Source organism: Solanum lycopersicum, chromosome 1, assembly GCF_036512215.1.
Source record: "Solanum lycopersicum chromosome 1, SLM_r2.1".
Classification (NCBI taxonomy): domain Eukaryota; kingdom Viridiplantae; phylum Streptophyta; class Magnoliopsida; order Solanales; family Solanaceae; genus Solanum; species Solanum lycopersicum.
In genome coordinates this window covers 87,729,651-87,991,058 of record NC_090800.1, presented here as the reverse complement: position 1 = coordinate 87,991,058, position 261,408 = coordinate 87,729,651, and the positions used below count along the sequence as shown (strand labels likewise).

At 32.7% G+C, this 261,408-nt stretch overlaps 23 protein-coding genes across 86 annotated transcripts; 6 read left to right on the top strand and 17 right to left on the bottom strand.

Annotated features, from left to right (window-relative positions):
* Window positions 1–2,225: 2,225 nt before the first annotated feature.
* On the bottom strand, window positions 2,226–3,620 carry LOC101263550 (glucuronoxylan 4-O-methyltransferase 1). Its single transcript, XM_004230390.5, has one exon. The coding sequence runs from the start codon at window positions 3,250–3,252 to the stop codon at window positions 2,425–2,427; it is 828 nt and encodes a 275-aa protein (XP_004230438.1). The 5' UTR covers window positions 3,253–3,620; the 3' UTR covers window positions 2,226–2,424.
* A 130-nt stretch (window positions 3,621–3,750) lies between these two features.
* Window positions 3,751–11,274, bottom strand: LOC101263252 (probable serine/threonine-protein kinase At1g09600). Its single transcript, XM_010316140.4, has 8 exons — window positions 9,918–11,274; window positions 9,428–9,712; window positions 7,579–7,896; window positions 6,535–6,762; window positions 6,078–6,178; window positions 5,191–5,314; window positions 4,608–5,078; window positions 3,751–4,366 (listed from the first exon to the last, which is right to left on the bottom strand). The coding sequence occupies exons 1-8, from the start codon at window positions 10,380–10,382 to the stop codon at window positions 4,160–4,162; spliced, it is 2,199 nt and encodes a 732-aa protein (XP_010314442.1). The 5' UTR covers window positions 10,383–11,274; the 3' UTR covers window positions 3,751–4,159.
* Window positions 11,275–16,439: 5,165 nt separating this feature from the next.
* Window positions 16,440–40,775, bottom strand: LOC112942266 (uncharacterized protein At5g08430-like). 16 transcript variants are annotated; one of them, XR_011211765.1, is made up of 15 exons: window positions 40,363–40,775; window positions 36,899–37,047; window positions 31,357–31,436; window positions 27,444–27,631; window positions 25,931–26,447; window positions 24,514–24,635; window positions 24,302–24,361; window positions 22,612–22,662; window positions 22,280–22,350; window positions 21,089–21,990; window positions 19,879–19,988; window positions 18,733–18,792; window positions 17,336–17,386; window positions 16,745–17,070; window positions 16,440–16,654 (listed from the first exon to the last, which is right to left on the bottom strand). XR_011211765.1 is itself a non-coding variant. In XM_069289191.1 (14 exons), the coding sequence occupies exons 5-14, from the start codon at window positions 26,202–26,204 to the stop codon at window positions 16,927–16,929; spliced, it is 1,857 nt and encodes a 618-aa protein (XP_069145292.1). In that variant the 5' UTR covers window positions 26,205–26,447; window positions 27,444–27,631; window positions 31,357–31,436; window positions 36,899–37,047; window positions 40,363–40,775; the 3' UTR covers window positions 16,646–16,926. The 16 variants fall into 16 exon arrangements, 14 of the variants coding, with proteins under 14 accessions (XP_069145292.1, XP_069145297.1, XP_069145305.1 ...); XR_011211769.1 differs by having other exon boundaries at window positions 16,646–17,070; window positions 19,879–19,996; XM_069289191.1 differs by having other exon boundaries at window positions 16,646–17,070; window positions 19,879–20,000.
* A 6,544-nt stretch (window positions 40,776–47,319) lies between these two features.
* Window positions 47,320–80,225, bottom strand: LOC101262962 (zinc finger CCCH domain-containing protein 19-like). Of its 17 annotated transcripts, XM_069289151.1 has the most exons (23): window positions 80,007–80,225; window positions 79,041–79,253; window positions 78,809–78,948; window positions 76,955–78,539; window positions 75,618–76,678; window positions 74,873–75,524; window positions 73,776–73,885; window positions 73,179–73,393; window positions 72,618–73,057; window positions 71,889–71,948; window positions 67,329–67,477; window positions 62,030–62,109; window positions 58,126–58,313; window positions 56,613–57,129; window positions 55,195–55,316; window positions 54,983–55,042; window positions 53,289–53,339; window positions 52,956–53,026; window positions 51,765–52,666; window positions 50,555–50,676; window positions 49,430–49,489; window positions 48,029–48,079; window positions 47,402–47,772 (listed from the first exon to the last, which is right to left on the bottom strand). In XM_069289151.1, exons 11-23 carry the CDS (start codon window positions 67,430–67,432, stop codon window positions 47,629–47,631), a joined length of 2,472 nt encoding a protein of 823 aa, XP_069145252.1. In that variant the 5' UTR covers window positions 67,433–67,477; window positions 71,889–71,948; window positions 72,618–73,057; window positions 73,179–73,393; window positions 73,776–73,885; window positions 74,873–75,524; window positions 75,618–76,678; window positions 76,955–78,539; window positions 78,809–78,948; window positions 79,041–79,253; window positions 80,007–80,225; the 3' UTR covers window positions 47,402–47,628. The 17 variants fall into 17 exon arrangements, with proteins under 17 accessions (XP_069145282.1, XP_069145287.1, XP_069145290.1 ...); XM_069289146.1 differs by lacking the exons at window positions 72,618–73,057; window positions 73,179–73,393 and having other exon boundaries at window positions 76,955–77,173; window positions 78,452–78,539; XM_069289181.1 differs by lacking the exons at window positions 72,618–73,057; window positions 73,179–73,393 and having other exon boundaries at window positions 47,320–47,772; window positions 50,555–50,664.
* A 3,292-nt stretch (window positions 80,226–83,517) lies between these two features.
* Window positions 83,518–93,142, bottom strand: LOC101262358 (uncharacterized protein At5g08430). 20 transcript variants are annotated; one of them, XM_069289109.1, is made up of 11 exons: window positions 93,095–93,136; window positions 92,237–92,361; window positions 91,032–91,111; window positions 89,967–90,154; window positions 89,593–89,670; window positions 88,403–89,294; window positions 87,292–87,413; window positions 85,993–86,052; window positions 84,669–84,719; window positions 84,383–84,453; window positions 83,518–84,131 (listed from the first exon to the last, which is right to left on the bottom strand). In XM_069289109.1, exons 2-11 carry the CDS (start codon window positions 92,338–92,340, stop codon window positions 83,939–83,941), a joined length of 1,839 nt encoding a protein of 612 aa, XP_069145210.1. In that variant the 5' UTR covers window positions 92,341–92,361; window positions 93,095–93,136; the 3' UTR covers window positions 83,518–83,938. The 20 variants fall into 20 exon arrangements, with proteins under 20 accessions (XP_069145210.1, XP_069145198.1, XP_069145215.1 ...); XM_069289097.1 differs by having other exon boundaries at window positions 92,981–93,115; XM_069289114.1 differs by having other exon boundaries at window positions 87,292–87,401; window positions 92,981–93,115.
* Window positions 93,143–97,016: 3,874 nt separating this feature from the next.
* LOC101261859 (mitogen-activated protein kinase kinase kinase 18-like) lies at window positions 97,017–98,564 on the bottom strand. The gene has a single exon (XM_004230384.5). It carries the CDS (start codon window positions 98,262–98,264, stop codon window positions 97,185–97,187), a length of 1,080 nt encoding a protein of 359 aa, XP_004230432.1. The 5' UTR covers window positions 98,265–98,564; the 3' UTR covers window positions 97,017–97,184.
* A 496-nt stretch (window positions 98,565–99,060) lies between these two features.
* On the bottom strand, window positions 99,061–113,133 carry LOC101261555 (uncharacterized). 2 transcript variants are annotated; one of them, XM_019211788.3, is made up of 21 exons: window positions 112,934–113,072; window positions 112,307–112,365; window positions 112,143–112,176; window positions 110,973–111,083; window positions 110,445–110,501; window positions 110,288–110,361; window positions 109,826–109,925; window positions 108,335–108,396; window positions 107,974–108,074; window positions 107,789–107,892; window positions 107,637–107,690; window positions 107,419–107,474; window positions 106,711–106,749; window positions 106,417–106,561; window positions 104,259–104,440; window positions 104,102–104,169; window positions 103,864–103,936; window positions 102,295–102,356; window positions 101,298–102,222; window positions 100,510–100,800; window positions 99,061–99,538 (listed from the first exon to the last, which is right to left on the bottom strand). In XM_019211788.3, the coding sequence occupies exons 2-21, from the start codon at window positions 112,348–112,350 to the stop codon at window positions 99,262–99,264; spliced, it is 2,859 nt and encodes a 952-aa protein (XP_019067333.1). In that variant the 5' UTR covers window positions 112,351–112,365; window positions 112,934–113,072; the 3' UTR covers window positions 99,061–99,261. The 2 variants fall into 2 exon arrangements, with proteins under 2 accessions (XP_019067333.1, XP_004230431.1); XM_004230383.5 differs by lacking the exon at window positions 112,143–112,176 and having other exon boundaries at window positions 112,934–113,133.
* An 8,468-nt stretch (window positions 113,134–121,601) lies between these two features.
* LOC101261271 (cytochrome c) lies at window positions 121,602–126,273 on the bottom strand. The gene is made up of 3 exons (XM_004230382.5): window positions 125,785–126,273; window positions 124,459–124,592; window positions 121,602–121,927 (listed from the first exon to the last, which is right to left on the bottom strand). Exons 1-3 carry the CDS (start codon window positions 125,894–125,896, stop codon window positions 121,835–121,837), a joined length of 339 nt encoding a protein of 112 aa, XP_004230430.1. The 5' UTR covers window positions 125,897–126,273; the 3' UTR covers window positions 121,602–121,834.
* Window positions 126,274–128,685: 2,412 nt separating this feature from the next.
* Window positions 128,686–130,606, bottom strand: LOC101260972 (uncharacterized). The gene is made up of 2 exons (XM_019211787.3): window positions 130,366–130,606; window positions 128,686–130,227 (listed from the first exon to the last, which is right to left on the bottom strand). The coding sequence occupies exon 2, from the start codon at window positions 129,964–129,966 to the stop codon at window positions 128,770–128,772; it is 1,197 nt and encodes a 398-aa protein (XP_019067332.2). The 5' UTR covers window positions 129,967–130,227; window positions 130,366–130,606; the 3' UTR covers window positions 128,686–128,769.
* Window positions 130,607–133,637: 3,031 nt separating this feature from the next.
* LOC101260275 (COX assembly mitochondrial protein 1) lies at window positions 133,638–137,000 on the bottom strand. 5 transcript variants are annotated; one of them, XM_019211786.3, is made up of 5 exons: window positions 136,764–137,000; window positions 136,037–136,086; window positions 134,632–134,699; window positions 134,195–134,299; window positions 133,638–134,091 (listed from the first exon to the last, which is right to left on the bottom strand). In XM_019211786.3, the coding sequence occupies exons 3-5, from the start codon at window positions 134,674–134,676 to the stop codon at window positions 133,996–133,998; spliced, it is 246 nt and encodes an 81-aa protein (XP_019067331.1). In that variant the 5' UTR covers window positions 134,677–134,699; window positions 136,037–136,086; window positions 136,764–137,000; the 3' UTR covers window positions 133,638–133,995. The 5 variants fall into 5 exon arrangements, with proteins under 5 accessions (XP_019067331.1, XP_025888918.1, XP_010314363.2 ...); XM_026033133.2 differs by lacking the exon at window positions 136,037–136,086 and adding an exon at window positions 135,640–135,898; XM_010316061.4 differs by lacking the exon at window positions 136,764–137,000 and adding an exon at window positions 135,640–135,898 and having other exon boundaries at window positions 136,037–136,174.
* Window positions 134,796–135,636, bottom strand: LOC101256230 (uncharacterized). The gene has a single exon (XM_004231274.5). It carries the CDS (start codon window positions 135,634–135,636, stop codon window positions 134,866–134,868), a length of 771 nt encoding a protein of 256 aa, XP_004231322.2. The 3' UTR covers window positions 134,796–134,865.
* A 324-nt stretch (window positions 137,001–137,324) lies between the features above and the next one.
* Window positions 137,325–143,001, bottom strand: LOC101259983 (protein FAR1-RELATED SEQUENCE 11). Of its 3 annotated transcripts, none has more exons than XM_004230378.5 (4): window positions 142,782–143,001; window positions 140,603–141,613; window positions 138,664–139,107; window positions 137,325–138,131 (listed from the first exon to the last, which is right to left on the bottom strand). In XM_004230378.5, exons 1-4 carry the CDS (start codon window positions 142,809–142,811, stop codon window positions 137,514–137,516), a joined length of 2,103 nt encoding a protein of 700 aa, XP_004230426.1. In that variant the 5' UTR covers window positions 142,812–143,001; the 3' UTR covers window positions 137,325–137,513. The 3 variants fall into 3 exon arrangements, with proteins under 3 accessions (XP_004230426.1, XP_010314359.1, XP_010314356.1); XM_010316057.4 differs by having other exon boundaries at window positions 140,603–141,570; XM_010316054.4 differs by having other exon boundaries at window positions 140,603–141,625; window positions 142,782–142,938.
* A 10,580-nt stretch (window positions 143,002–153,581) lies between these two features.
* On the top strand, window positions 153,582–161,461 carry LOC101259678 (uncharacterized). Of its 6 annotated transcripts, none has more exons than XM_069289068.1 (16): window positions 153,582–154,087; window positions 155,624–155,737; window positions 156,302–156,361; window positions 157,676–157,741; window positions 157,819–157,914; window positions 158,512–158,592; window positions 158,687–158,805; window positions 158,885–158,986; window positions 159,262–159,378; window positions 159,731–159,799; window positions 159,967–160,033; window positions 160,394–160,447; window positions 160,522–160,614; window positions 160,728–160,790; window positions 160,879–160,914; window positions 161,018–161,461. In XM_069289068.1, the coding sequence occupies exons 1-16, from the start codon at window positions 154,070–154,072 to the stop codon at window positions 161,144–161,146; spliced, it is 1,284 nt and encodes a 427-aa protein (XP_069145169.1). In that variant the 5' UTR covers window positions 153,582–154,069; the 3' UTR covers window positions 161,147–161,461. The 6 variants fall into 6 exon arrangements, with proteins under 6 accessions (XP_069145169.1, XP_004230425.1, XP_025888904.1 ...); XM_004230377.4 differs by having other exon boundaries at window positions 158,509–158,592; XM_026033119.2 differs by lacking the exon at window positions 153,582–154,087 and adding an exon at window positions 154,364–154,503 and having other exon boundaries at window positions 158,509–158,592.
* Window positions 161,462–162,419: 958 nt separating this feature from the next.
* LOC101259376 (pentatricopeptide repeat-containing protein At1g10270) lies at window positions 162,420–167,504 on the top strand. Its single transcript, XM_004230376.5, has 2 exons — window positions 162,420–165,370; window positions 166,046–167,504. The coding sequence occupies exons 1-2, from the start codon at window positions 163,600–163,602 to the stop codon at window positions 167,197–167,199; spliced, it is 2,925 nt and encodes a 974-aa protein (XP_004230424.1). The 5' UTR covers window positions 162,420–163,599; the 3' UTR covers window positions 167,200–167,504.
* Window positions 167,505–168,899: 1,395 nt separating this feature from the next.
* LOC101259085 (glycosyltransferase BC10) lies at window positions 168,900–173,805 on the bottom strand. The gene is made up of 2 exons (XM_004230375.5): window positions 172,572–173,805; window positions 168,900–169,806 (listed from the first exon to the last, which is right to left on the bottom strand). The coding sequence occupies exons 1-2, from the start codon at window positions 173,148–173,150 to the stop codon at window positions 169,165–169,167; spliced, it is 1,221 nt and encodes a 406-aa protein (XP_004230423.1). The 5' UTR covers window positions 173,151–173,805; the 3' UTR covers window positions 168,900–169,164.
* Window positions 173,806–187,608: 13,803 nt separating this feature from the next.
* Window positions 187,609–194,697, top strand: LOC101258791 (chloride channel protein CLC-c). Its single transcript, XM_004230374.5, has 7 exons — window positions 187,609–188,216; window positions 189,153–189,353; window positions 190,017–190,194; window positions 191,018–191,280; window positions 192,073–192,342; window positions 193,083–194,211; window positions 194,433–194,697. The coding sequence occupies exons 1-7, from the start codon at window positions 188,017–188,019 to the stop codon at window positions 194,520–194,522; spliced, it is 2,331 nt and encodes a 776-aa protein (XP_004230422.1). The 5' UTR covers window positions 187,609–188,016; the 3' UTR covers window positions 194,523–194,697.
* A 1,152-nt stretch (window positions 194,698–195,849) lies between these two features.
* On the top strand, window positions 195,850–208,958 carry LOC101258496 (dynamin-2A). Its single transcript, XM_004230373.5, has 22 exons — window positions 195,850–196,294; window positions 196,738–196,788; window positions 196,901–197,021; window positions 197,155–197,244; window positions 197,580–197,641; window positions 197,727–197,841; window positions 197,978–198,320; window positions 198,614–198,761; window positions 199,301–199,402; window positions 199,502–199,621; window positions 200,526–200,609; window positions 200,690–200,817; window positions 201,513–201,597; window positions 202,156–202,288; window positions 204,207–204,283; window positions 205,086–205,142; window positions 206,157–206,301; window positions 206,388–206,545; window positions 206,873–206,986; window positions 207,063–207,130; window positions 207,407–207,579; window positions 208,425–208,958. The coding sequence occupies exons 1-22, from the start codon at window positions 196,151–196,153 to the stop codon at window positions 208,583–208,585; spliced, it is 2,679 nt and encodes an 892-aa protein (XP_004230421.1). The 5' UTR covers window positions 195,850–196,150; the 3' UTR covers window positions 208,586–208,958.
* Window positions 208,959–209,228: 270 nt separating this feature from the next.
* LOC101258197 (uncharacterized) lies at window positions 209,229–216,622 on the bottom strand. The gene is made up of 12 exons (XM_004230372.5): window positions 216,288–216,622; window positions 215,625–215,771; window positions 215,259–215,432; window positions 214,768–214,850; window positions 214,462–214,660; window positions 213,405–213,526; window positions 212,127–212,193; window positions 211,255–211,305; window positions 210,652–210,704; window positions 210,355–210,565; window positions 210,083–210,253; window positions 209,229–209,644 (listed from the first exon to the last, which is right to left on the bottom strand). Exons 1-12 carry the CDS (start codon window positions 216,345–216,347, stop codon window positions 209,582–209,584), a joined length of 1,401 nt encoding a protein of 466 aa, XP_004230420.1. The 5' UTR covers window positions 216,348–216,622; the 3' UTR covers window positions 209,229–209,581.
* Window positions 216,623–216,926: 304 nt separating this feature from the next.
* Window positions 216,927–222,842, bottom strand: LOC101257901 (NADPH-dependent pterin aldehyde reductase). Of its 2 annotated transcripts, none has more exons than XM_004230371.5 (7): window positions 222,688–222,842; window positions 222,443–222,593; window positions 221,400–221,623; window positions 220,007–220,076; window positions 218,212–218,405; window positions 217,556–217,728; window positions 216,927–217,341 (listed from the first exon to the last, which is right to left on the bottom strand). In XM_004230371.5, the coding sequence occupies exons 1-7, from the start codon at window positions 222,745–222,747 to the stop codon at window positions 217,272–217,274; spliced, it is 942 nt and encodes a 313-aa protein (XP_004230419.1). In that variant the 5' UTR covers window positions 222,748–222,842; the 3' UTR covers window positions 216,927–217,271. The 2 variants fall into 2 exon arrangements, with proteins under 2 accessions (XP_004230419.1, XP_010314315.1); XM_010316013.3 differs by having other exon boundaries at window positions 222,682–222,794.
* A 3,238-nt stretch (window positions 222,843–226,080) lies between these two features.
* LOC101257606 (zinc finger CCCH domain-containing protein 5) lies at window positions 226,081–234,475 on the top strand. The gene is made up of 9 exons (XM_010316008.4): window positions 226,081–226,700; window positions 227,798–227,950; window positions 228,076–228,213; window positions 228,388–228,546; window positions 230,146–230,238; window positions 230,888–231,004; window positions 231,325–231,399; window positions 231,584–231,807; window positions 233,228–234,475. The coding sequence occupies exons 1-9, from the start codon at window positions 226,302–226,304 to the stop codon at window positions 234,225–234,227; spliced, it is 2,358 nt and encodes a 785-aa protein (XP_010314310.1). The 5' UTR covers window positions 226,081–226,301; the 3' UTR covers window positions 234,228–234,475.
* Window positions 234,476–235,965: 1,490 nt separating this feature from the next.
* Window positions 235,966–244,174, top strand: LOC101257307 (DExH-box ATP-dependent RNA helicase DExH9). Its single transcript, XM_004230369.5, has 15 exons — window positions 235,966–236,233; window positions 236,369–236,658; window positions 236,895–237,095; window positions 237,184–237,402; window positions 238,182–238,520; window positions 238,863–238,967; window positions 239,195–239,305; window positions 240,145–240,395; window positions 240,795–240,918; window positions 241,007–241,286; window positions 241,365–241,519; window positions 242,124–242,273; window positions 242,374–242,606; window positions 243,199–243,460; window positions 243,749–244,174. The coding sequence occupies exons 2-15, from the start codon at window positions 236,392–236,394 to the stop codon at window positions 244,025–244,027; spliced, it is 2,976 nt and encodes a 991-aa protein (XP_004230417.1). The 5' UTR covers window positions 235,966–236,233; window positions 236,369–236,391; the 3' UTR covers window positions 244,028–244,174.
* Window positions 244,175–244,460: 286 nt separating this feature from the next.
* LOC104645466 (uncharacterized) lies at window positions 244,461–244,946 on the bottom strand. Its single transcript, XM_010317175.4, has one exon. The coding sequence runs from the start codon at window positions 244,944–244,946 to the stop codon at window positions 244,461–244,463; it is 486 nt and encodes a 161-aa protein (XP_010315477.3).
* Window positions 244,947–250,316: 5,370 nt separating this feature from the next.
* Window positions 250,317–256,284, bottom strand: ARF1 (auxin response factor 1). Its single transcript, NM_001247942.2, has 15 exons — window positions 256,021–256,284; window positions 255,297–255,441; window positions 254,702–254,820; window positions 254,432–254,527; window positions 254,281–254,337; window positions 254,021–254,173; window positions 253,832–253,916; window positions 253,654–253,744; window positions 253,390–253,554; window positions 252,820–252,939; window positions 252,616–252,691; window positions 252,017–252,182; window positions 251,480–251,937; window positions 251,159–251,349; window positions 250,317–250,938 (listed from the first exon to the last, which is right to left on the bottom strand). The coding sequence occupies exons 2-15, from the start codon at window positions 255,340–255,342 to the stop codon at window positions 250,797–250,799; spliced, it is 1,965 nt and encodes a 654-aa protein (NP_001234871.2). The 5' UTR covers window positions 255,343–255,441; window positions 256,021–256,284; the 3' UTR covers window positions 250,317–250,796.
* Between the last annotated feature and the right edge of the window lie 5,124 nt (window positions 256,285–261,408).

Genomic DNA, 261,408 nt, shown 5'->3' with positions numbered 1-261,408 from the left:
TGCTTTTATAGTTGGATATGTATTGAAAAATAATCTTAATAGGGATAGGTTAAGGATAAAATTCATCTTTATCGGTCTTTTCAAAGTCTTTTAAAATAGCTTAGTCGACTTTGTATTTGCAGGTCGCTTTTGATAAATTCATTTTATTTTAAAACACGTTGAATATCAAAATATTAGCCATCAAGAGAGGGAATTTTTTTTTTTGATTTAACTTAGGTCAGTCTCATTATTCACATAATTCTTTCGACTATTGATTGATCGTGCGAGTATGCATCCAACACATTATGAATGAAAAAAGTGTTTATCCTGGATTCTCTTTCTCAAAGAAAAAATCTTCCTCGTTTTTTATACAAACAAGATCCGATCAAATGATGTCTACAGATTGATAATGAGAGGATTCTTAGGATTTGCTTGCTCGAAAGAAGGTGCCGATTAAAAAAATAATTATTTTATTTTCTTTTTTGCTTTCCCCTAGCCGCTGCAGGAAAGGAGTCATCTATCTGCCTAACTTTGTTAGATTTCTCCCAATGTATTCATAAAAGTTTCACGAGTGCATTGGTGGGTAAGTTTGACAACTCATCAAAGTGTGGAACCGAGTTTCTTATTTGGTCAATTTGATCTAAAAGTTATCGGACAACAATTTTGCTTGGTGGTACCCCTCTTAATGATTGTTGACTCCATATAAATTTTTTGTCGGAAGACTCTCCCTCCATTTATTAAGTCAAGTAAATATGGTGAACTATTTTCTAACTAAATTATAGATTCACAAATAAAATAATTTTAATAAATAATAACTATTACGCATGTTTGATGTAAAAATTTTCTGATGCTATTTCAATACGAAATTACCATAATTTTATAAAAATATATTATGGATATTAATCAAACTTAAAAGGAAATAACTGACAATGAAAATTAAGTTGAAAAGTTATTGAAAATTATGATAACAAATGGGTTTCAAGAAAAATTAAAATAAAATACTTTTCGAAAAAATACAAATAATTCTTTAGAAGAACTAGCACGAATATTCTATACAATATCCTAAACATTTACTTAAAGTTTTTCCAAATTTAAATTTTTCTAAACAAAAAAGAAGAAAAAAAACAAATCCTAAACAACATATCTTTGTTTTGTCTTCCATGTGATAAGAAAATATTTTTTTACTCAATTGGCAATGGATAGGTTGGCCATGACTACTACACGTCCAATTTGTTGCACCAATTTAATTAATTAATTTGCAAAAATGATTTGATAGGTTAACTATATGTTATTTTAATATGGTATTTTGTCAACATTATGTAAGTTATTGAAGTAGTCACTTGAAAGGGAAATTTGTCTTGTACTCTAAGCCTCATTAGGGAAAAATCATTCCTTGCCCAAACTCTGTCCAACAATGAATATTCTTCCTCCAATCATTTAGAATGATCAAATTCTATCCCTTTCCTAATTCACAACTACTTGTTTTATACAAAAAAAAATATATAACAATATATCTATCATGTGAGTAACATTTTGATGTAGAGAATAATATGTACAGACAGGAGATAATAAATATCTTATAAAATTAATTGAGATGCATACAGACTAATCTGATTATAATTGTTATCTAAAATAAAAATTTAATAAATCGTATATATGCTCTTATTAATAAACCAAAGTTTCATAGGGCAATTTTTGCATGGATTTAAATGTACGGAGTTTTAAAAAAATGTTTTAACACATATTTTTAAAAAATTAAGTCTTTCTTCTTCCTTTACACTATTTCAATCCAAACAAAATTTCCCTAGTTTTAGAAAACAGAGAAAAGTCATCATGCATGACTGAGCATAAAGAGAAAATCTCGTAAATGATAAAAATAATTAAATACGTTTTATATAATAAAAAATTATTTTTTAGATAATACTATAAATGGTAAATATTTTTTATTTGTTATATATTTATGTAAGTTTTGGAAAGGAAATTATTTTCTGTTGGATGGTTACCCATTCAAAAAGGAGAAATAACTTCTTTATATCATGGATTGGATGTCATTTTTTCTTATAATTATATTAGAGAAATTATTAACTTTGAATGTAATATCAATTGGTTCAATCGTGAGACATTAATTACTATCAACGACGGCTACATTATAGTTAATTACTACTACTACTATTATTATTAATTTATTATTTTAATTTCTACTATTATAGTTCTTTTAAAGAATCTTTTAACAAACCAAACATAGATTAAACATTCTTTAAAAATAATATTTTTCATTAGAAAATAACTTTTATGGTACCAAACATATTACATGAAAAAAGTAGTCTCAACTTAAATGAATAAACTAAAAAAGAAAAAACTATGTCACTCGGGCTCACACTGTCTTGACATGCACCCAGTGACATTTTTCAAGAGCCTGAGTAACATAGACCGACAAGAAAAAAATTAGGGGCAAAATGGCATATTCAAGTTGCTCTTATGACTAGGAATTGTAAAATGCCTTAACCTTCCAACTTGTTTCTTCATATATCCCTCACACAAAAACTCCCTAGAAAACTTGTCCTCAACATCCCTATTCACATCATGAACAAACACATGTGTCTCTCCATCTTCTCTGTTCCTTGCCATCATTCCTGCTGTATAAATTGCTGTCATTCTTCCTGGTGCATCCTCATAGTACCCTGTTGGTGCATCCACCATAATTAAATCCCATTTAATATCATAAATTTCACTAGGTAGACCCTTTAAGGCAAGTTGACACATTGAATATCTAGGATCAGCTATAGTTGTACACTCTGTTCCTTTCCCTGCTTCTATTAAAACATTTGCTTGATTCACTTTACTGTCATATGTAACATGGTAGGACTCCAACATGGGAAATCTCTTCTTGATTTGTTGTATCCATGCCTCGTCTTCTTCGAGGAAGATGGTTCGTCCTCCATAGTTTAGTGTGTGCCACATTAGGCTATCATGTCCAAGACCAAATACAAGGAAGTTGCTAGGTGATTTCTTGTCTAGAATCTTGGATGTTACTAATATCTCTTTCTGTGTTTGTTGTGGTGTGATAGCTGAGGTTGCGTAGTGAATGAGTGATTTCGCTACTGATGATGGAATTTTATTGCATTTTGGTGATGAACAAGTACTTTTTGATGATGATGTACTTACACTGGATAATGTTAATGTTGATCTCAACACAAAGAGAAGTAAGAAAGCTATGAAAACACATATGAGAAGAAGCTTTAGGCTAACTGAACCATGTGTTTTTGGCCTCATACTTGACTTGGGAGTTGTTACAAGTTTTGTTTAAAACTGGGAGGCAAAGAGATATATATATTGAAGATTTTTGATGTAAGATAAGAAAATTCTGGATGAAGCAATGTAGTTGCTGGTAGATATGAAGAGGTTTGGTAGAGAGTGATCTACTTGATAGTGATGGAGTTTGTTGATATTAAGAAGAATGTCAATTTGTTATGGGGCAAGAAAGAAGCACAAAGAGCTTTATGGAATCCTTTCACCAACAAATAATTCAAGTGAATTTCATTTAGTGTAGCTTCAATATATGATTTTTGTATTTGAATGAAATGAACTCGAATAGAGTGGGTAGATTCATATAATCGATCCCTACTAGTTTGGCGTTGAAGGTTCATTGATTGTAAGTGTTACACTTCAAAATGAAAAAAACAAAAAAAGAAGTAAAAGTTTCATAGACATGGTGACTACCATCAACATTATGTCCATCCATGATGAAAAAAGAATATATAAACTAGAGAATTTGATACTAAATGTTAGATCCTACCATCATATTGATGTATCTGTGTAATATTCAAAATTCCTACAAATTTGAAAGAAAAAAAAATGCTTATCCTTTACATTAACTGTACAATAATACTTCCCAACACATACACCACCAAAAGAATTGCTCTCTTCTCATTCCAAGGGCCATTACAAGAGGAGGGTGGGATATGATTCTGGAACTGTATACTGTGCATTCTGCTAAGTACTACTTTAAGTAAAGGCAAAAAAAAAAGACTCGAGAGTTCCATGTGAGTAAAGCTTTTCTCTTGCTGCTGCGATTTTCGTAGATTAGGATTTATCGTTGCTTCCTTGATCCATGAAACTCTACCATTGACTAGAGTTCTGTAATACATCAAAAGGTTGCATCTTCTTGCTCCTCTACAAGTCACCGACCATTGGTTGTATAGTGTAAGAGAGATTCTGTTTGCCCATTGTCAGTGTGTTCCTTTCTTATCTTGTTTCTGTCAATACGAGCTTTACGGACAGCCTGCTGAATTTGTTTCTCATGCTCTTTCAGCATTTCGTCAATGTTTCCACCAGGTGGCATCAAAGGTCCAGAGTAGTGGATTCGATTCTTCTTTGGAATATAACCCTACAGCAAAGAAAAAATAAATTTATTAGGCACTCTACTGGATAGTACTCAGAGATATGCCTCTCTCTGCTTTTGCCAGCCAAAGCGGAAAATGGAAGATCCTTTCTGTGAGTAAATTTCTCTTTCATTGTGTTCTTTTCTTCATTTTTATTTTTTGGTGTGGTGTAGGATTTCAACCATAATATACTACTAAAAGTGGGCCAAAATAGCCAAGACGTAAAGCAAATTGGAAGTTCCTTACCACCGCAGACTCCTTTCCTGTTGAATGTTTGTCCTTCTTATTGGAAGAGTCTTTCCCCAAAAGAGAGTAGGATGAGTCAGAATCATTAAGCTGATTATATGTCCCAGTCGTGTGCTCTTCAGGCCACTGTGAGTGGGTACTGACCTCCCTGCTCATATCATATCTTGAACTACCATGAGCTGCAACTGAATTGGAGAACCTGGACAAATGAGCTGCTGCACCGTGAGGTCTGAAGGAATTTTGAGCACTTAATTCTCCAAATATTGAAGAATCAAATGCCCGTTGAGAACTCATAAGAGGGCCAAGTCCATTGGTATTTGTGTCTATGGAATTTCCAGAATCACTGACTTGTGATAAATGACCATTATATAAAGATCTTCTGCTGGGATCAAAAGGGAAAACAAGGCCGCCATCTTCTTCATGATTGTACTTCTCACTAACGCTTGTGGGATTTAACTGCTGTTTCCTCTTCTGCATGCCATAGAATTCCAGATTATATGCAAATCTTACGAGGCAGCTTAAAGGTGAACATAGTGTAGATAAAGAAAAACTAAAATATGTTATTGGTGTCTAAGGAAAAAACCTGTATGGATGCTGGTAACTCAGCATTAGCGTCAGGTGCTGGTACTGCTTTTGACTGTTTTGCAGCCTTCCTACAAGATTCAATGCCAGATCCTTTTGTACCTTCACGGGCTTCACCTCTTTGCCTAGAAACAGAATATTGCTCAATAAAGTGAAAATGAAAGCGAAGAATCTCTAGTTCAATGAGAACAAAAGAAGGTCTTCAGTTCAAGAGAATTTCTTGAACTGAGATTATTTGACATGTCAGAACACAGTATTGGTTAACAACCCGTTAAAAGCTGTTGAGTCAACTGAACAATATAAGGCTCTTTGGTTTGGTTACTGAGGTCGAAAACTAGGCTGGAATGATAAACACCTGCAGGACCATGACTGCAAAATGCAAGCTGGATGCCTTTGCTTGGGCGAAGAAAAAGTTATCAGACCTTTTCTCATACTCCCTCCATCCCATTTTATGTGGCACCATTTGACTTGGCATGGTGTTTAAGAAAAAAAAGAAGACTTTTGAAACTTGTGGTCTAAATTTGTGTAGTTGAAAAATATTTAAATGATATTTTAAGTTAAATTGCTCCTAATTATAGTAAGGTGACATTCTTTTTGGGACGGACTAAAAAGGAAAGGGTGCCACATAAAATGGGACGGGAGGAGTAATATCTAAGAGATGCCAAATCCTCAATATACTAAATATGCAACAAGACAACCTACTTTTTCTCTAGATGAAGTAATTATCTTTATTGATTAATGGGAAATATTCCAGCATACTAGATTTAAATAAATGGTAGAGAAGAATCAACAAAAATGTGGCAGAACATCCTCAAGGACAAGATCAGATAAATAAAGCACAAGTAATTAATAGAAATTGACAAAAGAAGAGAAATCAGAAATGAATACCTTCTTGCTTCCTCATCTCTCATCTTAGCATCAAATTCCTTGCTTGGAGGGTATTTAGGTAAAGATGATGGATCACAAGGAAGAGGCTTTGTTGTGAAGAACTGGAGCAGAGAACCCAAACATTAAAATATATAAACAGTATAAAGAAATAAAGAGGGTGAAATACCATAAGCAGCAAATCAAACCACCAACCACTAGAAACTTCTTCACTGTGCTTAATTTTCAGATATCTATAACCACATGATTCGTATCCAGAACTGCATCTTACAACATTTTACTAGCATATGCATAGAAGTGATCCAAATAGAATAAAGACAAGATCTTGAGTTCCCAGAAAGGGAAAAGATTGATTATATGGAAAAAGACGTCTGAATAAATTGACTTCCTGATTTGAGGAACTAAAAAGCTCTCTGAGAAGATAAAACAAGCTATTCACAATCTATAAACTAAGTTTTACCTCATTTTGAAGTGCCAAAGTAGCAGAACCCCGATACTCAGGTTCAAAAGCCAGGAGAGAATCCAAAAGTACTAAAGCTGATGGAGGGAAGTCCTTGAATATGCTGGCAAGGCAGCGCTTATATGGCTGTTGAGGTTTAAAGATCGTCGCATGTGGCAATTTTGATTTCTTCCAGTATTCTTCGGATGGTGAACCACAAAGTTTAAAGATCTTATGTAGCTGTTCCACCTGCATAACAGCTTATCCAATGAGTCATTATTGAATGGTCATTTCCTGACCGACAAGGGGTGCTGGTCAGGAAACCTGACCAATTTCAAGCCCACCCAAACCCCTTTTCTGGAACACATTTGTAAATGCACATCAGATATATGTTCAATGATAATACATGCACCAAGAGAAAGATAAGCTATAATAGAGAGAAATGCACATTTTGTTTGGTTAAATGTGTAATGGTGTACAACAGAGTTGGCAGAATGCAGAAGTGACTAATGCATTTCTTTCTTTGATAGAATTTGACTAGTGTATTTTGTATGAGTACCTTGCAAGCATAATATCAGTCATACTGTTTTGAAAGGAAAGGACTAGGGAGAGTACCCTAAGTTCCCAAGGTGCTCAAAGGTGAAAATAACATTCATCTAAAAGAAGTTGATGCTGGACTAACAATTGTATGATTCACTAAAGTGGCTGGAACTAAAGAGCAAAAGTTAAAGAAAATTCTTTATTATTTATCAATGATATGGTAACATGTGGCAACCTTTCAACCCATATTTACCACTAGATTATGCAACATTGCAGACCACTTTAGCTTCTTGAGAAACTTTAACAACCAAGGACACACATGGAAAACATATTCCCGATGTAGGTAGAATATTCTAGGTTGATGTTCTTCAAATGTATCACTTTAACAAAGAGATGTGGTAGATTGAAGGTTCAGTATGAACTTTCCTCGTCCTAAAATGTGCATAGATTAGCAAGGGAAGATGTATCAGTCTATTCTTATCTATAACCAAATATACAAAACAAAAACAGTGACTTCAAACATACCTCAGTTCTTCCTGGCATTATAGGTTTTCCTGCAAACAATTCAGCTACAATGCAACCAGAACTCCATAAATCTACAGCCACTCCATAGTCTGTAGCACCAAGCAAAAGCTCGGGAGGACGATACCACAAAGTAACTACACGACTTGTTAGAGGCTGCTTTTGATTGGTTTGATAAAGAGTTGCCAGCCCAAAATCGCCAATCTTGAGGTTTCCATTATTGTCGATCAGAAGATTTGAACCCTTGATGTCACGGTGAAGGACACCGCGACTATGGCAGTACTCAAGTCCACGAAGAAGCTGTTGAATGTAACATTTAATCTGCAAGATCACACATATTTTTTAGAATTGCAACTACCACACATAACAATAAAAATATCAACAAGAAAGATCAGACAAACTATGACAATTTTGATGAGCAACGTGCTCTTCTCCAAGATTCTTCTTCCCAGCGCTTTTCCCATTTATTCCTCATATGAAGAAAGAGGAAGGAGCAACGTTAGGCCACTTCTCTCAGGCCTTTCTGCCTTCAGTCTAAAGACCAAAATTATAGCCATCTAAAATTGCCTCCACTGGAAGTAGCCTGCCTTCTCTTGGCTGGTGGATAATGAAGCAGTATTGACACAGGAAAAGTTGAAAAGCAAGGAATTTCACTTATGTTCTAGATGTTATTTGTGTGGGGAACAGGCAGAGACAACCAACCATCTCTTTTTACACTGCAAACCTGAGAGAACTAAGGTGGGTGATGCCAGAAAACACTAAGGGTTTCTTGACGGTTGGCGAGCGAAGGGTATTTGTCCAATCAGAAGGAGAGATGGACGATTGTCCCAGCATGTAATTGGTGGACTATATGGAAGAAATTAGAGGTGCTTTGAGGGCAAGTAGTACAGCATTCAGAAGCTGAAGATGAATTGCTTAGGTTTTTATTATTTTTGGTGTACACAGGAATGTAGTACAAACAGAAGGTATTTTTGATGTTTAGACAACATGTAAGAAGAGTCATATGATGACAAGCTTCTATTTTGTAACTGTCTAACTCCCAAACTTATACAGTTTGGTATAGTATACCAGTTAATATACAGAATGTTACCATTATCAAAAAGAAAAATTGCCCTCCTAATACCAAGATTCACCATTTTACACAACTTGAATAGCTTCTCACCTGTGCTTAAAGGATGGAATCTTTATATAAGGGCTTAAAATATAAATCAGCACATATCCACCTACTTGAATCATACACATTTTCAACTTTAGAAGAAAGATGTGCTTCCCCTTTTTCTTCCATAAATATATCTCTTCTGAAACATTTTAAGGTCTGTACACACCAACCTCCCAAGACCCCACTTGTGGGATTACACTGGGAATATATTGTTGTTGTAGACATGGAAAAATGAAAAAGTGACAAGAAAGGAAGTGAAGATTTTTCATCACTCCATCGGGTCTTAACTTAGCATCTTTAGAACCAGGATGAATGGCGTGCATAATTGTTTCTTTGAGTATTCTGAAGCAAATATCTAGCTGTCTCTCACCAAATTTAAAGCATTGGTTGATTGATCATTACAACACACTCAACAGAAAGCTCAACCATACTCCCTTGAACAAAAACAGACAATGGAGTTGGAGACGGTTTTAACTGAGGTAGAACTCTTGCACAAAAGATTATTTTGCAATTTGCACTAGTGAGATCAGGTCTAACATCCTTAAGTTGGCACGTCTCTATTTCATTCCATTGTTGAAATTTCAAGTAATTATATCTTATTGCAAGTAATGTTTATTACATATATAAACATCAACCACTGTCTCCTTTTGATAAGAAATCTAAGTGACACAGACTGCAAACAGAAGAACACACCTGAGATTCAGTAAATTTGACGGCTGGTGATGCTGCAAGACCTGTAAGGTCATGTTCCATGTATTCAAAGACAAGAAACAGACTGCCTGAGACACGAGAGGTCACAAGACCTTCAAGCTTCATAACATTTGGATGATCTAGTCTGCGAAGTATTATAATTTCCCTAGCCATAAAACGAACACTCTCTGGATCCATGTTGATAAATCGTACTTGCTTCATTGCAACAATCTTTCCAGTTTCCAGGTCTTTGGCTCGGAATACACAGCTGTATGTACCTTGGCCAATCTGTATTGTTTATAAATAACCATCAATTGGAATGGGAAAAAATTGCAGGCAAGAAAAGCAGATGCATTAATGAGTATCACTAATTCTTATTCGGAAGCAGAATGAAACTGCTCTTACATGGAAACTGCAATTGTGTAAGAAAATTGCAATTCATTAACTTTATACTACAATGTAGCAACAAGTGCACATAGTAGCTCAGATTCACCTGATCCAACTTCTCAAATGAATCTACCTTCCGAGGAACCCAGCCTTTGATAGCTTCACCTGCCACGTTTGTCAGCCATGATGGCCATCCAGCAACAACTTGTGCACCATCAACTCCATTCCGAACACTGAATATTCTATTTATCTGAGGTTGTTCTCCAATCTCGGTGGCATTTGTTGCTGCCAAACTTTGCACCTTTGGCACTTCAGGTTTCTCAAAAACTATAGGATTCTTCTCTCCCTCATCCCAAGCAGGTGGGGTGGAACCTGCACTTTTATCAATTGTCTCTGTTGATATAAGCCTCGTAGTCGCATCATTGCCGCAATTATCAACATCCACCAAAACATCATCCTCCTTGTCAGATGCAATAAGTCTTTTGGATGAAGATTTATTTTTTTCTTTCTCCTTATTTCGTTTCCTGCCACTCTTTTTAACAGAAACCCCCTTTGAGCAAACACATCCCATGATATCCAAATTCAAAGCTCCCTCTTTCTAAATAAGAATCAACGCACTCCCCACAAGATCCTAGTCTTGACACAAAATTCAATCCATTTTCACTTAGTATCTCCGGCATTTAGCTGAATCCTAACCAGCATTTCTCACAAATCACCAGAGACTCCAAAAATTAACCCCCAACCTCAAACCCCAATCAAGACAACAATATATTCTACAAGCTTCTTGATTAAATAAAAATGGATTGTTACCTCCAAAGAAAGACTAGTAATCTTTAGGATCCAAATGGGGTCAGGAAAATTCGCACAAACAACCTAAAACAAGAATCCCAACAACCCCAGATCCCAGAATATATGGACCTTCACCTAACACCAACCCACATTGTAAGAAAATCAATAATGTAAGTGAAATTAATGTACAAAAAATGAATCTTGACCCAAGAAACTCCAATTCCAGGATTGCTTTCCCGAACTTCCTGCAGTTATTTTCTTGCTAAAAAAAACAAATGATTTCAATTCAAATCACACAGTAAATAACTAAATACAACAAAAAAAACAAAACAGAAACAAAGAAAAAAATCAAAATGGGTTAGTCCAAACCTACAAATCGAGTGATTTTCGGATCTGAGAGATTGTGAATTACCATGAAAAGTAATTAAATTTCAGATATATTTTTTTAAAAAAAAAATTAATCTTGGAATATACCTAATTCTTTTTCTCAAACCTTCAAGAAAATTCAACAATAAAAGTTTTGAAATTTAGATTCTTTTTTTAATTTGGGAAATTCAAAATTGAGATATTTAATACAAAAAATAATAAAAATTAGGAGAATTTGTTGAGAGAGATGGAGGAAGAAAGGACATAAACGTCTCGTGAGGAAGAAGGAAAGTATAGAGAAAATTTTGCAGGAATTTACTGTGGGGCCCACTACTGTAACATACTGACACGTGGCTGAAACATTAGGAATACATTCATGTTAAGTGGGACCTACTTAAATATCGTCCTCCTCTAGTATGGGACGTTAAGGTGCTGCCAAACAAAATTTTAGAGAACTATATTTACTTTGAATCGTGTAAATATATTATCGCGTCAAAAAAAGTGGTACAGTGAATAAATTATTCCTCCTTAATTAAAAGTCTTAAATCAAATTTTAATATGGATAGTAAATATTTTCTCCATTTTTATTTACTTGTTAAATATTTTTTAATTTGATTTCTTTTTACTATATTCTCAATTAGTATGTTTATCCGCGCTTCGCGCGGGAATTTATATCACAAAATTTATAAAATAATAATTTCAATCTATCAATCATCAAAACTAAAATATTATATTATCTTATATACAATATTAAGCGATAATAAACATTAATAATGTAAAGGAAGGAAATGAAACTTATTACATCTTAATTTTTTCTTTTTTGAGATAAGGGTAACTTATCTTATCATTAATCCTTAATATTAAAAGTATAAATTAATGACTTTAAAAATACATATCAAGATCTGTAATATAAGCAATAGTGTCAGTGATTCACTCAACATGAACCAAGTACATAAATATTTAGTTGATAAAGGTAACTTATCTTATCATTTATCCTTAATGAAACAAGTAGAAATTAATGACCGTAAAAATACATACCAAGATCTGTAACATAAGGAATGATGTCAGTAACCCACTCAACAGGAATTAAGTACACAAATATTTAGTTGTGAAGAACAAGAAAGGGTTAGAATTTTCGTTATTTTAAAATGAGAGGAGATCCCTCTATTTATAAACAACAAAGGGTAGCCCACACAAATGTTTATTGTGTCTTATCGAAAAAGTTTCAACTATTTGAAAAAGTTGCAACCCTTCGTAAAGGTTACAACCTTTTAAAAAGTCACAATTTTTCATAAGTTGCAACTCTTCAGTAAAGTCAAACTTTTCACGAAAGTCGCAATTCTTCATTAAAGTCGCAACTCTTTATAAAAATCACAACTTTACGTAAAAGTCACAACTTTACATAAAAGTCACAATTCTTCATAAAAGTCACAATTCTTCATGAAAGGAGAAGGCTAGTTTTGAAAATAAATAAATTTAAAAAGAAATTCTTATTTGTGGGAGCGTCAAGTAAGCGGATCTAATATTTCTTTTATATATATATATATATATATATATGATTTATTAAAATTGAACTAATATATTGAATACTGAGTGGGAAAAAACATGAGTAACTAATTTTAAAAGATAGTTAAGTACTCCCTTCGTTTTTTTTTTGTTCTTGACACTATTTGACTTGACACATATTTAAAAAATAATTATCGATATAAATATTTTATCACATTATTTATATTGATCGATGTTTTAATATTATGTTTTGAAAAATGATTTTTAAATATCAAACATAGAACATGAATATATATATATTATTATTATTATTATTATTATTGATATATTAAAAATGATAAATAAAACTAAAAATCTATTTTAAAAATAAATTATAAAAATGAACTGATAGATACTTGTTGACTACCTGATAACCATATACTCCAGTAATATGCTTTTGCAGGCTAAAGTACACTTAAAGATAATAATATATAACTTAAAATCTAATCTACTTTGTTAAGCAATAGTAACATTGATTAATGAGGATAAAGTTTGGTGTCCCTACGGGGTGTATATTAATTTACATTAAATTTAAAGTGATATATTGTAAATGATAACAAAAACAATAATAAATTAATAATAATAATAATAACATATTTAATATAATTTTATGAATATAGAGAGTGTATGTTCACTAGTTGATTTCGATTAATTATTGATCAAAATTAAAGTCAAACTAATTGATTAAATTTTAAATTATTGAAACCGAATCAAATATAATTTATATTTATTGATTTAATTTAACAATCATAATTCAGTTATCTATCATTAATTGAAATAAATTAAAGATAGAGTGAGAAAATAGAAAAATAAATGAGTTCGAAAAGTGATAAATATTGTCCATCCCTAAATTATACCTTTTTTTTCATGTTGAGTACACTGAAGTAGAAAGCATAAAATCAAAATTGAAAGAGTCAATAACTGAATTATGCCCAGGTTGATTTCATTATCCCCCAAAATTATAAATATTACAACAATCCAAACAAAAATAAAACTAAAATTAATATATTTAAGTGATTTGGTTCAATTTTGATATGGATCAAATTTTATTTAAGCCGTAAGTATTTATAGTAAAGAGTGTACGTACACCTAAGCGTTACCTCGTAAAGACAGAACTACTGACTCAAAAAAATTCTCGACTCAAGTAAATAATGCATAACAAAATAGTTTGAAAAGAAAAGTATATAACTAAATTAAGGCATATCGAAGGAAAACATTATTGTGTGGATTATTTATTTATTTTAATTTAAAAAAGGAACGGTTATAGTAGTTAGAAAATGTAATAATTAAAACACTGAAAATAATATATGGTAATAAAAATGGAGGGACAAAAATTATTAAAATAATATTAATGCTATTGATATGAAAAGAAAAATATATACCATATACAAGTATTATGTTGTAAATTGTGGTGAGAATATATTTTTAGTACATAATATAACGAAACTATAATTTGATAAACTCTTTGGGAAAAGAATCAAAGATAATGGTGTGAACGTGTATCTTATAGAGATGGCAAAATATTTTTTGAAATGGGAACTAGTAAGTCATAAGTACAATTTTTTATAAATGAAAATAACAAAACAAAATAGAAAAGATAGCACGATAAAACACTTCAAAAAAAGAAAAATAACATCGATAACAAAATAATATCAAGAACTTTCAAATTTTCAATCCTTTACGAAATTATCTCAAATTTCGACCACATTATTAGTCTTTTTTTTAAGAATAATCAAAATTCTAAAATTATTTGTAGAGTACAAAAAATTCACTTGTATTAAAAAAATGGAAATCGGTCCCAAATTTTAAGAAATTTGCTTTGATTTGTGTTTTGGTAGGGGTGTGTTTGGTATGAAGGAAAATGTTTTTTGAAAAATAAGTAGATATTTGACTTATTTTCTCATGTTTGGTTGGTGAGTAGAAAATAATTTAGTGTTTGATTTTTAAATGAAAAATATTTTTGAGAAATATCTTTTATTTTTTGATAGAGTAGAAAATAATTTCTGAAGTTGAATTTTTTTAATAAAAAAACAAACTTAATTTTTTTTCGTGGTGGGGTGGGGATTCGAAGGTCGGGGTGAAAAAAATTTAAATTTGAAATTAAATTTTTTTAAAAACAATCTTATTATTTTTCTTGGAAGCGCGTGGGTGGGTGGGTGGGTGTTGTAGTGGGCTAGTGGGGTGGGGGTGAGGGATCGAGGGTAGGGGTGAAAAGAATAAAAATTTGAAGTTTAAAATATTTTTTAAAAGAAAACTTAATTTTTTTGGGGGGCTTGGGGGAGGTTCGAGAGTAGGGGTAAAAAAAATTAACATTTGAATTGAATTTTTTTCTTTAAAAACAATATCATTTTTTTTGGAAGGCGTGGGGTGGGGGGTTTGAGGGTAGGAGTGAAAAAATTAAAATTTGAAGTTCAATTTCTTTAAAAACAGTATCAATTTTTTTGGGGGTTGGGGTTGAAAAATTCTGAAGTTTAAATATTTTTTAACAACAATCTTATTTTTTTTGGGGGGGGGGGGCTGATAAGGGTGGGTGGGGTGAAGGATAGAGGTGAAAAAAATGAAATTTTAAAATTGAAAATATTTTTTTAAAAATAAATTTAAATTTTTTTTCAGGGGTAGGAGGGGTTGGTAGGGGGTGGTGTTGGGGCTGGTAGGGTGGGGGCCTGGTAGGGGTCGGTGAGGGGCTGATAATGGGGTGGGTTGGGGGCTAATAGGGTGGGGTGGGTAAGGGGGGAGGTTGGAAGAGAATTTTGGAAAATGTTTTTCTGAAATTTTAAAGGGAATTCATTTTTCCTTAATTTTGAGGAAAACGAGTTGATTTGAAAAATATTTTTCAAAATATTTGATCTAACCAAACATGAGAAAAATAAAATAAAAAATTGGAAAATATTTTTCTTCCTACCAAACACACCCTAGATCTTTGTTCCCTAGTAGTTTTTGAGTCTATGTTCAAATTTCAAATGATTTGAAATTATGGAGAAAATCCTACTATTAGAGAATATTGAAATTCTGTAACTTTGAAAAAATTTCATACGTTTAACAATAATGACATTCATGAATCAAACTTTTAACGAATGCTATAAATAAGTCTAATTTGAAAATTTAATTACATATTTAATTTTTTTTTCTTTTAATAAATGCTATTCCTATGGAAACTTTAGTACCTCATACAGTTAGGTGTTTGAACATTTTTATTTAATAAATGCTATTGTTAGCCTATGGAAACGATTTAATGGAGTAGGTTGAGGATTTATAAAATTTTAGATTTGACAAATAAAAATACTAAGGCAGTTTTAGATTACTTAAACGAACTACACATATACGTTTACCTAAAATATAATTTTTTAATATAAAAAGTAAGATAAATTCAATTAGATTTACCATTTTTTTTTCATATTGGTTGAAAACATGTATTGAAGTTGCTTGATGGAGTCATTTTTGCTTGCCTGTGGAATTCTTTTGCAGAGATGAAGTTCATTAATCACCGTTATTGGACTTCTAGAAAGTTCGAAACTCCCTTCTGGAAAAGGTTCAGTAGATCTACCAGGTTACCGGAAATGACCAAAGAACAAAAAAACGGCTAACCGAGAGTCCTTGCCCGACTAAAAGAAAGGGTTTGCTGGTAGAATGGGGGTAGACAGTGATTCGGGCGGTTGGTGGCCCCTTCGAGAGTTGCGGGTCCTTGCCGCCTCCTATCGCTAAAAAGCGAGGTTTTCACCAGCATTTGAGCTAGTAGCCACTTTCTTAGATAGGGCTTTCGGCTAGTTTGTGGCCTTGTAAATTAGCTAACAACTATTTAATTTTGTACAATCAAGAAAGAACATTTTCTTGCTAAGTCTCTCAGAAAAGAATGAATCACAATTGTTTGATAAATATACTAAAAATAGATGTCTAAGATTATCTGTCAATTTAAATAATCAAGAAACAATTTGCCCTTAATGTATGCTTCAATTGAAAAGTTATGTAGACTTTTGATATTCTTGGTATAGTAGAAATTACACTTTGTATTAAATTATTTTTCCTTGAAGGGTGTATATAATTCTACCATGACAAACAATTGTGGACGGAGGGAGTATACCCCTTGATCCTTCTCATGAATCATGATGTAGAGCAAGAGCAAATGCAACATCAAAATGAGTAAACCTGGTTTTTTTCATAACATTAACTGGCTGTAATATAAATAACAAAGCTAAAACTGAATAATCAATTAAATTCAAAATAGCAAGGTAGAACCTGCAACTGATAGAAGCATCTTCCCTCCGTCAAAGACGATCTGCTAAAGTTTTCCAGCAAAGGCTTAACAATAACAATTTAAACAAAGGAGAAGATAGGGAGTTGCACATAGCATCATTATAACCGCGCATTGGTGCATCTTACTACCATCCTTCTCATCTTTCATTATTTTTCTGATGGTATCACTCCAAGATTATTTTCTTTTGTAGGGTTGCCTCATCTGAGCATAGGTGCATCTGATTGTCATCCCCATCAAGAGATTCTACTTCCTCTGGAATCACTTTCGGAATATTCTGCAGCGCAAGTTCCAGCTCTCGAGCAATCCTCTGACATTAAAAGTCAAGGTGTCATCAGATATTTAAATGTTCCGCAAAAAATATTGGTTCAAGATAAAAATGAACAGGTCCCTAATGTTTTCATGTTACAGAAAAGGAAGCTGTAATCATTTTACAACATTTGATCCGTGTTGCATGATAATATTTTGTTTTCTCATATGCCAATGGAGTATAAACTCGTAGAGCTACAAACAATCCAGACTTAACAAGGAAGTTCCTAAGGAAATAAATTATCCAAATAAGATTGAAACCATACATGATTCGTGATGTCCTCATGAAGAATTTTAGCCCTTTGTTCAAGCTCCACCTGCAAATAGGAGAGTAAGTTTTATGGTAGTAAAGACATAATGAATCTATAACTGGGAAACTTGAGGAATTGAGCTTATATCCTTTCAGAAATGTACAAGACAAAAATAAAAGTATCAGCACTCTAATAGCTCAAACATTTAATAAACATTTTGTTGATTTGAGTCTCGCCACAACCCATTTACTGAAAACTCCCCATGACTCCGGGAATATATCCATGCCCATAAGTGAGGAGGATAAAAAACCAAATGCAAATTATATACCCTTTCAAGTAGCTCAAGATTATAAATGAAGTTGTACAAATTCAAAAGCACTTATTTGAGAAAAGGAAATTCAAAAGGTCTCTATGTATAGTAAAAGGGGAACTAGAAAAGCACTGTGTTAAGCTGGAGGCTTTCCTCATTATCTCCGCTAGGCATTAAGTGCACTTATCCACCCACTATTGAATCATGTTGTTTGGATGATCTGCGATAATGTTCTACAGAAACCTGTTCAATGTCCAGATATACTCTTATCTTGAAGCCTTCCCAAAAATGCAATTCTAAAGTTGTCTTAACCTTTGGAGAATAAGAATATTCATGTAACATGCAGATGACAAGAAAACAGTTCTTTTGAGCTGGCGCTGTTAGAGTTTGCTAAAAAGAAAAAAGACGATTGGTTTCAGTGAGTCACACTTCTTATTTGAAATGGAACACGATGATTAAGGCCAGCTAGCAGGCACTGTTATTTGGTGAAACCAAAACTGAGACATTATCAAATAAAGGAATGTTTAATGCTACTGGAGGACCTATTCGCATTACATTGACTCGTTTTTCCATCAACAACCTCCATGATAAGGGACCAGGATTAGAAGATGAAGATTGAGAATTCACTTGGCCGCTCCAGTATTCTTTCTCCCTTGATCAGAGTTTTTTTAAGAACTGGTTAAGAATTGGGTCCCACTAGCCCAGCCAAGATCTACCCAGGTTCTACTAGTCGCTTCCACCAGAAGGGTCACATGACAGGACATGAAGAATACATGAAAATGACCAAGTCACTCTTAGGGAAAGGATTATTCCTAGAACAAGGCAAGAGAGCATGTGGTAGGTTGCAAGCAGCATGTTGCCTGAAGAGCTGAGACTTGAGAAATACTTTATAACAAAAGAGAAACTGGGTTGTTCTAGAGGAAACCAGAACCTGCACTGAGCAGTCCCTACGGAGTGATCCCTTTTTGGGCAAGTCATTTATTTGGGAGTACTTTATACTGGAAACAATAGTTAATCATACTAAAATTTTCAGTCATATAATAACATCGAGACTATGTTTCAACGTAATAGTTATGTCAAAATACAAGCCAAAAAAACTTACAACTGTAAGCTTTTTAAAAATCCCATCTTTGACTTTCTTTCTGAACTCATCACATTCTTCCTGAAAAACAGAGAAAAATGTCAAAACACATTGAAATGAAGGGTTAACCAAGAAAGCTTTTTGGTAGAGTTTTTTCCATTGGGTAGTTCCGCACTGTTAAGATGTTTCTCAAGTATAAATGAATACATGTAACAGCTTCAAATCAACTAAGGGTAAGATGCTATGTTGTATTCTGAAGAAACATAAAACTAGCTTCCATTAGGATCTAGACTACTAGAAACGTTCAATCCTTTCATTTTTTATTAGTAATAACATTCAATCAGCTTTTTCCCTCAGTTCAACAAATACTCAAAGTGATAAGCCATTTCCATTAGTGTAAATGCACCAAGAGTAGCTCAAAAGACTGAACAAAAATAGGAGTGCTCCAATTACAATGGCAGTCCAGCAGCTCTAGAATGCTATCAAATATTTATCATCTAGGATATTTTAAATTACTTCCAAATTGATCAACATACAAAACTACCTCAGCTTTCACAAGGTTGAGAATATTGGTAACCCAATTGAAGCCACTCTTCAGTCACTGAATTTGTTTTTTTCCGTAACTAAAAACATAAAGGGGGTGATGTATGCATACTCTCTACCCTCCCCATACCCTAGATATGGGATTACACTGAGTATGTTGTTGTACAGTAACTGGAAAACATAAAAAGATTCCCATATTTGTGGTGTAAATTGCACCTACAAGAAGAGTTAAAAAGATGTTTTCTTCTGTTAGTACAAAAAAGAGGATAGCTAATCCACATGCTGCACCTCCTCTCATTGGCTGCAATCAGGATCTTTTCCAAGAGTGAAATCTATTATGACACCGCTAACACAAAAATCTGAAACAGCCAATGATAACAACTTCTCAAAACAAGAGAAAACCTTTGATCCTTTTTAAAAGATTAAAACAAATATAGCCTAGAAAAAAACCAACATCCAAAATTATCAACTCTTTTGCAGTCTGCTTTTAGCAGTATGGAATCTAACTCTAAGTTAGAAGAGTTACACGTGTTTGTACATGACAAGACTTGGATTGACAACATTTAATATCTTATGTAATGAACATATAGGTAGAATGATCATAAAAGGGTTGAAGTAGGTTACATTAGAAAATTCATCATCAGAAAGCGTGTTCAAGCAAACATTTTTTGCGATATTTGAAACTTGAATTGAACTCTTGCAACAGCAGTTATCGCTTGATACAGGCTGGATCCCTGAAAAACTTGCTTAAACAAGAAAGATGTCATTATGAAAGCAAAGTTGGTGCTCAACATAAAGTTTTTAATAGAAGAAAATATTCTATATTAAGACTTTGAAGATGAAAATAAGATTATGATCATTGCCTCACTCTCTCCATCCAATTTACTTGACCTGCTTGCTTATTTCTCTTCCAAATTTACTGAGCTTCTTTAAGAGCTCGATTTATCTTATTTCATCACGTATAATCTTTTCACCCATCTATTCCACTCTATTCACATATCAAATTTCTACTTCCAGATTTATCCAAATCCTGTTAAAGTTAATTATAGTGACCTATTTCTAATTTTCTTTCTCAACCTTTGAAGCTATTCAAACTAGGTTTTCTGCTCTTCTTCTTTGGGTTGGACCGTTGGACAATGTAACTTGTTTTACTTTAGCAGCGATCCGGAATCAACTCATCTGATCCTCTATGTAAATTCTGTATCGATGCTTTACTATTTTCAAAATAATATTTACATATTTGAAAACTGCATATTAATTACCACTAATAACAATTATTTTGGTAAACTCTTACCAAATTATTTAACACATTGTAGACAAAGAAGAAACACTTTGACTTACCAAATAGGAATAGCACCATAGAACATGAGCAGACAAAGTATAATAACTGGGAAAAGAAGGTTTTAATGTTCCAAACGAAATATAGAGGGTTTTAAGAATGAACTCTTCTCTCAATATTAACAAAACAACAATGGAAAACCTAAAGGAAATTCATAAGATGAAAAGATGAGTTTTGAGTTTCAACTTTTATTTCATGGGCTTGAACAGATTATAAACGCCATGATAACAACAAAAAGAGTAAACAAAGTTGGTTGAGGAAACATAAATCATTTATGTTAAAAAAACGGATGTTCTGAATGGAAGACATGAGCATACTGCAGCATTCAGACATATTCACAGCAGTCATATTTTGGATAATTTCAAGTATCAAAAATTTTTGTATGGAATACATGAGCATAATGCAGCATTGACACACAGTCACAGCAGTTCACTGAGGGATGTTAACAACTATTAAAAAAACAAATCAAAGAATAAAGTCATTTGTTAAAACAACCTGTAATTTGCACAAGCTGATGAGAGTTACGCAGCTCAAAATCACGTGAATCTAACTTGACCCGAACAAAACTTCCTATAATCTTGGTTTCAAACGACTCAGGCTTCTTGATCATCTCCAGAACCAAACTCCTCTTCAGGTAAACAAGTTTGATATTTTCAGGAATCAAGGCTGCAAATTGACTTTGTGCTGCAGTTGAATACCAAATTGAGGATCTTTTGTTTTGTTCAACCTTTTTCTCAGTTTTAGAAGCCACAAACATTTCTGTGTCATTGTCTTCAAGATCATGAGCAAGCTCATTCTTTTGTAATCGCTCCTCATTTTCAACAAAATGGCTTTTAAGGAGGCTAAGTATTATGTCTCTGTTTACCACTTTCCCCCCCAAAAGAGCTTCTAACTGAATATCACAAAGGATTTTTCTCTTTTCAATAGGATGGATAAGGTCATTTTCATTTGCATATTTAATTACCATCGATGTCACATCATATGGGGATAATTTTTCTCTGGTATCGTGACCTATAAACTGAAGAAAGTCAATTAGAGATTTTGATCCCCATCCAACAAATTCTTTTTTCTGTGAAGTGTCTCTTCTTTGCATCTTTGTTTTCTGCTGTGTATATGTTTTCTTTTCATCCCCTTTCTTCGGAGGTCCTTCACCACTGAAATCTCCATTGTCTGAAGAAAGCTTCCCATCATTATTTTCAGCCAGAGGTTCACTATCTATTTTCTCAGGAGTAACTCCAGTAATATTCTTCTTTATAGTGGTTACTATCTGATTGTCATTCCCATCAAGAGATACAGGCTCTATTTCCTCTGGAGTCACTCGAGGAATATTTTCCAGCACAGATGACAGGTATGAATCTTGCTGTAGGAGATATCTTCTATTCAGATGCTCGGTAAGTGTAAAAACCAAGTGATTAAGGAAATACTTTCCTTTCTTTGCAGAATGGACCAGGATGAAGAACATCGAGATAACAGTACACACAGACATAATTAGGAAATGAAGGATGAGATGATAAAGGAGGAACATAGAGGTTAGGATGAAATTGGTGATCATAGAAAGTAATGCTGGTGACCATACACAGAAGCTTACTACCAAACCTGTGCTAATTTTCCATCCTTGGGACTGGTTTGGCGTTCTGTCAAATACGATAAATTTGGTCACCCAAAAAAAGAAGGAAAAAAGGATATTCTTGTCTCCATCCTTTCTCATTTGCTTGATCAATTTTTCCTTGCAACACTTTCAGCTCTCGAGCAATCCTCTTGACATTAAAAGTGAAGGGGTCACCAGATATTAGATGTTTCGCAAATATATGGAATTAAGATAAAATAAAAGGTCCCTAATAACTCCATGATACTGAAATGGAAGCTGAAATCTTTTTAAAGCATTTAATCCATGTTGCACGATATAATGCCAATGGAGTATAAATTCATAGAGCTACAAGCTATCCAAATCAACAGGGAGTTCCTAAGAAAATAAATTATCCAACTTTAAAAGTAACTTGGAAAGACTGAAACCATACGTGCTTTGTGATGTCCTCGTGAAGGATTTTAGCCCTCTGTTGAAGCTCCACCTGCAAATAGGAGATTAAGTTTTATGGTAGTACTAAATGACATTGGAGTTCAACTGAATCTATAACTGGAAAACTTGAGGAACTGAGTTTGTATCTTTCAGAAATGTAGAAGGTTAAATTAGAAGTATCAACTTTCTAATAGATCAAACATTTAATAGAGATGACACACACAATTCTAAATGGTGTCAGAGCAAGAATTTTTTATTCGATATGGGTCTCCCCCATGGCTCAGGGAATATATCCATGCCAACAAGTGAGCATAATGATTAAACCAAATGCAAATTAAATAGAAGTATTCCCTTTCCAGTAGCTCATTATTTTAAATGAAGTGATACAAACTCAAAAGCAATTTTTTTTTAAAAAAAAGGAAATTCAAAAGGGAAGGCTATAACTTTGTCAAATGGAAAGATCTGATAGTGGAAGAAGATATGGGGGTCTGGGAATTAAAAACCTGAAAGAGTAAAAACCACAGTAAGGCTCTCAGAATGAAATGGCTGTGGAAGTATGTAATTAACAAGCAAATGCTGTGGGGGAAAGTCATCGATGCTAAGAATGAGGAGGAAGACAGGTGAATGACCAAGGAAGTAACTGCTTCATATGTTGTCGATCTATGGAGATCTGATCTCTATGGAGTGAACTCAAAATAGCACCAAGATCTGATCTCCTGGACTAGGCAAGAAGTGCACTGATCCACGTAATTCACTATTGAATCATGTTGTTTGGCTGATCTGCATTAGTGTTTTAGATGCACCTATTCAAAGTCCAGTTATATTCTATCTTGTGACCTTCCCAATAATGCAATTTATGTCTTATCCTCGTAAAGAAAAAGAATATTCATGTAACATGCAGATGATGGGAACAAACTTTTGTTGATGTGGTGCTGTAGAGTTTGCTTAAAAAGAAAGAAGAAAACGGGTTTCAGTAGGACATGCTTTTTTATTTGAAATGCAACATGATGATAAAGGCCAGCTAGCAGGCACTCTTACTTGGTGAAACCAAAACTGAGGACACTATAAGTTCACAGAATAATTAGTGCCAGAGACCGGGACTGGAGAACATATTCACATTACAGCCCTCATTTTTCCACCAACAATCTACAACGATAAGGGAAAAGGATTAGGAGGAGAAGAAGATTGAAAATTCACGTGATCACTCCAGTAGTTCTCTCTTGATCTGTGTCTTTTTTCAGAAATGGTTAAGAATTGGGTGCCACTATCCCAGCAAAGATCCACCCAGGCTCTACTAGTTCCTTCCCACCAGAGGGGTCACACCATAGAACATGAAGGATACAAGATTATAACAGTCGTATATTCATGTATGTAATCCGCAAGAGAGCATGTCGTATATTGCAAACAGCATGCCGCCTGAAGAGCTGAGACTGGAGAAACTAGTTCCCACTCAAAATCCATATTACAAGCTCTAACACTACATAACAAAGAGAAATTGGGTTTTCTAGAGGCAACCAGAACTTGTACCGAGCAGTGCCGACAGAGAGATCACTTTTTGCAGAAGTCATTTAATTGCGGGTATTTTATGCAGAAAACAACAGTTAATCATACAAAGCTTTCAGTCATATAATAATATCTAGACTATGTTTCAGCGTAATAGTTATTTCAAAATGCAATCCAAGAAAACTTACAATTGTAAGCTTCTTTTGAAGCCCAGCTTTCACATTTTTTCTGAGCACATCACAATGTTCCTGAAAAACACAGGAAAATGTCGAAATTCATTGAATTGAAGGGTTAACCACAAATCATGTCAAATTCTATATAGCTGATTAGCTGAAAAATCATGTCAAATTATAAGTAGAGTTTGCATAGACAGATGCCCTCAAAAGATGAAGTAGGTTACCTCTAAAATATCTTTATCTGAAAGCATGGTCAAGCTAACATCTGTTGCCACATTTGAAACTTGAATTGAACTCTCGCTGTTGCACGTATCACTTGATCCAAGCTTGGTCCCTGAGAACACTCCTTAAACAAGAACGATGTCAGTTTGAAAGCAAAATTGGTGGTCAAGATTAATATTTCAATGGAAGATAAATATTCTATATTAAGACTTGGAAGATAAGAATAATATTATGATCATGGCCTCAATATCTCCATCCAATTTTTCGACCTGCATTTCTTTTTCTCTTCAAAATTTACTGAGCTTCTTTAATTGATTGATTTACTTATTTCACCACGTCATATCTTTTCATCGAACTAATCCACTCTATTCACATATCAAATTTCCCTAAATACTACTCTCTGTGTCCCAATTTATGTGAATTTTTTTGTTTTTCGAGAGTCAAACAGTTTAAGTTTGACAGGAATTTACACATGGAATCATCAAATTAAATGAAATTTATATATTTGAAAAAAAACATAAAAAAGTACTTTAAGTCACAATAGTTGATAATTCAAAATGTTTAAAAGATTTATGAAAAAATTATGGTCAAACATAGCCTTATTTGAATCTCGAAATCCGAAAAGTGCCACATAAAAATGGGACGAGGGAGTATTAAGTTTAATAATAGTAATTTATTATAAATTTTCTCTCTCAACCTATGGTGCTAGTCAAACTAGGTCTTCTACTCTTTTTCTTTGGGTTGGAGAGAGTAACTTGTTTTAGCTTAGCAACGATCATCCTCCGTTCCGGAAAGAGTGGTATGATCCGGAATCCACTCATCTGATTCTCTACGCGTATTCTGACATCGATGTTTAACCATTTTAAAAATAATATTTACATATTTTTAAAATACATATTGCTAATTACTGCCAATCACAATTATTTGGTAAAATCGAACCAACGTATTTAAACATATCGTAGTCAAATAAAGAAACAATTAGACTCGCCAAATAATAATAGTATCATATGACATGGGCAAACAAAGTACAACAAATTGTAAAGAAAATCTATATGTTCCAAAACATAATATAGAGGGTGTAAAGCATGAACTCTTCTCTCAATATTAACAACACAATAATGACTAGCCCAAAGGAAATTATGAGAAGATGAGTTTCAAGATTCAACTTCAGCTTCATGTGCTTGAACAGATTATTAATGTCGTGATAACCACAAAAGTGTAAACAAAGTTGGTTGAGAAAACATAATCATTTGTTTTAGGAAAAAAAATAGGTGTTCTGGCTAGTTGATGCCTAATTATCTAAAAACTCAGGTATTGAAAACACGAGCATATGCAGCATCATATTCACAGTAGTCCACCGATGGATGCTAGCAACCATTTCAAGACAAATCAAAGAATGAAATCATTTGTTAAAACAACCTGTAATTTGCACAAGCTGATGAGAGTTACGCTGTGGATCTAACTTGACCAGAACAAAACTTCCTATAATCTTGGTTTTAATTGACTCAGGCTGCTTGATCAACTCCATTACCAAGCTCCGCCTCAGGTAAACGAGTTTGATATTTTCAGGAATCAAGGCTGCAAATTGACTTTTTGGTGCAGTTGAATACCAAATTGAGGATAATTTGTTTTGTTCAAGGCTGCCGATGACTTTGCTTTGCGTCTTTGTTTTCTGCTGTGTACATCTTTTCATTTTAAGCTTTTTCTTCTGAGGTTCTCCATCATTGAAATTTTCATTGCCTGAAGAAAACTGCTCATCCTCTTTCTCACAACGTTTATTTGAATAAGAACTATTTTGGCTTATCTTCTCCTTGTCTAGTTGAGCCTTACCAGCAAGAAGTTTATTTTTGTCAATTCCTTCTTTTTCCTTTACTAACTCGTAATACTCCCTGAAAAGGCACTCGTATGTTTCCCGATCTCTGAAGTCTGCAATTTACTGGAAAGTAACAGTCATTCATATGAAAAATGGAACATATTACTCATTAACTAGAGGAAAAATAAAGCAAATAGGAAAGGAGATATATCAAGCAATAAAAGAAAGACTAATCTAACTGAATATTGCCAATGCGATACTAGTGATAAAATGCAAGACGTAATCTCACATGCTCAAACAGAGGAAAGTAAGCTGTTAATAGAGTTTCTGACACAAGAAGATCATTGTGATAATATCCTCCCCACGTTTTACTAGAATAAACTCAATATTCAGACGCCTAGAGGTAGAATTAATTCAGGAAACAATAAAATGACGATAAAATCAATACCTATTGAATACAACTAAGATTTTCTTAGTTAAACCTGTGTGAAGCCACTTCCTGAGAGAAAGTTAACTTTTTGAACTTCTAAAATACAGTTCACCTTGAAAACTGAACAGGAAACTTAATCTTTTTTCATACATAATAATCATTCACTTTTTCTGATCACAAATGAATATAGTGTTTTAAAGAGAAACCAATAGCGCATCTCATACTTTCCTGTTGTCAAACTTGTCACCTCTCAATGCTCTTTATAGACTTGGCTTCATTTATCTCCGTCTATAACGTAATTGTATGTCAATGCTATAAAGTGTCATGCTGTAAAGTGGGTGTTTGGATTGACTTATTTTTAGTGACTTTTGGCTTTTTAAGTATTTTTTAGTTTTGAAAGTGTTTGGGTAACACAAAAAGTGCATAAAAGCTGAAAAAAGTACAAAAAGAAGCCAAAAGTCAAAAGTTGGGGGTTCCCAAACTGGTGACTTTTAACTTATAAGTCACTTAAAGAAGTCAGTCCAAACACCCCCTCACTTTCAAGCTGTTTTTCTGGGCTAGTTCAGTCAATATTTTTCCATGACAAGTTCTCTTTGGATTTATAGATAAACATTTCCAAAATGTAAACTAATTAATCAGTACTGAACCAAAAAAATACAGTTTTCGAGTAACATAATAATCATGCATACCCCATCAGAATCAATATTCCTGTCTTCTTCCAAAAGCAATGCGAGCTTTAGGCAATTATTACACAATCCATTCCTCCCTTTAAGATGGACAAAGTCAACCTCACCAATGCAGCTCCAGCATGAAGCTCTATCACAACAATAACACTGATAATATGATTTTCCTTTGCAAACTAAGCATGCATGTCGTCCTGGAACACGGTAAAACTGATGTTACATTTTGCACAACTATATTTATCTATATTTATTCTATGTAATGAAAAAGCAATACATGACCAGTTAAATTAACACGAGAATATATAAGTCAACAATATATAAGTACTCAAACTTAAAATGTTCGAATGAAATCCACGTTACAGTTCCTTGGGGTGTGGCCTTCCCTGGAGCCTGTGTGAACATAGGAAGCTTGATACACCAGGCTATCCATTTATCTAATGTCTTTGAGTGATAAATGCTTATCTATTTCAGCAACAGTTACCACAGACTTCTAATCTCTAACATTGTGGTTCATCGTTCCAAAAAGTGGTGTAGTAGCAATTTGGAGCCAACATAAGCAATAATATTTATTCTAATATTTTTTTGTAATTGAAAGGAAATTTTGTTCCTACATCAAACTCCAACACTAAAAAAATACATGATTACAGTAATCATTTCTCAGAATATAATTATTTTAAGCATTTTATATTCTCTTGGCTTATATGTATTATCATATTCTTATCAAGGTTTTTAAGCATGCACATGTATGATAAAGAAGTCTATCCGTAGAGAATTAAGGCTGAGGTTCAGTATGGAACTCAAACTTGTATCTACATATTAAGTTATATTTGTTAAGAGTAAGTCTATTATGAGCTTAACAATTTTCTTATCATAATTTATTTACACATGAGAATATCATCCTTCAAGTAGTTTAAATTTAAGGGAATTAAATAACCATTAATCATACTTGCTCATCATGAAATAGGGCTAGCCGCCAGGATCCAATAACACATACTTCTAATTTATTTTTATGCCTTTATATTTACCTTTTGCCTTGGGAAACAAATATTAATCTAAACTACACAAAGAAATAAAGAAAAATACTGGCTCTAGAAAAGAACAGTTATAATTCCTTGACCATAGAATTGCCTAAATATGGAGATATGTGAGACCCTCAGAAATTGCCTAGAAAATTACTCATTTCATTTGTGCCAAGACATTATATCTTGAGTTAGAATATGCAAATTATTTTACTGAGCTTCCATGCATGCATCCTTAAGTATACGCTCTAGAGGGGGGAGGGGGGGGGGGTCTGAAGTCTTTCTCGATCTTATTTTCCTCATCACTCAAAATGAACAAAAGCTTTTCATATGCCATCAGCACAACTAAATATATTCAAGTGCTTTGTGCAAACATTCTTCATAGAATGAAATAGATTCACAATCAATTCTGAAACAAACTTTCCCTCTTCCACATAGGATGTATTTTCGTAATTTGACTTTTGGCGTTGTAACTAAGAGAAGAATCTATAACATCAGTTGGTTAGTATTTGTTTTTGAGAATCTGGTCCCACAAAACATTTAATGCTGCATTAAAACATAATACTATCTGCTGAATGAAAATAAACTCCAGTTTAAGACTGAACAAAAATGGAAGCAAAACTTTCTTTTTTGGAACCTAAAATAGTATATACTAGAATTGAGCAATATGCAAAATCATTTAAAGGGCTATCATATATTCATAGTAAAATGTCCATTTTTCTTTTATCAAGTTTAAAGAAATATATTCATTTACAAAGGGAAAGGGCTCCCACATACAAGAAGTAGACAAAATAATAGAGATCCATAGTAAGATGTTCACTAAAGTTCTATTTCTCTCTCCCCCTCCCCCTCTCTCTCCTACTATGTACTGCATATCAATCGCCTAAAATTCTGACAACTATACTCCAAAGATTTTCTTCAAAATATTTTAATACTTAGTATTAGAAACCCTATACTCATTTGTGGGATTACACTGAGTTGTTAAATCCAGCTCCTAGCCGCTAGGCCATCTCTTTGGAGATTTGTTGGAGATCATTAACTAAAGCAATTGCGAAGTACTATATATACACACGCTCTCATTAGTCTTTTATCACGACGTAATAAGTGACATCTCAAACGAGGATGTAAAAGTTGGACTCTTCTTGAATAATACTTTCTAAATAGAGGAGATGTAGTAAACATGAGACAACATTTTCCCGTTCTCTGTAAGGAACATAGAACAGAAGGATTTACTTCTTTGGGAAGCTATCAACACAGGGTCCCACCAGCATACATACCAGGAACTGCTGCAGTTGAGATAAATCCAGTGGTTCATAAATTTAATGAAGAAAAAAAAGATGATTTATAATGAGTAACATTTTAAAATCAAACATTTTAGTATTGGCCAATCAAGAACTCACACGTCCAAAAGTTCAAAGTAGCGGAAATGAGGATGATGTAATGGATGTATGGGCATACTAGGAAAGATGGGATCTGAAACGAGGATATTCTGGACAAAGTGCAAGTGGTCCCTGTGGTGGACAAGATGACGGAGGCGAGGTTGATATAGTTTGAACATGTGAAGAGAACATGATCAGATGTCCTAGTGAGAAGGTGTGAGAGGTTGAACAAGTTGGTTCTAAGGAGAAGCCAAGATAGACCGAAGAAGTATTAGGGAGAGGTGATTAGATAGGACTGCACAACTACGGCTTACCGAGTACATGACCTTAGATAGGAGAATATGGAGGTTGAGGAATTAGGGTAGAAAGTAGTAGATTGTCGAGTTGTCTAGCTTTCCCTATCAGTATTATTGTTGTTACTCTCCTAACCATCTTATTCTTCGATTTTTTTACCTATTGTTTTATTCTCTTTTGCTTAGGTTATCATATTATTTGTTATTGTTATTGTTCTTTTCTCCATTATTTTCAACATGACTTCTTCACTACTATTTTTTTAAAAAAATTGGTAATGAACTTCTTCACTTCTATTTCCTTTTAATTTTCTTTTAATATGCATTACTTAGGCCTGGGTCCTTTAGAAACAACCTCTCTAACTTCACAAGGAAGTGGAAGGTTATGCACAGTTGTACACACTACCCTTTCTAAACTCCACCCACTTTTCTATACAGAGTATGTTGTTAATTTAGTGCATAACTGGCAAGTTGATTAAGATTTTAAATGTGACATCCAACCATCAAAAAAATTCATTGAGGCAAGATAGGAGTGTAAAATTAACTAATAACCCCAAAGCAGCTACAGTGACATGAAGGAGGACTTCGACCACTACTCGATGCCTTACCGTTATATTCTATGGGAGGAATCATTTGGCCTTATTGGAAGCTTATTTTTTAACGAGAAGTATATGAATGCAAAACAAAAATAAATTAAAAAATAAAAGCCTTCCAAGTTACTACTACTTTCCAAACACTCAAACCACTGGAAACCTTGTTTGTCAAAGTGGCGGTTTTCTAATTCCTTATATCTGACAAAGGATATCATGGAACTTCGACTAATGTATAGCTTAAAGTCCTCCCTTTAATAGTATCTTTTTATCAAAGAAAACTATTTTGATTCATCCAAGTAAAAGGGTAAGCAACACCTAGTACAGTGTATGCGACTGCAAGGTTATTAAGCAAATTATTTAAGAAGAGCAGTCCATATCCATGTTCATTCTAGTATACATGGAGAAATAGCAAATACAATTTTTTTGCAGTGAATTATTTTGAAAAATCTCAATATAACAGAAACTCAAAATTCAGTTGCCTTTTTCACTTAATATACACTAAGCTTTGTCACGCTTAACTTTGGTTAGTCAAAATCGATAAACTAGCAAAAGGAAAAGAACTCCCAGAAAAACCATAAGGACAAAGTAAATTTAGAAATATTAAATTTGCTTGAGGAAAGATGAATTAAGAGGCTTGCCACATATCCAAGGTTCATCACTTGTCAAAACTGAGTCCTCTACCCCCACACATTCAGGGTGATAAGCTTTCAAACATCCCCTGAAAAGTTGAAAATATATTGTTTAGTACAAATCCATGTAGAGAAAAAATCATTTAGTAAAAATAATTGGAACACCTAATGAATACCATTGCAGAGTACCTAGCCAAAAGAAAAAAAGCTAACCAAAACAAAGACTACCTAGCTAATTGCTAAGCCGTATACTGCTTTTATCACTAATTTTCAGAAGCTTTTAACAAAAATTCTAAACATAAGAGCGGTGCTCATCTCAAAAGATGAATGACCAGAAAGTAGAGCGTGAGGTTAAGAAAATATAGATTTTTTTGTGCTTCGTATAAGTCAAGTTGACATCAGAGGATCTACAACCTTTGTTCCTCCATAGAAGTAAAGTTGACAGTAGTGCGGATCTATAGACTTTGTGTTCCATAGAAGTAAAGTTGACACGTTCCTAATAAGGATATCCCAGCTGGAAACTGACCACTTTTTGTTATGATGACCGTGGTGTCTGGGCTAGTATTCTATCACATCAACTAGTTTCATAGGATACCTGTCACCTCCCACCAACAATAGATACCAGGTATCTCTATCCACCAAGGGTAGGACAAATGAAAAGAATCATACTGTTTTTTGTCTCCGCTGAAATTTGAACCTGATTTTCAACCACTTCATTGACCACTAGATCACATCCTTGGGTGCAACCTGTATCTATTTTCTTATATACATTATTAATTTTTTAAGATTGTGAGGAGCCATCAACCAATGTTTGCAAGCAAGCTTGCTTTTATCCAAGAATTTTCTGTGTTATTAAACAAGAAAATAACTTTTCCCCAAAAAGCTAACAGTAGTTATTACTCCTTCCTTTTTTTTTCTGTGTCCACCTTAAGAAATAATGATTGACATGATACCACAATATCCACATTAATGATATTCAGTCTTAGAGTTTGTGAAATGATTCAGAGGTAATTAATGTTAAGGGTAAAATTTGCACGGTCCTTAAGAAATAATGATTGACATTAATATTTTACCACAATACCAATATTAATTGATAATCTAGTCTTAGTCCTGGGAAATTATGGAGAATAAGCAATTGATGTTAAGAAAATATGAACGAAGTATGTTTTTCTCTTGATAGGCTAAAAGTAAAAAGTTAAACAGAAAATATTTTTACTATAACGCATAAGTAAAAGTGAATAGAGAGAGTACACAAGGGAAAAATTACGAGACAAGTAAAAGAGAATATTTTTACTATAACGCATAAGTTTTTTTTTAATAAACGAGAATTTTTGGAGAGTTGGCTAAAACCAGCATTTACAGATGACCAACCATTGGAGAAACACATTTGTGGTAGTTTTTGGGGGTAAAAATATTTATTGTATCCGTTGTTCACAACAAAGTAATGAATGGACAACATGTGTCCTTTTACACTATCATTTTTGACCGAGTTAAATTGCATATTGAATATGCCTGAACCATGGAAATATTCTAGAGCATATATGTAAATATAGTAGGTGGTTTGATTTACTCTTAGATTTACTCCTATCTAATTAGCTATTGATTTCCTCTTTTAAGGACATGTACACTCAGCTATTTAAACCCCAATAGCTTGTGGGAAATAACCAAGTTAAGTACTCTCTCATACTCTTGTTTTCTCACATGGTACCAACACTTTATTTAATTAGAAAGCAAAAATAAAATAGGAGTACAAAATTGCTAATCATCTTTCCAGCAAAACCTCCATTGTTCTGTTATTCTGAAACTATCCAGAGATAATGACTTTAGACCAATAAGTTTAGTGGCGGGAGTTCACAAGATAATTGCAAAACTTTTGGCTGAAAGACTAAAGAAGGTGATGCATAAACTTGTGAACAAGCAACAAATGCCTTTATCAAGAGCAGGCAGATTGTGGATGCAGTGTTGATAGCCAATGAATGTGTTGATTCCAGGAAAAAGGACAAACAACCCGGGATCCTATGCAAGCTGGATATCCTGAAGGCATATGATCACCTGAATTGGAACTTTTTGATGAAGATGATGCAGAGGATGGGTTTTGGTCAAAGATGGTTAAAGTGGATCAGACATCGCATAAGTTCAGTGGAATTCTCTATTCTGATCAACAGAAAACCATGTGGGTTTTTCCCATCAAACAGGGGTTTGAGACAAGGGGACCTCTATCTCCTTTTCTTTTTATCTTGGCTATGGAAGGGTTGAGCAACCTATTCCAAATTGCAAAAGCAAATGGTTGGATCAAAGGTTTCAAAGTGGGGGAGAATACGAGAAACAATCTAGAGATCACTCACCTATACCTATGAATTTCTAGGTATTAGTAACTCAAGGGTTTAATGCATGCTTTAACATAGTTAAAGATACAATTATCCCTAAAACTACTTCTACGTCTTTTCTACCATAATCATGAAGATATTTTTGTATATAAATATCTAGAAATAACGTATTTATAATTAATCTATAGATTAATTATTATTTTCTTAATCTATAGAAATAATATTTCTTATCCTACAATGTATAAGAAATAATATATGTATAATTAATGCAAACACAACACAATACAAGCATTACTAGTATACTCTATTTAGCACTATTATTATACGTTATACCAAACAACCCCTTACTCTCATTATTGATTACTCAAGGTGCACTTGTATGATCTTAAAGAAAGATCATTTTGAATTATTTTCCATTTTCGAACTTTTTGTGTTGAAATTAAAAAAAAAACAATTTAGCGTTTCTACTAGCACCTTTCGTAGTGATAATGCATGTATATGTTTATAATCTCAACTTAAAAAAATTCTTTCTTCCGATGGAGTTTTTCATAAAAACCTCATCCTTAGAGTACACAACAAAATTGGGCCACTGAGAGAGAAAATAGGGATATTGTTGAGAAAGCATGCATTCATCTCATTCAAGCAAATGTTCCATTGCGCTTTAGAGGAAATGTAGTGCTCCCCTTTGTTATCCAACCGTATGCCTTAGAATGATATTCAAAATCAGGTTCGACACTCTATTTTGTTTCCCCAATCAACCTTATTCTCTTTTCTACCACACATCTTTCGAAGCACATATTTTGTCCATATACTCGCTCCAAGAATAGACAAATTACCTCCCCTAGTCTTAAAAGTGTTTTTCCTGGTTATTCAAGGGTATTGAAAGGATATCGATGTTGCTCACCTGACCTCTAGCAATACCTTATGTCAGTTGATGTTTTTTGGAGGTCAACCTTACTTTACATCTTTTTTTGCTAACTAATTAGGCGTTTATGAGGTTATACTAGTTATATCTTTAAGGGATACCGCCACAGTATATCCTTCTATGTCATGATGTATAACTCCATCTTCCTCTGCAACACCTCACTACTATTGACCTATCATTATTGTTCGTGCACATATGATGCATGCCTTCCACCGGAATCCTTGCCTACTGAGGACTGGTCTACATAGAGTTCTTTTATTGTCATTCGTACAAATAATTGCTTTACTCATAACCTCACCCTATACTTGTTTGTGCTATCATCGTTTATCACTGGCCTATTCTGCCTTTGCAACATCACTATCAGTTGTGGCTACTCCTAAGACTATAGGAAAAACTTTTGGTTATTCATGTTGGTAATAAGCTAAGATTGAGATGTTTGCTTACACTCTAGTGGTACTTGGGAGCATGTACCTCCAGATGAATCAACAATTGGTTGTCATTGGGCATATACAGTGAAGGTTGGCCTTGATGGAAATATTGATCACCTAAAAGCACGACTAGTGGCCAACGGTTATACAAAGATTTTTGGTCATGACTATTGCGATACCATTTTTTCTATGGCCAAGATTGCTTTAGTCCATCTCTTTTTATCCATGGTGGTTGTGCATCATTGGTCTCTCTATCAGTTGGATATTAAAAATGGTTTTCTTCATGGAGATCTCAAAGATAAGGTATATATAGAGCAATCATTTAAATTTGTTACTCGGAGGAAGTCTAGTAACATGGTGTATAGACTACGACGAGCCCTTTATGTCTCGAACTGATCTCCTCAAGCATAGTTTAGGAGTTAGGCATAGTTATTGTCACGCTGCTCCAGGTTTGTGCATGATTGGTAGTGTATGTTGATGGCATAGTTATCACAGGTAATGATGAGGAAATTACTGAATTGAAACATCACACTTTCCAACATCTTCATAATAAGGATTTTGGTCGATCGAGGTACTTTTGGGGCATTGAGGTTGCTCAATCCAAATAAAAGTTGTCTATTCACAAAAAAAGTATGCACTTGATAATCTTGGAGAGAAAAGGATGACAGATTGCAGCACCTTTAATTTTCTAAGGGATTCAAACGTTAAGCTCCTACTAGGTTAGGGAAGCCTCTTAGCGATCCTAAAAGATATAGAACGCAAGTAGGAAAGTTGAATTATCTTAGTGACTCGACATATTACCTTTCATATTGATGTTGAAAGTCGGTTCTTAAATTCTCCTTGTGTAGTCGCTAGAATGCAATTATTCGCATCATTCGATGCATAAAATTTGGTCCATGGAAAGAATTACATTATGAATGCCAAGGATCCAAATCTGGATATTGTGTTCTAGTCGGGGAAAATTTGGTGTCTTGGAAAAGTTAGAAATATATGTGGTTGCTAGCTCTAGCCACTGTATAAGTGGAATATCACGCCATGATAGTGGCAACATCTGAACTCATATGAATCAAGCAACAACGGAAAGAGTTGACATTTGGAGATACAAATGGAAAGGAACTTGTGTGCGATTATGAAGCTACACTTCCCATTGCATCAAACACAGTGTTTTACAAGAGGAACAAACACATAGATATTGATTGTCATTTCTCGGTGAAAAGGTACTCTTAGGAGACATCGTAACAAGGTTCGTTCGGTCAAATAACCAGCTTGCGTACATATTCACTAAGTCCCTAGCTGGTCCCAAAACGAGTTATGCATTTAACAAGTTTGGTACATATAATTTATACGCACTAGCTTAAGAGAGCGTGATAGAATCCTAGGAATATTCTATATCATATATGTAAATATAGTAGGTGGCTTGATTTACTCCTATTTTAATTAGGTATTGATTTATATTGACTTCCTTTCCCTTATAGAACATGTAAACTTATTTCTTTAAACCCCACAGCTTGTGGGAATAATCAAGCTAAGTTCTCTCGCAAACTCTTGTTTTCTCACCATATGCAATGAGGTACTGTAATTATTTTATCCAACAACCTAGGGTTTTGAGAAAGATGTTGTTTCCATACAATTCGACCACCAAGAACAGGCGCAATTTTAAAGATGGAACATGTGTTCTTTTCAAGCCAAAAAAAAAACTTCCAAATAATGTCTACGTTTTCATCCAGAAAGCAAAGGCTGAAAAGAAAAAGAATTGTTCAAAATAAAATTGGTATTTTTAACCCAAGGACTTTCCCATAATCGAACAAGAAGAGTTGCTCGGATGGGAAGAGTACCTTCCACCTCCAAGTCAAAAAAAAAAGAAGACTTACCCATGATCACAAATCATGAGCTTTCCTCCATCCTTGCACAGAAAACACCAATCTTCTGCAACTTTTTCTTTTTTGAAAATCCTCCTGCCGCTGTTCTTCGCCATTTATAGTAGAAGGGTTTCTTGATAAATTACCAGATGCCTGCTTCACTGTAATCAAGAAAAGCACCTTATTCAGTTTACACCTTATTCAGTTTAGATAATTAAGCTAACTGCAATTCTTAAGGTATATCTTTTCCCCTTTAAAAAAAACAACAGAAAAATTATACCACTAACAGATCTAAAGCTTGATGAAGCCCAAAAAATGATAACCATGAGCAAAACATTCAAGAAAAGAAGGCTCACTTCCCATAAATCATAAAAAAAAACCCAAAAATCATAATTTTTTTTTGTAGATTTCAAACTCTTTGGCCCCCAACCCTAACATGCTTGAGAGTTAAATAACTATTAAATAGTGCAAATAAAGCTGTCAAAATGGTATGGCCCAACCCAACCCAACCCTAACAGGCTTGAGAGTTAAATGGGTTGTGACGGGCTGACCCTTTTAATTAAGAAAAAATTGTATATAATGACAAATTAACTAAATCAAATTAATTGTTATAATCACCCTTTGATTTAATTGTGTCCCGTAAAAAAATGTTAATCAGTCACCTCTCTCCCTCAAATCCTCTCTCGCTTGCCTCCTCTCACTTTTATACAAATACAAGTGTATAAAATTTGTTTCTATTTGTATAAAGTAGAGGAAATTGTATAAATATATATATTTTTGTTCCCTTCTCTCCCCTCTCCCAGATCTCGCTCACCAATCTCTCTAATCTCGCTCGTCACCCTCGCCTCTCTCGCTTATACAAACAGAAGCAAAATGTATAAATTATGTTCTGTTGATATAAAGCGAGAGAAAATTGTATATCACATACAAATACAAATATTTTCATCCTATACACTTATAATTATACAATAAAAATACTCCTCTGCCAGTTTCCGTTACCTTTCTCTCTTTCTCGTTTTATACAAATTCAAATTGTATATAATTTCTCTTTCTCGTTTTATACAATTAGATTCCATTATATATTCTCTACCCAAGTCTATTTTGTCTTTCTCTCTTTCTCATTTTATACAAATTCAAATTGCATATAATTGTCCATACACTTATAATTTTACAATTCGTTTTATTTACTTTATTTTTTTACAATTCTCTGCCAAGTCTCTTTCTCTTTCTCTTTTTATACAATTCGATTCAATTGTATATTTTTATAGCGAATTATACATTTATATGTTTGCTACGGAGTGCAATTATGCAAACTTTGCTATAGCATACAAATATGAATTTTATATTAGCTATATGTGAAAGTTGCCCTTTAATTAAGGGGTCTGTAAAATAGCAGCCCCACCCAGCCCTAAGCGGGCCATGGGTTGGGACGGGTTGACCTTCAATCAAAAAAAGAACAACATTTTCCTCTTGAAAGAATACGAACGTTGACGAATTACACAAAACAAATACATAGTAGCCAAGATATAACAAGTATAAGCTTCGTCCTAGCCAAAAAACATTACATGATCATTATTTTCATAAACAAGACAATAAAGGAGAAGTGAATAATTTGACATAAAAACAAAATTAAAAAGGTCAAAGATTTATAGTTAAAATGGAGTAATAAACCTGGGCTAATAAGAAAATTTAGTGGGCTAATGACCCTAAAATGTAAAATATATGTATAAAATATAGTCTTGACTTTGTATTGATAATTTTTAAATATTTATTCACAAAATCTTAATAAATAAAAAACTACTTAAAAGATATACAATAAATATTTTTATAATTCACAACCCGCGGGCTAGCCTTTGAGGCTTGCGGGTTAGACCTACGAGGCCAGAGGGCCAAATGAGGCTAGGCTAAAAAGCCTCGTTCCTAAATAGGCAAATAGACTGAGCCCAATCCCATTTTATTCAAGGGTTGGGTTCAGCGGGCCTAGCGAGTCAAGCCCATTTGACAACTCTAAATGCAAGGCTAATAAGTCTTGCCCAAAGTTTGGGATTGTTACAACAATTTCGGTTAAATTCGGATATATTTCAGACCTCTCCCAATATTTAAGCAAATATTTTAAGAAATTGATGGACTCTCAAAACTTCACATGTGCCACAGATATTACTTGAAAAGTACGTTAAAATATTAAAAAATAATTAACAAAAAAATAATTAAAAGCTTAGTTGCCTCTCCTAATTCTAGTCGTCACAAAGTAAAACAGATAAAGTAATATATATTGAGCTTGTGGTTAGTGTATATATGATGTCATTGAAGATACAAAGTTATTCGATCATCTGCTTTCTTAAACTTGATAGATGAGGTATTAGTAAATTCACTTATAGCCATCAAAGTTATTGGATTTAAACGATATTGGATTATCAGTGTGCCTCTTTTCAAGGGTGATCAATATAGTATATCAAAATACCTTATAACTAAAAGTTATTAAACTTAACTTGCACAGTAGATCGTAACATTGCTCATCTCTAAGTTGCGCGGACTCTTCACTTTCGATGCCGCACCCTTGTTGGATTCTCCAAAAATACACTACGTTTAGCGAATCCGACACGCACCCCTTGAAATTTTTGAAGAGTCCGAGCAACATAGGTCTCATCTCGAGTGACTTCCTTTTATTCACTATGTGCTGGTTGAGCAGTTTTATGCTCTCCTCAGTTGCTACACATATGCCTCACCGCTACTTGTCTGGATCCTCAGTTGCAACACTAGATTTTCATCTTTTTACCAACTCTTATTTTTTTAATATGAAAGAACTTTATACGGAGAATGCCGAGATCAGCTCAAGAATACTAGTATATATGATAATTCTGGCTGTCGTATGTATTTTTAAAAGGAATGCATATGATGATTTGAAGATAAATCGAGATGAATTGCATCCTTCCAAAGAGAAATTTTAGGTGTGTTTCCATAAACATTTGGTGATAGCTCAGATAGGAAATTTGCACAATTCAGATATGGAACTCGAAAAAACTGGATTACTTTGGGTATGTTTTTGACCCTTCACCCATAAGAATATTAGTTTAGATCATTACCTAGAAAAAAATTTATCCCGACTTAAAAAAGATTACCAAGGCATAGAGTAGCATAACTGTTTTAACTGCTGACAAATAGAAAACTGAATTACAAAGGGAGTAATTAGTGTTGGCAAATAACATCTCAAATCAATAACAGAGAGGGAAGATTAAGGTGAAAGATGCTACACCCTTAAACACAAGATTAAATAGCATGACAAGCAATTTTCCTGAGAAATTTAATAACCCCAAGGGCAATTCTTCAGATTTTACTACAGTGCCACTATGTAATAGCAATAAACAATTCATCTTTCATGATATCTAGCATATCATGATTTGATTTTACACTTATATGCTATATTTGGAGATCATATTGGTGCAAGGATTAAAAATAGATTATAAGATTGCACTTACTGGGTATCATCTCCTTCATATTTTCGCAAAAACTCACCACAAGACGAACACAACTAACTCTGTTTTCCAACATCCACCAAAATCTTTCTTCAAATTACCAAGCTCTTCACATAAAATTACAGTCCCAATATACATATTCGACATTGCCATCCCTCAAATCTTGGAGAACACACCATAAATTCGGAACCCAAAACCCTACTGACCATATTTTTCCTTGATCTCAAACACTGTATAATTCTTCTACTGTAAAAACAATACTTGCTGGGCAATTGTAATCGTCGGAGAAGATAGTATTCTATTAGATTTGGTTTATCTTATGATATCGATTTTAGAGAGCTAAGCAAACTAAATTCATTATTATTAATGTAGAAAAATAAATTTAAAATAACAATGTTAAAAAATATATGAGACATGATTTAAATAAACATGTGCTCGAATAACTTTATACATCATTAAATAAATTTTTCTAAGGTTTTGAATAATATTTACAATAATTAACTCGTATAGGAAAAAAAAGAGTAAATTTTAGTAAGTTTTTAAAACATTTGAACAGAAACTAAATAATTTGATGTCACCACATATCTCGAGAATTACAAGTATATTAATTAATGATTAAATATATCTTGATATCTGTTCATTTTATCCTTCACATAATTTATCATAATATATGTATCTGATTAGTTTATAGTTATAATTACTCGTTGTAATAAAATATAGGTGAATGTTTTCGATATTAATATTAGTTATAAATAAGTTAAGACAGTTAAAAAATATACAACACAACAATATAAATATTTTTTTTTAGAGACAATCTACTTGTTTGAGGTTAAACGCTCACCACTTTCATTATTGTTACTTTGTTACTCTAACAAAATTTATAGAAGGTGAAAATAAATTTGAAACAAAAGCAAAATAGTATTGTTGACCCTTAGAAATTCTTTCTTCATTAAACAACTGATCTAAAGGTAATTTTGAGATGCTTCCTCAATGTAATTTTATGTTTTAGTGAGAAATATGCATGTATAATTGTTACATTATAAAAGTACAAGTAGATTAAAAAGGGGAAAGGGGTCAAAAATACCCTTCAACTTTGATTTATTATTTAACTTTACCCTCATTGTTAAAATAAAGAAATTTACCTCTTCCGTTACTAATTTCACCATAATTAACCCTCATTTAACGAAATCCCCAAAATTGACCCCAATTATCTGAAGTTTTTCAAAAAAGTCCATATTTCCTATTTTTAACCCAATGCCCTAACCTTTTAGAGGATGACCCATTTCTCTTTTACCCATCCTCTCAAATTTTCATATAACACATTAACTTCTTCTCCATTGTTCTTTATTTCTTCTTCCTCTATCGTTCTTTATTTTTAAATGTATATTTAAAAGAACGATGAGATGCATTAATAAATGATGGGAGGTTGTAAGTAGAAAAATCAGTAGCTGTTTGAAAAAGAAAAAGGGATCGAAGACAGAGACAACAACATAGCTGAAAATGGGAGATTTTGGGTATTAGAGTTGATTAGTAGTTTTAGTTTTTGCCTCAAAGATCCAATCTTTGGTTCTTTACACTTTGTTCTTCTTTATTAATTTTTTCCTCAAAAGATTCAATCTTTGGTTTTTTACACTTGGTTCTTCTTTATTAATTTTTTCCTCAAGAATTCCTTAATGAGTTATTAAAAAATTCATTAGGTTCAGACAGGAGCATATAATAATATTATGATAATTGAATTTTGAACTGAAAAGTTTAAAGATTTGTTCTTTAATGAGTGGGAATAGGTAAATGAAAATGGGTATATGACATTTGGTTAATCGGGTTATTTCTTAAAGGGGTCGGGTTATCGGGTTAAATATAGGAAATAGTTTTTTTTTAAAAAAAAATTGGGTAATTGGGTCAATTTAGGTCAATTTTGGGGATTCCGTCAAATGAGGGGTAATTTTAACTTTATTTTAAGGAGAGGGTAAATTTAACTTTATTTTTAACGGCGATGATAAAGTTAAACAATAAACCAAAGTTGAAGGATATTTTGACCCTTTTCCCATTAAAAATGTTATATTTTAGACTCATGTTGAAAAATATTCTCGAACATTAAAAAATTAAAAGTGATTCTAATCTAGATAACTCAAACGCTTAAATATGACTTGGGATTGAAGGACAACAAATATATGTTAATAAACCTATTTTTTGTAGTTTAAGATTTTAGTTTTATTTAGAGTAGATTTTATTTCATATTCTTCAATAAAGCTTGCCGAAAATAGTCATAACTCACAACAAATATATTTAGAAGAGAATAATGAGCAGGAAAAAAGAAAAAACGTTAAAAGGACGAATATTTTTGTCTAAGTGAGATCATATACTTAGCAAACGAAAAATAATCAATATAATTTTAAGGTTTAGCAAAGCGAGGAAAAAATACATTAAAGGGAGTAAACTATGAGATATCAATGATGATAACAAATCATTCTAATCATAAAAGTTTCTATATTTTGAAATAACATACCTCAAAAATTTGAAAAATATGGGCATGCAAAGTAGAGGATATATTCTCTAAAAAATACAAAATCACATACTTGTATATGAAGAAATGACGTTATTGATGAATACATTAGAGATTTGTAAGTGCTGGTTTTTTATTGTACCTTCAATAATTTCAGTAGAGAAAACATGTTTAAAAACTCAATTAATGTTTTGAAACAAAATGGAAAAAGTCAAGCACATTGAATGCATAGAGTCCTTTTATAGAAATTATTCTGTTCTAGTTCCTGATGTTTAAAAAAATAGATTCTCTCAAGATATATATATATATATATATATATATATATATATATATATATAAACTATTCTATTTATCATTGTATTGATACAAAAACAATGATATCAGTGAGTCATTCAGCAGGAGCAAAATACACAAATATTTAGTTGTTCAGAAAAAAAAAGTAGTAGTTTAAAATTTTCATTGTTCATAATGAGAGGAATGTCTTTAATTTATAAACAACAAAAGGTAGTGCGAACAAATGATTATTGTGTCTTATCGAAACGATTACAACACATTCATGATGTAAATGAAAATTATAATATCTTATCATGTATCATTAATAATACAAGCATAAATTAATGACTGTAAAAATACATACTAGGATATGTAACATAAATAATGGTGTTAGTGAGCCACTCAACATGAGCAAAGTACACAAATATGTAAAAGTTGCAACTCTTCGTAAAAATTGCAATTTTTCATAAAAAGTCACAACTTTTTTTGTAAAAGTCGAAACTTTTCATGAAAAGGAAGACTAATTTTGAAAATTAATAAGTTAAAAGAGAATCTAGGTTTGTGGTGGCGCGGCACATAGGCGGTCCTAGGGATCTCATTTGTATAAATATTAGATATCATGTGTCCGCGCCAACGCAGACCCAACGTATGTTAGTTTTTTTCCTTCCAATTTATTCGACACAAATGAAATTTGAAAAGGTAAACTAAATTTTAATGTGTTTTCTAAATTTTTATGGAGTATCGTTTATGTTATTTTCGAATAATATATGTTATTCCATGTTTTATTTTATGTAATACAAGTGAGTTTCGGAAAGTAAATGAAATTTCTATTCTCACATTTTTTAGTTGTCATATTACTGTGGTTGATAATACATTTTTGTTCTTACGTTATTTTCAAACAATATATGCATTTTTATGTTTCGATAAAATAAGGGAGACAACCAAATTTCATTATGTTTTTTAACTATGTTTTTCTAAAAATATCTTAAATTGTTACATTGCATTTTTAAAGCTTCTTTTTATTTATGTAATTTTCAAATAAGTAACAAATTAGAAATTAAAACGAAGAATGAAAGTTTTCAAATCATTATATTTCTATATTAAAATGTTTAAAACTCCACATATATGCACAAATTAATAGAAGGAAGCCAAACGATTTTTTTTAAAAAAATAATATTATATGAAAGCTCATTTCAATAATAACACATATATATTTTATTTTTAATATATGACTCCCTCATTTTTGATTTATTTGAACTTATTTTTTTTATTTCATTTCAAAAAGAAAATAACTTCTGAATTTTAATTTTTTTATATAGCATGATCGCAAAATTAAAGTATTTCAATACACAAATTTAATATACATATAAATTTTAATTTTAATTTTGATTGATTTCACCTAATATTATACTTGATATATAATTATTAAGAGCTAAGCGTAATTATTATTTATTAACTTCTATACAATAAATAGATATCACAATAACTCATAAAAAAATAACAAAAATGAGGTAATACTGATAATAATATCTAAAAATGTTTCTAGAACTATTTAATTTTCTTGTTATCATTTTTGGTAGATTTTTGCTTGCATGAGTTACATTTTTAACTTTAATATAAAATTATTTATTCTTGATAGATTTTTGTTAGAATAAAATTACATTTTTATTCTTGGTCATCTTTAATACAAATATATCATCCTATTCATTTTTATTTGTAAAGTTACTTTTAACATTTTTTTCTTTAATTTTAATCTAATATATATTATTAATTTTATCACACTAATTTATTTTCAAGTATATTAATTAGAGCCAAAATAAAAAAGATTAAAATAATTAATTCATAATATTTTTATATAAAAAGTAAGCTTTTTAATAAGCATAATGAATAGAAAAAATATTAACAATTAAATTAACTTAATGGTAAAATAGAGTAGTAATGAAATAGATACCACAATAACCCACAAAAGAAATAAAAAGGAAATGAAGTAACAACAAAATAAGTTAATGGTAATAACAATAACTTTAGATGTTTTTATAACTATTTAATCTTTTTATTATCATTCTTGGAAGATTTTTGTTAGCGTGTTGCCATTGATAATTATTCACTTCATATATAGAAAGATAATTTTAGAATTATTTATTATCTTTCTTCATAAATTTTTATTAGCGTAAAATTATATTTTTGCCCTTGATCATCCTCCACTTCACTCTTCTATATAAAATAAAAATAAAAATATGATATTACAACTATCCAAACAAAATTAAAACAAAAATCAATATATTTAATTGATTTAGTTCAATTTTGATATGGATCAAATTTTATTCAAACCGTAAGTACCCACAGTAAAAAATGTTCGCATACCTAAGCTTTACTTTGTGAAGACAGAACTACCGACTCAAAAAGACCTTTAACTCAAGTACATAACGCATATCAAAATATTTTGAAAAGGAAAGTACATAAGTAAATAAGACATATCAACTAAGTATAGGGAAACATTATTGTGTGGATTATTATTTATTTTTAAAAAGGAATAATGATAATAGTAAAATTATGTAATAATCAAAACATCGAAAATAACATATAGAAATACAAATGAAAGGACAAAAATTATTAAAATAATATTAATGTTATTGATATGAAAAGGAAAATATATACGACATACAAGTATTATGTTGTAAATTGAGGTGAGAATATATTCTTATTCAGTAATTAGGATTTTTTTTAAAAAAAATAATTATTTGGTCCTCGAAAATATTGGAAAGTTTTAAAAATATGGTGTGAACGTGTATATTGTGGACATGGCAAAATATTTTTGGAAATGGGTACTAGCAAGTAATAAGTACTATTTTCTTTAATAAATGAAAATGAAATAAAATATAAAAGATAGCACGATAAAGCAGTTCGAAAAAAGAACAATCTCTACAACAAAATAACATTGTAACTGAAGTATAAAAAACCAATAAATTTTAGTAGAAATTAAAGAACAATAAACTACAATAATACTTCTACAAATTACTAACACGTAACGATAGGTGATAACACGTGACTATTTATACTAGCTCTTAATTTATGTCTTCCATAGTCTCCTATATAAGATTATATTATCGCTAAATTTAAATCGTGATATGTCTTGTCTAATCATTTCTCTCCAATATTTTCTCGACCTACATTTATAGTCAATCTATCACATCTCTACATTAGACATTCACTTAACTTTTATTCACATGTCCAACCATTTTAGACTCGCTTTCTACTTCTTATTTTCCATTGATTCTCATTTTTTAACTGCAATATTTTTATTTCTAATTTTATCCCTCCTAATATAAGACTACTTTTAAATAAATGCATTAAAGGAAAAAAAAGAACTTTTATAATATTTTCTAACTTATTTAGTTAGACTTTCAAATCTATTTAAGCTGAGAAATATTTTTATCAAAACAAAATTATATATATGTACTTCCGATAGTTGGCTGTTTGATTAATTTCATCTAATAAAGGAAAAATGTTTGAATATCTCTTCGAACTTTTAAAAAAGGCTCGTTTATGTCATATGTTAAAAATTTAGCTCTTTTATGATATATTCGTCAAAGAAAAGACATGCCATTTTTTAACTCTGATTTTGCAAAACCATTTTTACACCCCAAACAAAGTTCAACACTTTTCAATTGGAGTTTTTAAATTTCTGCTACTTCTTCCTTATGAATACCAAGAACACACAAAGTACTCTCAGTCCTTTACGAAATCATTTCAAATTTCGGCATCATTAATTTTTTTTTAAAGAAAAATCAAAATTCTAAAATCATTTGAAGACTTCAAAAGATTCACATGAATAAAAAAAATAATTCCAGAATAATGGATATCATTCCCACATTTTAAAAAATTTCTTTGATTCGTGTTTTTGTAGCTGTATTTGATATTAGATCTTTGTTTCCTAGTATATTTTGAGTCCATGCTCAAATTTTAAACGATTTGAAATTGTGGAAAAAAATCCTACCAATAAAGAATATTGAAATTTTGAAAAAATTTCAATCATTTGACAACAATGACATTAACTAAAAATGACAACAATGACACATATACGTTTACTTAAAAATATAATTTTTTAATATAAAAAGCAAGATAAATTCAATTAGATTTACCATGAATCATTATATAGAGCAAGAGCAAATGCAAGTTCAAAATGAGTAAACCTGGTTTTTTTCATAACTAAAGCTGTTCAGAAAAAGTTTTTACTGGCTGTAATATAAATAACAAAGCTAAAACTGAATAATCTTTGTCGCAACTAAATTCAAAATACCAATGTAAGACCTGCAACTGATAGAAGCATCATCCCTCCTTCAAATACGATCTACTAAAGTTTCCTAGCAAAGGCTTAACAATAACAATTTAAACAAAGGAGAAGATGGGGAGTTGCACATAGCATCATTACAACCGCACATTGATGCATCTTACTACCATCCTTCTCATCTTTCATTATTTTTCTGATGGTATCACTCCAAGATTATTTTCTTTTGTAGGGTTGCCTCATCTGAGCATAGGTGCATCTGATTGTCATCCCTATCAAGAGATTCTACTTCCTCTGGAATCACTTTAGGAATATTCTGCAGCGCAAGTTCCAGCTCTCGAGCAATCCTCTGACATTAAAAAGCCAAGATGTCATCAGATATTTAAATGTATATTGACTCAAGATAAAAATGAACAGGTCCCTAATGTTTTCATGTTACTGAAAAGGAAGCTGTAATCATTTTACAACATTTGGTCCGTGTTGCATGATAATATTTTGTTTTCTCATATGCCAATAGAGTATAAACTCGTAGAGCTACAAACAATCAAGACTTAACAAGGAAGTTCCTAAGGAAATAAATTATCCAAATAAAATTGAAACCATACATGATTCGTGATGTCCTCATGAAGAATTTTAGCCCTTTGTTCAAGCTCCACCTGCAAATAGGAGAGTAAGTTTTATGGTAGTAAAGACATAATGAATCTATAACTGTGAAACTTGAGGAATTGAGCTTATATCCTTTCAGAAATGTACAAGACAAAAATAAAAGTATCAGCACTCTAATAGCTCAAACATTTAATAAACATTTTGTTGATTTGAGTCTCGCCACAACCCATTTACTGAAAACTCCCCATGACTCCGGGAATATATCCATGCCCATAAGTGAGGAGGATAAAAAACCAAATGCAAATTATATACCCTTTCAAGTAGCTCAAGATTATCAATGAAGTTGTACAAATTCAAAAGCACTTATTTGAAAAAAGGAAATTCAAAAGGTCTTTATGTATAGTAAAAGGGGAACTAGAAAAGCACTGTGTTAAGCTGGAGGCTTTCCTCATTATCTTTGCTAGGCATTAAGTGCACTTATTCACGTTACCCACTATTGAATCATGTTGTTTGGATGATCTGCGATAATGTTCTACAGAAACCTGTTCAATGTCCAGATATACTCTATCTTGGGGCCTTCCCAAAAATGCAATTCTAAAGTTGTCTTAACCTTTGGAGAATAAGAATATTCATGTAACATGCAGATGACGAGAAAACAGTTCTTTTGAGCTGGCGCTGTAGAGTTTGCTAAAAAAGAAAAAAGACGATTGGTTTCAGTGAGTCACACTTCTTATTTGAAATGGAACACGATGATTAAGGCCAGCTAGCAGGCACTGTTATTTGGTGAAACCAAAACTGAGACATTATCAAATAAAGGAATGTTTAATGCTACTGGAGGACCTATTCGCATTACATTGACTCATTTTTCCATCAACAACCTTCATGATAAGGGACCAGGATTAGAAGATGAAGATTGAGAATTCACTTGGCCACTCCAGTATTCTTTCTCCCTTGATCAGAGTTTTTTCCGGAACTGGTTAAGAATTGGGTCCCACTAACCCAGCCAAGATCTACCCAGGTTCTACTAGTTGCTTCCACCAGAAGGGTCACATGACAGGACATGAAGAATACATGAAAATGACCAAGTCACTCTTAGGGAAAGGATGATTCCTAGAACAAGGCAAGAGAGCATGTGGTAGGTTGCAAGCAGCATGTTGCCTGAAGAGCTGAGACTTGAGAAATACTTTATAACAAAAGAGAAACTGGGTTGTTCTAGAGGCAACCAGAACCTGCACTGAGCAGTCCCTACGGAGTGATCCCTTTTTGGGCAAGTCATTTATTTGGGAGTACTTTATACTGGAAACAAAAGTTAATCATACTAAAATTTTCAGTCATATAATAACATCGAGACTATGTTTCAACGTAATAGTTATGTCAAAATACAAGCCAAAAAAACTTACCACTGTAAGCTTTTTAAAAATCCCATCTTTGACTTTCTTTCTGAACTCATCACATTCTTCCTGAAAAACAGAGAAAAATGTCAAAACACATTGAAATGAAGGGTTAACCAAGAAAGCTTTTTCCATTGGGTAGTTCCGCACTGTTAAGAAGTTTCTCAAGTATAAATGAATACATGTAACAGCTTCAAATCAACTAAGGGTAAGATGCTATGTTGTATTCTGAAGAAACATAAAACTAGCTTCCATTAGGATCTAGACTACTAGAAACGTTCAATCATTTCATTTTTTATTAGTAATAACATTCAATCAGCTTTTTCCCTCAGTTCAACAAATACTCAAAGTGATAAGCCATTTCCATTAGTGTAAATGCACCAAGAGTAGCTCAAAAGACTGAACAAAAATAGGAGTGCTCCAATTACAATGGCAGTCCAGCAGCTCTAGAATGCTATCAAATATTTTATCATCTAGGATATTTTAAATTACTTCCAATTTGATCATCATACAAAACTACCTCAGCTTTCACAAGGTTGAGAATATTGGTAACCCAAATGAAGCCACTCTTCAGTCACTGAATTTGTTTTTTTCCGTAACTAAAAACATAAAGGGGGTGATGTATGCATACTCTCTACCTTCCCCATACCCTAGAAATGGGATTACACTGAGTATGTTGTTGTGCAGTAACTGGAAAACATATAAAGTTCCCATATTTGTGGTGTAAATTGCACCTACAAGAAGAGTTAAAAGATGTTTTCTTCTGTTAGTACAAAAAAGAGGATAGCTAATCCACATGCTGCACCTCCTATCATTGGCTGCAATCAGGATCTTTTCCAAGAGTGAAATCTATTATGACACCGCTAACACAAAAATCTGAAACAGCCAATGATCACAACTTCTCAAAACAAGAGAAAACCTTTGATCCTTTTTAAAAGATTAAAACAAATATATCCTAGAAAATAACCAACATCCAAAATTATCAACTCTTTTGCAGTCTGCTTTTAGCAGTATGGAATCTAACTCTAAGTTAGAAGAGTTACACCTGTTTGTACATGACAAGACTTGGATTGACAATATCTTATGTAATGAACATATAGGTAGAATGATCATAAAAGGGTTGAAGTAGGTTACATTAGAAAATTCATCATCAGAAAGCGTGTTCAAGCAAACATTTTTTGCAATATTTGAAACTTGAATTGAACTCTTGCAACAGCAGTTATCGCTTGATACAGGCTGGATCCCTGAAACACTCGCTTAAACAAGAAAGATGTCAGTTTGAAAGCAAACTTGGTGCTCAACATAAAGTTTTTAATAGAAGAAAATATTCTATATTAAGACTTTGAAGATGAAAATAAGATTATGATCATTGCCTCACTCTCTCCATCCAATTTACTTGACCTGCTTGCTTATTTCTCTTCCAAATTTACTGAGCTTCTTTAAGAGCTCGATTTATCTTATTTCATCACGTATAATCTTTTCACCCATCTATTCCACTCTATTCACATATCAAATTTCTACTTCCAGATTTATCCAAATCCTGTTAAAGTTAATTATAGTGACCTATTTCTAATTTTCTTTCTCAACCTTTGAAGCTATTCAAACTAGGTTTTCTGCTCTTCTTCTTTGGGTTGGACCGTTGGACAATGTAACTTGTTTTACTTTAGCAGCGATCCGGAATCAACTCATCTGATCCTCTATGTAAATTCTGTATCGATGCTTTACTATTTTCAAAATAATATTTACATATTTGAAAACTGCATATTAATTACCACTAATAACAATTATTTTGGTAAACTCTTACCAAATTATTTAACACATTGTAGACAAAGAAGAAACACTTTGACTTACCAAATAGGAATAGCACCATAGAACATGAGCAGACAAAGTATAATAACTGGGAAAAGAAGGTTTTAATGTTCCAAACGAAATATAGAGGGTTTTAAGAATGAACTCTTCTCTCAATATTAACAAAACAACAATGGAAAACCTAAAGGAAATTCATAAGATGAAAAGATGAGTTTTGAGTTTCAACTTTTATTTCATGGGCTTGAACAGATTATAAACGCCATGATAACAACAAAAAGAGTAAACAAAGTTGGTTGAGGAAACATAAATCATTTATGTTAAAAAAACGGATGTTCTGAATGGAAGACATGAGCATACTGCAGCATTCAGACATATTCACAGCAGTCATATTTTGGATAATTTCAAGTATCCAAAATTTTTGTATGGAATACATGAGCATAATGCAGCATTGACACACAGTCACAGCAGTTCACTGAGGGATGTTAACAACTATTAAAAAAACAAATCAAAGAATAAAGTCATTTGTTAAAACAACCTGTAATTTGCACAAGCTGATGAGAGTTACGCAGCTCAAAATCACTTGAATCTAACTTGACCCGAACAAAACTTCCTATAATCTTGGTTTCAAACGACTCAGGCTTCTTGATCATCTCCAGAACCAAACTCCTCTTCAGGTAAACAAGTTTGATATTTTCAGGAATCAAGGCTGCAAATTGACTTTGTGCTGCAGTTGAATACCAAATTGAGGATCTTTTGTTTTGTTCAACCTTTTTCTCAGTCTTAGAAGCCACAAACATTTCTGTGTCATTGTCTTCAAGATCATGAGCAAGCTCATTCTTTTGTAATCGCTCCTCATTTTCAACAAAATGGCTTATAAGGAGGCTAAGTACTATGCCTTTGTTTACCACTTTCCTCCCCAAAAGAGCTTCTAACTGAATATCACAAAGGATTTTTCTCTTTTCAATAGGATGGATAAGGTCATTTTCATTTACATATTTAATTACCATCGATGTCACATCATATGGGGATAATTTTTCTCTGGTATCGTGACCTATAAACTGAAGAAAGTCAATTAGAGATTTTGATCCCCATCCAACAAATTCTTTTTTCTGTGAAGTGTCTCTTCTTTGCATCTTTGTTTTCTGCTGTGTATATGTTTTCTTTTCATCCCCTTTCTTCGGAGGTCCTTCACCACTGAAATCTCCATTGTCTGAAGAAAGCTTCCCATCATCATTTTCAGCCAGAGGTTCACTATCTATTTTCTCAGGAGTAACTCCAGTAATATTCTTCTTTATAGGGGTTACTATCTGATTGTCATTCCGATCAAGAGATACAGGCTCTATTTCCTCTGGAGTCACTCGAGGAATATTTTCCAGCACAGATGACAGGTATGAATCTTGCTGTAGGAGATATCTTCTATTCAGATGCTCGGTAAGCGTAAAAACCAAGTGATTAAGGAAATACTTTCCTTTCTTTGCAGAATGGACCAGGATGAAGAACATCGAGATAACAGTACACACAGACATAATTAGGAAATGAAGGATGAGATGATAAAGGAGGAACATAGAGGTTAGGATGAAATTGGTGATCATAGAAAGTAATGCTGGTGACCATACACAGAAGCTTACTACCAAATCTGTGCTAATTTTCCATCCTTGGGACTGGTTTGGCGTTCTGTCAAATACGATAAATTTAGTCACCCAAAAAAAGAAGGAAAAAAGGATATTCTTGTCTCCATCCTTTCTCATTTGCTCGATCAATTTTTCCTTGCAACACTTTCAGCTCTCGAGCAATCCTCTTGACATTAAAAGTGAAGGTGTCACCAGATATTAGATGTTACGCAAATATATGGAATCAAGATAAAATAAACAGGTCCCTAATAACTCCATGTTACTGAAATGGAAGCTGAAATCTTTTTAAAGCATTTAATCCATGTTGCACGATATCATGCCAATGGAGTATAAATTCGTAGAGCTACAAGCTATCCAAAACAACAAAGAGTTCCTAAGAAAATAAATTATCCAACTTTAAAAGTAACTTGGAAAGACTGAAACCATACGTGCTTTGTGATGTCCTCGTGAAGGATTTTAGCCCTCTGTTGAAGCTCCACCTGCAAATAGGAGATTAAGTTTTATGGTAGTACTAAATGAAATTGGAGTTCAACTGAATCTATAACTGGAAAACTTGAGGAACTGAGTTTGTATCTTTCAGAAATGTAGAAGGTTAAATTAGAAGTATCAACTTTCTAATAGATCAAACATTCAATAGAGATGACAAACACAATTCTAAATGGTGTCAGAGCAAGATTTTTTTATTCGATATGGGTCTCCCCCATGGCTCAGGGAATATATCCATGCCAACAAGTGAGCATAATGATTAAACCAAATGCAAATTAAATAGAAGTATTCCCTTTCCAGTAGCTCATTATTTTAAATGAAGTGATACAAACTCAAAAGCAATTTTTTTTTAAAAAAAAAGGAAATTCAAAAGGGAAGGCTATAACTTTGTCAAATGGAAAGATCTGATAGTGGAAGAAGATATGGGGGTCTGGGAATTAAAAACCTGAAAGAGTAAAAACCACAGTAAGGCTCTCAGAATGAAATGGCTGTGGAAGTATGTAATTAACAAGCAAATGCTGTGGGGGAAAGTCATAGATGCTAAGTATGAGGAGGAAGACAGGTGAATGACCAAGGAAGTAACTGCTTCATATGTTGTCGATCTATGGAGATCTGATCTCTATGGAGTGAACTCAAAATAGCACCAAGAACTGATCTACTGGACTAGGCAAGAAGTGCACTGATCCACGTAATCCACTATTGAATCATGTTGTTTGGCTGATCTGCATTAGTGTTTTAGATGCACCTATTCAATGTCCAGTTGTATTCTATCTTGTGACCTTCCCAATAATGCAATTTATGTCTTATCCTTTTAGAGAAAAAGAATATTCATGTAACATGCAGATGATGGGAACAAACTTTTGTTGATGTGGTGCTGTAGACTTTGCTTAAAAAGAAAGAAGAGAACGGGTTTCAGTAAGACATGCTTTTTTATTTGAAATGCAACATGATGACAAAGGACAGCTAGCAGGCACTCTTACTTGGTGAAACCAAAACTGAGGACACTATAAGTTCACAGAATGATTAGTGCCAGAGACCGGAACTGGAGAACATATTCACATTACAGCCATCATTTTTCCACCAACAATCTACATCGATAAGGGAAAAGGGTTAGGAGGAGAAGAAGAAGATTGAAAATTCACGTGATCACTCCAGTAGTTCTCTCTTGATCTGCGTCTTTTTTCAGAACTGGTTAAGAATTGGGTGCATCTATCCCAGCCAAGATCCACCCAGGCTCTACTAGTTCCTTCCCACCAGAGGGGTCACACCATAGAACATGAAGGATACAAGATTATAGCAGTCGTATATTCATGTATGTAATCCGCAAGAGAGCATGTAGTATATTGCAAACAGCATGCCGCCTGAAGAGCTGAGACTGGAGAAACTAGTTCCCACTCAAAATCCATATTACAAGCTCTAACACTACATAACAAAGAGAAATTGGGTTTTCTAGAGGCAACCAGAACTTGTACCGAGCAGTGCCGACAGAGAGATCACTTTTTGCAGAAGTCATTTAATTGCGGGTATTTTATGCAGAAAACAACAGTTAATCATACAAAGCTTTCAGTCATATAATAATATCTAGACTATGTTTCAGCGTAATAGTTATTTCAAAATGCAATCCAAGAAAACTTACAATTGTAAGCTTCTTTTGAAGCCCAGCTTTCACATTTTTTCTGAGCACATCACAATGTTCCTGAAAAACACAGGAAAATGTCGAAATTCATTGAATTGAAGGGTTAACCACAAATCATGTCAAATTCTATATAGCTGATTAGCTGAAAAATCATGTCAAATTATAAGTAGAGTTTGCATAGACAGATGCCCTCAAAAGATGAAGTAGGTTACCTCTAAAATATCTTTATCTGAAAGCATGGTCAAGCTAACATCTGTTGCCACATTTGAAACTTGAATTGAACTCTCGCTGTTGCACGTATCACTTGATCCAAGCTTGGTCCCTGAGAACACTCCTTAAACAAGAACGATGTCAGTTTGAAAGCAAAATTGGTGGTCAAGATTAATATTTCAATGGAAGATAAATATTCTATATTAAGACTTGGAAGATAAGAATAATATTATGATCATGGCCTCAATATCTCCATCCAATTTTTCGACCTGCATTTCTTTTTCCCTTCAAAATTTACTGAGCTTCTTTAATTGATTGATTTACTTATTTCACCACGTCATATCTTTTCATCGAACTAATCCACTCTATTCACATATCAAATTTCCCTAAATACTACTCTCTGTGTCCCAATTTATGTGAATTTTTTTGTTTTTCGAGAGTCAAACAGTTTAAGTTTGACAGGAATTTACACATGGAATCATCAAATTAAATGAAATTTATATATTTGAAAAAAAACATAAAAAAGTACTTTAAGTCACAATAGTTGATAATTCAAAATGTTTAAAAGATTTATGAAAAAATTATGGTCAAACATAGCCTTATTTGAATCTCGAAATCCGAAAAGTGCCACATAAAAATGGGACGAGGGAGTATTAAGTTTAATAATAGTAATTTATTATAAATTTTCTCTCTCAACCTATGGTGCTAGTCAAACTAGGTCTTCTACTCTTTTTCTTTGGGTTGGAGAGAGTAACTTGTTTTAGCTTAGCAACGATCATCCTCCGTTCCGGAAAGAGTGGTATGATCCGGAATCCACTCATCTGATTCTCTACGCATATTCTGACATCGATGTTTAACCATTTTAAAAATAATATTTACATATTTTTAAAATACATATTGCTAATTACTGCTAATCACAATTATTTGGTAAAATCGAACAAACGTATTTAAACATATCGTAGTCAAATAAAGAAACAATTAGACTCGCCAAATAATAATAGTATCATACGACATGGGCAAACAAAGTACAACAAATTGTAAAGAAGATCTATATGTTCCAAAACATAATATAGAGGGTGTAAAGCATGAACTCTTCTCTCAATATTAACAACACAATAATGACTAGCCCAAAGCAAATTATGAGAAGATGAGTTTCAAGATTCAACTTCAGCTTCATGTGCTTGAACAGATTATTAATGTCGTGATAACCACAAAAGTGTAAACAAAGTTGGTTGAGAAAACATAATCATTTGTTTTAGGAAAAAAAATAGGTGTTCTGGCTAGTTGATGTCCAATTATCTAAAAACTCAGGTATTGAAAACACGAGCATAATGCAGCATCATATTCACATTAGTCCACCGATAGATGCTAGCAACCATTTCAAGACAAATCAAAGAATAAAATCATTTGTTAAAACAACCTGTAATTTGCACAAGCTGATGAGAGTTACGCCGTGGATCTAACTTGACCAGAACAAAACTTCCTATAATCTTGGTTTTAATTGACTCAGGCTGCTTGATCAACTCCATTACCAAGCTCTGCCTCAGGTAAACGAGTTTGATATTTTCAGGAATCAAGGCTGCAAATTGACTTTTTGGTGCAGTTGAATACCAAATTGAGGATAATTTGTTTTGTTCAAGGCTGCCGATGACTTTGCTTTGCGTCTTTGTTTTCTGCTGTGTACATCTTTTCATTTTAAGCTTTTTCTTCTGAGGTTCTCCATCATTGAAATTTTCATTGCCTGAAGAAAACTGCTCATCCTCTTTCTCACAACGTTTATTTGAATAAGAACTATTTTGGCTTATCTTCTCCTTGTCTAGTTGAGCCTTACCAGCAAGAAGTTTATTTTTGTCAATTCCTTCTTTTTCCTTTACTAACTCGTAATACTCCCTGAAAAGGCACTCGTATGTTTCCCGATCTCTGAAGTCTGCAATTTCCTGGAAAGTAACAGTCATTCATATGAAAAATGGAACATATTACTCATTAACTAGAGGAAAAATAAAGCAAATAGGAAAGGAGATATATCAAGCAATAAAAGAAAGACTAATCTAACTGAATATTGCCAATGCGATACTAGTGATAAAATGCAAGACGTAATCTCACATGCTCAAACAGAGGAAAGTAAGCTGTTAATAGAGTTTCTGACACAAGAAGATCATTGTGATAATATCCTCCCCACGTTTTACTAGAATAAACTCAATATTCAGACGCCTAGAGGTAGAATTAATTCAGGAAACAATAAAATGACGATAAAATCAATACCTATTGAATACAACTAAGATTTTCTTAGTTAAACCTGTGTGAAGCCACTTCCTGAGAGAAAGTTAACTTTTTGAACTTCTAAAATACAGTTCACGTTGAAAACTGAACAGGAAACTTAATCTTTTTTCATACATAATAATCATTCACTTTTTCTGATCACAAATGAATATAGTGTTTTAAAGAGAAACCAATAGCGCATCTCATACTTTCCTGTTGTCAAACTTGTCACCTCTCAATGCTCTTTATAGACTTGGCTTCATTTATCTCCGTCTATAACGTAATTGTATGTCAATGCTATAAAGTGTCATGCTGTAAAGTGGGTGTTTGGATTGACTTATTTTTAGTGACTTTTGGCTTTTTAAGTATTTTTTAGTTTTGAAAGTGTTTGGGTAACACAAAAAGTGCATAAAAGCTGAAAAAAGTACAAAAAGAAGCCAAAAGTCAAAAGTTGGGGGTTCCCAAACTGGTGACTTTTAACTTATAAGTCACTTAAAGAAGTCAGTCCAAACACCCCCTCACTTTCAAGCTGTTTTTCTGGGCTAGTTCAGTCAATATTTTTCCATGACAAGTTCTCTTTGGATTTATAGATAAACATTTCCAAAATGTAAACTAATTAATCAGTACTGAACCAAAAAAATACAGTTTTCGAGTAACATAATAATCATGCATACCCCATCAGAATCAATATTCCTGTCTTCTTCCAAAAGCAATGCGAGCTTTAGGCAATTATTACACAATCCATTCCTCCCTTTAAGATGGACAAAGTCAACCTCACCAATGCAGCTCCAGCATGAAGCTCTATCACAACAATAACACTGATAATATGATTTTCCTTTGCAAACTAAGCATGCATGTCGTCCTGGAACACGGTAAAACTGATGTTACATTTTGCACAACTATATTTATCTATATTTATTCTATGTAATGAAAAAGCAATACATGACCAGTTAAATTAACACGAGAATATATAAGTCAACAATATATAAGTACTCAAACTTAAAATGTTCGAATGAAATCCACGTTACAGTTCCTTGGGGTGTGGCCTTCCCTGGAGCCTGTGTGAACATAGGAAGCTTGATACACCAGGCTATCCATTTATCTAATGTCTTTGAGTGATAAATGCTTATCTATTTCAGCAACAGTTACCACAGACTTCTAATCTCTAACATTGTGGTTCATCGTTCCAAAAAGTGGTGTAGTAGCAATTTGGAGCCAACATAAGCAATAATATTTATTCTAATATTTTTTTGTAATTGAAAGGAAATTTTGTTCCTACATCAAACTCCAACACTAAAAAAATACATGATTACAGTAATCATTTCTCAGAATATAATTATTTTAAGCATTTTATATTCTCTTGGCTTATATGTATTATCATATTCTTATCAAGGTTTTTAAGCATGCACATGTATGATAAAGAAGTCTATCCGTAGAGAATTAAGGCTGAGGTTCAGTATGGAACTCAAACTTGTATCTACATATTAAGTTATATTTGTTAAGAGTAAGTCTATTATGAGCTTAACAATTTTCTTATCATAATTTATTTACACATGAGAATATCATCCTTCAAGTAGTTTAAATTTAAGGGAATTAAATAACCATTAATCATACTTGCTCATCATGAAATAGGGCTAGCCGCCAGGATCCAATAACACATACTTCTAATTTATTTTTATGCCTTTATATTTACCTTTTGCCTTGGGAAACAAATATTAATCTAAACTACACAAAGAAATAAAGAAAAATACTGGCTCTAGAAAAGAACAGTTATAATTCCTTGACCATAGAATTGCCTAAATATGGAGATATGTGAGACCCTCAGAAATTGCCTAGAAAATTACTCATTTCATTTGTGCCAAGACATTATATCTTGAGTTAGAATATGCAAATTATTTTACTGAGCTTCCATGCATGCATCCTTAAGTATACGCTCTAGAGGGGGGAGGGGGGGGGGGTCTGAAGTCTTTCTCGATCTTATTTTCCTCATCACTCAAAATGAACAAAAGCTTTTCATATGCCATCAGCACAACTAAATATATTCAAGTGCTTTGTGCAAACATTCTTCATAGAATGAAATAGATTCACAATCAATTCTGAAACAAACTTTCCCTCTTCCACATAGGATGTATTTTCGTAATTTGACTTTTGGCGTTGTAACTAAGAGAAGAATCTATAACATCAGTTGGTTAGTATTTGTTTTTGAGAATCTGGTCCCACAAAACATTTAATGCTGCATTAAAACATAATACTATCTGCTGAATGAAAATAAACTCCAGTTTAAGACTGAACAAAAATGGAAGCAAAACTTTCTTTTTTGGAACCTAAAATAGTATATACTAGAATTGAGCAATATGCAAAATCATTTAAAGGGCTATCATATATTCATAGTAAAATGTCCATTTTTCTTTTATCAAGTTTAAAGAAATATATTCATTTACAAAGGGAAAGGGCTCCCACATACAAGAAGTAGACAAAATAATAGAGATCCATAGTAAGATGTTCACTAAAGTTCTATTTCTCTCTCCCCCTCCCCCTCTCTCTCCTACTATGTACTGCATATCAATCGCCTAAAATTCTGACAACTATACTCCAAAGATTTTCTTCAAAATATTTTAATACTTAGTATTAGAAACCCTATACTCATTTGTGGGATTACACTGAGTTGTTAAATCCAGCTCCTAGCCGCTAGGCCATCTCTTTGGAGATTTGTTGGAGATCATTAACTAAAGCAATTGCGAAGTACTATATATACACACGCTCTCATTAGTCTTTTATCACGACGTAATAAGTGACATCTCAAACGAGGATGTAAAAGTTGGACTCTTCTTGAATAATACTTTCTAAATAGAGGAGATGTAGTAAACATGAGACAACATTTTCCCGTTCTCTGTAAGGAACATAGAACAGAAGGATTTACTTCTTTGGGAAGCTATCAACACAGGGTCCCACCAGCATACATACCAGGAACTGCTGCAGTTGAGATAAATCCAGTGGTTCATAAATTTAATGAAGAAAAAAAAGATGATTTATAATGAGTAACATTTTAAAATCAAACATTTTAGTATTGGCCAATCAAGAACTCACACGTCCAAAAGTTCAAAGTAGCGGAAATGAGGATGATGTAATGGATGTATGGGCATACTAGGAAAGATGGGATCTGAAACGAGGATATTCTGGACAAAGTGCAAGTGGTCCCTGTGGTGGACAAGATGACGGAGGCGAGGTTGATATAGTTTGAACATGTGAAGAGAACATGATCAGATGTCCTAGTGAGAAGGTGTGAGAGGTTGAACAAGTTGGTTCTAAGGAGAAGCCAAGATAGACCGAAGAAGTATTAGGGAGAGGTGATTAGATAGGACTGCACAACTACGGCTTACCGAGGACATGACCTTAGATAGGAGAATATGGAGGTCGAGGAATTAGGGTAGAAAGTAGTAGATTGTCGAGTTGTCTAGCTTTCCCTATCAGTATTATTGTTGTTACTCTCCTAACCATCTTATTCTTCGATTTTTTTACCTATTGTTTTATTCTCTTTTGCTTAGGTTATCATATTATTTGTTATTGTTATTGTTCTTTTCTCCATTATTTTCAACATGACTTCTTCACTACTATTTTTTAAAAAAAATTGGTAATGAACTTCTTCACTTCTATTTCCTTTTAATATGCATTACTTAGGCCTGGGGTCCTTTAGAAACAACCTCTCTAACTTCACAAGGAAGTGGAAGGTTATGCATAGTTGTACACACTACCCTATCCAAACTCCACCCACTTTTCTATACAGAGTATGTTGTTAATTTAGTGCATAACTGGCAAGTTGATTAAGATTTTAAATGTGACATCCAACCATCAAAAAAATTCATTGAGGCAAGATAGGAGTGTAAAATTAACTAATAACCCCAAAGCAGCTACAGTGACATGAAGGAGGACTTCAACCACTACTCGATGCCTTACCGTTATATACTATGGGAGGAATCATTTGGCCTTATTGGAAGCTTATTTTTTAACGAGAAGTATATGAATGCAAAACAAAAATAAATTAAAAAATAAAAGCCTTCCAAGTTACTACTACTTTCCAAACACTCAAACCACTGGAAACCTTGTTTGTCAAAGTGGCGGTTTTCTAATTCCTTATATCTGACAGAGGATATCATGGAACTTCGACTAATGTATAGCTTAAAGTCCTCCCTTTAATAATATCTTTTTATCAAAGAAAACTATTTTGATTCATCCAAGTAAAAGGGTAAGCAACACCTAGTACAGTGTATGCGACTGCAAGGTTATTAAGCAAATTATTTAAGAAGAGCAGTCCATATCCATGTTCAGTCTAGTATACATGGAGAAATAGCAAATACAATTTTTTTTGCAGTGAATTATTTTGAAAAATCTCAATATAACAGAAACTCAAAATTCAGTTGCCTTTTTCACTTAATATACACTAAGCTTTGTCACGCTTAACTTTGGTTAGTCAAAATCGATAAACTAGCAAAAGGAAAAGAACTCCCAGAAAAAACATAAGGACAAAGTAAATTTAGAAATATTAAATTTGCTTGAGGAAAGATGAATTAAGAGGCTTGCCACATATCCAAGGTTCATCACTTGTCAAAACTGAGTCCTCTACCCCCACACATTCAGGGTGATAAGCTTTCAAACATCCCCTGCAAAGTTGAAAATATATTGTTTAGTACAAGTCCATGTAGAGAAAAAATCATTTAGTAAAAATAATTGGAACACCTAATGAATACCATTGCAGAGTACCTAGCCAAAAGAAAAAAAGCTAACCAAAACAAAGACTACCTAGCTAATTGCTAAGCCGTATGCTGCTTTTATCACTAATTTTCAGAAGCTTTTAACAAAAATTCTAAACATAAGAGCGGTGCTCATCTCAAAAGATGAATGACCAGAAAGTAGAGCGTGAGGTTTAGAAAATATAGATTTTTTTGTGCTTCATATAAGTCAAGTTGACATCAGAGGATCTACAACCTTTGTTCCTCCATAGAAGTAAAGTTGACAGTAGTGCGGATCTATAGACTTTGTGTTCCATAGAAGTAAAGTTGACACGTTCCTAATAAGGATATCCCAGCTGGAAACTGACCACTTTTTGTTATGATGACCGTGGTGTCTGGGCTAGTATTCTATCACATCAACTAGTTTCATAGGATACCTGCCACCTCCCACCAACAATAGATACCAGGTATCTCTATCCACCAAGGGTAGGACAAATGAAAAGAATCATACTGTTTTTTGTCTCCGCTGAAATTTGAACCTGATTTTCAACCACTTCATTGACCACTAGATCACATCCTTGGGTGCAACCTGTATCTATTTTCTTACATACATTATTAATTCTAGAGCATATATGTATATATAGTAGGTGGTTTGATTTACTCTTAGATTTACTCCTATCTAATTAGCTATTGATTTCCTCTTTTAAGGACATGTACACTCAGCTATTTAAACCTCAATAGCTTGTGGGAAATAACCAAGTTAAGTACTCTCTCATACTATTGTTTTCTCACATGGTACCAACACTTCATTTAATTAGAAAGCAAAAATAAAATAAGAGTACAAAATTGCTAATCATTTTTCCAGCAAAACCTCCATTGTTCTGTTATTCTGAAACTATCCAGAGATACTGTGCATACACTAGTACAGCAATTATAATCAGAATCCTCTTATCAGTAAGTCGTTTGGCTGAGGCATTAAATTCTACACATAATCAGAGAATTAGAAATAAAGAATCTTAATCATTCAATGTGCAGACCTACATACACGATCTTAAGATGTGCATTCAAATTCAGAAGTCTTAATCTTAATAAAAACAAATGAGGCTTCGGTCCTTGACTCTCTAGATTTAATTCACAGACGATTGGGACACCTTAGTTTATCCAAACATAAAAATACAAGTACCCAACTTGTCAAAGTTATCTCAAAACTTCTATATGGAAGGAGTGTTTAAGAAGAGTATAAATGCTACTTTTGTGGCTTTGATACCTAAGAAGTTAGGGGCAGAAGAACTTAATGACTTTAGACCAATAAGTTTAGTGGCGGGAGTTTACAAGATAATTGCAAAACTTTTGGCTGAAAGACTAAAGAAGGTGATGCATAAACTTGTGAACAAGCAACAAATGCCTTTATCAAGAGCAGGTAGATCGTGGATGCAGTGTTGATAGCCAATGAATGTGTTGATTCCAGGAAAAAGGACAAACAACCCGTGATCCTATGCAAGCTGGATATCCTGAAGGCATATGATCACCTGAATTGGAACTTTTTGATGAAGATGATGCAGAGGATGGGTTTTGGTCAAAGATGGTTAAAGTGGATCAGACATCGCATAAGTTCAGTGGAATTCTCTATTCTGATCAACAGAAAACCATGTGGGTTTTTCCCATCAAACATGGGTTTGAGACAAGGGGACCTCTATCTCCTTTTCTTTTTATCTTGGTTATGGAAGGGTTGAGCAACCTATTCCAAATTGCAAAAGCAAATGGTTGGATCAAAGGTTTCAAAGTGGGGGAGAATACGAGAAACAATCTAGAGATCACTCACCTATACCTATGAATTTCTAGGTATTAGTAACGCAAGGGATTAATGCATGCATTAACATAGCTAAAGATACAGTTATCCCTAAAACTACTTCTACGTCTTTTCTACCATAATTATGAAGATACTTTTGTATATAATATCTAGAAATAACGTATTTATAATTAATCTATAGATTAATTATTATTTTCTTAATCTATAGAAATAATATTTCTTATCCTAACAATGTATAAGAAATAATATATGTATAATTAATGCAAACACAACACAATACAAGCATTACTAGTATACTCTATTTAGCACTATTATTATACGTTATACCAAACAACCCCTTACTCTCATTATTGATTACTCAAGGTGCACTTGTATGATCTTAAAGAAAGATCATTTTGAATTATTTTCCATTTTCGAACTTTTTGTATTGAAATTTAAAAAAAAAACAATTTAGCGTTTCTACTAGCACCTTTCGTAGTGATAATGCATGTATATATTTATAATCTCAACTTAAAAAAATTCTTTCTTCCGATGGAGTTTTTCATAAAAAACCTCATCCTTAGAGTACACAACAAAATTGGGCCACAGAGAGAGAAAATAGGGAAATTGTTGAGAAAGCATGCATTCATCTCATTCAAGCAAATGCTCCATTGCGCTTTAGAGGAAATGTAGTGCTCCCCTTTGTTATCCAACCGTATGCCTTAGAATGATATTCAAAATCAGGTCGACACTCGATTTTGTTTCCCCAATCAACCTTATTCTCTTTTCTACCACACATCTTTCGAAGCACATATTTTGTCCATATACTCGCTCCAAGAATAGACAAATTAGCTCCCCTAGTCTTAAAAGTGTTTTTCCTGGTCATTCAAGGGTATTGAAAGGATATCGATGTTGCTCACCTGACCTCTAGCAATACCTTATGTCAGTTGATGTTTTTTGAAGGTCAACCCTACTTTACATCTTTTTTTGCTAACTAATTAGGCGTTTATGAGGTTATACTAGTTATATCTTTAAGAGATACCACCACAGTATATCCTTCTATGTCATGATGTATAACTCCATCTTCCTCTTGCACCTCTACTACTATTGACCTATCATTATTGTTCGTGCACATATGATGCATGCCTGCCACCGGAATCCTTGCCTACTGAGGACTGGTCTACATAGAGTTCTTTTATTGTCATTCGTACAAATAATTGCTCTACTCATAACCTCACCCTGTACTTGTTTGTGCTATCATCGTTTATCACTGGCCTATTCTGCCTTTGCAACATCACTATCAGTTGTGGCTACTCTAAGACTATAGGAAAAACTTTTTGTTATTGATGCTGGTAATAAGCTATGATTGAGAAGATGTTTGCTTACACTCTAGTGGTACTTGAAAACATGTACCTCCAGATGAATCAACAATTGGTTGTCATTTGGCATATACAGTGAAGGTTGGCCTTGATGGATAGATTGATCACCTCAAAGCACGACTCGGCCAACGGTTATACAAGGATTTTTGGTCACGACTGCGATACCTTTTTTTCTATGGCCAAGATTGCTTTAATCCATCTCTTTTTATCCATGGTGGTTGTGCATCATTGGTGTCTCTATCAGTTGGATATTAAAAATGATTTTCTTCATGGAGATCTCAAAGATGAGGTAAATATAGAGCAACTATTTAAATTTGTTACTCGGAGGAAGTCTAGTAACATGGTGTATAGACTACGACGAGCCCTTTATGTCTTGAACTAATCTTCTCAAGCATAGTTTAGAAGTTAAGCATAGTTGTTGGGAAGTTTGACATAGTACAAAGTGTAGTTGATCATTATGTGCTTTATTGTAACTTTGCTCCAGGTTTGTGCATGATTGGTAGTGTATGTTGATGGCATAGTTATCACAGGTAGTGATGAGGAAATTACTGAATTGAAACATCACCCTTTCCAACATCTTCATAATAAGGTTTTGGTCGATTGAGGTACTTTTGGGGCATTGAGGTTGCTCAATCCAAATCAAAAATTGTCTTTTCACAAAGGAAGTATGCACTTGATAATCTTGGAGAGAAAAGGATGACAGATTGCAGCACCTTTAATTTTCTAATGTATTCAAACGTTAAGCTCCTACTAGGTTAGGGAAGCCTCTTAGCGATCCTAAAAGATATAGAACGCAAGTAGGAAGGTTGAATTATCTTAGTGACTCGATATATTACCTTTCATGTTGATGTTGTAAGTCGGTTCTTAAATTCTCCTTGTGTAGTCGCTAGAATGCAATTATTGGCATCATTCGATACATAAAATTTGGTCCATGGAAAGAATTACATTATGAAGGCCGAGGATCCAAATCTGGATATTGTGTTCTAGTCGGGGAAAATTTCGTGTCTTGGAAAAGTAAGAAATATATGTGGTTGCTAGCTCTAGCCACTGTATAAGTGGAATATTGCGCCATGATAGTGGCAACATCTGAACTCATATGAATCAAGCAACTACGGAAAGAGTTGACATTAGGAGATACAAATGGAAAGGAACTTGTGTGCGATTATGAAGCTACACTTCCCATTGCATCAAACACAATGTTTTACAAGAGGACCAAACACATAAATATTGATTGTCATTTCTCGGTGAAAAGGTACTCTTAGGAGACATTGTAACAAGGTTCGTGCAGTCAAATAACCAACTTGCGTACATATTCACTAAGTCCCTAGCCGGTCCCAAAACGAGTTATGCATTTAACAAGTTTGGTACATATAATTTGTACGCACCAGCTTAAGAGAGCGTGATAGAATCCTAAAATAAAACAAAAGGGCGATATTTATATGATAATTTCTGCCCATCTAAATTACATAAGTAGAATATTCTATATCATATATGTAAATATAGTAGGTGGCTTGATTTACTCCTATTTTAATTAGGTATTGATTTATATTGATTTCCTTTCCCTTATAGAACATGTAAACTTAGTTCTTTAAACCCCACAGCTTGTGGGAACAATCAAGCTAAGTTCTCTCGCAAACTCTTGTTTTCTCACCATATGCAATGAGCAACTGCAATTATTTTAACCAACAACCTAGGGTTCTGAGAAAGATGATGTTTCCATACAATTCGACCACCAAGAAGAGGCGCAATTTTAAAGATGGAACATGTGTTCTTTTCAAGCCAAAAAAAAAAACTTCCAAATGATGTCTACGTTTTCATCCAGAAAGCAAAGCCCGAACAGAAAAAGAAAAACGTAGTTTTTAAATTGTTCAAAATAAAATTGGTATTTTAACCCAAGGACTTTCCCATTATCGAACAACAGGAGTTGCTCGGATGGGAAGAGTACCGTCCACCTCCAAGTCAGAAAAAAAAAAGAGACTTACCCATGATCACAAATCATGAGCTCTCCTCCATCCTTGCACTGAAAACACCAATCTTCTGCAACTTTTTCTTTTTTGAAAATCCTCCTGCCCCTGTTCTTCGCCATTTATAGCAGAAGGGTTTCTTGATAAATTACCAGATGCCTGCTTCACTGTAATCAAGAAAAACACCTTATTTAGTTTAGATAATTGAGACTAAACTGCAATTCTTAGGGTATATCTTTTCCCCTTTAAAAAAAATCAACAGAAAAATTATACCCACTAACAGATCCAAAGCTTGATGAAGCCGCAAAACATTCAAGAAAAGAAGGCTCACTTCCCATAAATCATAAAAAAAATCCCAAAAATCATAATTTTTTTTTTGTAGATTTCAAACTTTTGGCCCCCAACCCTAACATGCTTGAGAGTTAAATAACTATTAAATAGTGCAAATAAAGTTGTCAAAATAGTCTGGCCCAACCCAACCCAACCATAACAGGCTTGAGAGTTAAATGGGTTGTGACGGGCTGACCCTTTTAATTAAGAAAAAATTGTATATAATGACAAATTAATTGCTATAACCACCCTTTGATTTAATTGTGTCACGTAGAAAAATGTTAATCAGTCACCTCTCTCCCTCAAATCCTCTCTCGCTTGCTTCCTCTCACTTTTATACAAACACAAGTGTATAAAATCTGTTTCTATTTGTATAGCAGAGGAAATTGTATAAATATATATATTTTTGTTCCCTTCTCTCCCCTCTCCCAGATCTCGCTCGTCACCCTCGCCTCTCTCGCTTATACAAACAGAAGCAAAATGTATAAATTATGTTTCTGTTGAGATAAAGCGAGAGAAAATTGTATATACAGATACAAATACAAATATTTTCATCCTACACTTATAATTATACAATAAAAATACTCCCCTGCCCAGTTTCCGTTACCTTTCTCTCTTTCTCGTTTTATACAAATTTAAATTGTATATAATTTCTCTTTCTTGTTTTATACAATTAGATTCAATTATATATTCTCTACCCAAATCTCTTTGTCTTTCTCTTTCTCATTTTATACAAATTCAAATTGCATATAATTGTTTTATACACTTATAATTTTACAATTCGTTTTATACACTTCATTTTTTTACAATTCTCTGCCCAAGTCTCTTTCTCTTTCTCGTTTTATACACTTCGTTTTATACAATTTGATTCAATTGTATATTTTTATAGCGAATTATACATTTATATGTTTGCTACGGAGTGCAATTATGCAAATTTTGCTATAGCATACAAATATGAATTTTATATTTGCTATATGTGAAAGTTGCCCTTTAATTAAGGGGTCTGTAAAATAGCAGCCCCACCCAGCCCAAAGTGGGCCATGGGTAGGGACGGGTTGACCATCAACCAAAAAAAGAACAACATTTTCCTCTTGAAAGAATACGAACGTTGACGAATTACACAAAACAAATACATAGTAGCCAAGATATAACAATTATAAGCTTCGTCCTAGCAAAAAAAATTACATGATCATTATTTTCATAAACAAGACAATAAAGGAGAAGTGAATAATTTGACATAAAAACAAAATTAAAAAAGGTCAAATATTTATAATTATAATGGAGTAATAGACCTGGGCTAATAAGAAAATTTAGTGGGCTAATGACCCTAAAATGTAAAATATATGTATAAAATATAGTCTTGACTTTGTATTGATAATTTTAAAATATTTATTCACAAAATCTTAACAAATAAAAAACTACTTAAAAGATATATAATAAATATTTTTATAATTCACAACCCGTAGACTAGCCTTTGAGGATTGCGGGTTAGACCTACAAGGCCAGCGGGCCAAATGAGGCTAGGCTAAAAAGCCTCGTTCCTAAATAGGCAAATAGACTGAGCCCAATCCCATTTTATTCAAGGGTTGGGCTCGGCGGGCCTAGCGAGTCAAGCCCATTTGACAACTCTAAATGCAAGCGTAATAAGTCTCGCCCAAAGTTTGGGATTGTTACAACAATTTTGGTTAAATTCGGATATATTTCAGACCTCTCCCAATATTTAAAAAAATATTTTAAGAAATTGATGGACTCTCAAAACTTCACATGTGCCACAGATATTACTTGAAAAGTACGTTAAAATATTAAAAAAATAATTAACAAAAAAATAATAAAAAGCTTAGTTGCCTCTCCTAATTCTAGTCGTCACAAAGTAAAACAGATAAAGCAATATATATTGAGCTTGTGGTTAGTGTATATATGATGTCATTGAAGATACAAAGTTATTCGATCATCTGCTTTCTTAAACTTGATAGATGAGGTATTAGTAAATTCACTTATAGCCATCAATGTTATTGGATTTAAACGATATGGGAGTATCAATGTGCCTCTTTTCAAGGGTGATCAATATAGTATATCAAAATACCTTATAATTAAAAGTTATTAAACTTAACTTGCACAGCAAATCGTAACATTACTCATCTCTAAGTTGCGCAGACTCTTCACTTTCGATGCTGCACCCGTGTTGGATTCTCCAAAAATACACTACTTTTAGCGAATCCGACACGCACCCCTTGAAATTTTTGAAGAGTCCGAGCAACATAGGTCTCATATTGAGTGACTTCCTTTTATTCACTATGTGCTAGTTGAGCAGTATTATGCTCTCCTCAGTCGCTACACATATGCCTAACCGCTTTTGTCTGGATCCTCAGTTGCAACACTAGATTTTCATCTTTTTACCAACTCTTATTTTTTTAATATGAAAGAACTTTATACGGAGAATGCCGAGATCAGCTCAAGAATACTAGTATATATGATAATTCTGGCTATCTGATCAGAAAGAAAGATAGATGTAATTTGATCCTTGTATGTATTTTTAAAAGGAATGCATATGATGCTTTCAAGATAAATCGAGATGAATTGCATCCTTTCAAAGAGAAATTTTAGGTGTGTTTCTATAAACATTTGGTGATAGCTCAGATTGGAGATTTGCACACTTCAGATATGGAGCTCGAAAAAACTGGATTACTTTAGGTATGTTTTTGACCCTTCACCCATAAGAATATTAGTTTAGATCATTACCTAGAAAAAAATTTATCCCGACTTAAAAAAGATTACCAAGGGATAGAGTAGCATAACTGTTTTAACTGCTGACAAATAGAAAATTGAATTACAAAGGGAGTAATAAGTGTTGGCAAATAACATCTCAAATCAATAACAGAGAGGGAAGATTAAGGTGAAAGATGCTACACCCTTAAACACAAGATTAAATAGAATGACAAGCAATTTTCCTGAGAAATTTAATAACCCCAAGGGCAATACTTCAGATTTTACTACAGCGCCACTATGTAATAGCAATAAACAATTCATCTTTCATGATATCTAGCATATCATGATTTAATTTTACACTAATATGCTATTTTTGGAGATCATATTGGTGCAAGGATTAAAAATAGATTATAAGATTGCACTTACTGGGTATCATCTCCTTCATATTTTCGCAAAAACTCACCACAAGACGAACACAACTAACTCTGTTTTCGAACATCCACCAAAATCATTCTTCAAATTACCAAGCTCTTCACATAAAATTACAGTCCCAATATACATATTCAACATTGCCATCCCTCAAATCTTGAAGAACACACCATAAATTCGGAACCCAAAACCCTACTGACCATATTTTTCCTTGATCTCAAACACTGTATAATTCTTCTACAGTAAAAACAATACTTGCTGGGCAATTGTAATCGTCGGAGAAGATAGTAGTACTCTATTTGATTTGATTTATCTTATGATATCAATTTTAGAGAGCTAAGCAAACTAAATTCATTATTATTAATGTAGAAAAATAAATTTAAAATAACAATGTTAAAAAAATAAATGAGATCATGATTTAAATAAACATGTAATCGAATAACTTTATATATCATTAAATAAATTTTTCTAAGGTTTTGAACAATATTTACAATAATTGACTCGTATAAGGAAAAAAAAGAGTAAATTTTAGTAAGTTTTTAAGACATTTCAACAGAAACTTAATGATTTGATGTCACCACATATCTCGAGAATTGTAAGTATATTAATTAATGATTAAAAATGTCTTGATATCTAATCATTTTATCCTTCACATAATTTATCATAATATATGTATCTGATTATTTTATAGTTAGAATTACTCGTTGTAATAAAATTTAGGCGAATGTTTTCGATATTAATATTAATTATAAATAAGTTAAGACAGTTAAAAAATGTACAACACAACAACATAAATAAATTTTTTTAGAGACAATCTACTTGTTTGAGGTCAAACGCTCACCACTCTCGTAATTGTTACTTCGTTACTCTAACAAAATTTATAGAAGGTGAAAAATAAATTTGAAACCACAGCAAAATAATATTTTTGACCCTTAGAAATTCTTTCTTCATTAAACAGCTGATCTAAAGGTCATTCAAGATGCTTCATTTATTTGGGAGTACTTTATACTGGAAACAATAGTTAAATCATATTAAAATTTTCAGTCATATAATAACATCGAGACTATGTTTCAACGTAATAGTTATGTCAAAATGCAAGCCAAAATAACTTACTACTGTAAGCTTTTTAAAAATCCCATCTTTGACTTTCTTTCTGAACTCAGCACATTCTTCCTGAAAAACAGAGAAAAATGTCAACACACATTAAATTGAAGGGTTAACCAAGAAAGCTTTTTGGTAGAGTTTTTCCCATTGGGTAGTTCCGCACTGTTAAGATGTTTCTCAAGTATAAATGAATACATGTAACAGCTTCAAATCAACTTACGGTAAGATGCTATGTTGTATTCTGAAGAAACCTAAAACTAGCTTCCATTAGAATCTAGACTACTAGAAATGTTCAATCATTTCCTTTTTTTATTAGTAATAACATTCAATCAGCTTTTTCCCTCAGTTCAAGATATACTCAAAGTGATAATCAGTAAATGGAAATGGGAATAATCAATAGGTGCCTTTCTATCAGTGTTTTGGACAGCGAGAGGCGACAAAAGGCGACAAGGGCCTGCCTCGCCACGCGGCGAGGCGCTTGCCTTTTTGAATTAAGGCGCCAATTAATACCAAAGATTAAAAATATTTAATTGCATATATAAATATCCAAAATCTTAATAGTAATAACACATATTAGCAAATATTCAATTCAAAAACCAATAGTAGTAAAACTTTAAAGACCAAATAATTCAAAATACAATACTAAAACTTAAAATGTCTATTCTTCTTCAAAACTATCCGACTCTTGAAGAAAAGAACTGAAAAGATCAAAAGAAGAAGAAAAAAAAAGAGGTATACCTCAGGTCCTCAGTGCAGCAACAACTCGAAGATGATGGAGAACAAGAGAAGAGATGCGACCGGCAAATTTTGACAATAGAAGAGATCGCGAAGAGATTGCGAGGGGAAGAGGAGTAGGGCAGCAGCAAATTTTGAAAATAAACAAAAAAAACCCTAATTTTGATTAATATTGTTAATTCAAACCTTTTTAAAAAATTTAAATCAAAAAGGCGGCGCCATTTTTGTCGCCATTAGCTCGCCATACCTCGCCATGGGTCGCCTTTTTTGGGTCGCCTCGCCTCAGTGTGGAATGGCGAGAAGGGCTCGCCTCGCCTCGCCTCTCGCCTTTGGCGATGAGGCGCTCGCCATTCACAACACTGCTTTCTATTAGGTCCATAACCTTTTTTTTTTTGGATAAGCCATTTCCATTAGTGTAAATGCACCAAGAGTAGCTCAAAAGACTGAACAAAAACTGGAGTGCTTCAGTTACAGTGGCAGTCCAGCAGCTCTAGAATGCTATCAAATATTTATCATCTAGGATAATTTAAATTACTTCCAATTTGATGATCACACAAAACCTACCTCAGCTTTCACAAGGTTGAGAATATTGGTAACCCAAATGAAGCCACTCTTCAGTCACTGAATTTGTTTTTTTTCCGTAACTAAAAACATAAAGGGGGTGATGTATGCATACTCTCTACCCTCCCCATACCCTAGATATGGGATTACACTGAGTATGTTGTTGTACAGTAACTGGAAAACATATAAAGTTCCCATATTTGTGGTGTAAATTGCACCTACAAGAAGAGTTAAAAAGATGTTTTCTTCTGTTAGTACAAAAAAGAGGATAGCTAATCCACATGCTGCACCTCCTATCATTGGCTGCAATCAGGATCTTTTCCAAGAGTGAAATCTATTATGACACCGCTAACACAAAAATCAGAAACAGCCAATGATAACAACTTCTCAAAACAAGAGAAAACCTTTGATCCTTTTTAAAAGATTAAAACAAATATATCCTAGAAAATAACCAACATCCAAAATTATCAACTCTTTTGCAGTCTGCTTTTAGCAGTATTACACGTGTTTGTACATGACAAGACTTGGATTGACAACATTTAATATCTTATGTAATGAACATATAGGTAGAATGATCATAAAAGGGTTGAAGTAGGTTACATTAGAAAATTCATCATCAGAAAGCGTGTTCAAGCAAACATTTTTTGCGATATTTGAAACTTGAATTGAACTCTTGCAACAGCAGTTATCGCTTGATACAGGCTGGATCCCTGAAACAATCGCTTAAACAAGAAAGATGTCAGTTTGAAAGCAAACTCGGTGCTTAACATAAAGTTTTCAATAGAAGAAAATATTCTATATTAAGACTTCGAAGATGAAAATAAGATTATGATCATTGCCTCACTCTCTCCACCCAATTTACTTGACCTGCTTGCTTATTTCTCTTCCAAATTTACTGAGCTTCTTTAAGAGGTCGATTTATCTTATTTCATCGCGTATAATCTTTTCATCCATCTATTCCACTCTTTTCACATATCAAATTTCTACTTCGAGATTTATCAAAATCCTGTTAAAGTTTTATAGTGACCTATTTCTAATTTTCTTTCTCAACCTTTGAAGCTATTCAAACTAGGTTTTCTGCTATTCTTCTTTGGGTTGGACCGTTGGACAATATACTTGTTTTACTTTAGCAGCGATCCGGAATCAACTCATCTGATCCTCTATGTAAATTCTGAATCGATGCTTTACTATTTTCAAAATAATATTTACATATTTGAAAACTGCATATTAATTACCACTAATAACAATTATTTTGGTAAACTCTTACCAAATTATTTAACACATTGTAGTCAAAGAAGAAACACTTTGACTCACCAAATAGGAATAACACCATAGAACATGAGCAGACAAAGATTAATAATGTACACTAGATCATTGAGACTCGATAGTGCAAGCCTATTCCTCTTTTTGGAATGAATTTGTGCATAAGTTATTGATATTAACTTATCGATATTGATAATAATATAATATGGAAATTCGGATATAAGTTATTTACTTGCGTGTTCAAACACACTCCAATTTCGATCACAACCGGATGAGCTACAAGTTAGGCTTAATACTTTCATGGCAAACTTTTGCAAGTTTGGTGTTTCACTACCAAATAGTGGCCACTATTCAACTATAATAAAATAAATTTAAAGGTTAATGAATGTAAATAAGTCAAATAATATAAGTAAGATCTAAATCAACCCACTTACCCGGTGACCTTGTGTCTCTAGCTCTTTTAGCCGGACCACAATCAAATAGTCCATCCGCCATTTGTACCTAGGAAGATCAGCGACTAGTGAATCTTGTATTGTTGTATCATGGACCAACATCTCAACACATGCATAATACTCGGTCCACAGAGTCTTTAGTATAGTTCCCTCCTCTTGAGTTTTATAATATAATCATGGGTTCAAAACATGGCCCGCAGCATGCAAAGGCCAATGGAGTTGGTCTGATCACCTTGTATCAATAATTTTAAACACTTTCTCATATTCCTTATTAACTCCACGAAAACTCTGTGCAATAGCTTATTTGGCCCTATCCATTGCTTCATAAATATAACCTATTGGTGGGTTTTTTCCCCCATCCACCAACCGAAGCACTTTTGTCAAAGGGCCACAAATTGTAATTGCTCGAACAACATCATTCCAAAAGTGGACAGAAATAATAAGATTGGCAACTTCTTTCCCAAAAGTTTCATTTGCAAATTTACTACATCGGTCTCAAAGTTAAGAAGGCTGTTGCAAATCCTGTCTTGGTCGGTTTCACCAAATTTCTTTCCTTGGTGAATTTTCTCATCAAGTTTAACAACAATGGTCTTTTGACTAATGTAAGAATGGATTTTGATGACCTTCTTAAAAACTGTTACAGAAAGATTATATTATATTAATTAGTAGTTAATGAACTATTGACTATAAAGAAAGTTAGGATAGGTCGATATGAGAGTGATATTACCAAAAGCATATGGCTTAACCTTGAATATATCACCAAATATCAAGTTGATCAATGAGCGGCAAATGGAGTCCAATAAATGTGTGGAACGCACCCATCATCATTCTTCCCGCTTTAACATTCTCACTGGCATTATCGGTGACAATTTGTACAACATTTTCCAGTCCAATTCTTTTAATAGTGCTTTCAAATAACTTTTATATTTTGGTGGAATCGGTAGATTCATTGCTAGCATCAACAGAACCAAGAAATACACTACCAATTGGAGAATTCACCAAAATATTGATGATCATTTTACCATTTTGCATGGTTCATTTGTCCATCATAATGGAACATCCAAACTTTGTCCATTGCACTTTATGCTCATCAACTATTTTTTCTACTTTTTCGACCTCTTTTTTTAGGTGAGTTACTCTAACTTCATAAAATGTAGAAGGCTTCATTCCGGGGCCATGTTGTCCTACCGCCTCAATAAATTTATCGAATGATTTGTGATTGACACAATTAAAAGGGAGCCCGCATCATACATCCAAATTGCAAAAGCATTTACCGCACGCTCTCTTAGAATTTTCTTTGTTTCATCAATTCCTCCTCCTTTTTCAAAGCCTCCTTTTTGTGTTGATTTCTATGAAAAATAGAAATTCACAGGGCCTTTCGTCGCATTCCGTGCGGTGGATGATGCATCTCCACTAGAAGATATTTTTTGAGTTTTGGAGGGAGGCATCATTTCCGCATAATCATCTATTTCATCAAGATCATCAATATCAATATATTCTTCCGGTTACCTCACTTGAAATTTGGGATTATGAGCAATCTTATTTTGCATATAAGCCCTTACTTATTCTCTAATCTCCGACGGACAAGCGGTACATTGTTTAACATTCTTGAAACCACCCACTAAATATTGCTTGTGTTGAGTTATTCCACCATTAAAAGTACTCCCACAAAAGTTGCAATTAATTGAATTTTTCGTTGCTCCTTGAGTACCATAATTCCATTCAATATCCCTCTTTTTGCTAGCATCAACCATTGGTTAGTGAATTCAATCAATTCAATGTTTATGCCTTCACGGACAAATGAATAAATAATTAGGAAAGAATTTTAAAAGAAAATTGTAGGTAGTACGAAGTAGCAGTCTAGCAGACTAGCAGTAACCAGTAAGCACAAAGCAGTGAATACAAAAGAGAACCGAGGAAAAAAACAAAGCAGTCAGCAGTCATGACTGATGAAGGAAAAAAAAAACTACTCAAGAAGAACTGAAGAAGAAAACAAGAACCGAAAAGAAGAACTGAGAAAGAAGAACTGAAAAGATCAAAAGAACAAAAAAAAAAGAGGTATACCTCAGGTCCTCAGTGCAGCAGCAACTCGAAGATGATGGAGAACAAGAGAAGAACGCGACCGGCAAATTTTGGAAGAGGAGTCGGGGAGAAGAGATCGAAAGAGGCGGCGCCATTTTTGTCGCCATGGGTCGCCTTTTGTATGTCGCCTCGCCTCAGTGTGGAATGGCGAGAAGGCCTCGCTTCTCGCCTTTGGCGATGAGGCGCTCGCCATTCACAACACTGCTATTAACAAAACACAGCAGAAAAGCAAGTTCCAAGAATCATAAAAAATATTATGGATTTTCAAACACTTCTAGCACCCATTGACCTAAAAAACATGAATGTCATTTTGATCAATTGAAAGATATCATAAAAATCAAAACAAGGAAAAAAAATCAGCGCTATTGGTCCAACGTAGATGGAAATCACTACCTTTTTCAACAGAAAGCTGAAAAGTTTTGTTGAGCAATACCATTAACCATTGAAGAGACAATTGGAATAACAAAATATGAGAGAATTTGTGGTAACGAAAGAAGAGAGGATTGGGAGTAACAAAAAAGGAGTGATTTTTCTAATAAGGTTTTTTTGATAGAAGAATCCAATTCAACAAAGTTATAATTCTTTGGTTGGAGGAATCTTTTCTTGGATTTTAGCAATTAATAACTTATGAATTTTTGACACACACTCAACAAGTAGACAGAAGAATAGAAACATTTGTCAATTTGGAACCACGACAATCAAAATAATGTTTAATAGTAATTACTTGAGAAATTTTCTACATCAAAAAAGTTATGAATTGCTAATACACAGTCAACAACTAGATAGAAGATCGGAAACAGTTGTCAGCTTCGGACTACGACGATCGAAACAATTTAAGTAGCAATTGCTTAATAAATATTATACTTCAAGAAAGTCATACTACTTGGATAGGAGCAATCTACTCTTGTAGTACAACGCTGAATAACTCATGAATTGTTGATACGCAATTACCTATCAACAACTAGACTAAAGAATGGGAACATTTGTCCGTTGGAACTACAACGATCAAAACAATATTTAGTAGTAATTGCTTTAAAAATGTTTGAGTCACATTTTATCAATTTAATATTTAAATATTTGTTTACTTTTTTTGATTGGTTCAGGTGTTCCTACTTTGTAAAGTTGATGGAAATTTGTTTATGTAGCTAATACTTTATCTCTCCTTCTAGTTATTAAATAGGACCATAAATTTTAGTTCGTTCCCTTTCATCTATATATATATATATAGATATAGATATATGTATATATGCATACATATATATATATATGTATATATATATGTATATATGCATACATACATATATATATATATATATATGTATATATATATGTATATATGTACAGATTAATGCAACTTTCTGATGGAGCTTACAAGTTTTGTGTTCTTTCCGAGTTTATGCTCTCTTTTTTTGTCAAATAAAGTGATATTATCCCAAGAAATTAATTATAAAAAAAGAGAAAGAAAGAAAGAACCACAACTATAAGTAGAGGAGCCAAGTCAAACAACATAGAGGGATAAGTACAACGCAGCAACTGCAGCTCCAATGAATGGCTCCACCTAGCAAATCTATTGCATTTTCAAAACAGAGAAAAAGGGGAAATCTTTTAGCGTCTCATAAAAGTTAAAATAACAATGAAGAGATCAAGAAATAGCTCATAATCGATAACTACGCCTCAATCTCAAGCATGTAATCACTGGCTCTATGAATCCTTACTGTGCATGTCACTCCATTAAAACTCGTCTTAGTCATATAGTATAACTATATCTAAAAAGAAAAATTGTACTCCATTTGAATAATATAACTACATCCGCTGATGCATAGAAGTAGAACTTACATGGTCATCCATGCTTGTTTTCCGTTGTAGACAATGGCAGCACCTACACTTCTAGCAGGGTTAATGCCAGTGCCTTTAATAGGGATGCTGGCCAAATGAACCAAGAACACAGCAAATCCAATCGGGAGAGGAGCCAAAATCTACAGAACACAACAATGAGTTGGTATACAAATTTAATTAGCTCAACTATAAATCTAAAGCACAAAACGAGAAGTCAACTATAAGTACTCACAGGGAAATGGGAGTGTCTGGCATTTCTCTGGGCAACAGTAGCAGAGAAGACATTGCAGACAAGAATAGAAGTGCCAACAATCTCATCTCCCTTGGCATAATCATGTCTCACAACATTGGCACCTCGGCCCTTAATCTTAAAAAGATGGTTGGAACCCTTTGAGAACACCAACACCACAAATCATACCAAGGCATTGCATCACAATGTAGAAAACTGCCAAGAATTTTCTCAAGGTCAGAACACAAAGAATAAATTTAGAAGTACATAAGTTATATGCACTGGTAGTATAAACACTTCTTGCACTATTAGTGTAATTAAACCTATGTAAGCACACTATTTACCAATTTGACTAGGTTGCCATTTAATTTTTATCAAAGAAATTACTTGTGACTACCTTATAAGTAATCTGATCTTGTGATAGAACTTAAAACTCAATAAAAAACAATTCTCCATGATCTGGCCATCTTTGGCTAAGGTACTACTTAGAACTTAATCCAGCTCTATCAGAAGGAAATATCATTAGAATATCTAAAAAGATCATAAAAAGTAACAACATTGCATAAAAAAAAGAATCTTTTATCCTCCAAATGGTCCAAAAGGGAAGTGTTAATTGTGTTGTAATGCAAAACTCCAGAGGAAACTTTAGACAAAGAAACTCAAAAAAATCTGGTAAAGAATGCAACTTGATAGATTTTCCTTGTTCATTAATTAAAAAAACACATTAAAGTTCTTATCTTTGAAGTAAAATATCACTAATAAAGCTAAACACACAATCAATTTAGGAGAATACATAAACTATGGAGGTCTCTCATCTTTGAAGCAAAATATCACTAAAGAACATGATAAAAGAGACTATCAACTTTGAAAATAAACACACAACTTTAGACAAATACATAAACTATGGAGGTAAAAAGAGTCAGAAAAATTAGATGCCAACAGTGCAGTAAACAAGGGCAAAAATCATACCACCAAAACCCAAGCAATGCCTTGAACACCAACAATTAATTCTACATGAGCAATTAGCTCTTGGGTAACCCATAAATGCGTGTGAATTTATGAATATGTACTTGAGAAAAGCTATCTCAAGCGTCTTATTTGATTATCCTCTCTCTTTTTCCATATTGTATTCCCTTTTGCCTCTTCTCTTTCCCATTAAAAATGGTGTACTGGCACATTGGTTTATGCACTCATATTTTACCACTCTCTTCTTAATATATTATATTAATTACTTCCTCCTTTTTTTATATTACTTGATCATAGCATATTATTATGACATTTTATTTTTAGAAAACAAAAATATTTTTTTGCTAAATTAATCTTCATTCGATACTAATTTATTCATCTTTCTTTGTTCACTATATTATTTTATAATGTCTAATAATATTTATCCAGTCTAATAAGATCAATGAACACTTATTATTTTATGTCTATTTTACTCCTGCGATTAAATATTGTTCATTTTTCAATATTTAGAGAGAATGATTTATACTTAATAAGGGTGATTGGGAAAAGACATAAAGTCATCTCTAAAATTGTTCGGTATTTGCATAAAAACACTTTAACTTTGGATAATATATTTGTAAATTGGCCGTTTTGATCCATTTTCTCGCATGGGTTGTTATCACGCAAATGGGGCGCGTGACCTAATTTTTTTACTGTTATAACCACCTATAAAGTGTCAGGTGTCATTATATTTCTTTAATATTGATTATTTAATTAATTTACATCATCTTCCCCATTATCTTCTTCACCCAAATTCAAAATCCAATTACCTTTTCTTCATCTTCTTCAACTTAGAAGATCCATTTATTTCATCCATTATAATCACTTTTTTTCTTGTCTCTTGCTTTTCTTTGTTTCTTTTTCTTCTTTTATCTATTTTTTTTATAAAAAAAAAAAAGCAGTCCATTGATTAGAGAATACTATGAAACTCCATCTCTTTTTTTGTCTCATTACGTTGCTTTAGTAACTTGAGAGTTGAATTGATTTTATTTAGTTATGTTTTGATGACGAAAAAAGTGTTGTAACATGGAAGCATCATGGAGGTTACATTAAAGGTGACTATGGCTGCTACTTTTGGAGGATTTACAACAAGAATAAAAGATTTTGAGTAATGAAGATTTAAGAAAAAAGAGGGAAAAAATGAAAATAAAGTTAATAAAAATAGAAATGATAAAATGAAAATGAAAATGAAACTAAAAATTAAAAATTAAAAGTACTTAATACGTGTCAAACAATTATTGGTGCGTGATTGTACCTCTTTTCTTGCAATTGGGGTTGGGTAAGAAATGAGATATTTATAACACTCTTAAATTGTTCAATGGAAAAAATAGGACACCCACAAAGTGAAGGTGTCTTTTTGAAAAATTCGAGACAACTTCAGTGATAACTTTATGTTTTTTCTCAACAATTTACTAATTCTTAATATAGGGGTGTGCAAAAATTGAATCGATCAATTATAGTTAATTGATTTTAGTTTTTTCTTTTTTAGTCTTATTGGACTATTTGATTCTAATTTTACTTTGTAAATGTAGGTTGTAGCTTTTGCAACTTTGTAAAGGTTTGTAATTTGATCAACATAAGAAATTACATACTATGTTTTAGCGGTGACGTGTAAATTGTAATTATAACCTTCGTACTATATATTTTCTTATTGATGTGATTTCTCATTATCTTTCTTATTTCACTATATCAAAACATTTATAAAAGTGAGAAATCATATAATATTTTACAAATATCTTTTTTTTAATAAATCGAAAATTGAATCGATAACAATCTAAGACCGATAAACCGAAAATCGATAAAAAGTATCCTATTAATTTGTTATTAGGTTAGCATATTTAAAAATAAAAACCGAACCAATCGATACAAACCCCCACTCTACCACCGCCACCACCATCGCACACTTCTTAATTCATATGTCAAGTCAATAATAGATAACTATAGTTCGCCAAAGAGAGCACTAATAATTCAATACTAAGGATAGTATGAGAAAAAGTAATACTCCCTCTTTTCTATTTGATGTGATACATTTCGCATTTTAATATTTAAACAAATATATTTTTGCAATGAATTTTTCATAGATTTTTTTCAACATTTTGAATTATTGATTATTATAACTTAGAGGAGTACTTTTTACATAATTTACAAATATATAAATTCAGGAATCACTAGATGTATGACATATATAAACTTGTTTCACTTAAGCATATGATCAATTGACATATATTTTTGCTTTATCAAATTACTTAATCCGAGTAAATTGGTATAGTTTAATCCATGGTCAGTCTATTATATGATGTTATTGAGGGTACAAATTTAACTTAATGAACGAAGCAATAGTAAATTTAGCTATTACAATCAAAGCTGTTGGATTTCAATGATATTGAAGTATCAAGATGAATTGTAACTTTTCAAAGAGAACTTTTAGATGACGTAGATTTACATTTACTTTAGGCACTTCTTTTACAATTTTTTCAATGGAAGGTCTATTAAAATCGTCTCTCTATTTCTATGGTAGAAATAAGGTTTACATACACTTCAATGTCTTCAAACCTTACTTCATAGGATTACATGTGATTTGTGTATGTTGTTGTAGGGTCATCTTTAGATGAGTCCGAAGCTAAAAGGACAAAAAAAATTACCAAAAATCTCAAAAGGACATATCATATTTTTTTAAAATCGAAAGAGCAAAATCGCTTCTGCCAAAACAATTTCCCTCTGAAACATATGAAAGCCGTCTACTCCGTTAAAAATAAAAATCATTGCTCAGGAAGCAATTTTCTCTAAAAGGTTTTTCATTTTTTTCTTCACAGAGTTTTATTTATTTATTTTAAATCGATACCGTGGCAGCTTTTTACCTTTATTAAAAAAATAAAAAGGCAGCGTTTAACGCAAAAATATAAGAAATTTAGCGTTTACTTTTTTGAAAAAATATTCTCTGCCTTGATAGCGTTTTTTAAAAACTTTTTTTTCTTTTTCTTCAACTTTTCTTTGAGAATCGCTTTTTTATTAAAAAATACTTTAAAAAAAATAAATAGCGGATTAGGCAGCAAAATTCACCCATCCAAATAGAAAAATAAATTTCAGGCTGCGATTTTTTTTAAAAAGAACTAAGTACAGTGAATGCAAATAATGAAACAAAAAATAAAGTAAAATTTCAATGTTTTTTTATATAAAAAAGCTGCCAAAGCGATTTCCTTTTTTTAAAAAAATTCTATGAAATCGCTGTGCGATACTAGGGGGAAATAGAAAAAAAAAGAACTTGGGTTTACTAGGGGGAAATAGAAAAAAAAAGAACTTGGGTTTTAATATTAATAGAGTATACTGAGTTCATGTGTCGAAGGAAAATCAGTAGCAATTTTGCCCTTTTGATTTTAAAAAAAAAATATGATGTGCCCTTTTGAAAGTTTTAATAACTTTATTTTTGCTTCAAACTCATCTTTTAGATGCAACAGAATCCTCATAATACCTGCTCTGAGAGAAGTATACTACTCTTGACTGTAAATATTAGTTTGGATATTACATCCATGCAAAGTCCAGACGAGAAATTCTGGGATAAGCTGCATTAAGTTGAACAGAACACACCATATAACCCTTGATCCATTCTCATGAATCATGATATAGGGCAGGAGCAAAATGACTACACCTGGTTTTTCTTATAACTAGAGCGGTTCGAAAAAAAGAGTCTTTAACTGGTAAGACCTACCTGCAACTGATAGAAGCATTTGTCCTACTAAAGTTCCTCCAGGAAAGGCTTGACAATGCCAATTTGACCAAGGGAGTTGCAAAAAAGCTACATTACATATACTAACTACCTGAGCCAGGTGCTCCATCTTTCAATTCACATTTTGACAACTACAGTAGGAGTCGTCTCATCTGCTGCACATTGACGCCATCTAATTGCCATCCCTCTCATCTTTCTTGGCAGTCGCTCCAGGAATATTCTGTTTCACAGGGGTTGTCTCATCATTCCTATCAAGAGATTCAAGCTCTACTTCCTCTGGAATCACAGCAGGAATATTATGCAGCTTAAATGACAGGTATGAAGCATCCTGTAGGAGCTTTCTTTCCTGCAGATACTTGTAAAGTGTAAACACCAAGGGTTAAGGAAACACTTTCCTATGTTTGCAGAATGGACCGGGATGAAGAACAAAATTAGGGCATGAAGGATGAGATGATAAAAGAGGAACATAGGGGTGATCATAGAAAGTAATGCTGGTGACCAAACACAGAGGCTTAATGCCAAATCTGTGCTAAATTTTTCCATCCTTGGGACTGGTTTGGCGTTCTGACAAATACAATAAATTTAGCCACCCAGAAAATAAGGAAAAAAAGGATATTCATCTCTCCATCCTTTCTCATTTGCTCGATCAATTTTTTTTTGCAACACTTCCAGCTCTCGAGCAATCCCCTGGCATTAGAAGGGAAGGTGCATCAGATATTTAGATGTTTCACAAATATATTGATTCAACATAAAAAAGAAACAGGTCGCTAGTATTTTCAAGTTACCGAAACAGAAGCTGGACTATAAATTCATAGAGCTACAAATAATCCAAATCAACAAGGAGTTCCTAAGGAAATAAATTATCCAACTTTAAAAGTAACTTAGTAAGATTGAAACCATACATGCTTTGTGATGTCCTCATGAAGGATTTTAGCTTTCTGTTCAAGCTCCACCTGCAAATAGGAGTCAAAGTTAAGTACTAAACGGGGATTTGAAATTCAGCTGAATCTATAACTGAAAAACCTGAGGAATTGAACTAAAATCTTTTCAGAAATGCTCAAACATTTAATAGAGGTGACACACACAATTTAAAATGGTGTCAGAGCAAGATTTTCTTTTTTCGATTTGAGCCTTACCACAATCCATCACTGAAAAATCCTCCCGCGGTTCAGGGATATATCCATGCCCATAAGTGAGGAGAATGAAAAACCAAATGCAAATTAGATAAAGGTATCCCCTTTCTAGTAGCTTAAGATTTTAAATGAAGTGGTACAAGTCAAACAGACTCTCCATATAGTAAAATGAGAACTACAAAAGCACTGTGTCAGACTGGTAAGCTGGAAGATTCCCTCATTATCTCTCACACTAGGAAAGAAATGTACTGATCCACATAACCCACTATTGAATCATGTTGTTTGGTTGATCTGCAGTAGTGATTTAGATGAACCCATTCAATGTCCAGTTGTACTCGATCTTGTGACCTTCCCACTAATGCAATTCTAAAGTTGTCTTATCTTTTTGGAGAAAAAGAATGTTCATGTAACATGTAGATGATGAGAAAACACTTTTTTTTGAGGTGGTGATGTAGAGTTTGCTCAAAATGAAAGAAGACAATGGGTTTCAGTGATGCATGCTTTTCATTTAGAATAGAAAACTATCAAATGACAGAATAATTAGTGATAGAGACCAGGATGGGAGAAACTAAACCATCAACCTATTCGCATTACATCGACTCATTTTTTCATCAACAACCTAAAATGATAAGGGACAGGGATTATAAGAAGAAGAAGAAGAAGAATGAGAATTCACTGGGCCACTCCAGTAAGCTCCCTATATCTAAGTCTTTCTCAGAAATGGTTAAGAATTGGGTGCCACTAACCCAGCCAAGATCTACCAAGGTTCTAATAGTTCCTTCCCAACAGAGGGATATTTTAGATAGTCACTCTGAGGGAAACGAGCAAGTGGTATGTTGAAAGAAGCATTCTGCCTAAAGATCTGAGACTAAAGAAACTAGCTCCCACTCAATCCATAATGAAAAAGAAATTGGGTTGTTTTAGAGGCAACCAGAACTTGCACTGAGCAGTGTGGAAAGAGAGCACTTTTTGGACAAGTCATTTATATGCTGGAAACAATAGTTAAACAAATTAGAGCTCTCAAACACACAATAACATCTTGACTATGTTTCAACGTAATGGTAATGTGAAACTGCAAGCAAGAAAACTTTACAATTGTAAGCTTTTCAAGCAGACCCGCTTTCACCTTCTCCTGCAGATCATCACATTCTTCCTGAAAAACAGAGAAAAATGTCAAAAACATTGAATTGAAGGGTTAACCACAAAAGCTTCTTGGTAGAGCTTAGTCACTGGGTAGTTCCGCACAGTAAAGATGCTTCTCAAGTATAGAGGAATACATGTGACAGCTTCAAATCAACTAAGGGTGAGATGCTACATTGTATTCTGAAGAAACAAAATACTAGCTTCCATTAAGATATAAACTACTAGAAACTTTCATCATTTTTTTCCTCGGTAATACTCAAAATGATCCTCAGAATTCTCAACTGAAAAGTTAGTAGAAAAGGGAATAATTATAAGGTCTATTTTTTGCATATGCAATTCCCACTAATGTAAAGCCACCAACAGTTGCACAAAAGACTGTCCAATAATATGAGTACTACAATTACACGTGACAGTCCAGCAGCTCTAGAATGCTATCAAACATTTATCGCTTGTGATATTTGAAATTTTTTCCAATCTTATGATCACGCAGAACCTCAGCTTTCACAAAGTTGAGAACATTGGTAACCACATAAAGCCACTCTTCAGTCACTGAATTTGATATTTACCGTAACTAGAAAGCATGTAGGCGTCTGGGTACACTTTACCTTCCCTAAACCCCACATACGGATTGCACTGGGTTTGTGGACGTTGTAGTAACTTGTACAATAACTAAAAGACGTACGAAGTTACGATTTCTGTGATGCAGAATAAAACTTGAAGCTGGGCTAAAAAAACTATTTTCTTCCATTTGAAATAGAAAGGGACAACTAATCCACATACCAAACTTCCTAATCAGCGGCTGCAATAGGGATCTTTTCCAAGGGTGAAATCTATTATGACGCTACTAATACAAAATCTGAGACAGACAATAATAACAACTTCTAAAAACAATAGAAATCCTTTGATCTTTTAAAATCATCAAACAAATATGGCCTAGAAAATAACCAACATCCAAAAGTAACAACTTTTTTGCAGCCTGCTTTTAGCAGTTTGGAATCTAACACTAAATTAGAAGAGCGACACATTTGTACATGGCAAGACTCTGATCAAAAACATTTAATCTCTGTATAATGAATGTATTGGTAGAATGATCATACAAGTGTTGTGTATATCTGCCTCCTCAAAATGAGCAGTACAGTAGACTTCTGGGCAGGCATGCGAAATTATTCACATCTGCTTGCTATATAAATAGCTGACATTATAAGTAGCGATTTGATAGACAGATGCCTCAAAATGTGAAGTAGGTTACCTTACAAAACTCATCATCAGAAAGCATGGTCAAGCTAACATCTCTGGCCATATTTGAAACTTGAATTGAAGTCTCACTGTTGCATTTATCACTTGATCTGAGCTTGATTCCTGAAATACTCGCTTAAACAAGAAAGATGTCAGTTTTGAAAGCAAAATTGGTGCTCAAGATTAAAATTTCAATGGAAGATGAGAATAGGATTATGTTCACTGCCTCACTCTTTCCATCCCATATACTTGACTTGCCTGCTTCTTTCTCTTCCAAATTTGCTGAACTTCTTAAATAGATTGATTTATCTTATTTCATCACATCATATCAATTTTCTACTTCCCATTTATCAAAATCCTATTTGATTTATATTATAGCAACCTTTTTAGAATTCTCTCTCTCAACCTTTGGTGATAGTCAAACTAGGTCTTCAACTTTTCTTCTTTGGGCTAAGGAGAGTAAATTGTTTTTAGCAAAGAACATCATCCGTCACGAAAAGAGTACCATGATCTGGAACCAATCTGATTCTCTATGTGAATTCCAGCACTGTTGCTTTACAATTTTTAAAATATAATTACATATTTGAAGCTACATATTAGTTACTGCTAATCACAGTTACTTTGATAAAATCTAATCAACTTCTTTAACATATGGTAGTCAAAGAAAGAAACAATTTGACTACCCAGATAGTAATAATACCATACAACATGGGCAGACAAATTATAATAAATTGTAAAGGATGTTTATATACTCTAAAAAAATATAGAGGGTGTTAAGATTGAACTCTTCACTCAATATTAGCAACACAGCAATGACCAAAGGAAATTTCAGTTCATGGAAAGATGAAAAGAGTTCCGAGTTTCAACTTCTATTTCATGTGCTTGAACATACTATCAATGTCAAGTTATCAACAAAAAGTGTAGACGAAGATGATTGAGGAAACCATAAATCATTTATGTTAGAGAAAAAACAGGTGCTCTAGCTAATTAATGTCCAATCATCCAAAATCTCCGTATGGAAGACATTAGCATAATGCAGCATTCAGACATATTCACAGCAGTCCACCGAAGGATATTAGCAACTATAGACAAATCAAAGAAGGTAAGTCATTTGTTAAAACAACCTGCAATTTGCACAAGCTGATGAGAGTTACGCTGCTCATAATCACGTGGATCTAACTTGAGCCGAACAAAACTTCCTATAATCTTGGTTTCAACGGACTCAGGCTGCTTGATCATCTCCTGCACCAAGCTCCTCTTCAGGTAAACGAGTTTGATATTTTTAGGAATCAAGGCTGCAAATTGACTTTGTGCTGCACTTGAATACCAAATTGAGGACATCTTCTTTTGTTCAACCTTTTTCTCAGTTTTAGGAGCCACCAAAATTTCTGTGTCATCGACTTCGAGATCATGATCAAGCTCATCCTTTTGTAATTGCTCCTCATTTTCAAGAAAATGGCTTTCAAGGAGGCTAAATATTCTGTGTCTGTTTACCACTTTCTTCCCAAAAACAGCTTGTAACCGAGCATCACAAAGGATTCTTCTCTTTTTAACTGGATGGATTAGGTTATGTTCTTTTATATATTTGGTTACTATCGATGTCACATCATATTGGGATAATTTTTCTCTGGTATCTTGCCCAACAAACTGAAGAAAGTCAATTAGAGTTTTTGATCCCCATCCAACAAATACTTTTTTCTTTAGATTGACACTTCTTTGCATCTTTGTTTTATGCTGTATACATCTCTTCTTTTTAAGCCTTTTCTTCTGAGATTCTCTGTCACTGAAATCTTCATTGTCTGAAGAAATCTGATCATCCTCTTCTTCACTGTGTTCGTCCTCTTCTTCACTATGTTTATCTGAATCAGAGCTAATTTGGCTAATCTTCGCCTTGTTTAGTTTAGCCTTACCAGCAAGGAGACTATTCTTGTCAAATCCTTCTTTTTCTTTTACTATCTCGTAATACTCCTTGAAAAGGCCCTCGTATGTTTCCCGATCTCTGAGGTCTACGCTTTCCTGGAAAGCAACAATAATTCACAAGAGAGAATACATCACTCATCAACTAGAGGAAAAATAAAGCAAATAAGAGAGGAATATATATCAAGCAATAAAAGAAAGACTCCTCTAACTGAATATAGCCAATTAATAGTGATGAACACGTAAAATGTAATCTCACATGCTCATACAGAGTAACATAAGCTGTTAATCAAATTTGTGACATAACAAAGATCAATCGTGATAATATCCATCTCACATATTGCTAGATTACTGATCTTTGGCACTGGAAACTTATTTGGACGACCAAAATGCCTACCTGACCATCCGTTTTTGATGGATTGCTCTCCCAGGAAGCATGTTCAAGAAAAGTTAATCTCAAAAAAGAGGTTTTGATCTGGATAATAAATGATACATGAGTCAGAAAAGCACAAAAACAGTCAATACCTGCTCCTTCACTGCGCAGTGGCCAACAACCTATCACCTATGGATCATGCCACAAAATGTGAAAGAAGTCTAAGGCGTCATGCTATTAACATTCAAGCTGTTTGCCTGGGCTATTTCAGTAAATAGTTTCCATGACAAGTTCTCTTCGGGCGTGACAATAAACATTTCCAAAATAGTATAGTAACTAACTAGTTAATACTGAACCAAAAATTAAAGTTTCGGAGTAATCATAATAATCATGCATACCCCATCAGAATCAATACTTTTGTCTTCTTCCACAAGCAATGCGAGCTTTAGGCAGTTATTGCAGAATCCATGCTTCCCTTTAAGAAGGACAAAATTGATACGACCAATGCAGCGATAGCATACAGCTCTATCACAACAATAACACTGATAATTTGAACTTCTCTTGCAAACTAAGCATGTATGCCATCCTGGAACACGGTAAAACTGATATTACTTTTCGCACAACAATTTTTATTCTATTTATGAAAAGCAGCACATGACCAGCGAAACTAACAAGACAAAATAAGCCAACTCAAACTTCAAACATTTGAATGCAATCTACATTACAGCCCTTGGAGTTTGGCTTCCCTGGAGCCTGTGTGAACGCGGGAAGCTTCATGCACCAGACTACACTTTTAACCTAACATCTTTAAATGATAGCTGTAGGAATGTATTTTAGCAAAAGTTACCACTGATACGAATCCTCTAAACATTGTGGTTCGTCATTCCAAACAGTGGTGCAGTAATAACTTTGAGCCAAATTAAGCGATTAGATTTTTTCCAATATTGTTTTGTAATAGACAAACAAATTTTATTTTTCTAAATCAAACTCCAACAATCAAGAAAAATACAACTACAACAATTGCAGTTAAGTACTATTTAAGCCCTTTATATTCTCTTGGCTTATATGTATTAATTATATTCTTATCAAGCATACAACACACGTCCGCTAAAGGAACCTATCCCTGGAGAATTTAGGTTGCGGATAAGTGATGAAATTCAAACTTGTATCTACATATTAGGTTTCGAGCTTAACGATGTTCTTATGAAAATTTATTTATACATGTAGAAATAGCAAAGACAGTTTATTTTCCAGTGATTATTTCACAAATCTCAATACAACAGTAACTCAAAATTCCAATTGCCTTTTTCACTCGATATAAACTATGTTCTTTCATGCTCAACTTTGGCTAGTCAAAATCAATAAACTAGCAAAAGGAAAAAAACCACTCAGACAAAACAAAAGGAGAAAGATAAAATAGAAATATTAAATTTGCTTGAAGAAGGATGAATTAAGATGCTTGCCACATGTCCAATAGATATCACTTGTCAAGACTGAGTCATCTTTCCCCACACATACAGGGTGATAAGCTTTCAAACAGTCCCTGCAAAGTCAAAAATACATTATCAGTAGAAGTCCATGTAGAGAAAGAATCACCAAGTCACAGGATGACCATCAGCAGTACAGGTATTCAGTCACAGTCAACTACTTTCAATCCTTTGAATTTCAAAAACGAGATGAAAGGAAAGACACTGCAATCGTGACAGGAACGAATGAATCCCACCAAACTGAATTTCGCTTTGTAGTGAAGGTACTTACATTTGTTAAATTAGAGGACATTCAAATCATTACTTCATTAAAACACAGAAGTGCTTTAGTAGCATAAGTAGTGTGCCCGCGTTTATCGGAGATGCACAATTTATTTTGTCAGCACTTTCACTTTCTCAATTGCACATGACCTCAGTTGTTCATTAGATAGAGAGAGATTGGTTTCAATTTTTGTACCATATTAAACCAGAGACATTAACTGGAACGCGTAATGAATACCATTGCAGAGTACCAAGCCAGAAGAGAAAAGGCTAGCAAAAACAAAGACTACCTAGCTAATTTCTAGGCCATATACTGCTTATATCATTGATTTTCTGAAGCTTTAAACATGAAATTATATAAAAAGAAAAGCAGTGCTCATCTCAAAAGATGAATGACCAGCAAGTAGAGCACGAGTTTAAAGAATCACAAGCCACTCTAGCATCCAAGGAGTTATAGATTTTATTGTGCTTTATATAAGTCACAAGTAGAGCAGAAAACTGAAAGAACCAACTTGTTTATAACATGACATTATAAACATGCAAGCAAGCTTGACTTTATCCAAGAAATTTATTGGTTTATCAAACAAGAAAATATATTTATTTGTTTTGATTAATGGAGAAACACTGAAGAGTCAGCCATTGCACAATTTCAAAAAAAAAAAAAACAATACACTAACAAGTAACAGATGACCAAGAACCTAGGATTCCAAAAAAAAAGGGGCAATTTTAACTTTAAATTGGAAAATGCGTCCTTTTCAAGCCAGATAAATTAATAATTAAAGTTTCCAAACAAAATGTCCCACGTTTTCATCCAGAAAAATAAAAATATAATTTTTACATTCAAGACCAGCTTTAAGATAATTTCATTTGTTCCCAAAATAAAATTGATTTATTTTAATTATTTAGGAAGAATAATTTACCCATAATCACAAATCATAAGGTTTCCTCCGTCTTTGCATTCGAAACACCAATCTTCTGCAATTTCTGTTTTGTTCAAAATCGTCCTATGCCTCTTCTTTGCCATTTATACCAGACACCTATTTCACTGTAATCAAGAAAAAGCCCCTTGTTTAGTTCATACAAAAAAAAAAGGACCAACCATTCTTGGTGTAAAATTTTGCAGAAATAGTATATACATTGAAAGATAAAGAAAACCAAAACCAAGAACAACAATCCACTTAATTCTAAAGAAACCACAAGAACTCATAACAAAAAATTCTAAAAAAAAAACAAAAAAAAAACCATGAATCATAACAAAAAATCCAAAGAAACCCCAAGAATCATAACAATTTTTTCAAAAGAAATCCCAAGAACAATAACAAAAAAAAGATCTAAGGAAACCCCAAGAATCATGATAAAAACTTCTAAAAAATCCCAAGAAGTCCTAACAAAATTTACAGATTTTCAAGAATTCTGACACCCATTAACCTAAAACCTATTAATGTTGTTCTGATCAACTAAAAGATGTTCAAAATAATCATAAAGAAAAAAAAAACAGCTTTACATGGTACACCTTGTTCAACATAAAACTGAAAACTTTTACTCTGCTATAACAGAAACACAAAACTGAAAACTTTTACTCTGCTTTTAACATTAACTCATTGAAGAGAGAAATGGGGTAGAGAAAGTTTCGCTGAAGAGTCCAATTTTCAAGAAAGTTTTACTTATTGAAACTGAGAGCAATCTATTCTTGGATTTTACAGTAATGGCTGACACACTCTACAGAAGAATGAAAACATTTGTCAGTTCAAAAAGAGGACGATCAAAACAATGTTTACCACACTAATTGATTCTTTTTAATAAAATGTTTGAGTAAATATCGCAAACACCCTTTAAACTATTTATATTTTATCAATTTAATACTTTTTAAGAGTCCTTTAAAAGGAATAATTCATAGAATGTAGAGTCATTTTGTTTCGTAGAAATACTTAATTTTATCAATTTTATTTCGTAGGAATATATATACACACGCATTAAAATTTAATTTTTTTTGTTATTTAACTAAATTCATTGATTTTTTTCTCTACTTCATAGTTACAATATTGATTTTTTTTTAATTTTAAATCAAACTAAAATTTAACATTTTAAAGATGATCTAATTCGAAAATGGATCAATAATAATGGAAGGGGCAGTATCAATTTAGCGACTTGCCTAATTTAATTATAAATTAGGAGTATTCAATAATGTTAATTTTAATTTAAAAAATTAAATATTAAAACATATATAGACTGTAAAATTTAGTGGCATTGGAATCTGGTTCATCTTCTGTCGATTGACATAAATCCATCAAGCCGTCACTTGTAACAATTTTCAGTAAAAAAATAATCTCCTTTTTATTTAAAAAAAGAATTTTTTTCAGTTACATTTTATTTTTAACCTTTATAGATGACATATTTAAGGTTATAAATTTTAATTTAGGATTATAAGATTTTAAAAAAAAATTATTTATTTTAATTTTATGTCAAATCAAATTAGATCATTTTTTATAAAATGGAGGAAACATAAACTTTCAAAAATTATATTTAGCGGGACACTAATTTGACACAAATTGACAAGAGCAAATTAATTTTAAACAATTAAGTAAATTCATTTATTTCTTGTATCCAAAATATCTTTAAAAGTAAAATCACTTTGAATATATCAAAATTATTTTTCCTAAAAAGTGAAGTCACTTCTGAAAAGTCCAATAAATAATTATTTCTTTTCGGTTTACATTGTCCAAGAAATTAGAATCCCGCTCAAAAAAAAGTGTGTTAAAATTTTGGTTTCTTTCTCCTTTACCTTATATTACATATCTTCTTCTACTCCTTTTTTTTTTCTCTACGTTTCTTCATAATTTTTTTACTATTCTTAGTAAATATATTTATTCGTCAAACTAGAAAACTTCATATATTTAGTAGTGTTTTGTTCGTAATTTAGTTGATCATTTTTAAAATTAAACAAAAATAAATTTAATTAATTTGATTTTTCAAATGTTAAAATCAATTTAAATTAATTAAGTTGATTTTTCATCACTTTAAATTTTTTTTATTTTTCTTGCTATTTGATTTTTGTGGACTTCTCAAAAATATGTGATACTATAAATTTTGATAACGTCCATATATGAAATCGATCAAAAAATAAATTATTGCATTTTAAGAAATATGATAAATTATTTCCAACAATTTTGCTATTTTTTTACAATATTAAAGATGACGATATATTAAGATATATTGTTAATATTTTATTTAAATAAAAATAATTAATTAAATTACGAGTTATTTTCAACAAGAAAAAGTACTATCAACATTATCAAAATAAATATATAAATTAAACAAAAAAGTAAATGCAATAAAATTTGATAATCATAAAGAGAAACGCATGAATACTAAAAATGTCTAATCTTTTATCAACGAAGACACAAATTAATTTAGTCTCACAAACACTTCTTAAAATATATTAGTCATATAAAAATCATTTTTCAAATGAATTAGTCAAATACGATTATTTTTTAAAAAACACGTTAAAAACTATTTTAAAAAGATACTTATAAAAATATCAGTATTTAGTACGAATATCAAGTAAACTTTCGTATAGACGATTCGTAAATAGGAACGGAGGGAGTATCAAATATGATATTCCTTTTAATCCTATTTATATGCCATCATTGCTTAAATAGGTGATTCTTAATACTCCTTATATGTTCACTTTTACTTGTCGCTTATTCCTAAAATACATTTTTACGGATCACTTTTGAAATATCAAGAAAAAACAGTAATTCTTTTCATGTTTTGCCTTAGCATTAAATATTTTTTATATCATTTTTCATGACTTGCTACTAATTATTAGTTAGTAGGAATAAATACTTATATCAATAATTATTTTATAAACGGGTGTGTCAAGTCAAACAATGACAAGTAAAAATGAATGGCTAAATTATTGGTCGTTTCACAAAATCAATGCGTAAAATGACAATATTCTTCTTGTTTTATTCTTGAGTTACTCCTTCCTTCCAGTATTATTTGTCATGTTGCGTTTTTCGAAAGTCAATTTGATTAATTTTCAAAGTTAAATTATATTACATTAATTTAATATTTCAAACAAACAAAAAATAGATATTCTAAAACTATATGAAAAATACTATAGATTACAATTTTTTGCATATTAACATGATAAAAAAAATACATCTTAAAATGTTAGTCAAAATTTTTATAGTTTAACTTTAAAAATAAAAATCAAGATAAACAATACCGGACGAAGAAAGTATTAATTAGAAAAACTAAACGATTAATACATGTTCTTTGATTATTTAATTAATCAAATTAAACTAATTTACATTCATTTATTAAAAAAAAGTTACTAAATAATCATACATTAATAAAATCGCTTACTTTGTTAAGAAAAGTGAAATTTAAAATAACGACATATCATAATAACAGAGAGAGTATTTGTTACACTTAGCTTTCACATATCGTTGACGGATTACTTCTTTTGGGGGAACACGATTTCCTCCTAATTTCCACAAACTGCCATTTTTCATTGAGATACGTCAATTTTTACCACAGTAGTATTTTTATAAATTTAAACATTATTTAATTTTAAAAAATTATTTAAATAAATTGGTCAATTTGATGTTGAAAGGCAAAATGAGACAAATACTCTTTTCGTTTTATTTTACGTGATATTTTTAAAATTTTAAGATTCAAATAAAAAAAATTTAACCTTAAGTTATTCATCGATTTTTAAAGTATTTTCAAAAATTATCTATTATTGTGACTTATAATATTTTTTTACGTATATTACAAATATATAATTTCATTTAAAAAAATTAAAGATTTCATGTATAAATTTCTAATCACACTTAAATTATTTTACTCTGAAAAAATAAAAAATGTTATGTAAATTAGATATTTGACTCATATGTTCGTATATATCATGAATAACCAAATTAAATATTTGATGATATGATTTATGATTATTTTTTTATTATTTTAGCTTAAAATCAAATATTGATGAACATCTTTAAAAAAATAAATATTACTCAAATATTTTGAAAATATTTTAAAACTGTTTTGACTTTAAAACACTTAAAAATATCCAAACATACGCGTAAAATATGTCCTGTAATGATAGTTTGTGAAAGCAATTGGAAAATTGAAAATATCTGTCACAACTAAAGGGAAAACGAGGACGTAGAAGATATGTGTCAATACGATCATCAATTTAATATAAACATCAAATGTGATTGAATTTATTTCCAACATAAAATACATAAAAAATTCTTTGATGAAAAAATATTGATAGAAAACCTTAAAAATATGAATGAAAACAATAATATATATACACTGAGTGTGATTTTACAAGTGAAGTTTTGATAGATAGAGATATTATTTGAGATAAACCCTAGTTTAAGGAAAATCGCATTAAAGAAGCGATTAGACGAAAAGTGAAAAAATCATGTCAAAATACTAGAAAAAACATGACAAGAGATTTTTTTTTTAAAAAAAAGAACCGTTAGTAGATAGTAATAGAAATTAAAGGACAACAAGAAATATCATCACTACTAAGTAACACTCTACTATCTACTACAGTAATATTTTACCATAATATATACTTTTTTCCATATTTTTATTTTCGATTAATTAAAATTATGTCATATATTATCTGATCACCTCTGTTCGAAAATATGAATGAAAACAAAATAATGAATAGTCTAATACTCAGTATGCAAATCATTTACTCACTGATTTAAAACAAAAAGTAAAGTTATTCAACATAAAGTACAATAATTCACATCCCTAAGTAGCCTCCTTATATATTAAAGAGAGAAAATTCACCTAGTCTATTTACAACTTCCTCAAAAAAAAAACATGATTTTCTTGGAAATTTTACAAGTAATTCCTCACATTGATCCAACTTTCTGATAATTCCAAGTCCATTTCCCCTCCTCTTGTTGAGTTCCAAAACCCGCGATCGCGTAATGCATTTCCACTCGTATATTCATCTTCATCACTTGACGATAGATCATCTGAGAAATCCATCTCGGAGAAAATTCCACCGTCTAAAACACTAGCAGGTGTACTAGCAACTTTAAAATTGTTGTTTTTTACTGAAGTACCCTTTGAAACAAATGGATGATGAAGCAATTGTTCAACATTCCACCTCTTTTTACTATCCCTTTCCAAACATTTAGCCAAGAAATCCAAACCAACATCAGAAAAATTTGATGGAAATTGTGGCATTTCATTAGTACAAGCAATTTTCATCACTGCAGCCAGGGGATTTGTACATATATCACCTCCCCATGGTGTTTTCCCCGTCGCCATTTCGATGATTGTGCAACCTAATGACCATATATCAGCAGCAAAATCTAACTCTTCATTCCTCAGAATCTCTGGTGCCATCCATAAAGGTGTGCCACCAGTAGACTTTGATAGAGATTTTGTGTTACATTTTACCTCATGATAATAGTCTTTTATTCTTTTTGCACATCCCAAATCTGCTAACTTGATTTCTCCACTACTACCTAACAATATATTCTTACACTTGACATCACAATGCACTATTCCATTTTCATGAAGATATCTCAAACCTTTTAATATCCCTTTTGTGTATAAACAAATAACTTCTTCATCTAATGACCCACCAAATTTCTCTGCTACATCAGCTAAACTTCCTCCTGTCATAAATTCAAGAAAAAGACTCAACTTTCTCTTACCATTTGCTTCAAAAGACAAATCTTTACCTATGAATTTAACAATATGTGGTGAATCCAAATCCTCAAGAATTTCTATTTCATTCTCAAGACACTTAAATCCTGCCTCTGACTCTGTAGATTTCAACACGAAAAATCCTCCGGTCGCCTTGTCCATTGCCAAATGAACACTCCCAAATGATCCTGATCCAATCACTTTGCCTTTCAACCACTTAGTAGGCTTAAGGCATGAACATTTTGAATATTCAGCCATAGTGTACACACACTCAAAAGATCAAATGACACCAATCTTGATTTTTTTTAGTGTCAAAAACAAAAATCAACAATCTGGAGTAAAGATCACAACTTTTTCAAATTCTGAATAAATTTATCATAAAACGAAAGACGAGGAACTATCAAACAATTTACAAGAAATAAAAAGAATAGATTTCTTCATAGCAAACACAGAAATATTAACAGAATCCACAGAGAGAGTGAATATTGAAAGAGCGGTTTTCCATTTACCATAAGGTGGAAAACCGCTCTATTCAAAATAAGAATGAATTTTTTAAACTTTTTGCAGTGTTGATGAAACAAAAGAGAAAAGAGGAAGTATGAGTTTTGGATGAAAAATTCCAACTTATAAAGGGGTGTCTGGTGATCCAAGAATTTTGGAACTTATGTGTTCCTATTGGATGGGAAATTAACGGACAGTAACTGTCACATTAAATTAACCAAACTTCATGTTCTTTGAATTTTGTTTTGATTAATAAAGGGGAACTTTCTTTTGGGGGATGTTCCAATGTCACCTTAAACTTGATTAAATGTGTCTATACATATAGTAATAAATTACTATCACTTATGTATTTCACTATAACTAAATTTGTTTAAAAAATATTTGACGTTTTAGAAAAGCATATTATCTTTTTAGAAAAGGGAGATACATCTCTATAACTCCAACACAAATTTATGTTTAGAGTAGTTTTCGAGCAGTGTTAGTTTATTTTGTGTACGTATTTTAGAAATTACTCTCTACATTGATATAAATAATAAAACTGAGAAAAGTCAGATGTAAAAACATATGAATCATAATCTATGAACCCACAAATTGCCAACTCTTTTTCCACATGAATTCTGTCTTGTACAAACAGATACACATTTGTAACTTTGACTCTTCCCATCTCTTATTCAGTTAAATAACAATGAATGTATCCACAAGAAATATTTGTTCTGGCATATGAGAATGCAGGTTCTTTCCCAGAAAGCTTCTATTAGCCTGTTATTCTTTTACAGGTGTAATCGAAAAGGACCTGAAAAACACTTCTAGCATCTTTCTCTTTGGGCAGCTTTAGAAGACGAGCTACCGCTTGAAAACCAGCATGTTGCCTAGACAATGAATCTGCCTCCAGTTTTGGCTTCGCCTCTTGCTTGGGAATCTTAGGTGGGTTTAATGCCCACTGCATAGCCCAGATTGCCAAAGGACGCATGTAACCCAGAGCTCTGTATCGGCCTTCTGTGGTCCAACCTTCTGGGGTCTGAAAAGCATAGCTGCGGATGAGGAAGAACAGATTTAGCAAGCAAGGAATAGGGAAAAATCTCACAACCTACAAGAGTTGCCAAAAACTGATGTCAATGTTACTCCAAAAAGTACAATGATATAGTTGGAGTCTTCTTGAGTTGAAGGTCCGGTCCATCAGAGACAACCTCTCTACCTCACACAAGGTAGGGGGTAAGGTCTGTGTATACCCCACAAGTGGGATCAGAATAGGCTTGTTGTTGTAGAGTTGGAGCCCTCTAAGAAGAATTGCTACTGAACAAAAGCCACAATAGATCTATATAATCAATCAAAACCCTCAAGGCAATGGATGAAGTAGCTCAGGTATCTAAATCCCTTCAAAAATCCTTACACAACCAATGAGGGATAATTGTATTATCCAACACTCTCAGCACGTGTAACCTAATTATTTATAGAGTTGAAGAGATTTTTCTTCATTATATTGGAGAAGACTGGCGTAGGCTTAAAGTGAAGAGAGAGGGGGAGAGAGTAGGCTCAGTAGAATCGGGTTTGGAGATTTGAACACTTCGTTTTTTTTATTTTTCTTGGAGAGGTTTGAAGGGTAGACTCGAAGTAGAGAGAGAGAATGTTCAATAGGTTAAGGAGTTAGTCTGTAACAAAGTAAGTTTAAGTCGATAGGTTGATTTGAGAGAGACAGCTTAGCAAACAAAATGTAGAGAGAAAACAATAATGAAAGTGGGCTAACCAATTTTCACTCTGATACCATGTGAAAGAATCTGAACTCTAATCCAAAACCTTAAGGCAATGGGTGGAGTATCCCAGGAGATTAAAATCCCCTTTAGGGGCAATCGTATTATCTAACAGCCTCAAATAAACATGACAAGAAATACCCAGTACCACTAGCCAAGGTTTTTGCTTGAATTCTTGTAGTCCAATGAACAAAATCTTATAAAACATGAAGTTACCTCAAACAAATGAAGGAAAGAACAGGAACTTCACTTACCCAAAGCCATCTTCAGACCAAACAGTTTCATAGACTCCAGATGCAGTTTTAAATCCCGTATCCACCATGCCTTCAAGAATCATGGCTGCAGCTACAGCATATGTAACTCCAGACCATATCTCCCTTGACTGCAAACTAGACAAGTCAGGTTCTCCACTGGGCCGCATTCCATTCACTGCTCCACGCCTCCCATCCTTGACCTTCATGACATTGAAATTGAACACTGTCTCAAGTGCGGTTTTGGCTTTTTCTTCATCAACAATTGGTAGAAGACCACATGCTCGAGCATACCTACATATAAAGAAAATGGTGATCATGAAAGAAGAAGAGGCATCAATAACATAACCAACTGCATTACCTACATTCATATAAGCAGATGTTCAGTGTGAAATGCACATAGGAGGTTGCATAGGCATGCCCCGCAGATACGAGAAGAAGGGTGTAGAAGAATCATGATTTGAGAAATGCAACGACATAAAAACATACTTTAAAAGGCTCCAGCTATTTGGGTCAAGCAGGATAACGGATGTGATCTGACACACAAGGCTACATAGGCTTTGCCACCCAAGATACAGAAACTGAAACAAATTTACCTAGCCATTTTGCCATATACTCATAAATAGAAATATATCTTTGTCTTTGTGTCTGTATATTGTATAATTATAATTTTCAACCTAAGATAAAAGGACTGGAAGCTGCTATTAAGAAACTGAAGTAAAAGAAGGGTGATTCTATTTCCAATATTTATCCTTCGGTCTTGATATATATAAAAGCACTTCGATGCATACCATTGGCCAGCCAATTGATCAGCTTGAATAGATGAGCTTACGGCACTGCCACTATTATCATAGTTGAAGTAAGAACCGTTCCACAATTTTTGATAAACTTCCTTTGCCTTTTGAAACTTAAACCAAAAGTAGTCTTCAGAACCCTTATCACCTACTTCTCGAGCTAGGGCTGATGCAGCCTGCAAAGCTGCCACCCATAGGCCACCACAGTAAGCACTCACACCAGAGACAGACCATACATCATATGTCTGATCAGGAAATCCTTCATTTTCGATCATCCCATCCCCATCCTTATCAAATTGGTCCATGAAAGCTATTGCCATATACACAGACGGCCAAACAGCTTCGGCAAACTTTTTGTCACCTGTCGCAACAAAATCCCTGTAAACTTGAAGAACAAATTTTGGGTTCAAATCTTTCCACCTATCTGTGTTATACAGGCAATAGTAATTTACTTCAAACCATGGATCATCCATTCCAATATCATGAGGAAGAGCACCAAGAACATTCCTTGTCGCTGACATTCCATCATCCAAGAGTTTTCTCTTACTAGGATCATGCATCATCACAGCAGCTGCATAGTCTCGTTGTATGCTAAGTTCAACTTTTGGGAAGAGCATGGCCAAAGCAAACGATGCATAAAAATGAACATCATATGTATTACACATATGATATTCAATTCCTTCAAGGTAGAGGAACTGGCCAATATTTTCCTCTCCCTTCTGAAGAAGATTTGTTCCGACAGCAGCATTTACTGAGACAGGAGTATGAAGTTCCTCAAACACCGAACCCATCCTCTCAAGAATACTAACAGCAGTGCCATCTGAATGGGTTAAATGAGCATTTTTCTTAACATCCGAACTAGATCTTTCAATGGAAAATCTTTTCCCAATTGTTGATACACTTTGAACTGGTGGCAATCCATCTAAAAATAAATAAAATAAGAAGGATCATAAATCAAACACACTTAGCTTATTAAAGCACCCTTAAAGCATACCTGTCCAAATTGTCCCTCCTGCATTTAAATAATAGAGCTCATTGAAGAGTGTTACTGGGTACCTACAAAAATCCACAAAATAATTCTCAAATATGGTAATACATACATAGCAACATAGTTTAGGATTATGATGTAGAATCCTAAAAGTTAATATATTTACAATAAGTTAGTTTGATATAGTTTATGATTAGAATGTAAAATCCTAATACGTAGTACAATAGATACTCGTAGGGCTATATAAGAACCACCAATGTGCATGAGTTAACTGAAAAGATAAAACATAAAGAGTTGTTTTACACACAATATTGTTCTATAATATTCTTCATGGTATCAGAATTTTGATTCTAATCCAATTTATTCTGTATTCTGAACCCTGTTCCACGTTCTTTAACGGGCAATTATTCCTCCACTCTCTCCCTTCCACCAGGATCTCTTCATCATTTCATAATTATGTCCTATAAAATTGAAATTCTCAAATTGTCCTGTTTGGAGAACCCAGACAAGCTGATATATTGTGAATGAACCACCATCTAAGGTTGTGGTAAATAAAAAGACGATGTAAAAAACAAACCACCCTAAGTTTATAGAATGGGAAGAAAAGACATCTTCATGAGAAGTTGACTAACTGGAACTATGAATGAAGAGTCAATGTTTTTTATTACTGACTGCAGTTCGATCAAACAAATTCGTGAGAGTCTTGAGGATAATTACTTACAAGCTACAGGATAAGGAATTTCAATTGAAGCAACAAATTCAGCATATCGAGATGAGATTAAAATCTGTAGATAAATACATAAAAGAATTCAAAGGAATTTGTGATAGTCTCACCGCAACACGCAACCATTAGATGAGGATAGCAAGGTTATAAAATTTGCTAAGCGTCTAGGAAACAAATAGAAGACCTTGAGGATTGTTATGCTGGGCAAAGCTCCACATGCAACCTTCACTCAATATATTAATGCACTGAGAGGGATACGATATGAGATGAAAATAGCGAGAAGTATGTCGTGGCTTTTCAAGACCCATAAAACACAAGGTTCGATTGGTAGAGGTAGAGGCAACTCTTCCCATGGAAGAGGACACGCAAACCAATACCACATTTGTGGAAGAAACAACCACACTGCTATCTCTTGCTTTTAAAGGTGGGATTACTCCTACCAATCTCAACAGAAAATCCACAACAACCAATGAACCATCAGACAACAACCCTTACATGGACTCTGGAGCAAACTTAGAGTTCCATGATTACCAACCTCCAGCTTGAGGGGATGGTAGAAAGCAACATTGTTTAGGATTATGATGTAGAGTTCTAAAGTTAATATATTTAAAATAGATTAGTTTGATATAGTTTATAATTAGAATGTAGAATCCTAATACTAAAGTACAATAGATAGTCGTAGGGCTATACAAGAACCCCTTATGTGCATAAGAGAAAACATAAAGAGTTGTATTTTTACTCTCAATATTGTTCTATAATCTTTTTCATGGTGTACCCCACTGGTGGGACTTCACTGGCTATAATATATTGTTGTTGGTAATTATGGTGCACACAAGAAAATTAAAGCTCACCATTCGGGAAGCCTCTTGTCTTCAATAATAGGTTTTTGCCATTCTTCTATTTGTGACTCCCACTGAGTATGCTCTGAGTCCCATCAAGAAAATAAATATTTAAAATATGATTTTTGGATATGTACACTCTTGAGGATCTTAGGTAATTATACCAATAGAAGAAGACAAGGAAAAATAGTAAACGGAACCCCATATATCAGAAAGTCCATGTTCAAAATATTCGGAGCACAGGCTTTACCTTGGATAGCATCATGTGCAATTTCTGCAGCAGCATGACCCGTAGTACCATAGAACTTAGTGTAGCGCCTGTTCGTAGAGCAAAACTAATCAGCAAAAGCACAAGACACATCTATTTCATGTGTACAAATAAGGTCAAGAATGTTATAACTACTTGCCTCTGATAAGTTTTACCATCTCCAAAATTAATTTCAGGGCAGGCCCATGCCAATGAGAATGTTGCACTTCTTACATCATCTGCTGGAATAGTTAGTGAAGCTGCAACTGCCGCTCCAACAAGTGATCCCGGTTCAGAAGGCATTGACTTTTCCTCAGATTGAAGGTGGTCAAAGGATCCATGCTATCAGAGCAGAAACAGCCAAACAGGTCAAAGTCTGTCAAGAATGTTTTTTTTCCCTTTTGATAAGTTTTAATTTTATTAATGATATCTCATGTATACAATCAGTATACTGAAAGTCAGATAACCAACAAAACAGTCACACGTAAATAAAAACAAGGAAAATCAAATGAGAAACACTATTTTTTTAATAATATTTCAATATTGAATGGGTTTGAATCATGTATACTTTCCCTTCAAGGTGGACATAAGAAGTAATATAACCAGAAAAGATTCAAAATATTACCATGAGTCTATATTCTAAAAAATTCAAAATATTACCATGAAGAAATCATTGCTTGCTGAGTCTATATTCTATAAACTAATATTCTTATTTAGAACTGCTGATAGATGTTCTCAGGAATTCTTCAGAAGCCTTAGTAATTATGATGTGAAAAACTGCTTTAGGTGCACAGAGTAAGCAACTAGTCATCCAGCAAGCGGAAACTTCTAACACCAGAAGCAAGTTAAGTTACAGTTTGGCCATATTTCATTGTAAAAATTGAAAAAAGTAGTTTTTTCTTTTAAAATTGAAAAATGAAATTTGAAAATTGTGTTTGGCCATGAATACAAATTGGAGTTGTTTTTCAATTTTTGTGAGTAATATGGACTCATGGAGTGAAAATAGCTTTTTTGTGTTATTCAAATTTCTGAATTTCAAATAAAATTTGAATTACGGAATTTTATGACCAACGTATTTTCTGTAGTTCAACTCCCAAAAAAAAAAGTAAAACAAAAAAATCATGGCCAAATGCCACACAGAGACAGAGGTGAGTCCTCTATAACGTCTCAAATTACTTCAACAATGCAAATGTTCATTTATCGAAGTCACCGTTAATTCCAGGAAGATATCTTGATGGAGACAAAATATCAAAGAGCCACAGAGACAAGTATACAAAATTTCAAAGAGTGTGGTGCAGAGAATGGAACTGTAAGGTGCTGTTACAAGCACCAAGAATAAGTTTTAATCTGCAATTAAAATAGGGTTTGGACCTTCTGCACTAATTAGACACCTCCCTTCTTTCTATTTCTGGCACTGGCCTAGTAGCTGGATAAATTGAGATATGGAAATCAATGAAGACCTTTGGAGGTGTCAGGTGGATTGGCAACACAGGATTTCTTACCCTTTTTTCTAGCTTCTTTGCTAAGGGAGTAGAAAGTATGATTTTGAGGATTTGTCCTCTCACAATTACCAAGCCAACTTGCATCTCTCTCTCTCTTTATATATATATATATATATATATATATATATTGCGTGCTGCTCACTCTATCTGCCCCTCAAAGTATGAAGAAGATGGTTCAAGAAAATTCGGAAGAAAGAAGTATACCTTTAATTAAAAGTCAAATCAAAATCTTCTTTTAGGGAAATTCAGTAGTCAGAATTCTGAGATATCAACAACGTTACGACGTCATAAAAACTCAACAAGTTCTCACAACTTTAGGTTGGAAATCATGTTAAGACGTCATAAAAACTCAACAAGTTCTCACAACTTAAGGGTAGGAATTCAAGAGTCCCATCAAATGATCAAAAGATATTTCAAAGACACGTAGTGTATTAAATCACGAAAGACATTAGCTAACAATAGAAAATAAACATAAATGGTTAAAGACATACTCCCTCCGTTTTAGTTTGTTTGTCCTACTTTCCTTAAATTCAACTTTCCACATGACATATTTAAGACCACTAGATTAAATGACATTTTGGTACATTCTACGTATCTTTTTGATTTAAGACCACAAAATTCAAAAGTACTCTATACTTTCTTAAACTCTATGTCAAGTTAAAACATGACAATCAAATAGAAACGGAGGGAGTCGCTTATTTAGTGGGCAATGCATGTGTAATATGCTGGTAGAAAAGGTCCAGATCTGGCACCCCCGTAAAAACGAATTTGAAGATCATAAACAAAGTTAGTCCATTTTTAAGCATTTGCAAACACCTTTTTAACTTCATTCCACATGTCTTTTGCTGTAATACCCTGGGAGTCGCCAGATATCACAAAGAAAGGGCACTCAGAGACGTGAACTGCATCATTTTCCTCTGCTGCAATTGCAAAAGTTACAGAAGGGAGTTCTTTGGAAGTCCTGCATTCACAGAGTATTTTAATACAGATCTACAGCACTCCAGTTTATTGTTCAACTGTGAAAAAACTCGTAACCCAGTCTCTCATTTTCTTTTTCTTTTTCATTTTTTTTCCTTTCATTTTTTTCTTTAACAAGAGGATGAAACTTACATGTGGTGCAAGAGTACGCCTTGGACTCCATCATCCGTTCTAAAATCCATCATCAAAGAACAAGTTATTGTTATTGAAAACAAACAAAAGAAGATTTTCAGAGAAAAGGTTAAGCATTTCCTTTAGACTAACTACCAAGTAAAATATTCCCAAGAAAACAGACACTTTTCTGGTTCCTTCTATTCTTCTGCTACATAAATTTGAGCATGTTTCAAGAATAAAGCTTAAAGATGAAAGTGAAGTGTCTTTAGAGCTGGAACCCAGATTGATGAGTGAAGTGTGCCCTGCGTACGCTGTCCCATATCGTATTATCCTATAGGATTTGGGAGGATCTTTCAGAGCAGACTTCAGAATGTCTACCCTTTGTTTTAATAGGGAGCATGTCGGCACCACAAGCTACTTTTTGACTTTTCACAAACGAGAAAAGGATGAATCCATACCAAGAAATGAAACAGTAAGTCCATCTAACTATTTGAACATGAATTGTCAGGCAAAGGTTTCACTTTTAGGAGAGATCCTAGAAAAGAAACACATTTACTTTAGGTCATGGCAGAACTGACTAGCAATGTTACAAATTCATGAAGTAGCAAACAATGTAAAGTTTCAGCTTCACAAAAGCAGGCATATCTACTGGTGAACCAAAAACAGAAGTTCAATAAACTATTGGGACTTATGACCAAGTCATAACCTTGCTAAAAGTGATCTGACCTAAACTTGGAATTGAAATGATGGCTAGAAATTCCAGAATCTCCACCAGCAGAATTCTGTGAACACAAAAAAGAAAGAAGAAAACAAATGTTTTACTCACTATCTTCCCATTCTTAAGAACGAGTAAATAATACAAAATTCCGAAAGATGGATTAGCAGCATTCATAATCTGGATTCTGAAATACTGGAGTAAATCAAAGTCACATGAGAAAACTTACTGCCCAGGTGAAAAGCAAAGTGACATCTGCAGACGTATTTCCCAAGTTATGCAACTGAACAAAATCAAATTCAACCCGCAAAGTTAATGCTAAAAAATACATCTCCACCGGAAAAAAATGGAGGGCTAAAAAGAGATCTGAATATTCCCAACCGTGAATGTAAAGACTGATGTAGGTAAGCTGCTCTCTTTGTAGTTGTGGGGGATAAAAGGAGAGATCTGACGGCATACTATCCTGAGTGCTGGATCAGGTTCCCCTAGATAAAAATTGAAAATATAAGACAACCCCTAATGAAGCACATCAAACTAGTGAATATATTGGTCAAACATAAAATTACCATCGTATACAGTCCACGCTCTTGGATAGAGACCATGATATGTAGAATTTTGGCCACCCAAATTCCAGTCCCAAGATCCTATTCCAGAAGCTGAAGAATCACTGTTTACTCACAAAATATCAATGGCCTTACCACTGAATCACTTCCATAAATATATAATATTGTGAGCTATGTTACTCAGATTCTCAAAAAAATGATGCCGTACGCGTGTCGGAACCTCCAACATTGCACTAATCTCGGAGGATCCGATATGCACCCTTTGACATTTTTGAAGAGTCTGAGTAACACAGATTGTGAGAAGGCAAGACAACAGTGAGAAAATTAAAAACATTTACAACCAAAGAAAAGAATAGCTCCTTACTTTGGAGTTCTCGGGCATAACACAGTAGAATATTTTTCACCATTCGGCCGTGTTACAAATATCTGCAATAGTAATCCACACTCAAGTGAGGTCAAGCGCTGAAAAAATAACAGCAATTAAGGTTTTTCCTGCTTCTATCTTTGCTCGCCGTCTCTTCTCCAATGCTTCGTTAACATTGATCAGATTTAATCCTGCTATTCCTCTTTACTGCATATGCAGGCTCTTAATGACTGTCAAAATTCATACAGCACGCTGCAGATGCTTTTTAATTTTAAGAACTTTTAGAATCTTGATATGCTAAGTAAATAATGGTATATTCACGGATACAATCCTTTGAACAAACATAGACCACTCCCATGTGAGAGAAATTCATTTTTTTTCTCTTTCCATCAAAAAGTGGAGCTTGGAATTTCATATTTGCTAGACCTTATTTGTCATCCAGGGAACTGTACTCATGCATAGAACTGTTTAACTTGTTGGTAAACTAATTTTTTGCATGATTTTTCAAAGTTCACTTCTGCATGCATGTACATTAGATACTAGTAAGCAGACCAAGATAAAAGATATATATCCCGAGTATTTTTAGAAAGCAAAAGCACCAAAAAATGATAAGGTCAATGGGGCTTGAAGCGACAAGAAGCGAGGAATGCACTACTTTTATACGAGGCGTTCAACTTACAGGAAATTAAACATATCAAACATCTTTGAATTTGGTACAACAAAAAATCAATTGAATATAACTAATTTCAGCATCCAATGCTCTCTCGTGATCTTTTCTATAGCTAGAACTGTTTTGAACCATCTAAACCAATCTATCCCTCTCGACAAAATTAAATAATTTCTCAAGGAAAAGAGTCATGAACAGCAGAAGGTGCTAACCTTATGGTATTTTTCTTTGATTTAGAAAAGCCTTCTATAGGTAGCCAATGCATATACATTTGGTCCATTTAAGTATGCAAGCTTTTCTAAAAGCATGCTAGAGGAGTATTTCCTTTGGTGCATTATTCGAACGGATCTTGAATAATGGACAAGATTGTGGTGTCAGAAAGTAAGACTAGAACAACAGTGATAGTTTCACTGGGGGTATTTGGGGAGGAAGGGGAGAATGTCGAAGGAGTAGAGGAATGGGGGGTAATCTGAAATAACAAATAATTTTTTTGGACATGCGGCACCACTTGTTAGACGCACACCTATCTTACAGTGGTCTTTGCTATATGGCGGTCAACGATACACTTTTTACATTGATAAGGGGATAATAGGCCCCCCGCGAAGTTCAAATGTTTTTTTCTGGAGAAATCATTAAGTCCCAGTGGGAATGTAATTTATCCCAACAAGATCGCATAAATCAAAGATGAGTGTGAACTACTCATTTGAACTCCTTCGTCAAATCTTTTCTTGTTAAAAATTAGCTCATGAGTATTAAAGGAAAAGCACACACTTGTGAAATGCAAGGCCCTTGACAGTTATATAGTCATACTTCATAGAACTTACAGAAAATTGGTCTGCAAGAACTGGTTTATCTTCACATATCCTAGGAAATATTTGCCAGCGCAAAAATTCTCCTTTGAAACTTCTTCCTATGCTTCCTGCACTGAAAGTTCTTTCCTTTTATATAACAGATACCAAATAATTCAATTGAACTGGCTTCAATATATTAGGAATAGATCACATATCTTCTCAATCAAACAGTATGCAGACATGTAGGATAATTAACCCCTTCCTACGGTGCATAGAAAAATTAAAGCTGTGCTGATCCAGTGGGAATTCTAAAGATTCCCCGTGTATGATATGAATTCATTAACATCTTAATGAGAGCAAAATAAAGTGTATCGATAACATGAAATGTATTATAATTTGTATTATCATGCAAATATGACTAAAATGTTAATAACAGTAGGTGCATCAAATTTTTTCTTCTATTAAGCAAAAGATTCTGAATATCTAGTATCATACCCCATACCACCTAAAGGAACTCCTTGGCATGATGAGTAGACCCTTTTTATGAAAGGATTGATAAACAGAGCATCCTGCAAAACAAAAATATAGGTGAGAAGTGCATCTGATTATTAGAAAGATGATGATACTTAAACTTGAAACAAAAGGAAATCACCTTTCCTTTGGCTTTTTCTTCTTGTAGAAATTTCCATAGACGGAACCCTAATGGAGCCTACATGAAAAAAAAAGTACCACAAGATAACAAACAACGAGTTCAAGGTAGAAAGTGACAAGATTTTCACAGGTATCACAATACCAACTTAGACTCCAGGTGCATGCATTTTGATGTAGCAATTTTTTTATTTGACAACATGTCTAACTAGCTCTAAGTTAATGCATGATATTCAAGTACAATCCACGTCAAATACTTCTATAGACAGGTTTTTAATCACCCTCAGAGACATGAGTAGGATTGACTTAACAAATCTAGGATTAGAACAGCAAAACTCCCAAAAAGCTAAAGCGGCTATCAGTTGACTCCTAATTGATCTAACGGCTTGAAAACATGCTTTTTGACTGAATTCACAAAAGTATAGAGCTCCTGAAATTCTAAAGTATTTCTCAATATGTTCAACCACGATATCTGGTAAAACGAAGGTTTATACGATCAGTGAACCGTGAAAATCAGAGTTTATTCACATACCAGAGAAACCACTTCTTTCAGCTTAAGATCGAATTCTGAAAGGGAAATATCATCACAGTTTAACTTGCGCTGCCAAGTCAAAGATGGAAGTTTTGCTGGGTCAACCGTGACCTGGAAAAAAGGGGGGAAAGGACAACCTCATCAGCAGCAGCACTTTTTAGTTTCCATATTGGCGCTACATAGAAAACTGTAAAGATCCGAGTATCTGTGTTCTTTAAACTGCATGTAACTATCCTTTGTTTTTATTTTGAGATACACTGCACATAACTATGTAACCATATGGTTTAATTTGTGCGTACTCTACCCTCACCAGACCCCTTGTGTAGAACTACACTGGGTATGTTGTTGTTGTTGAATATTATTGCATACGTAGCTTCTCATAGGCAATGGAAATGCACTAGATAAGGGAGTCCTTTTCATGGGCCAAAGATTTTTTTATAAGCAAAATTAAAAGATAAATAACGGATAAAACCTTTGCATTTATCATATAAATCAAATACAATGTTACATTCTCAAAAAAAATAAAATCAAATAAGCAAGTCAGACAATTCAAAACCAAAAAGCTTAAAACCAGTGTGCAGATACAACTTCTTAAAGCGACTTGATCAACTATACTAAAACCACATTTAATCAGTTATTCAAAAACTCTATAGGCATAGGCATTTAAGGCATAATCTATATTAAGGCACCAAAGGGTATCACAAGCCTATGATCACCGTAGAGTCATCACACATAGCTGCCCGAAACCCCATAGACCTGAGTGACAAAAGTGAAAGATAATAAACACAAACTGAAATTTGTAATAAAATCGTTCACACCGGGTACATAACTTGTCAACTGTGATGCTCTAAATACATAAAACTGAAATTGACAGAGCTCATAAGTTTTTTTCTCTTCTAACCAAATCATACACAGCCATCACTTCACGTAATGTTCTCTTTTCATATAGTGTAAATCTTTCAAAGTAATTATCCAGTAATAACAGAAAGTACAAGCAAATTTGTTCAGAACTCAATTAAGGGCTTTGGCGCTACTACAGTGCTTCACTAACTCGAAGCGCCTCGCTAGGAGAATCTAGCTACGTAGATGCTTGCATGTATTTTGACCACTATCAGAAGTTAATAGACAACAACTCGTGGTTAATCATAAATACGAGCAAATATAAAAGACCTGATGTAGGTGCTGCAATTGTGCCTTGTTGCACCTTAGGCATATGTGGCTCATCAATTTTCTCATGCCATCACAATTAAATTGGAGAAAAGAGAAATAAGCAATAATAGACAAAGAAAAGCTCCTCACAGCACACACTATAGCAGGGAAAGCAAATGGTGTACCTCGCTATCCTTACAACATTCTCTTCCTCCTTTGTTAGATCCATTAATCAACATATCTCCTGTATTGAGCACAGAAATATGATGTCAGTATATTCTAATTTCTAAAGCATCCTAATTTTCTTTTCTTGAGTTCCATTACAGCAAAAAGCAGGGTTCAAATAATGCCACTGGTAGAAAAATACATAAATTTCCATTATCATCATTTCTCTATCTTGTCTGTCTTAAATCTAGGCTATATTGCCAAAGCTTTATGCACATCAGCTGTTTGAAAGTCTAACAAGTCCAAAATAGAATGAATTACGAACTATCAGCTGGTTGAAAAGTCTAACATGTCTCACACTTACACTCTGGCACTGGGTATGTTGCTGTACTCTAACAAAGAAAAATTAATAATTATACTATACATATACTCCATAATTTAGCATACAGAACACTTCCATTTTCGCTGATCAACAACAACAACAACTGTAGTTGCAAAGATTATCCGGCGAAGTGATCAATTCGATTTCAGATTTATAACATCAAATTTTACAAATTCAAAAGTCAAAATTAAAAGGAATGCTACAAAGATTGCTTCAAAATCAAAATGCAGATGAAGAGTAAATTGGATGAAGAAAGAACCCTAACCTGGAAAAGTAACTGAATCACTCATACTTCAGAATCCAACAAGCATGAAAATAGGCGTTATGTATCTTTTTATTTATCAAAGGGAGTGTGTTTGGGAGTGACTTTTTAAATTATTTTGTTTAATTTGTCCAAATTTTTTTTTCTAAAAAATAAAGAAAAATGTCTTTTTAAATTTTTTGTTTAATTAGGCTAATATTCTCAATTAAATTATTGTAGCTATTTTTCAATTTTATAAAAGGGAGTGTGTTTGGGAGTGACTTTTTAATTATTATTTTTTGTTTAATTTGTCCAAATTTTTTTCTAAAAAAACGACTTTTAAATTTTTTTGTTTAATTAGGCTAATATTCTTAATTAAATTATTGTAGTTATTTTTCAATTTTATAAAAAAAAAAAAGAAAAAAAAAGTTGATTGTAATTCTTTATTCCAATTTTTTTTTTCTAAAAATAAAGAAAAATGACTTTTAAATTTTTTTTGTTAAATTAGGCTAATATTCTCAATTAAATTATTGTAGTTATTTTTCAATTTTATTAAAAAAAAAGGTTGATTGTAATTCTTTATTCCAATTTTTTTTCTAAAAAAAATGACTTTTAAAATTTTTTGTTTAATTAGGCTAATATTCTCAATTAAATTATTGTATTATTTTTCAATTTTATAAAAAAAAAGGTTGATTATATTCTTTATTCCAATTTTTTTTTCTAAAAATAAAGAAAAATAACTTTTTAAATTTTTTGTTAAATTAGGCTAATATTCTCAATTAAATTAATGTAGTTATTTTTCAATTTTGTTAAAAAAAAAAAAGGTTGATTGTACTTCTTTATTCCAATTTTTTTTTCTAAAAAAAAATGACTTCTTAAATTTTTGTTAAATTAGGCTAATATTCTCAATTAAATTATTGTAGCTATTTTTCAATTATATAAAAAAAAAGGTTGATTGTAATTTTTTACTCCAATTTATGAATGATGAAACAAACTAGGTATGCTCAACTTATTCTGATTCCACTTTATTAAATATTCTCAAAATATTAAATAATATATAAAATGATATCCTCAAATTAAATATTTCTTCGTCAATTTTACTACCCATTGAAAATAATATCTTTCAATAATGTGGAATGGAAAGAGTATATTGTTAATACTCTATGTTTCACTTTACTTGAATTTTTTATTAAATTTTAACATACTAACAGTGAATTTTTATTTTTTATTTATTATTTATTACTATCATTATTAACTAATTACATAAACATTAGAAGTCAAATTTAGATTGTCAAAACATAATTAATAAGGTCAATTTAATAATCATTATTAACTAATTACATAAACATTAGAAGTCAAATTTAGATTGTCAAAACATAATTAATAAGGTCAATTTAATAAAACAAACTTCTAATAATACATTTTTAAGTAGAGCATCAAGTCAATATTCATTAAATGAAACAAAACAAATGAAATAAGAGGTAATTACTTGTATGGATTTTTTTTAAAAAAATAATTATTTATTTTAAATATATTTTTTAATTATTTATCATTTATAGCAATATATAATAATATTATATATTTGATTGAATTTCTCTTTCTCTCTCGCCTCTTTCTTCTTTTACTCTCTCGTTTTTTTAAATTTCTCACTCTGTATCATTCTTTCTACCTTTTTTTCGTTTTTCTTATTCTTTCTCCCTCTCGTACTGCTACTCTTTTTTCTTTTCTTAGTCTTTCTCTTTCAACTTTCTTTGATAAAATAGCTAATGATTCACTGAATAAAATTTGTCATAATAACTAATTAGACAAGAAATCTAATTCTAAAAAATAAAGTGACATAATGAACTGTAAAATGAATTAAGTTTGAATTTAAAATGTATTACACATACATTAAAGTTGAATTAGAAGAGAATTAGTCATGAATGCAAATGTAGCAAATGAAGGAGCTCTTTTGATCCGTAAATTGAATAAAACTTGTATCGATAATGAATAAAACAAGTAATTTAATCTTAACAAATCAACCAATAAATTACAAAATGAATTTAACTTATGTATAAAAGTGTATTATACAAATATTAAAGTTGAGCTAGAAGAGATAATTAAGAATGAATAAAAAACGTAACTAATGAAAGATCACACAATGATTTATAAAGTGAACTAAACATGTATCAATAATGAATTGAATAAGTATCCATACGAAAGAGTATTCAATGATTCGTAGATTGAATAAAACTTGTACCAATAATTAATTAGACGCAAGTAATCGAATAGTAACAAATAAAGATACATATTAAACAACCAAATAAATTAAACTTAAATTAAAAACATATTACACACATGTTAAAGTTGAATTAGAAGTGAATGAAACATGAATGCAAACTATAGCAAACGAAAGAGCATTATGTGATTTATAAAATAAGTAAAACTTGTATATATCAATAATAAATTAAACAAGTGATTTAATCATAACAAATCAAACCAATAAACTGCAAAATGAATTAACTTGTATTAAAAGTGCATTACACAAATATAAAAGTTGAATTAGAAAAGAGAATTAAGCATGAATAAAAAAATGTAACTAATGAAATACCAGACAATGATCTCTAGAGTGAATTAACCTTATGTCAATAATGAATTAAACAAGTAATCTAATAGTAACAAATAATAAACTACAACATGAATAAAAATTTGTGTCAAAAGTGTATTACATAACAATAAAGTTGAATTAGAAGAGAATATTAACACTAAATGAAAAAACGTAACTAACGAAAAACAAGACAATAATCTATAGATTGAATTAAACTAGTATTATTCATGAATAAAATATGTATTATATGTGTCTTGTAAATTATTTTGATTTGTATCTCAAAAACATGAGTGATGTTTGCAATATGTATTATGACGATCCTATAAATGTGTTATAAGAGTGTTACTTAAATTATTTTGGTTGATATCACCAAAAAAAGAGTGAAGCTTGTAATATGTATTATAAATTGTATTGTTCATGATTTTAATATAATTTTAATTGAACTATGAAACATATCTAATACAACTTTAGTAAAATTGTGATGTATTTTCATAAACTTCACATTTTTTGAATTTCAATCTAATATTTCTCTTAAAATCAATTATAAACTTAACCATATCCTCTTATTCAATTATCAGCAAAAACTAGGAATAACCTATCCAGAATAATCACAAATTCGTAAAATTCAAATAATGAATTCAAAATTTGAAGTTTTATAATAATCATCAATGGTGAACTCTTGCACCTGTAATTTAAAGATTTGATATTTTAGCTTAAAAATATGATTTTTGTAAAATTTTCTATTTTTTTGTTTCTCTTCTCATTGTGTTTTTTTTTTTAGAATAAAATACGGGCAAAAACTAATTTGAGGATACTTATTTAAATGAAAGTTTTTTTTAAAAAAAAAGAATTAGAAAGAAAAAAAAAAGAAGAGGAAGACAAAAATTTATAGAGAAAAAGAGACAAAGAAGCAGAAGAATAAAAAAACCGAAGGAAGAAGAGAAAAGAACAGACAAAAAAGTGAGCGATTGTATTAAAAAAATATTATATTTTATTATAAAATTTATATTAACATATATGATAAATATTTATTAATATAGCATATTTATATAATTTACCTATAAAATAATATCAAATATCAAAGTTTTGTATGTATATTTTTATTTTTATCTATCTTATTCGTTTAATGAATTTTTTGTTGACAAAAAATATTCATTTATTCAGACTTAATTCTCTTTACATAAAAATATACAAAATTTTAATCCTATTCCGCATAATTATATAGAAATTAAATTTTTTATAAGACACTAATATAAAAATATATAGTTATACCTCACATATAATTATTTGTTATTTAGAACCACCCATTATTAAAAAGCCACAAAGGCAAACACCGACAGTTATGCAAATAACCAAACAGTTCTTCTCTTTTCGTATCAATCCGTTTATTTTTTCACATATATTATTTCTTTTTATTTGTTATTATTCGATTTTGATATATTCATTAAAAAATTATTATTAATATAAATATTTTAAAGCATTATTTCTATTAATTATTATTAATAGTTAGTGTTGAATTTTAAAAAATAATACCAAAAAATGTATTTAATGATAAGGACAAAGTATAAAAATAAAAAATTATGTTTTCCAAAGGAAAAAATAAGATTTTATTTTAAAATAGGGAAAAGGGTCAAATATGCCCCTAAATATTTGAAAAGGTTTAAATATATCCTCTGTTTAAAATTTGGTTCACGGATGCCCTCGCGATTCAACTTTTGGTCCAAATATGCATTTATGGACGTTAGTTACTATGTTGGACATATCTAACTCATTTTTCATTTCCTTATGTGGTAAGACCAAAATAACATGACAATTCCATGTGATATTTAAAGAAATGAAAAATGAGTTGAATATGTCCAACATGGCAACTAACGCCCATAAGGATATATTTGAACTAAAAATTGGATAACGAAGTCATGAGTGAACCAAACTTTAAACGAAAGATATATTTAAATCTTTTCAAATAGTTTAAAAACATATTTGACCATTTTTCCGATAAAATAAGTAATAAATAAAAATAAATTTTCTTTTGGGAATAAAGATCCTTGTTTAGCTTTTTTAGGCAACCCTATTAAATATTTGTTGTTTCACGTGCCTAATGGTAGGCGAGTAGAAAAATAAGGACAGGTAAAGCTCTCGAGTGGGTCCACCTAATCTGGACTTTGCAATATCCATTTTAAAATAGGAAAATTGTATATAATAATAAATTAATAAATTAAATTAAATATTATAATCACGTTTTGATTTAATTATGTCCTATAGCGAACTGTTAGTCAGTCACCTCTCTTCCTCAAATTTTCGCTCGCCACTCTCCCTTTCTCGCTCTCTCTCACTTTTATACAAACACAAATATATAAATTGTGTTTGTATTTATATAAAGCGAAAAAGATTGTATATATACATATATTTTTGTCCCTCACCCATATCTCATTCGCCAGGATCGCCTCTGTCGCTTATACAAACATAAACGAAATGTATAAAATGCGTTTTTATTTGTATAAAGAAAGAGAAAATTGCATATACACCTGCAAATACATATTCTTCGTCCTATACACTTATAATTATTTAATACAAATACTCTTTGACCAGTTTTTTTCTCTTTCTCGTTTTATACGTACACAAATTATAACAATTGATTTGCATACAAGTGCTTTCTTTTGTAAATGTATAGCGAATTATAGCATTTCTTTCTTTTTGTATGTATAGCGAATTATACATAGTTATGTTTGCTATGGAGCGCAATTATACAAATTTTGCTATAGCATACAAATATGAATTTTGTGTTTGTTATATGTGAAAGTTATTCTTTTAGAATTTGATGGTTAGGTTGGGCCGACTCATTTTTTTGTGGGTCGGAAAATATTGGAGTTGAGGTTGGTAAAATGAGATCATATTTTGATTAGTGTAAATTACATAAAATTATAATTTATCCCTAATAAGTTTCTAATGATTAATTCCTTAAAAATTTGAAAAAATGAATACAATAATTAAAGTTCAGACACAATCAGAACTAGCTCGGACACATTAATGTGTAGTTTAGATACATGATATAAAGTATCTTTTAATTGATTTTTTCTCATGTTTATGAAGATTATATTTGTATCCATTTATATTTCCATCTATTTTTATGGGTTTAGGATCAAAGAATTATTTTGTTATCTCCATTTATAATGACTATAGTTATATAAAAAAAAAAGTAGTACATGATTACTACGAGCAAAAAGAGATTGAGATTTGTGTGATTGTAACATTTGTATAGAGTAAACTATACATAGATATTTAATTGTTATATTAACACAAGTTGAAATGGTGATTTGTGAATACAAGTATATATAAATACATAAGCAATCTATCCAATTTAAAAGATTGATTAGGCAATACAAGTATAGTTAAATACATTGATGGTTCAATATTATAAACAAATACATGAGTTAGCATCAAACCTCAAGTATTTCAGAAAAAACTTGACTAAAAAGAAATTGACGTTTGTTGAATTAATCCATTTTTTACACAACTAAATACATACACATTTTGATACCTAAACATTGTATTATTTCATTTTTCTTATATATAGGTTGTTGAATGTATTCATCTTTTGTTTAACAACCATGTATTTATATATATACACTACATTGTTGTATTCATTTTTTGTTTAACATTGATGTATTCATTTTTTGTTTTAAAAAAATGTATTCATTTTTTAAATCAATGTGTCCATATGCTAATTGTCATACTTTACCTTGTTTGATATAATAATACATTAAGATTTTATAAATACTTATATATATAATATATTAATATTTGAAGTTTTCTAAATAGGGATACCAATTTGAATTCAAATATATGTTATATGTACACAATTAATACGTTTTCTTATTTAGTCCATTTTAAAATTGTATTAATATATAAATAAAAAAAACATACAAAAAAGATATAGCCAAAAAAAAATATAAATTGTATTCATTTTTTTAAATAACATATTTATAACTATTGTACTTTAATAACCCAATAAATATAGTTATTTTTGTAAGATACTCTAACTAAATTAAAGGGAAAAGACATAAAAAAAATCCCCCTGAATTTGGTCCGAAAACTCACTTTAGCACTTAAACAATATGGACGTTTAAAACCCCCCTTAACATCTTTGAAATGAATTAAAAATCACACTGAAATTATTATCCCACTCTCACTTGCCACATCATAGCCATGTAAGTGACACAACAACGCCATATCAGATCCACATCATTAATTATTTTCACCATTTTTCTTTAACACTTCTTAAAATTAATTTACATTAATTAATTAATTCAAAGTTCATTTTCTAAAATTAAAATTAGAAGTGTTGACCCATTTTTATTTTACCCCATACCCAGCCCCCACCCAACCCCTTACTTCTTTTTTCTTCCTTCTTGTTCACCATTTCTAACTCTTCAATGTTCATTTTTAACCTCTCCATATTTTCCAACTATGTCCACCATCCAAACTCCTTTCATCACAACTCTCAAATCACCGCCAAAGCTCCATTATTAGATTCTCCAAAACACCAACAAACAACCGAATTACCACTTCACCATCACTTTTTTCCTTAAAACACCATTAATAGTGAGCTTCGGAACTCTTAAATAGAGAAACAAAACAACAATAATCAGCCCGTTTCTCTTCCTTTCGCGTCTTATTTGGTAAATCTCCAATACCACAGAGATAAAGAATTTACCATCACTGCCTTCATCTTTGAAAAAAATCAAAAATAAAAAAAAATCACTAACTCTACCTCCGCAAAGTCCTATAAACTTGCAAGTTTTTTCACTTCAATGAAAATCGATAAAATTTATATGTACAAAGTTGACGTCAATAATAAGATGATGGTGTTGAATTTTGTGGATTACTAAAGAGATTATGAAATTGAAGTAACTAATAAAGTTAAAGGTGAAAATGAAGGGAAAAATGAATGCTTCAATGGGGAAGACAATAAAATAAAGAGGATAAAAGTTAAAAATTTTATGGACCAATAAAATTATTCATATATTTTAATATAAGTTAATATATTAAGAAAATAATATTCAAAAATATTTATTATATATTGACCAATAAAAATATGGCATTTGTATAATTTTATAATTTTTTTTTTTAACTTCACACGCTATTAGGAGAGGGAACTCTCTTTGCCATGTCATCCTCTAGGGTGATTTTTAATTCATTTCAAAGATTTTAACGAGAGTATTTATATGCCCATGTAGTTTAAGTGCTAAAGTGAATTTTCGAATCAAATTCAAGAAGGTTTTTATGTATTTTCCCTAAATTAAATTATAACTTAATAAAATATTAACATACACATCGATAAGATATCATCATTTCATTCACAATTTATATGCAATATTAATTAGTTAAAAAATTTATAAAGTACATATAATATTAGATGTTCAAAAAGAAAACATAATCAAATTGAGAAAGAAGCAACAGAGTAGCAGCAAATGTTCGGATGTCTACTTTAAAACTTGGTCATTGATGAATGATAATTCTTAAGAATAACTCTTATGATGCAACTAAATAAATCACATTTGATAATTCTAAATTTTAATAATTAAAACTTCAAATGAACTTCGAGTTCTCAACTATTATAATTCTTTAACCATGAACAGCCCTACTATATTGCTTTAAGTCCGACTCCAGGGACGAGTAATAGTGTATCTAGTTTCTACCATGCTACTTATACAACTTAAAATCCCTGTTTGAGAATAAACAATACAGCGGTTTCACGACCTTCAACTTAATCTTCAACAAAATAACATTCATATTCAAAAACTTAAATCTTCAACAAAAAAACTTCGAAATGATTTTAAGTAACTCAAAGTGCTTCTTTAACTTTGAGTTCAATCAAATATAGTGCATATAGTATTAGAGACTGAAAGACGCCAGCAGACTTTTTCACTTGCATTCTAAATAACAGCAAGTAGACACAGATATTCAGACAGATGCTTCAAATTTAAGCTATTTGAAAGTCAATTGGGAGGTGTTGTTAGACAAAGGCACGTATTGAACCAACAGAAGTCATGAAACGCTACCAATACCTATAAATTAGCATTTGGTGACAGAGACGCCAAAAAATAGAAATAAATAAATCAGCATATACTTAGTACGTCAAGATTTTATGTGAACAATAAATGATAAAACCTCTTGGACAAAATTCCTTCAAGACTGGCTTAGTTCAACCAGAAGAATGGCATGACACTGTATGTGGTTTTTATTTAAAACGGGCAAAATATGCCTTCCAAATATAAAATGAGAAATGGACGACTCCTGACCACTAGCAAAAGTATTTTAATATTCCAAAGAAATCTTCACGCAGTTGCTTCCTTGAGATAAGCAATGAGATCCGCCCGCTCCTGTGGCTTCTTCAACCCAGGGAAAACCATTTTTGTCCCAGGAATATACTGTACACAAAATGTCTCTGAGTCAGCAATGAAGCATCATAATTCATAGTGAATATAAAGAAATAGTACTTCTATCAATATGGTTCTAGGCACATCCAACCGTGGCTCATGCGGTACCACAACCAGAGGCGAATTTAGGATTTGAAGGCTTCGGGGTATTAAACATAGCTCAAATATAAGGTCTAAGCTAAACTTAAAATAAATATATAGGATCCGAACCCTGGTTTAGAGGTTGTTAATTCTAGCTTCTACCAATTGCACTAGGACACTTCTATGCTTTTTATGGGTACACTGTTACCTACATCTCAATTTCTATCAGTTTTTCAATATATATATATAAACATATATATAAACACACACACATACAAACATATGATTTTTTCGAAAGTTACCGGGACCCCCACCGTACGGTATGGTCCGCATCTGATCACAACGGAAGTCGAGGAATAACAAATTGTATGGCTGGTGTACACCACGAAAGCACAACAAGTGCGCAAATCAACATATATGGTTAAATCTAAAAAAGATGCTACACACTTCACTGCAGCAGTTGATTTAACCAATTGTTATTCTTTTGAACCCGCAGAAACAAAAACCAAGATTTATTTGGGGGAGAAGTACTCCATGTTTGTAGGTGTCATTCATGCATGCTTTGAACACACATGCATCTTTTTCCACAATTATGTTCATTTCTAAAAAATATAGGAAAATAGCATAATCCCAGTCAACTCCACTAAATGGATACAAGACATCATGGCAAAAAGACATTACTAGACTCCATTCCAACTATCTCCTCTTCTAAATTTTCCTTGGTGCACATTTTCACAAAACCTAACCACACACATCAGTGTACACTTGGCTATGTGAACACCAAAGTTAAAGAGACCTGGAGTAAAAAAGCTAACAGTCCTCTACTATTGGATTATTAAACCCCAGCTTCTCATGGCCAAATCCTACCTTGAGATTTTTCAAACCGAGCACACTATTGAAGACACAAGTAAATAAAGCCCTCCTCCCCTAACCACTCGTCCTTTTAGATTAGAAGATTACACACTTCAACACAATACCAAGACAAGTTTTAGATTCAAGTACTGCCACCCATGATCAAAATAATGGATACATGCTTGGTCCATGAAAAATATCAGAAGCCCACTTCTTTATCTTTTGTCTGTGTGGGGGTTGTGCATGTGTGCGTGTGGTGTGTGCTGTGTGCGTAGGTGCTCCACACTTCCACAAATACCTATAATGCCTTGAGACACTAAAGCAACCCAGTTGTTACAGATTAATGCATCTTCAATCTCACTTAAGTTAATAGTTAGATATTGCTATCTCAATGCAAAAAGCAATATCAATCTAAGCAGAGCAGTACTTACAAATTGCTGCCCAACTTATCTAATACTAGTCTGGAGGTGCAAAGATCTCATCAAAGACTTGCATCTTTTACTGATTTAGTCATTTTCTGGACCCAGGAGTTATTTCGTAGATAACATACACAGACAAAGCCTTGAATCAATCATTTTTCTAAGAGGAGAAAGCATCCATATATTTGTTCATCACAATCAATCCAGGAGGTTGTTTTCACAGATCTCTTATCATAGCTTCGTTTCAGGAGGAACCAAATCAAAAATCCTCTCTACCATAAATTGTTGCTATCTCCACACCCCTGTCTAGTAGTAGAGTTCCTCCAATTGCTCTAATGCCACTTTCTCAACATCAACTTGCGACTGAGAGAACACATACAGTGCTGCCATGCTCTATCTATCTACCCATCCAATTATTTTCAGGAATCTCAGCAGTACATTGATATACATCCACATCCTTCACTCAAGTGTGTAAGGGGACATCAAAATACCTGAGATCGTGACTTCTTAAAAAAAATGAGTCACAAGGACAACTAGTCATTATGATCTTTCTCGTCTGAAGGGCGGATATCCAAGTTCCATATTAAAGACACAAGAACTTACCGCTATCCAAGTCCCACAATTAACAGAAGACTTACATGAACTAACAGTTGTCCAAGTTCCTCAAGAAGATATGTCCATAAACCCCAAAGATCAATGAAAAACACAGAGGCTTGCTTTGCCAGCTGAAGCCCTATTTTAAGTAGGCTATGGATTTTGCAAGCATAATCTACATTTAAATAGCTAGCACCTCACTCCACAAAAGAGCCTAATTTTTATATATATTTTTGCAGTGCTAGCACCAAACTATAGAAAAGCTTTCAGGAGATCCAGGAAAAGGAAAAGAAAATCAAAGAGGGTCATTCTTTTAAGCAAAACAACAATGTTACGGAAGGCACACTCGAGCCCTGAAGCAAGTCTCAAGACGTGTTGAGCACTTTGCCTCGCTTAATGTGAGGTTCAATTTAGTCAAACTGGAACTGTGGAACATATAGACAGCTGAAATCCGACAAACTAAAATAATTGTCAAGGAGACCTCATATGCAAGCAGAGAACACATACAAATGAAGCACTAAGACCACTCTTCACAACACAAAATCAAAGGCATACACACGCATATATGAATCTTACCTTCTTCGGGTTGAGCAAGTAGTCATATAATGTGTTCTCTCCCCAGTTCACAGCCATATTTTTGTTTGCATTGGAGTACGAGTAACCTGCAGTTGTACCAGATTGTCTTCCAAAGAGCCCATTCAAGTTGGGTCCTGGATTTGGAATAAAATTGGATGTGTAAGAAAATTTTGAATGTGCACAAAGCAGACATAGTTCCTGTCTCTTTTGCAATAATACATACAGAGAGAGGAAGGCCATAAAGTAAATTGCATGCTCAAGTATCAGCCATAAGAGAATACAGCAAGAAAGAAAGAGGGCAATGACAGGCAGAGATACAAATGATGAAGACTCAAAATCTTTAGAAAAAGCTCAAAAGGATCCAACATTTTACAGTAATTAGAATGTTAACGCCTCTCGAACTACTCAAAACTATCATCGAACCACAACCCGAGCACTTTTAGTTAATTCAACAATTCATGCACATATGAGATTAATCGAACATCTGGCTAGCACAGCTCAAGTAAGTTCGCAGCAGTTTCCTATTCATGACCACCTTAAATTCATTCTACAAATATAATGCACTCACAATTCTATCAGAAAATCTTGAGACTTACAAGGGATAAAAGGGGAGAAATTCTAGAAGCATAAACAATAAAAAATGTCAAGCTAATCAACATACTCAAATAAACTCCATTGAGGAACTCATCGAAGGAAACTAATGGACCATGAATATTCACCAGTTACACCCTCCATTGTAAAAACAAAAAAAAAAAGTTGTTTAAGCCGTATCCCATATGACCTACTCTGCTGGATTAAACTCCAGGAGAGAATCTCTTCCTCTTCCTCCTACTCCCAGTACCTAAACTAATTTAATCCATTGTCTATAGGTCAGCCCTCAATAACACCACAGCTTCAACAGTCCTCATAAAACCATTTAAAACTAAGATAAACACAAGAACTAGTTAGATCGAAGGCATCCAGAAATCAGTTCAGACATATGGATAACGAATCAACTATCAAAAGCTCAGATCCATGCTATGGATCAGAAGCTGATAATAAAAAAAAGAGAAGAAAAAAACGCTTAGAAAATCAGGTTACAAAAAATTCAACAAAACCAAAACACTATGATCCTATAATCAAACAGATCTATAGCAACCAAAATTACTCATATATGTGAAAGGCAACCATAAACCGCGCCACAAATCCACCTGACAGGTAAATCTAATACACATAGAACAGAGATCTATAATAAACAATAAGCTATGAATAAACACTCATAACAAAAACCACCATAGAAACTCAGAAAACATAATTTAGCGTATAGAAACAGAACAAAATATCGACCTTGTTTGTGACCAGCTCCTTTATCGACGGTGTGACATTGAGCACACTTTGTCTTGAAGATCTTTTCTCCGGCTTTAGGGTTACCTGGTGGTGCTTCCGCGAAAGATGCCATTTCTGCGGCTTTCTACACACACAGATGAGAGAGAGAGGGGTTTGGCGGTGAGAAATAAAAATAGGGAAATTCTTGGGTTCGATATTAGGGTTCTATAAATAGTCTTATAGGTTTTCGGGTTAGTGAAAATGAAAAGTGGAACGTGTCTTGAGGGCCGCGACACGCGTAGACTATTTTAAAATGACAAAAACGCCCCTAGCTTCTTTTTATTGACTTCCTTGAATTGTCAACGAAGTTTTTAACTGTAAGGGCACGTTTGGACAACTTTTATTTTTGCTTTTCTTCAAAGGATTTTTTTTCCTTCTTCGTTTCAAGTTAAAATAATTGAATCTAGGTTAATAAAAATTTTAAAATAGTATATAAATTTTTATTTTAACTAAAATAGTAAAATTGTTGAAATAGCAGCGATATAGTTCGCCTGAAAAAGTAAAATCACTGTTATAGCAGCGATTTGCAAAATTTGATTTTTTTAAAAAAAAGCGATTTTCAAAATAATATTTTAAAATATTTTTTTAATAAAATGCTGTCTAGACAACGTTTTACCTTAAATTTTTTTTTATATTATTTATTTGAATTTTTTTAAAAAAAATTAAAAGCAAATCGCTGTAATCAAAAAGTTGAAGCGTCAAGTTGATACAACATTAAAAAAGTAAATAATTAAAAAAAAATTAAAGGTAAAACGCTGCCTAGGCAGCATTTTATTAAAAAAATAAAAAAAATTATTTTGAAAATCACTACCTCTTAGCAGCGATTTCTTTTTTAAAAATCAAACTTTTTGCAAATCTTTTCGGCAAATTAAATCGTTGCCATTTCAGTAATTTTGTGGTTTTGATTAAAATAAAAATTCATGTATTATTTATTAACATTTTAGACTTTTTAAACTCCAAACTCTAAAATAATTGTCTTTTTCCAAATATAATAAATACTCCACAGTTTTTTCGTAAAATATATGTCCAAAAAAGGGACAAACACTTGCAAAAAAACAAGCTTCTCTTCTTCTTACTTCACATATGTTTTTTAATAAATAGTTTAGAGGTATTTTATGTGATAGAATTACATATTGTTATGCCAATGAATAAGACTGAATGAATTTAAAATCATATAAATAACAAAGAGCGAGAGAATATGATAATCAAGATTAAGATTGTTTTAAATATTCATTTTCTTTTAAAATTGATTGTTAGAATATGGTGACGACTTAGGTAATATTACACTCTAAATGTATAAAAATCATCAATCTCATCATTTTAAAGTTCTTTTCTTGTTACGTTTATTGAAATATTTTATTAACTTAAAAATAAATTTGATAAAAATTCAATTCGACTTCTTCTACTACTATTACTATTACAAAAATCTGGTTTAAAATTGATATATAAAAAAATTCCATGAATATCAATATATATATAAATAACATTTTGAATGACTCAGACTCTGTTAAGCAAAATTCTAAATATTATATAATTCAACTTGTTCAATGAATAATACTCTTCTAGTACATGCTTATGCTTATGTATCATCAAAAGAATAGTACATAATAAGGTTTATGGTCAGAATTATTTTATTAAAATAAATATAATGGATCTACAATTGTTAAGTTATATATGTCGGCTAGCCAGCCATATTACTTCACAACTTGTTAATATATTTAATTCTTTTGAGTTGTCATATTATTTTTAAAGAAAAAAATTGTTTTAACTATCTGCAAGAGATAGATATGGTCAGCAGTTTACATTAGTTTCTTAATTACTCATTATGGTGGAACTAATGTCACACTCAAATTTTAAAAAAGGAGATAACGAATGATAAAAGCTACAAAAAGTAGTACAAGTAGTTAAAAAGAAAATATTAAATACAGAGGACTTTATGAAAACAATGTTAGAACTCTTTGCAAAATATTGTAAAAAAATAGATTTTATTTTTATATTCGTACATTAATATTCTAGTATTTGGTTTTCCTTTTTATTAAAACTTATAATTATTTACGTATACACTTAACAGTGTGCTACATGCCATGCATGTTGATTACAAATTAACTTTCTTTATAAAACATCTGCTGTAGAACAGGAAATGTTTCTTTCAAAAAGTTTTACATTTAATATTTTCAATTATCCAACTGGAGCTTTTGAAATCGGAGTTCACACACTAAGGCCCGTTTGGACTTAATTATTTTTGACCAGTATTAAACACAGATCCAAAATAACTTTAACTTCCAAGGAGTACTATTTTTCAATCCCCTTTTCTGGGTTAAATATCACATTATTTATGTTCAGACTCAGATTTAAAATGCTCTTTTAACAAATTAACTGTCTACCTTAGCTTTTTTTTTTCTTCAAAAACACCAGAAGTACCATATGAAAACACTCTTCTCCTTGCACTATTCTTTTCTTAACAATTTCTTCTCAAATAATACTACCAAACACTTCATCTGAAAAAAATAACTTAGAATCAAGTAAATATGTGGGAATTTAGCATAGATCACAACATCGATTTATCGAGTAATCAGTTGATCAGGAAAACTTGATAACAAACTGGAACAATCTACCAACCCAGTTTTACTAGTTAGAACCTTGGGGGGGAAATTCTGGTTCATATAATAGCCATTTTCCATAGGTGTATGTATATGCAAGCTAAAAACTACAGTAACTAGGAAGAACACACAAAAGAAAGAACACTTTATACAAGCACCATTTAGTTAGATTTCACCTCTCAAATCTTGTTTGCAAGTCCTAGTTATTTTATCAAAAATGTACCAAACATCAGAATCACTCAGATATAATGAACACAAACAATTTAAAACACAAAAAAGTGACCTTTCAGTTATCCACCACCGTAAAAGTAATAGGAGAATACAAGAAAGATACAGCTCAAGAAAACTATAAGGGACCTTGAGCTTGTGATGGTGGAGGAAGCATAGGCCAGCCAAGAAGTTGAGGTGAGCCAGGAGGTGTTGAGTGCTGACTAGGAGAGAATACACTTAGTTCCACAAAAGCCACCCCTGAGGTAGTATCCTTGTCCGTTGTTCGAAAGGAGATGGATCCTCTCTTTGTTGAGGCACCTGAATTTCTCCCAGGACTGCTCACCATACTTCCTCCGAGGGTGCTTTGGTTAGCAATTAGAGAAACCATATCATTTTGTTCATCACTTAACCTTCTCCTAGACTCTATATCCCTCTCTGAGCTCTTCTTCAGTGCTAAACAATCCCGCATGGGCATGACAATGAGCATGAACATGCCCATCCCAATACAAAAAAAGAAGGAAACAAAACCCACAAATGCAAGAGCTTGAAAAGGTAAATGTTCTGGCAGTGTTCTAACAGTTAAACCAAGCAATAGAACCCTTATAGGAAAGAAAGCTGAAACTGACAACACTAGCATGTATACTCTCTTCTGCAGACTCCTATTGATAACGAAATGCAGGATTCTTCCACCAAGCCAGAACAAATATGAAGTTAGCATGATGGCAAAAAGACCATGGCAGAAAGTACTCAACAAAGGGTAAGTGCACAGGGCAACATCATCTTCAGATTGTTTGACTGGACTAGTGAAATACTCTGGCAAGTGTTTCAAGCTATTCTTCTCAAGTTGTGGTCCAGCCAAAATAAGCACGAGCTGTAGAGCAAAAACTGGGAGGCAAAAAAGAAGTATGTATCCGACTGTTTTGCCATTCCATTTCTGGCTTAAAGTTCCTGACTTTTGTAAGGATGCCCGAAGGAGAAACACAACGGTTAGATACAGGCAAGGTTCTGCAAAACCTAAGCTCGAAACAATATAACACTTGCAAACAGTTTCCTGCCATCTGAAACCAAAAGCACTCAACAATCTTCCTTCCCCTCTAATCAAGTTAAGCCGAACAACCTCTCCAAATCCCCACCAAATTGCAAACAATATAAATACAATCCGGATAATCCAAGGACCATGAAAATAGCCAAGCTGATTGTAACCTTGCCCACGAATCTTCGTATGAAAGTATATCAAATACAATATACAAAACAACCCAGCAAGTACCAAAATCGAAACAAGTATAATAGTAATTACACCTAGTGCATCAACAGCAAATCTCGAATAGGGCATTACCCAAACCACAAATTGCACGCATGCTCTCTGACAGCATGGAGACCTGAAACCCCTCAACCACCTAAAACCCTCCCTCCTCCCTCCTCCTCGAAAATCACAGATTTAACTCCTCTCAATCTCTCCACCTCAAAACTACCATATATCAACAGTCTCGAGATCTAATCACCAACCACCCCGCACACCAAAAAACACCAATTCCACCCTCCTTTTTACAAACTTCTTCAACAATGAACTCTATCTATGTTCAACGTGATTCCCCTAAAAACAAAACCGTACACAAAATGATCACAATCTAGACATGTATAAAGTAGAAACAGTGCATTTATCTCTAAACAAACGCTAAAGCAAAAAACAGTACAGATATACATGCAAAAATTAGATCAAACGAAAGCTTACCAAACGGAGAATCTTGATCTGAGAAACACAAATCCTGAATCTTCTTGTATCCAGTGAGAATCGGAAGAAGAAGAAGAAAAAAACCTAAGCACAGAAGAAGAAGAGAGAGAGAGAGAGGATTGATGGAAGAGAAGAGTGAGGGAAAATGGGGGGGAGAAGATAGAGGGGGTGGGGTGGGGGTGGTAAGGGGGAGCTTTGTTGGAAACAGGCTGTCGCCAGCGAATAAACCAAACCCAGAAATGGAAATTATAATTGAGATTTATAATGTTTAAATGTGAAATATTTACACAAAAATATAATTAAAATTATATATAAAAAAATAACAGGCTGTATACAGCTGGATGTTCCGAACCTATAGCTTTTGGAATACTTCCTAGTCTAGTTGGCCAAACCTGACCCTGGCGGCGTTTACGGTGAATGTTCTCTCTTCTTTTTTTTCTGGTTAAAAATAATAATAGAATAATCAAATAGTTTGTTTGACCGTTAATTTTATTTAAATATTTGCTTAATTATAAAATTTAATTTGTTCGTAATAGATAAATATTTTTTTAAAAACGGTGTTGGTTATAATTTTTAGAATAGATAAAAAAAAAATTAAGATGGTTTTGGGCTTATTTTTTTATTTTTTAAATAAAATTTAAATTTAAACTTTGAAAAAATATTTGACAATAGATTAAAAATAAAACAATAAAAAAGTCAAAATTTGAAGAATATCAAAAAGTTATTTACTCTAAAAGATTCAAAAACTATTTCGATTTATATTTATGGTCAAACACAGCTTTAAATTTTAAAAATTATTAATTTTAAAAATAAAAATTATTTTTTTCTAATATTTCCTAAATTCAACTTCAAAAACCTACGAGGATGAAATGTATTTGTACGAATGTTTTTGGTTGTAGAGTTTGAAAAATATTTACTATAAAACAAGTCTACTCATAAAATAGTTTAAAGTATTTATTTATTTTTAATGTTAATGTATAACATGAAAAAAAATGACTTAATTAAATTGTAGTGGTGATGTAAAGTGTAAACAATAGTTGCACACGAGTTAATCTCATACACTTGTAGCAAAAGGATTTATTTTATTTTATTTTTTGTTCAATTTGAGTAGTAAAAACGACATTAATTAATGTGTTGATTAAACATTAAAAAAAATGATAGAATTAGTTGAGATACTTTAATATTGTAGATTGCGAATATTTCCCTTGATTTGAAAGTATGCTCCAATAGTGGCCAATCATTGACATTTTATTTTATATATTTTTTTAATATTTGATAAAATTTTAGAAGTTAATCGTGCGCATATTATGATTCAAATTTTGATATGCAATGTATTCATCCTTAATTCTTTTACTTGAATAACAAGCTATCAGTTTATTTTCTAATCGAATAAGAGTTCTCTTGTTACAATGATGCACAAATCATGTCGTGTGTCCTATCAATTGAAAAACGTTTTTTTCTATTATAACGGACATAAATCATGACGTGCGTTCAACTTGCATGTAACACGTGATCAAATCATAAACGAAATATGTTACTTTCTCACTTAGAAAGAACAAGTGATAATTGGAGATTAGTAATTTTTCTACGACAATTGTATCGTATCAAACACATGTTAGGAAAGCAAATATATTGAAATTGATATAATATTTTTTTTAGAAAACAACTTATTAATCAAAATAAATTCTTAAACTATGCTCTATTTTGTAAACACGTAATTCCCCAAGTAACTTTAAATTTGTTTCAATTGTTTCAAAGGAAAACAATAGGGAAAAATAGAAAATATTGTAAAATACAATAAGAATATTTTTTTGGAATAATTATGAGTCTTCCAAACACTACAAAAGGAGTGACGCTATTTGACTTTATTTGGAGATTTTTAGATTGAAAAATAAATCAATGGTCTACTTATATGAACTTAGATTAAAAAAAAATTATGAGCTAATTTTTGAAATTTAGTAAGTCTAGATGTCGCATTTTCATATGGTATCAGAACCAACTCCATTCTTATTGAGCTCTTAGTTCACACTACAGTTGAACGGCTTGAGCATGAAGGGAGTATTAAAGTGAATAAAAATCTCACATTGATTGAAGATCTACTTATATAAACTTGACAATCCTCTCCTCATGATTTAACTTTTACAGTTGAGTTAGATCCACGTATGATAAAGTATAATTCTTTCTTTTTATGCAACAATATTTGGCAAAAAAAAAAAACATATCTGCTAATCCAATTTAGATTAATTTCTGATTCTTTTAATTTTCCTTTGACACTATCAACAAAGATAATCTAGCTTATGAAGGGAACAAAGATTTGGTTAGATAGAAACCAAAGACAGAATAAATCCAATATTAAAATTTGGTGAGTTAAAATTATTTACCTTCCAAGACTAAATTCATTGCATTCTTGATATTATATATGGATCTAGAATTTCATGTATTTTGATATTATATATCTTATCCTTTGTGTGAAAAATGATGTGTTAAGCTTTGACATATTGAACTTCAAAATTTGAATAGTAAGATTCTGTATTAAGCCATGAAAGTTTCTCTGTGGACATGTGATACCACCATAGAGACCTACAACACTTGTATATGTCCCAGTTTTGGCATTTTATATTTGCTTTTAGTAGCTCCACTAATTTCTGTTGATATATTCCATCTCCCACCAATAACAATATCTAACTCTCACCAGCAACAAGTACCAAATAATTATGTCCACCAAGGCTAAGACAAATGAGAAGAATGACCTCGTGTATTTTGCCTCAACAGAATTTGAATCTGAGACCTCATGATTCTCAACCACTTCATTGATGACTAGTTCACACCCTTAGATTAGATGGTAGAACTGGTGTTAATTTACCAAATGTAAACCTCTAAAATAGAAACAAATTTGGAACTCTCAAACCTCCATTGTGTGTTACAACATTATGAGTTGCTAGTCAATTTCTTTTAAAAGGAATAGAAATAGTGTTGGATAAGTAACAGCAAGAGTCCATTTAAATATCAATTGGCCATCCTACAGAAACTCTATTTTTGTGGAGCAAATTCTTGGCAAATGTTCATCCAACTGGCCATTAACACAAGTTTAGAGTTTAGTATGCACTCCAGCCTCCAAGTTCCAAAAATAAAAAAGAAACTTGACTTACAGCTTGTATTAGAACAATTCACATTTGCTTTGTCTTAAAATATCCAGACAAGATCTATGTCTATTCTCATGTAGGACCTCTTTCCACAACCTCAAAACAGGTAACAGAAAGGTAAGATAAAACTCAAAAAGAATCAAGCTACTGCACTTATATTATTTTTCGAAATTGTGTGTTAGAATCAACTTGCACGCACCTCAACTAATACTAAAAGGGTAGCTACCTCTCACCAGGAACCTTCTATCAGTTCACACAATCATTTCAGTATTTTGATGTTTGACATTTTCCAGGCACCAAAATTGAATGGTCTGATAAGTTGCTACAATTCTTGTGTCTATACATCTTATTTCACTTTAAAACAACAGAATAGACGAACGACCATTCTATTCACCAATCTTTCTCTGATAAATCCCAGCTATTAAGCTTTCCTTCGCGTGTTGAAATATTGCACAACAGTGTCTTGTCAACATAACTATTATCAGATTCAAGATTGCATTTCAGCAGTTTCTTTCCTGTAAGCCTGGAGCCTCTCTTTCAACTTCTTGCTCTGTTCAAAATTTGCTTTCCTCTTTATAGCTTTCTGCAGAAGGACATCATATTCTTTTAATGGCTCATACATGAGGAACACCGAAGACATGTTTCCAAAGACATAATTTCTGAATAGCTAAAGTAAGAAACCTTACTTCCTGCCTAAAGCACCGGTCAAGCTTTACTTTCAGTTCTGTGCATTGCCCAAGGAATTTCCCTAGTGGGTGGTCTGTATGACACTTCTGAAACTCTTCAATTATCTGCACCACAGCGACATAGCCATCTTTAGTGTATTTGAGATGTTTTGGCAATTATTTTTTGAAATTAACAAATAAAAAGAACAAATTAATCTACAACCATGATATACACACAACGAGACTACATGTCAACTAAGTTGCACCGACTCTTCACTTTTGATGTCACACCCGTGTCGTATTCTCCAAAAATACAATACTTTTGGCCAATTCGACACGCACCCGTTGACATTTTGAAGAGTCCGAGAAACATAGCATGTCAATGCAAATAAACACATGCAAAGACAGCTTCAAAAGCACAAGATAAATAATCTAATTTAGCAATGTGAGAAACTTACATCAGCACATAAAGGGTGTCTATGTAGAGTCAAAGGTGGATGCATCTTCTTCCCTTTGAGTTCAAAACCTATAGAAGTAGGAAAATTTTTCAAATAAATATATCCCCTTCTCCGTGAAGTAAGAGAAACATAAAGAAAAAGAAACAATAGAAAAGTGTGAAGCATCAGGAAACAGTTTGCATTTTGAAAAAAAGAGAAGAAAGCAAAAAAGCCAGTTGTTGTTACAAATAGAAGTCAGGTACAGGATTCTTGAGAAATAAGGGATAATGGTGAAAATTCCCAGGCATTAAGTGAATTACAGTGGGGGATAGTTACACCTACAACAACAAAGGTAAAAGTATCCTTCTTCAAGTTAATTACATATCCTTTCACCAAATATGAAGTTAGCATGATGGCAAAAAGACCATGGCAGAAAGTACTCAACAAAGGGTAAGTGCACAGGGCAACATCATCTTCAGATTGTTTGACTGGACTAGTGAAATACTCTGGCAAGTGTTTCAAGCCATTCTTCTCAAGTTGTGGTCCAGCCAAAATAAGCACGAGCTGTAGAGCAAAAACTGGGAGGCAAAAAAGAAGTATGTATCCGACTGTTTTGCCATTCCATTTCTGGCTTAAAGTTCCTGACTTTTGTAAGGATGCCCGAAGGAGAAACACAACGGTTAGGTACAGGCAAGGTTCTGCAAAACCTAAGCTCGAAACAATATAACACTTGCAAACAGTTTCCTGCCATCTGAAACCAAAAGCACTCAACAATCTTCCTTCCCCTCTAATCAAGTTAAGCCAAACAACCTCTCCAAATCCCCACCAAATTGCAAACAATATAAATACAATCCGGATAATCCAAGGACCATGAAAATAGCCAAGCTGATTGTAACCTTGCCCACGAATCTTCGTATGAAAGTATATCAAGTACAATATACAAAACAACCCAGCAAGTACCAAAATCAAAACAAGTATAATAGTAATTACACCTAGTGCATCAACAGCAAATCTCGAATAGGGCATTACCCAAACCACAAATTGCACGCATGCTCTTTGACAGCATGGAGACCTGAAACCCCTCAACCACCTAAAACCCTCCCTCCTCCCTCCTCCTCGAAAATCACAGATTTAACTCCTCTCAATCTCTCCACCTCAAAACTACCATATATCAACAGTCTCGAGATCTAATCACCAACCAACCCGCACACCAAAAAACACCAATTCCACCCTCCTTTTTACAAACTTCTTCAAACAATGAACTCTATCTATGTTCAACGTGATTCCCCTAAAAACAAAACCGTACACAAAATGATCACAATCTAGACATGTATAAAGTAGAAACAGTGCATTTATCTCTAAACAAACGCTAAAGCAAAAAACAGTACAGATATACATGCAAAAATTAGATCAAACGAAAGCTTACCAAACGGAGAATCTTGATCTGAGAAACACAAATCCTGAATCTTCTTGTATCTAGTGAGAATCGGAAGAAGAAGAAGAAAAAAAAACCCTAAGCACAGAAGAAGAAGAGAGAGAGGATTGATGGAAGAGAAGAGTGAGGGAAAATGGGGGGGAGAAGATAGAGGGAGTGGGGTGGGGGTGGTAAGGGGGAGCTTTGTTGGAAACAGGCTGTCGCCAGTGAAAGTTGTATCCCATTAATCATGACAGATAGCCATAATTTCACTCAACACATCCATTGATTGAAATGTTTTTCCCTACTATTAATTCCTTGAATAAAATATGTATAATTTGTCAGAATTTATTTGACTAAGGAAGATCATAAACTACCTCATCAGAAATTAGCATCATCATAGTGAGATGAGCTAATGCTTTTGGGTATTGCCAAGGTTGGTCCAACTGTAGCGACATTAATCCAGAAGCTTTCTAAGTATTGCCAGGGTTGATCAACCGCCAAACATTTTTGACACTTATTGCTTTCATAGCCAAATGAAAGAAAAAAACTCCCTTGACAATAGACTCAATTATTATTACCAGTAAATTCAACTGTAGCGAAAAGGCCTAGAATTTCAGATTCCATTAATGAAGAATTGGTGCTTATGACAGTGATCAAGTTTTAGAGACTAAAATTTCATATACTGAACTAAGATAAATCTCTAATACATATGCAAAGAAGGCAAAGTAAGAATTACCTGATCGGAGGTAGCGGTGGAACGCCGGCGCCGGAGAGAACGGGGCTGCAGATAAAATTAGGGATTCGATTCTTGACCTTTACCTTTAAATAGTATTTGGGGATATTTGATTTCTTTTTTTTATATATATGTGGAATGTTTTAATCCTCTACTTTATTTTCCCTAAAATTTATGTAGTATACTTTATAATTGAAGATTGATTAATTCCGCATGAATACTTTTTGTCAATTACTCCATAAATCTCTGTTTATTTATTCATTTTCTCTTTTATAAGGTTCTAATTTTGTTGAAATTTTGTAATATTTATATTTTCTATCTATCTATTTCCTAATTATTTGTCTATTTTAATTTTAAAAAATTATATATTAAACTCTTAATTAATTACTTTGAAAAAAAAAAAATTTTGAAAATCTTAAATTCTTAATTAATTAAATTTATAATTAATAGGGATAAAAAAAGATCTAGTAATACTGCTGAGAACATGAAAAATTGGTTTTCCTTTTTCCCCTTGTTATTGAAAGAGATTTCTTTCAATTTCAATGCAAAAACAACTACTCCATCTAAAGTAAACAAAAAGATATTGCCTTTTTCATGTTTTTTCTCACAGATTTAGTATAACCATAATCTGCAAATATGTCATATAAAGGGTATCAAGCCAGCTCCCAACTCTTTACACACTAGCTAGACAAGTTTCCCCACTTTCATCTCTTTTGTCCCTATTTTCTACAAGATCAAACTATTTGTCTATAATCAGAGATTTCTCTGATTTGAGGATGACTCTCTAATACCTAGTGAACTAATTGGTTGTTCTCTTATCCTCGATAAAAGGATTGAAACGTTCTCTGTTGCAATGTCAAGACGTTCCCTTGACTTTGCTGATTCTGTTACTAGAGTAGAAACCATACTCTGCAATAACTGAACCCTCTCAGTGTGATCACTTTGAGTATTCTGAAGAGCTTTTGTTGCTGGTGTACTGATTCGTCGCCACCGGTGTGGCAGATATCTATCTGGTATTTGGAAGCAATTTCCTGTTGAAAGAACACGGAGAGCATGGCGACAAAGAATTCCAGAGAACTCAAATTGATGGCAGCTGCAGCTTACGATGCCCTCTCTTGGAACCCAGTAAACTTTCCGTCCGCCCTCAAGTTTTGTATGATGCCGGACAAGGAAACCATCTTCCATCTGGAATGATGCATAATGGGCAGCCAAAACAAGTTGTTCTTGAAGCTTAGTGAATGCAAATGGTGTCAAAACTGTAGCAGCATGCGCTTCCATGGGAGCACCTGTTTTAAGGCATATATTTTGTAGATTTTGCTGCATAGTCTGCTGCTCTCCTGTTTGATCCTTGAAATCAACTGTAACAGCCACCTGATAAGCAACACTACGTAATTCAGAATGGAGATCACTTTTACTTAGTAAAAACATATGATGAACCACCTTGAGAGGTTGCAGTATACATGCTAACTTTTCAACTATAGGCCCGTCTGTAACATTTCAGTAATAACCTCATGTTTCCTATACACCTCCATCAAGTAAAGTGTGAAATGTGAATAAAACTAACCTAAAATAACTCAAGGGGCAAGGGGAGGAGTGGGAAGGAACAAGCAGGATAGTAGTAACGGCATTCATGACAATCGTCATGACTGACAATTTTCTTCCTGATACTTGAGAGTAAGGATTATCAGGAAGCAAGCAGTTTTCAAATATCCAGCCAATTTTAACATTATGAGTAACTTTGTTAACGTTGTAGCCGATATCAAGCTTCACCTGGCATATCTAGTCCCTAACCTTCATCTGGCTCTGAAGTGGTCAAAAGAATTTATTTGGTTGGCACTTTAAGAACATTCTACCACAACCATTAAAAATAAACAGGAGCACAATTAAGGTCTAGATAACATACTTGTTCCACAAAATGTGCTAGCCGGCTTTGTGCACTCAGAAACCGTTGGATAAAAGCATTTATTGACTTTGAGTGGCCTGTTGTGGTCATACCGGCAAAAAAGTGGCTCCTAAGGTATGGCAGTGCCCACAGTGATCTCAAGGCAAATAGACTGGCAATATGCCTGTTTGTATGCAGTCCATATGAGTTCACCATGTCTCTCCACCCCAACTCAAAGTCCTCCACAGATTCCAAATTATATAGTCGGTTAAATTCAGCCTTCCACTCGTTGTAGCGCTCTCCTAAAACAGCATTAAACCATGATGGGTACTTTGCTACAACAAGCCAGATGCAAAGGGCGTGCTTAGTCGTGGGCATCTCCAAGTTAATCGCCTCTTTGAGACACATGTTTTGATCAGTTAGTACTGTTTGTGGAGCCTTCCCATTCATGAACGCCAAGAACACCTTACACATTAGAAAACATACAAAGTATTAACAGAGATTCTCAAAAACTGTTAATATACTCATTTGTTGACACCATGGCATATTTATCTTGCATATTCTCCTCTTTTTCTCAAATTTTCTTTTCTCCTTCAATTGGAGCAGGAGCGGATAGTAAGCTGAGAGGCTTTAAAATATTCCTATATCCAAATGTTAGTACCACAAAAGCTAAACAGTATTAACTGCGATAAGTCATATCAATATTATCCGATCTGCCAAAAAAAAAACTGTTACAGCAAGCATTATCCTAATAGAAACTATTTATTAAAACCATTAATGATTCTTGCCCTTTCAAGACATATTTCCATTATTGCAAGCCCATATATGTTCAATTTATTTTTCAAGGAGATACACTTGCATAGTCTAATCTTTATAATACCAACAATGTTACTCTACGTTCTTAAATATACTTGTCATCCTTACTAAAAATAGATGATCCACAATAGTTTCATTTTTGAAAACAAACACATAATTAGTTATTTGTATGGTGCAAAAGAAAGAAGTATTCAATAGACAGGATAAGTAAATAAGGATAATCTAGTCAAATTACCCTCTATTTAATGTTTATTTAAGGGGTGTGCAGAAAAAACATGACAAGTATTTATGAATGAAGGGAGTATATGAGAGTGAATGTTGGGTCGGTAACGTCGAACATATTCACAAGATGAGTGTAGCTGAGGTGTGAATGCTAAGTTGAATGTGTACTCATACAAGATAAGAAATAGCCACATTCGACAAAAGGTACGAGCAGCACACATCAAAGATAACTTCTTAGGTGCAAAACTATGGTGGAGTGAAGGTGTTAAAGAGGGTACTAGGTAGACCTAAAATCACATGAAGAAACTGTCATGAAAGACCTACAAACTCTTAGAATCCACACAAGATAGAGCACAAGAGAGAAAGAGATCTATATAGGTGACATTTATTAGTTCCTACCTATTCATATGCCACTAGGGAATATAGAAAAATGCCTATTATCCACCAGTTCTATACCGTGTGATACTGACCCTTGGGTTTCTAGGTTATGAACAAAATATAGAGAAAAAGGGGTCTAAGATGAGCTTAAATGGAGTGGCAGGTTCAATGAGGATTCATATAGTCAATCCCAACTTGCTTGTCACTGAAGCGTAACTGTTGCAGTCGTAGTATTTATAGAGTATGATCTTGCAAATAGTCACTGTTACTTACCTAGAAGCATGGAAAATCTGACCAGACATGTTATGAAACATAACAAGAATTTGAATAGACAGTTAGTATAGATATCCAAATGTCATATGCATAAAATATTTCAACCATATTCTGTGTTTATTTTCAATCATTTTTTTCTTTTTCCAGTACTGGAGAGGGTGGGGAGTTGCGGTTTTGAAAGAAAGGTAGGGATATGAGTAAAAGTGAAGGCCTCAAAGTAGGCCAATGGTTCAGAAATCAGCAGCATGAAATTGTACATTCCTGCTTTTACCTTCAAAGCCCAAGAGTAGGATCTCAAACTTTCCTCTCGAAGAAGAACACAACCGAAGAAGCATGGCATACCATAGTTGTTCACTCCAACCCATATCCCAAGAGGCATGTCAAAAGCAGTCAACCGATGAGTTGTATCAAAGACCACAGCATCACCAAAAATGTCATATGACTGGATGGATGAAGCATATGACCATGCAATATTTTCCAATCTGTTGTTGGAATCTAGTGAAAAATCATACTTGAAATTGGGATCCTTTTCCTTAATGTTTCTACACATTCTCAACAAGTCTATGCTTTCATCCTCAGGATCCACCTTCCTGAATGACTGCAGCAAATTTCTGACATCCTTCTCAGTGAATGGCAAATAGCCTGGTTCCACACCCTTCTCTAGCTCCATAAGCCTCATCATTTGCTGCACCGAAATTCCTGTTTTAGCAAACATTAGAATCCGGTTCCTGTCTGCATCTGATATGCTGCGATATGCAGGAAGAAAGCGTACTTGATTTGGCTCTAGAAGTTCATGATTATGGTGGTTCATGAAACCAGTCACTCTCCATTCAGGCACTCCTAAGTCGGTTGTCTTGCTTATTCGCATATATGCTTGGCATCCACAACGGGAGGACTTTCTGTTCCTCTGAGGCTTACTATCGTTAGCAGCTTTGACAGGAGTGTTGCCTGCACGATGGCAAACAAAATAGCGTCTTGTAAGTCCTTTGCCGACACCAGCTTTCCCTTCTGTGCGGTGACGCCTGATTGAAAAGCCACAGCCTTTCGCAAATTCAGCATAGAATTCATAAGCAGCATCATGATTGGGAAATCTTTGTCCTATATATGGAACTGCATCATTAGTTGTCTCCAGAGACAGCCTTGTTTGATCGGGTGATTCCTCAGTGCTGCTTGTATCATCCAAAGATAGAGATCTCTGATCCGAGGGATCACCATAAAGCCCCATCATGTGCCCAGCCTCTTCAGACATTATAAACTTGTCAAGATACTGCTCTATACAAACCTATAACCATGTCTAATTTTTTAAGTCACACAGATAATGTAAGAGTTCAACAAAATGGTTGTGTTTAATATGTTACAATATATATACAGAAATAAATTATGTTACTGGTAATACAGATACATAAGACATAGTTTAACTAAATATAGAACAAATCGGAAGCCAATAGAAGCACTAATTGAACAACTCAGAGTTCATTTGGGAAAAGACTAACATAGCAGCTCATATCATGACACTAGTACACTCATACGCATAAACAAAGAATTACAGAATAGAACACTTGAAACAGATTATTACATTAATTTTTACATTCTATTTACCGTTTTTCACCATTGACTCCACTCAAAAATCAACAAAGAAGTTTACTTTGAGACTCTGTCTAAATTCAAATAATATTGATGTAATGTCTATCAACCACTAGTATTTCCAAAGGGTAAAAAGTTTAGGAGTATAGGCCCCCGTTTTAACTATATATACACACACAGACGGATACACATGTATGCCTGTTCATTGACTGCACACAGTTTCCCACGATGTAAATTGGTGAGTCAAAAGAACTTCCAACATATAAAGCAATCAGTAAATTTGAAATAGAAGGGTGTGGAGGTCACGGATTAGGATATAAGGATAATAGGTAGCAGCACATTGTCATGTCAATTCATATTAATAGTCATAGTATTGCTCCTTTAATTTCTTATCCTTCGATTAATATTATTATCAGTTGTTTACTTATATCCCAATTATCATATTGTTTTGTTGTAGTTTTTGTTCTATTACTATATGTTGTTTTTCGGAACTGCTAAGGACTATTTTTTGTTGAGACGAGGATCTATCATGAACAACCTCTGCAGCTCTAGGGTCTGCATACACTCTAGCCTCCCCAAACTCTCAGTTTGATGGTGAATTTGAAATAGTCGATTTAACTATCACAATCGTACACACTTGATCCTAAAAAATATTCACAATGCATAGAGAGACCTAATAAAAAGCTCATAAAATCTACAAACAACTCAACTTTTACATACATTTTGATAATCAACCAAGTCCGAGTGTAATATAACTCTATAACATTCACAAAAATCATTCGTATAAATAAAAAGTTTGATTTTAGAATTCGATGTAATGCAGTTCAAGCATTGATCAAAGCACCGAAAAATTCATCATTACTTACAGAATCAGAGAAATGAACCAAACGATTCATCTAAAGCATCAACTTTCAATGATTTTGTTCATCCATGAAGCTGCTGCTGAAGAAATTGTGGCTTTTGATTATCCGTTGGGAGTTTTGTTTGGGAGAAGAAAATGTTTAAAAGTGGAGAAAGAACCCTAATTTGCGCAGGTATGTGATGAGACCTTTTTATACCGCGGCGCACGTTTAAGGGAATTGCTCTATTTTGTCAACAAAACAGCGTCGTTTTTTATATGGTTTAAAATTTTGAGAAAATAACCAAATAGTTCCTCTCAAAGATTTAATAGTAGATGCTTAGTCTCGATCGATTTGATTCATAGAATTGATATTATTATTAATTATTGATTTTTAACAATATAAATTTTGATTTAGTTAATAAGCCAATACTTATATGATTATATTTACATAAAAATAAAAATAGTACCAAGAATTAAATTGCAATACGAATTTCTACACTAATCACTTCCATCTAAAACATAATTGTTCAAATTCCATCTAAAGACTCATTTAAATACTCATAAAACAACTTTAATTGTTTGTCTTGATTACAATCAAATTTAAAATTGAGAAGACAAAAAATAATACTATTTTGTGTCTCGGAAAAAAAAAGTGTCAAAGAGGGATTGAGGGGCTTGTGTGTGTTATCTATGGCCGGAAGTAATACTAACATTTAGAAATAATGGACAAAATGTTATATTCATGGTAAGATAATTAGGAGTAAAATAATAATTTTAATTTAATTAATCTCATTGATTTATCAATTTAATCATTAATCAAAATCATATAAATCAAAAATCAAATTGATAATCCAATAAAAGTACTTACAAAATCATTTAAAACTAAACAACCTAAAATCAATAAATATATAATATTTTTCCAATACAATTTATCGATCAAATCAATTTTTGCGCCGCTCGTAAATAACCTAAACCTGCAGTACTGATAGATGTGCCATCCTAATCTTTGATTAGTGTAATAACTAAATTTTATAACATTGCAAATGTTGGATATTTTTTAAATGATAACTTAAATGGGGCTACATATGCAAATCTGATTTAGTGCTAAAATCGTTGTTTTATTAAAGGCCCATTGATTGTTGATTGTTGCAAATAAAAATGGAATTTTCAACAAAAAAGAAAAAAGAAAAAAAAAAGTTATTGTGGATTAATATAAACTAGTGAACTTAGCCGCGCTTTGCGCGATAAAAAATTACTCGTTAAATTTGCTAAATAATTAATTTTTTGAATAGTTGATTACTAAATATATTTCTAAAGATTCTTTATAGTCTTTAATCTAAATATATCAAATTTTAAGTCTTAATTAAGTTTATTATTAGTACTTAAATTTTATATCTTTTGTAATTTGAAATCGCTTAAGAATTTTCGAAATTATAAAAAAAAATCCTAAATTTATTCTCTTTATTTTAATAAGAAAAGTAAATTTAATGTAATAAGTTGAACTCTTTACGAAATTTAAATTTAATTTAATAATATAATAAGCTTAATGTTAATATAGTTTTTTTCTAATATCTATTATTTTCCTTCAAAAGTATTATACTTTCCTTTAGTAATGATTTTTTTTTTCATCTTTCACTAATCTTAGATTATGAAATGTTTGTAAATCATTTTCTATCTTGACTAATTTTACTACGATTATAATATGCCTATTATTTATATAAAAATGAATAGATTGAAAGATAAATAGTCTTAAATACGTAAATAATATAAAGTATTCAAATAAATTAAACCCAAATTATATATATGTATTAACTAAAATACAAATTTAAACTTACCTATATTTTAGTTACAATTTATAAATTATTCTAAAAGGTAAACATAAATAAAAATTGTGAAATGTCCTAATCCTCAAAATTGATTTCATTATTCAAAATAAAATATATACAATGTTGAAACCATTAAAAAAACCGTAAAAGATAATAAACAAAACGATTCAAGTCTTCAAAGTTAAAATTAATATACCTGAAATTTCAAAAATATTATTTAGTGTAGGTATAAATTATAATTAGATAAATTAATCAAAGAATCCTTGTTGGAGTACCAAAGAAAATTAAAATAAATTAAAATTAAACAAATAAACAAAATAATCTTTGTAGGAATACCAAAGAAAATTATCCTAGCCTCTAATTATTCAATTTGTACACGCTCTCAATGTTCACTTACACCATTTGAAGATTAATGTAGAGTTCCTTTTCCTTGTGAGTTTATGAAAGTTAAACTTAAATATTGTCATATGTTCATTTTGTCTTTCATTATAAATAATAAAGGTTATTTAAAAAAAATGCGCAAAATAATAAGTACACTAAAATCATCAATAATGAGGAAAAAAGCAATAAAAACAAAAAAAAAGAACAAAAAAAATATTGTAAATAAAAGACATCAAACAAACTGAAATAAAAAGAGTAACATGAGTGAAATATTGTACTCATCAAAATTGAATTTGAATTTCCAAAATTGTCATATACTGGTCTACTCGTCCACACTATTAAGTGTTAACAATACAAGTTAGTCATAAAAAATCTCTCTCTCTCTCTCTCTCTCTATATATATATATATATATATAATTAGACATAATCAAAGTGATGTATCTTGGTAACTCAAATTAGATATTGTTCTCATTGAATTTGAATTTCCAAAATTGTCAAATGTTCATCTTATCTTCCACATTGTAAAAGTTAGTAACAAATAAACTATATATTATAAAATTAGAAATAACCAAAGTGATGTACTTTAGTATAAATATGATGAAGAAAGGAAAAATAAAACAAAAAATTCTTGCATTGGTGAAGATGACATGGTTTTAGTATTTATAGTAATCCATAAATTCTTAACTATTGAATAAATAAATTAAAAGAGTAATGGAGTAATCAATACCTACAATTGTAACTTATATTGGTCATTAGTGTCTTAATTATAATTTAGTAATACTTTTAAGAAGGAATAGGGAAAGGTTTAAATATTTAAAGGGATAAATTGTAACTTATATATACCTAAAATAATAAAGATATTAATGGAGGAATTTAAAGAGAAATAATGAATAGAGGATATTTATTTAATTTAACTAATATATCAAGATAAAATTAAGAGAAAAAAAAACTTTAAAAAAAGATAAAATATATAAATTCTAATGTTGGCCTATGAAGGGTGCCACATCAGCACTTTCATATCCAGATTTATATATATATATATAGATTAGTAATTAATTATATAAATGAACTGAATTTAGAACTGTATTTACTGAGAAGTCCATTAAATCAAGTCATATTTGATGAATTGATTGTATTTAGTCTATGATTCATTGGATGATGTCTAGTTTAAAAATTCAAATATATAAATTGTGATACGTTAAATTTAAATAAAAAAATTTATACTTATGTGCATATGTTAGATAACGTAACATGTAAGTCGAATCAAAATATCAGGAAAATAAATTATGTGATATTTTTCGACCAATCAAATATGAATTTGCCATTGCTTCATTTTCATTGAACGATGACTAATCTCTACCCATTTAATGAAATAAAAAAAGGACATAATTACTCAGGTGGTCACTCAACTTTGAATAATTTATTCAGAAAATCACTCAATTTTGAATGTTCAACATAAAAAGTCATTCTAGCTTTATAATACAAGAATCACTCAACTATTGATATTTCACTTATTCACTCAAAAATACACTAAACTTAATTTTTATTTTGAACAAAATTTAATGAAAACATCTTTAAATAGGTTTGGTCATTAGTGGCTTTTAAAAAGAAATACTAATAGTTGAGTGATTTTTGAGGTATAAAAAAAATTGACTCAACCATTATAAAATAATGTTGAGTAGCTTTACGGGTGAATTATTCATGACTGAATTATTTTTGAGTAAATTATTCAATATTTAGTGACATTTGAGATATTAACTCAATAAAATTAAAACTGGTAATATATTAAATAAAGATTTTTATGCGAATAAAGCACTATCAGCCTATCACCTAATGTCATAGCCAATTCCTACCATGGCATAAAAGGAATTAAAATTGCCATTAGCGTTATGGACCACATACGTCTCATCGCACCCCAAGGGCCAAAATAATGCACATCCCTACCCTTTGAATCTATTTTTTCTTTTGATTTTTAATTACTTGACCTTTAATATTTATATTCATATCGACTAAATCTAAATTTACATATCGTATGGTTCAATTTGAAGGAGTGCATCGTAGAATAAACTTTTGATGTTTATTTTTTACTAAGAGTCTGTTTGACAATGATATTAGAGCTCATAAGCATTTATTCTAAGAAAAAAAAACATTTTTTTTAAAAAAGAAAAAATTGTATATAAGAGCAAACTATTAATTTAGATTAAATGATATAAACATAGTTTGATTTAATTGTACCCCATAGCAAACTGTTGTTATTTCGCGGTGAATATTGCTCGCTACTCTCGTTCTCGCTAGAAGTCTCCCTCGCCTCTCTCACTTTTATACAAAACACAAATACATAAAATACGTTTGTGTTTGTATAAACTGGAGAAAATTGTATATATACATATATTTTCGTTGTCCTCTCTCCTAGATCTCGCTCGCTTAACTCGATTCTCTCACTTTATACAACACACAAATGTATACATTGCGTTTGTGTTTAAAGCGAGATAAAATTGTATATATACATATACAAATGCATATATTGTCGTCCCATACACTTATGATTATACAAATACGATATTTCTCTGTCTAGTTTTCTGTTGTCTTTCTCGCTTTATACAACACAGATTATACAGTTGATCTTTGTATATGTATACCAAAACGTAAACAAATTATACAATTGTTTTCTTTTATATATGTATAACGAAATATACATATTTATGTTTGCTATGGAGCACAATTATGCAAAGTATAACTATAAGACTATAACATACAAATATGATTTTTATGTTTGCTATTGTGAAAGTTATGTGTTTGACAAACCAATCAAACTGTTTTTAAATGAAAGCACAAGAAGTTCTGCTTTTGGTAAAATTCTAAAGAACAAATGTTATTTTCATAATTAATTAACACAATTCATGTTTGTAGAACTGTCAATATGGACTAGGTCTACAGGGTCGGCATGACCTAACCCGAGATTAAATAGGGTTGCGCTACAATTTTTGGAGCTCATTTGAGAAAAGATTTTTTAGCCCGGTCTGAATAAGTCTGCTGATTTGTGGCGCTTGAGAAATTTCGGGTGGATCGGACCTTGGGCCGATAAAAATTAATTAAAAATATAATATAATTTTAAAATTAAAGAGAGTCCAAACTCAAAACAATTAGATTAATATTTCTATTTAGATATTTATAGTTTTACTTGCAATAAAACTTAATAATTATAAAAATAATTTTAATTGTGGATTTGATAAAAAAAAATAGTAACATTAACATCATATAATATTGTTTTGTCGTTAATTTTTTAAATTTATAATTTATAATTTAATTTAATAATTCTAAAAATAATATAATTTTTTAAAAAAAGTGGGCTAGCCCGGCAAGCCTGTTGCTCACGTACTTGTGGGTTGGGCTGACCGTTTTCTGGCCAACACCAAAAATGGGCTAGCCTGGCCTGGACCGTAAAATATCGGGAAACTTACATAAATATACTATAATAAAAAAATATTTACCAGTTATAGCTATAACATTTTTTTTTCACTTGACCACTTTTAATTCATTTATAATACAAGTTTAATACATATTACAAAGAACAATTTATTATTCATATATAGTACAAGTTTTAATGATGGATAACACATTTATCAAATATTTTAATACACTTATAATACAACATAACAATTTTTTTACCAAACAAACATTATATAATTCAAAAACAATTATAATTCAAATATATCGCATACATAATTTACTTTTAATACATATTATTAGATTTATCACAATGTTGCTATAAATGGTAATAAACAAAAAATATCGCTAAAATCAGTAATTATTTTTTAATATGTATTAATTTATGTAATTTTTTCTTAAAATGTCGAAGCCTATAAGGATTAGCCCGAACGGGGTGGGCTAGCCATTTAGAGAACTCTATATGTTTGGTTATGTTTCTTTTTTAAAAATTGATTCTTTATTTTTAATAAATTTACGTTTATGTACTATTATGTTATTACATTTTACGTATTTTTTTGATTAAGGAAACAACAATATTTTTTGTAAGATTAAAAATAATAACAAATAAAAATTTCAACTCTTTAAAAAAATATATAACATTGTTTGAAAATTTGAATATGAATATTTTAATTTAATAAGAATAAAAAATTATTTAATTTTTTTTGTAATATATGTTTAAATCAATTTCTCCCCTATAAAATAATCTTAATATTAAAAGTACATTAATACTTATAATTTGACCATCAAAAGCTTTTTTTTTTTAAAAAAAAATAAATTAGGTAAACACAATTTGCTTAAAAATGCTTTTAAAATGAATCAGGCAAACACAATTTTTTTTCAAAAACACTTTTTAAGAAGCTATTTTTTAAAAAGTACTTATAAAATAAGTAATTTTAGCACAAACTCTAAAACAATAATATACACTTTTTATAAATAAATAACTTACGAAGGAGATATATATTATGAGCCAGAAAGATATTTTGATTTTTCTTTTGAAGAATATTTTCATCAATTGACTCAGTAGGCAGAAGACTGAGTCAAAAACTAAAATTCTAAACTTTTAAGGTTTTGAATTCTAAACAAAATAATACACACATATAGAATGACTTAAAAAATGTAAGACTTTGAATTAAAGTTATTACGTTCAGTCAAACTTATATATAATATATCCATATAAATTGTAATAAATGATTGAGATTCTTTTACCCTAATATCTTAAATTTAAACTTCTGAATTTTTATTTTTTATTAAAAGATAAATCCTACAATATAAATATAGGAAATTTTGTGGCATTTTTAGTAGACTCACACGAAATAATCGTGTTCAATGTCAACTTGTCATTTTTTTAAACATAAAATAAAATAATTTGTTTTCTATTCCCTTGGCTCTATTCCACAACCATTAAAAAGTCACTCATTTTTATCACTATCAACGTTTGATATTGTCTTAAACTGTCGGTTATAATTTTTTCTTTTTAATTATGGATAAATTACCTTTTAATTATTCATTTACAAAATTAGACCCACTAAATAACAAATTTATGTAGTTTTTTTACTTAATTTAAGCTTGTTATTGTATAAACAATTGATATAACTAGTTTAGGGGTAAAAAGATGGACTTCACATACTGATTCATTGTTAATTAATTTATCGCTAAATTATTTTTTCAACTACTTATTTTTTTTGAAAAGGTAACTATTAATTTGTGGACCATGTGAGAAATAAAACTCAAAATATCACATTTCAAATCCACAAGAAGCCAAATATATGTATAGACACCACTTGCATAAAATCATATATATTACTAATAACGTATTATTATTTCTATAAATAACAAAAGAAAATTTGTTGTTTCTTGCTTCAACATGGCAATAAAAAAAATTAAAATAAAAAAATAGTTTTTTTTTTATATATATATATATATATATGTACAATAAGGAGAAAGGGCTTCACAGGTTTCTAACAATTATTCTCATCACTGTGTTTTTCGCCAGTGGAATCTTTTGGTACAATAATTTTATTACAAATAAGAATATTCAAATCTTGGTCATTGTTAAACTGATAAATAGTTAACCATGCATTATATATATATATACGCTCCAAAAAGGACGGTCTAGTTTGATTTAGAATGAAGTTTAAGAAAAAAACGAAGACTTTTTAATCTTGTGGTTCTAAATTAAAGTTATGACAAATGTACCAAAATTTCTTTTAATGTCGTGATCTTAAACATGCCACGTGGAAAATTCAAGTTAAAATGTTGTCAAAAAAGGAAAGGGATCATTTTTTAAAAAACAAACTAAAAGAGAAAATATGGACATTCTTTTTAAAACGGAGGGAGTGTATATAAACACACACTATTGGGTGAATAATTTTCCAATAAAACTTCGTTTAAAAACTACATTGTAAATGTTATTGTATTTTGTAAAAATAAATTATTTTCAATTTATAGAAGTCCAAAAAAATTTCATCCAAACAAGTTAGTTAAAATGTGAAAAAAATAAAATTCCATAAATTATTTACTAATATTAAAATAAAAATAATTAACAAAATTTATTGTCCATTCGCAACTTTAATTTATTGGATTTGAGTTTAAAATTGAGTTGAATTGCATTAGGAAATCGTTTGCTTAAAATAAATTAATTTTAGAGTAAGGCTGTTGTAGCTTTTGCTGGTAGCATTTTTATTTATTTTTATATAGGGTTAATTATATTGGTTTAAAAGAATTAAATATTTGACCTAAATCAAATGAGGATGGAAGTTAATTTTGAAGTCCTAAATATTAGGATAATAATTACCATTTGATAAAAAGTTTAATCACTATTTATCTGGACATACTTTTTGAATCTAAGAACCTGTTTGAATTGACTTTTGACTTTTAATTTATTTTTGTTATTTTAGCTTTAAAAGAAATTCTTTAAATATTTTTTAATTTTATTCAAACACTTAAAATTATTTTGACTTAAACACTTAAAATAAGTCAATCTAAACCGATATTAAATATAAAACCAAATTTAATTGTATTAGGAATCTATTTGTACAGGCTCCATGTTTTAAAGAGAATTATATATGTCAAATTAATCTGACACTAAAATATATTTCATTCATTTATTTTTATTTCTTCAGTTTGAATTTTACATATTTGTTTATGAATAATAATTAATTTCTCAAAATATCTGTATCGATCGATTAATTTAAAATTTAAGAAATGAATAAATAATTCAATAATAAAAATAAAGCATAAAACAAATACTTTTATACGCTAAGAATAATAAATATAAATGAAAATATACTTTTTAGTATTTAGTAGTAAATAAATTAAGAGAGTTTAAATTGCTACACTAAAATGGGAATGATAATGCCTTGTTAATGGAAGACAACTCATGATTATATTCATGTCACATGCACATTTATATTTTTTAAATAATTTGAATTTGGTATAATTGACCCTTGCTTGGTTTTTTTTTTTTTAAAAAAAAATCCATTTTCACATGGAAAAAAAAGCTACGATGATTTAATATGACATCCCTTAGGCAAAATATATAATAAACTTGTTAGGATTTTCAACAAATTTGGGTCAACTACCATGTTAAATTTCACCTGTTCAGTTTTTAGCACATGGAATATCTATTTTTTAATTATATATCTCATTTCGAAATATTTGTGAATCAAATTATATAAATATTGATTATTATTTTTTATATTAAAAAATTAAAATTTTTAAATATTTAAATATTAATTACAATTTAATTAATCTAATTTAAAATTAAAAAATAATCAAATTAACTTTTCTAAAAATACAAGTTATTAACAAGTAATTACCTGCCTAAAATTGGAAGAATATTGGAAAATTAAAGTAAGTGGACATTAAAAACACTAACAAAATTAACAATTACAACAAATTGACACCTTTTTTCAAATTAAAATAAATCAACTTTTTTAAAAAGAAAAAAAATAATAATTATGTCACTTTATTCCACACCTGTTTTCAATTAAGCCACGTTAGCTCCACTGTTCCTTTCTTGGAATAATTATTTACTACGTAATGTTTAAACATTTTATTAATCTTCAATCAAAATCAACAATTTTTTTATTAAGATGTTGGCGTGTTGCTTCTTACTTAGAATTAGAATCAATATTTACTAGTAAATCAATAATATCCAATTAATATAAGTCACACTTATTCCTTGTAAGAAAAAAAATTGTCAAACAAAAAATTAATAATTCCATAAGCATCAAGAACAATAATTGTATCACGAAAATACCACTAACATTAAAAAATAAAAAAGTCTTAGATATATCTTTATTATAAAAATGTCTCTTATATTTCTCTATTAATTATAAAATCAGTTCATATATTTATATCATTACAAAAGTAGTCAATAGCTCACACATATTTCTACCGTTGCAAAATTTATAAAATTATTTGTAACTTTTAATTTTAAAAGAGTTAATTATTTTTTAGTTTCTTACTTATCATTAGTTGAGTTTCTTATTCTTATTTCATTTTTTTTATTTATAGTGCAAGAATAAGAGAAATAATAAGAAAAAACAGTGAATAAAAAAAAGAAAAAAATAAAATAATTTTTTTCGGCTATATTATAATTTTTTTTTACACATATAATTTTTTGGGCATCTATTATAAATTTTACAAGAACATAAGTGGAAAAAATAATTTTATTCATCAAAATAATAAATACAAATTAAACGTTCATTAAAAAGATAAAAAAATTTACAATAACATAATTTAAAACATATCAAGACATAGATTATTTTTTTTAATAAAAAATGATTAACTTTTTTTTTTACACTTCCCTAATAGAATATATATGAATTATTTAATAACAACCACAAATAAATAACAAAATTAAAAGATATATCAAACTCCTTTTTATAAAAAGATGCTATCCTTTTTCCTCTTTAAAAAATTTCATTAACTTTATTTAATTCTCATCTTAAGCAAAACATTAATTATTTTTTCCCAAAATAAGACATCAATTAAATAATTATGAATAAAAAAAAATTGGAGCATCATTGTCCCACGACCGGTAGTGGGGTCCATTTACCACGTGGCAATAATATAACAGCGAGTAGAGATGTTTTTACTACTCGCGAGAAGACAAATGATATCACGTCCAAGCACGACAACACTATCCACCGTGTAACTCGGTTTCAACTTTTTCAAGAATCATAAAAATCAAATTTTTATACTAATTTTTTTTTGTTAGTATTAATTTATTTCTGTCTTCTTGCTTCATTAAAACAACTTTCTTCTATCTTTAATACTATATATATACATACAGGAAGTGTATGTAGAGGTCTGTTTATTTTGGTTTCTTGAAAGATTTTTTTTGAAGAGGGAGCGACATCGTTTGAGCGGTTTTGAAAGTGATTGTATATTCAAAACACCCTTTTTAGTTCATTCTTTCTTTGGAATTTGGTTTTTCTGTTTTTGATCCGTTGCTTTACCTAGAAGGACTATTCGACTTTCTTTCTTTCTTTATATTCATTTGAAAAAGTTCATCTTTTTGTCTTACCCTTTGGTCAGCAAATCTTGATAAAAAAGACCCTTGTTGTGTGGATTGTTTTTTTTTTTTTTTGGGAGCTTTATTCATGCAAAGATGAAGTCTTGGAATACTGTAAGTAAACCCCTTTTCTTCTTTATTGAAGTTGTTTTGGATTAGTGGTGGTGGTGGTGGTGGGGAGTGGGGACTAATCAAGATTGTTACAGTTTCAAGAATTCGAACTTATCTTTCTTTGTTTTTTTTTTTTCCTCTTTTGAGGTTGTTTCTGTGTTTTTAAGTATAAGTGCTGACTTGTTTTTTGTTGGTTTCTTGTGTTTGAGGTTGACTGTTGTTTTTGGGGTTGGTGAAAAGGAAAAAATATAGATGTGATTTTTATTTTTTTTAAAGAGAATATTTTCTTGTATTTGTTCTGTTTCTTTCAAGTTGATGATGGGAGTTTGAAGGGGGGAAAAGGAGTACTGCTATTAAATTGGGAAACTTAGAACTGTCGCTTATTAATATAGGATTACATGGTTAATGCTGGTTCTGAGGTTAGTGAAAAAGAATACAACAATAGTGGATTTTTGAAGAAGAATTGATTTTTCTTGATGGTTTCTTTAAGAAAAAAGGGGGTATTGAAGGGAAAAGAGAATCATTGAATTGGGGGCAATGTAGAATACTGTAGCATATTGATATGATAGGAAGGGTCAATGGTGTCGCTTTCAATTAGCTGTTATCATAATTCAATGGCTATCCCAACTTCCATCTTCTCTAAGTAATTGTGGCTGGAGGAGTAAGGAGCTTTTTATTGCTATATTCCTGCATCTATTTCCCTTAGTTTTTTGTTGTTCCCTTTCGCAATTGATTATGGAAGAAGCAAAATTGAACTTGTGCATCTGGAAAGTTGGTTTGTTGCCTAGTGGATCACATTAGGTTGCGTATTCAGTTAGGTTTTAAGAGTTAAATTCTTTAAATTTGGTTCCTGGATTTAATTAAAATTAGATAATGGATAATGGCATTAGGATTATGAAGCACCTCTTACTTGAGCTTTGTTAGGTGATTAGTACTTGCAATAACCAAGCACATATTCTAGAAAGACACAGATTAATTTGCTTGAGCAATTTCTGTCTCTCTCAAGGCCTAAACTCTTGAAGCTCCAGTTTGTGTGCAGCAAATTTGTTAGTGATTTAATGTACACTTTATAAGCCTTGTTAGTAAAACCTCTATGGGTTTCTACTAATCTGGCGTTAACATGAGATACTTCACCAAGTCATCCTGGAAACTCATTTTTACCACTTCAAACAAAATGAAATATGAGTATATGATTTATCAAAATACTCTGTCTACTGTCTTTCCGGGTTCTAATATCCAAGGTTGACTTTGTGTGACTACCATTATGAGAGTGTATACTATCTCTGTTTGAAGTTCTCTTTTTTCTATTTTGAAAGGTAAAGCTAAAATTTGTCTGTTTAAAGTTAATAGTAAAAGGTGAGGGAGGAGCATATAACTATCTCTAATACAATAATACTGGAGAGTTTTCAGTTAAATAAAGTGGATTTGTAGTTCGGATGGGGAAAATACTAATTTTTGTATTTTCATTGCTAAACAGTTGAGACTATGGAATTTGTTCTTCTATTTAACGATGTTTCTTGTGCTCGTGCTATTTTTCAGGTTTCTGTGCCTGATCCTAAAAGTAGATCATTTATCTGCAGCCTCTTCTTGACTCTTGCTTTAATTTGTGCTGTCTACTTTACCGGAAGTGCTTTGATGGCTAAGGATTTCAGGGTATAATATAGCTAATTATATTTAATTGCAGTGGACCCATTTTGGTTGTGTAGAACTGATACTGGATCACTTACTTGGAATTTTTTTCTTTATCTACTTGAATGATTTGATTGATTGAAGTGTTAAAGTTCTTATCACTTGCACTCAACCCGTAAAAGCAAGTGAGCTGGCATCAAAGGTGTCATTTGCTTCGGGATGGATGGACAATTATAAAATTTTCTCTTCAGATGCATTTTAGAGTTTTAATAGAAGAAATAACCTAAATAGCAAGCCCACTTAACTGTTTATCAAATGTATGATATATGTATCTAACCATATATAACCATTGTATAATCTATGTATACTGGCTAGAAAAAGTAAACAATGAATCCGTCTGGCTATTTGTGTAAAAATCCCTAGTAAGGGATATCTAGGTTTATTTGTGTAAAATCCCTAGTAAGTGATATCTAGGTTTACATTAGTGGACTAAGCAGCTATGCTGTTCCTTCTATAACCAAAACTATTTTGTGTAACCTCTCAGATTTTCTTTTACATAAGCTTTAACTACTAATTTGAATATTGCAGGCTTTTTCAGGTTTTACAATAAACAGTACAAAGCAGAATGGACAATGCGGAAAATGCGAGGTTTGTTTCTTCAGAAGACAGCTTTTAGTAATTGTGTTGTTAAATTTTCTGAACTTGTTGAGATGCTGCCTAGTTTCTAGTTATACTTACCTTATATACATCAATTCACATTCACAAAATACACAAGTGTCAGTTATTGAGTCCTTTCGTATTTACATCCGATCTTTAGCTCGGATCTCACTTAACCTTGGCTAATAATAAAAAAGAAAGGAGAAAAAAAAGGGACCTAGCTTAATTTACTGCACCTAAAGGAAAGAAGATTTTTTAAAACCTTGTTCTCAGTATGAGTTTCACTTTTCCGAGGTTCATTTCACTAAATCACCACAAAACAGTGTAGGTATTCTTGCCAGTCAAGTTGATGCAACAATCTGTATAAAACCGTATTCATTCTTACACTGAAAATCTAGATGAAATAAAACATTTCTTCAAGTTTGTCGATCTCTTCTAGTTTGCTTGAAATATCTTCTATTCCTTTCATCCCAAATTGTTTACGAGGATACTCTTTCCTCTCAGTTCCCAATTTCCTTAATCCCAAACTTGCCTAGTCTTTTCCCTCTCAAATTTGTTACTTTTCTTTTCTTTTTTTAAATTCTATTTTTTATCTAAAGACTGGAAGTCTACCTAGAAACTGAGGAACTCTGATTGTGTAAAGGGAAGTTGACTGTGTTTCTCCTTCGTGTCTCCCTTCCATTCAGCTTTTATGTGTTCTACAACTTAATATTTTGCTTCTTTTATGTTACCATAGGAGCGATCTGTTTGATTGTAGGGGTTTGTTATTACGTGCTCTGGACTTCGTAAAGTTCTTATAGTGGTTTGGTACTCCTATGGATTTCAAGAGAGGGTGTTGTGAAGGTCCTCTCTTTGCTCCCCTTGAATTCCTTTGCCTATGCTTGCTACCAAGCAAGAACACGACGAATAAATGTACCGTGTGTTTTACTATGTTCCTTTAATAATATCTTATAAGAAAGCTTAAGCAGCACAACTTAGTTTAAGATTTCTGTTATGCATCATATTTCTTAACTCTCTTTAGGACTTCAGCTTTGCGACAGAAGATTCCAAGTTGACTTCTGTAATGATCCTTGGAACAAGCACATATTTTAGACCAAGCTTGCAGTACGAAGGGAGGGTACATGTTGAAACCAGTGAACTAATTAATGAGATGAAAAGAACATTTTGGTCAAGACAAGTTTAACTGGTGTATCTGGAACACAAGTAGTTTGGTTAAGACTAGTTTAACTTCAATTGTATTGGGATATCTAGTCCTACAGTTACAGAATTGAACATGAATTAACCTCCGAACATCATTTTTTTTAGGTACCACCAAGAGAGGAAAAACAAGAGAGTCATGTGACAGAGAATGTGCAAAATAATAAATGCCAGGTTTGAGAAACAGAGCTATTATTTTGTTTGATTTTTTATCTTTGGCTCTCTGGAGGTTCTCATTTTATCCCTCACAGAAAAAGTGCAGGCCATTAGGGAGTGAGGCACTCCCAGAAGGAATTGTTTCTAAAACATCAAACCTGGAAATGCGACCATTGTGGGGTGATGTTGAGGTAACTAGTTATTTTGGTTGTAAATTATTCATGAGTTTTTTTATTTCACTGTTGACTATCTTCAATCTTTGATTCCTTGCATAGGAATGATTATGGTTGGATGGATCATCCACGTATAGTCCACCGCCTTAAGAGCTTTTTTTGATACTTTTCATCAGTTGATCTGTTGTTGTGCTTAGAAAGCTTTAGGTCCTTTACTTTTTCTTCAAAATTTCACGGGAAGTTTTATGTCTTGACTGTGATGTCAAAGGAGATTATGTAGGCCAGGTACAATTATTCTTAGGTGGTAAAGGGAACAGTCAGAATGAATATTTTTGTCAATGTGATGTCACTCACATCACACAAATTTTAAATCATATACCAATAGGTGTGCTCTGTGTGTGTAAAGTATGCAGAAACTCTATGCTTATCCAGTGTATAAAGACTACTTGAGTTTCAGTCATCTCAAGAAATATGGCAGTGATTCAAGACCTTTAAATTGTCATGAACTTTTACTATATCAAATTTCTTTGTCCACGAGACAAATCATTTCACTAGTTCAACTATTTTCCAATGTTTCTTTGGTTGCTTATGATGAAATACTTTTGTATTCAGAAGAAGTCACCACATTCAGTTAACTTATTGGGAATTGCAGTTGGAATAAAGCAAAAAGAGCTGGTGAATAAAATTGTTAAAAGGGTATGTTTTTTCATCTTCCGCTTCCTGTTTAGCTTTTAAATGTCATTTTAGTTTTCTGTTTTTTTTTTTAAATTGCCTTTGCAACTTGTTGCAGTTTCTTGAACATGACTTTGTTGTGATGCTTTTCCACTATGATGGTGTGGTGGATGAGTGGAATGATCTTGAGTGGAGTAATCGTGCCATACATGTCTCTGCTATGAACCAAACAAAATGGTAAAGTCAGTTCTAATCAAATTTGTTACTGATTGCTAGTCGCCTGCATCTTTTCACTCATCTAACTCTCCAAAAATAGGTGGTTCGCGAAGAGGTTTCTGCACCCGGATATAGTTTCTGAATACGACTATATTTTTTTGTGGGATGAGGACCTTGGAGTCGAAAACTTTCATCCGGAGAAGTAAGTCTATCTTACAGCACGGTCTTTAGTATCATTATGAACATATATATATCACTTGAAACGCTGATTTCAGAGTAGAGCAACTGTTGAATGCTTACGGTTCACACGTTTAATTACTGCACATGTTTTTATGCTAAAAAAGTTGATATCAACTGATGATTGAGCAGATTCAACGAAAATCTTGGTGTGATGTAGTGTTACAGCAAAAAATAACCAGCAAGCATTAGGCTAGTTGGTAATAAGATAATGTTCTCACTGCATAAGTCTTTTTTCAGGTATATATCTATTGTAAGAGAAGAAGGCTTGGAGATATCACAGCCAGGACTTGATGCTAGTAAATCGGAAGTACATCATCATATTACTGTGCGCAGAGGGAGATCCAAGGTGCACAGGTTAGACTCATAATTTTTACGGTTCTGCAAGTTAATCTTATAAAAGATGACGAATTATTGCAAAGCAGAAGCGTCCTGATGCTTATGAAACAAACTCAAGGACCAAAGTATTTAATTGCCCTTTGAGTTTGAGATACAAATACTAAAATTTGAACTTCGTTTCCAGCTAGAAAATAAAAAGTCATAATTCCTTTATAGCTGGCAATAATGTGATTTCCTGCAACCGATGGGGTCATCTCTATGCTCTAGCATTTGGGAAAAAATAAGAATCCTGATATTATTTGTGTGTTTACTTTTGCATGTTCACTGTCATGTTCCAAAAGCTGACTGGTATTTTTGTTTGATTTGATAGGAGGTTCTACAGATTAAATAGAGGTGGCCGAACGTGTGATAACAACAGCACAGAACCTCCTTGTGTGGGGTAAAGAACTGCAACCCTTTTTTTTCTTTTTAATGTAATATATCTGATAACAAGTTTCTTCGAACTAAATCTATTTGCTCTGTAACCCTCTTTTTCTTTATGGTTCAAATGATTAAGTATTGTTAGTAATAAAACAACCTTTTCATTTTTGTTTAATCGGTATGCAGGTGGGTAGAAATGATGGCTCCGGTATTCTCAAAAGCCGCTTGGCGTTGTGCTTGGTATATGGTCCAGGTAGGGGAACTTTAATTAATTTTAAGTGCTAACAAGTAATCAACCAACTTGTGTGTTGTAGTAAATACAATTTCTCAAAATCTTTTGTTAGTTAACTCAATCGAAACCTTAAACTGTTTTATTTTGTAAGTAGTTGTCTCCTCCATGATACTTGATAGTATATGCAGTTACATAAATGTGTACTAATGATCTATTGTCCTTATGATTTTATACCGAGATGTCTATAGCATATCACCTTTCCTTTTTCCAACGTCACAAAGACCCCTGTTAGTGATGATATAGTTGTCGTGACAATGTTTTAACTTGTAAATTTGCAACTCTTCTTTTTGCTGGTTTTATCTAGTCGTTCTTTTGCTACAGAACGACCTGATCCATGCATGGGGCTTGGATATGAAGCTTGGTTATTGTGCGCAGGTAAATCTAAACAACTTTCTTCCTACTTCTCATCTCTTCTTGGCATGATTATAACACATGTTATTAGTTCTCAGGGTGATCGTACCAAGAAAGTTGGCGTGGTTGATGCAGAGTACATAACTCATTTGGCTATCCCTTCTCTCGGTGCTAATTCAGATGTAGAAACGGCAAGTAGTTCTTCCCTTGATCTATCATTGATCATCGATCCTCTGTTTGCAATTTTGATCTACTTTTATTACTTAGGAGCAAATGGATCAAGTGTTTGGCTTTTCTTGTGTAGGTGATCAAAGAATTAGATAATAATTCACCGCAAGGGAAGAACTTGTCTGACTCTGATACATTGGTATGATTCTTCAAATCTTACATACTTAAATTACATAAACTCTTCGTTTTGTATATCATTTAAAGTGAATCTCCTTTCGGAATTGCAGGCTGCTCCAGTTGAGAAATTTGACAATCGGTCTCTGGTAAGTTCACTATTTATTGTATCTGGTTTACTACGAAAAGTTACCTGTTGTATACACTGTCGGTGTGCAAAACTTGAACTCTATATTGAATGACATTCTGCAGGTTAGGAGACAATCGTATATCGAAATGAAGATTTTTCGAGAGAGGTGGGGTAAAGCCATCAAGCAAGATCAATGTTGGGTTGATCCATTTCAAAGTCAAGAAAAAGGGAGAACAGAGACATACACATAGTGAAATTTCTGATAAGTTATATAGTTGTTTGTATATACATTGTATACAAAGAGCAGCTAAGAGTAAATAGCCATACAAGACTGATAGATAAATTCAGTCATCTTTCTTTTGCCTTTGGGAATCATTTTTCCTTCTCATAGATAAATTTTGTGGTATTTGTAAATACCATTTTTTTTCTTCTTTTTTTTTTTGGTTTTTTTGGTCTAAGAATAATGCCAAGGGTGCTGTATAGGTATGCTTATTTATGGCATTCAATTTGGTGATTTGTTTCAGATCAACAATATTGCTCATAATTACTAACTACCTCTTGGCTCACTTGTATCTTGCTATTTTGCTGTCAGATTATTCTTGCAATCCTCTTTTGAAAACAACGAGGATCTATCGAAGATAATCTCTCTAACCAAAGGTAGAAAGATTGCGTTCATCTTTCCCTCTTCAAAATCTACTTGTGAAATTAAACTGAATATCGTATTGTTTAACTAATAGAAAAAATTATCGAAGTAATTAGTAAGCAAGCAATCTTTTGAAATATAATTAGGTTATATCTTCTATTTTTAAAGAATAATTGGTCATATTAGATATCAGATCAAATTCGGATCGTGCACTGTAACGACTATTTGGGTGACATTTTTAAAGATACATTCTATCAAGCTAGAATTCGAAAATTATGAAACAATCTCCCTTTGTACCACAAGCACACAACCCATGTTGGTCATTTTCGGGATTTTAATTAGGAAAATTTACATGAATTTGTATATTTTAATAAATAATTACTGGTTTTAGCGACACTTCTTATTTATTACCATTTATAGAAATACTATGTTAAATTTGCAATATGTATTAAAGGTGAATTATATATGTAATATATATGAATTATAATTGTTTTTTGAAATATGTTATGTTTGTTTGTTAAAAACTCGACACATTGTATTATAAGTATATTAAAATGTGTGATAAATGTATTATTCATCATTAAAACTTGTATTGTATGTGAATAATAAATTGTTCTTTGTAATATGTATTAAACTTGTATTATAAATTAATTAAAAGTGATCAAGTGAAAAAAAAATATGATTGCTATAAATGGTAAATATTTTTTACAATAACATATTTATGTAAGTTTTCCATTTTAATTAGGGATAATGCACAAGTACCGCCTCATTCTATGCCCGAAATCTAGAGACACACTTACACTATACTAAGATTCTATTACCCCTGAACTTATTTTATTAATAATTTTTTATTCCTTTTCGGCCTATGTGACACTATCTTGTGGGCCCAACGCTGGTTGACTTTTTTTTCAAGCTAGTGCCACGTAAGTCGAAAAGGGATAGAAAATTACTTATAAAATAAGTTCAGGGGGTAATATGACCTTAGTCTAGTATAAGTCTGTCTCTGTTATTTCGGGCATAGGTTGAGGGGGTACTTGTGCATTTTTTCTTTTAATTAAGAACAACTTTCATATGTAGCAGACACAAATTCATACTTGTATGCTATAGCAAAGTTTGCATAATTGTGCTCCATAGCAAACATAAATGTGTATAGCTCGCTATACATATACAAAAAAACAGTTGTGTGATTTGCTATACATATACAATGGAAAGCAATTGTATACAAATCAATTGTATAATTTGTCTATGTATAAAACGAGAAAGAGAGAAAGACAAAAGAAAATTAGATAGGAAAATATTTGTACTTGTATAATTATAAGTGTATAAGACGAAGATATATATATTTGCATGTGTATATACAAATTTCTCTCGCTTTGTACGAACAGAAACACAATTTATACATTTCGTTTCTTTTTGTATAAGCGATAGAGGCGAGCGAGATCTGGGAGAGGGGCAGAGAGTAGGAACGAAAATATATGTATATATACAATTCTTTCTCGGTTTATACAAATACAAACACATTTTATACATTTGTGTTTATATAAAAGTGAGAGGGAGCGAGCGAGAATTTGAGGGAGCTAGGTGACTGACAAACAGTTTGTTATAGGGCACAATTAAATCAAAATGTGGTTATAACATTTAATTTGATTTACTAGTTTTTCATCACATACAATTTTCCCTTTAATTAGCTACGTCCTTCTTCAACAATTAAAACAAATATTTCTAATAGGGTAATTTTTAAAAATTTGTAAATTCTCCTTGCCTTTCGGTTCTTTTTTAGCGTCAAATGATAAAAATTTTGACTAATATTTTATCGTGTATTACTTTTTTTTTTCTTATAAATATAAAATAAATTTACAATTTATATTTTTTCAATATCAAAATATAGTTTAAGATATTAAATTAGAAAGAAGCATAGGGTGATTGATCAGTGTAATAGGTAAAGCAAAAGTTATATCAACCACACATTAGTATTTTCTCAGTTAAACCTCTTAACTCTCTATCATCTTCTCTAGGGTTTAAGCTCAGACATTTCAGTGTTTCGCCTAAATCCTCACCGCCATGGCACTGTATGCCATACTCCTCCGCTCTCTCCGCCGTTCCTCCGCCACTGTCGCCGCCGTCAGAACTCAAATCACAACATCCGTTCACAATCCTCAAAACCCTAATTTCCTTCTACCTCATCGATCATTTGCTTTTTCATCTGCGGAAGAAGCCGCTGCTGAACGGAGGCGTCGGAAGAGGCGACTTCGTATTGAACCACCAATCAATGCCCTACGCCGTGATCCACTACCCAGGGGACCGCCTTCTCCGGATGATCCTCGATCCCGTCTTCCTGATACCACCTCAGCGTTGGTGGGCCCTCGGCTTAACCTGCACAATCGCGTTCAATCTCTTATACGTGCTGGTGATTTGGACGCTGCAGCTGCTGTTGCTCGTCACGCCGTCTTCTCAAACACACGGCCGACTGTATTCACATGTAATGCTATCATCGGTGCTATGTATCGGTCCGGACGGTATAATGATGCTAAGGCACTGTTTCAGTACTTTTTCAATCAGTATAATATTATTCCGAACGTTGTTTCATACAATCATGTAATTGTGTCACATTGTGAAGCTGGTGAGGTTGATGAAGGCTTGAAAGTATACAGTCATATTATTGAAAATGCGCCTTTTAGTCCGTCTGCTGTGACATATCGCCATCTTACCAAGGGATTAATTGATTCTGACCGTATAGCTGAAGCTGTGGATTTGCTTAGGGAAATGCTTAATAAAGGACATGGTGCGGATTCCTTAGTTTATAATAATTTGATATTGGGGTTCTTGAATTTGGGTAATTTAGAGAAAGCAAATGAACTGTTTGATGAGTTGAAAGAAAGGTGCACTGTTTATGATGGGGTGGTGAATGCTACTTTTATGGACTGGTTTTTCAAGCAGGGGAAGGTAAAAGAGGCTATGGAATCATATCGATCACTTCTTGATAAGAAGTATAGGATGGTTCCTGCAACTTGTAATGTGTTGTTGGAGGTGTTGTTGAGGCATGGGAGGGAAACTGAGGCATGGGCATTGTTTGATGCAATGTTGGATGATCACACGCCACCAACATTCCAGGCTGTGAATTCCGACACTTTTAATTTAATGGTGAATGAGTGTTTTAGGCTAGGAAAGGTTTCAGAGGCATTGGAGACCTTCAAGAAGGTGGGGAAGGGCCTCAAGACCAGACCTTTTGCAATGGATGTTGCAGGTTACAATAATATGATAACAAAACTTTCTGAGCTTGAAATGATGGAGGAAGCAGAAAAATATTATATGGAGTTGTGTAACAAGTCATTGAGCCCAGATGTCACAACTTATAGGACAATGATTGAGGCATATGTGAAGATGGATAATGTCGAAGGCACACTGGAGAAGTACACAAAGATGGTGGAGGCAGGGCTGAGAGTCATTCCAGTCTATGCTGAGAAGTGGTTTAATTTCTTGATTGAGAAAGGCAAGGTTGCAGAGTGCGTGCCTATTCTCACCAAGATGGGTGAGAGAGAACCAAAACCTGACGTGACAACTTATGATATTGTGATTAGGGCACTCTGTGAGGAAGGTAATTATGATGCTAGTTCCAATTTAGTTATTCAAACAATAAACTATGGTGTTGGTCTCACCAGTTCCCTCAGAGAGTTCCTGTTAGAAAGTTTTGGTAACCAAGGTCGTCGTGAGGAGATTGAAAGAGTTTTTGCTACTAAACCTACATACTCTCCACCTTCTACACCACCTCGAGGACAAGTTCCATGGCTTTCACAATTGCCTAGACAATTACCAGGAACTTCTCGTGCTGCAGGTACTTTTTTCCATCTTTTGGCACATCTCGTTATATTGCATTTTCAATAGAATCATTAGTTTGAAGCATATATGTTTGGTTTGCATATGTACAACTGATTGGTTGGAATGTGCCACTAATATCTACATAAAAACCAAATCGATTGAAGCTGTTAGTAATTTTCTTGGCCTAACTAGTTTGTTTTTTGTTTTCTAAAGAAAAATAACTACTTCCACAATTATTTAGTTGTAATAGTTTTGCTAGAGGTTCTTGTTCATACAAATAATTTTTTTAAGTGTGCCAACTCTTAGAATAATATTTAGAAACAAAGATATCTTATGACATGTATACTCTTTAATGACTTGTTCAAATAATTTTTCTAAGAAATTATTCAGACTAATGAATGTGTGCTTCACATGATCCAAAGTGGTTGTAACAATTTCACTTCCATCTTATCTAATGGAGTAACCTTTACTTAATGTTTTTGAAAAACTATATTTTCTTTCCATTTGCATTATTCATAAGAGATTTACATTTTCAAAATACGGTTTGGTGTAACATCATATGGTTCACCACAGGCTCATTTGTGTCTCTAAATTTATAGTCCTTAAATCTCAAAGAGGTCTCTCATACAATATTTCCTTCAATGTTGTGGTTTTTTTTTACTCTTGAAAGCTTTTTAATGTCTTTATGCAGGACAACAGACATCACCTGCTTCTTTATCATCACAAGTGCAAGGTCGGCCTTCAGCTCTTAATTCAACGTGGCCTCCCTCATTCATTGGAGGACAGCAACAAGCTTCATCACCTTCTTTCATTGGAGGACGAGGATCATCACAAATGCAAGGCCAGCAGTCGGCACCTAACCCAAGGTGGCAACAAGCTTCACCACCATCTTTTGTAGCTGGACAAGGATCACATCAACTGCAAGGCCAGCAGGCAGATCCTAATCCAAGGTGGCAACAAGCTTCACCACCCACTTTTGTTGCTGGACAAGGGTCACATCAAGTTCAAGGCCAGCAGTCAGCACCTAATCCGAGGTGGCAACAAGCTTCACCACCCTCTTTTACTGCTGGGCAAGGATCACAGCAAATGCAAGGCCAGCAGTCAGAACCTAATCCAAGGTGGCAACAAGCTTCACCACCCTCTTTTGTTGCTGGACAAGGATCACATCAAATGCACGGCCAGCACTCAGCACCTAATCCAAGGTGGCAACAAGCTTCACCACCCTCTTTTATTGCCGGACAAGTACCGCAGCAAATGCAAGATCAGCCATCAACATTTGCAAGAAATTCACATCAGGCATCACCTTCTTTTATTCAACACGGAGCTTCACCACCGTCTTTCATGGCTGGACAAGGATCGCAGCAGATGCAAGGTCAGCCATCAGCTTTTGCAAGAAACGTGCAACAAGCATCTCCACCTTCTTTCGTGCCCCAACAAGATGCTTCAGCGCACTCTTTCATGGGATCACAGCAAATGCAAGGTCGCCCATCAGGTTTCACGCAGGGTTCACAATGGTCATCTGCACCCTCTTATATGGCAGGACAAGGAGGACAGCATCAAAATCAAGGTCAGCCATCAGGTTTCACACAAACTCCTTATAAGGCATCACCTTATTCCATGGATGGACAAAGAACCCATTCAATGCAAGGTCTGACATCAGGACCTGTTCATAATCCACTAAATGAAACCTCACACACATCCGAATCAGTTAGAGATCCAGCATCAACTTTTGCACAAGTACCTGGGCAATATGTAAGGCATCAAGCAACAGAAGAGGCCTCATCCCAAGGGGACAATATTGAGCAATACCAATACCCCCAAGTGGCACGCCAAGGGAGAATGTAAATTGGGAAGCATAGTTTCTCTGAGGCAGCTGCTTTTGATACAGTTGCCTAAATAGGACTGCAGGAATAGAAACATCTTGATGTCAGATGTCACATGCTAGAAATCATTGACAAATTTTGTAGAGACAATTGATGGTTTTAGGTGATACTTGCGATTTGAGTTGCTCATAAGTGATCGAATAGTTGTGCTTGGTGAAACAAATTAAATTGTACTATTGGTGAGAAGATATATTTATTTACTCTACATCTTGTACACTTAAGTTTTTCCCTTCATATTAATAAAATGTATTTGCCTCGTCGAAAAAATATCTTCTTTGTTATTCTTTTTATTACTTGATGAAGCCTTTGTTAAATAATGCAGTCTACAATTGTCTAAGCCAGGCGAGAAAACACTTCTCATTCACATCTGTAAGCTACATATATTGTCATTATGAATTGTAGATAAGCTGTTACTTGGCATGTAAATTATCTGTGCCTTTGTTGTTGATGTTGACTATAGAGATGGATTATGTTCAGTAATGACTGCAGATTGTTGCTTTGGGACTTAGTTTTGCAGCTTTTGGGGTCTCAAACTTCAGGATTTCAGTGCAAATGAACTCTGTTGGTTGCTAAGAAGTTGCAAGTTGCAACATAAGTTCTATTATTTGCAGCAAGTCAATTCCAAGACTTTGCCTTTATACAGGTGATAAGCTTTCTTTTTAAGCACCCATTATGATATCATCACCCACTATCTTGTGCTTGTTATGTCTCAGCAACAATGTCCAGTGTTGGCTAATGATATGCTAGGAATAAATACCCTGCACAGGTTTTCATTACAGGCTGAACCTTTCTGAGGTAATGCTGAGGTGTGCAAAAGCTTTTTCTCGTCTTTTGGGTTTGAATAGTACTCCCTGATCAAATGTTGGTTATGGATCCATCTTGCTGAGCTGAACTTAAATTGGTTTTGATGATTAACAAGCAGCTACAAAACAATCAAGTCTTTTGGAGATACGGGCATGCTAACTGAATTGCAGAAGTGTTATGCAGATATCGAAAGAACCAGGTGAATGACGACTGCTAATCAGAAGTTGCTACATGCATTTCAGCAAGGAATCTGTGGACAACAAGGAAATATCATTTGCACTTGCATTAGCTCTTGGGTTGTTTAGGTTGAGTTGTTTGTTCTTTGATAGTAGCTCATTTTTCTCTTCAAAAGTACTTCAGCAGTTGATAGTTGTTGGAGTATGTTTAGCTTACTAGACTAGGAGTTTAGTCTGGCTACAATTGGGTTGACGGTTGGAGTTTATAGTCCCTTTGATTATTGAATCGCAACTTCAAACCACACATGAAGTTGGTGAAATTTTAAGGTAAATCCTACGAGTGTAGGTCATGGATTTTTAACTCTCCTGAGCAAGATTTTTTCCATATAGAACTGTTTGTATACTTCAATTTGGTGCTTCACTTTCTGCTTGTGCCAACACCATTGACGTTAAATAGCCAGGTTCTTTTCATCACGAAATCGAACCAATTCACCCCCTCCGGTCTAAGGTGGGTTGCTAAAATAACACATCCAGCTTTATTGACATACAAGTTAGCATCACCTAAGTTACCTATTCTTGTGACATCATGGTAAGTTGTTCCAATACAGCACTGTTTAGTAGCAAAACTGTAATAGTTTTCATGTGGTAGATATCTGGTACAAACTTTAACTGGAGATGAAGCTACAAAACATCTTGGATATCATTAACATGGTAGTTTACCCAGCTACAAAAAAATAATGGCAAATTTAACGTCGTCTACACAAGAAAATTAATACCTCCTCTCAATTTTAAGGACCTAAATCCTCCCCAAGAAATTCTAAACCATGTACTACAGGAGTGAAAAGTAATCATAATGCAAACCTACACTTGTGAGCAAAGGATCTAACATCAATATGAATCACAAGGAAAGGGTGAAAAAAGATACCCTTGTCTCTCAAAAATCCTCTTCAGTATTCCATCACTTTGGAACTTAGGTTCAGTAAAGGTTCTAGAGCACTTGGATTAAACTTCCTAGCAAAGAGGTAACAAACATGTGTCTTCTCTGAGTTGTATGCACATGCTGTTCCATTGTTCCTTATCAACTGTAAAAAACCTTCAGTAATATTTACTGCGCTGAATGCAGCAGGGTGTGGTCCCCCTAAGGACCAGTCAACATACGTCACTGTTCGGTTTGCATTTAAAGGTCCGTGGAACAATCGAATCAAAGTAGGAATATAGTGCTCATCTGGATAGCAAGCAGGCTTGCAAAATCTTTCGAAGAGATCGTAGTATTTGGTATCTGAAACTACTCTAACAGCTAAAGTCCGATTCATCTCAAACCATTGCGATCCTTTTCGCCAATCAGGAAGTTTGATATCAGGTCTCATATGGCGGTTATAGCGCCCACGCCCATAGCGAGAAGGATCATCATATGATTCAACAAAACTATGAATGGATCCTATCAGATACTTGTAGACAGTTGGGAAATTGTAAACTGGAATGCAGCTCTCAGAAAGGAGGACAAACCGCTCATTTGAGAAGTCGAGCAGAGCATTTGCCATTAGCCTCTTCTCAGCATCAACAAGTGTTACTGATCCCCATTCAACATGCTGAAAAAGAAGAAGAAAATTAGTTAGCTAACTGTTACACTGTTACATCAAAGTCCAAAGATCATTAAACATAAGAGAACTAGTGGATTAATGTCTAGCTAATAAAACAAAGGATTTCAATTCATTTACATAACTCTGTCCAATGTCTCCCTACTCTGAATCTACATCCTGCATGATTTTTCACTCCTGCTGAAAAACCATGTAGTAGGTTGAGAGGACTTGACTTATATATTGATACCCAAATAATGATAGCCCACATTAATTCTATGTACAGATAAGTATTGTTCCTTGTTCACTTCACATAGCACAAGTTTACAAAGAGGAATAGACTACCGATGGCTATAACAAAGACATGAATAGCATGGGTGCGCCTCAGATTGTGATAACTTGACTTACCAGAACATTGTGGAAAAAAAAGAGGTCTCCTGGTATAGGTACTGTGAAATTTTTGAGTATACAGAAAGCAAGAAAGAAAGATCCATGTCTCACCCTACCTGAACCAATATTATATGCCTAGCCCATCTCATAAAAATATACCCTACCTGAACCAATATTACATGCCTAGCCCATCTCATAAATATACCAGATAACTCGGTTCTTCTTAAGTGATTCCAGTAACATGGTTCAATAGCTTATACTTGCATTGGTGTCATTAGTGACCTGAATGATACTTCTCTCAGCACCTAGGGCACGAGTTTGTCTCCCTCATTTGTTCATAGCTGAAAAGTTTGTTCAAAGAAGGTTTAATGGTTACAGGGTTCCACATGTTTAGGAAGTGAAATTCCAACGTTCTGATCCTTCATCAGTAATAATGATCCTTGGACTTTCTCTCTGATAGCATTTGTAAGACACACATAAGTGTATTGAGGATATGGGTAACTGCTTTCTGAATGATTTCAGTTACTTCATGAACAGGTCATATTTATATAGTTCAGTAACTGCGTCCCTCAATTCCCCATTTCAAACTTACAGAAATCCAAATGCCCACAAAGATAGACAAAAGGTTAGAGTGACTGTTAATCTGCAACTAACGGGAATTTCAGCTTTTGGCTCCTCACTTGAACTACATACAAGACTGCAACCTATTGCACCAAATATTACTAGTTTCCTTCTCATCAAAATCTTAAGGAAATAGTGGTGCAACCAGGATTTGGTTCACGAGGAGCCGAAAATGGTGTTACATATACTTTACATGCACACACTAAATGCAGCCCCATAAAGGAAAAACATTTTCCGTCTCATATACACATGCGTACGTGAATTTTTTTGGCAGAGGGTAGTGGGGCATTAGTAAGAAATTTTCGATACATATCAGGAAACCAATCCATATAGAAGATAAAACAAGGACCATACCATAAAAAGGGGTCAAATGCTAAATTACCTATTGTAATCCTATATATTTTTTCCTTAGTTGCACAAACTCTTCACTTTTGATGCTGCACCCGTCTCGGATTCTCCAAAAATACACTACTTTTGGCAAATCCAACACGCACCTGTTGGCACTTTTGAAGAGTCCGAGCAACATAGATTCTTTCTGATCTTAATGTCTTTCTCTCAGCGAAAATGTATTATCATAATAGCAGATAATTTTAAGGCCATTTCCACCAGCAATTTAAGTAAACAAAAAAAGGGCCAAGCCCGTATGGCATAGGGCTGAATCTCCTTGGAGAGGCAAAAATGCTTCTCTTCCACTTATGACACCATGTTGACATCGGGATTTCAAGCCCATTATTTCTACTTGTAACTGTTTACAGTCTTGATAATCGTAACTGTTTCATCCCCTTCCATTATCCGTGATTCCAAGCATCATATCCATTCTGTCACAGGATTACTCTCAGATATGGAAATTCTAGCAATAAGCCTCCCTCTGATTCACATCCCTCACAACATGATCACTCTATGAACTACAATCTACAGCTAGAACAGCATTTTTTCCTAATAAATTAATCTACCTGTAAAGTATAACATAGACATGTCTCCCTTATATCACGAATGAAGAGACAATGAGAAACAGTTCTGACTTTGCTTTTCCAATACCATTGTAAATTTATTTGCTTGAAGATTGTGTTACTGAATCAGCAATCCAGTCATCTTACTTCTATCTAGTGTCAATTTTGTAGAAAACAAAATCACAGTCACAGAGCTCAATAGTTCAAACTTCAACATTGAAAATTCATTGCCAGCCTTGGCAGTAAACAGCAACATTTAACATTTAATAAATGTTGTAAAGTATCTTCTCATTTATTTGCCACAGAATATCGATATGAGAATGTTTCACCATATATTTTTGCATATTGTCACAAACTGAAATATTTCCTCAAACTCCTAATAGACTGCGCAATCCAACACTTGCATCAAGAGAACTGATGTTACTCTTGTTTGAAATTTCAACTTTTCAACAGCTAAGTAAGTATTCTGCAACCTTCCAAATCATCTTGACAATTCAATGTGCTATAATTTCTTTCTTTACCTAACACCATATATGAACTTCATGCATAAAAGAACTTTGAAAAAAGAGAGTGCATTTCAGCATCCTTCTGAAAAGTTGGGAGAAATCAAAAAAGTCAGCATGCATCTTTTATGCAGATATAAGTCATCTCTAACTTAAAACATTTCACATACTCCATGTGAAAACAGAACCAAACTAACAAATTGTTTAATGAAATAAATACAAAAAACATGCATTTGCCAAACCATCTATCACACAATAAGCATGAAACAACATCAATATAACAACCTTGAGTTCATGTCAACTAGAATCATACCTGACTTGGAATTTGCCTCTTGTAAAAAACTGAGGTATTAGAAATACTTAGCACAAACCCTGGGAGGGCATGTATATATATAGAATACTTATTCACATCTTGCCCTTGAAAGAACCTCTCCCACAATGGTATAAATGGTAACTCTCCCCTTGTCAAGAACATAAAAGCCACTTTAGGCACTCTCTTAAATGGGAACTCTTTCTTGTAAGGCTCTAACGAAGCTCTCCAAAACAGTTCCACATCTGACATTCCATGAATCAAAATTTTTGGCCTAACAAAACTATCCATGCTTAAACAATCCTCCTTCTCACAAACAGAACAATTTCCACTCTCCTTGCTCACTGTATCAGCCAATGCATTATTTGCTATAATTTGTTCAGCTTGAAAGGTAAAGTACCTATCAATATGTGAACTTGAAGTCAATCCAATAACTACTCCAATTACAAATACAATCAAAGTTGCCAACACCCTTAAAAGACTAACTGATGAATCTCTTGTTACTGACACAGGCAATTTACCCTCTAGGTCTTCCTTTTCTCCCCTATTCCTCATTTTTTGACTCTCAGGTTGCAAGATCATCTAAAGTTTCAACCTTTCACAAGCAAAAACAAAACCCAGTCCCCAAAAAGTGGGTAAATCAGCCAAGATTCACAGAGAAAAATTCAAGAATGGAACTCTCCGCCACTCCATTAGGAGTAAATTTCAAAACCCAATTCCAAAATCGTGTAATTCGACCAACCCACCGGAATAATCCATCAAAATTTGAAATTGAAGAAAACCCAGATGAAGTTTCGCTACTATATTACAACCCTTTTAAATGATTTGAAACAAAACAAAGAAATCTTGATGCTTTTCGATTGTGATCTACAAAATCAAGAAAACAGGAAGAACAAGTTATAAATAAAAGTAGTTAATGATTTAAAAAAGCTGAGTTGAGAAAAAATTAAAAAGTGGAATTGCCGGAAACAGTAAAATTGAATGATCGGAGGAAGAAAAAGGGGGCAAAGGCGGCAAAAAGAGGAAGCATTGTTGATATCTGTATGATAATATGAATAATTAAGAAAAATTAATTAATGTTTATAATAAGGTAATTAATTTGCCACTGAGTTTAATGCTGTCTTTAACTTTGAATAATGCGCTCTAATTTTGGTCGTTTTCTCGTGGTGATGTTTTTGACAACTTTTGTTCTTTTCACCCACCCATTTGTTACGATAACAACAACACGTTTGATAACATTAACAAATATTATCTCCATTTCAATTTTATAGAAAAATTTACTAGACGTGTACAATTATAATATCAAAATTATTTATATTTTTTAATTTTAATTTGAATTTTGGAAAACTATTCAATCTTAAACCTTAAGTTATGTCTATACAATAGGTATTATATTTTCATGAAAAAATCATGTCAGGTATTCTGAAAAACATTAAACTATCTATTAAAGAAATTAAAATATGTTACGCTATTGACGATCAAATACTTTGAAGCAGCCATATATCATTTTCTTTATTCGATTACTAACGACCGTCAAATCACGAACAATCTAAGGAAGGAACGTGTACTCACATTGTTTTTATTCAATAACATTCTTGTTTCTTCCTATTTTGTTTATGCTTGATATGTTTTTCATATATTCAAATTTTGTTGCATACACCTGTACTCTTTTCTTTTTTGGTTTCTCTTTTATTCTAATTTTTCAGATAGTTTTAAGACTACAAGATTTATGATATTTTACATATTTTTTATTTATGATCACACAATTTAAAAGTTTATTTTGTTTTTTTAAATTGTCTTAAATCAAAATTAGATAAATAAATTAAAACAAAGAAAATATGTCATAATTTATATTAAAATTTCTTGAGGAATATATTACGTTTAGATATGGAGTTACTCATATAAATTTAATAAATGATTTAACAATTAATAATTGATTAAATTTATGAAAGTTCACTAGCAAAATGATTAAAAGTACGTATTACAATTAACAGAAGTTGAAATGTCTTCGATCATTATAATGACTAAAATTTGAATCTATTGGTATTTTAATAATTAAAATTATAAACTTTCCTATATATTTGGATATAACTTTCTTTTCTAAACAAATATAAATATATATTAGAAGATTGTTGAGATTTCTTTGCTTTATGTTTTGAAATTGCAAAAACTTTTTTGACAAGGAGTTATAGTGATATTTACGAGGTTGAATTTAGATTAATTAAATATCAATAGGAAACGATGTAGGTTTATTAATTAACCTAATCAAGCAAGTAGATTTAAATATCCAATGCTTAAAGTAAAAATTAAATCACAACTTCCATTCTTTCTAACAAGAGAATTTTAAAAAAGAAATTTTATCAAAAGAAAGGAAAAATGCACAAGTACGCTCTAACATATGCTTGAATTTTCTGAGACACATTTATATACTTTACTAAAGTTCTATTATTCAAAAAACTTATTTTATAAATAATTTTTTATCCCTTTTCGATCTACATGACATAGTCTTGTGGATTCAGCGTGTTGACATTTTCTTTCAAGCTAGTGTCACATTGGCCGAAAAGAGATATAAAATTATTTATAAAATAAATTTAGAATGACAATAAGATCTTAACATAGTATAAGTATGTCTCTGAGATTTCAAACATAAATTTAAGAGTACTTATGTCTTTTACCTTAAAAGAACAAAAAAGAAAATTTAAGAAGTTTTTAAAAATCCTTAAAATAAATAAAAATAGAATCGTTTAAGAATAGTTAGAAGTAGAAAAAATAGGTTGCAAATAGAGGGAGATGAGTGGAAATTATTTTATTACTAATAAAGAATAGTGTCATCTTTCTAATTATTTAATTATATAGAATATGTAATCTTTTTTATAATTATTTAGTTAGTGCATTACCATTACTGGAGCATAATCATTGCAAGCTTCTCCTTGGCATTTTTTATGAATTTTTATTTGAAATTTAAACACTATTGCTGTCATCTCCAACATGTAAGCTATGAGTTTTGTAATTATTTGTAAGAGGTTGGCTAATAATATAGACAATTAATACTCTGTTTATTCATTTTTACTTGATTATTATATTAAAATATATTTTATTTTCACTAATCCACTTAAATATATCAGAGGGATAATTTATATAATAAAAATTCATCAAAATTAACTTTGAAAAATTGAGATATGGTCGAATTATCACATAATTGATCCTTCATTTTTTATAAGAAGCCTTTACTTAAAAATTAAAACAAAAAAAAAACAATTATAACATAAAAAATTAAATTATTAATAAAGTGAAAGTTCAAGTAACACTAAACTTAGGGCCCGTTTGGCCATAAATTTTCCAAGTAATATTTGGGAAAAATTTGGCAAATAATGTTTGTTCATACAGGTTGCGATTATTTGGCAAATATCCCAAATTTTCAAATACTAGTTTTTTCTAGTATTTGGGCCAAATCTCATTATTTGGATATTTTAAAAATTAAAATTTTACCCCAATCTTTTATCTTTTACAAAAACACCCTCTCTAATAGTTGCTTGCGTTGTATTACATCATTTTTTACGTGAACACCAAAATAGTGATGAAATATGTAGTGAATATTAAATAATTATATGACTGTTGATGAAAATTATTAAAAATTGGCTTTAGGTGACAAAGTCATGTACTTTGTCTACTTCACGATGTATGGAATAATTCTTGTTGCACTCACTCCAAATTACCACATTGCTTTAGTGTCATAGACATTATTTGTTATTGTTGTAACGAACATTCATTGTCTTGTAATACAAACTTTTAGTTAATTTTGATAGTTTTTAAAACTAGTGTGTATAAATCATATTTTTCTAAAAAGGTGAAATATATTTCCCAAATTTTATGGCCAAACACATGGTGAAATTTCACCCAAATTTTCACTCAAATAATATTTGCCAAGAATATTTGGAAATCTATGGTCAAACGCTAGCTTAGTTTCAGTTGTCAAGGTCGGCCCCTGCATGAAGCACAAGTATATGTATTTATTTTAGCTTTTACTCGCTTCATTTATTTTTACTTGTTATTATTTCACTTGACATAATAAGAAAATAATTATTCACATGAGTATTTAATTACACTATTCATATTAATTGATATTTTATAATTTATTTGTCCCTAGTTATTTATCTAATTTTTCTTTTTATTTGTATATTGTGACAAATTAAGAAAGGGTGAAATTTTTCATCTATTATATCCTCTATTAATTAATTTTTAGAAGGATAAAATCTATTGAAAATCTTAATTTTTAATTTACTCACTTCAAAATTAATATAGATAAATGATAAAATTACTATGTTAATCGTTGTTTTCTTTATAAATGTACAAACTCAAAAGTTAACAAATAATTGTTGAAAAATTCTAGTATCTCAAAAGAAATTATTTTATTTCCTATTAAACTTGAAAGAAGATATTATTTTATGTCCTAAATATTTTCTCAAAAAAAAATATTCTAATTGTCATTATTATTATTCTTCAATAAGCTATTATTTTCTGTAATAATATGGTTGTTACGAAATGCTTCTTTGCTGAAATGAATTGCTTTTAATAAATCTTTAAAATGATTTGTAGAATAGTATTTAATGCAAAAGGTAAAATATTTTAAAAAATAATTGTTCTTTCATATGTCAAAAAATAAAAATATAAAAATGAAAATTTATTTTAAAAATAAGTGACAAATAAAAATTCGACGGAATCAGCACTATTTGGAGTAAATTATTTTACACATCAGAGCAGGTAATAATTTGACCAATCAAGGAAGGTTCCTATAGAGTTTCATTTTTCATGCCATTATACATTTTGAAATTAAATACAACCGTCGAATAGAGTGAGAAGTTTGAATATATCTAATTAATTTTAGAGTAAAAATAATGTATTTATGTTATGAATTTAAATTTATTTTTCAATTATTACCACTTAAAATTACAGTTAAACAGAACATGGTGTAATTAATTATTTAGGAGGGAGCAATTTCTGTTCATTATCTTTTGAATTTTGAAGCCATAAAGATTAAAAGGAAACCTTATGACAAAGTTATGGACAACACAAAGAAATTAGATCCAATTTTTCACATATGAGAAATATATGTTTAGTAAATGACCATTTTTTTGAAGAAAAAAAAGTATGGACGTTTTAGACCATATAATCTAAAAATCTTATTTGAAATTTTTGTAAATGTTACGAGAAAACGTTAGACTGTAATATAAATTTTATATCGGTTAAGATGATTTTGAATATTTTGTTAATCTCAGGGGTTATGTTTAGAGAGCTTCTAAAAATGAGAAATTATGTAGAATAACAAACACTTAACTTATTAGGTACTATAGCTACCGTTTAAGTAAATTATAATTCACAATTAACGTTTCTCCAATCTTTGTTATTCACCTGATTTGTATAATTTAGATTTGTATAAAGTCAGAATTTGTATAATTCAATTTTTAATTATATGAATCCAAATTTTTATATATGTCTATCCTAGCTATAAATGTATATAATTTATAAGAAAATCATAATAAATTACCGTATTTATATATTGGCAGGAGAAATATACAAATGGGATTCTGAAAAATTCTTATATGTATAAATACATAATTTGTATATACTTACTTTATTTGTATATTCACAAACGAAATATATAAACGGAAAGAAATACTCAAACCGCAACCTACATAGCAAACGAAACTGTAGTTACGATGCAATTATCGAAACTATATATTTACGTTTGCTATTTCTAAAAGTAGTGACAAAAACTAAATGGTGAAAGGTCATACAATTTCAAGGTCCATATCCATTTATCCAATAGTCAGCCCATTTTCTTGGGCTAAAAGTACTCGTGTTAACCCGGCCCCATATAAACTAAGGCCCATAATCTAAACTGGGCTTGCAACTTAACCCCAACCGTTTGTTGAAAGAATGAGGGTGTGTTTGGTACGAAGGAAAATGTTTTTCTATAAAATGTTTTCCTGGAAAACAAGTAGATTTTGGACTTATTTTCTCATGTTTGATTGGTGAGTAGAAAATATTTTTCGTGTGTTTGATTTATGAATGAAATTAATATTTTAGGGGGTTGGGGGAGGGATCGGGTAAACACATAAAATTTTAAAATTGAAAATATTTTTTTAAAATTGATGTTTTTCGAAGAAAAAAATGCAATTTGCAATAGATTGAGGTCATGGATAATAATGCAAATATTATGACGTCGGTCGATACCTAATTTGATCTGGACGATTGTCTTGACCTTGATGGTAGTTTATTATACAATAGCAATTTAATTCTTAGTCAATTGTATTATTTTAAACAAAAATAAGATATTGTGTGACACATTTAAATATTATATACTATAAAAGAAAATACAATCCCTTATAAATCCTAAATTTACGTACTATAAATTATTGAATTAAAAAAAAAAATTCATTGAAGAGAGGGGACTAATTACCATCATAATCTTGTAATATCACATGTATGTTGGGTCATTTAACGGCTTCTTTTTTTAATCGTGTCCTTTTCTCCAATGACTTTTATAATGTCTCACAAATTATTCCATGTGATGAAACGTCAATGTCATAGAGAGGTGCTAAAACTCCACAACCATTCAAATCAACAGTAACAAAACAAATAAATATAATGCATTATTCAATCGCATATTAATTGTTATATTTTGCTTTTCAAAAGTTCAATTATACTAATTTTGATTAATTTTTTATAAATATTTTTATCAATATATAATGAAAAAAAATGTACTTTCTAATCTAAAATATTAAAAGTAATCTAATTTAATTTAGCTTTTAAAATTAAGCAAATTGACTTTAAAAAACTGAAAAATTTATGATAACTAATATAGAACAAAGGAAATGATATTTTATAAGAGCAACTTTTTAGGAATAACGAATATGAAAATTTATTAGCGCTCTATAGTTACTATTTTGCTATTTGTGCCCCTTGACCAAATTATGTTTGCTATAGAGCATATGATTTGTATAAATTGTGGTTATTTCTGAAGATTAGATGCTAATTATCTTTATCTATGAAAATTGTGGTTATATATGTATATGTTCTTTGTGTTTAGCAAGAGTGGCGAGCGAGATTGGGAGAGAGAAGAGAGAGGTGAGCGAGAGAGAGCAAAGAGTGGATAAAGGTGAATTGTGTATGTATATCGGTTAAATAATTGTATATATGTAACAACTATGAATATGTATCAATGATTGAGTTTGTATAGCTGCATAAAATTTGAATCCATGTACAATTGAATTCGATTAAAACATATGCTTTTATATATCGAATCTCTCTCAATTTAAACAAACAACAAATTATAGAGTGTATTTTGTATGGTTTGTGGTTGTATAAAGCGAATGAGAGAGAAAGAGAGGCAAAAGAGAAGTGAGATAGGAAGATTTGTATTTGTATAATTATAAGTATATAGCACGAAAAAATATTTATTTGTATATACGATCTCTCACTCTTTATACAGATACTGACACAAATTATACATTTGTGTTGTATAAAGTGAGAGGCGAGGAAGACTGAAAAAAGAGGAGAGTAGCAAGTGAAATTCCAAAGAGAGGGGAAAGAGGCGAATGACAAAAAACTTGTTGGGGCCTGAAATTAAATGAGATTGCACCTTTAACAATTATTTTGAATTAATAATTGACTATAATATACAATTTTCCCAGTTTAATAACTCGATCAACAAGAACTAAGAATATTACTATTGATATGTAATTTTCAATTATATTGCTGAATATTATTAATAAAATAACCCCGCTTTAGGTGGACTTGATTGGATTTTAAATTGTTTATAGAGATTTAGAAAACACACATATATATATATGAGTTTTGATAAATAATTTTATGACAGAAAAAAGATCTCATATGTTGTTACTTATAAAACTTAGGATACAAATTAAAATTAATATCTATATGAAATTAGTAATTATTAACACCAGATCAAGTAGTTCTTCTTTTCTAATTATAAATTATTAATTAACAAAGGTACCTTTGTATTTTATAAAATCAAGGGTGGACTTACAAAAAGTGGACAATTATATGGGGTATACGTCAATTAAACACAATTTAATAATGTTGAATGTATAAAAATAATAACAGTTGAATAAACAACTAATATTTTGGTTCTTACAGTTGAATCAAACAGAAAAAACGTGTGTATTTAAGGTTTGTCAGTAATTTCATTAAAAAAAAAAAGTCAGAAAATATAAAATATATGTCGGTTTATAAGAAAACAGTCAAACAAAAGATTGCTTTTTGAATTTCTTTATTTTTAAAAAATAACTATTTAAAAAATAATTTATCACCTTTAACATATAAAAAGTTAAATTTCTTCATTACAAAACAAATAATTTATTTGCGTTATAATCTTTTATTTACCCCAAATTTTATATGTCTTCAAAATATAGTCATATCCACTCGATAATCACACTATTATTTTATAGTCATATTATAATTTGTTTCAAAACCTAATTGCTAGTTATATATTTGCATAATCCATCTACCTGATTTGTTTTTTTGTTTTTCTTTTATATGGTGAAAAAATAAATTAAATAAAAATCTTAAAATTATTTTCGAGTAATGTGGTTTAAGTTTGTTAAAAAAAAAAATTTCATCTTCTTAAATATACTATTCCAAAATATTAAGACTTTTTATCAACACACTTATTTTCCTCCATTTGTGCTATTTAATCATAATTTTTTATCGTACAATAATTTTTTGATTTACATCCGTCAATTATACTATTTTGTAATGTATTTGGATTGCGATATTTATTCCATGATTAATGCTCCACAATTCTTATTTCTATATGTGCAAGTTCACCATTGTCTTATTGGTTTCTATAATTAGGGAAGTTTATAATTACACTCAAATTATTTTCTATTTTAATGAAATATATTTTTCTTTCTTTTGGGATACCATATTTCACTTGCATGAGGTCCATTATTAAGTGAAAAATCCCTTTCAAGTGTTTTAAAAAGAAAAATGAAAAGTAAAGATTTTTGGTATCTTCCCAACCTCTTACTATGGTTAAAAATAATTCATATATTTTCACTTTGTTTTAAATTATTTATCATAATTTTTTTTTAAACTCTTAAGAAATATTAATTAGGATGAGTTGTAAACGATTTTATCCTTTATTGATATCTGATTTATAATTGAGATATTTATAATCTTCGAGAATAATTCCTACTAAAGGGAAAAAGAAAAAAAATTAATTAATTTTATCACTATTTATACCTTTGAATTTCATATTTGAAGTTGTCTACCTCATATTTCTAAAACATGGCTATTTTTTAAAAATTCATTCTTTCTCTTTTTTTTTTTTTTATCATCCTAATGTATTTTCTGCAATCATCTATTCCTGATTATGGATAATTAATAAAAAATATTCTTTTTAAAATATTGGTTATTTTTGAAATAAAAGAGTTCTTTCTTCTCAAAGTTCGAAATAACTAGCTATTATATAAGGATGATCATAATAAATAACTATTTTTATAAATCACAATAAATAATTTTAAATGGATAATTGGAGTAATAAATTATGACATATTCAGGAAATAAAGCCTAATTACGGTTGTTGTTTTAGTATTACTAGCTCCAATTGGATTTATTTGTTGAATATTTTTCAATCTATTTTTTTTTTTGATAAATTGAGAAAAAATAATTTTTCTTTTTTTTTAATTATATTTTTAATTTATTAACATTAAATAGTATAATTAGTAAATATGTTTCAAATCTAATAAACTGATAATGATAAAATAATAATCTCGTTGTATCAGTTATTATTTTCTTATCGGATATGTTTAAAAAAAATGCGGAGTACAATGCTTGAAAAGCTATGGTAATAATAATGGTGTTTTATTTAAGAAGGAAACATTAACAATGTTTGCTAATTAATATGTTGACAATTGCATCAATTTTAAATTAGCTTCGTAATATTCCAAAGCCAAACAAGTGCACTGGTATGGACGGTATATTTATTTATATTAAAAAATGAAGGGATATTGTTTATTATTATTATCCACATAGCACACCTAGTTAACATGTGTTTTCAATTAACAATTATATTATCTAATAATTTATATGAAACGACTAATTTAATATATATTATCACGTGAACTAATTTATTAGTTCCGAAACAAATCTTAAAAAATTATGGAACATCCATTTTTTTCCTTTTTAAATTCCCCAAACTTGTCCATTGGAAGGTCTAGACTTGAGGTTTAATAAAGACAAGTTGATATTAGAAAGGTTCATATTTCTCAAACATTATAATAATGGAGATAAAATGATTTATCTTTCAAAATCTCTAGAACATTTGACCCCCCCTTCCTCCCCCTCCCCCCCCAAAAAAAAAGGAAAAGGGAAAAAACAGAATCAAATCTGAATAAACATTTGAATATTAAGATTTGCATTAAGATTCAGGTGTTTTAATACGAATACACGTCTAAATATTAAAATGTGGTCTCTAAATCTAAACATTAAATAATTAATGGTGTTTAATTGTTGTTTATCAAGGTTTTTAATGAAGAGATAATACTTCAAATTATGATTATTAAAACTTTTAAAAATAAATTTCATCAAAAGTTATATATTTTGCTGAAATGAAAAATTTATAATATTTTATTAATATGATGTTTAATTCCACTTTTATATTCAAATATTGAAAACAAATAACATTACTTACTTATTGTTCAGATTTAGAGATCACATCTTAATATTCAGATGTGTATTTAGATTAAAACATCAAAATCTTAATGCAAATCTTGATATTCAGATGCGTATTCAGATTCAAACCTCTTAATCTAATTTAAATGAGCATGAATGTTGTTAAGAGTCTCCTACATATATGATTCATTCAAATCTCTTCAGACCCATTAAGAGTTTTTTTTTAAAAAAAAATAAAACAAATAAACTAAATGGGTTGAATCATTCAGATTCATACCTAAAAATCAAACGTACATAATAGATTGAATCTGAATGATTAAGATTCAGATTTCCATTAAATGCAAACAAATGGAACCTTAATTACAATTTACTTTTACTCAATAAATCTTGAGAGAGATAAATATGATGAAAACATATATGTTAAAATAAAACTATGAGTAAATAAAAGTAAATTAATTAATTTTAATTAGTAATATTTTCTTGAGGAGAATTCAAATAATGATATATAACAGATTAAATAATTGAAATGTATAAAATTAAAATCTTTTTTTTTAAAGTAAACACACCTCGATGACGAATTTAACATTTTCATTCAAAAATATTTATTTTATTATTAAAAAGATAATTTATAGTTATATAAATATTTATAATTTGTTTTAAATTTAAAATCTTTTTTCTTTTTTAATCATTATTCAAATCAACTAACATTGCATAAACGGAAACTTTTTATCTCCTACTTTTTATGATAAATCTCTTAAATATAAATTCAATATTAATTCAATTATAATACAAATACGAAACACCAAATATCGACCGGTGACGATAAAGAAAGGTGAACACATGATGGATTTGTTTAACAATAATATCATTTCAAAAAAAGAAAAAAAAAAGAGTAAACCATCTTTTTTTGACTCTTGTGATTCACCACAATTCATTACGTATGGGCGGTGATAATATGACGATATAATAATATGAAGTATACTGTATATATTTAATGTCTTTTATATATATATATATATATATAACCTAAAGTTATCATAATACATAAATATGATCAATAATTTAATTTTAATTGACAGTGACATATTAGCCCCTATATGACGTTTTAATAGCAATTTTATATTCTACACAGTATCCTACAGATATTATTTCAAGTAGGATGCGTGTGTGGTGTGTTTATTTTCTTTAATTTTATACAAATTTAAGTAAACTCAAAATTAAAAAACATAAATATTAATTGAAACCAAATTAAAATACATTTTTATATATGTATCATGCCTAAAATTAAATCGATGGATGGACTGATAGGGACTTAACCATAAAAGAATTATTATTGTTAGTGGTGAAACAAAAAGTTGTTTTTTTTCTTTCTTTATTTATACTTCTATTAAAAAAAAAAAGAGAGAGACTTTCGAGGCCCTAAAAATGATAGATTGGGAGGCTAAATTTGCCACGAAACTTATAGATTCTATTATGTTTTGGATTAGTTAAAAAGATTAGGTGAATTTAGAAAACCAAAAAATGATTAGAAAAAAACATTATAGCGTTGAAAGAAAAGTGATAATATATACTCTTTCAGTTTAATCGATGATTCTGTATATGTCATATGAAAAAAAACTAAAGAATTATATTACAATTCAAACCATAATAACAAATATACATCAATATATCAAAAAAAATTTCATGATTGAATTATATAAATTTTATTCATGACTGAATTATAGATCATTATCTTTAATTTTGTTTTTGAAGAATATATCGAATCAACATAATCAGATAATATAAAATCAAAAGAATTATACAATACGAAATTTTGTGGTGCATAAAAATCTTAATTCAATAAAAATACCTAATATCACATGGAGAAAGAAAAGGAAAGACTTTATGCGCACCACCTATATTCAAAGAGTCTCACTTTTGCAATAATGTAGACTTTAATATATGCTTTAATAATATCATAACATATAGTATAATTTCAAAAATAAAATAAAACTTCAAGTTCACTCAAAAGGCACGAGCTATTTTACTTGACTTTTTTTTTTGTTTTCGAGTGTTGTGCGGCTATCCGTACGTTATTTGGTAAGAAATAATATATTTAATTTAAATCAGAATTTTAAAATCTTTATTTTATAATTTTTTGTTACAAATTTTTCGTTTTTTTTTAAATTATTGTTTTTGTTTATACTGATATTTTATTTTTTTAATTCCCTAGTTCTTTTGCTTTTACTAAAATTTACGTTTTAATTGCACTCAGATTTGCTTGCTTTTGACTACACTCGAACATGTACTAAAAACATAAACAATATGCACTATGCACTTTGATTTATTAAAAGGTATAATTCAAGCTTTGAAAATAATTTTTTTTAAAAAAAAGTGATCATCCTATTAAATTAGTTCGTCTTAATGAACAAGAATTTTATTTTTAATATCAAACTTAATTAGATAAAAAAAATATAAAAGAAATTTATATGGAGTGAGAGAAGAGTAGGTTGAAATTATTTTTTTTATCAGAGATTTTTTCTTTATTGAGTAAATAGAAAATTAAAAAGAAAAAAAATTATTAACGATTAATTTTTTCTTTTTTTATTATAATAATGAGATATTTTCTCATAATTAAAGATTCTTAAATAGAGTCTTGCTGTGAGCGACAAAAAAAAAGAATAATATAATGACAACCATAAAACAAAGATAGTATTATTTATTATTCTCTTTTTATTATTTGACATAAATCTCTAGACAAGAAAAGGCAAAAACGTACTCTATCTTGACCAAAAAAAGAAAAAGTACAACACGCTAAATTTACTATTTATATTTTCATGTAATTAATTTTTTATACTACTAAATTAAACCTCTTATAATATACTAGTATTATTTTTCTTAAAAATTTATTAATTTACTAAATTAAGCTTTACTAAAATAGTTGCAAATTGTTAGCGCAAATCATCCTAACTTGATAATGAAAAAAAATAAATACACATCTATGTTCTTTTTGTTTCTTATTTTAAATTAACTTGTTAATTAACCATCCAAAACTTCCAAAAATACTTTTAATTTTTTTGTTAATATTGATTATTGATAAGTTCTTATCGGTAAATTATATTAAGAGGCTCTTAATAAGCTTATTCAAAATTTACTCTTATACTATTAATAAATTAAACATTGTATAACAAATTATTAGAATTTAATCCACGGATTAAGCGTACTAACATAGATATATATTATCACATATAATATCGACTTTATAATGAAAAAATTATCTATAATCGTGAGTGAAAGTCAAATATAAATAATATTTTTTTAGCAGTAATATTTTTGTCGTAAAAATATTTAGCAATTATTGAATTAACATTATCACATTCAAATTTGCTAAAGCCTTTCGAGATATTTATATAAAAAGTTGATTATAAATATCAATATTTATTATTGCCGCTAAATAATCCCTCAAAATTCTTTATTTGTTTATATTTTAACCTCTTGACAATATGAAAAAATATATGATTTTTTCCTATTTTAATCGCTTAATTATCTTTTTCTTTCCATTCCTTTTTAATTAACTTGTTAATTAACAGCCTTATACATCCAAAAAAATACTTATATTTTTTGTTAATCCACTTTTTTGGAACACAATCTCGTCTGGTCCTAAACTATTCAGATAATCTTTGTTTTCTTTATTAATAATTTTCAATATAATGTCCACTTTACGTGAGATTAGGCTAACCTAAAATACTTTCCTAACATTTGGTAAAAAATATTAGATTCGTTTTATATTAGGGAAATCAAAGTTGGCTATATATCTTGCTTCCTTCGTCCGTTTTACTCGTTCATATTAGATTGGTATATACTCATTCATATTAGATTGATATATCTTTTACTTTTTCTGTTCAATTATTGATTTCACATATTTCTCGAGAGATTATAAATAAAAATATTTTATTATATCATCCTTTAAATATTAAAAATACAATATATTGAAAAATATAATACAAAAATGACTATTATTAATAATCAGAATAATTAGAAACTACACGTAAAATTATTCATTGATTTCATTAAGTGAACAACTATTATTAAACGGAGAAAGTAAAAAAATAATATATTTTATTATATCATTTTTATTAATCACAGGTTATCTAAATATTGAGAAATGAGTATTAACTTTTAGCAACAAGAATAAAATAGATACAAAAACCTCTTTTGGTAGAAGAAATAAATAATCACAAAATTAGCTTTAGGGTGAATGTATTGAAAAATTGCATGATTAATTATCTAATAGTTAGTTATTGTAGAATCAGACTGTTATTTTTATTCACATTAAACATGAGATGTATTTTAATCTTTATATAATTAAACAAGTAATATAATATTATTATTTTAGCATAATGAATAAATAACAATGGACGGAAGGGTGGAAAATAGGAAAAAAAGTTAAATTATTCAAAATAGTACGAGATTTTCTCTAATCTTGAATCTAAGAAAATATTAAAGCCATTAAATCTCCAATACTTGTTGCTAAAAATCCGTGTAAATAATAATTAAAAAAAAATGAAAACTCAATTACAATTGATGTATATATAGCTGACTGTTGATAGAATCATCAGCGGTAACGCAATTGGCGCTTCATTCTCTCTTTACATAATTACAGAATTTTGTAAAAGTTTTAAAGATTAGTCGATTTCTTGAAGGTGGGGTTTTGTATAGATTGATGAATAGTAATATATAAGAGAAAAGAGGAAATTTTGAGAGGTGGGTAATGATGAGAAAGCAAGAAGATATAGAAAATGAAGGAGTTGGGGTAATGGTAATGGAAGATGGGAAGGATTTAGAGAGGAATATTTCATCTGAGGGTGGTTTTAGAGAGCCATTGCTTAAATCAAAGAGTAGAGTCAATAATACATCACAAATTGCTATTATTGGAGCCAATGTTTGCCCTATTGAGAGTCTTGATTATGAGTATGTTTAAATATGATTTTATTTATTTGTAGTTTGATTATTTTTGTTCTCACTGTAAAAAAAAAGTGACGGGTTGTTTATTTTTTCTGTTTTTCTTTGATTCTTGAATCTTTTTGAACATTTTCTTGAATTGCTTTGCATGGTGTTGGATCATCTGGTTCAAAATCATGGACTTTTCATTCCCTCTCTTTGGGGAGAGGTATCTTGGAAGGAAGGGTAGAGAGGTTGTTTCCGATAAAGCCTCGTCTCAAGGAAGAAAAATAAGCTAGATGAGTGAATCAGGAGATTGCTGAGAAGGAAAAAAAGGAAAAAAAGTTAATAATAGGAGGAGAGCTCTAGAAAATCAAGAACCGTTTATGCATTAACCTTATAGTCTCTGTTGTTAATCACATACTGGGGTGTGTTGCTTATAATTGGAATCATCCCCATTGCTCTAACAACAAGGTAGTAGGTAGTGGTCCCTGCCTGTGAATTTTTAAGGGCTGAAATTCTCGGTGAAGTGTGGGTAATGGACATAATCTCATGTTGCTTTAAAACTTTTGAGCTGAGTACAGGTTCTCAAATCTCAGACCTTCTGTTCTGACTTCTGATCATTGTTTATCGGTCTACTTCATGATATTTTCCCTGTGATATTGATTGTAGTTAATGAGATGCAGATTTGGAGAAGTAAAATATCTACTTTGTAATAGTTCCAGCCTTCTTAACTAGGAGAAATGAAAAGCATAGAGCCGCATGCTAAGTACTGTTACTCGAATTGCTTGCTTCTGTTATTGTTTTCATCTTTGATGTTTCATATAACATATAAAAATACTGTTCCTAAGATCTTCTTTGGTCATATCTGTTGAACAATTTTAACTAAATCTTTTCATCTATCTGGAATCACTGGAAATATCTCAGGGTTCTCTGATTTTGGCATTGCTTATTCATTTTTTGCAGCATTGTTGAAAATGACCTATTCAAGCAAGATTGGAGATCAAGGAAAAAGGTCCAGATATATCAATATATATTCCTTAAGTGGACACTCGTGCTTCTTATTGGATTGTTTACAGGACTTGTTGGTTTCTTTTTAAACATAGCAGTGGAAAATATTGCTGGCTTTAAGCTTCTGCTTGCTAGTGATTTAATGCTCGAGGATAAGTAAGTACAACTTTCATCTACCAAAATAGCTTCTCAACATATGTGGTAACTTTGAACTGATCTATCTAGTATAAAACGTCAAACACAAATGTGAAATTGAATGAATTTTCAAGCTATGAAAACTTGCAACCGGCATTGTTCAAATTACTTCAAAACGGTGAACAATGCAATTGTACCTTTTTCAAGACTGAGTTGCAACTATTGAGTGATGTCATATTTAAGATGCCTGAGGAGTCTTGACCATCTTACAGCCTAATTGTTTCTGATGCATATCAGTTTTATAGTATGCAAACTGCACAACAGAATAGCAAAGCAGTTCTGCACACATTTCTTACTATACCTTTAAAGAATAGTTCTTGTGCATCAGGAATAGGAATATGAGATGGATGAAAAAGTGTGCAAAGAAAGGCAAAAGCAAACATAGTTACTAATTGTTCCAGCATGCTTGCATCCTTTTAAGTTAGAAGGAAAATGTGAGTTAATGTAGATATCATGGATACCTTTTCTCATTGTTGCGTGGGTACCAATAGTCCAAGCAATTTTTGATATCCTTACTAGTTAGAAGGATAGTTTCTGGTTTGTTTCCTGTACGTCTGAAGTAACTTTTCTTTGATTGCTAAACTTCTTTGAAGTTACTATAAAGTGATTTTAGTTCCACTGCAGGTATTTCCGTGCATTTGCTATTTTTGCAGGTTGCAATTTGGGTCTTGCAACTTGTGCTGCCATCCTATGTGCATGTATTGCACCTGCAGCTGCAGGGTCAGGAATTCCTGAAGTTAAAGCATATTTGAATGGTGTGGATGCTCATTCCATTTTAGCTCCTAGTACTTTATTTGTAAAGGTGGGTCTTTCTCTCTCTCCCGTCATGTTCCATATTTGAATGCCCACATGGGTGATAGAGCATCCTTATCAAACTGATGTAGGGAATTTCACCTTACTTGTCACAATTCAAATATCAATGCTTAGTTTTTCAGGCACAGCTGATGTACTTTGAGAGGAAGAGAGCGCTGGTATACAGGGAAGGGATGGGGCAGATAGCATAGGGAATAAAAAATGAGTTTCTGTATAAACATGGGCTGAATGTGCAAATTGTTGTAATTAGAAAACCTTTCCTAGCTGTAAGACTCAGAATCTTTTGTCTCAAAATAAAGGACCTCCAAATAATTATTTATTCATCACCCATAGAAGTATATGTTTATGGATGTTATTTTAATACTCTATAAACATGCATATTTTGTATGATACACTCCAGTTATGTGTTGTTTTTTGCCTTAGCATGACATTGAATAAGTAATAACAGAATGAACTTCCGAAGAGGAAAATTGACTGACTCAGTTATATGACCTGTTTTATATTTTCATTTATCAAACTGTTCCGTTGAATTGATAATCCATCCATGCTTGCTTTTCATTCTTCATCCTTTTGTTTGATTTCTCTGTCTAGTATTATATTGAACTATCAAAATTTTGATGCGGATGCTTAAATACCTTTGTTATATAGAAATCCAACTGTCATTCCTCTAGCAGACTCAAATGATACTTCTGCTTGTGGTTCTGTGGGTTGGAAGTCTTTCAACCTGTAATGCTTTATTTTAGCATTTGATATTCTCATTTGCTGAAATCTATTCATGGAAACACTAATTCATATGTATTTTACACCGACAGATAATTGGTTCTGTTTTGGGTGTTTCTGCTGGATTTGTTGTTGGTAAGGAAGGACCCATGGTCCACACTGGCGCTTGCATAGCTAACTTACTTGGGCAGGGCGGCTCCCGCAAATATCATCTGACGTGGAAGTGGCTGAGGTATTTTAAAAATGACCGTGACCGCAGAGATTTGATCACTTGTGGTGCTGCAGCTGGTGTTGCAGCCGCTTTCCGTGCTCCAGTTGGTGGTGTTCTTTTTGCTCTCGAAGAAGTAGCCTCATGGTCTGTGTTCCTCCCTTCCTTCACCACCACAAACTCTCTTTCTCTCTCTCTCTCTCTCTCTCTTTGTTTTTAATTTATTAATGAGGCTAAAGTGAAAATATCTAGGTACAAGTTCCTATTAAATGGTTGGTCTATGAATTGGTAAATTGAGTAGGAAGAACATCTGAGTAGTTCAATGGGCTGATGTGTGAAGGGTATTCCTAATACGTGTTTTGTTGAATGCATGCTCAATTGCATTTTGACTGTAAATTACAACTTTTTTCTATTTTTATCTCTGCTTATTAATTCAGACGATTGATGGCATTCAATGGACAATGCTGGAGAAGAACTTCTCTATGTCTCCTGTGGTTTCAGGAATGCATTTGACATGTTAGAGATTTTGAACAATTAAATTCTGAATAGAAGGGTTTGTGAATAATCTGAATTTATTGTCTGTCAACCCACTCACAGAGAGTGGGAGTTACTGCATCGATAAGCTGTGAACTTAAGGTTTGCAGGTATAGTTTCTAACCATGGTCTCCACTCTCCACCTATTCCCAAAGATACTGTCATTGTTTGATTTGGATGAAAAAACTTAGATATGATGGATGTAGGATGTGCTGTGTACACAAGGTTGTCAAAGATTCAACATCATGTGGTTCTGTGGCTTTAGTGAACCTTCTAAGGAAAAGATACCAATAATCCATTTGAAGATGCTATCATTTTCCAGTTCTTTTCTTGTTGATTACTAGCTTATAGTCATTATAAGAAGTTGCAGTCTTAAATATTCAACTACTCTATTTTATGTTTTAGGTGGCGAAGTGCTCTACTTTGGAGGACTTTCTTCACAACTGCTATAGTAGCTATGGTGCTCAGATCTTGCATTCAATTCTGTCGGAGTGGGAACTGTGGACTATTTGGTCAAGGAGGTTTGATAATGTTTGATGTGAATTCAGGATTTCCTAATTATAACACTGTAGATGTACTGGCGGTATTGACAATTGGAGTTCTTGGAGGCCTTTTAGGAAGCCTTTATAATTATCTTGTGGACAAGGTCCTGCGGACTTACAGCATCATTAATGAGTAAGTCTCTTAGTTTTTCTGTCGCAATATGTTTAGTTACCTCAAGTCCTTAACTCCTGTTACTATTTATTACAAAGCAACTTTATAAGTGTGCATGTCCTAACCTTGGGAAATTAACTGCAAAATTTTCCTGAAGCATGTCTCGCGCTTCTTGTTTTATGCTGCTGTTTTTAATCCTTTTGTGCCTTTCTTTTGGAGATGGGATTTGGAGTAGATAAATACAACTGTTCCATAACGTGGGTTATGGTGTGTAAAAAGGCGGATCCAGGATGTCAACTTAATGAGTTTTCAGTTTGGAATTCTACCACAGTCCATCTTATATAATGGGTTCCCAATCTATTTTTTTGTATTATTTTAGTTGATATTTTAACACAGACAGGGTCTGAGGCACTAGGTTGGCTTGGATGGGTAAAAGCATATTTTGTCTGGACATATTATCAAATCTCACTAACATTAGTTTTAAAAAGCTAACTAATATTCCTTTGCTATTTTCTATCAAAACCTACTTGTTAAAGTTCTTCCTTTCCCAAGTTAGTTGATGGCTGTCAAAGATATCCCTTGTTTATGTCTTACCTTTATATTTTATATATGGTATCACTTTTACCACTGGCTATCACATCATGTTTATTTTTCATTTTCCAATAAGGAATTCAAGAATTTGAATATTCGTTGTGCTTGAGCTTTGGCTGCTGTTTTTGATTTTTCCATTTAGCTGATATCTTGCAATGGATTGATTGCAGGAGAGGTCCTGCTTTCAAAATCATGCTCGTAATGACCATTTCGATCCTGACTTCTCTTTGTGCATATGGTCTTCCATGGTTTGCAAGTTGCACACCGTGCCCCGTAGGCTTGGAGGAAAAATGTCCTACTGTAGGTCGCTCTGGAAACTATAAGAATTTCCAGTGTCCGGCTGGGCATTACAATGATCTGGCCTCCCTGTTTATGAATACCAATGATGACGCCATCCGCAATTTGTTTAGTGCAGAAAATTCAAGTGAATTCCACCTTTCTACACTTTTTGTCTTCTTCGCTGGGGTATACTGCCTTGGCATTATTACCTATGGAATTGCTATTCCCTCTGGGCTGTTCATTCCTGTCATACTTGCTGGAGCCTCATATGGACGTCTTGTTGGAAGTGTCTTAGGTTCGGTCTCTAATCTTAATAATGGCCTGTTTGCGCTCCTTGGGGCTGCCTCCTTCCTTGGTGGTACTATGAGGATGACAGTATCACTCTGTGTCATACTACTTGAGCTCACCAATAATCTGCTAATGCTTCCGTTGGTGATGCTTGTTCTCCTTGTATCAAAAACTGTGGCCGATAGTCTTAACAAGGGTATCTATGACCAGATTGTGCAAATGAAAGGCTTGCCTTACTTGGAAGCACACGCCGAGCCTTACATGAGGCAATTGGCTGCAGGAGATGTTTGTTCTGGGCCTTTAGTAACATTTTCAGGTGTTGAGAAGGTAGGAAACATAGTACACGCTTTGAAGTTTACTCGACACAATGGGTTTCCCGTGGTTGATTTACCACCATTCTCAGACGCGCCAGAGTTTTGTGGGCTTGTTTTAAGGTCACATTTAGTTGTTTTGCTCAAAGGAAAGACATTCACGAAACAAAATGTACTGAGTGGCTCCAATACTCTGAAGAAGTTTCATGCATTTGATTTTGCGAAGCCAGGATCAGGGAAGGGGCTTAAGTTTGAGGATTTGTCCTTCTCCCCCGAGGAGATGGAAATGTATGTTGATCTCCATCCTATCACAAATACATCTCCATACACAGTAGTGGAAACCATGTCTCTGGCCAAAGCTGCAATTCTTTTCCGTGAACTCGGTCTCAGACATTTGTGTGTCGTCCCAAAGACTACCAAGGTAAATCTATCTTCGCCCTTCTCATCCCCGACTAGTTACCTGATACAACTGGTTAAAATACACACATAGTTTGAAATGAGAGACTTGCATGACATTACAAAATCATAAAAACAACCTCTCTACCTTACAAGGTAGGGGTAAGGTCTGCGTATACTCTACCCTTCACAATCACATCGAGTATGTTATCATTCTCAAGATTTGTTTCTTTTAAAAATTTGCAGAGAAATCCAATAGTTGGAATCTTGACAAGGCATGACTTCATGCCAGAGCATATAAAGGGACTGTATCCACATTTGGTCCATCACAAGTAATCAGGAGAAAATAACTACTCTTTCAACAAGCAAACGGCAATTTAGAGAAGTGTTTATATACACACTCCACCATTGAGCTCTCTGTACAATCTTTCTTAATTTTTATTTTATTGTTAAATGAATTTTGAAGAAAGATGATCTTAGCAGCACATGAAGCAATTGCAATTTTTTTTTTTTTGGATTGCTAATCAACAAAAAATGTGTTCAGATTGTTAGTTTCATAAAATACGTGAGAGGATTAAATTTTGCCGAAATTTGTGAAGAAAAAAAAAGCATTTTCTTTTGCAATCTTTAATGTAAAAGATCAAAGAAGGTTCAAATTATTTGTCTTGATTTATAAAATAGTTCTATCAAATTATGTCATTTTTAATATTTCAAGATGAAAGATTAATTGTTCTTTTATATATATATATATATTTTATCTTTAGTAATAATTATTCTTGAAAGTAACCTAACACCTCACTAGAGTAACATTTAACGGTTAAATATTATTTTTCTGTCTATCCGAGTTCCACTGTATTGATGTCGTTGTTTATTCATTTTTTGGGTGATCATTCTGAAATGAACAGCGACGGATTCCCTATCGAACCAGAAAATTAGACACCTTACATTCTAAACTCTGACAATTAGAACAACTAAATCAAGCTTCAGAAAATATTTTTTTTTTTGCTTTCTATTCTATCTAACATTGTCTATTTTTGAATATATACACCTATTAAGAAAATAATGATTGACATAGTGAATTTATTATTTTATCTAAATTAATTATGAATTGAATGAATAAAAAAACTTGCAAAATTTTTAGAAGTTTTACTTTTTTTTTCAAAGTAATTAATTATGGATATAATTGATAAAAATTTATATTTTTTGATTTTTCAAAATTGACAAATAATTAAGAATAAATAAAAATAAGTAAATGGTCAACTAATAGAGATGTCAAGAGTATATATTAAGATGTAAATAGTAAGAAAATAATAAAAATAACATTTTTACCAAGAGTGTAAAAGAGAAATAAATCATAAAATATGACTGGATCAGTTATCTAATGTGCATCACAAAATAAACAAAATTCAATAAATCATATTTTCATCAAAAAGGTCTAAATATGATTTATCTCTTTTTTTTTTTTAAAGAAAACAAATACAACGTAAATATTAATAATTTTATAAATTTATAAAATTTCACAAATGAAAGAATAGAAAATACATAATTTGAGGAACTAAAAATGGAAATTTCTCTTGATTTAATTCATCAGATAAAATAGTAGTAGTACGTACAGGCGCATATTAGTCGGTTGATATATACACACTAATTTGTAGTAACCGCCGAGATGACAGTCCAACGATCAAAATTCTAAGAAAAAAAACAACAAAATTCTCTTCACAAAAATAATAAAAACCTAATATAACAAATCAGAAAAAGCATTTTCATTATCGCCATTTTCGGTATCTGTTAAATCTCCATCCCTTCTTCGCCGTGAACCTCCATTGCATTGTTCGGTGCAATTTCAGTGAAGGATTATAATTTGCATGTAATAATAATGTATGCAATTTCAGTGATCTGATTGTGTAGTTTTGGTATTGTATTGTGCGGACGGAGATTGTGTGATTTGGTGGTGAAGCGGATCAATGGAAGCGATCGAGGAATTGGAGCAGCTCGGCGATGCGATGAGGCAAGCCGCTGCGTTGTTAGCCGATGAGGATGTCAATGAAGCTGCCGCATCGAATAAACGGCCTTCAACGTTTCTCAATGTAGTGGCGCTAGGCAATACTGTATGTTTTATTTTCTCTGCAATTACTACATGATTTGTCGAGATTGCTTCTGTATATTGTATGATGATCTGTCTATATTATTCCCTAGATGCAATGCCACATCGTGTGGGAGAATTTTGGAAGTATTACATGCCTATTTTTCTATGAATCAGTATTTGCAAACTTGATGGAAATATGGGCTTATAGTATTTGCAGTCACGTGCTCATGGAATCAGCACTAGCATTCTCAGCGGACTATATATGATTGTCCAATAAATTTAACAGACTCACAGAGTTTTTTTGTTGTTGTTGAAAGGTCACCGCATACGGAGGAGTATTTAACAATGGCTTTAATTGTGTTTGGATTTTGTATACAAATATTGTGAAAATAATCTTCAAGTTAATTCTTCATTCACTCCTTGTTACTGTGTGGTTGATATATATCTAAATCTTTAACATCTCAGGGTGCTGGTAAATCAGCTGTATTGAACAGTCTTCTAGGACATCCTGCTTTGGTTAGTTTCATTTTTACTGATAATTCTATTTTTATATATATATATATATGGTAATAAGTTATTGCGACTGTTTGTTCATGCTTCTATATTGTTTTTACCTTGATGTGGACAGCCAACTGGTGAAGGAGGTGCTACTCGTGCTCCTATATGTATTGAACTTAAAAAGGATAGTTCCTTAAACAGCAAGTCAATTATCTTGCAAATCGACAGTAAATCCCAACAAGTCTCTGCAAGTGAGGCCTTCTCTCAAGCTGCAATATCCTCTATACATATTATAGTACAGTTCTCTATGAATCTATTTTCACTAAAGGCTTATAAATAGGTCATTCTCTGATCATACTTGTTCACTCTTTGGCCCAACAAAAGGTGCTCTTCGCCATTCTTTACAGGATAGACTAAGCAAGATCTCAAACAAAAGCCGAGACGAGATATATTTGAAGCTTCGAACTAGTACAGGTGTGTCTACTTTAGAAGTGGTATGGCTGTATATGCTTTGTTTTTGCCATGTTAGTCTAGTAGTAGTATTCTACACTTCGAAGGATACTAGGATTCTTCTGCTGATACTCTGTTATTTACTTTAGTTGAACTTCGGTATAGTACATGGTCCATAAACTAGTTTCGCCGTGCACCTCAAGTCTATTAGTAATTTTTTTTTTCCTGCGTTGTTAGTTAGTTGATGTTGGATCTATAAATTTGGATTGTCTTCTACTGATGTCTCTCTGTCCAAATTGCATGAGCAGATAGTTTTCTACTTATCTTTGTTGTTTTTGTGGTTTTACCTTGCTGTACAGCTCCTCCATTGAAGTTGGTTGATCTACCTGGAGTGGATAAGGGACATATTGATGATGCATTGGTTAGTGCAAGATTGCGCATTATGGATTCCATTGTAAAACTCACTTTCTTATAGGTGCTTAAAGGCTGTTCTTTTTTCCTTACAGAGTACATATGTTGCGCGCAGTGATGCCATATTACTAGTGGTTATTCCCGCTGCTCTAGCACCAGAAATTTCCTCGTATAAAGCACTTCGACTTGTGAAGGAGCATGATGGAGAATGTGAGTCGTACCATCAATACTTCAATTATTAGTTTCAAGGAAATACAATTTTCCAAAAAATATGTATTTCACAACAAATTTTCTTAACTTCTCCATATCTCATAATTGTTGAGAGCATATTTCGCAAATGCTTCAGGTACAAGAACTATAGGTATTATTAGCAAGGTAGATCAAGCAGCTTCAGATCCAAAAGTTCTTGCAGCTATCCATGCGCTTTTGCTAAACCAGGGACCACCAAGCACATCCGATATCCCATGGGTTGCTTTGATTGGTCAATCTGTTTCTATAGCTTCAGCCCAATCAGGAAATGTAGGCAATGATAATTCACTAGAAACAGCATGGCGTGCTGAGAGTGAAAGTCTTAAATCAATATTGACAAAGGCTCCTCAAAGCAAGCTTGGTAGGGTAGCATTAGTGGAGGTCCTTGCTCAACAGATCCGTAATCGAATGAAAGTCAGACTTCCAAATCTTCTCTCAGGGTAATGGCCTATTCCATTGCTTTAATTTCACTTTCTTGATTTATATTTGGTAAAACTAGTTTCGGAAGCATTTTTTTCAGTTTTTCTCAATTTAGTTTGCAAAGCAACACGTATTGGTCATTTCTTTTTCCCATTCTTTGGCCTCCACAAATCATGTAACAGTTGCAACAGGTTGCTCATCGTCGTATGCTTATTTGAGTTTCTAGTCTCAATATTCTCCCTTTGATCTATTTTTTTTTCATTAGCTACTTGTAAGGACACACAATTTAATCCTTACTTTATAACTCCTGCAGGCTCCAGGGAAAATCTCAATCAGTAAAGGATGAACTGGTAAAGTTTGGTGATCAAATGGTTAATAGTGGTGAAGGTACAAAAGCTTTAGCCCTTGAGCTTTGTCGTGAATTCGAGGATAAGTTTCTGGAACATCTTACAACTGGAGAGGTGAGTCTTGGAGTAGGAAAAAGAATGAAAGCCTAATGTCTCTTTTAAAGTTTATAGTCATGATACTGCTGACATGTTGCTTAAAGTTTCTGTCACAACAATTTGTCCGATTTAAAAGATAATTGTCCTTTGAGAAGTCAAGTGCTACTGGAAGTTCCTTTATTTATGTTTTACCTTTCCGTTGGTATATGTTTATTGACAAGCCGGTGGGAAATCTGTCTCTTTTTTTTTTTTTTTGAAAAAAGTCAAAAATATTTTTTATTGGCACAGTATAGGGTGTCAAAATATGTCAGTATTGAGTGTGTGATGCAGCCACATCAATCTATCAAGTTTTCTCGACTACCAATACAAAAGAGAATTCATCTATCAAGTTTCCTTTTTCAGTTTTTCGTTTATTATGTTAACCTAGAAAGCCCCTATGGCAATTGGGATCCATGATTGGTACACAGAACCATGTGCTGTTTTAGTTGTTTTTTTTTGTTAGAAGTGTTATCTCTTTGGGTATATTTATACTTACAGCATGTAAGCTAACTCTGTAGGGCGGTGGTTGGAAAGTAATTGCAAGTTTTGAAGGCAAATTCCCTGATAGGATTAAGCAGCTACCTATGGATAGACACTTTGAGTTAAAAAATGTGAAGAGGGTATATTTCTTAATCCATCATGGCTTCAGTTAAGTGCATCTTTATTGAATGATTCCTTATTCTTCATTTTCTTAAGTGAACCTTCCATGTTGACTGAAGGTTGTGCTGGAAGCAGATGGCTACCAACCTTACCTTATTTCTCCGGAGAAAGGGTTAAGGTCTTTAATAAAGACTGTGTTGGAGCTGGCGAAAGAACCTTCAACACTTTGTGTCGAAGAGGTGATCTCTATCCGATGTTATTCTGCTTTATCAAGGCAGTTGTTTGTTTTTGCTTGACCCATTTAGTAGTTTTAATTGTATCTCATCGTCCTTCCTTGACTAGTTTCTGATTGAGGCATAGTAGTTGTTGTCACTTTCCCCTGTTCTTGACAATCACCAAAAGGGAAAAGATGTAGGAAATCTTGTTGCAACTTTTATCTCTTTTTCCTGGCCTCATGCCACCACCTCATATCCTTTCCTCTTCCCCTTTACGACTTTTAGTTTCTTTGTTCATGGATTTCAATTATTTGGTTAACTAGAAAAAATGAAAATTCTAATATGATGATGGAATCATAGCTCCCATAAACATGATTCTATCAAGACAACGGTTGTTGTTAGTAGGACTTGTTGACAGTCTCTGCCTCCAGCCTATTTATACCCTTCCATTATTTGATTAAGTGATATCCTTGGGTAGTACTGATTTATTCCTATCTACTATGTTAATCAGAAATTATGCAATTTTGGCGGTACACAATTGTCTTTCAGAAGCATTTTGTTTTTTTCTTCTCCTTTCAATACCTTGGCTGGCCTTTGGCAATACACTCATGAAAAATGAACCCAACTTAATCAGAAATGTTGCATTTTTGGCACTATACAGTTGTCTTGCAGAAGTACTAGTTTTGTTCTTCAGAAATTATGGGTTCATTTTGCATGAGAGTGTTTCCAAAGGCCATCCAAGCTATTGTAGATAGCCTTTGGAAATACTCTCATGCAAAATGAACCCACATCAGTTGCAATGTTTATCTGTGCCTGAGACAGTTAGTGAGAAATTATGCTTCCTTGAACATTTCTCCAAGGACCTGTCCAAGTTACTTGTGTAATGTTCCTCTTTCTACATTCTAAAACGCTTTAGGAATTTTGGTAGGTGCACCGAGTACTTGTTGATATTGTCTCAAAAGCTGCTAATTCGACACCAGGTCTGGGAAAGTATCCTCCTTTTAAGCAAGAGGTGCCCATCATGCAGATCTGTCATTTTACAAGTTGAATCTTGTGATATTCTTTTCTTCTTATGGAAATAATTTATCTTAGGTAATTGCAATTGCGACTACTGCTCTGGATGGGTTTAGAACTGAAGCAAAGAATATGGTTATTGCACTTGTTGACATGGAGAGGGTTTATGTTCCCCCACAACACTTTATCCGTTTGGTGCAAAGGCGGTATGATCATAATCTGGTTTCTTTCGTTGCTCTCTTTCCAGAATATTGTTATCATATTTTTGTTTGCATTACTCTGTTACCTCGATGCCTAACTTTTTTTTGAAATAATCAGTCTTTAATGTAAAAATCTCTAGTAATCATATTTTCAGTATTATTACAATATGAGACAAATCAAGCATGGACTCATCTATGGGCTTTACTAGTTGCAACCTGTATTGTCTGTGGATTTTTTTCTGGCGTATTTGTAAAGCAAGTGTACATTAAGTCTGACTCAACATTAAAACCAAAAACTGAAATTCTCTTGGAAACTGAAATTCAGTTGTTCTTCCAAAAGAATTTAGTCTCAAGATGCATTTAAACATTTTGTTTTCATTAGCATCATCCACGCACTATTACTTTTATCCGATAAAAAAGAAAAACATCATCAAGGGGTGTTTTGCATTGATGTTATCTCATCTATAGTTGTATTTAGACACGAACTGAATAAAAAAAATAGTTAGAAACCTTATACTTCCACTGGGAGCTCCCAGTAAATAACCAAAAGAAGAACAAAAAGAGATCAAGAACTACTCTTTTGGAAAATACTGGGAGTGATATGTATGTTCTTTTATGGTGCATTTTCATTTTTCTGTCCTTCACGTTATTTTTCCCAGTAATCTTTTGTTCGGCGAAAGTTAAATCCTTGGTTTCTCCAGGATGGATAGGCAGCGCCGTGACGACGGCTTGAAGAACCAATCCTCCAAGAAGGCAGCACAGGCAGAGCAATCCATGTTGACTAGGGTAGGCCAGTCGTTCCAATGAGTACTTATTACTTGAGTTTTTTACCTTCTGCTCTCCTGAAGCTTTGGAACTACTTGGATTTTCTCTTCTTTTGTTTTATGAAGTAAGTAGTATTATAAATGACTCAAGAAGATTCATATAGCAAAATAGTTACAAAAGAGTGAGATTGTTAGCTTTGTTACAAAGAGTCCTATACTAAGGATAAAGAGCTAAAGTCGAACAACTTCAAATGAGAATCTGAGGATAGATTATCCCACCTACACAAATCTAAAAGAGATGTAGCCTTAAGAGAGTGATTTAGAGTTGATATACAAAACATCTTCTATTCCTCTCATTCTAAACACACCAAAAAATTGTAATGAACATGTTCCAAATACCAGAAGCCACTGTGCAATGTAGTAGGAGATGTCTGGTGATTTATAAGTTCTGTTGACACATTAGCATCTGTTAACATGATCATCTTCTTTCTAGTGAGCTTGTCTCGTTTCTTTTTCTTCTTCCTTCCATGGTTATTATGAGTAGAACAGTCTCTCCTAATTGCAACTTATTTTCATATAGGCAACCAGCTCGCAGGCTGGAGATGAAAAAAGTAGTTCAAAGTCGGGGAAGGATAAATCAGCTCAGCAAGATAAGGATTCACAAGAAGGACCAGTTTTGAAGACTGCAGGACCCGATGGGGAGATAACAGCAGGTTTAAATTACTGAGCTTGTCTCCAATAATTGTTGATCTAATACAAGATAAATTCTTGGTTCTCTCCTTCTGAAGGTAGATGAGCATGATTGATAAACAATCAAACACATTAAGTCATGATAAATATTCTGTTGACCTTGATACAAAATGTCATTTAGCTTTTTTATTTTGCCTGTTTTCGGGGATGCTTCTTTATCCTTCTGAATGCTGTTGTCTGAAGTGATATTGATTTATCTAGTTTGTTTAGGCTTATTGGAGTATGTTGTGCAAGTGTTTCTCATAGTTTGTTGCATTTAGCAAGTGTTTCCGCTGCCAGAAGAGTGTAAGATTAGTTCTTGTAAGTCTTTAAGAGTCGGGTAACCCAATAGTAATCATGATTTACATAAAATTCTCAGTAATATATACAGTTAGCAGTTTTACTGGCTACTTTTAAATGTAGCCTTTAGTTAGTCCACTGATGCTAGTGCTGGGCCTTGAGCCAATGGAGGTGAAAAAGAAACAAGAAAAAGCTAAGTTAGTATACTTAATAAAGTATGTAGTTGGTGTAAAATTTTAGATAGAATTATTTTTAACTTTTTCCGTAGATATTCTCTACATTTGCAACCCAAAATCACTTTTATCATGGCCAGAGAGCTGAAATAGGAGATGAAGTTGAGAAAGAATGAGTGACCATCTTGGAAACACTTGGAGGTCATCCACCTTATATAAAATTTAACTTGATGTTACGCTGTAGAAAATAAAGTATTAACATATCCCCATTTACAAGCATACATGCGTTTCCATATGCACTATTGATATTGGAGTTGCCATGAATGTTATTGTTCTTGTGTTGTGATTATGACTATGATCCTTGTGTAAAGAGAGGGATCCTTTTATTGGAACCTTGAGCTACATGAGATAAGACAAGTATTCTAATTTATGGAATTCGTAATAATTATAATGTACACTATTCTTAATGATTCTCTTGGCTTTCAGCATAATAATTAAAAACAATTCATGCATATATTTTAACTACTCTCCTTGTATTCAACGTGTCAAGGTGGTGAAACAACTCGACTTTGCTTATCTTAAGATCAAGAAATTCTAAATCTTTAGGATAATAGTAAATAGTTGCCTATCAAGTGTCACCAATTAGTGAATAGTCACTAAAAGAAAGTTGTGTTGGAACTCTTTCACTTGGAAAGTTGCTGATAGTAGCTTCTTGCAGCACATTCAAAAAATGTTAACATTTTCTCAGTTACCAGGAAGTATGGCGACACGAATATTTAAGACATCCCTGGCATAGTTCGCATTGGCGGTTGAATAGTAACTGAAAGAGTCGTTTGAAAAAAAAATGCTAGATAGTGGTTGGAAGACTGACAAAGTTGTGGAAAGAGGTGTGGAATCACTAGTACAATCCCAGGAAAACAAAGTTGTAAAACATGGAAAAGAAAACAAACTTTGGCTTCACAGAACCGCCTAATGCAGAAGTTACCTAAATCTCTACCGAGATCGTAAAGGCTTTGATATCGAGTGAAAAGAAACTGAAGGGAGAAAACCCCTTTTGGTACTGCCTGAAACTATTTAGTGCTTTGCTGTCATTACAAAAATAAAAATCTTTTTTTGAAGTACATGAAATACGAAAACTCCAGTAATTCCTGAGCTTCCAAATAATTAAGCCATAACCATTAATAACATCTACATGGCATTCATAATATTTCTTTTCACTCTCCACAATAGCATTTTATTAAGGATTTATATTCTGGATTAGCCCTTTTGTTGCATTGAGAACTTATAATCACATACATTCCTCCAAGCTAATGTGATTATTGGGGGCCTTTGAGCTTTTAACATCGTTCCTCGATGCCTTATTTGAACTTTTCACTGTACTAACATGCTAAATTTGTTGTGCTTACACATAGCTTCCGTCTACATGCAGGGTTTCTACTGAAGAAAAGTGATAAAAAAAGTGGCTGGAGCAAGCGATGGTTTGTTTTAAATGACAAGACTGGAAAGGTTTGCATTCTAGCTTTTTAAGCCATTCTAATGTAAGCTGGTGAAGATTCATTGCTTACTGGACCTAATTATATGTATGTGGTCCTTTTATAGCATTTCCTGTTGGGAGTAATTAATTGTAGGAACTTACGATTTAGTTTGAGATCAATAATCGAGTCAACAGCTCATGGTAGAAAGGAGGAAAAGTAGTACTATACTTCCGAGTTTACTGCAAGTTCATATTTTATTTGTAGTTGCATAATTTATATTAAGCTGCGAAAAGATGTTACTACTTGTATTCTAGACCAAATGATAAGATGTTTCAGTATTTTTATACGTAAATTAGTTTCTCTTCATCTGTATTTGGGCCTATTTAAATGGAATGTCTACTTTTTCAAAGTTTGTCTATTCTCTTTATTCATCTTTCTAAATTTTCTAAAATTCATAAACTGTTCTGTTCAAAATCTAAGAAGAAGTATATATGTCCAAACCCAAACTTCGATTGGAAGAATTTTGGAATATGAACCGTACCCATTCCACAAGTAGGATATTAAATGTGCAATAAGAGTGGGAACAGAGAAACCCAGGAAGACTTGGGCCCTTTCATTGTGCACTAATATTGTTCAATATAAGATGACTTAATATTGTTCTCCATGTGGGTGACCTTTATATATGTTTCTTGTACATGATATTTTTCCCCATAAAGAGAAAAAGTTAAAATTGAGCCCTCACTAGTAGTATATAATGTATCCATTCTAGCAAAATTACGAGATATTATAGCAGTTAGTTTGTGCAACTGTTTTATTTAGTTATGCTTTTGCAGCTTGGATATACCAAGAAGCAAGAAGAACGGCATTTCCATGGTGTAATTACTTTGGAGGTACTAAAAAGCCAATTGTTTTTAAGATCTAGTTCTTTGATATTTACATTTCAATTTGCGATAAGTACTTTGCACTCATCATTTTTATAGATTTATTAAAAAAGCCTTCTGTGAGTTCTATGTGTTCATTATAATTGTTACTCTGTTAAGATTCTGGGTTGACAATTTGGTGGGTGCCTTAGTTGGAGGTATTTTCAATTCCAGAAGTGTTTTTCAGCTGTTTGACTCGTGTGCTGCTTTTTTTTCATTTGATAGATTTGATAAGTTTTCTGGCTTCAATTTGTTTCATCTAGATTGTTCTTTCCATGTTAAAGGTTATATGCAACAATCTACCAATACATATTTTACGCATCTCTTGCTCTAAACTTTTGGGGCATAGTATGTTTCATGGTTGTTTACATTACTGAAGGATTTTTTAATTAATTTCATGTCTCTTGTACCACAGAAAGGTTGGCTTTAAGTTGTCGGATGTAGGATTATGTTAGATCTATGAACCACATCATGTGCAAATCAAATATTGCAAGAGTCACATGGCATATCAAAGTCTAGAAAATGAGATGAGCAACCTCTAGAGCTACAGCTTAATAGGAGTAACATTAGGGTTTCACCTTCTTAGCATCAAGTCCTACGAGCACATTGGTTTTTTTTTTTTTTTGAAGAGTTGGATTGAACTTGGTCATAGAGTCCAGGTATCTCTTTTTAAGACCAGATTTTTGAAATTCAAGGCCTAAATAAAGATTGTGGTTGTGGGTCTACCCATCCCTATTTACACCATTCATTCTCGTTGTGTGTTGCACCTATGGACCAACTCAAATGGAGATTTACAAGGGATATGGCCAAAATATTTATCTTCTGTGTGTGCTTCTTGCTTCCTTCAGTTAAATATGATCATTTGTGATCTTGTATGACTGATTGGCTGCACATCCCCTTTAATATTTGCATTTCTATAGCATTCATTATCTGGATATGTTGGACCTTTATCTTATCGTGTAACATGCAATGCGAAACCTTCAGGAATGTAATCTTGAAGATGCTTCTGAAGAAGACGAACCATCAAAAAGTTCGAAAGATAAGAAGGCAACTTGGCCTGATGGAGGAAAGGGACCTAGTCTCCTGTTCAAATTAACAAACAGGGTTCAATACAAGACTATTCTTAAAGGTGGTGCATATTCCTGAATTTCCTTTTGCAAGGGAATTATATGATTTGTTCTTTCATTTTTTACAACCTTTTTTTTTATATTGCAGCCCAAAGTACTGTTATTTTGAAGGCAGAAACTTTAGCTGAGAAGACTGAGTGGTTAAATAAATTAAAAAATGTCATAAGTTCTAAAGGAGGTCAAGTTATTGCTGAATCCAGTCAACCTATGAGGCCAAGTTTATCAGAGGGGACACCTGGGACACCTGTAAGTAGCAAATTAATCTATTTGCAGTTTCTTCCTATAAATGTTCCTTCAGTTTACTTTATCATAAACAGTTTCTTCAGTTTACTTCATCAGAAACAGTTTCTTCAGTTTACCAGATTACTGCCGTTGTTTATAAATATTTTACTGCATAAAGATTTTTAGTGACAAGAGTATTCTTCTTGTCTTACCTGTAAAGAATCTCTTCATATTTTGACTTCTTGATAAGATCATTGAATTTGTACACCAGCATTTTATGTAATATTCTCTTTCCACAATCTGTGTTGCCAATATCTTATACGGAAAATACTTGGATTGTGTTCTATTTAGGACATGATGACTAGGAAACCAGCAGATCCAGAAGAAGAACTTCGATGGATGGCTCAAGAAGTACGTGGTTATGTTGAAGCTGTTCTCAACAGTCTTGCTGCTAACGTACCAAAGGTCAGTTTAGTGTAACCGTTATTCCCTGCACTTTTGTTCTCCATACCCTGTTTAACTTGGGATAACTGGTTCTCAGGCAGTTGTTCTTTGCCAAGTAGAGAAGGCCAGAGAAGATATGCTTAATAAGTTGTACAGTTCTGTCAGGTTAGCAGCAGTTGTTTTTCCTTTCAGGAATTATGAATTCCAGGAGCTCTTATTTTGACCACCATATGTATGCAGAGGATCTTTTTTATATAAAAAATCAATCTCACAAATTTTACTTTACTCGAAGCTGATCAACCCAGAATATCTATGGCATATGAAAGTGTTATGCATACTGCCTTGTTTGTCTTAAGAAAACTCTCTTTATTGTTTGTTATCTTTGCTTCTTTCTTATTATCTTCTGACTTGCACCCCTGTGTATCAAAATGTGGACTGTAGCGCACAAAGTAGAGCAAAGATCGAAGAGCTACTCCTGGAAGACCATAATGTGAAGCGTAGGAGGGAGCACTTTCAGAAACAGTCCTCTCTTCTTGCTAAGGTCACTCAGCAGCTTAGTGTTCATGATAATCGAGCAGCTGCTGCGTCTAGCTACTCAAATAGTGATGGAGCGGGTATTCGACAAAACCTTTGATAGCTTTTACTTGAAGCCTTATCCTTCAATTCTTTGACTGGCTTTCCAGCAATTTAATATGTTGCCATCTTAAATTATCAAAACAAACTCCTGTGGTATAATATACTTGCCTCCACATAAATAAAAATGAAAAATGAGTTCCTCTAATGTGTAATTCACGATGACCTAACACATGTTTTCTCATATGAGTTGAATGATTGCCGTCTTGTGAACTATGTTGGGTATCCATGGCTAGGCCATGAGTTAAGGTGTATTTACCTAGTAGGAGAGTTTATGAGTTGCATGGATTTGAAGTGGTTGACACTTGCCCTTACAAACTTCAGTGATCTATGATAAAATTAAGGAAGTATATGGTTAAGACATCCCCGAGAAACATGTTATATTAGTTCCACAGGACCAGTGGACCACAATTCAGTAAAAGATAGGTCTAGTGACCCTGGTACACAAACCTTAGTCTTGTACTGCAAGCTAACATAGTTGACTGCTAATCTTGTAGGCTTTTAAATAACAAATGCAGTTGATTCAGAGAAGTATTAAGATTTTAGACTCTTTTTGGTATGAAAGATAACATAGTTAAAACATCATTCCACACCATAAGAAAAAAGCTCAAATATCACTTAGAAAGCTTGAACTTACTGTTTGGGAACCTTTGTATTAATGAATGCTGCAAAGTGTAAGTTATTGACCACTGTGCTTCGATTTCCAATTCATCCCCTTTCTCTTATTTGTATATGCTAAAGGGTTTTTCAACAAACTCAGTTTATCACCAATATTATTTTTGCCCTTGATGCCTTGTGCATCTTTTAAAACTATAATCGTCTACAGAAAGCGTCTCAAGATCTGGTGGACAGTCATCAGGTGATGAATGGCGATCTGCATTTGATGGTACTTCAAGTGCCCCTCAAAATGGTGATGCAGGGTCTAGAAGTCGTCGTACACCTAGCCGGATGCCACCTGCACCTCCTGGTTCTGGACAAAAATCCTAGACATTCGATTCATATTCTTTGTAGCTGAGGAGGTTTTTGTTCCTGCTCTCTTCTTGGGCTCTTGATGTCCTTGGATTTGTCACGAGATATTTGTATACATAGCTTCCACATTTTAGGTAACATCTTAGCTATTGGTCAAGTGGTGGTTTCCATTTACCATCAAAGAATAAGTTTTTCACTTGCTGCTCAATCCTCTAACCCTGTTGCTACTTGTTGATTTCAAAGTAAGGAATTTCAGGACAATCTTCATGTATAGTTTTGGTTGAGCTTTAGCTGGGCTTAAATTTTGATAATGTTGCTTAGTGAAGTTGGTGAAATACTTCAAACGTAGGTCATACTTTGGTTTATAATCTAATTTGATTCTTTAAGATTGCATCTTGCATCATTAGGTTTGACCTTTACCTTCTACTTCCACACCTTTCTCTGGTAATGTTGATACAACTCTGGAAAAAAGTTCTTAAGGGAATTTTTTTGTCACAGTTGTATAACTCTTCTCCTCTCATAGTTCTCTTTTATCACTTGCCAGAGTTTTGAGTGGGTCGCAGTTTGTTACTTCTTGTGCTGAGTAATCTTTGAGTTACAGGTTGTGACAGGGGTGAAAGATAGCTCTAGCTGTTTCCTTTAATATAAACAAGAAGCTAAATTTGTTAAAACTTAAATATATGAAAATTCTTTTGAAATTAGTAATTGTGGTGCTGAAGCACAAATAGCCTGGAAAGACTGCTCAAAAATGGTAAAAAGACACTTGAGGAGGTGAAATTAACCTGAAGACGTGCTATCATCTATCTATACAGGATGAACATTGATCTTTTGCTTTTCTATACATGGCTGGCTAAGATTCTTACTTGGATATTTACAATTTTGAATATTGTTTGAAAAAGATCAACAGTAAACATAGGATGGGGCACTTCTAAAGTGATGTGCTGCTAGCACAGCCAACAAAAGATGTCACTCTGATTGATGAATTAGAAGAAGCTTCAAGGGACATTTACATAATCAATTCCATAAATTCTCCTTGAAGGGACCAGAATCTTGTAATAAATTCATAACAAGTTTAACCTGTAGGAAAATACAAGAAGATGGTGATCAGTGAATCCATATAAATGTGATTCCATCATCAGAAACTTGGATATAATCTAGCAATTTATTAAAGATTTTACTTGATGGATTTAGACATTTCGTTTAACAATCTAAACTAAGCTAGAGCTGGAGGATTAAAAAGACTCTACAGTCGTTAGAAAATAACTAACTATTTGTCCCAGAGATGATCATATCGTTACCCATCAGCCTCACTAATTAATTTCTACTCATATCCTTTTATGTAGTTCCCAAGATAGTCAGTCACTCACAGACTGGTTAGAATTCTGAAAACCTATTGGCTTTAAAGGACAGGAAATCACAGCGACACTGAGACACGTGACCATAAAATGTTGTTTCTACTCATAAAATTTTCGTTTGAGGAAAAGGCATCAGTCATCCACAAGGATAAAAAATCACCTGAGCTGTTTCTCGTACCAAGAAATCATCAATGATTCTCTTAAAATCCTCATCTAGAATATAGTGACAGCTGTAAGTAGGTACTGGCATATATCCCCTTTGAATTTTGTGTTCACCCTGAGCACCAGCCTCTACTGTGCTAAGATTTAGTTCAATTGCCGCATCTATGGCCTGAAATATGAAAATTTCAAGCAGGAAAATAGTAAACAATCAAAGAGGAGACTGATAATTCATGAAAACACAAGTAGATAATCACGCAGGGTTTAACATACCTGGTAATAGCATGCTTCAAAATGCAAATTCGCATAGTAGGTTCCTGGGAGACATCCCCATAGTCGTCCATACAAGGTATCTCCTCCAATAAAATTCAGGGCAGCAGCTACAAGCTCGTCACCTTCTTCCGCAACAACAAGCAGTACATTGTCGCCCATCTTTGCACCCATACGATGAAAAAAATCTCTCGTTAAATAAGCAGTACCCCACCTAAACAGACAGAGAAATCAGATTTAGACAATACACTAATAATATGGCTGACTAAAGTTTATCATAAAGAGAAAACAACTCCTTACTTGTTATCGGTTGTATTTCTGTAGAACTTATAAAATGTGTCCCAATGACTGGCCTGTAAATGATACCAATAGACAAGCATGAAATGAGAATTTCAATCTAATTCAAGGAAATAATAATAGTTGAACCAGAAATAATAGACAAAGGATGAAAGTCCATGTGTAAAGGATCAGATTTAAAAAGTAATCAGGTTAATGAAGGTACCAATCCATTCTTTTTGCTTTTTTTGAGTATTTGCAGAACTAGTCTATTTATGGTTGAAAATCATTGCTCTGAATATGACCTAATAGCTCCATTACTTTATCTGTCAAAAGTACATAATTCTGAAACCTTCACTCTGTCACGACCATTACATATCAAAGGTAGAATATTAGTACCACGCTAATTTAAAAGAAATTCTGCCAGCTCCAATTTTAGAATTTTTGATGTGGTCCAACGTGATTTGGGTATTAAATTCCTGTAACCAAAGTCTACTCTTCCAAGAAGAGAAGGAAGCAATTTAGGGAAGAAATCTTTCCTATCTCGCTAAAAATATTACCCTATTCCAACAGTCACCTGTGCTCAAGAAACTAATTTAATGGAGAGTCAAAGCTGCAAAAACACACCTTGATTTCATGTCCTCTTAAGCGTTTCATGGTCACGTTTTGAGCCGATATCTGAAAGGAGGTCAGTGTTTAGCTAATGACAAAACTTAAAGGAAATATTATACTGCTCTAAGAAAAATCCTGATGTGATAGAAATAATAGACAAAGGATGAAGAAAAGATGGCAATGCAGCAATATGCAACATGCCAATAAAGTGACACTGAAGATGGGGGATAAAGTAAATAAACAATAATAGTGCCTTGTTTATAACAACAATAACAGATTCGTTCTTGATTGTAAGAGAGTCAATAAAAACATGTTCCCAGTAGGATTAGATATAATCTTGGAGTAGGACCAAAGTCCTCCAGTCCTTTGGTTTTCTGAAACAAGGACCACCTTTACATATTCCAACACTGCAGACATGTTCTTCGTTCATGCGATAAATTCTTAGAAACTCTCCATGATACATGTCCGGGCATGTGCAACCAAAACGCATGTCTAAGTATTATTATACACCACATTCATTTTGAAGTTTCACAAAGCTTTCACTACTGATAAAACAACTAAAAGGGCCTATCAAATGCCCCAATGCCTCGTCCCAGAAATAATCGCTTGAACTTTCTAAAGTTATTATTGACAAAAAAAAAGTATATAAACGTATTTCCAGTAGGATAGGATATAATATAGTTATAGGACCAAAATCCTCAGGTCATTTGGCTTTCTGATGCAGAGAACTCGTACTATTTGGCATGGACATGTGTGACAAAAGGTATGTCCAGTTAGGTTTTCTTTTAATGCAAATACCTTTCACTATACAACCTTTTTTTAAAACTTTATAGAGCTATTGACTGACCAAGAAATTTCAAGGAAAAAGAACAAATACTTTTACAAACCTTCTTGCGTTCTTGACGAATGTTTTTCCTCTTGCTCTGCTTCATGTCCATCAAAAACTCATCAAAGCTGAACATGCATGAACAAACTTATAACAATCAAGAAGAAACAAATACTTGTTAACAACTTAACATGATGTAATGGTAAATATGAACACATAGAAACGGGGACAAAAAATAAAGGTCTTCTAATGCTCTTCAGATGAAGCAACACTGGTAATGTTAGCAGTTTCAATTACTTTACTGGCTTTTTCTTTTTTTTTTTGAGATTAATGGCGGTGTCTCAGGTAGCTTGCGCACACCTAGACTTGTTCACCAGGTACCTTTTACCTCCCCCCAAGACAAGAACAAGGTAACTCTATCTATCAAGGTTTAGGAAATGAATACAATTCACCTAGAGTCACCTATGCGAGATCCAAAACCTTGGTTCCCAAGGTTGATATGTAACTCTAAGACAGCGAGCCAACTCCTTCCATGGCTTTTCTGATAGAGGTACTACCAGTTCTAAAAGGAACCCCATTTAACCTAATTAGTAAATACCAATAAGGCCTTCCTTATCATTAAGTACCAAGCTCTGTCAGCCATAAATCAACCAGGAGATGAAGCAGTGTTGTGGACGGCGAGAGGCGACAAAAGGCAACAAGGGCCTGCCTCGCCACGCGGCGAGGCGCTTGCCTTTTTGAATAAAGGCGTCAATTAATACCAAAAATTAAAAATATTTAATTGCATATTTTATCCAAAATCTTAATAGAAATAACACATAATAGCAAATATTCAGTGATGGAGAAGCCGAGAAGAGAACTGGAGAAGAGAGCGAGGGATAAGAGACAGCGATGGAGAAGCCGAGAAGAGAGTCAATCGAGAGAGAGAGTCGCGATGGAGAAAGCAGAAATTTTAAAAGTATAAAAAAAAAACCCTAATTTTGACTAATATTGTTAAGTCAAATATTTTTAATTAAAAAGGCGGCGCCTTTTCTGTCGCCATTGTGTCGCCACACCTCGCCATACCTCGCCATTTTGATCTCGCCTCGCCTCAGTAGAGAATGGCGAGGACCCATCGCCTAGCCTCGCCTCTCGCCAAAGGCGAGGAGGCGCTCGCCTTTTGTAACACTGAGATGAAGACTTCAGAATCTGTAGTTTGATAGGATGTAATATGACTGAATGAAATAAGATCACCTATTAAGAAGAAGAAAAAGAATAAAATACAAACTACAACTATGTGGAATCCATTTCTAAGTCTCAGAGAAACTATCTCAAGTAAGAAGTAGATCTACATACTGACTTTTTATAATTACGATTTTTCCAATGATACTGCATTCCGGTCCTTTGCAGAAAACCTTTCTCCTCCAACTTGTTCCACTCATTTGAAGTTGGAAAAGTAATATGTAGAGATGAAACTTTAAACTGTCAAGGTAAAATGTCATCAGAATACAAGAAAAATATGCATGTGAAATTATTTATGCATTCCAACCTATGGTTGTTGACAGAAATAGAAAGGAGTTCCAGAATGTAATTTTACCAAGTAAAGTATGGGCCATATGGCAAACTATGAAATCATGTACTAGATTCTCCAGGTAATCACTTTAGCACAAATTACTTTATGAATCCCTTAAACAATGTAACTCAACAGTAGTTACAATTCAAGAAGCCAAATGAAGAAACGAAAGCTAAGGAGGTGCTAATTCATAAGCTTTGTCGCTCAAGAAGTAACATCAACAAAATGAGAATTTTAAAGATTTTAACTGACCTATCACAATTTTTTTCTCTGTTTTGGTATGGTGCTGGTCATTTTATGTCCTGTGCCTAAACTTTATGAGCCATGCAAACACGGTTCCTTGACCACACTAATATTTATGTTCTCAACGAAGCTGTCTGCTAGCATGCACATAAGGGAACAGGTAGAATTGCAAATTCCTCAATTGCCTTTTGAGCTTGTATAGTTAACTTTTACCACCAAAGGCAGCATTGACATTCATTAGAAAGTGGCATCTTTAGAGGTCTCGTCCAAAAAACAGATTTATCTTTTGGCTTCTTATAACTCACAAATCTTTATCAAGTCAGACAAAAAGAAATGATGCATTCTGTTAAATAATGATAACAGAAATATTCGCTTTAATACGCAGGATCTTCCATATCCAGTGAGCAACGATTCATAAAATAAAAAAGAAACAGACTAATGATAACAGAAATATTCGCTTTAATACACAGGATCTTCCATATCCAGTGAGCAACGATTCATAAAATAAAAAAGAAACAGACTTACAACTGGATAAGTTCATAAAAGTACTTATGAAATCCAAAGTATTACTAGGTGTGTTTGGACACACAGAAAAGCATACCTTGGCTGCCAAATCCTTCAAAGCAGAGACTAGGATGTCAAAAACTTGATCTCTATGTGAAGTGTTGCGGACCAAGATCCTTGGGCCAGTAACTGGAGTGAAAGGCACCGAGCATTGCAGCTTTGGGTAATAGCTCAAACCATAATTGTAATAGGCATTTGCCCAAGAATTATCGAATACATATTCACCATAGGAATGGCTGCAAATTTGGATAAGAAGGAATTAGCCAATGCATGTTGATTACATGGAGTAAAAAACTTATCTAGCAGAAGAAATGAAGTTCACTTATATTGACAGATTCTGAACCTTTTGAGATAGAGAGGAACAACACCTAAAATATTTTTACTTGCATCCTCAGCAATGATGTGTTGTGGAATCCAGCCAGTTCCCTGAGAGAGGACATAAGCTTTTCTTCCATCAAAATGAGATCATAACAAGAAAAGAGGCAGCATAAACTGAAGATAGATGATAGAAGAGATACAAGATTCGCTCCCTAGGTCTCTTATGGACCGGACCGAATGAGAATTAGGCTCACACCTATTCCAACGATATTATTGAAAGATATGGAACGAATGAACAAAACAGTATAAATAAGCAAAAGACAGAATATTCGCCGCAACTGATATTATTGGCATAGGCAGGCAGAAACAACTTACTACTTATAGATAAACATCACCAAACACAACAAGACAGACAAATTGAGGAAAAAGAAACAATGGCAGGTGTAGTGTTCTTTAACCATGCAACAAATAACCAATAAGCAAAGCATTTTCATGTAGAAGGTGATAATTGATAACCTCCACAGCAGAGCCAGACTCCTCTAAGCTCGAAAGAAAACCATGTGAGAGAAAGGGATTAAACTGTTGATGACCTGTGGCATCCAGACTGCAAGAATCCCAATTATCTGGCGAAACCTCTGCGATTGAGGAAACCACAGAAACGGATATCTTTTCAGGAGTTCCTGTATTCCCCTAAAACAAAAGAGAAATCTAATGATATTTGAAGTAATATCACAAGAAACTATCACTACAACTACCACAACTTTCAAAAGGAACGCTCAATAAATACTAGTAACTACGTACGTTATTTTCTTGATTTGTTTTGATAATGTCAGTGGTTGGATTCAACTACGCAAGAAAAATAAAGGGAAATCCAAGAAATACCAGTGAATCCGCCTCCGATAAAGTGAATTCCCCAAGCGAAAGAACCTTGTCAGCAGGCTTTACACTTCTTCTTGAACCCCAAAACAGTGCTTTCACTTTGAAAATACACACTGAATTGTGGGTAAAGTGCGTAGATGAAGATTTCCCCTACAATACCAAACAGAAAACAAGAAAACCATTAACCCTTGTTCTTGATACACCCTCAACGTAGATATCATTAAAAATACAAAGTGAATTATTGGTAAAGTGCCCAGATGAGAAACCCCCAACAATTAAAACAGAAAACAAGAAAAACAGTAACCCTTGCTATTGATACACCCTCAACCTAGATATCATTGAAAATACAAAGTGACTGTGGGTAAAATAGTGCGGAGATGAGGATATCCCCTACAATACAAATAGAAAACAAGAAAACAATTAACCCCTTGTTCTTGATACACCCTCAACCTAGGAACCAATAACCGGACATGGAATTTCTAATTCTATGAAAGCAAAGCTACCTACATATCATTGAAAACTTATTATACAACCAAGAATCGAACTTGTAACTTCTAATTTCATGGAAACAAAACTATTCTGAATGAACTCAACCTATCTAAGCGAGCTTTGCAAAGTATAAACTGACTATACTATTATCAAGAAAAGACAAGAATGGAGAAGTACAAGGTAGAAAGGAACATGGCCCAGAAACGGTGAAGAAGGAAGTGCCCCTGTAATGGCCATGGCTTCCTACGAAGTAGATAATTGGTTTAAGCCGTATATATTTATAGCGTGAAATTGCAGCCACCAAATATAGTTGCAGACGTCAACTCCTGAAGGAGCATTTTAATGGTGTTTTGGATTTCTTTATTTATTTGAACAAAACGCGGGATTTTTATTTTATTATTTATTTTTTGTTCCTTCAACAACACTTTTTTATTCGAAATAACTGATACTCCATGATGAATATGTTTTGGAACATGATGATATAAAAAAAAAAATCCTCCAAAAAACAAATTATTATTTAGTTGGAGGGATAAGAGTAATTATCCTACCACTTTACGATAAATGGTGAAATAAGTTTCGAAATCTTATATACTCATATACATTTGAGTGGCTATAAATTATTTGATTAAGAATAAAATAGACATTATAAAGTTAAATTATTAAAAATATTAAATATAGAAATGTGTTCGTGCATTTTAGAAGTGACTAAAAAAAATGCACGTCATATAAAGTGAGACGGAAATGGAGAGGGTGTTAGTTTAGATAAGCTCATATAATTGATAGATGTGATGTTCGCCAAACAAATTATATAGAGACTTTGTTGAATGAAAGAATGCACTTCATAATTATATCCCAAAGGCATCATTCGATTATAGCAGTAACTACAGGGACCAAGTACTAGTTATTAGGCAAATCTGGTTATGTTTATGGATCATAAGAGGCTGACCAACTGATAAATTAGCAACTTTTTTCAAACAAATAGACAAAAAAGAATTTACATAAAGCCTAAATTCCCTCTTAAAGTTTCTCAAAACATTACAAATGTTTCAAATTTCCTAAACTAGGGGAGAAAAATGGCATCACACTCAACGAAGGTAAAAACTGGTGATTTCCATCATTCTGCTGCCTGCTAACGCGAGTATGTCGCTTAATTGTGTAAACTTACACCGAGAGAGATGCCCCATTATCAGCCATGGTTAGATTTAGTATCATATTAGCCGCCTTTGGAGCCCTGACAAGGTAGAAGGATTTTAGACATAAACAGACTTCCAGAGGATTATGAAATTCATCTTGAAGCAAATGCAATAACTTTAAACTTGAAGCCTGAAGTGAAACATTCCAAGACAAACCCCAAATACCAATTGTATTAAGAAGTTAAAATTGCATTCAAAGAGCCAAAGCAATCGTATATAAGTAGTTCTTAGTTCTTGACAAGTTAGAAGTACCATGACTCAGGTGTCTGATATAGGGATGCTGAATTGCCAAAGCATGACTGAAGCATGTCCGTGTAAATGACACCAGGATTAAGTGCAACAGCTGCCATTCCAGGGGGCAACTCCTTCGCAACTGATGCTGTCAAACCTTCAATTGCCCATTTTGAAGCACAATAAGGTGCCACCTGTGAAGATTTAATAAGCAGGTCTCAACATAAGTTATATAAGCTAGTAATGGAAATAAAAATAATAGGCTTTCTCATCATCCATTTGCATCTTGTAATCCTACATCTATTAAGTGACTTCCTCATTAACTTCCAAATCTTGAAGTGCCAGTTTAAAGTTCACATTTGAGACCCAAAAACAAATTCAACTTAGTTTTAGATGCTTGAAGGGTCATAATGTTTGAGTTCCATGGTCACTACTCACTACAAATCATCTAGTGCAAATGTTCTCAAATGTCAACGAGATTATACAGAAAAATGTAGTTCATCAACTCTTTACATACTTTGAAATCCCTCAGTTATTAGGGACAAAAAATATGAGCTGATGCACAGCTGGCTACAAGAACCATCATTTTGGCAAATCATCAACAATATGACTAACAGACTATGAGAACTTATGTATAAAGTTTTGGTGATTTCAGTAGAAAAGAAACTGAGTTTTACCTGTGCCGCACCAGATCTTCCCCATCCAGAAGACATATTCACGATCACTCCTTGCTTCTTCTCAAGCATTAGGGGAATAAAGTAACGCAGAACATTTGCAGTTCCTTTCAGATTAGTATCAATGACAGAATCAAACTCTTCAGCTGGCACTTCCCAAAGTTTGTTGTTCCTATTAATAGTTCCCGCACAGTTCACTGAACGAGGTTCATTTTTTAGGTTCGTTTGAATGTGAGATAACAAACCAGTACAAACAGCAGATTGTCAATTTAAAATCATAAAAGTGTAACCTGTCAATTCAGCAAACTTCAACAGGTTGGGTGAGTGACATGATCATCAAGGGTTAAATTAGGTTAATTCAAATTAACACATCAAGAATACTGGGTCAACATGGGCTAGCTACCGACCCATATAAACCTGGAGCTTTGTCACATCACATTATCACCAAAAAAAAAAATGGACAAACAAATGGCTTTGATGAAATATATATTTTTACTCTATTGCACAATGAAGCATTTTTAAGCAACTCAACTATCCAGCTATAAACTAGAAAAACATAAGCAAATAGAACAGTAGTGTTGAGTAAGGCGGTTTGGACTATAAGTCACTAGTCAACCCATTTTGATCTAACTCATTTCGACCTAAGGAGACTTTAAAGAAATAGAGTCATTGATCCAACCAATTTTTCTACCTATATCAACCTAACATTTATATTCAACACTCTTAGCTAAGAGTAAATATACATCTAAACTTCCCACCTTCATTTTATAGCTAGAAACTCACCGTCAATGAATCAATCAACCAAATCTCCATCAGAATCTAGAAAACGAACCTCGTTCATTACAATTTTTCAACTTATTACAAGACACAAATTATATCCCCTGTCCCAGCAACTCGACTTAAGACACAATTTTTTTTTTAAAGCATGTGTCAACAGGCACATCAACTAAAGGTGCAAGCGTATACAGCTAGAAGCTGCAGCATTTAACTTCAAGTGCATGAATGTTCACTGCCACACTTAAAAATGCACCAAATGCTTAACAGCGGCAAAAGAATGAAGGCACAATATGGCATAATACATATTGATAAACAGCACAGAGCCAATGGCTACACTGGTCAGTCTTGAAACAGCTCAAGATATACAAATAGAGAATATATGAGCCACTTCAACAATGAGAAGTCAGAAGCACTTGTTTTACCCTCTTCACTAAGTAGAAACCAAAACCTATATGCTGCTCCCTCAATGCTAAGAAATTTGATTATCATCTTCATAATAATTGGCATTCTTAAAGTAAAGATATCATCAGGTAGTGATGAATAATCAAAGAGCAAAACATCAGAACTCCAGTATATAAATTAGTATGTATGTGAAGATTAATTTCAGATCCTCAAGGACCTATATACTTTTTTTGTTTTTTTGCAAAAAGAATATTTGTATTTGAGGATCTGAAATTCTCAGACAAATATGTTCTCATCAATCAGTGTGAAGATCTGACAGGAAACTGAGAAACAACATCCTTAAATAGGGGATCAACTGTCTCCAATTTTCAGTCAACCCACCGCAGATTGATTTCAAAAGGGATGATTTCTTTCTTTAAATTAGAAGAACTACCAAAATTCCAGAAAAACTCGTCTGAAATATTAAATATTATAAAAAATAATCAATTCTGCGTTGTTGATAGAGTGACAGGAATAGGGTTGCACTTAAATTTTTGTAATGGGAGAAAAGATAAGATCATTATGTCATTTAATATTTAAAAAAAAATGTACATCAGCAGCAAGGCTGTAAACCAAGTACCGATGATATCAGGAACGCCCTTTTTCTCCATAACAGCACGTGCGAACTCTTCAACGCTGCTATTTAAACTCTGAAATTCCAAGGAAAAACACAAACTATGTTGATAGATTCATGTAGGCTGATGAGTGATTTTGATACACAAGAACATACACATATATTCATTCTTGCAGTCAACCAATATGTTTATTCACCATAATAACATTCAACTGTGTCAAACACCTGAGCTTCAGATGAGAGCAACTTGGGGAGCAAGTACTCAGGAATATAAACAGGGTATAAAAAATTGATCGGGAAGGTTCTAAAAAACTCGTACTCAACTTACTTACTCCCTCTCTCCTTAACCAACAAGGGTTTTTAGTTTTTACTAATGGTACTAGTGTCTTTTCTTTTTCCACTCATCGGGCATCCTACCACTTTGCAATACAACATTGAATAGCTTGACAAGTCATCCTACACCAACCTGTTCAACACACTTCCAAAACTCAAACCTCTATAAGGATACCATTTGGACCACAAGCCCTTCCAAATATTATTCATGGCATCCTTTACCTCAGGCAAGCTGATTCTACGATTGTACCGTAAAAAATATCAAAATGGGGAACTGGTGTATCTTCATTCTATATTTGGGTCATTTAAAGTTATCATTTGAGTTCATGTCCCACATCATGTTTGTCCAATCCTATGTTATAGCCCTGAAGTCTATCAATTTGTGCCTTTAAATGAGCTTTGAGACCCAGTTTCGGTCTAACTATATTCTCAAAGTACTTCTCCCCAATTAAATAAGTAAGGAATACACTCTTCAACCCGAGAGAAATAGCCTTTACATTTTCCTTGTCTTCCATTCAACTCATCCTATCAGTCTTCCACCACTCAATTCATCCTCATTGTTCATAAACTAACCATACCCAGCACTGTCAAAACCCCAATTCAACTAAAGTAGTTGATATTTGTAGGATTACCTCCCCTTAGTCTACAAACCTTATTTTCAGCCTATCAATTGTGCACATTTGCAACTTGGATTTTTCGACTACATGCCCCACGATGTCATAATTAGCTAAAGAAGAAACAATAATGCATTGAACCTATTAGTATCCAGTTCAAAGATAAAAGAGCTTCTTCTCTGTTCGCAATCTTCTATGTATGTTTCTTTATTACTTAAAACTAAAAAGTCTAAAAGAGCCTGCAGGAAGCATGAACCCTACTCTAGATGGATATATAAGTCCTTCCATCTACGACTACTGCTGAGTTTCTAATGCATAATTGAAGCCATATTCCAAGAAAAGCACACAATTAAATCAAAAGGGAAAAGAAAAACATGAGGTACAGATTTGAAATGCAAATACAGCTCACACGTAAATAAAAGGAGAAGGGCGAATATGAAATAGAGGATTACCACATCGACGCTCATGAGGAGGTGTTTGTTCTCTGAAGGAGGATTCGTAGAGGAAGCGAGCTCGGTTTGGAAGGCATTAAGCTTGTCCTGAGAACGAGCACAGCCGATGATGTAGTGTCCTCTCTTTGCCAATTCTAGGGCTAGGGCTTTTCCCAACCCTCGGCTCACGCCGGTGATTAACAACGTCCGTATCGCTCCTCCGGCTGATCGCATACTCGGATTTCCTGCCGGAGTAGGCATTGGCGGTAGTGTCATGTCTTTATTTTTATTTTATTTTTTAAAAAATAAATGGCCATAAGCAGAAGAAATACGCTTCTTTTCATTTCCCGGCGGAATCGACTCTTTTTTTTCGTGTTTTTCACCTTTGCTGTTTTTTTTTTAATCAAAATTATTTATTTGAAAAAATACGTAAATAGTAATTATAATGGAAAATATGTCGTACTAAATGTACTCTGAATCTCTACTATAATTTTATTTAGATCGAACGATCTAATCAGTACTTATACCAATTTATAATCTAAATTTTTTTATTTGATTATTTGTTAATTAAATTTTTAAATTCAACGAAATTCAATATTTTAAGTTCTTTTAATCGTTTAGTATATTTATGTGACAATTTAATTATTCAATTGACACAAACAAATAATATCATACGTGAATTTAAAAATTCAGTTAGCAAAATATCATATAAAAAATTACAGAATACAAACTCAATACAATATAAGTGTCTATTAATCTCAAATGTTATCCCGTAAGCTCCACCTCAACTTTAGAGTCACCCTCTCTGGTTACCCAATTACACCCACACCTTGCAGTACTGTTGGGACTATATGAATCGCGATGAATCGATAATTTAGATTCAAATTTTATATGTATGCCAGAAATTTCTTGAATATGTGAAGATTATTAAATCTAAAATCCACTATTTAAGTAAATTAGAATTTCGTATTCATACATTTTAAATCCTAACCAATTTTATTATAGAGTTTGATTTTTTTTTTTTTGGTTGGTGAAAATTTAAAAGAAAAGGAATGATGGATGACCTGTGGCGTGAATCCGACTTCTCTGGCGAAATCTCTGAGATTGAGGAAACCAAATGGAAGTGAATTTCCCAAGAGGAAGAAGAACCTTGACAGTTGTTTTTGAACCCCGAAACAGTGAATGGTGGGTAAATTGAGCAAATGAGGATTTCCCCTACAGAAAACCAGCTAATCAATTGATTGAATTAAACAAGAAATTATAGTTATGTGTGAGAGAGAGAGAGAGAGGGAGAAGAATGAACCATTACAATGTGGAAAGGAACGTGGCCCAGAAATGGTGAAGAAGGAGTTGTCCCTGCAATGGCCATGGCTTCCCACCAAGTAGGTGATGCGTGGTCAGGGACTGAGTACTATTATTGGTTTAAATAAATTAATTTTATTTATCTATTTATTGCGTGAAATCATAGCCACCAAAAAATTGATCAATTTATTCAACTTCAAAATGAAAAATAGTAAAGTGATTTGCTAAATGGTAAGAATTTGGCGAGAAAAATTTTAAAATTATAATATCTCTTTTATTTTCAAATAAATTGATTTTTTTTTTAGTAAAAAATATTAAAAATAAAAGGGTAAAAGATTTTTAAAAATAAAATTACAAAGAAAAAATCTCATTTTGGCCAAATTTTACCACTTTATTCAATTGAATTCAGTGAGATTGGGGCATTTGAGGTAGGCTTTATAGCGGACCTGCCTTGATGACGATCAGGATATTACATATATAGTAGAGGTCAATTTGGAGAAAATTAGTTTGGAGAATATGGGTGCTAAAGTTAATCATATCATAATACATTTTTTTTATTTATATAAATTTTTTAAAATCATAGGATCTCAATTTTCAGAGATATCAAAAAATATGTGAATACATAATTTTTACATTGCGAATGACATAATATTTAATGAAAAGAATTATCCGAGATGGATGGGATGTTTTCGAGAGGAACGAATAGGGAGTGTTCTGAGAGAGGGTAGGTATGAATATGAGAGAAAAAATTGTAGTTTTTAAAAATAATAAGAAATTTAGGAATTATAATAAAATAAGATATATAGTTATGTAACTTTTTCTTAATTAAAGTTGACGATATTGTGAACCCTTCGCCCTTCGCCCTTCTCCCATTTAATAACAAGTAAAGACAAAATGAGGAGGAAAAGGTAAAATAATGACGGGATCATGCTGAATATGTTATTATTACATAGAATGAGAAATTTCATCTTTACCTTAATGATAAATTTAACAATATAATATAAAAAAATAACAATCAAAAGATAAATATTATCTTTAAACTATCAACACAACATAATATACTGTATTATAAACCCAAAACGATTCCATCAAAGGAAAAATAAATATAAAAAGAAACAACCCACTTCTTCCACTAGCTGTATTTAAAATATTCTTTTCAAACACCATCACAACAGCTTAGTCTTTGCCCCTTGGGCCACTTGACTCTAAGGAAAGGGGAAAAGTTAGTTCCGTCTTCTACGATGTCAATAAATAAGGTTTAAAAGAATAAAATAAACACAAATCTTATCATTAGTTTAAAAGATAAATACGATATTTTCTAAAGATCCCCAACTCAAGTATCGAACGTCAAAGCAGCTAACAAGACAATATAAAAAGTAAACTGAACATGAAAAATAACATGGCAAGCATAACAAAAACATACCAAAGAGGGCAACAATCATAACCAACTAACGTGACAACTGTAGTACAATAGACAATGAAGAATAATTAAAGTCGCAAGATATATCAATTACGAAATAAATATCAATACCACTGATAATAAATAAATAAATCTAGAAACAAATACAATGCATCAAACTATCAAGCTAGGAAATCAGATAACATTCAACTATATACTAATTTTCTACCATAATTCACCACCTCCGTAACTTCATACCTAAAGTCATATCCCCATTAAACTGGATTGTTTTATGTCTTGTCTAATTACCTCACCTTAACTTTTTTTGACCTATCTCTGCCTCTCATAAATCTCACTGTGGCCAATTTTTCATATCTTCTTACTGGGGTCTTATGCACCACCTCATCTTCACATGTATAAATCATCTTAATTAGTCTCATTTTACTCCTACCTTAATCTGAATTTCTTCATTTTTAATCTTGTCATTCATAGTACGATCATAGATTCACCTCAATATTCTAATTTTCACCACTCTCGTCCTTTGGACATATAAATTTTTAACCGACTAACAAGGTTGGATCCATCCTTAGGTAAGGAGCGTCAAGCGAGACCTCTTCGTTGAAAAATGAAATTCTATATAGAGGTCAAAATTTAGTTTAATAAATATATATATGCAAATATTGATATCTCTTGACACAAGTTAAATGTTTAGGGCCCATTTGGATGGGCTTAGTAAAAGCAGCTTTAGAAAAATACTTTTGAAAGTGCTGAAACTTATTTTTAAAATAAGCAGTTATACGTTTGGATAAAAGTGCTGAAGTTGTTATGCCAAACGTGAAAAGGGAAAAATAGAAGAAAGAGATGTTAGGATTATATGGGTAATTTGGAGATTGTATAAAAATATTAAGGGAAAAAACATAAAAATGTGGTCAACTTAAAACAGCTTATAAGCTTAAAAAAAAAAAACACCCCTACCCCAGCTTTTAACTTTTGGCTTAAAATAAGTTTTTTTTTAACTTAAAATAAGCTATTTTGAGTATTGCCAAACAGTTAAATAAGTCAAAAATCAGCTTTTAAGTCAGTTTGACCAGTTTTTAAGCTGAGTTAAACAAGCTCTTAGTCTAGGGGTTAAAATATGGTGAAAAAATCCATGAGATTGTTTGTTCTAGTATCATAATACTTATTTTTTAAGGAAAAATGATAAAAAAAAATATACCCAAAAACTTAAAAATTATTTGATTTTTTCAAAAATAACTCACCCCCTAATATAATCCAAACTCGACACAATCAACTTAACCGAACCTACTTCACCTCTATCTCTAAAGCAAAAATTCAAGAGTACAATCCATTTATTTCTCATTTTTTCCTCATCACCGTCCTCCCCGCCATTTCTTAGGAGAACTCAGACGTTGATTTGGGTCAACAATAAAAAAAATCCCAAGCTTCTCTCCGCCACTAATTTGTGTCAACAACTAAGAATCCAATAACCTTCCAATTTAGCCACAAAATATAATTTCATCAAAAATAGACTAAATCGGCACAAAAAATCTCTTTCACTGAACCCCTTTACGATCGATTGAGTTATTCGCTGAATTTTGAAGATGAGTTTGTTCTTGTTCCTGCATCCTTTTCCCTTGTCATTTTACCCATCAGGGTAAAGGGTGTAGGCATTGAATTTTAACAATTGTCAACTTAAAAATTGGGTCAAATACAAAATGTATTAAGAAATAAGTTTTTAATAAAAAATTAAATTATATTCATGTAATCGCTCATTAATAATAAAAGTAACGAAATAATTAGCCAAGGTTAAATTGCAAGTGGAGCTATTACTAATAAAAAATATAAAAACGATCTGAGTACCTTCGAAATATTGACAATGATACACAATTTTTCCTCATTCATCTATTGACTCCAAAGTACGCTTTCCATTCACCTATTAGCACTAATAACCTCTCCATTCACCTTTAAATTCAATTTTAGTCATTTAAAATAATTGAATGAACCTTTTAATTATGTGACTCAACCATTACAAATTTACAATTTAATCTTTTCATATAATTTTAAAGCCACCTATTTTAGACTCTTTTCGGAAAAAACGAAACCCGACGAGTGCAAAGCCAATATGACGCCTTTTCCGTTATTGAAATGACAGAACTGTGATCGCTGAATACTACTACTACTTATCATTGTAATTAACATTATTGAAACCCTAGACGTCGACGATGACGGAACCGATATCAGTCGAAGAAGACGACAAGCAAGCAACGGGACTTCAACGACGCGTCGAACCAATTTCGTCGTCGTCGGCGGAGGTTCAGATATGCAACAATCGCAAGGAGAAAAGGAAGTTGACGAAGAAGGAGAAGAGGAAGCAGAAAAGGAAGGAACTAGCTGAGAAGACGCGCCAGGAAGAGGAGGCTAAGCTGAATGATCCCGAGGAGCTTCGCAGGATTCAGCTGGAGGAAGAGGAAGAGAAGGAGAGATTAGAGAGAGAAAGGAGAGAGTTTGAGGAAAGAGAGAGGCTCTTTCTCGAAGCACTGGCTCGAAAAGAAGCTCAAGAGGTAGAAGAAGAAGAACGAAGGAGAGTGGAAGACGAGGAAGAAAAGGCAAAACAAAGCCAGGTACACATAACTGGTGCCAAATATACTTCCACATCTTCTTTATTTGCATAGTACTGAACTTTGAGTTATGTGGGTTGTGTATAATGTATTTACTGTATTGGTTATAGTTGCTGTTGCTTATTAATGGGGTTAATGGATGTTTGTACAATAGACATTAAGTGACTTGAAACAAAATTGAGGAAGTTATGAAAGAAGTCAGAAGTTCACTAGCATTTTCTTGGTTATAAAAGCTAATCTGAAGTGATTGACCCTCCCAATTCTAGTCTGGCAATCAATTCTAAAACAAGCAAAGAGAATCTTGAATTTTCGGGGATTAGGTTAAACATTTTAGCAGTTGGATAATTGTGGTGGATGCTTTCTAGAGATTTAAAAGCATGTTCTGGTTTGACAATGATCACAATGCAGAGAGAATGCACATAGGAGTTGGTCAGTGGAGACAAATTGTCAAACAAACTATTCTAATTTTGTTCTAAGTTTGAATATGACTACATAAACCGAGTGGAAAATATAGCATATCATGTGTTTCTTTGACCGCACAAATTAGTTTGTGTTTATCAGATTATTGATCTCAGCCTGCAGCTTACAATTGCGCACGAAGTTTGTTCTATTGACACATCTAGTATATCAGGTGTTGGTTAAATATGTGTGAGCATAAATTTCTTTTATTTGACATCCATAGAGGTTCAGGTAGGGATCCTTTGATCCAGATCATGCTACCCGTTTAATATGGTCAACAAACTAGTTCTCGGGTAGTTGAGAGTTGAGACAGTTCTGATGTCTTGTTTTGCAAAATATTTTTCTATCTTATCAACTAAGGAATAGTTTCATTAAATATGGGAAAACTCTTACTTACAAGAGAAATACCAATAATTAGAGGTCTAAAGAAAGACATAGTTAACACCCAATCTTCTATTGTTTCTTAAAACCTTCACTCTGGGGATTTGAATAATTTAGCAGCACATGCAAATGTCCGCGACTCTCTCTGTCTCCCCCTCCCTCTCCTTTCCTACCTAGACCTGTTGTGTATGTCTTGGTTCTTTACGTGCTGTGATTTTCATGGTCCCACTGGTATTCTTCATATACATACATTCTAGCAGGTTGCCCTTGAAAATGAGCCAGATGAAGATGTCGAGTGGGAATATGTAGAAGATGGGCCTCCCGAAATTATATGGCAAGGAAATGAGATAATTGTGAAGAGGAATAAAGTGAAAGTGAAAAAGAAGGATCAAGATCCTGTGATTGTGAAAGAGGTACTGATCTGTAATTCTCTGTACTAGTGTATTTCCCAAATCCAGCTTTGTCCTCTTAAAACAATCCTAACACCTAGCAATTGCCAAAATGAATGGGTTGTAAATACTATCCTTTGCCCATGCAGGATCCCAACAGGCCAACATCCAATCCACTGGCTCCACAATCTGAAGTCTATGCTGACTACAAGAATGCTTCTTCTCTTTCAGCACAACAGTTGTTGGAGAATGTTGCTGTTCAAACTCCAAATTTTGGAACTGAGCAGGTAAACATTCATAATTCCTAATTATAGTGTACTGTGTGTAGATATGCCTACCTAGTCATGACAGGTTATTGATTTTCTTATGCTTTAAACTTCTAATATTCAACATAGCTAGTCTCTTATATCCTCTCATTTGGTCTAGCATGACCCTCTGCTTTCTGGATTATCACGTGTCAGGATAAAGCTCATTGTCCTTTCCACCTAAAAACCGGGGCTTGTCGATTTGGTTCGCGCTGCAGTAGGGTTCACTTTTATCCCGATAAATCCTGCACTTTGCTCATGAAGAACATGTACTGTGGACCTGGATTTGCTTGGGAGCAGGATGAGGGGCTTGAGGTCTGTTAATGAAGTCTTCATGTGCCTCTAGTATCCTGATTTTAAATTTTGCTGATCTTTAGTAGTTTTCAGTTTTCTTTGGAACTTCTGTTATGAAATTATTGGTAAGTTCATCCTTAGGTTGCTTATGCTTCTCTTTACTAAAGCGAAAAAAGCAATTGTCTGAATAGATAAATCTTTCATTTTTTGGGTATGTCTAATTTTATTGCTTCTTTACCTGAATTAGTACTGATCAGTGTTGGTTGTCGATTGTCAATATGTAATGAAACAAACAGTATGTCAAGATGTGGCTCCAACATTAACCCTCTTTTTTACTTTTTGGTAATTTTCTACTTGATCTTATTCCCTTTTCTTTAAGTGTGGTCATTTCATTTGATCCAAGTGATGGGTAGTGTATTATGTTTAAGTTGTAATGTATTCTTATACTCAAAAAGTAATTTATTTTCTTCACGGTAGAAGCTTTCTGTTTGTTCTTTAACTCCCTTAAAACAGAATATCTTCCCTGAAAATTCTGGAGGCACGTGTTTCTTCCGCCGATTCAGCTGGAGACTCTTAGCGAACTCTGTATCCTGTTTTGCAAAGTGAGCTAAAGAATTCTGAATATAACAGTTGTATGTTTGTGATTTCTATTTTTCACATTTCTTCATGTTGTTTGCCGATCTATTTTTAGTACTAGAGAAACGGAAGACAGCCACGATTTTTTTGGATTGGGATTTGTCCTGCCTTTCTTGAATAATAGGTATCACTATTTCGTGTGATTGCTACTTTACAGATTAGTGGTGAAGCTGTGGCTTAGCCCTGTTAGAGATGTATCTGGGGTTGACAAAGTTCTTAGGTACCTGGTGCAAACTATGTAGCTCATGATACCCATTGACTATTGAAAGGATCCCCTTTTCCATAGTCAAGCCGATAGAGGAGTTATCTAATGTCTTAACAATTATCCAAAAATCTAGTCATCAAGCTTCTAATTCTCTTGCTCATTTTACATATGCTGTGACCATTTTGCGGGAAATTTGTAGTTCACAATTACTTAATGCTTATGTTCTTTTTCAATAGTTTCAAGTAGATAGCTGTGGTTTTAGTGTCAGATTTTTGTATCTTAACTTAAGCCTCTGAAACTGTATTACCATTATCTACGAGAGTATATTCCTATTTGCATCTCAGACAAAAAAGGACCTGGTGGAGCTTAGTTCCTTGCCTAATTACTAATTTGCTTCTATTTAATAAGCTTCACTATAATTATGTTTTCTGTTTATTTTTAGCAACTTTGAGGGTTATTGATTTGTCTCTTGAAAATAGTAGTTTGTCCAGTACTAAATGCTCAAATGCGGATTTTCGTGTATGGGATTTAATTCGTTATACCTGCATAGTCTTTATGCATACATGAATGTTCTCTGAATTTCTTTTTGGTAGCTCTATGTAGTTTGAATTTGCAAAATCTTAAAGAGTCTTTCCAATTTACGTTAGTGGTTGTTGGTTATCTGTTAGTTATTTAGTTGCTAAAGTGCTTGCTAGTTGTATTTGCACCTCTTTTTGTATTTTGTATACTCTGCATATGTTTATGCAATCAATTGTTGTCTTCTGTTCTTCTTTCTACAGTATACAGATGAGGAAGTTGAATGTAGTTTTGAGGAATTTTATGAGGATGTTCACACGGAATTTTTGAAATTTGGAGAAATTATAAATTTCAAGGTAGTGAATTTCTTTCTTTCTGTTGTTGACTTATTGCTAATCATGTCCTCAATTTAGGATGTAAGTTCCAAAATCAGTGACAGCAGGAATATTTCATGGAAGTGAGCAGTGTCCTTTTCTACTCTTTTAAAGAATGTTGCTCCCTTGTATGTTGCAAATAGTAAGAATTCATGCAAATAATAGAACACAGTTTAGCTACTCCGTGCTGAAAGAAGAATGATATCAAAGGCTACGTTGTTGAGGTGCCTTACAATATTCTAGCATTTTCTCTTAGGTACGTTTGGTTCCCAATGAAGCAAAAGGGAAGTGTTAGAGAGTGAATTGCTTTGCGCTTTAGGTGTGTTTGTAAGCAGGAACAGTGCGGGAATTGTTTATGACTTCCCCACAGGAAAAAACTTCCTCTAAGATAAATCCTGTAAAATTTGCCTGATTTTTATTTTTTAAGACACTCCCCCCTCCCCCCAAAAAATAAAAAAAAATCCGACATTCTAAAGGACACTTAGAATCTAAAACTAAAACATGTATCGGTAGATGTAAACCAAGGACATCTTCTGTAGAGCTGTGTCACAACAATAATACTGTTAGTAAAAGCTTGCTTCTTTTTCTCCTTTGATTGCCTAACCACCAACTAATATGTTCCCACATATAGGTGTGTAGAAACAGTTCATCTCATTTGCGAGGAAACGTTTATGTACACTACAAAGATATAGATTCTGCAGTGCTTGCTTATCATTCTATAAATGGCCGTTACTTCGCTAGCAAACAGGTATTTTGAATTCCAAATAAATTAATGGTTTGCAGTTCAAATGAGACGTGCATTTTGCTATCTGTTATTCTAGTAACTTTCTTTCAAGAAAATCAATCGCATGGAAGCATATGAAAATTCCCCTTTTGGTTATAGCATATTGTTTCTTTTTACCCTGAAGAGTCAATGCTGATAATACTAACATCCTAACGCATGCAAATACACACATCTAGGTCACAAACAATAGCCTATATATGTACTTTGCATCATTGCATTTGAACTGCTTGGCTAAAATGTATTGATAACTGTTTATTCTTCTTGGAATGTCTGATTCTTGATAGATCACATGCGAGTTTGTTAGCGTAACCAAATGGAAGGTTGCCATATGTGGGGAATTCGTGAAATCAAAGCTTAAGGTACAACTTGAATCTCACTACTGTCGCTTGAGTTCTGTGTTGATGACTTTGTTACTCTCTGTTTTTTGTCGGCAGTACTTGTAGGGAGTAATAGTTAATGAACATCTTTACTGTTTACCTGATTCTGATATTAAGATCTTCTGTACTTCCTATCTTTTAACATGAATTACACACGTGTTGACAGTCATGCTCCCGTGGAACGGCATGCAACTTTATCCATTGTTTCCGCAATCCTGGTGGAGATTATGAATGGGCGGACTTGGATAAACCACCGCCAAGATACTGGCTTACAAAGATGGCTGCTTTGTTTGGGTATGCTGATGAGTCTGTATATGATAGACGGCTTGAACAGAAAAACTCAAAACGGATGTTGAATTCCTACAAGACGCTGGCATCTGATTCTGACAGGTCCGTTAGTTTTTGGTATCTTTCATGTGAAATGTATTGAACCGTATCTTGATACTTCTGTCTTTTATAAAAGAATATGCGGATGCACCCATCTTAAACATGATACTTCAGTTATGGCTCTCTGATCTTAAGAGATTACAGTAGGACAATTGTTGGATCTGTAGTGGTGGCAATCAGGTAGTTATGTTGAATTTGAGCTGGTTAAGAACGAGCTAAAGAAAATTGGTTCAAACTAACTCAACCTGTATTTAATATGGGTCAAAAATTCGACTAGTAAAAATATGGGTCAAAATTGGGTTAGATGATAAGTAATATGGCTCAGACCTGCATATGGGTCAAAAATTCGACCAGTGGTTTGGCTTGGGACTTCTATGTTGGAGGTCTCAAGTTTGAAACCCTTCTAGCGAAATCAAGGGGTTTGCCTTTTGGGTTGAACTTGTTGCGTCCGGCTTGTCTAGTGCGGGTCACTTCTTCTATGTGGTTTGCGAGGTATTGCATAGGAGCGCGGTTTTTACCCTGTGTGCATTAAAAGGGTAGCGGCAACGGGTTTCCCTTGTTATAAAAAAATAATCAAACCATAGTGGAACCAATCGTGGACATGCAAATGAGACAAAACCAATCAACATGATTTAAAAAAAGAAAAGGAAAACTTACAGTCTGTTAAGTGGTGAAGGGCTTTAAAAAGACGAATAATAAAAATGCTTGGTTCAGACATGATTTTTAGTATTCATATTGAATGTTATTTCTGTACCCTTTCTCTTGTCTTCAGCGCATTCTCAGACGGGCAGGTTCTCTCCTATTTTTGGTGATGAAACTATCCTTTTTTCTTCTGTAATATAGGAATAGAGTGCGGAAAGCATGGATTAACATTTGATTTCAATACCCTTAAAAAAATTATGCTGTAATATAGGACTTTCTTGCATCCAGAAAAGGTGTAGGTTTTTTATTAGCATAAATTTTTATTATTTATAATAATCAAACCATAGTGGAACCAATCGTGGACATGCAAATGAGACAAAACCAATCAACATGATTTAAAAAAAGAAAAGGAAAACTTACAGTCTGTTAAGTGGTGAAGGGCTTTAAAAAGACGAATAATAAAAATGCTTGGTTCAGACATGATTTTTACTATTCATATTGAATGTTATTTCTGTACCCTTTCTCTTGTCTTCAGCGCATTCTCAGACGGGCAGGTTCTCTCCTATTTTTGGTGATGAAACTATCCTTTTTTCTTCTGTAATATAGGAATAGAGTGCGGAAAGCATGGATTAACATTTGATTTCAATACCCTTAAAAAAATTATGCTGTAATATAGGACTTTCTTGCATCCAGAAAAGGTGTAGGTTTTTTATTAGCATAAATTTTTATTATTTATAATATGTTCAAATAAAACATCTGCTAAGTTCTCGGGAAATGACAGGCATCGCTACGATTCAAGGGAGAGAAGGTCTCGCTCAAGGGAGAGCAGAAGTTCAAGGATCCACTATGATGATTATGATTTTCATAAGAGGATACATCAAGAGAGAGGCGACCGTACTGATAAAAAACAGCGTAAAATTCTTGATAAGAAACAATTTGAAGAGGGGACAGGACAACATGAAGAGGAAACAAATCAACATGGTAAAAATAGATACCACAGTAGTGACTCTGATTGGGATTTATCTGACAGAGAGAAAGAGGGAGTGAAGCGCCACCATAGCACAGGAAGAAAATCAAGAAACCACCATAATGAAAAAATGGGGCTTCAACATCGTAATGATCACATCAAAAAACGAGTTAGTGGTTCCGACTCTGGTGATGATTTGCTGGAAAAGAAGAGATACGGAGATGCAGGATCTGGTAACAGTGAGAAGGGCTCAAGACATAGCAAGGAAGATCGTAATACAGATTCCAGCAGTGAGTGGTTGGATGAGAAAAGAGACAGAAGTTCGCGTCACAAGAAAAGAAGAAGCAGTTCTAGGCGCCATAACGGTGTTCCATCATCACCTGATCGCTGGGATAAGAATAGCGGAAGCCATGATAATAATACCACTGGAGATTGGACTGCTGCTATCACAGATAAAAGAAAGCCAAGTTCTGACAAGAGGGTCCATTCAGATAGGGATCACCCTTATCACCATAATGAAGACATTGGGGAAAGAGGCCGCTGGGAACCTGATGAAGGTGCTACTGGAACACACTCTAAAAGTAGTAAGAAGTCTGTAATTGATGATTCTGAAGATCACAATGTGGAATCTGAGTTAAATGATGATGGGGACTATAGTGGTGGTACAACAAGGGGAAGTAGCCGATCAATCAATCGAAAAAGGAGGGGGAACAGTGATAGGATGGACTCTGCGAAGAAGTCAAAACGATATAAAGAGAATGACAGGGCACACAATGGAAAAGACAGGAGTTACACTGGACACTTAAGTTCGTAAGACAGCCATTGCGTTACTATTTTCACGAGGTTCATACCATATATAATCTCAGTTGTAATGCTGGAAAGAACTTGAGGATGACATTACAGGCATCAGCCATTGCTAAGTTTCAGTTTTTAGATTGTAAATATTCTACACTTGTTTGTCTGACTGAAGATAAGGTTAATTTCTGATGCCTTCTCAACTGCAGTTGGGAAAATTGCCATTTATTTCAATGGAAGAATGCAGAAATACACATTGGTCATCTACTTGTGATTATGCTAGAGCAAGGGATTATTCTTTGCTTGAATGATCAGTGTGTTGTCCTTCTGCTCCAGCCTTGTTGCACAAGATTATTCGGCACCTATGCTTGTGGGTTGATAGCATATTGCTTGATAAATTAGTACTTACTAAAAAGAATATTAAAACTTAAAACATTTTCTTAACCCACAAATTTTAGTGTAAAATAGAATATACTAATCTATTAATTTGACGAATCCTAATGTGACCAATGTATTTGAAATTCGTAGCGACAATATTTCTATAAATTTTCTTCGTAAATTCGTATTGATGATGACCAATGTAAAAAATAATGTCAGCATTAGTTATACACTCTATTGTGTATAAAGGCATGTAATGTTAATAACTTAGGGGTCCTTTTGTACAAACATTGATAGTGCAGGGATTAGTAATGCAGGGATTAATAGTGTAGAGATTATTTTTTGTCAAGTGTTTGGTTCACTACTTTTCACTTAATTTTGTGTTTAATTTATAATTCTACAAAAAAAATCTTTTCTATTATACCCTTGTGTTATTATGAATGTTTATTTCATGTAACTAAGTCAAGGTAGATAACTACCGGACCGGATAATTTTTTTAAAGAATTATTTATTCCATTTAATTAGTTAAATCAAATACATATATATATATATATATATATATATATATATATATATATATATATATATAATTGTTATTAATTTTAAGGTATGATGTACCACTAAGAAGATCAGTGATGACACAATGTATTTCTAATTTTTGTGGGTTAAGTATATCTCTTAAACTTAACATAGATTTAAGACTACTTAAATTGTTAATACATAAAGCTTATTTTTATTTTTAAAACAATAGTTCAAGTGGGTAACTGACAAATTATCTTGAATATAAAAAAAATCAAGAAAAAATAGAGAAAAAAATATTAGTAAAATCATTAAATTACATCAAACAAATTTGGAGAATTAAAAAAGAACATTTATAACCACTCTAATATAAATAAAAAGGAAATTAAATTACAAAAGAATTTTTTTTTAAAAAAAATAAAGGGTTAGTTTAGTCATTTAGGGATCTTATCCAAGTTTTAACAAACTTTGGATTAGTTATCCCTCTATTTTCAAGGGATAAGATAATACCACATGATAAGTAATTTATGGATTAAATTAAATGAAGTAACCAAACAATGTATTAGTTAGATTAAATTTTAATCCATAGATTATTCTACCTAATACCGCCTACCAAATCGATAACATGGATTTATAGGTATAGGCTATAGCAATGTAATAGTTTTGATGCGTATGTGTTTGATTAAAGACTCATTTTTTTTCTTGATACTCTTTTAATATCTTTTTCATCGTAATAAATAGTGAGAGATATTTTTGCAAATATTTTTTTAATGCAATGAGTAACTAATTACAAACGATGCTAAGACAACTAGAGAATAAAATGAGAAAGCTATATATATGACTGACTTCCTAAATATTTTAACAAAATTTGTTTTTTTAATTAAATAAAATTGTAATAAAAGTATATCATCTGAAAATCGTAACACCACCTTAAAAACCCAAAGGTTATTATTACTAGGCACTAAAAACCCTGAGGTTTATTACTAGCCAAACCTGCGAAATTTTAGTCTCTTTTCCTTTCTCCGCCGCTCTAAAACGAACGGAAGAAAGTCGCCGTCACCAGCGCCGGCAAATACAATCGCCGGCCACCGGTTCTGATATTCGTTCTCAGTCGAAGACTTTATTCCAGTAAAATCATATTCCCTCACTCTTTTTCTCTTTCTAATTTCTTGTTTTCTATTTATTGGGAAATAGTTTAGGTTTTTCAATGAAGTTGATAAATGTAACTGAACATGGTTCAATTTATTGATTGAATTGTTTTAGGTTTGTTGGAGTGATAGTGAAAGATGGGTTCTTTTAAGAGGAAGTCGCAAGAATTCTCCAATGAGGATGATATTCCTCCAAGTAAACAGCTAAAACAAAATGATTTACTTGGTGCAGATGAGCCAGTGACATGTCTGCATGATGTGTCATATCCAGAAGGGTATGTTCCCTCTGCTTCAACTTCTGGTTTGCCTCAACAAGATTCAAAACCTGCTAAAGAGTTCCCTTTTCCACTCGACCCTTTTCAATCTGAAGCAATCAACTGTATTAATAATGGCGAATCCGTCATGGTAAGTTAGTCTTATCCCAGTAGATAAATCAATCTGTCAAAGCATCTTCTTGATGTTCTTAATATAAATTGCTATCGGGGTCCCTGTATCATTACAGTAGTAAACAATTTGTCTTTTATGGAAAATTGCAGTTTTATCAGTTCCTCTAAGTTCCGCCATTATATTAAGTAGACCTTAGTTAGATAAGTTGTATACGTAACAGTGGTGTGACTGAATTGGAAGTTCTGTGCCTGTAGGTATCAGCACACACGTCAGCGGGAAAGACAGTTGTGGCATTATATGCAATTGCCTTGTCGTTGAAGAATAACCAGCGAGTGGTATATACTTCACCAATTAAGGCTCTTAGTAATCAGAAGTATAGAGAATTCAAAGAGGAGTTTTCAGATGTGGGTTTGATGACTGGAGATGTCACAATTGATCCAAATGCTTCTTGCCTGGTATGCCCACTTTGTGGCGATACTTTTGCCCTTAGCTTTTTCTTATCTGTCCTCGGTTTCAGTAGGCTAAGGTGTGTTTTGGTTTCAGGTAATGACTACAGAAATCTGGCGTAGTATGCAGTACAAAGGATCAGAGGTTACAAGGGAGGTGGCTTGGGTTATATTTGATGAGGTACACTACATGCGTGATAGAGAAAGAGGTGTAGTTTGGGAGGAAAGCATTGTTATGGCCCCAAAAAATTCCAACTTTGTCTTCCTCTCAGCCACGGTGCCCAATGCTAAAGAGTTTGCGGATTGGGTTGCAAAGGTAGTATCCTATACTCATCAAAATTGATCAGTATGCTTGATGCTAGAAACCATCTGATGTGATCATGGATGTGACTTCCTACTTTATTATTATTATTTTTTTTGATAACGTTAAAAGTACTTCCTACTTTATTATTAATGACCTTCATTGAAAGTTTTCTGGAATTCTTGAGATGTATTTGAAAAGATATTTATTGATTGCCTTTGGTCTTTAAGAACTTGTTGTCATAATGCTGCTGCTTGAGTGTGTGTGTGTGTGTGTGTGTGTATATATATATATTGCAAAAAACCTTGCTTCCTTTATAAACTACTTCAGTCTTCACGAAGTAGATAGGTTTTGCATGTCTTTAGATGTTGGGGATGATAGCATACACTATTCTAGGATGATGCTTAGAGAGAGAATCCAAGCAAAGAGACTTGGACTAATGATTGACATAGGGGTACAAAGCAATTATTTAGACCCAGCTGGATCACTGTTTTTCCTAATCCTTCACGCCTCTTTCCCTACCTTTTCAGGTATCCCATGTCTCATGAATTTCTCTCCTCTTTTGTGTGCATGTAAATAATTAGCTGCATCTACCAATTACTCTGGTTAGTCCAAACTAAGGCATCAAGTTATCCGCAATGGCAAACGATGAGGAGAGCTTTTATTACCAGAATATTTCACCACTTAGAAAGAGCAATCTTGAGTTATCCTTATTTTGCTGAGATTCTAATTTATGAAAGTTTAAACTATGTGGATCTTATGGTGGGATAATAATTTGGTTTGTCATGGTGCAGGTCCATCAGCAACCATGTCACATTGTTTATACAGACTATAGACCCACACCACTTCAGCATTATATATTTCCTTCTGGTGGTGATGGGTTATACTTGGTGGTTGATGACAAAGGGAAGTTTCGTGAGGATAGTTTTCAGAAAGCTTTGAATGCTCTTGTTCCAGCCAATGAAGGGGATAAAAAAAGAGAAAATAGCAAGTGGCAGAAGGGTCTGGTTGTTGGCAAATCTGGTGAGAATAGTGACATATTCAAGATGGTTAAAATGATTATCCAGCGGCAATACGATCCTGTAATATGCTTCAGCTTCAGCAAAAGAGAATGTGAATTTCTAGCAATGCAGGTACGTTTTCTGTGTATTTTGCTGAAGTGGATAATTCTTAGATGGTTGTATTGCTGTACTGTGATGTTGGCAAACCAGCGTTTCAGTTTCCTGATTTCTTCACTATTATACCCCCTTTTCACCCGGTTCAGAAAGAAGAGGCCATGCCATCAAGCTTTGACATGACATTCCACACTGTATAAGTATATTTTTTTTCCATCCACTTTGAAACCTACTCTTTGTGTGAGAGTATATGGATTTTTTATCTGGTGGCACACGAGATGACGAGAACATTTAGATCTGTCTAAAAACACTGGTTCTTGGTTCATAGGCTAACTATTCTGCTTTTTGAAATTGGAATAGATGTCTAAAATGGATTTAAACAATGATGATGAGAAGGTGAATATTGAAACTATTTTCTGGAGTGCCATGGACATGTTGTCGGATGATGATAAAAAGCTGCCTCAGGTGAGCGTCTTATATTTATTTTTGATTAGACGTATAGCTGAGATTTATTTTGTGGTTACAGTGAAGCACTGAATACTCTTCCTACTAAGTACAGTTTCTACTTTCTACCAGTTCTCTTTCACCATATGTCCCCGGGATCAGGAGTTGCAGTTTTTTTGGGAAAAGATTATTATGTCACATCTTAGATTTTTGGGTAGAGTAAGTGATCTCTATATTTGAAATTGCAGGTTTCAAATATGCTACCTCTATTGAAACGTGGAATTGGTGTGCATCATTCTGGTTTGCTCCCTATATTGAAAGAAGTGATTGAAATCCTGTTCCAAGAAGGATTCATCAAGGTTGGAGAAAATATTTCTTTAATTGCTTCAAAGAATTATTTCTATGAGGAGAAGGATTTTATGTGACAAACATGACTTCATTCACTCTAAGACGAAGTTGATTAACTTTATGTTTGCTTTTAAAGATCTATTTGTCTTGTGTCCTGAAATTTTGCTGCAGTTGTGGAGTAGATGAGAACGCTCGAAATATGTGAACTTATTAGTCCCCTAATAGAGTACTACTAGCTCAACTATGTAATGATGCTTTGGTTGTTGAGGTGACCTTCGGTTTTGGTGAGGAAATTCTTGTTCGTACCACCAAATCTTGTGGTGGAGTAATAAGTACACCATTCTTTACTAGAGGTCTCGAGTTCTATCCCTGAGTATGGAGTCATCTTTGATTGGGAGTGCTTTAACCCCCCCACCACCCCACCCCCCACCCTCACAAAGTGGGACTTCCCTGTTCTAATTCTGATTGTTGGGCCCCAAAAATCGGGTACCGGATACTGTGGGACCATAAGTGGGGACAAATGCTCCTGTTTAAGTGTCCAAGGCCCACTTGGGCCTTACATACGGAATATGGCTTCTGCTATCATTCTACGAAGGTGCCAGTGGAACGCTTATAAAAGAATAGGTGCCAGAAGAATTTATATATTATCTTCTCTTTTGTTTTTTTTCCTTCAGATTTGTTTACCTCATCTTTAAGTACTTCTTCTGAAGTTATTGGATACACAAATTCTTACACATGCAAACTTTGCAGCTATGTATGCATAAAAAATTAGAGTATTTACTTTATACCTCTGTAAGAGACTCTTCTAAGCTCAATCCTAATCATGTTGCGTTATATGATTTTCTTGTAGTGTTTGTTTGCCACAGAGACTTTCAGTATAGGGTTGAACATGCCTGCAAAAACTGTTGTCTTTACAAATGTCCGTAAATTTGATGGAGACAAGTTTAGGTGGTTATCCAGTGGTGAGTATATTCAGATGAGTGGTCGTGCTGGCCGTCGGGGGATTGATGATCGTGGGATCTGCATCCTTATGGTTGATGAGAAACTTGAACCTTCTACAGCTAAATTCATGCTAAAAGGAAGTGCTGATGCATTAAACAGGTGCCAATTTTGAATTCTCATTTAAGTCTAGACTCTCTTGAGTAAATTATCTTTCTTAGGAGGATCAGAAATATGTTCTCTTTTTTCCCATATTAAGATGTTTCAACGTACAGGAAAAAAGACAGAGACGGCAAATAGTGCATTGATGACTACTGTACTTCTATTTGGCACTGCTGAAAAATGAATACTTGGTTAAATAAATGAGTATGGCCGTGTAGAGGGGCAAGCTCATTGTCCTCCGAATTTTAAAGTGCGCACCACTAGCCCCCAAGATTTCTTGGTGACAAAAATAAAAATAAAAATAAAAATGGATCTCCCAAACCCAACCCAAAAAAAACTTGTTTTATCATCTTATAGAACTTTCAACTTTGTATTTGACTTCTATTTTGTGTATATCAGTGCCTTCCATTTAAGCTATAACATGCTTTTAAATCAAATACGGTCTGAAGATGGTCATCCTGAAAATCTGCTGCGTAACTCATTTTATCAATTTCAAGCAGATCGTGCACTTCCTGATCTTGAGGTTTGTCGATTGATTCAACTCCCGGCTCTCTCTCTCTCTCTCTGAAATTCGTCTGAAATTTCCTTTTATTTTTCCTTATTCTTGCTAGAAACAAGCAAAGATTCTTGAAGAGGAGAGAAACTCAATTGTGATTGAAGAAGAAGACAGCCTTGAGAGATATTATAATCTGCTAGAACAATATAAGAGCTTGAAGAGGGATGTACGTGGCATTGTTTTTTCTCCAAAATATTGCTTACCTTTCCTGCAGCCTGGTAGGCTTGTATGCATTGAGTGTACAAAGGTTGATGTTGACCCAAACTTCTCCCTCAGTGAAGAGGTCACATGGGGAGTAATAGTTAATTTTGAAAGGGTGAAAGGGATTTCTGAAGGTGAGGATTTGATTCAGCATCAGTTGAGTTCTTTTGTTAGTTAGATTCCTTAACCTTTAGTTCAATGTTCATGTTCAGATGATGCAAACAAAAAACCGGAGGACGCGAACTATACAGTAGATGTACTCACGAGATGTATAGTGCAGAAGGATGAGGTTGGTAGAAAGACAATTAAAGTCGTTCGGTTGAAGGATGCTGGTGAACCAGCTGTTGTCTCTCTTCCTTTGTCCCAGGTAAGCTCCTTAGGCTTATTTGGCTACTAGAAAATCTGATAATGAGTATTAGATTTAGTAATTTAAGATGATGAATTGCGACAAGAGTCTTGAAACTGTACCAAGCCTTCGTGTGTGTTCTACTAGGATAACTTCAAACTTACACAATCAAGGTGTGGCCTAACAGTCAGTGAAATGGGATGAAACTGTGAAAAACTGAGGTTAAATCCTTGTAGAAAGGAGTAAGCTCAAGAACCACCATTAACAGACCCTAACAACTAGAAACAAGGCCGGGATTTGGTGGAGCACCTTCAGTTCTTGCACCTTTTGGTTGAACTGTGAAAGGAAAGGATCCTTGGTGGAAAGGTTACTTTCACTTGGATGCCCTTGGCTTTTTTTCTGCATGTGAATGCTTTGATTTTCATAGATTTTGAAGATCTTTTCTCATCTTTTCATATGTTGCATGTATCTTCTATCTGGTAGGTCATGAAAGAAAATATAGAAATGGTCGATGACATACATTTAGGTCTTTTACATTGACAATCATGCCACTTAAATGTATGCTTGTTGTTCTGCTTGTGTGGCTTAGCTAACGTGTTCCCTGCTATAAACTATTAATTGACAGATTGATAGTTTGAGCAGTGTCCGTCTTGTGATACCAAAGGATCTTTTGCCTTCGGAAGTTCGAGAAAATGCACTAAAGAAGGTTTCTGAAGTTCTCAATAGATTTTCAAAAGAGGGCATGCCTCTCTTACACCCAGAAGATGACATGAAGGTCAGACACAGTCTATGTCTCTTTCTCTCTCTCTCTCTCTCTCTCTCTCTCTCTCATTTGCTAATATTAGCTTGATGTTCGTTCTATGCATGTTCTGCAGGTTCAAAGTAGCTCGTACAGGAAGGCTTCGAGTAGGATAGAGGCTCTTGAGAGTCTGTTTGAAGAGTACGAGATAGCAAAGTCTCCCCTTATAAAAGAGAAGCTTAAGGTTTTGCATAAGAAGAAAGAACTTACCAGCAAAATCAAATCAATCAAGAGAACATTGCGTACTTCAACTGTCTTGGCTTTCAAAGATGAACTTAAAGCACGGAAAAGAGCTCTTAGAAGACTTGGGTAATGTCTATCTTACTGACCTCGTATTGTTTATACTGATTGGCTCTGTTTCTACTTTGAAGCTGTGCTTTGTTGGCTATTGCATCTGTCAAAATTAGAGGAGTATACATGCTGTTATTATTGTTATTGCTCTTGTATCTTGCTGCCATCTTTCCATTGTTGAACTGTTTTATCTTTTCTTTCTTTTTTCTCTTCTACTTCAGGATTATATTTCCATTTTGTTGTGCCTTTTCTAAGGTGTAGTAACATTCAAAATGTTTCTAGTGTTATATTAAGCCCGTCACCTCCTGAATAATTACTGTAATTCTGATCCTTGGTGGGTGTATTTGACTGACAATGTCGAAAATGGGCTCAATAAGTAGCCTTCTTTGAAGAGAGAACCATGGGGAGAAACGATGTTATCCTATTTCTATGTGGTAAAAAGAAATGTTTTGTTTCTGCAACGCGTTGGTCCCTCTGTTTGGTATCATACTTGCTTCTTCATAATGTTCTCCGTTCTCTCGGTTTCTTGCTCTGGGATTCGTCTGTTCTTTATGACTTGGCTATTTTTTTGGATTGCATGGAAATGCTTACAAGGTTGGGGGTTATGCAGATACATCAAGGATGATGTTGTGTTGCAGAAAGGAAAAGTAGCCAGCGAAATCAGCAGTGCAGATGAGTTGACCTTGACTGAATTGATGTTGAATGGGACCTTCAGAAATATTAAAGTGGAGGATATGGTCTCTCTTCTCTCTTGTTTTGTTTGGCAAGAAAAGCTTCAGGATGCTCAAAAGCCCCGGGAAGAGCTTGGGTTGCTCTTTGCACAATTACAGGATACAGCTCAGCAAGTGGCAAAAGTTCAGCTCGAGAGCAAGGTATGTGTCATCTGAATGATTGTGCTGATAAAGCTATGATAGTTGTGGTATAGAACACCATAGCTGAATGAACACGGTTTACTGTGTTATTATCTTTCAGTTTTTTGGGTTCAATTGAGCACATATGTACATCCACACTACTTTGAATTTGTAAATCAGTTCAATTAAATTGAGAAACTAATCAACGAAGACCCTCCATATTCCACAACCAAAGATCAACTGTTGTTGTTCTGTCTAGTATAGATTTCCTGTATACCTCTCTGTCTTACTTTGTTTTGCTTTCAATAGGTCCAAATAGATGTTGAGAACTTCGTGAGTTCTTTCCGACCTGATATCATGGAGGCCGTCTATGCTTGGGCTAAAGGATCTAAGTTTTATGAGATTATGGAAATGACTCCGGTGTTTGAAGGCAGTTTAATCAGGGCTATCAGGAGATTGGAGGAAGTTCTTCAGCAGCTAATACAAGCTGCAAAATCCATTGGGGATATCGTGCTTGAGGCAAAATTTGAAGAGGCTGTTACCAAGATCAAGAGGGATATTGTCTTTGCTGCATCTCTATATTTGTAGATACAAAATTGAAGCATTTCTGCCAATGCTCCATTTACAAAGGTTAGGTTAGATGGGTGTGGTTGCCACTAAATTATGCCCTTAATTTGTTGTATGGTAGCTCATTATTTATATTTTTATCTATAATCGAGAACAAATTAACTGTCACTTTACGTCTTCCTTTTGTTTCAATTTTGTTGTTTTATAGGGGAATTTTCCCAAATGAAAATTCTAATTTATTTTCTGCTGTCTACTGGAGCTAAAGACACTACATTTCAGACATATATATTTGAGGAATCTTGCTATGAGACGTGACAATATTCACCTTCATAAATAAGAAAACAACCTTCCCATCCATATATTTATACAACTGTTTTATTACTTGCTATAAATATATAAAGTATGTTACCAAGAATACTGAGAGTTTCCAGATAGAGGCATAAACAATGACAGCTTACTTCAGTTCTCGAATATGGAAGCAAGGAAAGAAGCAACGGAACAAATGAGCTCCAAAATTGATCACACATCCAAAAGCTCCAGCACCTCTCTCTGTTCTAGCTTCTGCGATTACAGGTACGCCGTACACTTGATTCTGAACCATATACTGTTGAGGCAAAGTATTATCCGATGGTGTTGGTTTTGGTTGATTGATTTCACCAACATTATCGATGTGCTGAGAGTTAGTACTAGCATGAGTTTGTCTTGAATTGTCTGCTGTTGAACCTGAACCTGAACCTTGCTCTGTTGTGAAAATTGAGTCATCATATGGCTGCACGTACTCGTACCAAGGTGGCAAAGGTGGTGCTGACGGCTGAACTGGGTAATTGTAAGGGCAGTGGTAATAGCAAGGGAGGAGCGGTGGTGGCGGGGATGGTGGTCGGTCAAGGAGAGGAACTCTCTTTTTCTTCTTCTTTTTTGACCAGAACTTGAGCTTCTTCATGGCTTTTGTCAATTTCATAGGCTTTAGAGGGTGTGCCAAACGATGATTTTTGTATAATGTGTTATAACCAAAGTGGGCTAAAAAAGGAGACTTGTATCCGATTTAAAAAGAAAATGAAATGATATACATAAACAACTTTTTCTTTTTTCAAAATTTTATGACCGTTACCCTTTTCGCCAACCTAGCTCCACCAACTTTTTAAAAATACTAGCAAAATGTTATAGGGCTAATCTTGGATTATTTTGCTCACTTCGAAGCTTGTGATTTAGAGTGAACATACATTTTTAATTTTAAAATGTCACTTCGCTTCAAAAGGATGGTCTAGTTTGACTTGAAACAAAATTTAAGAACAGAAAGAAGACTTTTAAATCTTGTGGTTCTAAAATAAAGTTATGTCAAATATATTAAAATGTCCTTTAATCTTGTGGTGCTAAACATGTCACGCGGAAAGTTTAAAATTAAAATGTTGCCAAAAAAGGAAAAGGGTCATTCTTTTTTAAACAGAATAAAAAGAAAATAGGATCATTCTTTTTTGAAAAGAGGGAATATTTTTTTACTCCTTCGACCCAACCATAAAAACTCAATACCTCAATTATGCAGTCATGCTTGTGATGATTGAATAGGAAAGTGATTGAGATTTTTCACAAAAAAAAAAATAGGGTGAGCTAATTTTTCACATTTTTATTAAAAAAAATCAATTATAGGATTTTCATTTTTCTTCAAATTCAGTTAATATAGATCTGCACATTTAGCCGATGAGATATTCATTTTATAATATATAGTTAAAGACGAGTAGGCAAGGCGTTAGGCTAGTGCAAAGTGGGCTACATAAACGAGGACAGATTACATAGTTTAATACTGGCCAGTTTTGAGCTGTAGAGTGACGGTCGCTCCATCTCTTACAAAGGGACGAGGAGGGTTGTCTAATAAAGGGGTACTCTCTTCAGCGACGTGCGCTATATTATTGTGTTAGCTGCTCTAAATCACAAAGTTTAAAAAAAAAGGATATATTTGTTCTTTTCCCTTTAAATTGAAATTCAACAACTTAAAACAAAGATTAGATACTGGCAAATTGACGAAAATGGCCTGATTAGTCTACATTCTACAATAAACAATTTTTGCCTCACTAAAATAGAGAAAGCATGTCGATAGATCATACAATTGAGATATTAAACATAACACCAAAGCAAATAAAATGTAAATTAATTCAATATTCAACAATTAATGCAAAAAAAGGTAATAACATAACGATGATTATCACAAAAATTGAAATAAAATCATAGAAACAACCACCAAAAATACTTTCATGGTTATAGTGATCCCCATTGATTTTCCAGCAGAATTTGATGCACCTAAAACCAAGAACACAAATTCCAAATAAGTAGATAAATTATTTTATTCGTATATTTACGATTGAAACATGTTTTAATTCGAGTAAAATCGATACCTTTAAGACATCCCATATAATTAACAGGCTGTCCACATTTAGCAGGTAACATTTGTGCCTCATTAACATCAATTCCAGCTTGTTCTGCTGCTTTACTCCCTTTAATACTTACCATTTGACATAAACATTCTGGCATTTTTCTAATTACTTCTTTTAATGGATTACAACAACTTTGTGGTGGATCACCTTTTGCTTCATTTAAATAATTCATACATGGGAGTAACTTGCTCATACATGATGATGAATCCCTAGTTTGACTCATGCCTTCTTGCAACATTACTCCAAAAAACAATACTATCATCGTTAAATATTTCATCTCCATTAATTTTTTCGATACGATTTTGAATTTGTTTTTTTTTTTTCTTTGATATTCTTGGTTACATGTTGTCATGTTTATATACTTTTTTTTTTTTTTTGGATGTATATGCATTGTTGGAGTTGTTGATCTAACAATGTGTTGTCTTAAGAGTTTTGACTTTTGGAATATAGTCAAGATAAGTTGAGCTACTTTTAGTTGTATACATTTTCTTTAATTAGTTTACCATTAAAAAAATTGGTAAATTTGTCTAGAAGATTTAATTTGACTCACATACACATAAACTATTATGGTTTATTGACATCTACATACTACTCTAAAGAGTAATCTTATTATGAGATTAAAATTTTACAAACTTTATAATTTTAAAAAAGTGTTTTGAAAAGCGATAATCTCTTCACTCAAGAAATGCATGTGATCATTGTTTCTGGGCAAAAGTAAATAACATTGAGACTAAGTGAAAATACGATTGATCCTCCTAGTATTGAATGAGGAGGAAATGTTAATTATATAACACTTGAAGAACTAAAAATAAGAAGATATTCAACAATCATAAAAAAGAATGGATAATAAATTTAATGTTTACCCACTAAAAATGGGTATCTCAATTGGTTTGGAGGGTGGTTAACTGGTTATCCACACGGGTGACTCGGGATCAATCTGCCTTGAAATGTCTTCTAAGTCGAGTCTGTCTCATAGGGCTTGCCTAGTGCGGTTTACATCCCTTGTATGGTTTGCAGGCTATTAAGAGTGGGGAGGGGGTTATCCAATGCGCACAAAGTGTCCACCCGAAGGTTAAAGGGTGTGGCAGAGGTCGTAGGCGGCGGGTTATTTGGGGTTTAAAAAAAATTGGGAAAATTACGCAGATAAGCAAACTTATACTATTTAATTTCTCATCATAACTATAGTTTGCTACAATTACCACCCGCGACTAACATTATACATTAATTACGTGGCTGACTTCGAGTTTGTATAACTATTCATGTTTGTATATGTATAATTCGTCAGGATATACAAATAAATATGTATAATATACAATTTTTTAGCCTATATACATATACAATTCACCTCTCTGCCCTCGCTTGCTCACCTCTCTCCTTCCTCTCTCGATCTCGCTCGCCTCTGTCCTCCGTCTCCCAATCTTGCTTGTCATTTATACAAATGTATATGTATAATATATAGTTATATACAATTATATACGTATACAATTTACCTCTTTCCCACTCTCTGCCCTCTCTCGCTCGCCTCTCTCCTCCGTCTCCCAATCTCGCTTGTCATTTATACAAATGTATATGTATAATATACAGTTATATACAATTATATACATATACAATTTACCTCTTTCTCACTCTCTGCCCTCTCTCGCTCGCCTCTCTCAATCTCGCTTGCCTCTCTATTCCCTCTCCCAATCTCTCTAACCATATATACAATTACATATGTATAATATACAATTATCTAACCAATATACATATACAATTCACCTTTCTCCACTCTTTTCCCCCTCTCTCTCGCCTCTCTCCTCTCTCTCCCAGTATCTCTCGCTCTCTCCTCTAAATAACATGTAGATACAATTTATAATTATCAAACTATAGTTATGGAGAGTAATTAATTATTTTAAGTGGTTATATGTGAAAGTTTTAAAAAAAGGTATTTGGGCCGAACAAGAATAGTGGGTGCAGGCCCATAAGCTACATATGATAGACTAGATCCATTGGGCCTCAGAAAGGAAGCCCATAACGAATCAGCCAATCACAAGCTTTAATTTACTTGAGTAATGAATGTACCTGAATGCCCCAGCAGTCACTTTCATCATTTTTGGGACCAAAATTTTCAATTATTTAATGTCGTAATTATTTGTCGTTTTGTCTCTTAATTTTCTTACTTTTGTTTGATTAGTTTCTCTTTCTTATTGTTTTTGTCCCTTTTATTTCTCTGTGTTGCACGTGGGACGAATTGTGTGTTCTGTTCTCTTCATTTTAGCTTTTGTCTAATTTTTTTTTTTTTTTTTGTCCCTTCTGTTGTTTTATTCCACTATTATTATTTTGATGGACGTCTATTTTCGATAATTCTTGGATTTCAATAAATAGTTATGGATCAGGGTTACTAAACAAAGGCCCATTCTTTGTTGACTGAGGTTACAACTTGTGTGGCCCAAATCCAATCATGGGTTCAACTGTTCAAGTAAGGAGGCTAAGATGTATCTTTTTGAGATTTTTGAGACCGCATATTTAATACGTTATTTATGGAATGATATGAATTTTAATAATTTTATTTTACTATAGATTATGTATATGTTTTAAAAAATCTACTAAATATTTGTCTCTTAATCCAGATAACTACTACTATATATATTAACTTGAAATTGTACTAGAAGCTTATAAATTCTAAATTATAAATTTATCTCCAATTTCAAAAGATAAAGTATAAAGTTCAATTGTTTATTTGTTAAAGTATTTTTTTTTAATCATATTAAAAGGCTTTTAAGCTATAACTCGTTATTCTAAGAATATATATCTAATCATTCAAGAATAGAGATGGTAAACTTTCAACATTTCACGTCATTATTCGATTCCACACCTTATAAATTTCTCTTCCACAAACATAAAACAAAATAATTATGGTCAAAAAGAAATTTATGTTTACTAACACCTCAAAACTTTGTACCCATTACATGTTTATAAATTATACTGACCAAATTATGACAATAAATTGACGCGGAAACTATAAAAAAAAAAAACTTTGACTTTATCAGAAGAATCTTAATGGCATATAATTCCTTTTAGAATAGTATTTTGTCTAAATTTCTTCTTCCTCCATTTATTTTATTTTTCATTCATTACTTTTATAAGAAAAAAGAAGTTTTTCTTTTTTGTATGAATAATCATTTGTATTTGTGTGATGAATATGAATGATTGATTGGTTTATTAGTGAAGTGCACAAACCGGGGCCGACATCTAGTCTTCCTTGTTTACTTATTTTTGGGAGTTGCAGGGTTGGTGAGATGTGACTTGTAATACTCTCAATATTTCCTATAATATTATTCTTCTTTAATACTTTTTTTTTCCTCAAATTATATGTCATTTTCATCACTCTCTTGTTTTTATCTACCATGTGGTAAACGATATCTTATTACGAATTAGTCAATGTTCAGTTACAACAAACCCATATATTTAATACTAAAATAGTGTGACTTGATACAAAGACTTTTGAAATGTGAGATGTCAAAATAAATTTTATAGACATAAAACAAAAGTGTCACGTAAATTAAGATCTGATACAAGTCAAATCGCCATTATTTCAGCACGATCGTAGAGTGCGTTGCAAGTTCAAAGAAAAATCAATTTCATGTAAGATTGACTGGTTTTTATAGTAACGTAACAAATAATACATAAGTTGAAAGAAAGAACCAAAATCAATAACTGCGTATGTGTCTTATTTACTAATCGAAAAAAATAAAAGAACATTTGACCATAATCCTTTCAAATACTACCTTTTACTAAATATCTAAAACCGCGTTTATGTAAAGTAGAAGAGATGTGAAAAAGAAAATGTGATCAATCATGAATAAATACTATCTGCATAAATCATGAAAAAGATGCCTAAATTACAAATGATAATGTAATTGCAAAGGCTAATTTTTTTTATATAATATATATATATATATATACACATAAGCCATCTTTGTCATAACATGACTTTATATTTAAACAAACAAAAAAAAGAAATGCAACAGAAAGTATCTCTCCACATCTCCCATTAGAGAAGGGTGCAGACAAACTTTTTTCTGAGGTCCAAACAAGCAAAGCATCATAAGATTCTCCTTTTGTTGACGAAATCACAACTACAATAAGATAATACTAAGATGGAGAATCCTATCTGTTCTATGGCATCACTCTCTCCTCAGAAAATACATTAAAAATCAAAAGCCGATCTTTTTTTGTCTTGCCAGCCATCCATAACTGACCACCCATACCAGTATGGGCTCTAATTTGCATCATCACTTATATTTCCCCAAAAAAACCAAAACTATTGACTCATGTCAGATCCATTCTTTCCCCACTCCTCTACACATTATGGACCCACCTTCCTATGCTTTTTCATTGTTGCCAACAGTTGCACCATCTGAAACTGGTTTCACGTCCACAACAGGAAGTTTGATCTTTGGGGAAAGTTTTTTCGCTTCCTCAGCTGTATAGACGTAAATTTTTCTAACCATGCTGCAGAATTCACTGTACCACATTTCCGTTACACCAAAAGTCAGTAGGAAATACATCTCGGAAGTAAAAGTAAAATCTTTGTGGATTAAATAGAAAAGACAACTGATGATGCTGATTAGTGATCCACATTACTCAGAACCTATCTATATGATGCAAGGAATGTTGAATGTTTAAGCACAAAATGTAACGCAAAGTAGAACAATGAAAACATAACTAAGGTTGTCAGACTTACTGCCATGGGTCGTCTCCAACCATCATCATGTCATCCTCGTCATCTGTGTAGACTACCTGCCATTTCTTGGTTGATCCACGAAGTTCACCTTCAATCTCGAACATCACCTCCAATTTCTTAAGCAGATCTTCATAACTATCTAATCTTGTGAGATCAACTGCCCTCCCAACTGCCTTCCCTTGCATATGCACCTAAGGAGAATACAAAGAAGCTCAATCAAACAATGAACTCCAATTTGGCAAAACAAGGGCACCACAATCATTTACTTGTGAAAGAGAGAATTCCGAACAGAACAAAAAATAGACTAAAGGTTAGGTGTACCTTAGTGCAACTCCGGATTTGTTTGCTTTGAGACTCGTGGGTAGACCTCAGAGATGACTTTTCAGGTTCACAGCTTACTGAAGGAATTGGATTTGATGGTTCTGAGTTTCGGTCAGAATCAACATTTAAAGATGGAACTGGCTGATCCTCCACTACAGCACTTGGCATAGCAACCGATGAGGATTCATCTATGGTTGGGCAATCCAGCAACTCAATACCAAATAACCTACATCCATTAGCTGGTCTCTTTTCACTAGCAGGTGCAACAGACTCGGTACATGTCTCTGATTGACTTGACCAGTACATTGTTTTGGTAGAAAGAGGCATGGAACCATTCTCACCATAACCCAGGCCCTTTGCAGCAGAAGAAAGTTTGGGTGAAGGATAGAGATCTCGCCCACGAGATGGATCACAGTATGAGAATGATGAAGGAGAATCTACAGGAGACTTCCACATTCCTACAAAATGGGAGTTGCAAATGAGAATGTGTGTACATTAGAAGTAATGATCATACAGCACAGGAGAAATATTCCAGACCTAAAGCAGGAAGTTCTTGCACTGGCGACGGTAAAACTGATGGTCGAGCACGCTTATTTCTTTGAGGAGGCTGGGTGTTTGTAGGTGTTGCTGCGACAAGTGGTTCCATATCCCATGGAGAAACCCTATCTGGACGCAAAATTGATGATGGTTCATCCCAGTGTACCTGAACAAATCAAATGCACAACAACAGTTTATTAGCTATTGTCAACAAGATAATGTGGCAAAGAAAATGGAAAAAGTAAAAAAACAAGGTTATAGCAAAAGATGACAGCTTTATTTGCAAAATTCTACAATCCCTAATAAACCACATTACAGTAATCTCTAAGTAGATGCCGCAGAACACAATGACATCACATTAAGAGCACCAAATACTTAAAAACTAGACAGGTTGCTCTACTTTCTATCTAGGGCACATGAACAAAAATGTAAAATGTTATTTAACAGGCAGCAGTACAAAACAAAGTGGGCTGAGAGCAGTAAATTTCACAACCTTTAAACAGCAACCAACAACAAAAACAAGATCATAGAGAGGGCTAAGATGATCATTAACAGCAAGCTTAAATGGCCACTTGTACAAATTAAAAAACAAAATGTACCTTCAAAGATCTCCATTCAGAATCAGGCCATCTAGATGACGGGTTATCACCAACACCAACAATTGTTCCACTAAACCTATAAAACAGACAAAGTAGCCAAGGGTTAATTGAGTTTTAGCCCTTTATAGTCCTCTTTTAAATAATTTGAGCTGAATGTAATACAGATCTCTAAGACCTGAAAGTTATTATATTCTGAAGATTTACCTTCTTTCTGGAACTTCCTCACCCTCAAATCTCATTTTAAACCTCATCCCAACAGAGAGCTTGTGATTTCGTGCTTCAAGATATTTGTTCACACTGACAATGAATTCTGACTGACTAGTCCTGGAAATCAGCAGTTTTAGTACAGTTAAATCCACATGGCAAGTGTAAGAATCTAGATTCAGAAGCAAGAAAATATTCAAAAGATTGGCAAGACAATAAGAACAAAGTATCAGAACATGCACACAGAAACAGAAAAACTGGATAATGTTACTACAGTCCCTTAAAATCTTAAAAATTAATCACTAGTAGTGCTAGCTAATAGTAAGGAAGCTGCAAAACAAAAAATTCAAATTTCCTATACCACAGAGCTTGTATAGAACTAGAGAAACTTAGTGCTCACTGTACGATTAATTACTACACGTAATTTTTGTTGTTGCCAACTCTCAATGAAATCAGAGTATCATTACCATTGTTAGAACAGAACCCAACAATATTGACATACAAAGATAGGAAGCTTCATCCTATAAAGTGGAGATAAATTCCCATGTTGGAAAGGGAAAAAGTAACTACCTAGGCTTATAGAACACAGAGAAGAGGGTCCCAGTCATGATGGCATGAGATGCAGTTGCAAGAACACCCAGATGCATGCTGTGACTTGAAATCACAGAAGATGGCATATTATTTAACTGTCTCATGAGTCTCCTAACACCAACTCGAAGCTCCCCACTGTCTCCCCTGCAGAGATAAAGAAATGATGGAAGGGTTATGAAAGAGAATTTTTATAAATATACACTTCCAGTAAAATATGGCTGGATATGTTACTCATAAACTTGCCTGAGAAATATGAAAGCATCACCAGCAACCAACTTCTTTGCACTGACAAAAACACTCCACCCAGTTGTTAGCAAGTGTCGCCTAGGTTGACCTGATCGTGAAGTCAAAATTTATTTTGAGAACTAAACAGAAGATTATACGTAATGACAAAACCACGGAAAAAAATTACATAAATAACCTCGAAAAATGTGGCGAAAGTGCCATTCATTGCCATGTAGATCACTGGCGACCAATTCCTGCCATGGTGGTTGCTGTGACATATCCTGAAATATGTAGCAAAAATTAATGAGATGAATTAATGGATAGGGGTAGAGGAGTTCAGAAGGGTGAAGCCAAGACAAGGCATAATTCTGAAATACAAGCTTACCAGTGGAGGCAAACATTCATCTGCATGCCTTCGGAGAACAGAAAACCCACCATGGGTGCTAGTATCAGATGCAGTAAGAGTTTTGCAAAACGAATGGACAGTGCACTTTTCAGGTTCAGGGAGAGGGGGATCAGGGCTTGTGATCTCGCCTTGCTAAAACCATAGAAGACAAAAGGAAAATGCAGGATGTTATTGAAAAAATGTATGTCTTGGAAGTGTCATATGATCAAAACCTCAAAGATTTAAAAGGTGGCACTCACATCTGGTTCAGGAAGCAGAGTTATCTGTGCATACACCTCATCTGTCTCTGACTCAGCCTAAAATTAAAAATGGTAGTTATAACCATAATTCAACCACATGAAGGGGGAATTAAAAATAATATTATTTTTTTATAAAAAATATGGCACTTACACGAAGTTGAACATTCATCACTTTGCATAAAATTTTAGCTGGCAAATTGAAGGAAGGAAGGTGTTGGTCTACTCCCTGGTGTGTCGACGCTTCAAGCTGGAAAGAGATCGCAATCATTACGAATCATAATGAGAGAGAAAGAGAGTATGACACATCACACTATGATTGAGGTTTTATATATCTTCCACGTTTACACGAGATGATTAAGAAGTGCACATAAGACCTGAAAAGATAAAAGAGGAGGGAAGAAAAATGTAAATTAAAAGATACCTGTTCCATGTGACCCTGAGGGAAATAATAAACTCTTTCCCCTTCACGGGGAACTGTTACGAGAGGTCCAGCACAGGCATGCCAAAGTTCCTTGTATAATGCATTATTTGCAGATGCCCCTACAGAAAGATCAAACAATTATATTTTTCACTTTAACGAGTAACACAATGACAATTATCGGGCTAGGCAGAGCAGACGCACGAGAATTGGCTACTACCATACAAATGATATACAAGAGCAATGGATGTCAATGTATTAAGGGAGACACACATAGGACAGTGTTATGTGCATATTATAAATACATGACTAAGTAAAATAACCAAATGAAGAACTTGAAAGAAAGCCGGAGTGAGGACTAATTCAACAGAACTTGCATATAATTGGTTCATGGTAGATGAGTAAGATAAATAGGAATAAGGAGAACCAACATTGTAAAAGCTCAAATCAAAAGCAAATAATAGGAAAAAGAGAGCATTTACAGCCTACAGGTACATCATACTACATGAACATAATATCTATAATTAAGCATGAACTACTAGTTTATTATAGACTATAAACATAAAAGTATGGAATTGAAAGAAGAAATTACTCAAACCTGGATGTGTCCCACCACCGAAATGATTTGCAGCAACGTGTGCCATAAGAAAATCAATTTGAAGTCACCAACTCTTAAGTGATTATCTGCGTCTTCAGAAGAGTATACCTCTCAATGAATTCCCGGCAAAATTAACTAGATCCAACTGACAAAACCCACAAGAATCAGAATACACCAAGTAATAGTGAACAAATGCAGATGTGAACTTTAAAGACTCAAAATCTCTAACTGTTCTTGCTCTTCTTTCAACAAATCTCAACAGAAGCACAAAATTTATCACCCCCTCTCAAATAATCTGCATAACTTAAAAAATTGGGCACAAACGCCTGCTAGAGCCCCTTTTACAGTAAAAGGCGAGAGCAACCAAATTGAAAAATACAGAGGCATAACTTAAAGCCTTAATTAGATCCCAAAATGGAGATTTTAAAGTTCAACACAGATGAAAACACACATCAAAAGAGGAAAAGATGAAAAAAAAATCAAACAATTTGCACTCAAAAACATGGAAACCGATTACAGATCGAAACACTTAAACACAACTCGTAGATCTAACCCAAACTCCGTCAGCTAAAATTTATATATCCATCGATAAACCACCAACCATATGGAAATTCACAACTTTCCATATATAAAAGCAGCGATTATTTCTATATAAAACTAGAAGAAAAAATCAAACAAAAAAAAGGAACAAAATCAGAATTCAAAAACAAACCAAAAAGATTACCTTAAGTATTCACCCGGATTTCGCTATATCTCATCATAATCAACGTATATAACGTTCATTTCTATGTACAAAAACAGCAGAGAATCGAAAAAACTAACTAAACTCTTTCAAAGCAGCAAGGTCGAAGATTAAATTGACCGATTAGCTGAACAAGTAAAGAGATGAAATTAGGGTTTTTGTGTTCTTGAGAAAGAGAGAGTAAAGAGAGAGAAAATGGTGATGGTGTTTGCCTGGTTGAAGCCGACAGTACTCCTTTTGTTTCTCTCTCTACAAATATTCATGTATCTCTATATGTATACACATTTTTTTCTTTATTTCTAAATTTTTTCTTTTTCTTTTTGGGTTTATATGTTGGACTGTGTGGAGCAATGGTGTCAACTGTCAAGCAAGTAGACTTTGAACAGCCAAAATACGCATTGGACTTGGAGATTACACAATATAAATTCAAAAATAATTATAAAAAATCAAAAATAAAGACTAATTTAATTAGGAAAAAATAAATAAATAAAATCCACAATAAATGAACAACTTTATTTTATTGAATAGTAATAATAAATTTAACTAATTGGTATAAACATTATTACTGTAATTTTAACATTATAAATTTTTTTACAGATTGAGTATAGAATAGTGAGTTTGCTAAGAAGCAAAAACATTAAATTTTACTAGTGTTTGAACTATTTATTATGTATTTCTATTAATTTATTAGAGATTTATTTTTTATCATCATCACAATAATACCAAATAAGTCTATCAAATTAAGATGTATATAGTGTGAATGGAAATGTTTATGCTACCATAGGATTAGTGCTTCGTAATTATAGTTCAATTTTCATATTTGTCTTTTAAAAAATGACAAAATATATACAAAAATTACTGATTTAAACTATAGTAATATAAAACCATTAAATTCTAAATTCATAAGCTTTTAAGGAAAAAATGTAGGCTAAAGTAATTAAAATTAGCTTTATGTAAAATCATACAGAATAAAATAAAATTTTGTTATTAATGAGGATATTTATATAAAAATGAATTTTTAAACTAGACAGAAAATTTATTTGATTGGGTATTGATAAATGTATAAATGAAGTCAAAAGAGTGGATTCATTTGTACTCATAATTAGATCCGATCTTTGGTAGGGGGTGGGTAGATGAAAGAATAATAATAGAGGGAAGAGTAAATAAATAAATATTTTTCTTTTATCAATAATAGTCATCGTACTAAAAATAGTTATTTCATATATAATATTAATTTAATTTAAAAAATTAAAAGATAATCACATTTTTTATATTTATTTTATCTTTATTATTAAATATTATCATTTAACATATTTTTTAAAATACTCAATTTAATAAAAATTAAGAAACATATATAATATACTGAACAACTATTATTAAACGGAAAGAGTGAATAAATAATAAATGTAATACCTAATAATAAATAAAGAAGAAACAGAGAAGAAAAGCGTGCCCCGAAACGCCAACAGGTTTCCCGTCCAGTGTCCACGCGCGTTAAAGCTAACTCTATTGGGAATTGCACGATTTTTTTAATTATTTCTTTTCTTGTAGTATTAATTACCTTAATTAATTAACCTTGTATTTAATTGAAATTTAAATTAAACAGATAAGAAGTGCTTTTAATTTTTTAATTGATTAATTATGTGGGTGTGTTTCATTATTGATGATAGCTTAGTGGGATTTGACATTAATGTCCACATAGTTTCTGCTTTAATGACATCTCAATCCCTTCATTTATTGTCCCTTTCTTCTCCTCATTGGTCATTTGCACATTTCAATAGGAGATGCAATCGCCTACATGCTTATCCATTTTGATTAAATCTACAACCGAGCAATATTTGTTTGTTTTTTTAACACATGTATAATAAATACTGTGTTTATTATACTGTAATATAAAACCAAGGGAAAATATATTTACTCTAATATTTGGGCAAATACATAAATCGCACGTAAGTTATATCATCTGTTAATTCATATTGATGAATTTGTTCATGACAGTACAGAGAGAATTTCCAGAAGAGGAAGAAAGAAAGAATTTTTCATATATCACGCATTATTCACTTATAACTTATTTATATAAATGGAAAACATAAAGGACTCCTAGTCTGGAAAGAAGAAATTCATGCTTCATAATCCCAGACCCTTTGTAAGCAAATCTGCTAAATGAGATTTAGTCCTTATATACTCTGGCTTGATCAGGCCATCCTCGAGTTTTTCTCTTATAAAATGACAATCAATTTCAATATGATTAGTTCTCTCATGGAAGATTGGATTAGAAGCAATTTGTATAGCTGCCTTATTATCACAACGCAACTTAACTGGAGTGATAATGTCTGTCTTAATGTCTCTAAGCAGTTCAACTAACCAAATGATTTTTGCTACTGCACCTGTCGTATTTCTATATTCAGTCTCTGCTGAGCTTCTACTGATCGTATGTTACTTCTTTGACTTCCATGAAATCAGAGAATCTCCAAGTTGAATCACATATCCTGTCACAGGCCTCCTAGTGCTGGGACAAGTTGCCCAATCTAAATCACAATATGTTGTTAAGCTTGTGATTGGCCCTTTCATCAGTAACACCCCTTGTCCGAGTGTTTTTTTGAGATATGTGAGAACTCTGAGTACAACATCCCAATGTGATCTCTTAGAGTGTTGCATAAATTGACTGAGAACTTGGACTGCAAAACATATATATGGTCTGGTGATTGTCAAATAAATTAGTTTCTCTACTAACTGTTGGTAGCTGGATATATCAGTCAACTCGGGATTATCATTATTTCTAACTATCGAATCATACTCTACTGTAGTCAGCTTTGCATTCGTCTTCATGGGAGTAGAAGCTGGTTTGGCTCCTCCTAATCTTACTTAAGTAACTCTAAAGTGTACTTCCTTTGATTGAGTAGAACTCCCTTTTCAGACCTTAATATTTCTATTCCCAAAAAATATTTGAGTTATCCCAAGTCTTTAATCTTGAACTTGTTGTGCAAAGTCTTCCGAGTATCGTCTATTAGGTGTTGGTTGTTCCCTGTGATTAGTAAGTCATCAACATAGACAAGTACTATAACTATATCACTATCAGATTTTTTAATGAATAGTCAATGATCATGCGAGCTCTGTGTGTACCCTGCTTCCAATAAAACAGTAGTAAATTTCATATTCCATTGTCTAGAAACTTGTTTTAAGTCATATAAAGATTTCAATAATTTGCATACTCTAGTCTCCCCCTGTTTGTGAAAACCCTGAGGTAAAGACATATATACTTCTTCATGTAAGTCACCTTGTAGGAACGCATTATTAGCATCCATTTGTAGCAGAGGCTATTCCTTGGAGGCTGCAATACTAATGAAAGTCCCGTACTGTCCTCATGGTAGTCTAATTCTTCCTTTTGAGTGTATCCTTTAGCTACCAACCTAGCCTTGTACTTGTCTATAGAACCATCAGCTTTGTGTTTGATCTTGACCACCCATTTAGAACCAATAGCTTGTTTTCCTGGTGGTAAGGCAACTACCTCTCAAGTCTGGTTACTTTCCAAGGCACAAATTTCACCAGTCATAGTTGTAATCCATTTATCATCTTGAGATGTTTCTTTGAAGGTTTTTGATTCACTTTGAGAGGAGAATGATCCTAAGTAAGCCTGATAAGACGTGGGTAAATGAGAGCATTGAAGGCAATCAGAGATAGGATATTCACAACTTGCAGATGATTTGGCATTGGTTATGAAATCATTGAGCCAACCAGGAGGCTTAACAGTTCTAGAAGGTCTCAACTTAGACTGATTATTGAGTTGATGAATTTGTTCATGGCAGTACAGACAGAATTTGAAGAAGAGAGAATTTTTTATATATCACACATTATTCACTTACAAATTACTTATTCAAAATTTTTTTGTAACTAACTCTGTTCTAGTAACCAACCTTTACAGAATATTCTGTTACAACTAACTTCATTATTATCAACTTAGCTTCTAATCACTTCCAGAATTAATATCATCGTATTATAATTTAAAATTTCAAACTCATTATTTAAATTTTAGTTAATGTTTTATCTTTTTAATGAAAAACATCGATGTTAACGAGTATGAATGCATGTTGCGTACATTTTTACAAGTGTGGAGGCAAGTAATTTTAAGCGATGTGATTCAATATTATTTTTATTTATGTATGTATGAAATATAAAAAAGATCGTCTTTAATAAAATAGTTTAGGTAATATAAGCGAATGTGATCAATTATCATGTGATGTCAGTAATTTAAACCGCCTTCCGTATTTTAATTAATTTAAAAAAAAAAATTAGCGTTATTCAAATAAATATTGAAACAATCTGGTTCAAACCTACGTCTACTCATCTAATAAGTTGAAACAAATTCACTAAAACAGCTATTTATTGTTTGTATGCACGTTGCGTAAATTTTTATAAGGGCGAAGGCATGTCAACTCAAACAGCGTGATTCAATATTTTTTTATGCATATATTAAATATTAAAATATAAATGATATCAGTCAATAAAATAGCTCGAAAAAAAATATAAGCATAAGTGTTTCAATTATCAAATGATGCTGGTGCCTTAAACCACTCTTTGCACGCTGTGACTTTTTAAATATTAATATTAATTTAGTTTTTTTCTGAAAAAAAAATTGAAGCAAAATTAGGTTTAAACCTGTGAAAGTGAAAGTAATTCAACTAAGAGTTGTTCGTTTTTTTAATTTCTACTAATCAAATAAACGAAGTTTAGCTTATAAAGGGTGACTAGTCAAATGGAGACATCATTAACAATTTTATGATCCTATTATAAATGATTTTTTTAAAAAAAAATCATCAAATAAATGTATAATAGTATATTTAAACGGTGTTTCCAAAATGCAATGTCATTATATATAATGATTTATTCACTCGTTTGCATTTTTAAATGTAAATATCTTTTATGATTTGTTTTTTTAACCCATGTATGAAATGTTTTTATATTGAAATCACAAAAAAAAACATATTTATTTTAGTAGTTGACCAAATGTATAATCACATAATAAAATTTCATTGTAACTTTGATATTCCAAACTCACTATATGAATTTCATCTTAAAAAAATAATCTTATTGAAAATTATTTCCATCGTTACATGTCGAATCAAGTCATTTAATTCGACATAAGTTTATTAAATACAAATTACTTCAATTATTATGTGATATCGATAATTTAAACCGCTCAAATCATTTAATTAACTTTTTGAAATTGATTTATTATTATTCGAAAAAAATATTAAAAGACACTAGTTTCAAACCTTACTATTACTCTTCTAATTAACAAGTTTACATACTTTGAACTGTACTTTTAAAATACAATGTCATTATAGTTATATATTTATTTTTTTACTTCTT

Excerpts from the sequence above, each read along its gene's own strand:
- LOC101263550 (XM_004230390.5), bottom strand. The coding sequence starts at position 3,252 with ATGAGGCCAAAAACACATGGTTCAGTTAGCCTAAAGCTTCTTCTCATA.
- LOC101263252 (XM_010316140.4), bottom strand. The coding sequence starts at position 10,382 with ATGGGATGTGTTTGCTCAAAGGGGGTTTCTGTTAAAAAGAGTGGCAGG. Across the intron at positions 5,315-6,077 it reads AGAGATGAGGAAGCAAGAAG|GCAAAGAGGTGAAGCCCGTG; the intron begins GTATTCATTTCT and ends TTCTGTTTCTAG. Across the intron at positions 4,367-4,607 it reads CAGGAAAGGAGTCTGCGGTG|GGTTATATTCCAAAGAAGAA; the intron begins GTAAGGAACTTC and ends TCTTTGCTGTAG.
- LOC112942266 (XM_069289191.1), bottom strand. The coding sequence starts at position 26,204 with ATGAAAAGATGTACACAGCAGAAAACAAAGACGCAAAGCAAAGTCATC. Across the intron at positions 22,663-24,301 it reads TTCAAAAGAAGCTTACAATT|GTGGAGCTTCAACAGAGGGC; the intron begins GTAAGTTTTCTT and ends TCCTATTTGCAG. Across the intron at positions 17,387-18,732 it reads TTTTTAAAAAGCTTACAGTT|GTGGAGCTTGAACAAAGGGC; the intron begins GTAAGTTTTTTT and ends TCCTATTTGCAG.
- LOC101262962 (XM_069289151.1), bottom strand. The coding sequence starts at position 67,432 with ATGGCGAAGAACAGGGGCAGGAGGATTTTCAAAAAAGAAAAAGTTGCA. Across the intron at positions 57,130-58,125 it reads GGAATATTGATTCTGATGGG|GAAATTGCAGACTTCAGAGA; the intron begins GTATGCATGATT and ends GTTACTTTCCAG. Across the intron at positions 52,667-52,955 it reads GAGAAAGGATGGAGACAAGA|GCTTACCGAGCATCTGAATA; the intron begins ATATCCTTTTTT and ends CTTGGTTTTTAC.
- LOC101262358 (XM_069289109.1), bottom strand. The coding sequence starts at position 92,340 with ATGGCAAAGAAGAGGCATAGGACGATTTTGAACAAAACAGAAATTGCA. Across the intron at positions 87,414-88,402 it reads TCAGCTTGTGCAAATTGCAG|CGAGTATTTCAGGAATCAAG; the intron begins GTTGTTTTAACA and ends TTCTTGTTTAAG. Across the intron at positions 84,132-84,382 it reads GAGAAAGGATGGAGAGATGA|ACTTTACAAGTATCTGCAGG; the intron begins ATATCCTTTTTT and ends CTTGGTGTTTAC.
- LOC101261859 (XM_004230384.5), bottom strand. The coding sequence starts at position 98,264 with ATGGCTGAATATTCAAAATGTTCATGCCTTAAGCCTACTAAGTGGTTG.
- LOC101261555 (XM_004230383.5), bottom strand. The coding sequence starts at position 112,958 with ATGAGTGATTCAGTTACTTTTCCAG. Across the intron at positions 106,562-106,710 it reads GGCGTACTCTTGCACCACAT|GACTTCCAAAGAACTCCCTT; the intron begins GTAAGTTTCATC and ends CTGTGAATGCAG. Across the intron at positions 104,441-106,416 it reads TGTGGAATGAAGTTAAAAAG|CATGGATCCTTTGACCACCT; the intron begins GTGTTTGCAAAT and ends CTGCTCTGATAG.
- LOC101261271 (XM_004230382.5), bottom strand. The coding sequence starts at position 125,896 with ATGGCATCTTTCGCGGAAGCACCACCAGGTAACCCTAAAGCCGGAGAA. Across the intron at positions 124,593-125,784 it reads AGGAGCTGGTCACAAACAAG|GACCCAACTTGAATGGGCTC; the intron begins GTCGATATTTTG and ends TTCCAAATCCAG. Across the intron at positions 121,928-124,458 it reads ACTTGCTCAACCCGAAGAAG|TATATTCCTGGGACAAAAAT; the intron begins GTAAGATTCATA and ends TTTTGTGTACAG.
- LOC101260972 (XM_019211787.3), bottom strand. The coding sequence starts at position 129,966 with ATGCCCTATTCGAGATTTGCTGTTGATGCACTAGGTGTAATTACTATT.
- LOC101256230 (XM_004231274.5), bottom strand. The coding sequence starts at position 135,636 with ATGCCCTATTCGAGATTTGCTGTTGATGCACTAGGTGTAATTACTATT.
- LOC101260275 (XM_026033133.2), bottom strand. The coding sequence starts at position 135,676 with ATGCTGTCAAAGAGCATGCGTGCAATTTGTGGTTTGG. Across the intron at positions 134,300-134,631 it reads GACACCCTTTATGTGCTGAT|ATAATTGAAGAGTTTCAGAA; the intron begins GTAAGTTTCTCA and ends GCTGTGGTGCAG. Across the intron at positions 134,092-134,194 it reads ACCGGTGCTTTAGGCAGGAA|AAAGCTATAAAGAGGAAAGC; the intron begins GTAAGGTTTCTT and ends GTCCTTCTGCAG.
- LOC101259983 (XM_004230378.5), bottom strand. The coding sequence starts at position 142,811 with ATGAATCGTTTGGTTCATTTCTCTGATTCT. Across the intron at positions 141,614-142,781 it reads TGGTTCATTTCTCTGATTCT|GTTTGTATAGAGCAGTATCT; the intron begins GTAAGTAATGAT and ends ACATGGTTATAG. Across the intron at positions 139,108-140,602 it reads CCTACTCTTGGGCTTTGAAG|GTGTTCTTGGCGTTCATGAA; the intron begins GTAAAAGCAGGA and ends CTAATGTGTAAG.
- LOC101259678 (XM_026033119.2), top strand. The coding sequence starts at position 154,483 with ATGGTTAATGCTGGTTCTGAG. Across the intron at positions 158,593-158,686 it reads TGAATAAAATTGTTAAAAGG|TTTCTTGAACATGACTTTGT; the intron begins GTATGTTTTTTC and ends AACTTGTTGCAG. Across the intron at positions 160,915-161,017 it reads AATTTGACAATCGGTCTCTG|GTTAGGAGACAATCGTATAT; the intron begins GTAAGTTCACTA and ends GACATTCTGCAG.
- LOC101259376 (XM_004230376.5), top strand. The coding sequence starts at position 163,600 with ATGGCACTGTATGCCATACTCCTCCGCTCTCTCCGCCGTTCCTCCGCC. Across the intron at positions 165,371-166,045 it reads AGGAACTTCTCGTGCTGCAG|GACAACAGACATCACCTGCT; the intron begins GTACTTTTTTCC and ends GTCTTTATGCAG.
- LOC101259085 (XM_004230375.5), bottom strand. The coding sequence starts at position 173,150 with ATGATCTTGCAACCTGAGAGTCAAAAAATGAGGAATAGGGGAGAAAAG. Across the intron at positions 169,807-172,571 it reads AGAGGCAAATTCCAAGTCAG|CATGTTGAATGGGGATCAGT; the intron begins GTATGATTCTAG and ends CTTCTTTTTCAG.
- LOC101258791 (XM_004230374.5), top strand. The coding sequence starts at position 188,017 with ATGATGAGAAAGCAAGAAGATATAGAAAATGAAGGAGTTGGGGTAATG. Across the intron at positions 188,217-189,152 it reads ATTGAGAGTCTTGATTATGA|CATTGTTGAAAATGACCTAT; the intron begins GTATGTTTAAAT and ends CATTTTTTGCAG. Across the intron at positions 192,343-193,082 it reads ACTTACAGCATCATTAATGA|GAGAGGTCCTGCTTTCAAAA; the intron begins GTAAGTCTCTTA and ends GATTGATTGCAG.
- LOC101258496 (XM_004230373.5), top strand. The coding sequence starts at position 196,151 with ATGGAAGCGATCGAGGAATTGGAGCAGCTCGGCGATGCGATGAGGCAA. Across the intron at positions 196,295-196,737 it reads TAGTGGCGCTAGGCAATACT|GGTGCTGGTAAATCAGCTGT; the intron begins GTATGTTTTATT and ends TTAACATCTCAG. Across the intron at positions 197,022-197,154 it reads ATCCCAACAAGTCTCTGCAA|GTGCTCTTCGCCATTCTTTA; the intron begins GTGAGGCCTTCT and ends GCCCAACAAAAG.
- LOC101258197 (XM_004230372.5), bottom strand. The coding sequence starts at position 216,347 with ATGGCCATTACAGGGGCACTTCCTTCTTCACCGTTTCTGGGCCATGTT. Across the intron at positions 215,433-215,624 it reads TATCGGAGGCGGATTCACTG|GGGAATACAGGAACTCCTGA; the intron begins GTATTTCTTGGA and ends CTTTTGTTTTAG. Across the intron at positions 209,645-210,082 it reads TGGTACGAGAAACAGCTCAG|GTTAAACTTGTTATGAATTT; the intron begins GTGATTTTTTAT and ends ATTTTCCTACAG.
- LOC101257901 (XM_010316013.3), bottom strand. The coding sequence starts at position 222,747 with ATGGCCATTGCAGGGACAACTCCTTCTTCACCATTTCTGGGCCACGTT. Across the intron at positions 218,406-220,006 it reads GGGCGTTCCTGATATCATCG|TGAACTGTGCGGGAACTATT; the intron begins GTACTTGGTTTA and ends AACCTCGTTCAG. Across the intron at positions 217,342-217,555 it reads TATCAGACACCTGAGTCATG|GGCTCCAAAGGCGGCTAATA; the intron begins GTACTTCTAACT and ends CTACCTTGTCAG.
- LOC101257606 (XM_010316008.4), top strand. The coding sequence starts at position 226,302 with ATGACGGAACCGATATCAGTCGAAGAAGACGACAAGCAAGCAACGGGA. Across the intron at positions 226,701-227,797 it reads AAAAGGCAAAACAAAGCCAG|GTTGCCCTTGAAAATGAGCC; the intron begins GTACACATAACT and ends ACATTCTAGCAG. Across the intron at positions 231,400-231,583 it reads TCGTGAAATCAAAGCTTAAG|TCATGCTCCCGTGGAACGGC; the intron begins GTACAACTTGAA and ends ACGTGTTGACAG.
- LOC101257307 (XM_004230369.5), top strand. The coding sequence starts at position 236,392 with ATGGGTTCTTTTAAGAGGAAGTCGCAAGAATTCTCCAATGAGGATGAT. Across the intron at positions 240,396-240,794 it reads AGTGCTGATGCATTAAACAG|TGCCTTCCATTTAAGCTATA; the intron begins GTGCCAATTTTG and ends TGTGTATATCAG. Across the intron at positions 243,461-243,748 it reads AAGTTCAGCTCGAGAGCAAG|GTCCAAATAGATGTTGAGAA; the intron begins GTATGTGTCATC and ends TGCTTTCAATAG.
- LOC104645466 (XM_010317175.4), bottom strand. The coding sequence starts at position 244,946 with ATGAAGAAGCTCAAGTTCTGGTCAAAAAAGAAGAAGAAAAAGAGAGTT.
- ARF1 (NM_001247942.2), bottom strand. The coding sequence starts at position 255,342 with ATGGCACACGTTGCTGCAAATCATTTCGGTGGTGGGACACATCCAG. Across the intron at positions 254,338-254,431 it reads TGATGAATGTTCAACTTCGT|GCTGAGTCAGAGACAGATGA; the intron begins GTAAGTGCCATA and ends TTTTAATTTTAG. Across the intron at positions 253,917-254,020 it reads ATGAATGTTTGCCTCCACTG|GATATGTCACAGCAACCACC; the intron begins GTAAGCTTGTAT and ends TACATATTTCAG.